This window comes from Cricetulus griseus, chromosome 2 (assembly GCF_003668045.3).
Source record: "Cricetulus griseus strain 17A/GY chromosome 2, alternate assembly CriGri-PICRH-1.0, whole genome shotgun sequence".
NCBI classification, from domain to species: Eukaryota; Metazoa; Chordata; class Mammalia; order Rodentia; family Cricetidae; genus Cricetulus; species Cricetulus griseus.
The window spans coordinates 32693579-32975765 of NC_048595.1; the positions used below are offsets into that span (position 1 = coordinate 32693579).

A 282187-nucleotide genomic window follows, 5' to 3' on the forward strand; every position below is an offset into this window, starting at 1 on the left:
CTGAATAGCAGTGCTGGAAGTCACTGCCTCTCCAGGATGTTACATTTTATATTGAGGTAGAATCCAAACAAGGTAAGTAAACTGCACAGACTGTTTTTGAAAAGGCTGACAGGGAAGAAGCAGGAGATGCAGAATGGCTCTGCAGTATTAGGGTGACTGGGCGGCCCTCCGCCACAAGAGTAGTCTAGTCAAAAGCTGAAGGAGGTCAGGAAGTACGCTGTTTGCTCTAAAGAAGCTCCTTGGGTGAGGGTGAGGGCTACACTTACCTGTGGGGATACGGACAGATATTTAGAATAGTTAGGAATGACATTGGTCTAGGAACGTGATAGTGGTGGGTTCTCTGTCTAGGGCCTGTGACCTCTCTAACCATGGGTAGATGGCTAAGTTTACAGTACCAGCCCCGAATTCCTTTCTTTTGAGTAGGCCTTAAGTCCAATTAGACAGCTGTTGGTTACCCCCAAGATAAAAGTTCCATTATACCCTTGGGGCCATCTTGCTGGGCTGGCCATTGTTGTGGTCTGAGCTTTACAGCTGGGTGGGAGGACTGTTGGCTGCTTTTCTCCCTTGGCAGCTTCTATAGCACCTTCTGATAGTATGAGAGCTAGTCTTTAGGGGAGAAAGAGGCTTGCAAGTCAGTTCCAACTCAGTTCCTTCAAATCCTGTGTCTGACGTGCATGGACTCCAGCAACCAGGTCTTACCTTCAAGTTCTGGGTGGCAATCAAGGGCAATGGTGACAGCCCATATTGTTGTAGGAGTCTCCTGGAGTCCCCTGACCAACAATTTGAAGGGAGGTTCCCCTGTCTGGCACTGGAGTTTCTGCTAATAGCCTATGGCTCTTTGGGAGATGGGGATATTATCACCCATGTGACATAACTCCATTTGAACCATATATGTGTATTTTTAGGTGAGCTTATAAAACAATGTTTCTCTGTGACTTTTCCGGACATCCGGACATTTAGCTCTCTGTCCTCCCTTTCCTCTGTATCATCCTCCCCTCTTCCTCCCCAGGAGGTGCACTGTTCAGCTGTGGAGAGTAGAACTGTCCAGAAGGAAGGAGCATTGAGGAGGCCAGTGTGGAAGAACAGAGGGGATGAGGGGTGGACATGAGAAGAGGCAGAGAGCTGGGGTAAAGGCGGCGGGGAGCAGCTGCACAGGGCCTTGTGGGCCAGTGATGGACATTGTTTCACTCCAGATGATGGTCTGGAGGAAGTGGCAGTGAAAGGATGAGGGGTCGATGCATGCAAGTTCCCAGTGAGATCCACTGGGAAGTTCTGAGCAGACAGGGAGCATAGCGAGGATCCACGGTGTTGAAGACTTTCTGGTAACGGGACATTAAGGGGGCGTCTATGGATAAGAGTCGTATATAAAGGAAGAAATTGTGGCTCGTTTATATGCTGGTGCCTGTGAGCCAATGGACAGGGAGCAACTGCATCTCTGCACCCACCATGTGATAACTATAGGTAGAAAAAGCGAGGATGGGCTCTGGGGACATCAATCTTGGGCCACTCCCGTGGCCATGTTGAGAACAGACTGGTAGCGGTGAGGACAGAAGCAGAATTACCTAGTGGGTATGGCTGCCATTTGGATGAGAGGTGACTGTTAGATTGGAATGACTTCTGGGAAGAAGGTGGAAAATGATGGGTTTTGGATGACCTTGGAAGGCAGAGTTGGGATTGGTCTACTGGACCAGATTTTATAGTGTGTGGAAAACCAGTCAAGCAAGACTGCCTGACCAGCTGGGGAAAAAAAAAGTGCTGTTTACTCCCACAGCAAAGTTGAATGAGGAGTGGACTTGGGATGGTATAAGTGTCTGAGATGTCCAAGGCTTTGGGGGGTAAGGGGCATGTCAATCGAGCCATTTTTGCTACAGACTGGAATTCAGAAGAAAGGCCTAACTTGGAGATTATCAAAATCAATGCATGTGTCTGCACCCACCCATCATTGGTTGAGGTAAACAAGAGAGGACTTCAAGGAGAGAGCTCTGCAACACTCCATAGGGGTGGGGGTAGTGAAGGGAAGAAACCCAGGAGAGGATGACTTCCTGGGTTGTTCAAAATGGAAGCTGTGCTCAGACCCCATCAAACATTGCTGTAAATCAGGACTTTGCAAGACCCACTCTCAGGTGCTTTCAGAGTGATGGACAGCGGTGAAGGTGGAAGATTTTCTTTTGTATGTGTGCATGCGTGGTGTGTGTGTGTGTGTGTGTGTGTGTGTGTGTGTGTGTGTGTGTGTGTTTCATTGGATCCCATGGAACTGGAGTTAAAGGTGAGCCACCCATCAGGAGTAGCCTTATCCACTGATCCATCTCTCTAGCCCCCAAGGGGCTTTTCTTGAAGAAATAATGGCAGTTGTGTTCTGTATCAGTGGCTCAATAGAGAAGAAGGCTGGGTGGTGCCTTATTGTGTGGAAGGGGTGGGAATCCACTGCATACATCCAGGGGTTACTCTAAACTAGGAATAAGAATGGGTAAGCCAACTAAAAGAGGGAAGGTAACCTGATGTCTCAGACCCAGAGTGGGCAGATATGACTGTGGGAGCTTTTGGAAAGGCTAGTTAATCTAATGATTGCCAGCCAGCATTAAAGATGATTTTGAGATTAGCAGGCTTGTGGTTTTTTGGTTTTGTTTTTGTTTTTTCTAGGTATGTTCTATTGCAAAAGAGCACCCAAGAAGTAGATAGGAACTCAGTCTGACCAGGTTAGTTATTTATACAAGCAAGCAATAGTTGCAGGGCATTTGCAAGAGCATAGCTATGAGTTAGATGAGGATAAGAAGAGAAGTGATGGTGGGAAGGATGGAGAGATCTCTGCATGACGGCGCCCACTGTGGTCAGAGTGTGGTTCCGGCTGGGGTGACAGGAGAAGTAATCCGGGAAGTTAGAAGGTGGTGTGTCTAACTGTGAGACTTGCAAAGTCTGGATGGAATGAACTACAAGGTGGCCATGGTGAGATGGCAGGCCACATTCTTGGAGGAAAGGAGCTCCAGAAACCAAAGTGCCCGGCCATTGGAAGGGTCCTTCACAGGGAAAGTGAGAGCCCCAGTATTATTATGTGGGGGTCAGGGAATGAGGTTTCAAGGATAGTTGGGAAGTGACCTGGGGTGATGTGTTGTGTAGTCTGAAGAAGGTTAGGGTGGTCGTTTGGCATGTGGGGGTCAGGGAAGGATGTTCTAGAAGTTAAAAATGAAAATCAGGTAACCCATCACCCCTGTGTCTAGGGCTAGTGATCTGAGGAGAGAGGGTGAAAAACAGCCTTGGCCTGGGAGGCAAAGGGGAAACAGAGTCACTGGGAAATGAAAGCAGTTCAGTTGGACTCTGAAGAAAAAAATGTCATAGTTTGCTTTCTTTTGTTGTGATAAAGACCAGTGACCAAAAGCAATTTGGGAAGGAAAGGGTTTATTTGGCTTGCATTTCCCAGGTCATGGTTCAGTCAGGGAGGGAAGCCAGGACAAGAAACTGGAGAAGAAACCACAGAAGAGTGCTACTACTGGCTTTCTCTCCATGGCTGATTCAGCTCATGGTTGCTTTTTTTTTTTTAAATACTTTTAAAGATTTGTTTTTATTGTTTTTAAGTGTGTGTGTGTGTGTGTGTGTGTGTGTGTGTGTGTGAGAGAGAGAGAGAGAGAGAGAGAGAGAGAGAGAGAGAGAGAGAGAGAGAGAGGTGGGGGGGCTCTGCAGAGGCCAGAGGAGTTGGCTCACTCTGGAGAGGGAGTTACAGGGGTTTGCCAGCAGCCTGATGTGGCTACTAGAAATGGAACTCAGATCCTCTGGAAGAACAAACAGTGTGTGCTTTTGACTGCTGAGTCATCTCTCTGGCTCCATCAGCTTGCTTTCCCTACAACTGAGGACCACCTGCCCAGGGGCAGCACTGCCCTGCAATGGACTGGGCTCTCCTACATCAATCACCAATTAAGACAATGCCTCACAGGTTTGCCCAGAGGTCAGTCTGTAGGAGACACTTTTCCAGCTGAGATTCCCTCTTCCCAGATGACTCTGGCTGTGTCAAGCTGATAAAATATTAACTGGTACAGAAAGGAAGGCTCACCAAAAAAGGTTGACAACAGAACTAGAGCCCATTGGTGTGTGATTCAAGAAGATGCAGCAAAGATGAGAAGGGCCAGATGGTGGCACGGTGAAGGCAGGGAGTGGAGCTCATGGCAGAGTTCTTGCCCAGCATATGGAGGGTGCACAGCTGGGGTGGGTGGGGCTGGGGAGCCATATGGAGTCTGGAGTCCCAGGAAATGATCTGCCTCAGAGACTGGGGCCTCGAGTAGCTGAATGAAGGACTTGATCAGATTTGTTTCCTGGTTTCTAGAAAGATCATGTTGGTGAGGTGGTGGTGGTAGTGATTTAAGAAGTGAGATGGGAAGGTTTGCCAAGTTCTGGGGCTCTTCCAATTTACAGAAGAGGGGACAGATCCAGAGAGACAGCAAAGAGTTCAGCTAGGACTCTGGTGCGGAGGTCAGGACCCTTCTGCCCCCATTGCAACTTCCTTTCTCTTGAAACATGGCACTTTTTATGCTCCATCCTTGCTGCTGGCTCTGTTCCGGGTGGGCAGCATACACCATTAGCTTCACGTCTTCCTTCTAAGTCCAGACACAATGGGAGTCCGCATGTCCTGTCTGAAACAGTCCTCCATTCTCCCCTGCCTCCTCTGCAACCACACACGCCCTCACAGAGCACCTAGGGCATTAATAACAACTATGTGTTAGCTTTCTTCTTACATCCCAAGGACATCATCTCACCGCCCTCATTCCCCTGTCTTTAGAATATTGCTCCATTCTTTAGCTGTCTGGAGCCCCCCCCCCCAGCCCCTTTAACCATTTGACTGCTGGGTTCCACTTCTGCCACCAATATCTGTATCTATCGGATGGCCTGCTATGTCCCCAGGAAGGAGCCTGTTCTGCTAACATACACAGGGCCAGGGAATGAAAACTATAGCCTAAGTTGCCAGCTCCCTCCCCCTCAGGTGGGTGTGTTTGTACTCAGTGCTGGGGGATTCCCTCCAGAGGATGCTAACTCATGGGTCACAGTCTTGGCTTCCCACATTCACTTCCCAGACTCCCCTTCTCTCAGCATTTCTTGAAATACTGCCTGTTTGACTATGTGAGCCTAAATTGTGCTCTTAGCGTGTCCTGGGCAAACCCGAATTGAAACTGTCCCAAAGATACTGCCAACTAAATTATCTGCTGAATGAATACAAAACAGCCAGACTCTAGCTTCCTCCATGAAGGGGCTGTAAGCTCCGGGAGGGCAGAGGCTGCCTGGCTCACCTCTGTGTCCTGCTTAATAGGAGTGTCTGCCTCAAAGCAACAGTTCAATAAAAGCTGCATTGAGAATTAAGTGACCTCAGAAAAGCCGTTAGTGGGGAAGGAAAAGCAGCTGCACAAGTCGCTGTGGGTTTTAGCGAGGTGGAGGTGAGATTTCTTTGAGTGTCCTCCCTTACAGAACCTCAAAGGGACATGCACAGTGGTGACTGGATCTACCCCAGAATCAAAATGACTTCCTCGTGAGAGGCGGTAGGGTAGAGAAATGGAGAAAGGCTGCAGTGACAGAGCCTGTTGTGCTCTGGTGACAGCATCAGACTGTGGCAGGGATGACCACGGAGATGACTGATTCTTTACTGGCACCTTCCAGAGCTTCAGTGCCAGCCACAGTTGCAGGATCCTGCTAAAAGACCACAGTCCTTTTAGTGCCCTAAGTGAGGGCCTCCATTGCTCACCTCACCCTTCAGTGTCCTGCTGTTTCTGCAGCTTGCTTTGTAGATGAAAGGTTTGTTTCCCGGGTGTCCTGGAATCCACATTAGGGTTGAAGTTTTCTTTTGTGAAGCCAGGGGTGTCTGTGTGTGTGCTCACAGTGGGTGACTTGCATGTGCAGGTTGGGAGAGCCGAAACCCCCAGTGCATCTACTCTGTGTAAACGCCAGGCCTTTGCAGTCAGATCTCCTCCATCCATATTATAGGATGCCTCTAAATGAGATAGTAAATGTGGATGTTCTTAGGAGAGCACTCAGTATGGAGCAGATGAATGCTCAGTAAAAATGCCAGCCAGTCAGATCTGATGGACTTTTAGGGCCAGGCTTCCCGTCCTCTGTGGGTGATGGAGAGTGGGTCTTTGAGTTGTAAAGCGGCTTGTTTATTGTACAGTAATGATATATCTCCATTTTCGAGTATAGTTACATGCTACTGTACACAAAATCCAAAAGTTTACTTTTGTTGAATTTAATTCATCCTAATACAGGTTATGGAAGCAGATTTGTTTCTTTGGAGAAATTATTCTACTTTTTTTTGTTTGTTTGTTTTTTGTATTTTTGAGACATGGTTTCTCTGTGTAGCTTTGGAGCCTATCCTGGCTCTCGCTCTGGAGACCAGGCTGGCCTCTGGTGAGTCCTGCCTGCCAGGCCTGCCTCTGCCTTCCTGAGTGCTGGTATTAAAGGCGTGTGCCACCAACGCCCGGCCGCATTATTCTACTTTTTTATTCTGGGTTATTATTGTTAAGTCTTGTTTGTTTGTTGTTATTTTAAGACAAGGGCTTACCATGTTGCCAAGGCTGGCCCCAAAGCTATGATCCTCCTGCTTCAGCCTCTGCAATGCTGGGATCATGACTACACTAGTTAGTTTTGTTTTGTTTGTTTTTTTATTAATTTGACACAAGCTAGAGTTATCTGGGAAGACAGAACCCAAATTAGTAAAGGCCTCTATCACATCGCCTGTAGGTAAGTCTGTGGGGTATTATCTTGATAAATAAATTATGTGGGAAGGGGCTAGCCTACTGCAGGTTGTTCCACCCCTGTGGAGGTATTCCTGGTTATCTTGGGGGTGTAAGAAAGCAAAGCCATGGGGAGTAAGCCAGTAAGCAGCACTCTTCCCTGGTCTCTTGCATCCCTTCAGTCTTGAGTTCTTATCCCGATTTCCCTTAGTGAGGGACTATTCCCTGGAAGTACAAGATGAAATAAACCCTTTCTTCCCCGAGTTGCTTTTGGTCATGATGTTTTATCACAGTGGCAAAAAAAAACCCCAAGCTAATACAACAGGTGTGGACCGGTACTCATAGCATTTCTACTTTAAGGCATTAAAATATTAACAAAAGGAAAACAGAATTCAAGAGGAAGTTGGGATATAGTTACCAGTGAATGTAGAAGATGGAGAAAATAGTGTTTCAGTTTCACAAAGTTGATGAATCCTAGCTGGGTCATTGCACCAACCAGTTTTACTTGTAATCTTCCCCCCTCTGTCTTGTTGACTTCTCTGAGGGCAGAGTGGAGTAGTCACTTCTTGGTTTTCTTTTCTCTTTCTTTCTTTCTTTCTTTCTTTCTTTCTTTCTTTCTTTCTTTCTTTCTGTGGTTTGATGCTAAACACAGTAAATCTCAAGGCCAGCCAGATGTGTGTATGGGAGGGGGGATGCAGGAGCTGAGAAGCTGCTTGCATCCTTCCCCGCCTCCCTGGCTTAAGGTGATACTCAGTCATGTCAAGTCCCTGGTTATCTGAGGGCAAGGGAAGCTTTCCTTCAGTTCACCACAGCCAAGCAGAGCCCATTCATCCAGTCCACACAGGTTCTCCATTCCCTTGTTTTGAGCCCTGGAGATCACAGTGAGGATTTTAAGGATCCAGGGAAAGGTGACATGTTCAATAAGCTGTATCCCTGCAATAGGATCAGCAGGTACCTACCTGGGAGTCGATGCTAATGGTGGAAATTCCAATGTGGTTAAAGGTCTCAGACTTTGCAAACAGCTTTGCCAAGGAGCCAGTCCGAAATGCAAATTGTTCTTGGCCACATGTGGCTGCTGCTCCTACTGAAGCCAGAGTAAGAAGTGCTTTCTCTACCCAAGGTCACATTGCTGCAGTGTGATGATGGCCAAGGTGAAGAGACTAAGCAAAGGCCTTTGGAATGGCCCAGAGCAAGAGTGTCAGAAATGCCAGAGGTCAAAGATGTATGCTTATCCCTTAGCATTTACTGGTGGTGGTTGTTCTAGACCCTTCCATACCTTACCAAATCCAATGATGCTGTAGGCCCCTGTGTAACTTTTGCATGCCACCTGCGCATATCCTTCTGTTCTTCTGTCCACCTCCAGATCACGTAGAACACTCAATGCAGTGTAAATATTATGTAAATAATTGTGGATTCTTTGTAGGTTTTTTTAAAGGTGGGTGGGATTTGAACCCTGGGCTGTTTGTATAATTGGTGAGTTATCTACCACTGAACTATACCCCCAACCCTGGAAATAGTTGCTATACATTATTCACATTGTTTAAGGAATAATGTCAAGAAAAAAAGTCTTTAACATTTTCAGTGTGGCTACAAATTAAGTTTTTCTAGTGCTTTCTATTTGCAGTTGGCTGGATCCATTGATATGAAGCCTGTGGCTACATGGAGCTGGTGTAATCCCAAACCCAGCATGTCCCTCTGCACAGGGCTAGGCAGCAGCATAGGCAGGCGTCAGACCTGTCTTCATGCCTGGCAGAGCTGTTTGGGTTCCACTTTAACCCACTGCATTCTTCGTTTATTAAAGGCTTCAGTGGGGATGAGCCAGGCCCAAAGATTTACCTTTGGAGAAGAGAGATGAAGTCCTGGTAAGACTTCCTAGGTGTCTGTACTGCTGCTTATAGAGGCTGAGCTCTCTCTGTGCACTGTGGTTGGTATTTCCAGAAATGGACTGAATCCTTTTCTTCCTGTGTGGAAGTCTGTCTGTCCGTGGGCTCGAGCTGGGATTTAAAGCTGGTTGTTCCCCTTGCTTCTGGCTTCTCTAGGTTGCTTTTCTGTTGCCAAGCTGTTTTCTCATTGAGTGAAAACAAAAAGTTGTCCTACCTTGCTTATTGGAATGTCTGTGTCATGACAATGTCAGTGCCTTGTGTGTGTAGCATTTTGTTGGTTTCAAAGCATTTTTGGCCTCTCTGTCTCACTGCATAATGATGTTGCTGGGCATTCTGTATTTGTTCACTTCCTTTTTCTTCCAGTTTTGCCTTGTCTCCACTTTCCAACTACTTGTTCCGAGGGCTGAGGGGAGAGGGAATTTTTCCGGTGCCCAAATGAAGCTAACCCAGCTGCTTTTTATAGACTAGCCCTGAGACAGTTCTATCTGCTGGGCTCGCCGCATCAGCAAGAGTGCTAAGAAAAATGTGACTTAAAAACTGTCCCTCTCCAGGCACACCTTAAAATGATCAGTGAAACCTCTCCTGGAATGGCCAACTTGTAAGTTATGTCCACACAGTCCTTTCTGTGAATGGCTTGCTTTTTGTTTGCTTAGTGTTTGTTGAGAGATTCTTCATCTTCCTCAATGTAGAACTTCGATATTGATATAGTCACTTTTGTCATTGCCATGTAGCCCAAGCAGTCTTTGAACTCTTTATCTTCCTGCCTCAGCATCCTGAGGGCTGAGGTTGTGGCAGTGTGCCGCCATGCCCAGTTTAGGAAATAGTACTGTCCCCTGGTGTGTGGCACTGCACTGGCTTAGGAGAACTGTGAACTCAAGTCCTCAGACAAGGTAGCAAGCACTGTACCACTGAGCAACACCCCACACCTCAGTCCCTGATGGAGAAAAATTGTGACTTCAATTGTATTTTTTGTTTTTTTGTATAACATATATATATAAAGGTGTGCCAAATTAAAGCCTGGAAGGTGGGTCCGTAGATTGTAATTTAAAGATTTTCTTTTTTTTTAAAGATTTTATTTATTTATTATGTATACAACATTCTGCTTCCATGTATATCTGCACACCAGAAGAGGGCACCAGATCTCATAACGGATGGTTGTGAGCCACCATGTGGTTGCTGGGAATTGAACTCAGGACCTCTGGAAGAGCAGTCAGTGCTCTTAACCTCTGAGCCATCTCTCTAGCCCAAAGATTTTCTTTAGAGCATTTAGGAAATTCCTTTGAGGTTGATTAGGATGAGACAGACCCAGGAAGTTCTGAAACTCAATTCTCACGGCCTCACACATTTCCATGTCCTGCCTCCCTCACTCCATCTCAGGTGCTGGGTGCCTGGAGACAGACAAACCCTGGGTGTCAAGGCCGAGAGACACCAAGCAGTTTGTATGGGTGCCTCTACTTGCATTCCCTGTGTACCACCTATGAGTGCCCACTCCATTCTAAAGGAATGGTAGAGTATCTGAACTTAGTGAAGCCTGAATCTGTCTTCCTGCCACTTCTGTTCAATCCAACAAATATCAAGTGCCTACCAAACACCAGGCACTGTTCCAGGGACTGGAGTCAGCACAAAACACACAGGCAAAAATCATTTCATGGCTAGCTCTACCCCTTGGTGCCACACGAGGCAAGCCAGAGAATTCTTTGCAAAAGTCCTTCAGTAACTTGTACGTGCTTAGGTTCTCGTGAGTCTTTACATGAAGTTGAGCCCTTGATTAGCCCAGAATAAGCAGACAGCCTCAGATCTTTTCACTTGTGTTTGTCACAGTATCTTTCAATAAATATCATTTAATGACTATTGAGCTCAATATTTGTTAAGTATTTAATTGATTTTTTTCATAGACATTTTTAACTTTCGTTTCATTATAAAGGTACTATACACCTGGAAAAACATTCTGGAAAATTCAGATAAAGAGGAAAAACAAAGAAGAGCTGGTCATAGGAGCTCATGTCTATAATCCTGTCCCTTGGGGCACTGAGGCAGGACTGTTGCTGTGAGGCAAACTCACATGGGCTACATAGTGAGTTCCAGGCTAGCCAGGGCTACATAGCAAGACCCAGTCTCAAGAAAAAGAAGGAAAAAGAAATTGCTTTCTCACTGTGAAAATGTATACTTCTTTTCTCTTTTTTTTCAACCCATATCTGTTTATATAGCTGAGAACATAATGGATTGGGTATTTTGAGTCTTCAGCCCTCAGGATGTTGAGGTAGGAGTATAAAGAGAACATAATGAATTAGTTATCTGGTGGGGGCAGTGTTGGGATTTTTTTTTCCCCTCCGTCAAATGAGTTTAGACTGAGCTAGGGGTGAAATCTAGGCCTTGCACATGTTAGCAAAGCATTTTACATAGCCCTTCTAGAGTTCTGTTTCTCCATCTAACATTGGCGTTTCGTATATGAAATAGAACTGTATGTTGATAAAGATTATTTAGCTGGGTGTGGTATAACATGGGCCTGGAGTCTTAGCCCCTGAGGCAGAAGGAGCTTGAGTTTGATCTAGTCTGGGTTACATCATAAGATCCTGATTTATTTATTAATTTTTTAAAAAAGATGGTATGGAAGTGGTTGCATAATGTTTCAGCCAGTAGAATTTCCTGAGGTTCAGGCACTGAAGAGTGTAGGGTTCCCAGAAATGGGCAGCGTTGATGCCTTTGCTTGAAGCCACGAGCCTCCCAAGCCACCGGCCCCAGAGCAGTCCGAGCCCCCAGGGAAGAAGGGTCTGACTACAGCTGTGCTGTGGACTTTTCTAACAAGCATCCTTCTTGGTACATTGCATTCTCTTTCTCTCTTCTCGTCCCTGTGTCATCAGCATGCTCTGCCCATTTGTTGGAGGATGGTGCTGTCTTTTGCCTTCTCACTGCACACACCAGCCCACACCAGGATGCCCGTGCGGCTGTTTTGAGGCTCTCTTCTCGCCAGATGAACTCTGGAAGCACTTCTTCCAGTTGATAAAGCACTGGCAAGCGTTGAGCTCACTCTAGCCCTTGCTTGCAGGCCTGCAGCTGAGCCAGAAACCCCTGACTACATTCCCCGATGTGGTGGTTGTACGACTGTCCACTCCCTCTGTCCAGTCAGATAGTGAAATCACCATCCTGAGGCACCTGGAGAAGCTGGGCTGCCGCTTGATCAACCGTCCTCAAAGCATCTTAAACTGTATCAACAAGTTTTGGACATTCCAAGAGCTGGCTGGACATGGGGTCCCCATGCCAGACACCTTCTCCTATGGTGAGTCTTCCCAAAACACATTTATAACTCTTTCCAAAACATTGCTGTCTCTTTTCTCTCCCAGAATCCTCCCTGTGTCTCTGGTTGCTATTTCCTATGAATCTGTTTACCTTTGGGGAGTTAACATACTGACTGTTGGCCAGTCCCTTTGTGTAAACTGCCTTGGCCGCTTTCTGTTTCTAGTCATTTGGTAAACATGCAGCAGCCACCATTAGAGGCTGGCTTAGTCACTCTTCTGTGACTGTGAAGAGACACCATGACCAAGGCAACTCTTAAAACAGAAAACATTTAACTGGGGCTTGTTTACAGTTTCTGAGATTTAGTTCATTATCATCGTGGTGAGGACCATGGTGGCAGGCAGGCAGGCATAGTGCCTTAGAGTTAGTTGAGAGCTACATTCTGATCCACAGGCAGAGAAAATGAATGGGTCTGGTATGGGCTTTTGAAATCTCAAAGCCCAACTCCCAGGGACACACTTCCTCCAACAAGGCCATACCTCATAATCCTTAAAATCCTATCAAAGAATTCCTCCCACTCCCTAGTGACTAAGCATTCAAATATATGAATTTATGGGGGACATTCTTATTCAAACTACTACAGAAGCTGGCATAGTACTGTCCCTTGGGCATTTCCATGGCATCAGAAACAAAGGGCCACAAATATACAGGCAATTTCCATGCAGTAAGGTCAGTGTTTAGGTGGGAGAATCACTGTCCTTAGGTGGCACATGAGCTCATCAAAGAGCTCCAACCACAGTAATGAGACATCAAGGACCACTTCCTTAAAGAGGTAGCATTAACTAAGCTAAAGATAGTCCGTGAAGAGCAGGGCCAGGAGCAGAGAGCAGAAAAAGAGCCAGAGGTAAAGGGAACATGATTAGCTGTATCGCCAGTAGTTGCAGAAGGTTAAGGATGCTCGAGGAAGAATTGAGGCCTAAGATTGGAAAGATACAAGGCTGCTGCATGCAGCGTGCTCAGGAGATAGTGGTATCCCAAGACTAACAGGAGGCTTCCCATCAAGAAGTGTCTAATCAGAGTCACCCTGCAGATTACTTTGGCCACCGCATGGAGAGTGAATGACACAAGACAAAATAGAGACGGGGTAGGCAGTAGTAAGATTCAGAGTGAGGAATGGAGACACGTGAGCAGATTCAGGAATTGTTAGGGCAACAGACACACTAAAGCGGAATGATTGATGGTTTATAGGGGGTGTGGGGAGGAGCCAAGGTAAGGGGTTCTGGTTTGAGTCACCAGATACCAACATAGTCATGGACTGAACTGGAAATAGGAGGAGGAAGCAAACTGGTTTTCAGGGTGAGTAGCTGGCAGGGGGGATGATTTCAGCGGAGAACTTGGTCTGTTTGAGACACTTATGGTCTGCACGAGAAGATTCTTGGGTGGCAGTGAGCAATGGGCTCTGAAAGGCTGGGCATGAGGATTTGGAAGCCCCTGTTATGCTGACTGAAGTAATAGGCATAGGTTACTTAGTGTGAGCAGGAAGGATGAAAGAACAGAGGGCTAAAGGGTCCACATAAGGGGTTCACCTGAAAGGGTGGGCGCCTGGCACACCATCCTGGAATTCTGCTCCTACAGACATTGTGAAGGAACTGACTGTAAGAATGTCATGAGGATTATAATAGCCGGTGTGACATTTCCATGTATACAGTGGCTTGATGCTGGTAGTAGCTTTCCTCTGTTGCTGCCTTGCATGTCACAGGTATGTAGTTAGTGTCTGCTGGTTTGGGTGGATTTGGATAGATTTCATCAGAACATTCTAAGGGGGCAAGTGCTGGGCCAGTCTCTGCCCCATTGCCAATACTTTATTCTCACTTTTTCTTGGCAGGTGGGCATGAAGACTTTTCTAAAATGATTGATGAAGCAGAGCCCCTGGGCTACCCAGTGGTGGTGAAGAGCACACGGGGACACCGGGGTCAGTGGTGCTGCTGGGAAGCCAGTCCATGTAACTGCAGTTCTGGGCACAGGAATGCTGTGCACACTCACAGTGTGTTCTGTTGCTCTGTCCTTTTGTCAGACTCCTGCCTCTCCCTGAATGCCCCTGAGCATATTCAGATTCTTAAGTCCACAGCCGGCATGGCTGCTCTTTCTTTGGAAACAGATTTGTTCTCCCTTGCCAAACACCCTCCCAGTCCCCACACTACGTCTTATATCAAGTCCATGCTCCTCATCATGGCACCAAGGCCTATGCAGACGGCCTCCTCCATTCCACGCTGTCCTCACTCGCCACAGAGACTGTGAATTCTGCCCCATAGCTATCTGCTGTCTCGGCTTCACTGGAGCACTGTCTTTGCCCATCTTTTAAGGCCAGCTCCTGACATCATTTCTTCTCTCAGCACACCCCTGTAATGTCAGCCTTCTGGGAAGCTAGGATCAGGGGACTGGGAGTTTCACTTTAGGGCAGCGTGGGTTGCACACAGAGTGGGACCCTGTCTGAAAAAACAAACAAACAAACAAACAAACAAACAAATGAGCATGGGTGCAGGGAGAGAGATGATGGTGAGGTTAGAATCAGAAGAAAGTAAGATTTAGTCTGAGTAAGAAGAAAGAGCCTCAGAGAAATAGGAGGGGCCAGTACATGGAAATTTCTGGAAATTTGGGGCAGGGAGGCAGGCTGGGGAGGTAGGATGGCAAAGACAGGCCTATAGCTTTTCCAGCTCTCGCTCTTGTCTTTCTTCTTGAAGGAAAAGCTGTTTTCCTGGCTAGAGACAAGCATCACCTCTCTGACATCTGCCACCTGGTCCGCCATGACGTGCCCTACCTGTTCCAGAAGTATGTGAAGGAGTCACATGGGAAGGACATCCGGGTGGTGGTGGTGGGTGGCCAGGTGATCGGCTCCATGCTGCGATGCTCCACAGATGGCCGCATGCAAAGCAACTGCTTCCTAGGTAAGATGGGGAAGGCTTGCCTGGGCGCAGGGGACCTCACTGGGCTATTTGGCCTGCTCAGTGATCACAACCTGATCCCTGCTCCTGTCAGACCTTCTGCTGATTGTGGGTCTCACAGAGAATGAGAGGAACCTTTCCTGTGGCCATATGCAGTTCCAGGGGAGGAACAGGAAGTCAAGGGCTGGGCCAGAAGACACTGTGTCAAGACACAGAAGTTTGACACCTTGTGTGTAGATGTTAGGACTCAACGTCAGGGATTGACAAGGGAGTGACACCAGCTTTTGGGAAAAAGTACAATTGAGTAAAGCATGGAAGACACAAGGAAGGAGGCGAGGAGACAATTTTGAAAACTGCAGCTGCTTAGACAGATTACCAAAGGCCTTATAGGTGTGTCCACCCTGTGACCCAAGAGCCCCAGAAGCTATAAATGCAGCCCAGTGCAAAGGCACAAACTACTTAAAACATTATTTGTTTTGTTTTGTTTTCTTGCAAGTGTGTGTCTGTGTGTGTCTGTGTGTGTGTGTGTGTGTGTGTGTGTGTGTGTGTGTGTGTGTGTGTGTGTCTGTGTGTGTGTGTGCCTTGATTGCAGTTCTCAAGTGTGAACTTTGTAGATGGCAAGGTTATGTTGCAGTGTGAAAGGTCTGCCATGCCCAGGCCCGGAATCAAGGCTGTACTTGCTCTCACATTTTAATTGAGGATTTCCTTTCCCTTTCATGCACACAGCTGCCAGAAAGCTGCAGTTTTTATTTTGGTTGAATGCAGACGCCCATCCCTTTGGTCCACTCAGAAAGTTTGTTCTCTATCGTGGGAAACAAAGACATTGCAAGAGGGACATAGGTCCCTGTCCCCATCACAGAAAACTATGGTCAGGCTTGGTGAATGAATTTGTGTGGGTAATTTGGAAAGAGAAAACAGAAAAAGGAAAGCCCTACAGTTATTTCCTGACTCAGTAGATGTGTGCTCTAAGGTCATTGACTAATAGGAGGCTCATTTGCTGAGTGGGTCCTGTCTGGCTAAAAGTCCCCAAGTAGCCACACTGCATCTGCAGTGGAGTCTGGATGGCAATATCAGTTCTTTCCCTGGGCTAGCACATGGCCCAGAAGCTGTGCAGGCACCCTGGCCACACAGGCAAATTCTAGGTTAAGTCTGACCCTGTGCTCAGCCCTTCAGTGATTGTCTTCATTTACACAATAACCATGTGCAGAGCCGCATGTGGAACCTTGTGTTTGTCGGCACACGTGGTATGTGGAGGCCCCAGGGTGATAGTATATTATTATTATTATCTTTCATTTTCTGGAACTGGGGGTGAACCCAGAGTCTGCACTTGCTGGCTGGTCAGGTGCCCTGACTCTGATGCTCAGCCCAGCATTATTATTATTTTTTTTTTTGAGGCAGGGTTTCTCTGTGGCTTTGGAGGCTATCCTGGAACTTGCTCTTGTAGACCAGGCTGGTCTCGAACTCACAGAGATCCGCCTGCCTCTGCCTCCCAAGTGCTGGGATTAAAGGCGTGCGCCACCAACGCCCGGCTTCAGCCCAGCATTATTAATGATTATAAAGTATGTTGTTCCTGCCTACTATAATGATAGATTAAACTTTTCCATTTCCCTAACAACCATTTATTGAATACACACTGTATCAGGCACTGTGATTTTCCAGTATTTATTTTTAGTTTTTTATGTACGGGTATATGCCATAGGTGTGTGGGAGCCCATAGGGACCAAAAGAGGACATTGGAGCCCCTGGAGTTACAGGTAGTTGTGAGCCACCTGAAATGGATCCTGGGAACCAAAGTCGAGTCCTCTGGAAGCTTAGTCAGTGCTCATAACCATTGAGCCATCTCTCCAGCCCCAAGTTGCTGAAATTTTAAGCAACACTTGTCTCACTAGCCCTTTGTCATCAGTCTCATCTCTCTCAAAGGGTCATTAGCAAGTGGCATTTGTCACCTTCACATTGCTGTGCTTTCTCCATAGGTGGTGTGGGCGTCAAGTGTCCACTGACAGAGCAAGGCAAGCAGCTGGCTATCCAGGTATCCAACATCCTGGGCATGGATTTCTGTGGTATTGACCTTCTCATCATGGATGATGGCTCCTTCGTGGTGTGTGAGGCAAACGCCAATGTCGGCTTCCTAGCCTTCGACCAGGCATGCAACTTAGATGTGGGGGCAATCATTGCAGACTATGCCATGTCCTTACTGCCCAACAGGCAGACGGGGAAGACGGCCATCCTCCCGGGACTGTCAAGTCCCAGGGAAAAGAATGAGCCAAGTGGTTGTGCTTCAGCTCAGGTGGTTGAGAATGTCTATGCCATCAACAATGGGTCTACCTCTAGTGAGAGTGAGCCTGAACTGGCAGAGGTCCGGGATTCCTCAGCAAAAACGATGGTGGGGATCCCACCTCCCCAAGTTGCCCGAACCTGGTTACAACATTAACAGGATTGCTTCAGAACTCCGGTGAATTCCTGCTTTTTTTTTTTCAGCATTTAAACCAAATCCTACTGCTTCCCTGAGTAGTATCCAGTGAATAAGAATAAGATCTGAACTAATGTGATTTCATTTGCACAGAAACTAGAAAAATCCCATCCGGGCACTCAGCATTCTTTCTAACAACAGTTTGAACAAATGGCCTAGCTTTGTGGTTTTTATGAAGACTCATATATAAAAACACCAAGAACAGCATCCCAAACAGTCAATTTAAGCCCAATGTCTACTGTGTGCACTTGGATGGAATGGTAGACTTTAAGGCTCTGACCCTGTGCCGCTCTCTCCCTGGCTGTTAGCAGCAGCAAATATGAGTTTGGCTCCTGGAAACACTGTTCTCAAATGCAGCCAGGAGATGGAGGCATGTGCGAGCAGGCAGGATGCTCACAGAATGCTACTAGGGGATGCTCCCAAGCCCCCCCCCGCCCCACCCCCTGCCTGCCATCCCAGTCACACCTCTAACACTCAGGAGCTCCCTCACTGGCCATCTCTCACTGCAGCGCGTTGTAGAAAGTGAGGTGGACCATTCTTTGACCTCACCACCTGGCATGTGTCCTGTTTTGTAACAGGGCATTTCTATAGATTGCTTTGTCACTCAGAATTCATACCCCTGCTTTCACCTAATGCCAGCTCAAGCAGCTTCACGCACCTTTGCTGCCTTTGGCCTCAACTGGAAATGCATCTGGATGAGCTATGGCCACATACTTTGTTTCCTGTGCATTAGAACCCAACACCATTTATTTTTCTTTTCAATGGACTCTGCTCACTTGTCATCTGGAAACCAGTGGGATTTTTAACCACAGAAAGTTACTGGATGGTGACTGTTCTTTTCCCCTTCTTCTGGGTGTTCTACTTCTACCCAGGATCCAGGAACCTGCCCTTACCCGTTTTTCCAAATTGTGGAGACTCCGGGTATTTGTGGAGGGGTGAGCGGGGCTGTTGTACAAATAATACCTAGTGCTCTCCATTTGAACTCTTCATGCAGTAGATGAGATCTTTCCCTTGGGAGAAATTGTAGAGATGGAGTTTTGTGTTTCTGCTTATGGGAAGTCTAACAGAAAACAAGCAACGACCAAATACACCTGAACAAATGCATCCTGGAGTTACCTCACTACAGCTACCTGGGAGGCCATCCTCTCGAGCTGTTTTATTGCAGGTGTCAAGAACATTGAGGATTCTTCGTTGGGATTACCTCAGAAGCCATCAAAGGAAAGAGACCTCATAACTTTATCAACAGGTCTTGTTTAGTTTCTTTTACCCTCCCCTAACTCCTGCTACTTGCCAAGGCAGTGCTAAGTTCTATCACCCATTGTATTTGCCAGAAAAAAAAATGTTCTTTGGCTATTAAAAATTATAGACCTAGCCATAAAGGACAAAGGAATGCCCACTCCAGGGAAGCATATAAGTTGACAGTTTCCAAAGACAGTTCTAGAAATACAAGTTGGGTCTACTACACTGCAATAAACATACACTTTCCTTAAGGCATCTACTTTGAAGGCAACACCACTCAAGAGTAAGTGCATGCACACAATTCCTGTACTTACTCTACTATTAGTGTAAAGTGTGTATAAAGTTAAAAAAAAAACTGTAACTTTTTTCACAACATATTTAAATAGAAATTGGCCTTTGAAACATTATAGTTAAACCAGATTTCACCAACCAACAGTTGTACAACTGAAAAGTGTTGGTGCCACATCATAGAGATGTCACACCTCACAGCTGTAGTTTCTGTGCAGTCTCACCCTGGGTCCACGCCACTGAACGAAAACCGGAGTAATGTATCTGTATAGTTGAAAAAGTATAACACTTTGCTCTTTTAGATTAAGACCAATATCTTCTCCTCACTACTCAGGGTGGCTTTAGAAGAAGGCGAGTTAATTCTCTTCCTGCTGGAAGTGGTCAGATGCCAGCCAAGTGTTGGCCTCTTGGAAGCTATACTCATGCATGTCCACTGTTTACTGTGAGTCTCTTCTCATTGATCTGAGTCCACTTAGGCCCAGGTGGAGCAGTTCTGAGTGTTCCCAAATTCCTTTGCCAAAGGAGGCCCATTTCGCAGCTGGCAGAGATATGTCATTGGTGTTATTGTCCAAAGCTAACCCTGCCAAGAGGCAGAGAGAGCTGACTCTCATCTGGATCCTAGCCCTGCTCTGGGATTTCCATCCCACAGCTGGCCATGGGCAATTACTTGAGTCTCAGCTTTGTGGCCCAGCCATACTTGCCACAGCGGCCTATACTTGCTGGAAAGACGATGGGAATGCAGAGAGAGCCAGAGCTTGGTTCTGGCTCTCCCAACAGAGCTGACCACTTGAGTTCTGGGTCTCCACTTTTCCTTTCTGCATTCCTCTTGGTGCATGTTGAGGTTGAAGTGAGTTAGTAAGCACAGCTGTGCATTTGTGGGAGGTGATGACAGACACCTCCTACATGTAGTTTTATGTTTCTCATCACTCCTCTTTGAGAGCGTTAAAAAAAGGAAGAGGCTATGAATTCTTGGCATTAGCAAGCTCAGCAGTAGTAGGGACCCAGAAGAAAAGAATGCAGCTTCTTAGAGGCCTTCCTTCTAGCCAGAGATACTTCACAACCTGAGAGGAGTAAGGCTCTGGGGGTAACAAAGAACCTTCCAGATGTATCCTGTATAACCTGAAACCCTTGACTCATGTATAACAACACCAAGTCTTCCTCTGTAATACAGATTCAGGTGTGTATGTATGTGGTCTTCTCACTGTCTGGTATGAACATCTTGAAACTGGTCAAAACTTGAATGTCAATAGCTCAGTCACTCAGAATATATATGATTCTGCACTTGGGAGAAATATCTCTAGGCGTCTTGTCTGATTGATTGTATATGGGATGGACGAAGGTGGGTTGCAGACTTTAGGCCTTTAGGAAGTGAGAAACAGCACAAGTGGATCATGGGCCATTGCTGTCACTGGCTGACTCAGCCCTCCCACCTAAGCACTCTCTGTCAAACAGGCCAGGGTGGGGAGGGGATGCAGGGGATAGGCTTGGGACAACTTTGTGGCAGAGAGGTAAAATCAGGATCACTTGGAACTCTATAGAGAAAAGGAGGGGAAATGGCTTAAGTCATGGTTAGGACACCCTGCAAATACAGGAAAGATGGAAGCAGCTAACTTGAGGGACAAAGTGAGTTCTAGGACCGACCAAGTCTCAAAATACAGTGTACGAAGCTTGAAGTGGGGAGTGATTTTATCAACAGGCACAGCTGGACACTGTCCCTGTACTCACAGGCATGATCTCTGCTTAATGGTGGTCTGGGCAGATGTTTTGAGAAAGACACTAGCAACAGCTATTTGTCACTGCTCTGGAAGTTCATGTTCTTAGATCCTGATAGAAATCCTGGTGGTGTGGCTGGAGAGATAGCTTGGCAGTTAAGAGTACTGGCTGCTCCTCCAGAGGACCTAAGTTCAGTTCCCAGCACCCACATATGGTACTTCACAATCATAAATCTAATTCCAGGGGATCCAACACCCCCTTCTGGCATTGGCAGGCACTAGGTATGCACATGGTGTGGGAAAAATACCCATACACATAACAAAAATAAAATTTAAAAAAGCATTGTTGAAAAAACAAAACCCTGACGTTGCTATTGGCTTAGGACTCAAAGTTCATATAGATAATTGCTTTAAGAAATGCCTTAGTTACTTTTATGTTGCTGTGATAAAACACCATGACCAAAGCAACTTACAGAAAGCAGTGTTTATTTGGGGCTTGTGGTTCCAAGCGGACCATCACACCAGCATGGTGGCAGAAACAGATGAGAAATCACATTCTGAACCGAAGGCAGAGAGATTGTACCCAAAATGAACCCTCAAGAAACACTCCCAGTGACACGCTTCCCCCAACAAAGCCACACTGCCCAAGCATACCCAAACACCTACCAACAGGGGACCAAGTGTTCTAATGCCTGAGACTGATGGAGGAACATCTCATTCAAAGCACCACAGAAAGTTTTTCGCTGAAGGGCCATCCTTGAAAACAAACTGTTCTAACCCTTTCCTCCAACAAGGCCAGTCACTGTTCCAAATCTATGAACCCTGGCACCTCCTCTCCTGTCCCACCAGCAAGCTCCCAAATAACCACACAGAGACTTTTAATTATAAATGCTCAGTTGATAGATTAGGCTTATTACTAACAAGCTCTTACAACTTAAATTAACCCATATTTCTTACCTACGTTCTACCACATAGCGGTACCCTTTTTCAGCACGGCATGTTCACCTTCTGAGTCTCCTTGAGACTCCGCCCTTCTTCATCACCTCACTCTCTTCCTGTCCACAAGGCCTACCTAACCTCTTCCTTCCTAGCTATTGGCCATTTAGCCCTTTATTAAACCAATGAGAGCAATGCATATTCACAGTGTACAAAAAGATTGTTCTCCGGGCGTTGGTAGCGCACGCCTTTAATGCCAGCACTCGGGAGGCAGAGGTAGGTGAATCTCTGTGAGTTTGAGGCCAGCCTGGTCTCCAGAGCGAGTGCTAGGATAGGCTCCAAAGCTACACAGAGAAACCCTGTCTCGAAAAACCAAAAAACAAAACAACAACAAAACAAAAGATTGTTTTACATAGGACTGCCACAAAACTAGCCTTCCAACCCATTTGGTAACCTCCATAAACTCTGAGACTCCAATGTAACATTAGAAAGGTCACCCCCAGAGAGCCAGGTTGGAGATGAGTGTTTTCCCCATCTTGTAACGCATATCTGAGTTCCAGAAACCAGGGACTGCGCCAGCCACCAGCAAGGCTGGACCTAGCATACTGCCAGAGGTGACTCTGTTCCTCCACACAGACAGCACTGTCTGCAGTCCCACCCTCTACCCTTTCCATTCTGAGGAGCTGGTCAAGTACTTCGATGTCAATGAGCCAGCTGCCTCAGCACCATGTGGGTGTGGGACTCGTGTTCTGGCAGCACCTCCTGGTCCCAAGCTCCTGCTACCTCATTTTAAGCAATAGTGTTGTCTTTGTCCCCTCACTGTATCCATTAGGGTGTAAAGTTTCATTCCCTCCTCCATTTCTACACACAGCAACATTTAATGGAGTGTGTGTGTGTGTGTGTGTGTGTGTGTGTGTGTGTGTGTGTGTGTGTGTGTTCGTGCGCGCCTCAGAGACTGCAGCAATGCAGGGATAGCAACACAGAGAACACTGTTCTCGCAAACCACAGGGGAATCTCCATTACTTTTCTTCCATGTGGTATTTGTCTCCATTCCCTGGAACAAGTCATATCCATTCGTGCTCCTGCAGGCAGCCATCCTGTCAACATTTCACCTTAAATGATGGTGGCTTTCAAAGAGAGTATCTTCAACATAGTTAGCCCCCCTTCTCTCAGGGGAAGCTGAGTGCAGTCTCTGAAGGTAACACACTTCATTCTCCCTGCACTGGTTAGGTTAACACCACAGCAACCACTTGCACTTCTAGCTCTTGGGTACACCTGTGGAAGATGACAGGGACTAAAGTGAATGGTGCCAATTTGAGTCAGATCGGGTTCAAACCAGATAACCTTGTGTGACGCTAGACACAGCCACCACATCTTACTAAATCTGTCAGCTGTAAATGTGACCAATAAACCCAATCTTGAATGTGAAACACTTTGCCGCAGGCCTGGCTTTCTTTGGAAACCTTGCTCTCGTTTCCCCCACTGTGAGCAATCAGAAGCAGTGCCTTCCCGGGATCGTGGCTGAGTGCCAAGGGATAAAAGCTGGCAGGCTGCAGCTTACAGCTGGGAGAAAGAGATGCAGGGGTTGGGGGGCAGGGCCGACGTCTTCTGGAGCAGACTGTGGTTCAGGCTCAATGTCTGGAAGGCTCCATCCATCCTTGAGATTGTGTGGTACAACAGTGCAAACCATGGGGGATGTATATGGCTTAGAAAAGGGAAGGCTGGCTGAGACACAAGGTGGCTGGAAGCTGCCGGGAAGCCTGACCTTGCATGATTTAGCACCTGGTTTTCTTGGCTCTTCTTAGATTTGCTGGCTTTGCATCCCATGGACGGAGGAGGTGCCAGGGAGTTGCATTAACCCTGTCAAACAGGGAGAGGGGAGTGAGTGTGGAAGTGGGGAGGGAGGCTGTGCAGAGAAAGCTGATGGTACAATAGGACCATCTGGACTTGGCAGGGATGATAGCCCTGAGGGCAGATGGGACCAACCAATAGAGCAAGCTACAATGCTGCTGTCTTGGGCTGGTCCTCAGTGGCACTCCCAGAATCCCCTACATAGACAGAGTGCTGATATCTTGTAATGGGAGAGTCAGGGACTTTGGGTGACTGGAGAACTGATAAGGTTTTTTTGTGAAGGCAAGATTAGGCAGGTGCCTAGTATGTGTAGTTTTACCTGGAGGTCCCCAGAGAGCAGTGATATGCCAAAACTGGCTAGTCCTGGCCCACAAGAATGGATTGCTTATTATTCAAGAGTCTTGGGAGATATTATTAAGCACGGTCACCAGTTTGATCAAATTGTGTAAGTCTATGATTTAAAAATGTTACAAACAGAGGCTATTTGTAATTCTGTTGGTAAAGTACCTATGTAACATACATGAAACCCTGAGTTCAATCCCCAGCACTGCATAAAACCAGACAGCCCACAGCAATCAGGAAGCGGAAGGAAGAGGATCAGATGTTCCAGGTTATCCTGGGCTATATGAAGATCCTGCCTCAAAAAAAAAAAAAAATCAAGCAAATACATACTCAAACTCAAAAACTTAATCCCAGTACTCATGGGCAGAGGCTGATGGCTCTGTGAGTTCATGGCCAGCCTGTTCTACATAGCAAGTGCCAGACCATGCAGAAAGACACAGCGAGGCCCTGTATCAAAATAAAGCAAATGGGGCAGCCCCCAAAACCTCACAGTTGTTTCACTGTTATTTGTATTCTTGCTGTTATTTGTATTCATTGCGATGGAAATATGACTCAAATGCAATTCGGTATTTCTCCCCTTTCTCACTAGTCAGTGCCATCACATTGGCAGTCTGGAATACAGAGTGGTGGAGACAGCTACATCACAGAGATGGGCAAACACCACAGATCAAGTTTGTCTCTTCCAAGGGCTGGCACACCAGAGCCACTGGGTGACAGAGGAAAGAAAATACATACAAGGCACAGGGATGTCTCAGTTCCAGGGTGGGTAGGGTGTGTGAAGGTTTTCCTGGAAGTCAGTGACCTGGTGAAGCCCGAGTGACTGACGTGAAGTCAGGTGGACTACTGGCCAACAGTGCTTTCTGCCGATTCTGTCTACCTTCTGTGTTTTTCACATTCAGGGGGAAAAATCTGTTTCCTTTGCCTGGGAAGTTTTGGAGTGATTCATGAGATGCAGTCTCTCCCCTGTGGAAAACACTTAGCTAAGTTCCCTTGAGGAGAGTCCACTGCGGGTTTCCCTTGCATAACTGGCAAACTGAAAAGTATTGTAAGGAAAGAACAGATGTTAACTGGGACACTGAAGAGCTCATTTGCAAACGGGTTTTGCAGCAATAACAAAGTTAACTCTCCCAATGGAGGAGAAATCAGTCTGAAATGACTTGCTCTTCTTTGCTTTGTTATTAAGATTATTACTGTGGACCAGAATGCTTTCTTCGCCTTTGTGCTCTGCGGCTTTTGGATGTCCTTTTAAGTAAGAGTCACATGCTGAGACTTCATTTTATTATTTTCATATCATAAAATGAGGGGGGATGCTTCAGAGAGTCTTCATCCTATTCACTCACACACCAGCTGCATTCTGAAAAACCGTAATTTTCCTTTCAAACGAAGAGTGTTGTCTGAATTGTAACAGCTCCCTGCTGTCAAGATGATGGGAAGGAGAAACCCTGTTGCAGGTGGTGTGAGCCTGTCGGGGCTGCTCGCCATGCTCTCCTGCACTGACAGTGAATTACAATTCAAACCACATGGGAGACTTAAAAGCTGTTTAAAATGGCAGTGTGGTGCAGCCAGGAGTCCTGGGGGATTGAGAGTCTCTAGGCTCACACAAAGAACTGTGACAGGTCAGTGGGATCACCATTGCTGCTCATGCCTAACATTTCAAGAGGCTTCTTGGGAGGAGCTGTGATAGAATGTTGAGGGTGACAGGTCTGAGGTCCCTGAAATAAGGCTGCTCCCAGCATCAGCAGGCAGATCAGGAGCTCAAGAAGAGGTGAGACTCAGGGCCAGCATCAGCCCACAGCAGCCAAAATCTTTTTAAGAAAAGATTTATTATTTTCATTTCTATATATGTACGTATTTGGGTGACTGAATGTCATGTGGGTACAGTGCCCACAGAATCCAGAAGAGGAATCCCCTGGAATTACAAGTGGTTGTGATGCCAATTAACTTTGGGTTGTGGTTTTTGGTACGACTGTGCTGAACTGAGCCGTGTGCATCTGTTACCTTCTTGATGCTATCTCTGTTTTAGTAATACCACTGGGGAGAAGGTGGAGGTAGCCCTTGCTACAGTCTCCACTCAGCCTGCCCAACCTCCCAAAGTCACTCTTCACCCCCTTGCTCCCTGACCATGGAGGCGTAGAGACAGTTGGACCAGCCAGGTTCCAGGCTTTGCTGAAGCTCTTCCATTGGTTTTCCCTGGTGTCTTTGTGTGTGTGGCAGGAATGGGGTGGTGGTAGTGGGGTGTTGTGGTTTGGTGGTAGTAAGAAGGTGAAGTCAGGCATACCTACCAAGCTCTGATTCAATGTCTTCTGCTCTTGGATCCAGTCGTCAACTGTCCAACTGTTCCCGAAGCTCTGTGCTTGCCAGAGACACTTGTTGAGACTGAACCCAATCCATTTCCCAGCAGCTCCTGCCTGTTTCCCCACAGAGATGTCCTGGCTTTCTAAATTCATTTACGTGATGGTTGTCTCTTTCAGGGACAGAGGCTGTGTCTGCTGTTCACAGTTCTCTTTCACCAAGGCTCCTCAATGAGGTTTCTAATCTGACATCTTAGTCCTGTGTTTGGGCAAGGGACTTCCTTTGAGGCTCATGCTGTGTGTGGATAACCAGCACAGACTAGAGAATAAAGTGACAAGGACCTGAGGATGTGACTTTTCAAGATCACAGGTCTCAGAAAAGGGCCTTCTGGAGAGGCTTTCTATATACCTATGTAGTGGTTCTCATGGCTGTCTGTCCCTGTAGGGCCTGAAATGAGCTATTTTCATTGACTGTCTCTGAGATGCTACCCTGCTCCACTTTCTCTTCCTCTATTCCTCACTGTTCCAAAGCCCCAGATACCAAGAGAGAATCTCTCCTAAAGGGAGAGTGCTGGAAAGATGACTCAGCCATTAAGAGCACCCACTGCTCTTGCAAGAAACCTGAGTTCAATTCCCAGCACCCACGAGGTGATTCGCAATCATTTGCAACTCCAGTCCCAGGGGATCCTATACCCTCTTCTGGTTTCTACAGGTACTGTACAGGGTGTATAGACATACATTCAAGCAAACACTCAAGCACATAAATTAGAAATTAAAATCTCAAAAAAAGTTTCTGTATGCCATTGTCACATGTGACAACATTAACAATAAGCCCTTAACACCATTAACACCCAGTTTGTATTCTGATTCCCCCAGGCATCCAGAACTGCACAGAGCTCCAGCAAAGGTCAGTGGATTTGTCATGGCAAAGGGTGTTAGGAAAGGGCAGCGATTGCTGCCTGGTCACCTTGTCTATGGCTCTGACAGAAATAGGTAGAATGGGGACCAGTGGGGAGACCTTTAGGCCAGTTACAATCACCTCTCCATGCTGGAAGACATTGAGATTGCCTCTGCTTTGATTCTTGATGTCCTGTAGTGTCTCCTCCCCCCCCCCCCCGCCGCCCCAGGTTCCTGCTCCTGGTACCACCTGTCTGTCTGTCTCACTGATACCCACAGCTTCTCCACTGGCTGCTGCTGTCCCTGCAGAAACTTCCAACTCAGAGAATAGACTTCTCCCACACCCCATGCTCTTCAACCAAGCTTAGATTAGTTTTGCTCAGTAACTCACAGCTCTTTAGTCTCCCAAGGACCTTACATCTTCAGTTACCAGCCTACCTTGGCTGAAATCCTCAAAGCAAGAGAACATTTGAGAAGTGCTACTCTGTCGATCCTAAAATCCTTGACCTGAGAAAAATATAGCAGCTGGGTGTTTCTTGCTATCAAAGACACAGTTAGGATAATCAGATTGGAAAAATGTGAATATGGTCTGTGTTGTATTGCATTGTATCGGATATATGCCAACTGCCTGATGAGACTAAGAAAATGCTCTTAGTTTGTTTTTTCTTATGTAAGATACATATTGGGGGCTAAGATGGCATCATATCTGCAACTTACTTCCAAGGTTCAGAAAACAACAGATATGTATAGAAAAAACGTTAAAGCCCCTGTAGTAGAGTGGACACACAGAGTTGGGAGGTGGGATCTGGGAGGAAGCAAGGCATGATGGGAGTTCTGAGAATATCTGTCAGCCTCCAGGGATCCACTGCCTCAACTCCATCACCTGTTCAGTTTCCTTGCTTGGGCTCTCTTCCTTGTCTACACATCATCCCTAAGTATTTGTCTGTTCCCATGGTATTCACGACCATGCATGTCACAATCTCAAATTTCTCTTTTGAACTCTGGGTGCTTCTCATAATGTCACATTGAATATCCAGTAATTCACTGTCTTGTAAGTATCTGCAAGCCACAGTGTGCCACCAGTGTCGAATTCTGTCCCTCTCCCTGGGGCTTTCACCTCAGTGCACAATGCCAGCCACTTGTTCAGACCAGAAAAAAAAATTTACTGGTCATTTTTTGCTTATCTTTCCCTACTTACCCCTTATATACAGCTTTGTTTCTTATAGTTGAAACTTAATTTTCAAACTACAAGGTTTTGGTTTTTTTGGTTTTTGTTGTTGTTTGTTTTTTCGAGACAGGGCTTCTCTGTGTAGCTTTGGAGGCTGTCCTGGCACTCGCTCTAGAGACCAGGCTGGCCTCGAACTCCCAGAGATCCGCCTGTCTCTGCCTCCCGTTGTTTTGTTTTTATCTTTCCCTTTTCCCAACCCTGTTTATTAAAATCTTTGGGGAAATCCATAATCTGACAAAAATTTGCCAGCAAGGAACAGTGTTCATTCTATATAATCATGGCTCAATTAATAACCTTGTTCTTATGATTTTAAAAAGCTGACTACTGCTTATTTATGTATTTATTAGCCACTTTTAAACTTTTTGAATTGCATTTATGTACCCAGTGTGTGTGTGTGTGTGTGTGTGTGTGTGTGTGTGTATAAATGTGCATGCATATGCCATGGTGCATATACTGAGGAACTGTGTGTGTGGGGGGGGTAGTGGTCAGGTTTGGAGGCAAGTGCACTTACACACTTATCCCACCAGCCCCATCTCATTAGCTATTGAAACTGTGTTCATGTTTCAATGCATATGAGCAAACATGAAATAAAATATAAATCTCCACCACATTGCCACTGATCTGATAGATATTAGGGGAGACATGTCACATGAAGTGATGGCATATGCTGTCACTCACTCAAATAATGCTTCTCCTTCATTTCTGAGACACTTTTTTATAACGATAAGTCTTTACTCCATCATTATGTAACAATAAATCTTTCTGCCGAGCAGCCCCAGTTCCAATAGCCGCGTTAGGACCACAAATAAAATACAGAGACTTATATTAGGTACAAATGCTGCTTGGCCAAAGACTAGGATTTCTCATCTGCTAGCTCAGTCTTAATTATCAACCATAATCATAAGACTTATCTTATGGAGGACACCGGCAGAAGGTGTCCTGTCTTCCTGGGCTCACATGGAGACTCCAGAGCAGAGAGCAGGAGGAAGAGGAAGAGAAAAGGGACGAATTCCTTCTTGCCCTTGCTTATATTCTAAATTTGATGCTACGTCACTTCCTGTCTGGATCACAAGACTTATCTTTACAACATTTCCCAGAATCCTCCTTGACTCCTAGTCCCACCTATCCTGCTTCCTCATTGGCCAAACAGTGCTTTATTCAACAACCAATAAGATAACATACACAGAATGACATTCCCCATTATCTCCTCTTTTCTGTCTAAATAAAAAGAAGGGTCACTTATGTTTTATAATAACTGAAGAAAACTATAACCATAACTATCTGTCTTCAACTCTATCCAGAGACATCTCACTACCTGGACAATCACCCAAAGTTCCTCTGTAACGTTGGGGCATCCATCTTCAGCCCATAGGCCACAGTGTGTCTGGCATTTCAGCAGGAATCCTTCAGGACTGTTCATCTTGTTTTGTAAGTTCAGCAGTCACTTTCTTGTGGTCTTGCATGTTCAGTTTATACAGAAACAGTCCAGGCAAGAGCAGTTTCTTGCCCAAATGGCTAATCTTGCCATGTTGAAGGCAAACTCCATAACTATTTTCTTCGATGCCCATCCTCCTTTCTGATGTAATTGGTGTGCCAGGAGCAGTTGTGTCTCACTGTCAAGAAAAACCCTAAACCATTTAAATGCCATGTATTCTGTAGGCCTTTGAAAGGTTTGGAAAATATCCATCTCAAATACATCTCTGTATATCTAGAAAACCTAACCAACCTAACTGTAGGTTGTGACTATTATAGGTGACTATATAATCTGTATTTAATTATGCATATCACAAAATTGACCTTAAATTTGTATCAATAAATGAAAATCCATACCAATATAAAGTATTCATCTCCATATCCTATTCCTTTTTTTTCCTTTAAAAAGAGATTGATTGTGATCATTACCATTTATAACCAACCCCATTTAAATGAAAACATTTATAAGCAATATTTGGAAATTTAGGTGTCGTTCATTCCAAACTGCTTCCTGCTGGATGGGGGCGATGTCCATACTATGGTGATCATGATAAAATACAGAAATCCTGGCCATAGTCATCTATGACTGTATCATCTCAGCTGTTTTGGATGCAGGATCCAGTTGGGCTATTGCTTCAGGGGGTCTTGCTTGATCAAACCATGTTAGTCTGGAAGGAATCCACAGCTTTTCATTTTCTGTGAAAACACAATCAGAAATTCTTTTCCCAAGTAGCCTGTCCTTAGACTTAAATTTTGAAGTCAAAGCATTTTTAAAATGTGTAAGTTGGGTTAATTTAGCAGCACTGATAATCAAATGTTTCTTAGCAGTTGTTGCTCCTTCCTTGGCAATCAAACAATTTAAAGACAACAATATAGCATATAGTATCCAGACTTGTATTTTCCATCTTTACAAGGCCTTTTTTATTATTCTATTTCTTTTACTTCCTTTTGTTTCTTTTTTCCTGAGACAGGGTTTCTCTGTGGAAATCTGCCTGCCTCTGCTTCTGGAGTGCCGGGATTAAAGGCATGTGCCACCACACCCAGGTACTCTATTTCCTCCTGTTTCTTTTTCTCTCACAAGCCTACATATATTTTTTAACACAGTGTAAACCTTTCGAGGTTTTTCTTCATCTGTATCTGTCTTTATTGTAAATCTTTACCTTTGTCTGGCCATGCAGTCTTTTAACTGTTAAACAACACCGCCAAAATTAAAGTGGCAGCTTTCTTAGGCACTGTCTTTCCAAGATGGTGGGGTTATGTTTGGTACCAGCATCGAGAGCTGTGCTTACCATCTTGGTCTATGCTGCAATCAAGCAGCAGGCGGCCAGCTTGGAGATGTGGTCACTGCCACTGCCAGCTGTATGGGGCATGAACCCGTGACCCTGAGACTAAGAGTCTCATGCTCTACCGACTGAGCTAGCCAGGCTTCTTAAAAAGACCCATGTGGTTTTTACATTTATGTTGAGTAAGGAAACCTCTCTCAAAGGAACCACTGGAGTCTCTGCTTGTCTCTAGCAAAACAGAAATCACCTGAGAAAATGCTGCTACCAAGAAGTTGTGCTTGTCTCTGTTCTTTTGCTTCCAAAATCCCTTTTATGAAGTTTACATGGAAGTTCGTACCGCCAGCTGCCCAGGTTCTGCCTCTGCTTGACTAGTTGAGGGAAGGAAGCATTCAGAGGTGAGAGCTCAGAATCCTAACCCTAGAACTCTCGAGGGCTGCAGGCCGTCTCAGGAATGCTGAGTCCAACCCCAAGAGCACAGGACAGCGTGAGTTTACGGAATCTGCTCCAAAGCCGTGCAGCAGCTCAACAGCGCAGGCTGTGGCAGCAGGTTCACGGCTTCCTCTAGGAACCTCGGAGAGTGGGGTGATCCCACTCCTGACACCATTTTGTAACAAGTCTTTACTCCATCCACCCGAGCCCCGCCACCACGTGGGTGCTCAGAATAACACACAGAGTCTTATATTAGTTTACAATGCTACTGGCCAATTGACTAGGATTTCTTATCTGCTAGCTCAGTCTTAATTATCAACCACAATCATAAGACTTATGGAGGACGCTGGTGGTAAGCGCCCTCTCTTGCCAGTAGATCACAAGATTTATCTTTACTACATTTCCCAGAATCCTCCTTGACTCCTAGTCCCACCTATCCTGCTTCCTCATTGCCTGAACAGTGCTTTATTCAACAACCAATAAGATAAACATACACAAAAGGACATTCCCCATCACTTCTTTGCCAAATGTTTGTTTCACGTGAGCTCTTGTGCCTGAAAGATGTTCCTCATAGTCACTGTGAACAGAGTCATGTCATCTGTACCTGGAGTTGCAGTAGACATGGTGAGCATATGGGTGGTGGAACCATTTGGGTAAAATTGTGGTCCTCTGAGGCCCTGTGGCACAGCACAGGTCTGTGATGCACAATTAAAGTGTTAGATCATAAGAACTCCTCAGAATGAACTTGCTAAACACAGATTCCCAGACATGATGTAATTTGTAACATCGCATGTATGCTAGCAACATAAAAAGAATTCCCTACCTCTATCCCCTTTCAGAGGTAATCCCTCAACTCTGACCTTGGAAACATTATTATTATTATTGTTATTGTTATTATTTTTCTGCTGAGGATTTTAATACAAAGGAACGACATGATGATCTATTAGGAAACTGAGCTACTAAGCAAAGCCCCAGTATCACCAGAGTGTCTACTCTTTTCAACCTGGTTATAGTCTTTGGGATCAAGTAAACTACATTTGACAAAGCTCTTTGGAATTGGGGTTATTTTCTGTATTGGCTTATTACATATGAAAATAAAATACATTTTCATTGAGGAGCCAAAAGATGATGGCAAAAGATTTTCAGATTATTAAAGGAAAGAAAACCTAAGAATTTGCCATCAGCAGACCTCATTATATAAAATACTAAATGATTCATCAGCAATGTGAGCCTAGATGGAAGTATGAAAAGTAAGAACATGAGGACTTTATAAAATAATAATAAGGATGTAGGTTTAAGATTTATTTGAAAAATGTCAGTATAGATACTTTGAGGAGGTAAATGTGGCCAAGATATTGTGAAGACTTTGTATGTTGCAGGAGAGATGATTCCTGGATAAGTTTAAGTTTTGTTTTGCTTTTTAACCTTCATTTTAGGGCCCAATGTGCTGGTACATGCCTGTAATCCCAGTACTCAGGAGGCAGACATAGAGTCACACAGCAACCAGGACTGTATAGTGAGACCTTGTCTCATAAAAACAGGAAAAAAATCATTTTGTTTTTATTTTATTTATTCTGTGTCTGTCTGCATGAGTGTACACCACATGCATGGCCTGCAGAATTCAGAAGAGGGTATTGGATCCCCTGTAGCTAGACTTAGAGGCAGTTGTGAGAAGTCCTATGTGGGTGCTGGGAACTGAACCCAGTCCCTCCAGAAGAACACATCTTTTCACACCAGAATTTAATTTTTTTTTGACACAGAATATCATGTAGACCATGTTGGCCTTAGACTTACTCTGTAGTTGAGGCTGACCTTGAACTTCTGATCCTCCTGGGTGCTGGAAATACAGGTATGTACCACCATGCCAGCTTATGTGGTGCTGAGGATCCATCCCAGGGTTTCTGCAGGCTAGGCAAGCATTCTACCAACTGTGTTCCATCTCTAGCCATGAGCTTAGATCTTTTTCTTACTTTATGCTGAATATTTTTATTCAGGACAAACAAACAAATAAAACCAAAACAACACAAAAACGTTTCACTTGCAATATCAGTCAGCTTTCATTTTGGCTCTCCTGTCCAGAAGTGTCTAATGCAAAAATCCATTTTTCCAAGCCTTTTTAAGAAGCTTACTATCTTCTTTGCTTATTTTGAGTTTGTGGTCATGGAAGCTCTGAGATTTCTTCACATTGTTCACACGGCTTCACATTTCCTTTGTCTTCTGGGATGCCATCTTTTTTCTTGGTTTCTCTTTCAGCACAAGATCTAATCTTTATCATTTCTTCTGCTGTTTTATTCTTTGCTTCTATATCACCTGCTTCATAACATCTAATAAAGCAGCTATTTAAGTCCAGTAAAGATATTTTCCCACCTAGAAACACTAGTTCCCCTTTGTTCTCTTAGCCCAATTGCATCTAAACGTCCAACAACAAATCGATCTGAATTTATACCAATTTATAATTTTCCTTAGCCAGATTTCAGGGCAATTCTGGAATCAGACAATTTGACAGCAGTAAACTGGTCTGAGGACAGGGGCCTCACCCACTTCTCCATGTGGAGCTCCTAGTGTAAAAAGGCCACTGTCTAGTGCATGGGTAGAGGCTCCTTTATCAATTTCAATGGCAGTGGTCCCTGAAATCTCCCCAAAGTTGGATATAGTTCACCAGAGTCCCACAATATCAAGCTGGGTTTTCTCATCTTGTTTTCTCTTCTTATCCTTGCTCTTTGCCTTTTTACTCTTTGCCTTAGTGCCTTAAGTACGAGCTTAGTGAACTTTACATAGGAGTATTCAGCCTCCAGCAGAGTTCCTGTAGGCTGGGAGGAGGAAGTGAAGGACGGAGAGGAGAGGAGCTGAACAGAGTTTAGATTTTGACAAGACTTAGAGATGAATGCTTAAGTTTCTGGGGATAATCACTACAAACACAGAAACACAACAATCTAAGAGAGAGAGGAATAAAATACAATGTAACTTTTTAGTGCAATGAGGAAAACAACAAACAAACCAAAACCAGATCATCAATCCAAAAGAAAGAGAAAAATAAAATTTATCAGACAAAATGGACCATAAAATAAGATCATAGATTTAAACCAGTAGATTCTTTGTGTGTGTGTGTGTGTGTGTGTGTGTGTGTGTGTGTGTGTGTGTGTGTTCAACTCAGAAAGTCATTACTAGAGACCTGAATTTTTATTTTATTTTTTATTTTTATTTTATTTATTTATTTATTTATTTTTGCATTAGGCATGTCTGGGTGTGAGGCCCCAGTCTTCTGTCCTCTGCATTACAGTGTCTTTTTTTTTTTTTTTTTTTTTGAGGAGGTGGTCTCCTCTAGACAGTACAAATGGCTTGTGCTTACCTCTGAGCAGCTCTGAGGACTGCTCAGTCCGTCCCCAGCCCCAGTGGCACACCAGCACTGTGCCCTATTTGGTGGACCGCTCTTCCTCGGTTGAGATGACTTTCAGTAACGCTTGAATAAACCTCTGCTCCTGCACACTAAGATGTTCTTTAGCTAGACTGAGGGCTCTCTTGGCATATTCCTTTGCCTGAAACAGAATTTCAGTGGTATATGGAAGTGGTCCAGGAAACAATAACATTAAGAGACTAAATTTGTGTTTAGCTCAGAAACTGGGGAGGAACTGGTCACCTTCTCTCACTAGTCACTGAGCTCCATGGAAAACAGAGTGAGAGCTGGGGAGGGTCTCCAGCCAGGGCAGAGAGGTCACTGGTGTCACGAGTAGATCCTAGAGACCCTGGGGCTCAGAGGCTTGGGCAGAGGCTCCAAAGGATCCCTATTTCAGGGCAGTCTCTGGTTCCTATTTTCTCTGTCGTTTCTTCTGAACAACACTGTTTTCTGAGTAGCTGCTATCTGCCAGGACCAACTATATACAGAAATCTGTGTCCTTGTGAAACTTACACAGAGCAGGAAGGACAATAAGCACAGTGAATAATAAAATGTGATACTGTTTTATTTTGGGGGGAGGGGCAGGCTTTTTCACAGCCCAGGCCAGTCTAAAACTTACTATGTAGCTGAGGATGAGCTTGAACTTCTGATCCTGCTGTCTCTTCCTCCTGAGTGCTGAGATTACATGTGTGCACCACCACATCCATATTTAACGCCAGAATCTTAAGCAGTAATGCACGCCAAAGAACCAAAGAAAGCAGGAAAGAGGTACTGGAAGTATTGGTGGTGGTAGGGATGTTCTGGTTAGGGTCTTTTTTTTTTTTTTTTTTTTTTCCTTTTGAGACAGGGTTTCTCTGAGTAGCCCATGATGTCCTGGAACTCACTCTGTAGACCAGGCTAGCCTCAAACTCACAGATCCACCTGCCCCTGCCTCCCAAGTGCTGGGACTAAAGGCATGAGCCACCACCGCCAGTTGTCCTGGTTAGTTTTTAGTGTAGACTTGACATAACCTAGAGTCACCTGGGAAGGGAGAAGCTCATTTGAAGAATTGCCATGATCAGATTGACTTGTGGCCATGTCTATGAGAGACTGTCTTGTTTGGCAATAGATGTGGGGGGCCAGCCCACTGTGGGCAGCACCATCCCTGAGCTGGTGGTCCTGGGTTGTATATGAGTGTGAAACAGTAAGCATCATCCCTCCACAGCTTCCGATTCAGTTCTTACCCTGACTTCCCTCAGTGAAGGGCTGTGACCTGGAAGTGGAGGTAGAAATAAACCCCGCTCCTCCCCCAGATTGCCTTTGGTCAACCAGCAAGAAGAATCAAATGAGGAAGGTGGGACTTGGCAGTCTTAGACAGGGAAGAAAGACATGAAGGAAATGAGTTGTTAAATCTAGACACACAGAAGGGTCCTTTTTGTCTAAGCACCTTCAGGACACTTAGCATCCTTAGTACACTTTGGAGTAACGACTTTCCCCTAAGATGGCCCCCAACCTGTACAAAAGAGGTTTTAGACAATGGCAATTTGAAAATTCTCTGGAAATATTTTCCTATTCTCTGACTATTTCTCCCAGAATTCCAGGACTAGCCCCCCTCTTCTGTGCTCCCACAGTGCCCTGAGCTTCACTGTCACACTCTCTATAACCACACTGAACTCCTCCATACCCCTTCAGAAGCACCAGGCCCCTGGTCCTCAACAAAATTTGTGGAGGAATGGGAGGGGGGAAGACAAGCTGTAGGGAGGCAGTGTGGCATTCCCCACGCTGCCCACATACACTTCTGTTCTATTTTTGATAACACTTTTACTGTCTGAGATGATACTACACATTCACATGTCTGTATGGTAGCTTCCCTTTCTCCAGAAGTCCCAGGTTCTACAAAGAAGTAACTTGTTTGCTAATGTTTGCTCCATTCTTGGCAGAAAGCCTTTTAAGTGGTAGAAGCCTGATAAATATTTGAATGGGTGAATCAATCAATAGTCTGAAATAGACCACTATTAGTCTATAAGACACTGGGAAAATAATCAAGCCTTTCTGTGCCTCAGTTTCCTTATCTATAAAGAAGGGGTGAGAATTAAACATGACAATCATATAATAGGCTTCAGCCAGTGTCTGGCATCCTTTTTTTTTTTTTTTTTTTTTTTTTTTTTTTTTTTTTTGGTTTTTTGAGATAGGAGTTTCTCTGTGGCTTTGGAGACTGTCCTGGAACTAGTTCTTGTAGACCAGGCTGGTCTCGAACTCACAGAGATCTGCCTGCCTCTACCTCCCAAGTGCTAGGATTAAAGGCGTGCACCACCAACGCCCCGGCTGTCTGGCATCCTTTTTAACAGGTGCCTAAATCCCACAGCAACAGGGATCAAGGACAGTGGCCACTTCAGTCTCCACCAGCATCTTCAGAACCTTCCTGGACACAGCAGGTTTCCTGGCACTACCCCTACCCCACCATCAGTCCCTCCCCACAGCCTTGGGAAATGCCCCCCCAGAGAAGAAAGCCAGAGTCTGTAACTGGCAATGCTACAGACTGAAAGCTTGCCCTGGGGTTGGCAAGCAATACATAGTTGATCTGAACTGATATTATGCTCTCTCCGTTTAGACAGCTTTTCTGGGGAAGCTTACCATTGAACACTCCAACATCAGATAGTAAAGCATGCTCAGGGTCTTCATAATGAAGACAGTCTTTTGGGGTGCTTTGCTGGAAGAAGATTCTCGAATGTTCAGGATTGAAGTTAGGATCTGAATGGCCTCTGCTTCCTGGGCTTCATCTGCATTGCAAGAGGAGGAACAGAACACAGACCTTGGAGGCTGGTGGCGGTTGCAGGAAGAGGGGGGCTCGTGGCTTAGAAGCTTAAGAGATGTAGTGGGTACGGAAGTTTGCTGTGTGAGCACAAGGACCTGAGTTCAGATACTTGGCAGTTCTGTGGAAAACCAGATATGGCTGTTTGGCTTGTACCCAGTGTTAGGCAGGAACAGAAACAGGAGGCTTGCTGGAGCTGGCTGCATGGGACATGTTGCATTTGTACACACACACACACACACACCTGCCCTTGCCCTAGACACTCACCCATGGCCTGCTGTGGCCTGCTGCAGCCTCCTCACAGGGGTTCCAGTGGAAACAGGACATAGCACAGTGAGACTGCCAGGAGTCAGGGAAATAGGACAGCTTGCTACAACTCTCTAGTTCAGCTAGCAGGTAGGTATCGAAGTGACCACAGTCCCCAAAGCTGCTAAGGTATCTATTTCAGAGGCTGAAATCTCCTGCGTTCCTAATACAGGGAATTTGTCAAGCCAGATTCCTCAGGACCCATTCAGCCACCACTCTGGTTGCAGCAGCCTAGTTCCTCCTGCAAAGGTCAAAGACAGCTGACCAACAACAGCCAGTCTGGTCCCCACTGAGCCTGTTTATTTCCCCCAGAGATTTTTTTCTTTGTTTTGTTTTACTGAAATATGGTTATTAGACTTGCTATGTAGCCCAGGCTGGCCTTGAACTTCTATCCCCCTGCCTCCACCTGTACGTGCTGGGATTATGGATGAGTTCTTCCCAGAGGTTTTTGTTCCTATGTTGGTCACCATTTATTGTCCAGTTATTATGGGCCTGCACTTACGAGCATATATTTAAGTGATAAGCTTAAAGAAAAAGGCAAAAAGGACATACCCATGATGCTAAGTATGGCTACCCATGCATGGTTATGTTTCTACTACAATATGAACCACTTTCCTGATGAGAAAACCAAATAAAGTTAATACATTTCTCAACATTATCTTAAAATCTTGCTTTCAAAGTCACCCTTTCAGTACCACCCACCCATCTTTACTCCTCATTCTGGGACTCCTGTCACAATTTGTGTTTGTGGGATGTTCTTTTGCTGCTGCAGATGGGCTGTGTATCACCTGCACTGGGGGTGACTTTGGAGTAGAAATTTAGATCTCCCATCTCTTTACCATGTCAAAGGGCATGGCCCCATTCAGTGCTACCCAGTATGCAGCCCTATGCAGCCCGAGGATGGAGATGGATCAAGTCTGGCCCTGCTACTAAGGACCTTGCTACCCTGTAAAGGAGGAAGACAGGTGTCAGCAGGAATCAACAAGGCAACATCTGCATGGACCATCCCTGGGCTTTTGTACAATGGAGGCACAACAAATAAGAAATAGATGCTAGGCAGAAATCACCAGGGTCTAATGTCCCCTTTTCTCTAAGTCTGCCCTTATCAGCCTCGTGAGGATTGTGTGCAATGGCAGGGGTCTTAAATTTTCCTGACATTGATACAAGCTCCTTGAGCCCATTGTCTCTATTTTTCTCCCCGCCTGCAAAATGGGGAAGATGGCACTAATGGGCTCTGTGGGAACACACAAAGGCAAGACCTGAGTGTTGGGGAGGAAAAGCCATTGTTCCATTTGCTAGGAGACCTACCACTTACCCAGGCCAGTGTCATTCACAAATTGTTTGCCCAGTAAGTCTGTTTGTTGGGAACGAGCCTGTAAGAGGACTTGGTAGTGATCATTCAAATATGTAAACCAGATCTCCGAGACCTGTTGGGAAAGCAGGATGATCAGACCAACAGGTGAGGGTCAGGCAAGGGCCAGCCAGTTGGGAACCTGCTGCTCAAGGCCTGCTTTCCTGAGCCTAGAAGCCCTCAGTCTCACTGTGCATGAGAGCAGAGGGAGCCCTCAGAGTCCAGACAGGCCTGAAGCAAGTGCCTAAGGCAAGGGCCGAGGCAGGTTCATCAGGGGCAGCCTGCCAGAGTCTCAAGTCAATGGCTACCATTATGAAGCTCTAACTTACTACTCCATTTACATGTGAATACACTCAGGCTTAGAAAAGTTAACAGCACACTTCCGAAAGAGCTGACAAATGGCATAGCCTGGCTCCATACCCAGGTCTGATTGACTCCAAAGTTCACTGGTGTTCACCTACACCAAAATGCCATTGGCTGTCCTGGAACTCTCTCTCTGTAGACCACGCTGGCCTCGAACTCAGATATCCAACAGCCTCAGATATCCAAAGGCACATGCCTTTAATCCTTTAATCCCAGCACACGGGAGGCAGAGGTAAACGGTTCTCTGTGAGTTCAAGGCCAGGCTGGTCTCCAGAGCGAGTGCCAGGACAGGCTCCAAAGCTACACAGAGAAACCCTGTCTCGAAAAAAAAAAAAAAAAAAAAAAAAAAAAAAAAAAAAAAAAGGCATGCGCCACCACCGCTTGGCCCAAACATCTTTTTCTAAGAAATGGTTCTAAAATGGAAGTCTGCAGTCACAGTGTGATAGCCCCTATCACAGTTGCTACCTAAGCGAGGGATTACTGAATGAGTAACTGGCATTTTCCTTTATTGGAAAGTTTTTACACAAAAAAAGAATTGGGAGGTAGGAGAGAAAGCTCCGTGGATAAAGTGCTTGCTATGCAAGCATGAGGGCCTGAGTTCAAATACCAGCACCCACTGAAAATAGGAAATGTACCTGATGGGGGTAGAGCATGCCTTGGTGTTACACACACACACACACACACACACACACACACACACACACACACACTCTCTCTCACACACGTGGGGGTCAGAGGACAACTTTTAGGAGTTGGTCCTCTCCTTCTACCATGTAGGTCCTGGATCAAACGAAGGGTCAGGATTGTTGGCCTCATCTTTACCCACTGAGACATTCTACTGGCCCACACAAAGAATTTTAAAACATTTTCTTGTTCTTTGATCCTTTGAGGGACACTGCATCAATAAGTGTCCCTTAAAAAGTTCTTCCTGGAGCTGGAGAGATGGCTCAGCGGTTAAGAGCACTGGCTGCTCTTCCAGAGGACCCTGGTTCAATTCCTGGCACCCACATGACAGCTCACAACTGTCTGTAACTCAGTTCCAGGGGTTCTGATACCCTCACATAGACATAGATGCAGACAAAACACCAGGGCACATGAAATAAAAATAATTTAAAACATTTCTTCCTTCAGCCAGACAGTGGTGGTACAGGCCTTTAATCCCAGTACTTGTGAGACAGAGGCAGGTGGATCTCTGTGAGTTCAAGGCCAGCCTGGTCTACAGAGTGAGTTCCAAAACAGCCAGAGATATGTAGAGAGACCCAGTCTCGAAAATAAATAAAATAAAAAGCAAATAAAACTAGAATAAAGTTTTTCCTTCTCTGTTGTATACCTCCATACAACTGCCTTGCTGGCTGTGTATCAAGGTGTGAAAGAGCCTGTCATAAGCTCTGGTTCTCTGTGACTCACTCTACAGTGAAGATGGAGGTTTCTATCCCGCCTGGAAGGTCATTCCCCATCAGTACAGATGCTAAGGAACAGCCCACTAGAGAAAGAAGGAAGTAAAGTACTCTGAGGACTAGGCTGTGTAAGCTGGCTGGCACAAGTCAGTCTGTCTCAGAGCATCCTGACTCCTCATGAGATGCCAGGCCTAAGTGTCAGTACTAAGTTCCCACATTCCCCAGCTCACCTTTGTGTACAATGTGTCTGCCAGCCCCATTTTGCTAAGAGCATAGAAGATGTTGGCCAGGTGGAAGTAGCCTCCTGAGGTCCTGATGTCATCTGTTCCAAATGCACAACTGGCAAAATAAATCTATTGCAGGAGAAAGAAAATGGGTGCTTGAGTTCCCCTGAAAACCAAGTGAATGATGAAGGGCCTGTGTCCAGAACACACAGTACAGCCCAATGTGAAAATGGACAAGGGACCTGAGAAGACATTTCTCCAAAAGATATATGGATGATTAATAAGCATGTACAAATGCTAAACACTGACAGTCATTCAAGAAATGAGAAACAAAATCACAGTGATCTCACCTCGCCTCATAGCCAGTATTATGGCTATCTTCAAAAAGAGAAAACAGCAAGCCTGGTGGGGAAACAAAGCCCCAGACATGGCTAAGAGGGATGAAAACTGGTGCAGCCTCTGGGCAGTGGCTAGGCAGATCTTCAAAAGGCTAAACATGGAGCGACTGTGTAGACTAGGAATTCCTCCTCTGGGTACCTTCCCAAGAGAAATGGGCATGTGTGATCACAGAGAAACTGTCTCACAAACATCTGTCACAGTCATCCATAACAGTCCCAGATCAGAAACAGCCATTGTCTGAAGAGTGGATAAGTACCTTGTAGCCCAGACACAGTGGACTGCTCATTGACAACACAAGAGACCAGCTGTTGATCATACAGCAACATGGATGGACTCTAAATGTTATGCAAGGGGAGAGGACTCAGATTCTCCCTCTATAGAGTCTGGAGACAGAAACTGACTGCCTGGGGCTGGCATTTGAATGGGAAATGACTGCAGATGGAGATGAGGGGTTTCTTTGGAGTGATAGAAATGTTCCAAAACTCAATTGTGCTGCTGGTTATGCAGCTCTGTAAATGCACTAAAACTTATTGAAGTGCACACATGAAAACAGATGACTTGTTGGGAGGTGGTGACACACGCCTTTAGTCCCAGCACTCGGGAGGTAGAGGCAGGCAGATCTCTGTGAGTTCCAGATCAGCCTGGTCTACAAGAGCTAGTTCCAAGACAGCCTCCAAAGCCACAGAGAAACCCTGTCTCGGGGGGGGGGGGGGAGGAAAAGAAAACGGATGATTCTGTAGTTTGTATCCATGAAGTGTGTGTGCAAGAAGAAGGAGGTGGGTCTGGGACCATCAAACATGTGCAATCCCAGCACTCAGGAGGCTGAAGCAGGATGATGGTGAGTTCAAGATCAACCTCAAGTATATAATAGGAATATAATAGGAGCTTGTCTCAAAAAATATGTCTAGAGACAGTTGTGGCATGCACCTTTAATACCAGCACTAGGGAGGCAGAAGCAGATGGACCTCTGTGAGTTTGAGGCCAGCTGGTATACATAGTAAGACCCTGTTCAAAAGAAAAACAACAAATATGTGGGGGGGGTATGATAGATAGATAGATAGATAGATAGATAGATAGATAGATAGATAGATAGATAGCTTCAGATTGAGGATTTAGCCCAGTGGTCCCTAGTGCTAAAGTAAGTGTGTGTGTGTGTGTGTGTGTGTGTGTGTGTGTGTGTGTGTGTGTGTGTGATATGCTCAAGAAACTTGGGTTTGATTTAATTCCTAATTGTGTGGTTCAGCACAAGACTGAATGTGCCTCTGCTTAATTACCTGAAGGATGTAAAAGGTAGAGAACTAACATAAATGAAGAAAAGTTGCCAGGCATGGTGGTGCACACCTTTAATCCCAGAATCCAGAAGGCAGACCTCTTTGAGATCAAGGCCAGCCTGTCTACATATCAAATTCCAGGACAGCCAGAGTGGGTAGTAAGACCCTTTTTCTTTCAAGGATTTGGGTATAAACAGATACCATCTTAAAGGAATGCCAGAAGTTAGTTTAATGGAAGACTTATTGGAGATGTGGAAGGGTTACAAATGCAAGAGGGCTAATGAAGCACCAGGAACAGCAATGGCAAGGGACTATTACCATCTCTGTACCCCAGAAAACAAGAGGAGATAGCAGAGGTAACAAAGAGTGGCCAGGATTAGAGCTATGGCCAATGGACAGGAGCTGTATCCAGAGAGGACTGCTGACTGCCTCTGCCAAAACTGGCTGCCCCCCCCCACTATCCCCTACTGTAACTCCCACCCTCCTCTCCTCTACTGTGCTTCCCACTCTTCAGTCCCTAGCAAAGTCAGACAGCAATGGCATACAGGATGACTATAGAGGTCAGCCTCCCAAGGCAGAGAGTTGCATAGAAGATGGCCTTAAGGTTCGGATAGTCTACGGCACGTGCAGAGGCAGGCAACCAAAGGAAGGCTGCCTGGAGGAGAGGTGAGTAGAGACACTACAGAAAGACCCATGAAGATTGCATGATGACCCAACCTAATCAGGAATTCAGATGTAGGCACTATGATAAATATTCTCCTATCCAAAAATTCTACAAGGAACTCCCTAGCTTGAGAAGAACATCACTCCTCCTATCTAGCATTTGTACAGTTTGTAAGTACTTTCTTATAGATCTAGCTCATTTAAATTTAATAGCCACTCTGAAGAAGCAATGTTAATTTTATTTTAACAAATAGCCACAAAGTCCAGTGTGTACAGTCTTCTATTATTAATCTTTGCAATGCACCAATGTGGTTAGGACCATTTCATGAGTTATGTCTTACATGTGAAAGAAAGGGTTGCATAATTTGTCACAGAACCAGCAGAGCTGGGAACAGAAGCACCACACTTTTCTTAGCCAGTGTCCCAGATTAGCTACACACAACTGAGACCTGGGAAAGGTCTGAACTGGGCTCATTAGAACTGAGTTCTTGCTGCTTCTCCCAAAACAGTCAGCATGAACAGTAAGTGTTAGGGAAATGCTCAGTTAAGGAAACACTGAATGGAATTGTCCCTGGAAGTATCCAAGGGCTTTAAGTGAGCTCACTCACATCATTAGCCAGATGGTAACGGGCTTCCTCGAAGTTCTCCTTGGCCATGTAGAGAAGGCCCAGGTTCCGATGCAGTAAAGAATGAGTAGCATTACTACAGTCCGTTGATTTGAGGACTGTCCACCGGGCTTGGGATAGGTATTCTTCAGCCTGCACTATCCGGCCCAGACCTGCCAAAAATCAGTTATAAAAGATGGTATAAGTTGGGCAGTGGTAGTGCATACCTTTAGTCCCAGAATTCGGGAGGCAAAGGCAGGCAGATCTCTGTGAGTTTGAGACCAGCCTGGTCTACAAGAGCTAGTTCCAGGACAGCCTCCGAAGCCACAGAGAAACCCTGTCTCGACCCCCACCCCAAACAAACAAACAAAAAAGATGGTGTAAGTCAGGCCGGGTAGCACATGCCTTTAATTCCAGCACTTGGGAGGCAGAGGCAGGAGGATCTCCATGAGTTCGAAGTCAGCCTGGTCTACATAGAGATATCCTATCTCAAAAAATCCCTAAATAAATAGGTTATAATTCAATTTTTAAATAAAGAATATACAATGAAATATGAGTTATCATACATTCATTTATTCATTGATAGAAATATTTATTGATGCTGCAAAGTTGCTCACAAATGTTCATAGCAATCTATTCATAACAAATGTTCATCAGTTGATAAGCATATCCTTACCCATGAGTGAACTGTGATCAGTCAGAAAAAGAATACAGACTGGATCCATGCTACAGAGTGATGGACTGAAAAGAGCATGCTAAGTGAAAGAAGCCAGGCACCAAAAGCTATGTATGGTCAGATTCCATTGACGTGAAATGTGCACAACAAGCACACACATAGGGAGCAAGGCATTAGTAGTAGCTGGGGGAGGAGATGGGAATCAGGGAGAGGGACAAGTGAGCATGTCTAATGAGGGTAACTACTAACAATTACATGGATTTTTAGAGGTGATACAATGTTCTGGAATTAAATAGTAGTGAGTTATGCAACCTTTTGAATATACAGCCTTATGAATATATTAGATTATAGCTGAAAAGGGTAAATTTGTAGATTGTGAATTCTCTCTTTTTATACACACACACACACACACACACACACACACACGAGAGAGAGAGAGAGAGAGAGAGAGAGAGAGAGAGAGAGAGAAGACCTTTACATTTTTATCTATTATTTACTTGGTGGTTTTTGGTTTGTTTTGTTTTAGACAGGGTCTCTGTAGCTGTGGTCTTGAACTCTATGTAGATCAGAATAAGCCTTAAACTCATAGAGATCCTCTTGCCTCTGTCTCCTGAATACTGGGAAACAAAGGTGTGCATCATCATCCCAGATTTATGCCAGGCTTTTAAAAAGATTTATTTTTAGGTCTGGGTGTGATGACCATGTCTTTAATCCCAGCACTTGGGAGGCAGACACAGGTGGATCTGTGTTTGAGGCCAATCTGGTCTACAAAGACAGTTCTAGGACAGAGAAACCCTGTCTCAAAAAGCCAAATTTTTTTTTTTATTTTGATTATTTGCATGGGGACAGTATGTGCACATACATACATGTTCCTGAGGAGGACAGAATAGGGTGTCAGATTCTTGGGAACTACAGGCAGCTATGAGACATCTGACAAGGCTGCTGGAAACTGGGGTCCTCTGCAAGAGCAGTATAACAATACATACATACATACATACATACATACATACATACATATTTCATTTTCCCCTGCTTTGTTCTACTCAAGGAGACAATGCTAAACAAGAAAGAGGTCCCAAGGCCACGTGCAATTGCATCTAAGCAAACATCAGTCCTGAAGGAAAAGGCATACTTGGGAGAGAACACCAGAGAGCTGGACAGGGTAAGGCAAGCAGTGGGGTTCCAGCTCATGGGTTCTTCGTCAGAGTTCACACTGTTACCTGTGAGTAGTCAGTTCAGGCATGCTGCCCTCTCACTGACTGTGCCTCACATGCTGGGGGTGGGGGGGGTGAAGGAAGTGAGACTCTCCTGAGACTTTACAACATATGCAATGTTTCTCTGCTAAGTTTCCACTGCAGGCAGCGGAGTCTCTAGGAAGAAAAGGAGCATATATGAAAGGAATGGGAAATATTTTTAACTATCAAAAGGGCTGGCAAGGTTGTACCTTGAGCATTTGACCCTGCATGGAAACCTTCCATTTCAACAGCACTTCCAATTTTCAAAGCACTTTCATGATTGTTTCTATGAACTTAATTCCCAGAGCCAGCCTGGGAGGTACTCAGACTCAACCAAGGCTTTCTTGGTGCCATGAGGTACCAGGGCAGTATTCTTTGAGGACCCTCTCTCTCCCGTATACTCTGCTGGGTATGAGAACCTCATGGAAGGATGGATCTGGTTCTTGTCTAGTGGAGAAGAGAGAAAGAAATCTCCTCAATAAATCTTTAACTAACAATGGACTGAGTGCTCAATAAAAAAGGAAGAAGTTTCTGAGTGGGTTAAGAAAGAGACCCAAAGGGCTGGAGAGATTGCTCAGAGGTTAAGAGCACTGTCTGCTCTTCCAGAGGACCTGAGTTCAATTCCCAGCAACCACATGGTGGCTCGCAGCCATCCGTAATGAGATCTGGTGCCCTCCTCTGTCATGTAGGGATACATGTAGACAGAACAATGTGCACATAATAAATAAATCTTTAAAAAAAGAGAGACCCAAAGCTGGGTGGTGGTGGCCCCGCCTTTAATCCCAGCACTTGGGAGGCAGAGGCAGGCAGATCTCTATGAGTTCAAGGTCAGCCTGGACTACAGAGTGAGTTCAAGGACAGACAGATCTCTACAGAGAAACATTGTCTAAGAAACAAACAAACAAACAACAATCTGGCTAGAAACAAGCCAAGCTAAGGCCAGACATTCATAATAAGTTTCCATGTGATTATTTGGGAGCTAGGTGGAGGGCCCCCAAAGAGCCAAAGTGTAAAAAAATAAAAAACAAACAAACTAACAAACAAAACCTACAGGAGAAACCTTGACCTGAGACCCTAGGGACAACAAGGAATTAAGTAGGTGGAGGAAACAGAGACTTTTAGAATAAAAGTGCCCCCTAGGACTTGAGAGAAAGTGTCTATAACTAGAAGAGAGAAAAGAACAGGAGAGAGCCAGTCGTTCAGGGCCTCAGACTGCTGTGGGACTTTGTCTTCTTGGACATGTAATGGGATCACATTGTTTGGTGGAGGTAAGACTGAAGAAAGGCCCAGGAAGACCTGGGGAAAGCAGCAGGTAAGCAGGTGGGAGATGGGGCCTTCAGCTTAAATGGTTTCTCAAAGCCCCACAGTCAGGGGTCAGAGTACACAGACTCTGGGCTGTATTTCCTGACCTGGTGCTCTTTCTACTGTCTAGAATGGGGTATCAGACCTGAGCAGGGTGAGGTGGGCATTCCTGTAGGTACAAGGCCTGGTACGGGGAGCCAGAGCCCAAATGACCAAGGGCATGCATTCCAGAGAGTCAGCTCCCAAGTGAGGAGGCAGAGCCCACACAGGCAGGGAAGGCATCTTTGTGTATGGGGATCTGGGACTGGAGAAAAAGGATTAGTTAGGTCCTGGGAGCCCATTATATATACAAACACATCAATGAATGTGGACAGCATCCTTGCTGTCAGAGAAAGGGGCTGAAAACTGAAATGGGAGACTGGACTGAAGATGTGTGCTGTGCACGGTTTGGGTGTGCTGGCATAGACCCATGTCACATATATGTGAGAAACATTAAATATTAGCCTTTTCTGTAAACACTACAAATCTTTATTCATGACAAGCAAATCAAATCTTCTTATCTCCCCCACCTGGTGAACCCTTTGTGTAAATGTCTAGATCCCCCTGACACAGTTAGACTTTCATTTACACAAAGGCCCTGCTGTATCCTTGGAACTTAAGTGACTTAAATGGTTCACCCCTTCCCACTCTCCTTCATTTTCTTTTAAAACTAGTCAATTACAGAAGACTGGAGTCAGACTCCAGCCAATGGGGAAAAGATACAATCACCACTTGTGCTAGAATAAAAACCAAGTGAACTTCCTGTCAATGTGTACTTGCTCACCAGACCTGGGTCTTGGGTACTCTCTTTACAAAAAGAATCACCTTGATGGCTACTTTTGCCTTGTTTATGTTCCTTCTGTGTAATGCTGAGATTGTTTCTAACATGGATGCTCAGGAATGTAATTCCCCTCAGAACACTGATCTCTGCAACAGCCTACAGGCAGATGAAGGCTCTCACTCTCAGGGTGATGGGTTCTTCTGTTTCTCAACTATGACTCTGACCCCAGGGAACAAGAGTAGAGTCTACATTCCAGCTGGGTTAACACAATTCTATCTTCTAGGAATTTGTAATGGAAATCAGATGCTAATCCACTTCTGCTTCTCAACTTGAGTCTAGAGAACATACAGATTTAACTAGAGCTGATATCTGAGGGTAACTGTCTCCAGCAGTGAGCAGAGGGTGTTAAACTTCAGTCTGCAAATAGGCCAACTGGAGCAGATACCTACAGAGGAACAGAGACAAGAAAGAAGGCTGGGGGCAGCTGAGTTGATAGAGTATTGGGCTGGCATGCATGAAGTCCTGGGTTCGATCTCCCACAATACATGGTAATGTAGTGTTGGCCTGAAATCTCAGTACTGGAGGGGTGGTGGGGACAGGAAGATCAGAAGTTCAAAGTCGTCCTTAGGCTATCAGGGAGTTTGACTCCAGTCGTCTGGTTACACGAAGGAAAGAGAAGAGGCCCAGGAGAAAATCTGAGAGCAAAGTCTATAGTAGTCGACGCTTTAGCCCCCTCAGATCACTCCAACAGTCTAATTGATTTCCTCTCTTTGCCCAGGCCAACTTCAGTGAAGTTTTTTAATACATCGTTTTTCTTTGTAGCTCTTGCTGGCCTGGAACTAGCTCTGAAGACCAGGCTGGCCTGGAACTCAGAGATCCACCTGCCTCTGCCTCCCGAGTGCTAGAATTAAAAGTATTCATCAACACCACCTGGCTGGTTTTCGTTGTTTTGTTTTGTTTTGTTTTGGGGGGGGGGGTTAAGACAGAGTCTCTCTTTGCAGTCCTAGCTGTCCTAGAACTTGCTATGTAGAAGAGGGTGGTCTCCTGCCTCACCTTCCCAGGGCTGAGATTAAAGGTGAATGCCTTCAGGGCGGTTGTGGCACACACCTTTAGTGCCAGAACTTGGGAGGCAGAGGCAGGTGGATCGATGTGAGTTTGAGACCAGCCTGGTCTACAAGAGCCAGTACCAGGACAGGCTCCAAAGCCACAGAGAAACCCTGTCTCGGGAAAAAAAAAAAAAAAGTGAATGCCACCAGGTCCAGCTTGAGTGGACTTTTGTCAGTTGTGGCCATTGCTTTCCTCTCCCTATGCCAAACTTCATACCAAATAGGACATCTGAAATCAGATTCTTCTATAAAGGGTGTCTTGCCCTGTCAAGAATCAATACAGCACTATTTGTAATACCCAGAAACTGGAAGCAGCCTAGATGCCCCTCAACTGAAGAATGGACAGAGAAATTGTGGCACATTTACACAATGGAGAACTACTCGGCAGAAAAAAACAATGGAATCTTGAAATTTGCAGGAAAATGGATGGAACTCGAAGAAACCATTCTGAGCGAGGTAACCAAATTACAAAAAGACAAACACGGTATGTACTCACTCATATGTGGATTTTAGACACAGAGTAAGGGATTCTAGCCTACAATCCACACTGCCAGAGAAACTAGTAAACAAGGAGGAACCTAAAAGAGACAAACTTTGTCCCCTGGAGAAGGGGAAATGGTCACCATCCCCTGAGCAAATTGAGAACATGGGAAGAGGGGGGAGGGAGCTATGAGAATGAGAAGGGAAGAAGAGGAAGGATGCAGAGGTCATGAGGGAGCAGAAAGTTTGAATCAGGTGTAGATTAGAAGAAAGGATATGTGATAGGGTTTTAGTTGGGGGGGTAGTAGGGGAGGAAGGGAGGGAGAAGGCAACTGGGATTGTCATGTAATTCAATCGTGTTTTAATTCAAATAAAAAAATTTATATATATATATATATATATATATATATATATATATATATATATATATATAATCAATACAGCACTTCAACAGGCTCCAGGTGTCTAAAGTTAGATCCACTCACCAAGGCTGGCCTCAGCCAGGAGCAGGTAAGCAGGCACAAGCTCTACTGAGTTCAGGCCGTACACATTCATGCGGAATCGAAGGGAGTGGAGAGCCGCAGGGACAGCCTCTTCATATCTTCCTTCAAAAAGATACTTCTGGGCAACAGTGTAGCAGAATTCAATCAAGTGCTTCTGTGGAAGGTGGGAATAGACACTGTGAAAGGCACGGGTGGTAACACCCACAAGTAAAGCGGACACCAGGCTGGAGGCACTTAGTGAGCCCGCCTGGACTAAGTGACATGAAATTCCCGGCTGGGGTAGATAAAAATGCAAACTTGGGGCCATACATCCATGGTCCACGAACAGGTATCTTTCATTTCAACTCAGAACTTGGCAGACAGGTGTGTTGGACATAGGCTCTAGATGAACTGTATTCCTGTAGTTCTTAGCATCTTTTACATTACTGTTTGTTCCCTGTGGCTTTGGAGGCTGTCCTGGAACTGGCTCTTGTAGACCGGGCTGGTCTCGAACTCACAGAGATCCGCCTGCCTCTGCCTCCCGAGTGCTGGGATTAAAGGCGCGCACCACCCAACGCCCGGCTAGACTTCTAATAAAACTTTAATTTAGCAATAGATGACACAGAACAATCTAAAACTGTCTGTCTATAGAAAGACTGTAAGTACCAGAGGATTGGGACCACTGCTTCAAATTAGTGCCTTCTAGACATGACAGGGACACTGAACCCAAGAACTCTCAACAATATGGTTGTTCACACAAAACCAGACCAGCCATGGATGGGGGACATTTAATAAGAGCTGTAGATAGTCAATGGCTGCTGAGAGAAAATCACTTTTCTTCAGGGATGAGCCACCTGAAGGCTTCCCAACCATAAGGGGTCAGTCTTAAACACATATACATACAGGCAACACTATAGGTTACACACATACACACACACACACACACACACACACACACACACACACCATTAATTACAGAAGAGGTCATGAATTTGAGAGGGCAGGAGAACACAGGAGTTGGAAGAGAACAGGAAGATGTAGAGATGGTGTAAAGTGTACCCATGTATGAAACTCTGAAGAAATTAAAAATTTAAATTCCAAAAAATAAAAATTTCTGTCTTTATATTTGAGTTAATTTCAAGAAGAGCATTTCTTATTTCCTTCTATTGAGGAATGCCCACTGTATTAAATTAAACTATAGTACTAGCCTGAAATGTGTTATTCAAAATGATGACTATTAAGCTATATATGGTGCCTAAAACACTGTAGATGCTCAAGAATGTAAGTCCTCTCAGAGTGCGGATCTCCCATAGCAGCCCACAGGCAGGTGTTTAAAATTAATCAGTCTGGTTGTTCAGAGATGTGTAGCTTTCAGGGGGCTAATTTTTGGGGGCTGGGGAGATGGCTCAGTGGGTAAAATGCCTGTTGTGCAAGCATGAGGATCTGAGTTCAGATCCCCAGCACATACATAAAAACATGGTAATATTCACCTATAACCACAGATTGGCAGAGGCATCTCAGGATCTCACTAGCCAGCCAACCTAGCCAAAAGGGCAAGCTCCAGGCTCAGTGAGAAACTTTGTCTCAGAAAACAAGGTGAGGAGCAGCAGAGAAAGACACTCCAAGTCAACCTCTGGCCGCCACATACACAAGTGTACCTGCATATACATGTGTGTACATGCATCCAAAGGGGGTTAATTTTCAAAATAATAATTGACATTCTTAGTTGGGTAGTGGTGGCCACGCCTTTAATCCCAGCACTCAGGAGGCAGAGACAGACAGATCTCTGTGGGTTCAAGGCCAGCCTTAAACTACAGAGCTAGTTCTAGGACAGTCAGTGCTACACAAAGAAACTCTGTCTCAAAGAACCAAAATAATAATACTAATAATTATATTCCTTTAATGTCATAATATCAATTATTTTTCTAATCACTTTTATACCCTGATATATTCCCAATATCATTTTATTTCCTATTATACCAGTGATTTTCAACCTTCCTAATGCTACAACCCTTTAATACAGTTCCTCATGTTATGACCCCCAACCATAAAATTATTTTCTTTGCTACTTCATAACTGTAATTTTTTTTAAAGATTTATTTATTTTTATGTGTACAGTGTTCTGCCTGCAGGCCAGAGGAGGGCACCAGATCCCATTAGAGATGGTTGTGAGCCACCATGTGGTTGCTGGGAATTGAACTCAGGACCTTTGGAAGAACAAGCAATGCTCTTAACCTCTGAGCCATTTCTCCAGCCCCCATAACTGTAATTTTGCTACTGTGACAAATACTAACATTTTTGGAGATAAGAAGTTTGCCAAAAGGTCAAGACTCAGAGGTTGTGAAACAACGTGTTATACGCAAAAGCTTTTATCACAGTACTTGGCAGACAGATTCTGTGGATTGAACCATGGTCACCAAGAGTCATGTGCTGAAGCTCTTAATCCTAATCCCTAGAGATATGATGGCATTTGGGTAGAATGCTATCCAAAGAGGTGGTTAAGTTAAAATGGATCCACTCACACAGACTCTAATCTAACCTATTGAGCATCTTTTTTTTTTAAAGATTTATTTATTTATTATGTGTACATAATAAATCTGTCTGCATGTATGTCTGCAGACCAGAAGAGGGCACTAGATCTTTTTTACAGATGGTTGTGAGCCACCATGTGGTCGCTGGGAATCCAACTCAGGACCTCTGGTAGAGCAGTCACTGCTCTTAACCTCTGAGCCATCTCTCCAGCCCTATTGAGCATCTTAATTACATTTTGTGAGTGAGGGCTTGTATCCATGTGTATGTTCACATTCAATGCATGTGTAGAGGCCAGAGGACAACTTCTGAGAGTCAGTTCTCTTCTTTGACCTTGTGGGTTCTGGGGATAGAACTCAGGTCGTCAGGCTCAGCAGCAAGTGCCCTATTACAGAACCATCTTACCAGCACTGCCTGGTGTCTTTATAAGAAGAAAAATTGGACAAGCAAAGAAACATCAGAGATGTGTGTACACGGATGACCAGATGAAGACGCAGCAAGAAGACAATCATCTATTAGCCAGGAACAGAGATCTTAGGAGATGCCAAATCTGGGGCTCGGGAGATGGCTCAGTCAGTAAAGTGATTCTTAAAAGCATGAGGACCTGAGATCAGTGCCCAAAAAAACCAAGTGAAAAAAGCTAGGCATGGTGTGCATACTTATACTCCCAGCACTGAGGATGCAGCCATAGGTAGAGTCCTGGGGCTCACTGGCCAGCTAGGCTAACCTACTTGGTGAAATCCAGCCTGGTGAGAGACCCTGTCTCAAAAGACCAAAACCAAAAACCAAGGTAAACAGCTCCTGAAGAAGGACCCCTAAGGTCTTCCCATAGATCCACATGAAACTCGAACACACATGTGCAGCCAAGGGTACAAGGGGGGGGGAGACTGAGGGGGGGCAGACAAGGGAGGACGGTGTGGGAGGTAAAGGGTGGGATGGGGGGACAAAACCCTACAAACCCTGACTCGGGCTTTCTACCTGCAGCAGTGTTGAGAAAATGAATGCTACTGTTTGCACTGAAAGACCCCAACTCAAACCCAGCCAGATACCCACCAGCATGTATTTGAAAATCACCCTGGCCACACATGCAGCTCTGGGAAAAAGAACACATGAAATGGTCGGTCATGATGACCAGTCTCTGGAAATTGTTATTATTACTAGTTTACAAGGAATGTTACTACCCTCCACAACTGTCTGGTTTCTAAAAATTGTTATGGGTTACTTTGCTGCAGAGAGTCATCACCACCCAAGTTTTGAAAATAAGTATAAGTCACTCCGTTCCTGGAAAAACCACTAGCTGTCCCATGGCCTTGCAAATGTAAAAACCAAAATAACATTCCAAACCCCTCGTGGGCAAAATTGTAAGTTCAGTTCCCCACCAATCAATGAATGACTCATGCATGTTATAGCCAATCAATATGTTGTCACACTCCTGCCTAGTGACCAAAAAGATATAAAAACTGCTTGCTTTGGAAACTCGGGGTCGATCTCTTCTCAGAGAAAGACCCCAACACATTGGAATAAAATCATTTTGCTTTTGCATCGAACTTTCATCCTGTAAGTGACTCTGTGGGGTGTGTATCCCAAAGTTGGATCCTACTTTGGGCCCAACAGCACCACCCTATCTGTGTATCTTGTTATGGCTACCCAAGCAAACCAATACAGTGGGTATTAGGTGAAAATGTGGGAACTGACCCAATGAATGGGACTGGGACTGGGAACATAAAGACCAAGGCCCTGCCCTCACTGTTACTGGCTTTAGGACTTACCTGTCGCTTCTGCAGCTGCTGCAGGCCATGCTGCCTTTCTTCCTCTGAGTTGTAGAAGGGCATGGTCGTACGCAGAGGAATTAGCAGGGGACATATCTTCTCATGGATGCTGCCCCAGTCAGCCTTCTGATGCACAGGCCCACTGACAATAAAAACACACTGTGTTATCTTGATCTTTGTCTGCTCCCAGCCTAGCTCTAAATTCCAGAAAGTCAGATCAACCAAACTAGGCAGGAGCCTGAGCCCTTCCTGAGACGGAAGTCTATCTTCTCTCATGTCTTTATTTGTATAAAAACTGAATTGGGGTCCCTAGCCCCTAGAAAAAGGCAGATTAAAACTACCTTGAGATTCCAGTCAAAATGTTATCAAGAAAACAATGTTCTGGGTGTGTCTTCCAGCATTCAGGAGACAGAAGATTTCTGTGAGTTTTGAGATGTGGTCTACATAGAGTTCCAGGCCAACCATTGTTACACAGTAAGACCCTGCCTTTAAAAAAGAAAAAGAAAGAAATAACACAAAACAAAAAGAATAAATGATAACAAATGCTGGACACATGTAGGAAAAGATGAATCTGGTGGGAACGACTGCTGATGGGAATGTAAACTCCTGTAGCCAGTATGAGGTCTCTCTCAAAAAAAAAAAAAAAATAGGAGACAGTTCACACTGAAGATCACATATGTATGCTGTGGCTCTTATGTTAAGAACAAACACAGCCAGGTGTGGTGGCCAATGCCTTTAATCCTTGGCAGAGGCAGGGGGCTTTAATCCTAGAAATCTGAAGGCAGAGACAAGCAGATCTCTATAAATTCAAGGCCAGCCTGGTCTCCATAGTGATTTCCAGGACAGCCAAGGGCTATAATATGAGACCCTGCCAGATAGATAGATAGATAGATAGATAGATAGATAGATAGATAGATAGATAGATAGAGTTGCCTGGAAGAAATTTTTTTAAAAAGGAAGAATCCCATAGGATGGGAGAAAATCCTGGCAAAGCATACAACTGACAAGTGTCTTGTATTCAGGATATATTCAGAACTCCTAGAAACAGTACAAAGATCTAGTTCTTTTTGGAAAGGATTTAAATAAACCTTCCTCCCAAGAAGATATAAAAATGGCTAATTAGCACAGGCAAAGATGTAAGTTAGTCATCAGGGAAACACAAAGCAAAAGCACAGTGAGAAACCCCATCAAGTCCATTAGAACAGCTACAAACATAGACATAAACAAGAGTCAGCAGAGCAGGATGTGGAAGTTAGATCCTCATACCACAGAGGCCGAGGCAGGAGGATTGCCATGAGTTGAAGGCCAATCTGAAGTACGTAGCTCCAGGGCTATCTGGGCTACAGAGTTAGACCTTGCCAAACAAATGACAAAAACACACATATAACAAACTCTGTAAACTAACTTTGTCACTATCCTTTCTAGAGCACTAAAGACATTGGCTTTGGGGTATAGCCGGAAAGTACCTTCTCACTTTCTCCTACCTGTTATGACCATAACTTTAACATGGTCATAACAGAGTTTATTTTCAAAGAGTCATATAGTTACATTCAAGACCTTCTCCCACATCGCAGCAACAAGAGGGCATTTCAAATGCCTGCTCCCATCCCCAGCAAGCCTGAAGACCATGCTAGTGGTACTATTGGTGACAGTGACTATAGAAAAACATGTTTATAAAGTCTTTCTCAGACATAGATAAATTTCTTTCCCTTTCCCAAGAAAAAGTTCTTTAGATCCATCAACTTCAGTGTTCAGATGTCTTCAAACAACCCTAGAACAATGTAAAGTTATGTTTGTTGTTCTTTTTGTTTTGTTTTTCCTGACAAGTGAGCTTGGCCACAAGCTTGAGATGATTGTGTCAACTAGAGGAACCCTGAATTCAGAACCATAGTGACTTCATCTTACTGTGCAAGTCATGTACTTCCTTGACTATGTTTTTCTCTAATATTTTATGCTGTTTTGAATAAGGTAACACTCTTAATTTCACTTCTAGATTATCCATTACTAGTGTATAGGAATGCAACTACTTTTGCATATCCTACATCTTGCTGTTTTCAGCAAGTTTTAGTTTTAATATAATTTTACTTTTAACATGTTTACTATAAATTTTGCTTAGTTTTAATATAATTTTGTAAACTCTTTATGGTTTCCATATTTCAAGCCTGTTAGTGAAAGATTTTAGTTCACAGAGAGAAAAGTTTCCCACAGGCCTCAGCCCATTACAAGCAAATTGGTCCCAACCCAGGGCACATTCTGTGGTCCAGACTGGGGCAATCGCCAAAACAACCCTCTTTGGGTCACACCTGGCTGGCCAACAGACAATCAGGGACTTTCTAGAGTACATTCTGTGTTTTTTCCTTTGTAGAAAGCCAGGTCACACCTGGTTGACCTCGTTAACATGAGATCATACTTTGTAATCAATCATTTTGTAATCAATCACTTTGTACCCTATGCAAGAATGCTGATTTGCAGTTTTTCCCTATAAAAAGAGCCTATAACCCTTGCTAGGTGTGCAGCTTTCCTGGTATTGGTGACACCCAAATGCGCATTCGTTCAATAAATTCTCTTGCTTTTGCAGCTCTTGGTCTGGTTTCTGAGTCTCGGGGGGGTCCTCGGGATCCTGAGGCCCTTAGGAGTCTGGGGTCTTTCATTAGGATCCTCCAGGACAAACCAGTATTTACTATAGGAATAGGTCCATGTGATACTGAGCATAAAGAGTCATGCAATGGGTGCCAGACAGATGGCTCAGCAGTTAAGAACACTTACAGCTCTTCCAGAGGGCATGGGTTTGAGTCCCAGCACCCACATCGGGTGGATCACAACCCCCTGTAACTCCAGCTGCAGATTCCTGTGCCCTCTGTAGACACCATCCCAGAACACACAGGAGAGCAAATTACCCGTGTTATATTGCTAGGTTCAGGCCATCAGTGGAATGGACCATACCCACTCACCTTGGTGAGGGTGATCTTGACCAAATGATACTCTTGAACACAAAAACGCCCAGAAACAAGATGTTACGAACTACTTGACATCCTTTACTTTAGTCAGACAGACATATACACCTAGCATTATGAGGTCAAATCATCTGTAAATGAGGTTATTTTACATGTTCCAAGCTTGGATGCCTTCTATTTCATCTTGCCTAACTGTGTTCTGACTAGAACCCCTTGTATAATATTGAACAGAGCAGTGAAAAGAGCATTGTTGTCTGGTTGTGTCATCCATGGGGGCGCTCTCAGTCTTCAGCAATAAGTATGATATGATGGTAGTTTTGTGTTATACTTGATTTTTATCATTTCCCTTTTTTTTTTCTAGTTTAAGTGTGTTTATCATGATGCTGGATTTTGCTTAATGATTTTCGGCATCTACTGAGACATCATATATTGTGCTTTATTCTGTTAGTATTGTGCTTTATATTGATTGATATTTGAATGTCCAACCTATTCTGAATTCCTAGAACAAATCCCAATTGTCCATGATATTAATCCTCCACATTCCCTGCTAGGTTTGGTTTGTGAGTTTTTGTTGGGAACTTTTTTTTTTTTTTTTTGCAGATGGTTTTTTTATTTGAATTAGAAACAAGATTGTTAGCCGGGCATTGGTGGCGCATGCCTTTAATCCCAGCACTCGGGAGGCAGAGGTTTGGGGTGCTCTATGGTCTGTTACAACAACTCGAGCCCCAGATGCAGCACAAAAGCAGCCATGGGAAATATACGGCTCCTTTCAAGCACTCTCTCGCCTGCTTTTCTCTTCAAATAACAGAAATACAATCAAGTACTTTCTTTATAAACTATGTTACTGCGATAGAAATGACACAAAACATTTTAAAGGTTTTGGGAGGGTGTTAAGAGAATTACTGCAAACAGATCAATAAAAACACTTAACTTGGATTCAGAAATGGCTATATTCCAGGGAGAGGCTGAGTAACTAAACTATGGAAAAGGTTATGTAGCCAACTTCCTGGCCTTTTGTGCCACTGACATAGCTTGCCTTTCTAAATAAACTGCATTTGGTTCACACATTTCTGGGTGTCCTGATTATTCTGCTCTCTCATCCAAACATTCACGACAGGTTCGAATGTAAGGAGGGGCTGGGATCACAATTAAGTGGTTTATGCTGCAGATGTATTTTATTCAAGTATTATCATGCTTTATTAGCCTGCATCTAGATGTCTTTGGGCAAGACATTCATTCTACCGTTCACTGAAGCTTCTTTTCTTTCTTTTCCCTTTCTCCCCCTCTCTCCTTCCCTTTTTTTTAGAGTTTACAGTGATGCTCAGCCTCTCAAGTGCTGACATTACAGGCATGAACCACCACACCCAGATTCCTATCACTTTTTTTTTTTTTTACTGTTTGTTTTGTTTTGTGATAGAGCTTCTCTAGCTACCCTGAACTCAGAAAAGAAAAAAATGTTCCATTCCAGGCCAGCCATGTTGAAATGGTGAACTAACCGCTGAAAGTTGTCTTGTCTTCTGATCTGCACACACACCAACACAAATAAATAAGTATACTGTTTCTTAATGTTCTATCACCAGGGAACATAGTCACAATTCATGGTATAGAACATAAATGTATTTAGAAGAAAGTAGAAAGAATTTCACCAAAATATCAGGTTTTTTTTTTTTTTTTTTTTACTTTTCTTTTTTTTTTTCTCTCTGAGTAACAGGATTATGGATTTTAGTCCATAGCCTAATTGCCAAGATTGAGGATGTACTGAGTAAGACTTGGAGGAAGAGCATCTGGAATGGTCTGAGAAAGGAAGAGCCATTGTAATAGCCTCTGAATTGGCTAGGCAGAATCTACCCTCCAATGTACCACACTGCTGCTGACTGTCATCTTCCTGAATGCAAACATCACACTCAAAACCACCCATATGGCTTTCCAAGGGATAAATTCCAAATCCCTTCATCTTGTGTCACTGCCTAGCCTAAACCCTAACCTTCTTGGTTCAAACTCCTCCTCTTATCACAGTCTTTTAAACTGTTTTTGACTCATGGGAAAAAACACATCTTATGAATTTATATTATTCATACAGTATAAATTGTGACTTATTCATGACCTGCTACATCCCAGTCTGCATGGAAATCACTGACTACCCCTTACGCAGCTGGCTTTCTTTCCCACCTAGTTTTCAGCCAACTGTTCTTTCACCCTTGTTCAAACCAGTTCCAGAGAGCTGGAAAGACCTACCCTTCTTCACACAAGCAAGCCTCTGCTGGCCTCTCAATACTCAACTTAAAAAAAAAAATCTCCTTAGATACTGCTCCAGTCACCATGTTTCTACCCTCAGACATCTCAGGCTTAGCACACCCCGAGTGACAGTGTGTATCATGTACAATGAATAATAATGGCTTTTAAGAAACAAGTCAGTTGGCTATGAGTTAGGTTGGGAATGTAAACATCCTAGATGGGGATGTGATTTAGCTGGTAGTGTCTGTCTAGTATGCTCCAGGAGCCTGGGGTTTTTTCTCCAGGACCACACATACCAGGCATGTTGACACACACACCTAACCCCAGCCCTTGAAGGGTGTGGGTAGGAGGATCCAAAGTTCAATCCTTAGCTTACATAGTGAGTTTGAGGCCAACTTGACTACATGAAACCTTGTCTTATAAGAAAAGGATGGGGAGGGGAGTATTAATGTGACTACATATAAACTGATCTCTTGAATTACTAGATCCCCTACACTCAAACTCTTAGCTATGCACTGGCCAATTAGTCTTTCCTGCATAAGAGTCCTCTGTACTGGGGGCTGGAGAGATGACTCAGAGGTTAAGAGCACTGGCTGCTCTTCCAGAGGTCCTGAGTTCAATTCCCAGAAACCACATGGTGGCTCACAACCATCCCCTATGAGATCTGGTGCCCTCTTCTGGCCTGCAGGCATATGTTCTATACATAATAAATAAAGTCTTAAAAAAAAAAAAAAGAGTCCTCTGTACCCTTTCTGGAGCAAGAACGCTGGCTCTCTAGCTCATTAACCTCAGACCTACTGTCAGAGAAGAAGTCTGCCCAGTTTCGCTCACATTTCCTTTGACTTGTGACATTTCTCCTTGAAATTATCATTTGAGCTTTGAGGGAATGGATCTACAGAACTGGTCCATTACGTTCAGCACCTAGAATGGCGAGCGACACAGTAACAGTAGGACTCCTGGGAAACATCAGGAGAAAAACCAGAAAACCAGTGGAGTAGGAGAGGAGGCAGACGAGGCCACAGCAGTCCTAGCGATACACAAAGCTGGAACCGTGGTTGGGAGACAGGGGAGGGAGCGAAGGCGCCAGACACCACGTTCTAGGGCCTACCAGTAATAAGTGACTGTGCAGTCCATGCACATCCGCTCGGCCGGGGCTTCGCACACCTCACAGCAGAGCCGACGCCCCTTGGGCACAGCCAGCGGGTAGATTACGTTCATGGTGCAGCCGAGCGAGTCTGCCTCTCGGACGGTTGCCTGGCTAGCCCACGGGAGACACAAACGTCACGTGACAGCCGCGGGCCAGCCGAATTGTCCGGATTTCAAGGGCAAGGGGGCGGAGCGGGGCGGGACTAACAGCGACAATTGAGCAGGGGAGAGCGCAAGTCCCAAAGGTTAAATGGCTAGAATGTGACTGCGGTGGAACCCAAGCTTGGGGGGGGGGGGGGGAGGATGTACGGTGGCCGGTAAAGGTTAAAAAAAAAAAAAAAACCCACTTAGCTTTCCAGATTAGGAAACACACAGGAAGCGTAATTTTTTTCTGGAATTTCGAGAAAAACGCTTTCTCTCCACGCATTTCGACGGGCTCTGACGGAACAGCCAGGCCTTTCCACGCCTTGGCGAGGCCAGGACCTAGAGAAGTACAGCAGGCAGGGAGCGCCCACAGCCACTATTTGCGGTTGCGCGTAGCCCAGGTATCCGGAAGGGGGCGTGGCGCCGGCGGCCGGCGGCCGGCGTGCCGGGAAGCAGAGGTTCGTGCGAGCAAGTTGACTCGCGCTTGCAGATGGCGGAAATGGACCTGGCTGCGGACTTGCCGCCGCCCGAGGGTGCTGCGCGCTGGGCCGACGTTATGGCTCGCTTTGCGGCCAGCCTGGGCGCGCAGGGCCGGCGGGTGGTGCTGGTCACGTCAGGAGGTACCAAGGTCCCCCTGGAAGCGCGAGCCGTGCGCTTTCTGGACAACTTCAGCAGCGGGCGGCGCGGGGCAAAGTCAGTCGAGGTCTTCCTGGCTGCGGGTTACGGGGTCCTGTTCTTGTACCGAGCACGCTCGGCCTTCCCCTATGCCCATCGCTTCCCGCCTCAGGCCTGGCTGTCGGCCCTGCGACCTTCTGGCCCAGCCCAGTCAGGGAAGCTGAGGCTGGAGGCCGAAGAGAATGCACTCCCGGGCTTTGCTGCAGCATTGCAGAGCTACCAAGAGGCAGCCGCTGCCGGCACCTTCTTGGCCATAGAATTCACCACTTTGGCGGACTACCTGCATCTGCTGCAGGCTGCGGCCCAGGCACTCAGCCCACTAGGTGAGTGCTGTAAGGAATCCAAAGTTTTCTTGGAGTTAGAGCCATTCTTCCAGCCTCTTTTCCCTACTGCTTGTTGTTTACCCCCGATCCAGGGAACCCGAGTTGAAACAGATCCCATGCCCTTCCCCGATTTCTTAGACTCTGGTTTTCTTTACAGGCTCTTCTGCGATGTTTTACTTGGCTGCGGCAGTGTCAGATTTCTATATTCCTGTCTCCGAAATGCCTGAACACAAGATCCACTCGTCTGGTGGCCCACTGCAGGTGATGGGCTCTCTTCCAGAGATCTGACCCCCTATAACCAGGCTTGGGCTACTTTTCCTCTTGATCTGGAGATGGCCTTTCTCTGCCTTCTGTATGAGCTAGGCACTGGGAATACACAGATGAATAAGACACTGCCCTCCCTCAAGGACCTCACAATCTAGCGAGGGCCTGGACAACAGCCATAATCACAAATCAGAATGATAAATGCTGTAGTGGAGGTATGTACAAAGTGCAGTCAGCTCTTGGGGTAGTGAGATGGGGAGTCAAGGTTTCCTGGAGATGACTCATCAGCAGATGGGCAGAGGGTATAATTAAGTGGGGAAGGTCATTCCAAGGAGAGTTACAAGTTGGAGTTTGCAATTGGGTAATGTTCTGTGAAGTGAAGTGCTTTGGTAAGACTGAAGAGGCAGCTTGCCTTTTCCTGGAGGTGGGGGAGGGACTTTGTATTCCTTCTTAAGACACTTGGGCTTTATCTTATGGAGGCCAGAGGCACTAAGGTGGATGGAAAAGATTAACAGTTTTTGTTTGGGCATAATGGCACATTCCTTTAATTGCAGTCCTCCAGCAACAGATGATCTCTGATTTTTTAAGGCCAGCCTGGTCTGCATTGTGAGATTCAGGCCATCCAGGGCTGCAAAGTGAGACCCTATCTCAAATTAAATTAAAGAGTATTCTGGGATTTTGAAAGAAGAGTTAGGAAGTAGAGTAGATAGATAGGGGTTATTGTAGTTTAAGGAAAAGGAATGGAAGGATAGTGTTGTGACTGAGAATTTAAGGTGACTTGGTGCCTTGGAACCTGAGGGGATTCATAGACATTTATTGGATATGTAGGGTTTATAGAGGAAACTGTTTGAAGGGCACCTTTGGGATAGTTTACTTACACATTTTGGAGTTCCTCCTGTGTGTCAAGTGCTAATGTGGTACCTAGAGATGAAGAAAAATACACTAGCAGTTGTTAGCGATGCTTGCACTCCGCAGGAGAATGGAATCCCTACTGCACACTGATATATGCCAAGAAGAGAGACAGAGTGAGTGGGAGCCTGTATGTGATTCCTGTCACACTTGCTAACAGACCTCATACTCTTTAAAACCCTTGGGAGCTCCAGTTTATCCCAAGTTTTATTTATCTTAAAAATTGCAGAATGACTCGTCAGTATTGCTCTTTGATTGTGTAAGGTCTCAGGAATCAGGGTGGGAACTTTAGTCACGTGTGTTCTCAGTGCTCTGTTGTGATTGTTATATTTATACTTTTAGTTAACAAATGAAAAAGAACTTGTAAATAGAAACCATTAGCTGCTCCACCAGTTTATGACATTTTAGAATGAGAGGTTTAAAACTGAGGATTATTGGACTTCTGCCAAAGTGACATTTCCATGAGCAGATTACATTTATCTTCCAGATTTGCCTTAAAAAAAATGAGGAGATGAATATGATCAAAATACAATGTATAAAATTCTCAAAGACTTAATATTTAAGATTAAGTTAATATTAAGCTAAAGGGAACGCTGGGCACAGTGACACCTCACACCTTTAATCACAGCACTCTGCAGGCAGATCTGAATTTGCAGCCAAGCCTGGTCCATATACCAAGTTCTTGTTTTGTTTTTGAGACAGGGTTTCTCTGAAGCTTTGGAGCCTGACCTGGAACTCTGTAGACCAAGCTGGCCTCGAACTCACAAAAATCTGACTGACTCTGCCTCCTGAGTGCTGGGATTAAAGGCATATGCCGACACTGCCCCAAGAAATCCCATTTTAAATTTAGGCAAAACTCGGTCCCTGACTCCTTAGATTCCTGGTAGGGACTAACCAATAAATATTTAGCTATTAAACTTTGTTTTCTCTTTCCAATACAGATAACAATGAAGATGGTGCCAAAAATGCTTTCTCCTCTGGTTAAAGATTGGGCTCCCAAAGCATTTATAGTTTCCTTTAAGCTGGAAACTGACCCCTCCATCATAATTAATCGTGCTCGGAATGCCTTGGAAGTTTATCAGCATCAAGTGGTGGTGGCCAATATCCTCGAGTCAATACAGTCCTTTGTGATCATTGTAACCAAAGACTCAGAAACCAAGTTACTGCTGTCAGAGGATGAAATAGCAAAAGGCATGGTGATAGAAGAGAAGATAGTAGAAGACCTTCGGTCACGACACACAGCTTTTATATGTGACAAAAACTGAGGGAAATACTCATCTAGCATCAAAAGCCGGGGTTCTTAACACTGACAAGAAGTAAAATGAATCCTTTGCTAAGGATAAAGACAATGAGGAAACTGTGTGCAGGCAAATAACTTGGTATTTTATTTCTGACTGAACCACTTGACACTCTCATCTTAATTTGGAAATTGGACAAGAACTGTTTTTCACTTTTTACAAAGCTGACTGGGATTTCATGTTCTTCACAACAGAGGGTACTGAACCTGAATGTCGCCTGCTGTACAAGAAAAGGATCGTGGGCACATGAATGCTCATGCTCTAAAGATCGAATATTTATCAAGTGCCTACCATGTGCCAGCTTCTGTGAGCTGTGAGGGTTTAAAGTTAAATAAACACATCTCATTCGGGAACTGGATGTACAAAAATTTAAGTGCAATAAAGTATGTGCCCATAAACTGACACATGGAAAGGGGGGTGGTTTTCGTTTGTTATTTTTTTTAATATTTAGTTATTTTTGTTTTGTGTGTTTGAGCATTTCTGCCTGCATATTTGTCTGCACTGTGGGTATGTAATACCTTTGGAGACTAGAAGAGGGAGTGACATTCTCTGAACTCCAGTTCCAGAGGGTGTGAGCCTCCATGTGGGAATCAAACCTGGGTCTCTTAAAAAAATTTACTGAGACAGGAATAATCTCCCTAAAGATAGACTAAAGATCACAATCTATCACATTTACTTTTTGCCTCTTGTCCTAGATTTATTCCATACTTAAGTACACTTTTCAAATATTTTAGATCTATTCTTCAGGTTAAATAACCAGCTTGGGGCCTGGTAGGAGCTAAATGAATTCTGCCCTGAGAGAGACCTGTTAGAGTGTGTTGCTTAGCCAGCTGGGCCTAGGCGCATGACTTAATCTCAGGTTACTCATCTGCAGTGTAAGGTGAAAGCAAAGCTGGAGGTTGAGCATTATCCTGAGTCAGGATGAGATCTTTGACCATGAGTCCCTGAGAAGTTCTCACTTCTGTTTTGGAGTAAGAATATATGCCTAGTGCAGAAAAACACAGTAAATGGCCCATAAGATAGTTCTGAAAGCAGTTGGGGAAGAGGGAAAATGCCGTTGCTAACTGTATAGAAATAGGTAGTGTTCTACATAAATATTTGATTAGGGATGGTAGTGAAAATATTAGTGCAGGCCTTGGGTATATCCATAGCACTGCAAAAAACCTGACATAAAGTACAACTCATGGAGTTGGGAAGGATAGTCCTACTGAGGAGACAGTTCAGAGGGTTTTAGTTATGATCTAAACAGTGGTGGCAAGATGAGTAGGAGCAATTAAATTTGGAAGTGTGTGGTGATATTTATGATTTATTAAAGCCACCTGGCTACTGTAATTAAAGGTGTGTGTCTGGCTTCTGTGGCTAGTGGCTGACTTTGCTGTCTGAATCCTCAGGCAAGCTTTAATAAATCATAAATAATGTGTCACCACAGAAGTGTGATCTGGAGATAACACAGGATAACACTGCTGCAGCTAGGAGTGAAAGTCTCTTGAAACACACATTTGAGATGAACTTTAGGTCTAGTTGGCAAAACCTCCAAAGCAGGTTTCAACACTGGTACAGTGTTGTAAAAGATTGACTTTCCTCTCTACATCTGTGGCCTTGGGGTGCTGACTCATCTTTGTATGTTGGAATATATGCTGCTAGTACTAGGTGGTCTTCAAGGTATTATTTATGAGGGAGCCACTTTGGATTATTTTATTAAGCTCTGAAATAACCACTAGCCTATTGTATGGACTCATTGCTATTTCTTCCAGAAGATGTTGACAACTACAGTAAGACCTTGTAAGTGGTGTTTTGGATGGCAGTAAATGCCTCCAAAAAAAAAAAAAAAAAGCAAAATTCAGCTTTGACAATCACTTGGAATGTGGCAAAGAACATCTGAAGATTTAAGTTGAGCCTTGATAAAAAATATCACTAAAAATGTTTACTTTGGGGACTGGAAGATGGCTCTCTGGTTACTAGCATTTGATGCTCTAGAACCCAAGATTAGTTCCCAGCAAGCATAAGAGGTCTCACAAAGACAGTGACTCCAATTCCAGATCTGGTGTCCTCTCTTGACCTCCTTGGACTCTGGCATGCATGTGGTACACATAAACTCATCAAGGCAAAGATACATGTACATAATCTAATCTTTAAAAAATATCGCGGGGCGTTGGTGGTGCACGCCTTTGATCCCAGCACTCGGGAGGCAGAGGCAGGAGGATCTATGTGAGATCGAGGCCAGCCTGGTCTCCAGAGCGAGTGCCAGGATAGGCTCCAAAGCTACACAGAGAAACCCTGTCTTGAAAAACCAAAAATAAAAAATATCTATTTTGCATTACATAAGTAAGAAGTTAAACAAGTGCTTAGGTTTTCTTAAGGATTCTGGTTTCTGGTCAAGCCCAGTTTCAGCATTTTCACAACTGGCTGAGTTCAAAAGTGTCGAAATTTACCTCAGGGCACTAGTGGTTAAGACGAATCTGGCCCAAATTCAGAACTGCTGGCATGCATAGTATCCTGCCTTAATAGTTTGTTTTGGGTTTTTTTTTTTTTTTTTGGGAGGGGGTGTTGTTTGTTTTAGGTAAGGTTTCACTCTACAGTCCAGGTTACACTGGAATTTACTACATGACACAAGCTGGCTCCAAACTCAATTTCCTCTTATGCTGGAATTACGAACCCTCACGCCCAGTTTTTTAAGTCCCCTATAGAAAAACAAATATAAGAAGAATAGGTTGAGCTTGGTGGGAAACAATTCGAGAACTAGAACCCTATGTCACTTAATATAGACACGGCACACCGTTGCTATGGTCACTGTTGCCTCCAGAGCCAATGGCGTAGCTCGTAGATCCTGGAGGCCAATGGTGTGCGCTGTAACAACAGTCACCACAGGAAGGACGGCCTCTAGTACCCAGGGCGTGCGCGGTCTCCAAGACTCCGGCCGGATGCTCGCTTGCGCGTCTCCTGCTGGGTGCGGTTGCCATGACAACACTGGTCGGTTGTAGCTGAACGATCCGGACTCTCTGCTCTCTTAGGACAATTCCCGGTGGCGGCCCTAAGCCTACCTCAGGTCGAGGACGGACCTGCTCTTCCCGGTGCACATTCCAGATCTTTCCGGATCCCCGTGAGCTCCTTCGCACAGACTGGAGGGCTTCGGTTTGCCCGGCCGGGTCGCGGTTCGCCCAGGAGAGGCGTGCTTCTCTCTAGTTAGCATCCGGAGGTGACTGTCCCCAAAAGTCACAAAGGCCCCGGAGCCACCGCTCTGCCCTGCGCCTGGGACAAGGGAAAGGATTGTGGGGCCAGCTTCGTCTCGCGCAGCCTTGCATCTGGATGAAGCTCCGCAGGCCTTTGTTAACGCCAGCATCCGAGGTCATCAAGTCAGTTACCTTCTGCCTTTAAGCCTTCAACTCCATTCACTTCTCTCATCATCCAAGCACTGGTTCCCTTATCCTGTTCATCCCACCACCATCTCCACCCTTCCCTGTCCACGCTGTGCTTTGTTGAATGTCCCTGAGTCTCCACCACTCTGTCACCTATAGGCCACCTACTTCCGTTTCCCTACCGCAGGGCTTTGCATGGCTGCACATTTCTCGTTCTCCAGCCCTACAGTCACTGTGAAGATTGTCCGATTTTCTGCACTGTTGCAAGCTCTCTGTCTTGGGTGAACTTGAAATGGGAAAAGTAAACGCTGCAAAGGCATGCATTAGGCTGTTGCAAACCTGCTGGGTTTTGAAAATAGAAAAAAATTAAATGTCGGTTTTGGACTTACTGTCAACTATACACACATATACCATATACGAAAGTTGTTCCTTGTTAAGTACTATATTAGACATAAATGTAGGTAACGTGTTTATAATTGCAAAAAATGTCATTCAAAAATTACTGCATAACAGGATTTGACTTTTAGGCCAATGGACATCCAGCACCCAGGGAAGGTGGTATTTGCTAGAGTGGAGATCCTTGAAATTGTCTGTGTGTCTCTTCTCTTTGTCTAAGTTTCTACATTAGAAAATAATTCTGGTGAAGAGAACCAAACAAGAGCAACTTAAGATAGATATTTTTGTCAAAGAAGCAGGCCCAGTGCTGCCCCTCCCCCCCAAAGACTAATACAGTTTTAGTACAAAAGGGGAATAATTTAGGTCTAGTGAGAGATTTTCTTTTAGCCTGGGAAGTATGATTTAATTCATATTTTTCCTCTCGTGGTATGAATTGCCGTTTGGCTCTTACTATTGCCTTTTCAGTACTCAGGTTTAAATATAAACCTAGGTTTGAGGATCAATACATTTACCTTTTAAACAGATGCTTTGGGAGTTATAACAATATTTTGCTCTCTCAGGACATTAAAGCAGTATTTTGGATGTCTTATGCTGAGGGTGAGGTCCAATCTACAAATTCGGAAAAGTTCAGTTGTCTGTACTAAATTAGAAAGGAAAAACATTCTGCGGCTTTTCTAATTTTTCACATCAAAAGAAACTAAGTAGAATTCCAGGCCAGGAAATGGTGGCACACACTTCTAATCCCAGCACTGGTGAGGAAAAGGCAGGCAGGTCTCTGTGAGTTCAAGGCCAGCCTGGTCTCCAGAGTGAGTGCCAGGATAGGCTCCAAAGTTACTCAGAGAAACTCTGTCTTGAAATGCCTCCCCCCCCCCAAAAAAAAACCCTAAGTAGAATTCCTTGGGGAAATACACAGAGGCAATTAGGTTCTCTTTTACAAGGCGCTTCCTCCGCCAGTATGTATTGAATAGACATTGTGACAGAGTTAAAGTACAGTTTTTTTCCTATTCCCCTCGAACAATTCTAAAGCAGGGGTGGGGTGAGGAGATTTTAAGAGGCATTTGCCAGGCATGGAGTCACAGCTTGGTGTGTGCTCCTGGCCTCTACTCAGCAATGGCCAGGGCTGCTGTGGTAGTCCTGCTGCAGATTGTCTCTGATAACAAAGAATGACCCCGAGTGAATGGTGCCCGGACCAAGAAACCATCCTAACTTAATCAGCAGTGGCTTTTTATACTCTGCCTCAGTCCTAGCTCACATGGGTGCTTTTTACATATTGATGGTGAAAGACCCCCAAAGAGGTACTTTCGTAGAAGGAGACCCGCACCCAGGAATCAGCGAGACCACAGACTTGGATGCAAAACCACAAGAGGTTTTATTAGAGACGCGGGTACCCGGGGCGACTTAGCTTCTGTGAGGCCAAGCGCCTCGAGCCAAGGGAAAGGGGTCCTTATATAGGGAAAAAGGCGCAAGCTAGGAGCAGGGATTCTATTGGATAATTCTAATGAGGCATTGTACAGAGCTATTCCCATTGGTCAATGTATATGAGGCGCTATACAGGGTTATTCAAATGAGGCAAAGTACAGAGTTATTCAAATGAGGTGAAACACAGAGTCTTTCAAATGAGGCGAAATACAGAATCATTTCTATTGGATGGTTCAAATGAGACACAGAGCCATTCCAGATCAGCATATTCTCAAGGTCTGGTGTCTGGTACAACAGACTCAATTCCCTCTCCCTCCCGTCCAGATGGCTGACCTTGGGGGCGGAGACCTTGGGACAGTGTTTCTCATCGGGCGGGGGCTCAGGGGCAGGGCTCCAGGCCGGGCTCACTTGGTGTTTGTTCTCCTGCCGGCCCACCTGGTGCTCGTTCTCGGGCCGGGCGTGCAGCGGGAGGCGGGGGAAGGCCGCCGGGGGTGGGGATCGGGGAAGCCGCGGACAGGAGGAAGAGGAGATAAACTTGAGAAAGAAAGGGCTAAGGGGCAGGGGTCTTTCATTGGTGTACATTTTTCTTCATCTTTCTCTTAATTTGTGTGTTAAGCTTTTCTCACATTGCTACATTGTTTTAAACTTTTTAGAAAGTATATTCTATTTAGGAATTGAAACAACCTCTGAATCATAATCTTGGGTTTAAGATTATGTATTTTCTATTACATTTCTATAGAAGGAAGGACAGTTAGGGTGAAAAGTCACATGACTGGCTATTCCAGTTTGGTGGCCATGTTGTTTGTTTGTTCCTTAGTAGTCAAAGACCATATGATCCAGTCCTTTACTCAAAGCCAGAAAGTGAGGCTCTGGTCCCTCCGTTGTAGTCAGGGCACCTGCTAGGAGAGAATGAAGGAACAAGCAGAAATGACTGCACCTAGGCCCTTGGCCCTCTTTCCATTTAAAATTCATGTTACTGTCTGTTTATTGACACCTCCTTCAGCTTACCAGCTTACCACCTTACCATATGGGAGGTTTTAGAGGACTAAAAACATCTCAGGATACACTTGCTTAAAATGTTTAATGATCATTTCTTCATTATCTACTTTGAAGAGAAGACTATACTCATATACTTTGTTAAATGGGGGCAGATTTAGGTACAGTGTAAATATCAGAGAATTTATAATTCAAAGGACATGTTTTATCACCTCAAGATCTGCTGTGTTAGAATTTTAAGATTTCTCAACCACCAAATCTGAGTTCACTTGGGGGGAAATACTGTTCTGGGATGTCCTAAAACCATCCCAGGGAGAGGGACCTGGACCTGCAGAGTCAAGGCACTAACTGTAAGCAGCATGGTGGGAGCAGTGGGCAGATGGCATGAAAGCCTAGCGCAGAAGAGGCTCAGAAGAAGTGAGACAGGCAGGAACCAGGCTGTAGAAAATCTCGGGTGCAAAGCAAAGGGGTTGGAACTCTTCCTGAAAGCCATGAAAACATTAAGCAGCAAGTGATCTGCATTCAGAATGAGCCTCCCGGGGGCTTGCAGAGCAGATTGGATGGGCACCAGCATGGCAGCAGCAACTCGAGTTACAAATGCTGCTGTGCTCTTCTGAGCATGTCATGAGTGCCTACACTAAGCCAGCAAGCATGGAGAAGATGAATCAGAAGTGAGAAAAGGGCTGGCAGCTGCAGATTTGGTGACTGTGATGATATGATGGATGGGGAGGAATTGAGGATGACACCCAGGCTGTATCATTGGTGATGATAACTATGGAATACAGAAGGTAGAGGGGAAATGGGTTATTCAGGCCGAGTTGTTCTGTTGACAATTGGATGTGCACTGGTCTGAGTCCACCCACTGTATATTGCCCTTCTATCCTGTGTCCCTGTTTTCCTCCTTCTGTCCTCTCTTGAACGTTAGGTCTAAGAGAGCACATCTGTGCTAATGCTTCCAACCCACTCCACTTACAGCTCACTGAATGAGAACTATACACGGAACCAATGGTCTCAAAGTTTGAACGGAGAGAAACGAAGCATTGGCCTATTCTGAAATGATGTGTGGGCTTAGAGCTAGAAGAGCTGTTTCAGCTTTGCTGATGGGCAGCAGCAAAGTATGTCCTGCTGAGAAGGAGGATTCATGGAGCAACCCAGACAAAAGCGCATCAGGAAGCCAGGCATGGTGGCGCACACCTTTAATCTCAGCAATAGAGGCAGAGGCAGGCAGAGCTCTGTGAATTCAAGGGCAGCCTAGGCTACACAGGGAGTTCCATGCTGGTCAGGGCCACATGGTGAGACCCTGTCAAAGAAAAAAATTAAGAGTCCCTGAGCACTTAGAAGGTAAAAGTGGAAGGATTACAACTCAGGGTCAGCTGAGCTTGAGTTCCTGATCTTCTGTTTCTGCCATCTCAGGTGTGCACTACCACACTTGCTGTCTTTATAGTTTCTCCTTTCAATACAGTTCTTGAGGTAATAAGGAACAAACAGGCTGTGAGTGACAGGAAGCTCAAGACAATAATTGCTTGAGTGGGTGGGGACTACAGCTCTGCAACAGAGTGCTTGTCTCACATGTACGAATCATCAGGGGGAAGACAACTGATGTGAAAGGGAAAGGGGCTGTTAGATGGGTGTCATGGCTTGCATCTACAATCACAGCACTACTGTGGTGTGTTGGGAAGTGGAGACAGGAGAATGGTCCAGGAGCCCACAGGTCAACTAACCCAGAGTATGAACATCAGTGAAAACAAGAGAAGCCCTGCTTCAGCACAGCGTCAGGAGAGAACTGACTCCCTGAAGTTGTCCTCCATCACCTTACACGTGGAATGCATGTGCCTGTCCCTACACATATACACAGACAAGAATACTTAAAAAGAAAAGAGAAAATTGCTCATACTTTGTAGGCTGCGTCTTGGAACTGTAAGAGATCCAGGTTTCTTCTTTTGGGTTATTTTTGTCAGCCATAGCATGTGGTTTCCATTTGATGGGTCAGAATGGCTACTGGGGTTGCAGCTATCATATTTGAATTCCAGTCAGTAGAAATAGGAAGGAAGAGGAATTCTGGCCCTTAAAGAGCACTTCCTATAAGCAGTGCAGAATGCCATTTGTGTCCTTGTCTCAGGTGGGGTTTCTATTGCTGTGAAGAGACACCATGACCACAGCAACTCTTATAAAGGAAAACATTTAACTGGGGCTGGCTTACAGGTTAGCGGTTTAGGCTATTATCATCATGGTGGGAAGCATGGTGGCATGCAGGTAGACATGGTGCTGGAGAGGTAGCTGAGTTCTACTTCTAAATCAGCAGGCAGCAGGAATAGAGTGACACTAGGCCAGGCTTGAATATCTGGGACCTCAAAGCCCAACCCCAATGACATACTTCCTTCAAGGCCACACCTACTTCAACAAGGCCACAATTCCAATAATGCCACTCCCTATGAGTCTATGGGGGCTATTTTCATTCAAACCACCACACTCTTATTGGTCAGAACTTGGTCACATGAGTATGTACAGCAATAAGGAAGGCAGCTTTTTTTTATCGTTAAGCATTAAACCTTATTTCTGAGGAAGAAGGGAAAGTAAAAATTAAAATTAAAGAACATCTGAATTCTCAGCCATATACATGTTTATTCCAACTTGAATGTTGTTCTTTCTTGCTGCTTTTTTTTAAAAGACAGGGTCTTGCTAGGTAGCTCAGGTTAGCCTTGTACTTGCAGTCCTCCTGCCTCTGCCTCCTGAGCACTGGGATCACAGAAGTAACCTACCATGCCTTTTCTAGATGGATCTGGAACATTAAAGACAGCATGTTATTTAATCCAGTTACTCAGTGAAATAGACACCATTATTATATAAATGGGGAAGTAAGAAGTTAAAGATGTCTAACAGCTACACAGTGATGCAGCCATCTATTGAACCAAGATGTGCCAAGCTGCTGCCACAGCAGAGGAGAGCAGAGAGTCAAAGTGGTTTCATGGGAATGACAGCATTTAAGTATCCATAGAAAAAGAGGAGTCTGGAAAGAACACCGAATAAAAGAGGCTAGACAAGAATGCAAGCAGAACAACAGGACGTCACAATGCAGAATGAAATCTTTTGAAAGACCCCCAGAGGCTCAGACCCCCAAGATCTCGGCCTAATCACTAGGCGGAGGCGAAAGCTTGATGCAAACAGCAAGAGGCTTTATTGCAGTTGTTTAATGAGCTAACCCCATGTTAGCTCTGGCCTTTCATCCATCTACCATGGCAGATGGCTAGGAAAAGACCCTGAGAAACCATGGGACAGAGATCTTACAGGGCAGTGTAAGGGGAGTGTCTAGGGGTACGCACAAGCTCAGGATTGGTAGGCCTCCAGGCTTGGAGGACTTGCCCTGTGTTGATTGGTCAACTGGTTGTTATGGCCCATAGGCCCTACCAGAGTGGCTGCTATGCTCTGAACGTCATTGCTGTGCACTTGTCCGTAAAGCATGCCCAGAGCCGTAAAGCATAGCACCACCAGCTAACTTCTGATTGGTTCCTTGCCACGAGGCAGGCATCTGACCACCTAGTGACCAGGGCAAGGTCAGGCAAGCACGTGCTAGACTGTTATGGCTCCCAAAACCGGGAGCTGGTCCCTTCACTTTCATGGAAGAGTGAACGGATTTTAGGGGTGCACCATGTAGTGCAGATCAGTTGAAGAAAGAAGGCACTACAAGATGAATTGTTTTTGTTTTTGTTTTTGTTTTTCAAGACAGGGTTTCTCTGTGGCTTTGGAGGCTGTCCTGGAACTAGCTCTTGTAGACCAGGCTGGTCTCGAACTCACAGAGATCCACCTGCCTCTGCCTCATGAGTGCTGGGACTTTCCCTTCCTCCTTTTCATCTTTCCCTCCCTTTCTACCACCTTCTTTCCTTTCTTTCTCTTCCAAGATTTTATTTTTATGTGTGGGTGTGTGCGCGTGCCTACCACATGTGTGTCTCAGCAGAAGCCAGAATAGGGCATGAGATCTCCTGAAGGAGTTACAGGTGGTTGTGAGTAACCCTGTGTGGGTGCTGAGTACAAAACTCTATGGATGAGAAGCCCCTTTTCTTTCTGTTTTAAAACAAGGTCTCACTATGTAGTACAGCCTGGCCTCAAATTCATGGTTCCCCTGCCTCTGCTTTTCAAGTGCTGGGATTGAGTGTATGCCACCATGTCCCACTGTAACACGAAAAATAATGACCCAGAGGCCGATATTGGGTTTAAAACTTCAAGCTGAATATCAGAAACGCAAAGCAGCTGGCCACCAGCTTCTTACCTCTACCTCAGGCTGAATGGGCTGATCCTGTCTCCACGAGCTCTCACCAAGCCTCAGACTGTAAACTCTCCTCAGCATGGCTGGAGAATGAATGCCTCATACCGACTACTGAAGACCCTGCTTCTATCTTTTATACCCCTCTAGTGCTGGGATTAAAAGCCTGTGATCTGGTACTCTATTAGACTGATTCAATCTTGTGTATCCCTGCATAGCCTGGAGCTCAGAGAGATCTGTCTACCTGTTAATCCTGAGTCCTAGGATTAAAGGTGTATACCACCACCTAGTTTCTGGCTGCTGTGATTAAAAGTATGTGCCTTGGCTTCTATGGCTTGCGGCTGACTTTGCTTTCTGAATCCTCAGGCAAGTTTTTATTTTTTCTTCTAGACAGGGTTTCTCTATATAGCCCTGGCTGTCCTGGAACTCACACTGTAGACCAGGCTGTTCTCAAATCCACCTGCTTCTGCCTCTCCAGTACTGTCCAGTACTGGGATTAAAGGTGTGTACCACCATACCCATTTTTTTTTTTTTTTTTGGTTTTTCGAGACAGGGTTTCTCTGTGTAGCTTTGGAGCCTGGCTCTCACTCTGGAGACCAGGCTGGCCTTGAACTCGCAGAGATCCACCTGCTTCTGCCTCCTGAGTGCTGGGATTAAAGGCGTGTGCCACCAACACCCGGTGCAAGCTTTAATAAATCATAAATAATGTCACCACAGTCCCACCCTTATGTTATTGTTTCTGAACATTTTCAAACACCCTGGGAAGATGGGAAGGAGAGGGCTGTTTCAGTGTTATTTTTATTAATCATTAAATTCTAATTAAGAACTTTCTTGGTGTTTTACAAAACAACAGTTATTTGCCTACAGTTCTTTTTAACAATTTTTCTGTTATTTGTTCCCAGCAGAAGCCTAAATAAGGGAACCCAAAGAAATGTGTCAAGAAGGCTTATCTAGAATAGCTCTGAACAGCTGCAGTAAACAGACCGAGTGCTCACTGGAAGAGAGGAGGATGCTAGGGGCAGCCCCGGGACTTGTGGACTCCATGCTGGAGTCCCGAAGACACCCAGGCAGTAGCCTGCAGAAAGAATTCCCCCAGGTATTCTCAAATTAACTAGATAACTGACCTAAAAGCAGGCCCATTGAATCAGCATCCATTCATCTAATCAGCCATTCACTAAAATGTCAGAAAGCCATTGGAATGGCTTTTGTTGTGGAATATTATTTTAAGATGTGTTACATTCGTTTATGCTGTGTAACATTTGTATAATGATGCAAAGATTTGTTGCATTCTTTATGTTTCATTTGTTTAACTCTGTGAAGCTGTGTTACTTTGCCCATCTAAAACCTGATTGGTCTAATAAAGAATTAAATGGCTAATAGCTTGGCAGGTATAAGACCCCCGGAAAGCCCAGGCCTCCAGGATCTCAGCCCAGGACCTCGGTCACCCCAATCACCAGGCAGATTCGAAAGCTTGATGCAAACTGCATGAGGCTTTTTTGTTGTTTAATGAGCCAACCCCATGTTAGCTCGGGTCTTTCATCCACCCACCATGGTGGATGGCTAGAAAAGACAGCTCAAACCCGCTGCATAGAGATCTTGTAGGGCAGCGTAAGGGGAGTGTCTAGGGGTATGCACAGGCTCAGGATTGGTGTGGCTCCAGGCTTGGAGGGCTTAACCTGTGTTGATTGGTCAACTGGTTGTTATGGCCCATAGGCCCTTCTAGGGTGGTTGCTATGCTCTGCACATCATTGCTGTGCACTTGTCCGTAAAGCACACCCAGAGTCATGAAGCTTAACACCACTAGCTGACTTCTGATTGGTTCCTTGCCACGAGTCAGGCATCTGACCTCCTAGTGACCAAGGCAAGGTCATGGCAAGCACGTGTTACTGTCATGGCTGCTGAAATGGGGAGCTGGTCCCTTCATTCCCCCATTTTTTTTGTTTTTGGAAATTCCAATCATGGAATTGCTGTCTCTCTAGTGTCCCCATCAGGGAGTGAGAGATATTGGCATCCCCATGTAAGGGAGTTCATTCTGACTTATCATTTTAACCAGGGAAAATGGGCGGCGTATTCTTTCCCATTCTACTTCCTACTGACTTTGGGACAAAGTTAGGGACCCCAGAAGGTTGAAATGCTAGTCAAAAACAAAAAAAGGAATTTAGGCAATGGGGAATCCATCAGGGACTGTTGGCAGACTCTGTTGCAGAGACAGGGGGTGCCCATATCAGCTGGACTGCTTCATATCCACAGCAAGTCCAGGGCTCGCAGTCTATTTAGAACAGCCTGCAGTCAGCAACTGATATACTCAGATGTGTCTGCCAGAAGCAGAAACCTGTTTAAGACATGTGTAAACTAGGAACAGAAGTTAAAACTTATATACTGAAGCCCACAGTGCAGAAAAAGCAGATATCTGGACATCTGTTCAAACAGCAGGAACATATTTATAACTTTGAGTCCTAGCAATAACTACAGATTTGGGCTAGAAGCATGTACACTTTTCTTCTGTCCAGAGAGCCAGGTGTGGATTGGACAGAGGTGACTTTGGCCTGATGAAAAGCCCTTTAAGTTTACACTTAGATGACAACAAAAATAAACTTAAAAACCTTGAATTTGTGACTGAACAGTAGGTAGTCATTACTTTATCAGCTAACATGCTGACTATAGCCTATAGTCTGATGCTGTCAAGCTGGCAACCATTAATATTTCAGAGATCTGAGAAGGGTATATTTTATCCGAATCTACTAAAAAGTGACAGAAGCCAGTTAGAAGCCAGTCCATATACAGTTAGCCACACCCAAGTCTCTCCATTATCGATGGAGGCAGATGTCTCAAAGAACAGCAATCTTCGCCAGGCCTATAAGGTGAGAGGTTTTTTTTCTCTCTGTGGAAGAGGGACATGGAAAAGACTGACCTTGTTTTGTCTAGACAAAGGGGGTGTAATCAATTTTCCAGTGTCCAGCAGCTTTGTCCACAGTCTCAGTCAGGTCCTGGCAGGCGGCAGGTATCACATCTGAGCATCTCGCTCACCGGTCCAGGTGCAAGAACTGGGGTGCCTCATAATCTTCTTTGGAGACTTTGAGTCACTGTCAGGATCTGGCAGTCTGTCTGATATTATAAACTTTAAAGATAACAATTTAAATGCCATATTCTGCAGGTCTCTGAAGCATTAGAGGTCTGTTTGTCTGCTTTAGTTACTTGCCTTAAGCACACATTAAACATACAGGTGGCTAGGTAAGGTCTTATTTCTGTAATTAATTTTCAGCCTGACTGTAACTGGTTTTTAACTTAGTAAAATATTTGAAACTTAGCACAGCTGAATTTAAAACTGCATATAGTCCTTAAACAGTAGCTTCATGTACACATTTTAGCTGCTTGCTGAAACTTAACTTCTTTCTGAGACAGAATTTTTCTGTGGCTTTGGAGCCTGTCGTGGAATCCTCTCTGCCAACCAGGCTGGCCTGGAACTCACAAAGATCCACCCACCTCTGCCTCCCGAGTGCTGGGATTAAAGGCATGTGCCACCAACGCCCTAAACTTAACTTCTGAAAACATAAACTGTAACATCCTATAATAGATTATCAGATTTTATAGAACAAGAACTTTACGTTGTCAGGCTTTGCTTAAAAATGATTCTAAATTGAAACTCTTTAAGTACAAATATTAATAAAAATATTTAAAAAACATAAACATTTAAAAAACTGTTTTTAAAAAGAAATTTAAATTCCCTTAATGTCTTTCTGTAATATATAGAAGCATTAACAATTTAAATCTTAACTGAAAATTTGTTTCTAAGATGGTACCTCTAATTTCCATGTGATCATCTTTAGTCAAGATGGTGGTTTAAGTATCTATTTTTAACTTCAGCAAAATGGCTACCAGTCAGCCATGTGACCAGTTTGCCATGAAACTGGCTACAAAATGGCGGTGCCCTGCACCTTTTGTTTTAGCTATGCTTGTAACAGAACTTAGGTTATGCCAGGAAACAGAACATTTTAAAACAAGCTTACATAAATTACTTGAGAAATAAACAGGACTTTTAAAACAGAATTAACCTAATGTGATCAAAATTTTTAATTTATATTAACCAATTTTTAAAATTTACTATTTGTAGACATAAGAAACCATAACAAACAGTTTACATTTTTTTCTCTGACTTTTAACAACCTTTCCTCTGACCTTCTACGACTTCCTTTAATCCTTTATAACTTTCTATATACCTTTAGTTTATTCCTCTGATTTTCTTAGACATTCTTAGACAAATTTCTCTTTCCCTTTCTCTCTTTATTACTTTAGTCTCCTACATTCTCTCTCATTTCTCAGTCAACATAAAAATTCTTATCAAAGCCCTTTTTGAGCAGCAGCCTCAGGGGACTCTGCCGCAGCACACTCTAACCCGTGGTGCAAGGGCAGAACTCCTGTCCCATGCCATGTGCTCAGGGCAGCAAGAAAAGACCCCTAACCCATGCAGGCCATGTGCATGGGCAGTAGGGACAGAAAGAGATGCTTAACAAGACTAGGGTCCTATTCAGAATTTCAGATGGCTAGCCCCATGGAGATTAACTTGGTCCGAAACCAAGTCTCCCCTACAGATTTTGGAACGCTGCTGCCCGAACCTCTGCCCTAAACAATTCTTGTAGGCCTACTCATAGATGTTGCTAGTGACCCTAATATAGGACCTTTGCATTTACAAAATTAACAGAAACAGCAGACCTGAAAATGCAAAACTGACACACCACCGAAAAGCAGGCGTGTGGGCTGCAACACATTAGATAACACAGATAGCAAACCTGCTGCTCAACTGCCCAGTCACCCAGCCCATTCCAACCCTCCAGGCTTTACAGAAACCATACAGAAACAAAGACTGGAAAAGAAAGTTACCTAGTGTGGCACCACATGACTCAATGAAAGGGTGTGTCGTGGTGGATCCTGAATTGAAAACCAGTGATGAAAACACAGAGACAATAGACAGAAAAGAATAGACGCCAACCCTATCCATCTCTGCCACTTATAAGGCAATGGCACTGGAAAGATGGGCGGCAGAACCAGGCGGCTACAATTGCCGCTAACTAAGGAAGGTCCAAGTGTCCTTGGCCTCTGTTCGTACCTCCTGGGTGTCCTCAGGGCAGCAGTCTGTGATCCTCCAGGCACATCTGCCGATCACAGTTGAGGTGGAATCTGGGGATGGGGGTGGTTAGTACGGAGACAGACACAAACAGCAAAAACAGGACAGACACAACAGACAGGACAAACCAAATGGCAGACCAAATTACAGACAGACATGGCACCAAACCAAAATTACAAACAACCCTTGGACGTTCGTCCAGGGTGGAACCAAGGGTCCCAGGAACATGTCTGCTTCTGGGGCACATCTGCTTTCCTTATGGTCCAAATCAAATGACCCTCGGACTTTTGTCCCAGGCAGGACTCAGGGTCTCAGAACACGTCTGTCTCCCCCTGAGGTCCAAATTACCAAATACAAGTCCTGCGCAGGCACAGATCAAATTCAAGTCATGGCACCAAACCAACAAAACAAACATGAACATAACAATGAACATATAAGTTGCGAGCTCAAATCATCTTACCTCCAAGATAGAATCCACTCAGATGAGGGGTGGTCGCAAATCCTGGACAAGCCCCCAAATGTAAGACCCCCGGAAAGCTCAGGCCTCTGGGGTCTCAGCCCAGGACCGTGGTCACCCCAATCACCAGGCAGAGTCGAAAGCTTGATGCAAACAGGACTATAACACAGAGAAACCCTGTCTCAAGAAAAAAAAAAATCACTGAGGACTGGGGATATAGCTCAGAGGACAAGAGCTTCTATAAAATATGCAAGAAGTCCTGTGTTTAATCCCCCATTCATTGAAAAGATCCTGTTGGGTCAGGCATTGTGACCTTTAATCCCAAGCACTCTGGAAGAAGAGGCCTGGGGATCTCTGTGAGTTGCAAACCAGCCTGGGATGAATAGTAAGACCTATCTCAAAACAAAACAAAAGAAACAAACAAAAGACTACACTTACTTTTGTGGGGGAGGAAAGGGGGGCAGGGAGTCACACAGAACTATAGCTCTTTGTTTAAGAGCATCCATGAAGAGGACGGAGGTTCAGTTCCCAACACCCATGTAAGGCAGCTCATAACCTCCTGTAATTTCAACTCCAGTAGAATGCTCTGGCCTCTTCCAAGCACTTGCATGCCTGTGCACATACATGATTACAATTTTAAAAGTAACTCTTTTTAAAAAAGACTGTACATACTTTGGAATTAATGAAACCAATAAAAACATTCTGCAGACTATTTAGTGCATCATTCATGTTCTTGATGTCAACTCTTGTAAAATGATACTGTAAGACCCCCGGAAGCTCAGGCCTCCAGGATCGCGGCCACCCCAATCACCATGTGGAGGCAGAAACTTTATGCAAACTGCATGAGGCTTTATTATAGTTGTTTACCAAGCTAACCCCATGTTAGCTCGGGTCTTTCATCCACCCACCACGGCAGATGTCTAGAAAAGACTGCTCGAAGCAGTCTGCATAGAGATCTTATAGGGCAGAGTAGGGGGAGTGTCTAGGGGTACACACAGGCTCAGGATTGGTGTGCCTCCAGGCTTGGAGGGCTTGCCCTGTGTTGATTGGTCAACTGGTTATGGCCCATAGGCCCTCCCAGGGTGGTTGCTATGCTCTGCATGTCATTGCTGTGCACTTGTCCGTAAAGCACACCCAGAGCCATAAAGCATAGCGCCACCAGTTAACTTCTGATTTGTTCCTTGCCACAAGGCAGGCATCTGACCTCCTAGTGACTAAGGCAAGGTCACACAAGCACGTCTTCGGCTGTTATGGCTGCTGAAATGGGGAGCTGGTCCCTTCAATACGTGTGTTTGTTTTTGTGGTCATATAAACATAGTCCCTTAGTGTGTTGGTTTGGAGCATGTGAAATTGTTTTTATACAAGTAAAAAACCCTCAGGTATCAATGATTTTGATTGGTTTAACCTAATCCAAGAAATTCACATGAGTATTAGTGCTGTTCGCCACTTTTCTCTACTGTTCTTGTAGCCAGACAGGAGCCACGTGTCTTAAGAGTACATTTGCTGATAGCTTATCACTAAACTTATCATTTCAGCATCAGAATGAAGACCTGACTAAAGATAACCAGCCTCAGAATTGCCTCTTCAGGGAAGTGGAATGCATGGCACAGAGACTGGAGGAGGCCTTGGAGGAGATCCAGAGGAGAGCTAAGGAGCCACAAGAGAAGGAGAAAGAACAGAGAAAGTTAGGTGAGCCATGGCTTCAGATGGTCATTCTGGCTGTGGATTTACTGGAATGATCTTTGGGGATATGCCAAGGGGAAGAGGACTGAAAAATGAACATGTAAAAGACTTATTGCTACTGTGTCCCCAATTCGTCAGAAAACACAGGCTTGGCAGGCCCGCCCCAAAGGCACAAGCCAGACTGTGTGCCACTCACCACTAGGAGTCCCAGCACCCAGAAGACCTATTTGTTCCTTCACCCTAACTCTAGATCCTTCTTCCTCACCAAAAATAACCACCAAGAACGCTATTTTGAATGCTGTTTTTGAGTTTTGACCATGTACAGTACCATTCATTTAAACTTTTGTTTTATTTATTTCTATTTTATGTGTATGGATGGTTTGCCTGCATGTATGTCTGTGTACTGTACATGCCTGGTGCCAGCAGAGGATATCAGATTTCCTGGAATCTGAGTTACATACACACAGTAATGAGCTGCCATGTGTGTGCTTGGAATTGAATTTGGGTTCTCCAGAAGAGCAGCTAGAGCCATCTCTCCAATCCCCCACTTAAAAAAGACAAAAAAACAAAACCACAAAACTTTAAAATGGGTATGGTGGCCAGGCGTTGGTGGCACACACCTTTAATCCCAGCACTTGGGAGGCAGAGGCAGGTGGATCTCTGTGAGTTCAAGGCCAGCCTGGTCTCCAGAGTGAGTGCTAGGATAGGCTCCAAAGCTACACAGAGAAACCCTGTCTCGAAAAACCAAAAAAAAAAAAAAAAATGGGTATGGTGGTACACATCTTTAATCCCAGTTCTGGACAGTACTGGAGAGGCAGAAGCAGGTGGATTTGAGAACAGCCTGGTCTACAGTGTGAGTTCCAGGACAGCCAGGGCTATATAGGGAGACCTTGTCTCAAAAATAAAAAACTTTAAAATTACATTTTTATTTTGGGTATGCTTGCAAATGTGGGTGACATGCTAAGACACACATGTGGAAGTCAAAGAACAACTTGGAGGAATTGGTTCTTTCCTTTTACCATGTGGGTCACCACCACCATTGAACTCAAGTTGTCAGGCTTGGGGCAGGTACCTCTATCCCCTGAGCCATCTTGCCTACAATATCCATTCTTTCTGTTTGTTTTCTTACTTAGTCTCACATTTGTAAGATCCACTCATATTATTTCTGTTCACTATTACTGCCTATATAATATCCCATTGATGCTACACTGATCTGTTCTACTGTTGATGGGCATTTGTGCTGTTTCTTTAGGGGGGCTAGCATGAATTCTGATGCTATTAACATTCTTAAACTTACCTGTGGGTATTTACACATTTCTAATCTGGATAAGAATGCGTGTCTGTGTCAGAGACACAGGGCATGTTTTCCTTTGGTCTTCAAAAATACAGTCATGTGCCATTTAACCATAAGGATTTGGTCTAGAAAATAGGTCATTAAGTAATTTCCTTGTTACATGAACTTCAGAGTGTGCTAGCCACTGTATGGGAGGTTGATGGTGACTCAAATTTATTTTGTGGCCTGTAACATGAGTTCTAATAGGTCTTAATAAAACCTAGAGTCAAATATAGGGGAAAATGCTGAGAGATTAGCGAGACAAAGGAACAAAACCACAGCCACTGTACCTACTCAACTTCCCAGCTGAAAAGAGACTGAACTCCTGTCTCCTCCCGCCTTATCACTTCCTCTCTCTGCCCAGTCATATCACTTCCTATCTGTCTGTACAGACCTCCAGACCTCTATGGTTAACTAGTGGCTAGCTCTGCCCTTTGATCTTCAGGCAAGCTTTCTTTGTTAGAGTATAACAAGATATCACCACAGTGGCCCATGGGCATAGTTAAGATCTCCTCAGTAGTATAAGAGGTCTAGTTGCACCACTCACACTGCTTGCTAATGAGTCTTAGTAATGCTGCCTATCCTGGTGGCATTAACCAGCTTCACTGTGAGAATCTCTAAGCTCTTGTGTCTGCTGTGGTGGCTGCTCACATTGTGTGCAGTTTGGCAGAGTCCATGCTCAAGTCTCCCATAGATATTTCTGTTTCATTGCAACTTTGGTTTCTTGGCTTTCAAGAAGCCTCTATTCTAAACTCATGCCTTTTTATTGACTATAAATATTTAGATTTGCTTTTGGTTTTGCCAAATAGAACTTTATTTATCAAATCCAGTTTAGGCGAGCACTTATCTATTTCTGTCTCTAGAGTTGCCTTTCCTGGACATTTCTTATAAATAGAATCATGCATGAGTTTGTATCTCTTTTCTTTCACTTAACACGATTTTGAGATTCATCCACGAAACAGGTATATCTGCTTCATTCCATTTTACTGCAAGATAAGCTAACCCTTGCTGTTTTTCAGGGTTTTGTTTTGTTTTCTGTAATGACAGTCATAACGGGCATAGAGTTTTGCTTAATTATGATTTTTATGATTTTGATTTCTATTCTCTATGACTAGCGATATTAAGTATATTTTATGTGTTTATCAACTATGTACATAATGAAAACTGTCTATTCAATACTCTTTGTAACTAGCTTTTATTGATATTTTTCAATTTTATTTTATTATTTTCTGTGTATGGATATTTTGCCTGCACATGTTTCTGTATATCATATGTCCATGGAGGCCAGAAGAGGGCATCAAATCCTCTAGAACTGGCATTAACAAACAGTTGTGAGCCACCATGTGAGTGCTAAGTATCAAACCCAAGTCCTCTGGAAGAGCAGCCAGTTTCTCTTAACCGATGAGCCATCTCTCCAGCCCCTATTTATTTTGGGGGACCAGGTCTCACCATGTAACTCTGGCTGGCCTGGAATTTGCTGTGTACTAGGCTGTCCTTGAATTAGGGATCTGCCTGCCTCTGCCTCTTGAGTCCTGGGATCAAAGGTGTATGCCACCACCACACTCAGCCAGCCACTACTGCTTTTTAACAGTAGGATTTCTTTTTCGGGGATAGGGGAGATTGAGACAGGGTTTCTCTGTGTAGCCTGGGCTGTCCTGGAACTCAGTCTGTAGTTCAGGCTGACCTTGAACTCAGAAATCTACCTATCTCTGCCTCCCGAAGTGCTGGGATTATAGGCATGAGATTTCCATGTTTTAACCGTGGGATTTCTACTGTAAACATTCTGGGTATTACTCTCTTATGAGACAGATGATTTTCAAATACTGCCTCCTCTGAATTGTAGGCAGTCTTTTCTGGCAAATGTGGCCAGCCTGCCAAAACCTACTATTCCACAAACCTCCCTCATCTTGTGAAACCATGCTTGTTCATCCAACCCTCAAATGCCACGCATTCCTGAGATTAATGGTCACACCCTACACCTGCACCATTATGAACGAGCCTGTCACATCAGATAGTGAGGCTGTAGAGTGAAACACCCCCACCGCCCTACCTCAGGATGAACTCTAAGGGCCTCCTGCCCAAGTGTGCCTGCTCACCCCTGTGGATCATTGTTCATCGTTTTGGAAAAGTAGAGGTTGCCTTATGGAGTTCCTTTTGCATTGTTCACATGTCTGTCTCTTTGTGTGACATCATGAATATTCTCCAGCACTTTTCACAGATCTTCCCTCTATTGACAGTGTCCTTTGATGGGCAAAAGGTTTTCATTTTATGCAACTCAACATACCTTTTTATTCCTTTGTTGCTATAATCTTGGTAAAAGACTAAATAAAGTATTGTCATGCCTCCCCCCCAATCCCACCCATATGCCCATGCTCTCACTGGGTATGGTGGTGTGGTGGTGCACGCCTTTAATCCCAGAATTCAGGAGGTAGAGGAAGGCAGATCTCTGTGAGATTGATGCCAGCCTGGTCTACAAGAGTAAGATCCAGGATATCCACAGCTATAGAATAGAGATCCCCTGTCAAAACAAACAAACAAAAACCAAAATACAGCAACAAGAAAACCCCAACCATACCTAGAGTAATAACTAAAGAAGTGGACTTAGAAAGCACAACTGTGAATCTGGTAGAAAGGTCTTAAACATGTAACAAAGCCCAGCATGGTGGTAAGCCAGCATTTTCGAGGCTGAGGAAGGAGGTTATAAACTCAAGGCCAGTGTTAACAGAGTAAATTCTATTCTGGGCTGTATAGCAAAGCCTTCTCTCAAAAGAGAAAATTTACAACCCAGGTAGAATTGTGACTCATTTAAGGCTAATGAAAAGCCAGAGTTGTCAAACTGTGCACCAACACGGCAGGAGGCGCTGTCTGACCAACCAAGCTTCAGGAACTGGTTGTCTCCATTAATGTTTAAATTGGGCAAACAATATATTTGGCTGTGTCATTCTAAAAGCAGATTTTTAAAAATAACTTATTTATTTTTATTTTATGTGCATTGGTGTTTTGTCTGCATGTGTATCTGTGTGTGTGAGGATGTCAAATCTTGGGAGTCACAGACAGTTGTTAGTTGCCATGTGGTTGCTGGGAATTGAACCTGGGTCCTCTGGAAGAGCAGTCAGTACTCTTAACCACTGAGCCATCTCTCCAGCCCAGAGATTTTATTTTTGAAACAGGGTCTCACTATGTAGCTTCGGCTAGCCTCAGGCTCACTGTGTAAGCCAGGCTAGCTTCAAACTCAGAATCCTCCTGCCTCTGCCTCCTGGTGCTGGGATTACAGGTGGGTGTCATCACTGCATCCACAGCCCAGTTTTGAAAGCCAACTGTTTTCTGAGTATCTAGAGCATCTCAGAACTTTTAACATTTGGAAGCCCTGGTTCACTTAAAGTTGGGGGAGCAAAGAGGCTTTTCCGTCTGTCTACAGCATACATCCTACACTTGCCCCGACCCCTTGTTCTACAGACCCAAGCAGCTCTGGATCCCTGCAGTTTCCAGAAGGCCCAGTGTCTCTCCTGCCTCCTCTTTGTTCTTCCTGCCTTCTCTCCATTACTCATGCTGCTCTCTTCTCCAATATTCTTTCCACCTTCAGTTCCTCTGCTTGCCCTCCTTACATAAAGAAGTACCTTAGAAAACTTGTTTTAGCCATGCAGAAACTACCTCCCATCTCTGACACAGAGAAAACAGCCCTGGGTTTGCATCCCCGTCATGCTATTTATTTCCCTTGGCACTGAGCAGGTTGCTCCAGTTTTCTGACTTGTTTATGTTGCCTACAAATTGGGATGTGGGCACCTACATTGTAGATTTGTCATAATTTTATACCTGGTGATAGGAGCAGTTGCTCCTGGAGGCAGCAGCAGAAGTAGTATTGCTATAATTAGAATATAGTTTCTTACAAACCTGGTGGGCTATAGCGGTATTTGCCCTGAAGATCTGAGTGTTGCCAGCATAATAATGAAACACACACTATTGAGTGATGCACTCATGATGTGATTAGGAGTGTTCTCTTATAAACCTCAGTGTTTGCCAATTAGTGTTAGCAGATCCTTCATTCTAATGGTTTAGAAAACCTGCCAACCAATCACAGTGAGGAACCCACAAGAAGCTAAGGGATAAAACCTGAACTAGAAGATCAAACCTCCATCAACTCCAGTGCCTCCTACTGTTCTCATGTAATCCTTTGTACCCCTGATGGTTAATTCTGTCAACCTGACAGACCTAGAATCACCTAGAAGACAACCCTCTGAGCTTTCCTGGATCTAGTCTCTAGATTGGGTCCACAGAGGTGGGAAGAGACATCCTAAATGTGAACAGCACCCAGATCCTGAACCAAAGAAAAGGGAGAAAGTGAGCCGAGCCATGGCATGCATCTCTCTGCTTCCTGGCTTTGGGTACCATGTGACTTTGTGCTCCCTCCTTCTGCCATGATAGTCTGTACCGTAGAACTGAGCCCAAATCAACCCTTCCTCCTTAAGATGCATTTGTCAGGCATTTTATCCTAGTGATGAGGACAGTGACCAACATAGTACCAAAAACTATTCCTGAGATTTTGTTATTTTCATTTCTTTTAGGAGGGGCAGTTTTTTCGAGGCAGGGTTTTTCTGTGTAGCTTTGGAGCCTATCCTGGAACTCGCTCTGGAGACCAGGCTGGCCTCGAACTCACAGAGATCCGCCTGCCTCTGCCTCCCGAGTGCTGGGATTAAAGGCTTGCACCACCAACGCCCGGCTGATTTTGTTATTTTTCATTTCTAGTAGATATTGACAAAATTCTCAATACAGTCCATTCACCACACAGTCACATTTTGGTCAACTAGAAATCTTCTATGTACAACAGTGGTTCCATAAGATTATATCACCTAATAACACTATAGCCATCCATCATAAACCCTATGATGTTTCTACATTGATAAAATCACCACGTTCCTCAGAACATACTCCCCTATCCTTAACTGAGGCACAACTGTTATGCATGCTTTAAACACCCAGCTGCCCTTGTAACTTCAGTGATCCAAGCACCTCAGAACTTAATCTTAAAAGAGAATAAGATTAGGCCTGGGTATGGTGGCACACACCTTTAATCCCAGCACTCGGAAGACAGAGGCAGGTGGGTCTCTGAGTTTGAGGCCAGCCTGGTGGTCTACAAGGTGAATTCCAGGAAGGTTAGGGCTATTACATAGCAAAACCCTGTCTCATGAATAAATAAAAGGAGAGAGAATGGTTTGGAAATGTTTGAGATCAGAGGTCTGTGGAGTAAATGTGGGATTTAGTAGGAAAACTAGAAGGGAACCCAGGAAAGCTTCCAGATAGGGTACATTTCTGTTGAAATTTAATGGATGCTGTTCAAAGAGAAGAAAAAGATATGAACTTGATTGTTATATGAGTCATTTACTTCTTTTTCTTTTGTTGTTGTTTTGAGACAAAGTCTTTCTATGTAGGCTAGACTTGAACTAATAGAAATCTGCCTGATGTTGGGATTAAATGGATTTACCACAATGGCTAGCTGATTTGCTTTTAAGGTACGGCTTAGTTAGAGTTTCTGTTGCTGTGAAGAGACACCATGGCCAAGGCAACTCTTATAAGGGAAAACGTTTTTACGGCTGGCTTACAGTTCAGAGGTTTAGTCCATGCAGGCAGACAGGGTGCTGGAGATGGAGCTGAGAGTCCTACGCCTTGATCTGCAGGCAGCAGCAGGAGACTGCCACACTAAGCAGTCTCAAAGCCTGCCTCCACAGTGACATGCTTCCTGCAACAAGGCCGCACCTACTTCAACAAGGCCACAACTCCTTAGAGTGACACTCCCTATGGGTCAAGCACTCAAACACATGAGTCTTTGGGGCCATTCCTAGTCAAACCACCACAGGGGGTATTTATGTTTATGTGTATGAATGCTTGCCTGATGTATGTCTGTGCATCCTGAATATGCAATGCCTGAAGAGGCCAGAAGAGGGTGTCAGATCCCCAGGGACTGAACTTACAGACAGTTGCCATGTGGGTTGTGGGAATTGAACCTGAGTCTTCTGAAGGAGTAGCCAGTGTTCTTAACTGCTGGGCCATCTCTCCAGCCCCTCATTTACTTTTTGTACATATGTTTTCTTTTTGTTTTATTTTAGACGATGCACTTGAGAATGCTCGACTGGAAATTGAAAAGTTGAAAAATAATCTGATAAAACTAAAAGAAAGTGGTGAGTCATTAGCATATATAGTAATAACAGGTCATACAATAACATAGTAAGTGTAGTTTAAAATATTATTTAGGAGCTGAAAAGGTGGGTGCTCCATGGTTAACACGTAAGGCTCTTGTAGAGGACGTGAGTTTGGTTTCAGCACCCACACTGGGCAACTTACAACCACCTGTAACTCCAGCTCCAGGGGATATGACGCCCTCTTCTGGCTTCTGTGGACACTTCACACATGTGCACATACATACAGGCACTCACACAGAAATAAAATAATAAAATAAATCTTTAAAATGTGTTTAATAATGAAAACCACAAGTACCATTCCTGTAGCCGTTGCTACTCTTGCTGTTGCAGCTGTCATCATTTGCTACTTACAGAGCATCAATTGCTCTTCCAGGAGCTTTTTGTGATCATCTTTAAGACTCCTTACAAAGCCGGGTGGTGGTGGTGCATGCCTTCAGTCTCAGCATTCGGGAGGCAGAGACAGGCGGATCTCTCTGAGTTCGAGACCAGTCTGGTCTACAAGAGCTAGTTCCAGGACAGCCTCCAAAGCCACAGAGAAACTCTGTCTCGAAAAACAAAAACAACAACAACAACAACAACAACAACAACAAAAAGACTCCTAACAAGCCAGGTAGTGAATATGATTATTCCCATCTCATAGATAAAGGATGCTGAGTCATGGCAAGGTTAACTGAGTTGTCCATTAACTACAAAACATATCATAACTGGTGTGTAAAACCATATATGTTTGATTCCAAAACCTGTCACCAGGGCAAATAACTCAGGCTGGACTGGGAGCACTGAAGCCAACGGTCTTTGCAGTGTATGCAGCAATACCTCACTCGTATTTGTTCACTGGAAAGCCAATAGGCTTGGCATGGTATTGACACTGCCTTGGCTGTGTCTACAAGCTATTGCAAAATTTGGCTATTTCAATGGCCACAACAGAAATGATTTATAGAATGTTTTTATCCATTTTAAATAATTCCAAAATTAGTTATTTTTTTCCTTCCAAAATACAGGAGTATGACTGTGAACTCAAAAGTGCTTACGGCAACTCATAGATTACATAACTCTTAAAACCAGTAAGGCTGCAGAGGACTTAAAAGTACTACAGCCAAAAGAAACATTAGAATGCACATACTTTTCATATACCCATGAAATGTTTGTCAAGCGAGACCAGTTAAGGGTGGTGGCACACACCCTTGATTCCAGCACTCAGGAGGCAGAGTCAGATGGGTCTTTGTGAGTTCAAGGCCAGCCTGGTCTACATTACAAGCTCCAGGAGAGCCAGGGCTACATAATTCGACCCTGGCTCAAAAAAAAAAAAAAAAAAAAAAAAGTTAAGGACCAAGGAAATAGCTCAGGAGGTAAAGTGCTTGCCACAAAAATCCTGGAACCCAAGTAACAATTAAAAAGCAAGATACAACCGGGGTGTTAGTGGCGCACACCTCTAATCCCAGCACTAGGGAGGCAGAGGCAGAGGCAGGCAGATCTCTGTGAGTTTGAGGCCAGCCTGGTCTACAGAGTGAGTCCCAGGATAGGCTCCAAAACAATACAGAGAAACCCTGTCTCGAAAAACAAAACAAAAAAGCAAGATGCAGTGGTACACTTCTGTAATCTTGTGGAAAGCTTGTGGAACAGTGCACGGTATAGTAGCAGAGACAAGAAAAGAGAGCCTGCCTCAGAACGAGGTGGAAGGAGAGGATTAACTAAGAAAAAGCTGCCCCTCCCCTACACTTGTGCTGTGGCACATCTGTACTAAAATATACAGGCACATGCTTGTACATACATCACACACAAAAAAAATAATAAGTAGACAGACAGACAGGCGATAGATACATGGATAGACATTCAGAAGGCAGAGGCAGGAGAATTGATGCAAGTTTGAAGCCAGCCTAGTCTATGCTATGACTTCCAAGCCAGCCAGGACTGCCTAGTAAGAGCATGTCAGAGGAAGAGGAGGGGAGAAGGAGGTAAGAGGAAGAGTAGGTGGAGAAAGAGGAGGGGATCCTAAAAGCATTAAATTGAATTGGTAGATAGAAATCTTCTATGAAGAGAGTTCCAGAGTCAGACAGCTTCACAGGTGAATCTAACACATCTGTTAGGAATAAATAATACTGGTTTTGTATAAACTTCCAAAAGGTCAAAGAAGGGAGAACAATTCCCAGACTTTAAGTGATCAGTATCACTGTCCACCAAAACCAGATACTATCAAACATCCCAGATGAACATAGAAATACTTGCAAAGGACAGAGAATGGGAAACAGCTTGTCGAGTGGTCAAATTGAATGCACTCACCAAAAATGGACTGCTTAAATAGTGATTGTTTAATGAATGCCTCAAAGCTGCTCATAAGACTGCTAGGTAGTGGAATGAGAAATGTCTAAGGTACGTAAGAGACAGAGCTAAAGAAAATTTTCTGTCATTTAATTTTCAAAAGTTATACCCAGCTTGGACTGGAGACATGGCTCAATGTTAAGAGCACTGGCTGCTCTTCTAGAGGACCTGGGTTCAGTTCCCAGCAACCACATACACAATTGTCTGTAACTCCAATTCCAGAGTATCTGACACTCTCACACAGACATACATGCAGGCAAAACACCAATGCACATAAAATAAAAATAAATAAAATAGTGAGTGACATAAAAAAAGAAGAATGCATCAGGGCTAAAAATAAGTAAATAAATAATTTGCACCCTGCTGAAATTTCAGCTCTGGGGACTTTGAGATGACTCAATGGGTTAAGTCAATGACCTGAGTCCAGTTCCCAGGACCCATACGGTTGAAGGAGAGATCTGATGCCAGCAAGTTGTCCTCTGATATGCATTTGCATGCCACACTCACACACACAAAAAAAATAAAGAAATGTTTCACGTTCCCAGAACCCTGTATTGCTGGAAACTCCGCAATCTAAAAGTTCATTAGGCTTGTGAGAGAAATGCGAAGCCCTTCTGTCCTGTTACAATAGGTTGGTAGAAGATTATGATTTGGTGGCTTTCCTGTGTAGACAATCACATATGCAAAATGAATGCCTCTCGAAGCAAAACTGTGACCCAAGCAGTAACCACCTTTTCTCTTGTTTAGATGCAGCTGACTTACTGAGAGCAAGAGAACACAACCAGAGGCTGGACCAGGAGATTCTGGCTTTAAGAAACCGGGTTCGATCACTTGACTCCGAGAAAAAGGTGCTTGGAGAAATGGTCAGTGTGCTTTAGGTCCTGGAGTTTAGTGTGGGTCCAATAGCAAGCAGTGGTGTGAGCCGCATGGCTGTGCATCATCTAAGTGGGTCCTTTAGGAGAACTGGTTCTGACAGGTGTTGTACTTCAGGGTACAGAGGTGATATGTTCTGATCTAGTATACTCTAACCTGTCAGTGATTATGCTTCATTTTAAGCCCCTGCCTGAACAGCAGCATCATTGCTGTTGCATAAATGTCAGGCTGCTTATTTTTGTTGTTGTTTCTACGTGTATGGATGTTTTGCCTGCACATATGTCTATGCATTGTATTCATGCAGTGCTGAGGAGGACCAGAAGAAGACATCAGATCCACAGCAGAAAGATCGTTATAAACTGCAATGTGGGTGCGATACTGTAATACAGAAACAAAACTAACTGAACACCAACAGCATCCTCAGATGGCCCGAGTTTGAATCCTAGCTCTATCACTTATGTGTGACTCTGAACAAATGGCTTCCTGCTCCTTAGTTTCCTTCTCTGTAACAGAGCATTAGCAGTCCGGGCTACATCCTAATGGTCCAGTCAATGGCAGTGTTTATTTGCACTTGATAATTGTTTGTTCAGTGAATGAATGAGTGGCTGCAAAACAAATCAATAAGAAGAAAGGAGATTGTAAATACCTGACAGGTTCATATTTTGTTCCAAATAATTAAAGTATTATATTTGTGAATCACTGAGGTTTTTTTTTTTTAAGACATTTTATTGGTTTGGATTTTTTTTGTTTTTTGTTTTGTTTTGTTTTTTTGAGACAGGGTTTCCCTATGACTAGTCCTTTGGAAGAGAAGTCAGTGCTCTTAACCTCCGAGCCATTTCTCCAGCCCCTGGAGTTCATTTCCTACACAGTACCAACTCTCATGGAAATTTATAGAGCTTATATAGAGGGAATTACTCCTAACCTATGGAGGGCATAGCATGCCCAACGATGTGTACAGAAACCACTCCACAAAGAGTCGGCAGTGTTTCATCTTCTATAATGCCTCAGCCATCTGTGATTGAGAGAGGTGACAGTGGCGAGAGCCACCTATCAGTGTGTGCCCAGGAGGCATGGTTAAATTCAGAGCATTAGTGAGCCCCTCCTTCCATACAGAACATTGACAATGCTGTGTTCTGAGCCGTTAAACTGTTTCTCAAGTCCTTGGCAGCTGGCCCTTGTGAAGGAGGCAACCTGCAACAAGTCACTGGCCTTCTTCATCTGATGACTGACAGGTGAGGTCAGCTCCCTTTAGACACCAGAGAGCTCATGTTTACATCCATTTCCAGCTTCAAACTTTGGTCATTGGCCTCATGAAATATGTGAAGTATGTAATTGCTCAGATGCATAGCTGTATTCAGTGTGCCACTAGTTATGGTAAATTTTACACACATACTTCTAAAATACATTCAAATGCTTTCAAATATATTATTTTTCAAATATACAATAAGTTGTCAGTGTTACATATTAAGTATAAATTATAAGTTATTTTTTCAGTTTTCAAATGTTATTTGAAAACACTATCTTAACCATTAAAATCTATCTTTAAAATATCCAGTTATGATAGAATATACCTTTAATCCTGGCTTTAGAAATCAAAGGCAATCGGGCCGGACGTTGGTGGCACACGCCTTTAATCCCAGCACTCGGGAGGCAGAGGCAGGTGGATTTCTGTGAGTTCGAGGCCAGCCTGGTCTCCAGAGCGAGTGCCAGGATAGGCTCCAAAGCTACACAGAGAAACCCTGTCTCGAAAAACCAAAAAAAAAAAAAAAAAGAAAGAAAGAAAGAAAGAAAGAAAAATCAAAGGCAATTGGATCTCTGTGAGTTCAAAGCCAGCTTGGTTCACATAGTGAGATCAGACAGCCAAAAAGATACATAGTGAGACTCTAGTTCAAAAAAAAAAAAAAGTTAAAATACATAACCTTCTTTTTGTTTATAGTTTTTAAAAAAATTTAAATGATCTTTTGAGGTTATAATGTATCATTTCCTCCTTTTTCTCCCTCCAAAGCCTCCCATGTATACCCCCCCACACAATGTTTTCTTTCAAATTCTTGGTCTCTCTTTTTTTTTTAAAGATTTATTTATTTATTGTATATACAGTGTTCTGCCTCCATGTGTGTCTGTAGGCCAGAAGAGGGCCCTAGATCTCAATATAGATGGTTGTGAGCCACCATGTGGTTGCTGGGAATTGAACTCAGGACCTTTGGAAGAGCAATCAGTGCTCTTAACCTCTGAGCCATCTCTCCAGTCCTCATGGTCTCCTTTTAAATTGTCATCACACACACACACACACACACACACACACACACACACACACACACACACACACACACGTAGGGGGGGATCCCTAAAAATATAAATACAATCTACTCAGTCTGTGTAATGTACTGGCTACTGGCATGTGTGTGTGTTTTGGGGGCTGACCACTTGATATTGGATAACCAATTGGTAGCTCTTCCTTGGAAGACTGTTTCTCTGCTCTTAGCATTCCTTAGTTGCCTGTAGTTCTTTGTCTAGGGTTGAGGCCTCCTGATCTTCCCCCATCCATATTAGTGTATCTATTAGTGGTCTTGTACGATATGACATTCTAATAGTAAGAAAATACAAGGGAAATGCAGGGTGTCTTAGTTCTTAGAGTTTAGGAGTCTTCCCTGCTTTATATTAAAGATCAGATACCATGTGAGTAGAGCTAAGGGATTCCTGCCTTGAGAGTTGAATGCATCGAACTGTCTTATGGAAACATGCAAAAATGTTCACTAGGGCAGATGTTGAGTGATGACAAGGGAGAAGATGATTTGGGAGAAAAATATATCCTTCCTTCCTCTCCTCAGGCAGTGCTGTAAGTTGACACCATTCTCGACATTTTGCCCAACTACTGTCAGGAGGAATCTAACTTACCCCAAGTCTTCACATCCATTTTTAAGTAGTATCCCTTCTCCTTTCTAACTCATCAGTTTGAGTTTGCTAGTTTTGTTTTCTGGATCTTGAACACAAGGACTGTAAACAGTAGCTTGATTAATGCAGCAGGATGCTTCAGAGCTTTTTTTCTAATGCTTGTTTCCTTTGGCTCACTGCCAAACAGCAAAAGCCCAAACCAATTAAGTCAGCCTGTAATTAAAATGAACTACAAAAAAAGAACTGTTGGCTTAACCCAAGCAAGAAGTTAAAATTTGTTGGAAGACACCTCATGGGGTTTGTCTCAGAGAAAAATACCTAAGAAATGTAGCCTGGGCCTGGATAGGCGGCTCAGCGATGTTTACTCCTCTTGCAGAGAATCCAGGTTCAATTCCCAGCCCTCATGTAGAAGCTCACAATCTATAATTTGGGTTCCAGGAGATCTGACACCCTCTTCTGGCTGCCAAGGGCATTGCATTTATGTGGTGCATATACATACATAAAGGCAAGCACTCATATGCACAAGACAAGAATAAGCATGTCTTTTAAAAGAAAAGAAATGTAGCCTATTTGGGGGCCTGGTGAGATGGACCAGTGAGTAAAGGTGCTTTCGGCACAAACTTGGAGACCTGAGATCAGTCTCTGGAACCACAAAAGGTAAAAGGAGAAAATAGATTCCACAAAAATTACTCTCTGACCTCCACAAGGGCACCATTGCACAAGTGTACCCACACATGCATGCATGCGCGCGCGCACACACACACAGCACACACACACACACACACACACTACTACTACTACTAATAATAATAATAATAATAATAAAATTTAAATTAATTTAAATAAATGTAGCTTATTCAAAGGATATTTTAGTAACGCTTGTGTATTTTAACTGGTGATTTATTTGGATTGAGATTTCCATCTGAGAGCCCAAGTTATCAGTAACATAGGAAGACTGAAGAGACACCAGTATGAAAGACCAAGAGGCAATTAAAGTACATGATTTTAATGAGGTAAGAAATGAAAATAAAATATGATACTCTTGAGACAGGTTTCATACAGCTAGGCTGGCTACTAACTCACTGTACAACTAAAGCTACCCTTGAACTCCTAATCCTCCTGCTTCCATCCCCCCCACACCATGCTTGGAAAGATAATTCTTCAGTTATATTTCTTAATACATGTGAGGCAAACCACATAAGAATGCTCAAAACACTGCACACAGAAAGCACGGCTCTGGGGATGGTCCGTCTCCAGCCCGTTGTGATGAGAAGTCTACAGAAGGCCTCCTCCATGGAGAAGTCAGTGAGGCTTGTGGGAACAAAGGGGATGATTAAGCTCATTGCTTCACCTAGATGGGTGTGAGTTCAGAACAATATGACCCAGTGTCTCTTGAGAAGTGTCCATGTATGTCCAGACACTGCTGTCCTTGGTTCTCATCAGGGGAAACTGAGGCTAAGAGTGATGAAATAACTAAGGATTACACCATGGGTGCTAAACACAAGCAGTGAGGCTCTGCCCGACCAGGTGTGTTTGCCCTTGACAGCTTGTTCTTTCCATGGAACGTGTCAAGGGGATTCTTGCTCTGTGCTCACTAAGGCACATTTTGGTTTTAGGCAGATTCCCAAGTAGGTTTTAGACACAACATAAAGTGCACATGGATGTGGCTGTATAGAATGGATATTAAAAGTAAGTGCTTGTGAGATGTGGACTTGACAGCCAGCAATAGCTGTATGACCTTAGGAAATGACATACATCTGAGACTTAGCTCCTATGCGGGATGTGGGGGTGGGGGGTGTGATGACAGTTGCATTCCTATCCCATGGTGATCCTTCAGAAACAATGGGAGATAATTGAGGTAGAGCCTTCACTATAGTGTCTGATGCATGACAGACCATCGGTAACTGGCAGCCATTATAATTATTACCCCAGTTGTCATTAGCATTTCATTTGGGAAGATTCCATCAATATCTTACATTTGGAGTAAGCCTAGAGAAATGGCTTAGGGCAGTGGTTCTCAACGTTGTGGTGGCCTCCAACCACAAAATTATTTTCATTGCAACTTTATAACTGTACTTTTACTACTGCCATGACTTTTAATGTAAATATCTGATATGTAGGATGATCTTAGGTCACCCCTGTGGCAAGGTTATTCATGACATCCTTTGGAGGTTGACCCACAGGTTGAGAACCATTGGCTTAGAGGGTAAAGGTGCTTGCTGCTAAGCCTGACAACCTGAGTTCGATTCCTGGGACCCACATGGTGGAAGGAGAAAACTAATTCTCAAAAATTGTCCTCTAACAAACATGGTGTGTGTTCTCCCTCCAACTAAGTAAGTAATAATTTAAATATATTTAGCGCATGGTTAACATTTATAAAATGTCTTCAAAACCACATGTTACCCCTGCCATGGTAGCTATGCTATAGGCAGGACAAGGCTCACTACGTATAGCAGTTATATCAATGGGCTTAGAGAGAAAAATGTGTCCTATGAACTATATCATTTCTATATCCCACACATGACTTTTTCATTAAGCTAAGCAGGAGGTTATTGTTATTAAATATTACAGGTAACAGTTTGATTGTATAACAGATCATAAAGTGAATTGTGCAAAATGCCTTTTACAGATACTGAAAATAAGCCAAGAAAACATTAAAGTATCTGAGAGTGACTTGTCAGAAGAGAGAGAGAAGCGACAGCAACTGGCGTCTGCTTTTATTGCTATTCAGAAGTCCTTGAGAGTGGATACTGAGGTATCACATTGAGGGTGGCAGATTCTTGTCTTCTAATTTAGAGATTTCATGTGACCATTTATTTCTATTTTAAAACAAATTATGGCCTTGGGGAGATAGCTCAGTAGTTAAGAGCACTTGCTTTGCAAACGTGAAGACCTGAATTCGAATCCCCAACACCATGTAAAAAGTTAGGCATGACTGTGTGTGTCTGAAACCTCGGCACTGGGGGACAGAGATCGCTGGCCAGCCAACCGAGCAGAAACAACAAGCTTCCCATTCAGTGGGAGACCCTGCCTCAAAGGAACGGGCAGAGAGTCATGGAGGAAGGCATCCAACTTCCTGCTTCACACACCCATGCTATGCTCTCATGCCTGTGCCGTGCAGTACAATAAAGAAAACAGTGCCATTGGCTGTGTGGCTTAAACAATGGAAATCTACTTCCTTACAGTCCTAGAGGCTGGGAAGTCCTGGCCACCTTCTGTGTCCTCTTGACAAAGTGTGACCCATGTGTCTCTTCTCTTCTTACAAGGGCTCTTACCAGTTAGACTAGGGCCCCACCCTTCTCTTCTCATTTAGGCTGGATTTAGGAGCACCGCCCCCCAACTTGCTACCTTTTTACAGCCCCACCCACACCTTCCATTCCCTCTGGACTTAAAAGCTTTCAGAGGACATCAAGTAGCCCCTCTCCTAAAGTAAATGCCATGTGGCCTCTTGGCTACTGGGTACCGCAAACTATCATTCCCTCATCATTCCCCTATCAAACACTGCCCATCTGATCTGTGTGAAAGTGTGAGGATGGTGTATAACTGCACATGAACTGAGTAGAAACAGATAATCTGAGGATTAGAGGAAATGCTGGCTCATGAGTCATTGAGCACACATTGTGGTACAGCAACAGCATCTGTAGTTAAGGGCAGAGTCTGAAGTCAGACAGGCATGTAAGCGGCTTCACAGTTTTCTGGCTACATGAAACCAAGTTCTGGCACTCTGCCCAGCCCTAGTTTCAGAAGTAGCCTTGCCAGAGTGCAGATTAAAGCTACACCACACTGTAGCACAATGTTCTATGAAAGGCACTGTGAGATAAAGTTTTACATTTATTATTATTAGCCGGGCGTTGGTGGTGCACACCTTTAATCCCAGCACTAGGGAGGCAGAGGCAGGTGGATCTCTGTGAGTTTGAGGCCAGCCTGGTCTACAGAGTGAGTTCCAGGACAGCCTCCAAAGCTACAGAGAAACCCTGTCTTGAAAAAAGCCAAAAAAGTTATCATTGTTGTTGTGTACGTATATATGGCTAGGGAGATAATACATTGTCACAGAACAAGTGTTGAGACCAGAGGACAACTCTGTGGAACCCGTTTTCTCCTTTTACCTCTGCATGGATTCCAAGGATCAAATTAGGTCACCAGGCTTGCATGGCAAGCTCGTTCACCCACTGAGCTGTCCTACCAGCCCTGCATTTTTAAGTCAAATAAATATTTAATGCAGTGGCCAATAAAGATTTTTATCCAAGCTTTGTTTAAAATAGTAATGACTGTAGACACCCAATCTTCCAACCTATAAAAGGTAAACACTGAAACACTGTGTTTGATAACATGTAGCATTGAACAATTTGTTAGGACCATTTCAAAATTCCTTTTTAGAAATTTTATTCCATTGCAGGGAAATATACTTGATTTATCCTACAAAATATCTTCCTTTCTTTTTTAACATTTATTTTTGTTTTGTTTTTTATTTTAAAAAATATTTATTATTTAAAACAATTTTAGATTTAAATATATTTTCTCATAAAAAAAATCTTCATTTCTTAAACAGGAATTCCAAAAATCAAAATCAGAACTCTTGAGCCTTTATAAGGAAATTCAAAGTCTTCCAAGGGCTGAGGGCAGAGACCAGTTTTTAATAGCATATAACCTGCTACAAAGAGAGAATTCTGAATTAGAAGCCAAGGTGAGATTGAATTATTGATTATTTGAGTGTTCAATAGTTAACATGTCTTGTGGGTGGATAGAATAAAAGGAACCTTTAGGTAGCAGACTTAGAAATAAAAGTTTCTTCTGCTAGTATATAATGAAATGACATACAGTATGGGTTATAAGTCAGGGCAAACATTTAGACTTCAACCTCCTGTGAATGTCTGACCTTAAAACAGCTTCCTATCAACTGAATTTCTAGGGTGTGGATTTTACGGTGTGGGATGTAGGGAGGAAAGGTCCAGAATCTAGGGAGATGTGTGGGACACTATTAGCAAGGCAAGTCATCAGCATGCTGAGTGGTCAGTCCCACTCCTTAACAAAAGTCGAGAAGGAGGTGGAGGAGATGAAGAGTAGGAGAGATAACTGGAGAAGATGAAGAGGAGATATTGATGGAGAAAGATGACGAGGAGGAAGGTGGTAGTTTGGAGGAGATGAAAAGGAGGAGGATGAGGAGTAGATGCTGATGGAGGAAGAGATGAAGAGGAGGGGGAGATAATTGGAGCAGGAGATGATGAAGAGGAGGAGAACAACAACTCAAAACGTGTCTAGTCTAAGACACAATATAAAATCACTTAATTGTAGAGAGAGTTTTCGGTTCCAGTCCCACAGCTGTTCAGTCACAATAAACACACAGAAGTTTATTTTAATTACAAGTTGTTTGGCTCATGGCTCAGGCTTCTATTTGGCTAGCTCTGTCTTAATTATTAACCTATTTCTATTAAACTATGTGTTGCCACGTGGCTGTGACTTACAGGTAATGCTCCAGTATGTTAACCCTTCAGCAGCTACATGGCCTCTCTCTCTCTCTCTCTCTCTCTCTCTCTCTCTCTCTCTCTCTCTCTCTCTCTCTCATCTGCTCCCTGCCTTTCCTCTTCCCCTGCATTCTCCTAGTCTGGTAGCCCTTTCCTGCCTGGCTACTGGACAGCCAGCATTTATTCATCAACCAAGAAGAGAAACATATAGTCACAGCATACAGAGGACATACCCCCGTCACTTAATGCTTTTTAAGTCCTTGAATCTGCCCACAGGAGTTATCTGTCTGTCTGTCTGTGAGGTTTTTGAAAAAGTCTTAGTTTGGCAGCTTTTTTTTTTTTTTTTTTTTTTTTTTTTTTTGGTTTTCGAACAGGGTTTCTCTGTGTAGCTTTGGAGCCTGTCCTGGCACTCGCTCTGGAGACCAGGCTGGCCTCGAACTCACAGAGATCCGCCTGCCTCTGCCTCCCAAGTGCTGGGATTAAAGGCGTGCACCACCAACGCCCAGCTTTAGTTTGGCAGCTTTAACAGAGTATCATAGACTGGGCAGTTTAAATGACATTTATTACCCACAGCTCTGCAGTTTAGTTTGGGAAGTTCAAAGTCAGGGCAACAATAGAGTCCCCATTCCGGTGAAGCCTGCTTTCCGGTTTGCAGATCTTCCCCTGGTTCTTTCCTCCTCCTCCTCCTCCTCCTCCTCCTCCTCCTCCTCCTCCTCGGTATATGTGTGCACATGAATGTTCGTGTGAGTGTGGACATGCTCATGCCACAGCATATGTGGGGGTCAACCTCAGCTGGCCTTCCAGTTGGTTTGAGTTAGGGTTTTTTATTTTTTCTTACTGCCTATGCTAAGCTAGCTGGTCTGCAAGCTTTGAGTCTCTTGGCTCTGCCCTCATCATGTTGTAGGAGTGCTGGGATTTTGCACACACCTCCACCCTCCACCTACCCCCTACCCCAGCCCCCTATTGCATCTGGCTTTACGTGGGTTCTGGGGATTCAAACTTAGGTCCTATGCTTTCACTCCAAATGATTTACCTCCTGAACCATCTCCCCACCCCACATGGTTCTCAAAGGGGTATCAATGTCATCATGAGAGCCTTGCCCTTGTGGCCCAGCTGCTTTCTAAGGTCTCCTTCTGAGACCACCATATGGAGGGTGAGGGTTTCATTTTATTAATTTTTTTATTTATTTGTGTATCCTGAGTACTCTGTCTGCATGTATGCCTGCATGTCAGAAGAGGGCATCAGATCCCATCATAGATAGTTGTGAGTCACCATGTGGTTTCTGGAAATTGAACTCAGGACCTCTGGAAGAACAGCCAGTGCTCTTAATTGCTGAGCCATCTCTCCAGTTCCAGGTTTCATTTTCAGTTTAGGGATTTTTGAAAGAATTACAGCCTATTATTTGGAAGAAAGTCCCTCAGTTTGGGTTTGTCTGGTGATTCCCCACAGTACAATGCAAATTGCTTGTTATAGACAAGAATCTTAAGGAAATGACGTCTCCATCCCGACACATTTTATAGGGAGACTCAAGCTATGTTGTCATTGTGTTAATCTTGATTTGGATGAGGTGCTCTTTGTTGTATCTTCCCACTGTAAAGTTTATTGCATTTCCCTTTGCAATGATAACCATCTCCTGGATGGCTTCTTTGGGACACCACATTCCTGCCCATCAAACTATTGTTCATGAAAAGCTTTTTGTTCTGAGCCTTTGCATCCTGACCAACCCTGAAGCTTCTCTTGAGAATACTCATTGCTCTAGACTTAAAGGAACCCGGCTCAGGGTAATGTGGGCTGTGCCTTATAGATTTGCCAAAGCTTCTTATTTCACAGACTTTTGTCTGGGTCACATCTAGACTCGTGTCACTGAAATTTGTAGTGGAAACAGGTGTTATCTTACAGGCCAGCTCATTCAATTTATACAAATTGCCTGGGGGCCCTGAGTGACTGAACTCCTGCCAAACTGTATGTGGCGTTTCTCAGCCAGTCTCAGAGTGGCACACACAGCTTACTCAGTTCTTTGCTATTGAAATGTGGCTGGTGATTAGACTGAACTATTATCACTAAGATCAAATGGAAACTTGTCATTTCCCATACTGTCCATCTCCCAGAAGGGCCAATAGGATTAACTTTCTTCATGATAAATAGCAACATTTGAGGGCTGGTGGTTAAGAGCACCTATTGCTCCTGCAGAGGACCCCAGTTTGGTTCTCAGCACCCACATCAAGCGGCTCATGACTGCCTGTAATTCCAGCTCCAGGGTATCTGATTTCCTTTTCTGGATTACCCAGGCAACTGCATGTACACGCACATATACACACATAATTTTAAAGAGATAATTTTTTTTTTAAAAAAAAGGAAAGCTTCCAGCTGCTTAAGAGACATCCCAACTTTGTTGTGTGTGGGTCCAGAAGACCCAGAAAATGCTTGGTGTTTGTGTTACTTTTGTTTTCAATTTGTTAGAGTATTCAACCCAAATTCTGCAGTCTGCTATCATTTAAAAACTAGAATTTATTCTTATTATGTAATATCAGCATTTTCAGAATAACTGTAAAAACTAAGTAACATTTTGGAATTTATTTTCCTGCTTGCAAAAATAATGCACACTCATTAAGAAAACCTCTTCCAAGACCCTCCCCTGCTGCCTGTCTCCCTGTTTCTTCAGCTCTTCATGTTGTGGCCTCCTCCCTCCTCTTCAAAGCGTCTTGAGTCAGTTGTATGTCTGTCTTTGACCACATATATACTCCCTAAGCTTCAAATAAGCCACCCATAGCCTCCCATCTTCCAAGGTTCAAGGCCCACCTTCACTGGAAAGTAATTGCCCTTGGGAGAGGTATGTGGACGGTAGTCTATACTGCACTCTGTAGTTACTCTTGAGAGGAAGGAAAAGTCATAGGACATCAACAGAATTGCTTAAAGTACATTGAAATCAAGCCTTGTATTCAATTCCAGTTACTGTAGGAGCTTTGCATTGTCAGACTTTGCATTCAGGACTGTGCTGTGAACCATCTTTGTTTCCCAACCAGCCTCTCTACTCCTGGAAGGAAGTCTGTTTGGATTTTGTGTGAACATACACTGAGTAACCATTGAGGACAGGAAACCTGCAAAATCCTCCAAATGCAAACAAACAAAAATGAATATTTTACCAGATCCCACAACACAGTACCCGCTTGCTCCAGATTCCCCTAGGAAACTTACACAGATTCTCATTTCCCGTCAAACACTGAGCCTGGGCCACGGGAGAGTCTTTTATAAACTGTCAGATAGCCTGACATTTAGGAACCACTACAGCCCCTAAGGAACCTTTATAGGTTCAAGCATTTTCAAATAAATAGGGTAAGACTGGAAGAAATGCTGGTAGCCTTCTAATATTTTCTCAAGGCAATATGTTACTACTTTTATGAATCAACGAAGCACAATTAAAATCTGGGGACAAAAGTATATGATTGTTTTTGTACATTTGGTTTTTCAAGACAGGGTTTCTCTGTGTAGCCCTTGGCTGTCCTAGAACTCAGTTTGCAGGCCATGTTAACCTTGAACTCACAGAGATCCGCCTGCCTCTGCCTCCCAAGTGCTGGGAATAAAGGTGTGTGCCACCACAGCCTGGCTCAAAAGTGTATAGTAAGCATGTTAAGAGATCATTGGAGTTTTGTTGACGTTTGTTTCATTGTTTCTGTTTAAAGATACAACCCAATTGTAAACAGCAATCTGAAATGCCAACATCAAAGACCAAAATACCTGTTTATTTATTTGTTTGTTTAGTTGGTTAAATCATGGTATTACATACCCTTATGTCTATTGTAAACATGGATTAAGTTATATGACACCTGAGAAATATTAAACTAAATTGTAGTAAGATTTGCAGTGGGGCACCAGTTTAGATAGCTTAAGGCAGTAATGAAGCATTTGGCAGAGTTAGTATACTTTTTTCATACTCACCCATAAGAGTCTGCAAATTAGAACATTTGCTTTTTCACTTAACTTTACAGGTCTTGAAGTTTTCACAAGAATTGGAACAGTTAAAACATTGTTCTGTAGGGGACAGAACTGCTAGTTTAATGGCAAGTGAAAACCTCTGTGAAGAGCTGGTGTCTAAAGTGCCACTTTTGGAAGCAGAGCTTCTGAGCCCAAGTGAAGAAAGACAGGCACTCTGGTAAACTGAGAAGGGTCCTGAACACAGTAATTGCAGGGGGTTTATTTGGCCTGGTTATCCTAAGGATTTCACCTTCATTTTCAAGAGATGTAATCAGGAAGAAATTAGTTCAAGCATTTCCTAGAGTTTGTCCTTTTTTTTTTTTGTAACAATCGTACGCTGAGTATAATGGAAGAGAACAGACCGACAGAGCAGCGGGCTCACAGGGCACACCAATTTGTGATTTAGCATTAACATTACACTTTGAAACTTTTCCTCTTGCTTTTGAAAGTTAGCATGTGCTTTCTGTTGAAACATAGGAAGCATGTAAAAAGTAAAAGTGATTATAATAACCCACAACTCTCCTCAGGGAGCAACACACTCACAGATCAATCTCTTTTACACAGTTAAACTGTTTTTACACAATCAAGGCTGTACTCTCTCTGTATATAGTTTCTGTTTTGCTGATCTTATTTGACATTTACCTGAAAATTGAGTTTTAAGAATGTTTCTCTTTTATTTATTTGTTTAATCTTGCTCCTCAACTCTGTGTTTATACATATTAACCAAAATTATCCTTCACAGAAGTTTTGGAGACTTTGGGCAAATGATCTGCTCTAATCTGGTACAAAAACTAGTAGGAACAAATTACTATGTTCAGACAAAAGGTCACTGAGAAGGAAACAGTAGATGCCCATGCTTCTTAGACACCAACCTAAAGGACACCCTTTTCCATGAACTGGGGAAATTGGGTCCTGGTGTCACCAAATTTATTTCTGCTTTGCCAATTTGAAAGATCCTGAATTTCATGTTCTCTTAAAAATTTCTTTAAACTTTAGAGTTAGCTCTGAGTTCAAGATTCCCAACCAGGAAACGGAGAGGTGGGGAGGGAAGGGCATCTTGGAGAGACGGGGTTGGCAGGTGTGGGGTGGGGAGGGCATCTTGGAGAGTGGGGGCAGGCTGTGATAGTGAGCCCAAAAGCAAGTACCTAAGAAGTTGGCTCACCATGTTTAGGTTTGGTAGAGGGATCGAGAAAGCCTAATTCTCGAGCCTGGGGACAGTGTGACAGGTTTCTAGGGAAGTTATCCTAGCATCTCATTAGATGAAGATGGAACGTGACAGGCAGGTTGATTAATCCACTGTGAGCCACAGTTGAAGGAACAGTAGCCTGGAGCAAGAGGCTGCTGGGATGTAGCAATCACCCTGAAGACTTCACCGAAAGAATTGACAGTATCAGTCAGAGGTGCTCAACCCCACCTGGCTGGGGTGGGTCACCAGTGGGGAGACTTGCCACACAATCATTCCTCGATGGCAGGAACTCTACCAGGAGACGGACTCTGGACTTCTATCTAGAGAGCTCCTCACTGTTAGTATCTAGGCATCTCTACTGGCCTACCTTTGGAGTTCTGATAGTATACACCCTCAGCTGCTGCCACTAAGAGCACCTCCTCTGCCTATTCACTGTGTTCCCTTTTAAAACCCCATTCCCCTTTCTCTTTCTTCCTTTCTCTTTGTCTGTCTCTCTCTCTCTCTCTCTCTCTCTCTCACTCTGTTTCTTCTCTCCCACTGCTCCTGTCTTCAGAGGCCAGTCCCTCTCCCCTTTCCTTCCCCCCTTTCCCATTCCCTTTCCCCTAATTAAAACAAACAAAACAAAACAAAAAAACCCTCCACTTGAACTCTGTCGCATGGCATCTTTCTCTCTTGTGCCACTTTTTTTTTTTTTTTTTAAATTACAATGCTCACCACCCTTGTTTCCGTGGCTTGGCCCAAACTACTTCCCATTGTTGGGACTATGAGAACTCTGGGTATCAACCACATGCTTCTGTCTCTGCCTGTCTCTAATGGCTCCTGCTTTATTGCCTGCACCCCTTGGCAGGCTCCACTTCAGTCAGACCTGGAACACAACCACATTTAGCATTAAGCATTTGTCCCCTGTGTGCAGGTGCTCCAAGCAGAGGGAGGGCACAAACTCAGGCAGGTTTAACGTTGTGGTCTGATGGGAGGAGGCAGTTTAAAAAGGCACTGCCAGCTTCATAGTCTACCAAGGGCCCAACGAGGGTGCAGGGACACAGGGACAGAGAGAAACGGGGAGGAGGGGCAGCAGAACTTGATGTCAAAGGGGCATAGGTTTGTGTGAGGTAGTTTAGAACTCTAGGGAAGGGGAACAGTAAGAATATGATGCAGGCAGACTCCCAAACATATAGTTGCATGGAATGCTTATGTCAGGGAAGTGTTTGCTTGCTGGATTTGCAATTTTGGGGTTAATCATGGGGCTTCACATGTGCTAAAGAAGCACCCAACACTGAACTATGTCCACAACCCTAGTTAAGGACTTAGACAATAAAAACTCCTATAGAGTTTAGCAGCCTGGGCAAAACAGTAGGTTAGTGCTATAGGAAAATCACTCTGCCTGCAATGTGTAAACATTTTTAAAAAAATCAATAGGACTTTGTGATTAGTGACTCTAATCGAGCTGAAGAAGATAAGCTTAGCATGGGGAAAGTCTTAAAAAATAATGTAAGAGGTGGCCAGGGAGATGGCCCAGGCAGTGAAGGGCTTGCCAGGCAAGCATGAGGACCTAAGTTCAGATCTCCAGCACCCATGTGAAAGCCAGGCACAGTAATGTTCACATGTCCCTCTACTGGTTTGGCACATGGAGATGGAAGGGTCCTTGGAACACACAGGCCAGGCCATTTAGCTAAATTGGTGAACTCTGGGTTCAGTGAGAGACCCCCCCCATCTCAAAATATAGAGGGAGGGCCAGAAAGATGGCTCAGGGAGTAAGGGTGCTTGCCACCAAGCCCGAGTTTGATCGCTAGAACCTATATGACAGGATAGAACTGGCTCCCACAGGTTGTCCTCTGACTTCCACAGGTGCACAGGGGCATGCATGCATGAACACGAACACACACACACACACACACACACACACACACACACACACACACACTCACACACTTTAAATGTAATACAATTTTAAATAAAATAACTTGAATTCTAGCCGGATTGTTTTGTTTGCTGATTTGGGGAACATGTCTATTAGTATGACAAAATACTTGAGGCTGAATTTTTTATGAAGTTTATTTGGCTCGTGGTTCTGGAGGTTCAGAAACATGGCCCCCCATCTCTGGTGAGGGCTTCCAACAGATGGCGTTACAGCAGAAGGAACATGTTGCAAGAAGGCATTACATGGAGTCTGGAAGCCAGGGAGCAAGGAGGGAACAATCATGTTCTTTTTTTCTGTTTTTTTTTTTTTTTTTTTTTTTTTTTTTGTCTGTGTGTATGCATGTGTGGGCATGTTTGCATGTGTGGAGGTGTGTGTGCATGTTTGTGTGCCTGCATATCAAGGCCGGAGGTTGATGTCAGGAGTAATCCTTGACTGCTTTTCCCTCTCATTAGCTGAAGGGTATCTCAATCAAACTAGTCCTGCTGGCTGGCTTGCTCAGGAGATCCCCTTGGGGGAAGCAATAAAACCATGTCTGGCCAGGAACAGTGTTTCCCATTATCTATTGTTTTAAATAACATTATTGTGAGCAGCATTGAACACTCAGCTTTTTTCTTATGAATTATTTTATTGCTATTACCATATATTCACGGAGACACGGGTTATAGCTCAATAGTATAGCACCTGCCTAACGTGCATGAAACCCTAGCTCCAATTCACAGTGCCACAGAACAATGTTATGTTCACGGGTTACAGTTTTTCAGAATCTAAACATTTTAAGATGGCTTAGGGCTTTCTTTTTGAATCAACTATTTTTATATACAGGGGTGTTTTGCCTGCATGTATGTCTGTGCATCACATGCCTGCCTGGTACCTATGGAGGCTGGAAGAAGAAATCAGATTCCCTGGAACTGGAGTTACAGATGGTTTTCAGCTGTCACCTAGGCATTGAATCCAGGTCCTCTGGAAGAGCAACCAGTGCTCTTAACTGCTGAGCCTCAGATTCTCTCCAGCCTCAGATTCTGAATATTTTTATGGCTCTTGATTTGTGTTGCCAACTGCCTTCTTGAATGTAACAACTGTGATTGGTGAAGCATGCAGTGCTGGGCTCCAGGGTGCCCCAAAAGAACTTCAGATTGAGGGAATAGAAAGAAAAGAGGGACTGGGGTATAGTGGCAGAATGTTTACCTAGCATGCAGAAAGCCCTGGAGTCAGTTCCAGCACTGCCAAAAGAGAAAGACAGCGGAAGCAAGATGCAGCAAGACCGCCCGCCCAGCATGTCTGTGAGCACTCCATCTTCTATTCATTCCCCGGTGGCCGAAGCTGCTGCATCCCTCCTTCTGTTTGTGGCTTACATTCTCAAGGGTGCCCCCTCTTTCTCTGGCTTTCCAGTCCCTTCTGCTTGCTCTTTGCAAGCCCTTGGCTCCTGTCTAAGATGAACCCTTCATCCGAGATCCCCCTCTTGTGTTCAGTGCTGAGGTCTCTCCCTCTGCTCCCATGTGTCTGGATCCTCAAGCATCTGCCTGTTCCTTATGTGCACCCTTCCACCCTGGTCCACCGACTATTCATGAGTTTGCCCTGGTTAGAAATCTAGGCGTCACCTTGTTCTTCCTCACCTGCCACAGCTGACAGATGGTGAATGTCGTGAACACTGACTTGGAAGTCTCCAAGACCCAATCCTGGTTCCCACTCCTGACTTTAGTATGTGGATGGAGACAACAGCCTCTCATCAAGTTTCCCTGGCATGTTTTTTTTATTTCTATTTAAAAACAAAAATAAAAACAAACCCATTTACTTAACTGGGGAATGGGAGGTGCAAGCATGCCTCAGTACTCTTGTGAAGGTCAGAGGACAACTTAAAAGGGCTTGATTCTTTCCTACTACCATGTGAGTCCCAAAGATTAAACTCAGGTCATCAGGCTTGGCAGCAGGCACCTTTATCCACTGAGCCATCTTGCTAGCCCCTGCAGATCTTATTCATTAAAGCATCCTGGGATACTTTGTTTTCCTGTGTTCTTATCTGTACTAAAATCTCCAACCAACGTGTGTGTGTGTGTGTGTGTGTGTGTGTGTGTAAATACACATACACTTTTATCCCTGTCTTTCTTTAGCTCATATCAATGGTTAACCAAGCTATTACTACTTAGCCTAATTACTGTCTAGATTTCCTTAGTTCTCAATTATAAACCTCTTAGAACTCACTTTAGCCCCATTGCCTGTTGAAGTACCTGCTTTTAAGTGACATTTGGAACTCTTTATGACCTGAATCTGTCCAGTGCAATAAGAATAGTCCAGAGAGGATAAAAAATAATTTAAACTGGTTGTTGGGCTGTAAATGAAAATATATGTCATCTCCTTGCCTGTGAGTGAAAAGATAATAGTCATTGCGATAAAACTTCCAGCCATACAATTCAAGTTTGACAAAAAAAAAAAAAAAAATTCTCTAGTGTGTAGGATTTTCTTCAGCCACAAGAATATTTATGTGATAGATCTTTTATTGTTGCGTTTGTACCAAGTTTTGAATTAGGAGACAGTAAGCAGGAGGAGACGCCAGAGGAGGCAATGAAGGCCGCCACTTTTCCAAGAGAGAGGCAGGAGGAGCCACAGCAGAATGGAGACCATGAACAGCTGTTGGCCATGGATCCCAGAGAAGCTGGGAGGCTTGGAGAAGAGCTGAGTCTCCACTCTCAGCAATGTGGGGATAGCTCAGATGACAGTAGCGCCCAGGTAGGTGCTGCAGACACAAGCTGTGGGTCTGATCCCTGGGACTAGCCCTGGAAACAGGCATCATTTTTACCATCTTAGTTCTTCATGTCTCTTATACAACGTTACAGCCTCAGCTTGAATGGTTATTAATAAACTTACAACCCAAGTCTGAACCTGTTGATTCACTTTATTGGGGGAGGGGCAACACAACTTTGTTGAGTTGGTTCTCTCCTCCTGCCTCCCTGTGGGTTTTAAACACGGAAGCGCCCTCTGAGCAGTAAGATGGAGGTGGGCTCAGAAGGAACACATCTGCCTTTCGGGGGTGAGGGGGTAGGGGTATGTGCCACCCTTCCTATTCCAGGTGGCTTAGTGAGCCAAGTGTGTTCGTTTTAGTAGAGAAAATGACCTCAGGAAATTGTTTTAAATATGATCTACCTATAAGAGAATTAAAGGGAGCGGCCCCAGCCCCACTTGGGTTCTTAATCTTACAGGACTCCATTGTACAGAATAAAATTTCTCTGTAGATACCTTCCCAGAAATTACTTGAGATCCTCAGAAGACTGTTGTATTTGCAAGTAAACCACCTTCAAAGGGCTGATAAAATGCCAGGTGCTATTCCTGCTAGCCCAGAATTTAAGAGGTAGAGGCAGGAGGATCAAGAGCTCTAGGTCACCCTCTGTTACTTAGTGACTTTGAGGCTAGCCTGGGCTGTAAGAGAAAAAAAGGTTGATAATATGTACTTGAGAAGTAAACAAAGGGAATGCTTTATACAACAGAAGGCTGGAGAGCTGCCTCAGCAGTTAAGAGTGAGTTCTGCTCTTGCAGAGAACCTGAACTCAGAACCCACAGTGGGTGACTCCCAACCATCTTTAACTCCAGTTGGAAGGGGATTTAACACCTTTGGCCTCTGAGGGCACCTGCAGTCACATGCACAGAAACAGCCAAACCTTTCATTGTTATTATTTATTTGCTTACTTTGAAACAGTATCTCACTATGTAACCCTGGCTGGCCTGAAACTCTATAGAGCCAGGCTGGATCACTGAGATCTGCAGGCCTCTCATGGGCATGGGACATCATGACCTGCCCAAAATTAGTTGAGAGGTTTTTTTGTTTGTTTGTTTGGTTGGTTGGTTGGTTTTAAGAGAGGGGGTTTTTGTTTTGTTTTGTTTTTGTCTTTTCTTTTTATAACCTAGGCTGTCCTTGAACTAACTCAGATCATGCTGTCCTTGAACTCACAGAGATCTGCCTGCCTGTGCCTCCCAAATGCTGGGATTAAAGGTGTGGAGGTGCACACTGAGGGCTGGAAATGTAAGCATGCCCAGGATCGAGTCCAGCATGGGGAGAGAGTAGGAGAAGGAGGAGAGTAAAATGTACATTTGGAAATAGAATTTAAAACTTGGAAAAGCTATAGTAATTAAAGAAAATATAGCCAGGTTTGGTGGCTCATGACTATAGACTCACCAGAGACTGAAGAGGGAAGACCACTCAGGAGTTCAAAGGCAGCCTGTGCTGCAGCAGAATGAGACCTTGTCATCTCTCTCTCTCTCTCTCTCTCTCTCTCTCTCTCTCTCTCTCTCTCTCTCACACACACACACACACACACACACACACACACACACACGAAAGCAGATTCAGATCTTGTTTGCCTCAGAAGTCCAAAGAAGAGCATGACATCAAATGCCCAACAGTAAGACCCATTTGGACCCCAGCTCTCCCTTTCTAAGACACTGGGCTAGAGTAGCAGGTTTGAGAAGATGCTGAATGGGACACAAAGATTACAAAATCTTTGTTGTTGTTGTTTGGGGTTTTGTTGTTGTTGGTTTGGTTTGTCTGGGGGGTCAGGGTGCTGCTTTGCAGTCAGGCTGGCCTGAAATTTCACTATGTAGCCCAGGCTAACCTCAAACTCTAAAATCTTCCTGGCTCGATCCTGAGTGATGGGATCACAGGAATGTGCCACCAGCTCAGCTAAGATTATAAAACTTTTGCCCACATGTAACTTAATGTCTGAAAAGTAATTCCTGGATAATTTGTTAGTTTAATGTATCTTTCCCTTTGTTTGAAGCACTTATTAGTCAACACCTACTAACAAAGAACAAAACTGGGAGGGACTTGTGGAAGGAGGGTGGGGAAAGAATGGGAAGTCAGAGAATGAGAATATATTGATCAAAAACATATATATGCATGAAATTCTCAAACAACAGAAACAGGGCCACTCACAATAATGACAAACAGAAAGTTTGAAACTACAAAATATGCAAAAAAAATTCTAAGGAAATTTTGAGTGTATCCACTTTGGGGAAGGGCAGATAATTCTACAGACCACACAGCCTCTTGGGACTTCAGCAAATTCTAGTGTAGTTGAGTAAGTTTTCCCCCCTAACGACCATGAGTTACTGAAAAAAGTTGAAGTTCTTATGTCTTTGACCAAGGCGAATTGTCTGGAATGCAATGAATAAGGTCGATGAAGCTAATGCCGCATTAGAGTCCAGCTAATGGTCTGTGGTCCAACAGGACCCACTTTTCCCTCCTGGTCATGTTCTAAACTCTTCTCAAAGCTCAAAGGTGAATGTCTAGCCTGGGGGATGCAGCGCTGAGTGTTGAAGTCTAGTTGAAAAGTTCTGTATTGGGATGAGTGAGTGGAGAACCCACTTACACTGCCCAAGCAGACCACAGGGACCTCTATAAATGGGCATCATCTGCCTGCATACTTTGGTCATCATAGAGTTCTGTATGCCATGTATGTGTCTATGTGTTAGCTAAGCTCAGTGCTTGAAGGTGATCTAGAGAGCTATGTCACCTCTATAAGTAAGATCAAGACCTAAATCCCACCTTACTGCAGCTTCAAAACAGATGCCAGCCCACATTGGTGGCACTGAATCAGTGGGATGTGCTGATATCCCTGTCGTCTGCTGGACATGGCTGCAAACTCACTTTTGGCCTGACATCTCCCTCCTTGTCTTACAAAGCTGTTCTCTCATGACTCTCCCAGTGGAATGTGTGACATACCTATGGGGCTTACCCATAGCACTTGGGTTAGTTGCATTGGGGGACATAACATTTGGTTATTCTGGGTCAAAGACATGAAAAGTTTGGGGGGAAAGATACTAGGTTCTATTTCTTTTAATTAAAAGGAAAATGTGTGTGGGTGTTTGCCTGCGTGTGGTATGTCTGTGCACCCAGGGACTGAAGTTACACATGGTTGGAAATCAAACCAGGTCCTCTGGAAGAGTAGCACCTGCTCTTAACCAGTGAGCCATGTGTCCAGCCTCTCTTGTTATTTTTTTAAATGCAATTATTGAAATAGTTTGAGTGACATAGGCTCAGATGTTTGAATACTTGGTCCCCAGTTGGTGGAAAGGTCTAGGAAAAATTAGACATTGTTGGAGGTGATGTGTCACTAGGGGCTAATCTTTTGGGGAAAAAAAAAATGACTAGCACCTTTCCATTCCCAATGTGCTCGCTATCTCTTGCTTGTGGTTGGAGATGTGTACTCTCAGCTGCTCCTGCAACCATAGCCTCTGCTAGCCCCATGGAACCAAATGCCTAATTAAATGCTTTCTTAAATAAGTTGCCTTTGTCACAGTGTTTTACCACAGCAACAGTAAAATAACTAAGACCCCACACAATGTAAACATTTGAATTGGTGCTTCAGTTGTTTTGACTGGCCTGGGCAACCCCTCAACTGGGATTCCTTTGGCTGGCTCTAGGTTGGGTCAAGTTGACAATTAAAGCTTACTAGGACACTCCCACTTTACATTACTCCCTGTTTCCTTTATTGCCCCCACCCTAGACAAACAACCGCTAATCTACTTTCTGTCACCATCAAGTTGTCTACTCTGGGTCTTTCTGTATATTTAGCATCATAATAGATGGCCTTTTGTGACTGACATGTTTCAAGCTATGGGTTTTCAAAGCTTATTCAAGATGGTAGTATGTATCTTCATACTTTTTCAGGCTGGTTACATCTTTTATGGTTATGCCGTATTTTACATGAGTTGTTGACTGTTTGATTGTTATGAATAGGAACGCTATGAACACTTATGCACAGTCATCTCATTTCATTTGGAGTTTGGGTTTTGTTTGTTGCTGTTTTTGAGTTGGGAGTCTCTATAAAGCCCAGGCTGGCTGGCATCCAACTCCAGAGCCTCCTACCTCAGTCTCCCCAGTGCCAGGATTCCATGCATGTACCACCATCCCAAGACCTCATATATTTCTAATTCCATTATGTCAACATCAAGGACAAAATTAGTGGGTCATACAAGTAACATACATGGTCTCAGATTCTCCTCTCTTTGCCAAAACTGTATTTGTCTCATTTTAGTGTCTATAAAGTAGTATTTCATTGTGGCTTTTTTTTTAATTTTCCTAATGAGTAATGACATGATGTACTTTTTAAAATTTATTTATCATGTATACAACATTCTGCTTCCATGTATATCTGCACACCAGAAGAGGGCACCAGATCTCATAAGGGATGGTTGTAAGCTACCATATGGTTGCTGAGAATTGAACTCAGGACCTCTGGAAGAGCAGTCGGTGCTCTTAACCTCTGAGCCATCTCTCCAGCCCCCGACATGATGTATTTTTAAATATTTTCATCAGCCTCTTGCACACTGTCATTAGAGAAATGTCTAGTCAGATCCTTTCCCTAGCTTTAACTGGATTACATTTGTTTTGTCTCATTGAGTTGTAAAAGTTCATCGTATATTCTGTATATATCTTATTAGATATTTGATACCCAAATATTATAACCCCTCATTTTCAATATCCATTACCTATTGAGACATACATGTTTTTATTATATAAACACCCATCTATGAATTATTAAAATTCTCATGCCTATGTGTGTTTGCATGCACATTTGTTTGCTTGTGAGTACACCCACGTACAAACACATATGTACACATGTATGCATGGAGGCCCAAAGTTGATATTGGGAACCATCTATGATCAGTCTTCCACCTTATCTTTGAGGCAGGGTCTCTCAGTCAAACCCAGAGGTGACTGATAGGGCTCCTCTAACTAGTCAGCTTGTTGAAAGGATCACCTGCCTCTGCCTTCAAGACAAGAATTACAGGCAGGCTGCCACTTGGACCCACCCACCCAGCATTTTTGTGGGTTTGGGGGACCTGACCTATGGTTATCTTGATTGTATAGCACTTTAACCACTTTAACCATCTCCCCAGACAGTGCCCCATTTATAATTGTTTGTTTGTCTCATACAGGGTTTCCCAGTGTGGCTCTGCCTGTCCTGGAACTCACTCTGTAGACCAGGCTGGCCTCAAACTCAGAGATCTTCCTGCCTCTGTCTCCTAAGTGCTGGGATTAAAGGTGAGTGCACCACTGCACCCAACCCCATTTGCAACTTTTTAATGTTTGTCTCATGGTTATATCTAAATAATCATAAGAAGGCTTTGTTCTCATGTTTCTTCTGATTCTATTTTTATAGTTTTAGCTTTATAATAAAATCTTGGATCCATTATCAGATACTGTTTGTGTTACAAAGGTCTACCTTCATTTTGTTGTACCAGTAAGATTTATGGAAAGGAAACCATTTATCTGTTGTAAAAGCAAGAAATAAAAAGATAGGTGTGGAACTCATGAGGGAAAATTATTTGTATTTGAACTTTCTATTTCCCAAATCAGGAAATTTCTTTTTTTTTCCCCAATGTGTGTGTGTGTGTGTGTGTGTGTGTGTGTGTGTGTGTGTGTGTGTGGTCTTCACCCCTGATGCCAGACTGTAGTATCTAAGTACTGTTCTGTTAGCTTAATACTCTTAAACGTACAATTTTAACAACAGACAAGCCAGATGCTGAACTTCTCAGAATGCTTATAAATAGAAAAAGACTCATGGGAACCTCTCTCATAAGCAAGCCTGTGAGTTATATCGGCCAGAAGTATTTTGTGATGTCAGCTGTGGATGCTGTCTAGTTAAAACTAGTCCAGGGGAGGTTACTTTCCTACTACTCTTGAACCAAGTTGGAAGCAGTATTATCTTAATTGTGTGGACTTAAAACTGTTTCTAGAGAACATTTGGGTATTTGGCTGTGCTCTAGGTACCACACTAGACCACCCATGTGCATTAAATAATATGATGGGTTAGGAATATAATCAGGAGCATCTTACAGGTGGAGGAATGGAGGCTTTAGAATAAGATAGGAGGTATTTGCCCACATTGAAGAAGTAGTGAAACCCTGGTCTACTTCCTCTAGACTCTAGAATTTAGAGTGTGATTCTCTGGTTGCTTCACCAATTGCTTCCCTTTGCTAACAACCCACAAAAAAGTATACAGTTCTCACTCCATTGTCCCAAGGAAGAATAGTGATCTGCCTCCCCAAAGCCCTCCTATAGTATTGTAAATTATCTTGGTGAATTTATCCCAAGTCAGACCCCACACTTGATGTTTAAGCTGACCTACAATAAAATCTGTGTTTTAGGGATTAACTGAATTTGATCAGATTGTCAAGGCTCTTGGATAAAACCAGAATACCAAGTAATTAATTTTTGTGAAGTAATTTGAAATATCACATGAATACACCTAAACAATGAAGTCTCTTCCTATAGAGAGCTAAGAAAGAATAAAATTCTGAGGCCAAGTGGTGGTGGCGCACACCATTAATCCCAGCCCTTGGGAGGCAGAGGCAAGCAGATTTCTGTGAGTTTGAGGCCAGCCTTGTCTACAGAGCAAGTTCTAAGACAGCCAGGGCTACACAGAGAAACCTTGTCTTGAGGGGAAAAATGAATAAAATTCTAAAGGATGCTTAGCTGAGGACAATGATGACTCACTCTCTGGTCCACACCAGCCACATCCCCGGATGGGAGGATTTAAAGCCTGTATCCTCACTCTGTTTACATAGCAGGAATGATCTTCCCATGAAACCAGTATTTGAACTTTGGTTTGTATTTAATTTTTCATTTTATTAATTTTTTAATTTTAATTAAATGTGGAGCTGGAGAGATGGCTCAGCAGTTAGGGGTGTTAGCTGCTCTTCCAGAGGACCCAGATTTTATTCCCAGGACCCACATGGCAGCTCACAACTGTAACTCCAGTTCCAGGGGATCTGATACATTTCTGGCCTCCACAGGGATCAGGCATACAAGCGGTGCACCGGCATACATGCAGGCAAATGCCCATAGACGTAAAATAAAATACAATTTTAAATTAAACTTTAAAAAAAAAACTACAAAATAGTGTGAATTCCTGATTGTTTTAATTCTTAAGGGATTTTTGTAGTTCTGAGACTCAAAAATGGGTCTTTTACTTTAAGATTCCTCTACTCTGTTTGCCGTTCATTGACATGAGACATTAGAAAGGTTAACTGTCCATGCGCAGCTGCTTTTGTTGCCATAGTCCTCTGGCCTTTTCACTCCAGTGTAGAGGCTTTTGAATTACGCTGTAGAAGCATGGTCTGTTGTAGGTGAGAGAACCAACACCCACAGGCTTTGCTCCTGGGCACCCAGATCCCTACAGTTGCGCTGATAGCCAGACCCCACACATCACCAGTGCCCTCTCGAGTGAGTGTCTCTCTTAAATGTTTGCCTCAGTACCTAACATCTGGGGAGAAAGTGATCTGCCAGCGTCAAGGGGAAGTACAGCAACTGCAACAGAACCTGCACCGCCTCCAGATCCTGTGCAACTCAGCTGAGAAGGAGCTGCGTTACGAGCGGGGAAGGAGCTCGGACTTCAAACAGCACAACAGTTTGCTTCAGGAGGAGAACATCAAGGTGAGTCTCCTGGCACAGCCTTTCCCACAAGGCCTCTGGCAGCTGGGCACAGCCAAATCACGGTTCCCGGTATTTCCAGCCCGTGGGTGGATGGACAAGGTCAGCTGTTACTTTTCTTTTTTTGAGACAGGGTTTCTCTGTGTAGCTTTGGAGCCTGTCCTGGAACTCGTTCTGTAGACCAGGCTGGCCCCGAACTCACAGAGATCCTCCTGCCTCTGCTTTCCGAGCATTGGGATTAACAGAGTGCGCCACCAATGCCCAGCAAGCTATTTCTTAATTCCCTTCTTTCAACTTCTCCGCTGCCAACAGCCTGTGCATGCATGCTATGGGTCACCAAACAGGAAAGGGTTATAGGGACATGGTCTATTGAGATCTTTATCTCAAACTTTTTAACGTTTGATTTAATTTCAGTTACTCGTCTCCCTGCATTAGCTGGATATAGGCAGGTGTATTTCTTCCCCGTAGATGTATCCATGGGGGTGGATTCGTCACAGATCCACAGATGTTTTTGGAAACACATGAATGTTCAGAAAAAGATACCATATAAATAATGTATCTCTCCAGTAACAATTCCGTTCTATATACATTACAGACTTGGTTTCTAATAAGTATTAGAAACCCTCTATAAGGTTCTAAACTTGAATATGCAGGGCTGGGAATGTAGCTCAGTGATAGAGAGGGCTTACCTAGCATGTTCCAAGGGCCTGGATTTAATCCCCAGTACTGCCAAACTGGGAGTGGCAGAAATCTGAAAAGTTAAATTGAACCCTCTTAGAGAAGATTGATTTTGAGACAGTATCCTGTAGACACCAACCCACTAACAGTATCGCCCCATGTCAGTACCTAATGAGAACACAAGGAGAACTGAGACATTACACTGGTTTGGTGTGGAGAGAAAGTGAGTGTTCACTGGGAAAGGGGAGGTTTGTTAATGCTCAATCTAGAATTTCCTCCTGGTGTTATCAGAGAGACAAGGCTAATGATCATTTGTTTCCTATTGACCTTTCATCAGTTACAGGGAAGCATTTGACTCTTAGGTTGTAATTTCTTCATACTTTTCTTCCCCATTTGGCTTGACTTTTTACGTATTCATTAACGTCTTTGGAGATGAAGATTCTCTAGTCTTTAGGAATTAGTAAAGCTCATTATTTCAGAAATGCCCAACTCATGGATGAAGCACTCTTTCCTGCATAGTATAAACAGTTCAGGTGGATGGCTTGCCTTTCTACTTTTTAAAGGACACAGACATGCATGCCCAAGTGGGCATGCATTATATTATCTATAAGTGTGACTCTCTGGACTCTGAGAAGTGAGATTGTTCAATTATGGGGCCAGTGGGTTATTCACATGCTTATCTGGCCTGTTTCTGTCTGCACCGTGTAAGAATCAGTATCACTGGAGCTGGAGAGATAGCTCAGTGGTTAAGAGCACTGCCTGCTCTGTCAGAGGTCCGGAGTTCAATTCCCAGCAACCTCATGGTGATTCACAAGCCACCTGTAATGAGATCTGGTGCCCTCTTCTGTCATGCAGGCATACGTAACACTATAAACATAACAAATAAATGTTAAAAAAAAAAAAAAAAGAATCAGCATCACTTACATCCTCAACAGTTCTTGGAACTGTCACACCTCAAAACTTATCTGCTAATCTAGTATATATATGTATAGTGATAACTCCTTGAAGTCTATTATCAGAATTCATAATAATACAATCATGTATGTGATGTATGTGTGTGAGTATGGTGTACTTGTGCCATGGCCCACACACACAGAGGTCAGAGGACAACTTCTGGGAGTCAGTTCTCTCTTTTCACGATGTAACATCCACTGGGTTTAATTCGGGTCATCGAGCTTTGTGCTCAGCACCTTTACTGGCTGTGAGCCATCTTACCAGCCTCCATGTTTGTGTGTGTGTGTGTGTGTGTGTGTGTGTGTGTGTGTGTGTGTGTGTGTCAGGAGCGCACATGTATGCCGTGGTCTCCATCCCAGTGCCTCGGAAATGCTAGGCACACTTTCTATTATTTAATTGCATCCCTGGACCTATTTTTATGATTTGTATTTATGTCCCATCTCTAGATCAAGATCGAACTCAAGCAGGCCCAGGAGAAGTTGCTAGACAATGCCAGGATGCACTCCTCACTCACGGCAGAGTGGAAGCACTGTCAGCAGAGAGTCAAGGAGCTGGAGCTGGAAGGACTCAGGCAGGCCCAGAGCATTAAATCCCAGCAGAGTCTTCAGGAAAAGCTGGCTCAGGAGAAATCCAAAGTGGCCGATGCACAGGAAAAGGTAATTATCTTCCTGCTCAAGAAGTGATGCACGCAGTGACATAGTAATCCAGGTACACATCTAGAGCCCTGCTCCCCCGGACCTTAAGAGACAGTTGTGTGCAAACCTGGGCACAGGCTAATCTTTTTCTTTAACCTCTCCCCCTCCCCTGCCGTGTTTCCCTCTTTTTCGTAATTTTATTCCATCTGCCCCTACCATTCTAATAAATCTTGTATATTTTTGGAAAAAATGTATGAAGTTAAAAATGTAAATTTCCGGCACCAGGGAGATGGCTCAGTCAGTCAAGTGCTTACCACACAAGCATGAGGACTTGGATTTGGATCCCCCAGAACCCACAGTGCATGCCTGTAATCCCAGCTTTGAAGAAACTGAAACATGTGGGATCCCTAGACCTGGCTGGCCAACCGGCCTAGCTGAAACAGTGAGCGCCAGGCCAGCAAGAGATCTTGCCTCAAAAAATAAGATGGAGAGAGACAGAGGAGGACACCCTTTATCAACTCTTAGTTGGTCTCCACACACCTATACACACATATGTGAGCACATACATAGACACACACATACACATAAACATATCTATTTATAGAGACATGTAAATTTAATTTAAACTCTAACATGAACTCAAAACTGATTGAAGACATAGGATATTTATACTTTTTTAATATTAAAGAATGTGGCCAGACAGTGGTGGCACATGCCTTTAGTTCCAGCACTCGGGAGGCAGAGGCAGGCGGATCTCTGTGAGACCAGCCTGGTTTATAAGAGCTAGTTCCAGGACAGCCTCCAAAGCCACAGAGAAACCCCGTCTTGCAAAACAAAAGTGAGAGAGAGAGAGAGAGAGAGAGAGAGAGAGAGAGAGAGAGAGAGAGAGAGAATGTATTTTTGCTCATTTGAATTGGCTATTTATATTTTTATTTTGTAATCTCTAAAAAATAGACTTATTTATTTTATTGTATATGTATGTATGTATGAGTGTTTTGCCCATATGCATGTATGTCTGTGCACCACACGCAGATGTGGTGCCTGAGAAGGTCAGAAGAAGGCTTGGATCCCTGGAACTAGAGTTACAGATGCCTTAGGGGGTGCTGGGAACTGAACCCAGGTTGTTTTCAAGAGCAGCAAGTGCTCTTAACCACTGAGCCATCTCTCATCTTATAACTTTAAGATTTTTTGCTATGAAATTAGCTAATTTCAAATATTGCCCCAGCAGCGTGGATTGCTTAACAACAGGTATCACTAGAATAGTGATAGTTAAGCAGTGGTGGTGTAAGCCTTTAATCCCAGCACACAGGAGGCAGAGACAGGCAGATCTCTGAGTTCTAAATTCAAGGCCAGCCTGGTCTACAGAATGAGTTTCAGGAAAGCCAAGGCTACCCACAGAGAAATCCTGTCTCAAAAAAACAAAACAAAACAAAACAAACAAAAACAAAACACAAAACACAAAACACAAAAATAACCAATAGTATGTAACAGGTATGTGTGATTATGTGTATGTGTATATCTTCTTCTATTGCTGTCTTACTGCCCTAAACTACTAAACAGTGTAGGTGTCAGGAGATAAGGGTGCATTCCTCCTCAGAGGGACATCACTCAAAACAACATAAAAGTAAAGACAAGCACTGCACACGGCCACAGGGTACAGTGGATGAGTTACACACTAACCTATAACTGCAGCGGTGAACAATGGATGTGACCAGGACATCAGGAGCTCATTGCTGCCTGTCACTTGCAGAAACCAGTGAACAAGAGAGAGAAACTGAATCTTAAAATTGCACTTTATGCCAGGTGTGGTGGTGCATGCCTTCAAACAGGTGGATCTCTGAATTTGAGGCAACCTGGTCTACACAGCCAGTTCTGAGCCAGCCAAGGCTACACAGGAAAAACAAGAAACAAAAAACAAAAACCTATGCTTTATTTGAAGATCTAGCAGTCTCAGAAGATGGTGGATTAACAACTGAAAAACTATCTTCTATCTCAACCTTACATAGGGAGGAGAGGCAAAAGAGGGGTAAGCAGGCAGGTACTTGGGAGTGCAGACCCTCTGCACAGGGGCTCAGCCACACTTCTGGTACTTGTGTATCTATGCCCCTTATTATCACCTTCATTCTTCCCTTGCTCTCTGCATGTTTTTGCTTGGGTACCTGAAATGCTGAGTCAAGTTAGTCTCTGCTAGTATCAACCTTGTCCTCTCCAGGGCACCCAGACTTGGGGGATGGTTAACTGAGGGCACATAAACCGTTAACAACAACATATGTGTGCTAAGCTACCAACAGCATGCTTGTACAGATTTCCTTTTTACAGTGTGAAACATGAGAATATCTTTATAAGACAGAATGGGAAAGAGCCCCTAACAGCCCCTCCTGTCTCCTATCACAGGTACTTGCTATAATAGAATTTGTTGTTGAAAAGGGGTCATACACTCCATAATATTTTACTTTTTCCATCCAAGATTTTGGACCTGCAGCAGAAGTTAGAGCATGCTCAACAAGTCTGCCTTTCGGATGCTTGTATTTTGCATAAGAAGCAACTGGAGAATGAGATCAAGGAAGCAAAGAGCAGTGAGGCTAGGCTTCAGCAGCAGTGTCAAGAGGAGCAGCAGAGAGGGTAAGGACCACCAGGGGTGGGACTCTTAGGGCGGAGGACTTACCTGGGGCACTGATAAATTGCCTTAACTGGATTAACCTGTGAAATCTGACACATTGCTCGCCTCACTCTCTGATATCATCTACACAAATTCATACTTCATTGAAGTCATGATTTCTATTCATTGGCTAATATCTTTCCACATATTTCTGGATCATTATAGGAATTTTTGGCATTAACAGACTGCTCAAAAGTAAGAACTATCAGGTTTTTTTTCTCCTGAAAATAAATGTTATGATTTTGACTTAAAAAATTCTTTTGGATGCCCTGGACCTCAATGACAGGTTCTTCTCATTTGTTTGATGTTCAGAATGAGCCATACATGTTTTAAGAAAATATATTATCCACTAAAAACACACAGGGTTGTTCACACATACTGTGTAACTCAGAATCTTACTTCCAGCTATAGTTAGAAGTTCTGTGCTAGGACCTAGGGCAAAATACTACTGAGTAAATATTTGTTGGATGAATGAATGTTTGAGTATGTGAACGGCTAGATATTTGTATGCATGAAAACTGAATACTCCCAATGAGATGCCATGGGAAAACACTTGCCTCACCTTCCATGTCTCACAAAATGGTGGGCTAACCTGTGCTGTTAGATCCTAGCTAGTAGCAAGTACTACTCACAAGAAACCAGTAGGATACCCCAAAGACAAGCATACCCTGAGCTGACCCAAGTCTGATGGACGATAGCGCTTGCGGGTAAAGGGGTAGATAACAGTACCAATGGTGCATTCAAGAAGTGCCAGCAAGCTTGCCACGAGTCCACATAGCTGAACTAAGAAAACCCCCATTTAAAAAGTGATATGGAGGACCTAGGGTGAAGTAGACAGATGGCTTAGTGGCTAAGAGCACTTGCTGCTCTTGCAGAGGGCTGGGATTTGGTTCCCAGCACTTCACCAACATAACCATCTTCCCAGGCTGGTCTCAGACTTGTGGGATCAACAGATGTTCCTGCCTCAGTTTCCCAGGTTTCTGGGACTAGTCATCAGCAGAATTCAGTTTCTATAAGGGATACAGCAGTGCGGTCATGTTCTTCCTTTTATATGAGTTTATATTGTTTACATCTTCCAAGAATTCAGACCATTCATCATCAGACTTAACCAGATCTGTGGGCACAGAGTTGTTTATGATGTTATAATGACATAATAATATCCTTTATTGTCCTTTCAGTATCAGAGGGATCAATAGAGATGGTCCCTGTTTTATTTCTAGAATTAATTTCTGTATTCTGTGCATCTTGGTTCTCATGCCTGGAAAAAGATTTGTTGATTGTATTGGTCTTTTCAAAGAACTACCTTTTGACTTTATTTCATTTTCTCTATCTTTTTCCTGATTCCATTTATCTATCTACCCCACCCAACTGCCCCACATCTCTTGACAGGGTCTCATGTAGCCCAGGCTGGCCTCAGATTCACTATATATCTGAGGCTAGCCTTAAACTCCTGATGCTTATGTTGCCACCTTCCAAGTTCTGGGATTACCTGTGTGCCACCACACCCCACTTGGTTTGAGACAACAGTCTCACTTTGTAGTCCAGGCTATCTTAGAACTCACTATAAACCTAAGCTTGTCTGAGACTCACAACCATTCTTCTGCCTCAGCTTCCAAAATTCTGGAATTACAGGCATGCACCACCATACCTGGCTGCTGAGGTTCTCATTTTATTCTTCTTTTCTTCTGCTTGTCCTGGGGTTAGAATGCCAGTCATTCTCTGGCTTCTTGTGGAAACTTTGAGTATTGGTTTTAGATTTTCCTTCCTTTATAACATACATATTTACTGATGCCAGTTTCTTTGCTTCTGGTGCATTCCACAAAGTCTATACATTCTATTTTCATTTAGTTCAAAATGCTCTTGATTCATCATGAGACATCCTTGGCTCTGTAACACTTAGGAGTCTGTTGACTCCAGACATCTGGGATTTCCTGCTGATGGGGTACAGTTTCATAAATACTATCATTTTAATTTGTTGTATAGTATTCTCTTACATAGTGACAGTGAATCTTGGTTGTCAACATGACTGGCTTTAGAGATGCCCAGAACATTGGCAAAGCATACATCTGGGTGTCTGTGAGGGTTACTGGATGAGATCAGCCTGTGGGTCAGCATACTCAGTGGAAGAGACCCACTCTGAATGAGCAGCAACTTCCAAAAGTCTGGGGCCCAGATGGGAAGGTGAGAGGAGGAGAAGGGCGGGGCCCTCACTGAACAATTCGGTTTCTGCTATTGTCACTAAAGACATCAGACCCTGGGCTCCTCATCCTTCAAATGTGGATATGTACCAGGAGCTCTCCAGGGAGCTTTCAGACCATTGTCATGGAACTGTGGCTGCTGTGCTGCTGACTGCACTGACTGTGTACTGAGGCTTCCTTCCGGCTTCTTAGATGGAGCAGCTCTGAAGCAGTGGGCTATTGCGAGCCTATCCAGCCTCTGGCCCTGTGAGTTCATGTCATACACCCCCTACTGTAAACATTTAATTGGTTCCCATTCTCTAGAAACCTCTGATTATACATAGAAATACATACTTATGTTGAATGGTTGATTAGTTGTCTATAACAGAATTTGCCATGTTGCCCAGGTTTTGCCATGAACTCCTGAGCTCAAGTGAACCTCCTGACTCAGCCTCCTGTGTAGATGGACTACAGATGTGTACCACTTTACTGAGCTTAATTCGGTTTAGTTTTTTTTTTTCTGCTATAAATAACACTATAGTGAGTGCTAAGGATGTAACTCACTGGCAGGGTACCTACCGATCATGCACAAAGTCCTGAATTCAACCCTAGTACTGCCAAAAATTGTTTATTATTTTAAATGGAGTTTGAGGGGCTGGGAAGTGGTTCAGTTGGTTGTTATGCAAGCCTGACTACTTGAGTTCTATCTCCTGAACCCACTTAAACATGGAAGGAGAAAACCAATTCCATGAAATCATCCTCTGGCTCACACATACACACACACACACACTGGTTTGCATGTACACATATTCACAATAATAAAAAAGAAACTTTAAGGGAATTTGAGGGCCAGTGAGACACCCTAGCATGTAAAGATCCTCACCACCAAGCCTGACAATCTGAGTTCAATGCCAGAAACTCACATGGTGGAAGGACAGAACCAATGCCTGCACATGGCCTTCTGACACACACGTGTATGCTGTGGCACATACACACACAAATAGATGTAATTTAAGCTCTCTGAAAGAGGAGTTTGAATGCTGCTATAATGAGTATCCCTGCCCTGAGACACTCTAACCGGAGTGATATGTGACAAGCATCATGCTAAAGAGGTTCAGAAGGCCGTAAAAGCCCCTGGCAGGAACATCTGTGGGACTGAGGGCTTGAGAAAGCCTTCCTCTGTAACAGCCATTTAAAGCGAGAGTGAAACTGAGAGGCGAAGATTAGGGATGAGGAAAGAGGAAGGCGAAAGGTTGTGTGGGTTTGGGAGAGTATTTGCTGGTGAGAAAATGAGCCCAGAAAGTTCACGCAGAGGTGAAGGACAGGCCACATTGAAGTTGGGACTCTCCAAAACAATACAGAGAAACCCTGTCTCAAAAAAAAAGAAAGAAGGAAGGAAGGAAGGAAGGAAGGAAGGAAGGAAGGAAGGAAGGAAGGAGAGAGAGAGAGAGAGAGAGAGAGAGAGAGAGAGAGAGAGAGAGAGAAAGAAAGAAAGAAAGAAAGAGAGAGAAAGAAAGAAAGTTGGGACTCTACTGTAAGAGCAAAAGTGGGCCACTGAAGGATGTTATGAGAGGGATTGTGGAGTTTAGAATGTAGCTCAGCGGTGGAACAGTTGCCTAGCAGTCACGAGACCCTGGGTTCAACTGCCGACACCAGCATTCAGTTGTGAGTTAGGAAGAAAACTGTGTCCTGCGTAAATGATGGATTGATGAAGAGACTCAGTCTATAGAGAAAACAGAGGATCTTGTCTTACCTTGTCAATCTCAAGCCTGCTAGTCTTTCATTGCTGAAATGATGTATTTTGGGAAGTGTCCATTCTGTTTGGTAGTTCCTAGCAAATCCTTGAGATGCTCTTTTGATTCAGACTTTCCGTTTTTCAACTTCCATGTCAACTCCCAGACTGTGCTGTAGATATCCAAGGTTTTCTCTGATCTAGCAGCTCAAAATCCCTTCAGCTCTAGGACTTAGCGCTTATCCACGCCCTTGAGCTAAAACTAGAAATAGAACTGTCACTGGATCTCACTCTGCTTTCCCTCAGCTTCCCAGCCCTCAAGAAATATCTGCAGAAGAATTCAGACGAGACCTACAAAGCATGACATTGAAGATAGGCAGCTTATTATAGAACAGGGGAGACATGGTCAAAAGGACATTTGTGTCAGTCTGCATTTGAGGCAGCATTTGTCCTTTTCTGAAGTCTCTAGAACAAGTAGTCTTCCCATCCAGACTGACAGGCCTGTCTAGATTGACCTTCCAGAAAGAAGGCAATGAATGGCATGTCCTTGTTCTTTACCAGAATGCCTCCGGCTATATAGTAATCTTATAAGGTTTAGGGCTCTTGAGACCAGTTTCAATACTTATTATTAAGGATGTTCAAGGTAATTCAGGATGTTGTGTCTCCTCATAGAGCCAGAGCTAGAACTCAGGTCCATTTCCGTGGCCTGTACTTAACATCCTACTGTTCCCATTCTTGGGTTTATAAACTATTGATTATGAAGGAAGGATCCAACCCCAGTATCTTCTCAAGTTGCTAATATCTAACTAGCTACCTAACAGAACCATAAATTAAAAAAGAGATGATAACAGCAGGGATTGCCTACATAAACATGTAGTGATTTGGATAGAGCAAAAATAACAGTGAAGAAGGCACAGGGTTAGATGTGACTGGTAGAATTAAGCTCCAACAACCCTTAGAGTGAGTGCCTGCACTTATATCCAAGGAAAATAAGAGCGAGAGGTGCAGAGCCAAGAACCCATGTCTAAAATAAACTAACTTCCAATAACCTGCCAGTTCCCTAGAATGCTTAGAGAAAGCAAAGCTGTCTGTCCAGTGTTATGATTTAATGTCATGGCATGCAGGTGAGAATTTTACCAGTCAGTGCTATTTCATTATTGCCATCATCAGATTCTTTGAGATGAATCTCCTGAATGCGGAGACTCGTGGTTTGAAATCCTCAGAAAGTCTTTCCACGAGTACCAGCAGTCCACAGTCAGCTAGCTGTAGCAGGGTGCCAGCAGTGTGTGCACCAGCTCCAGCAGTCCACAGTCAGCTAGCTGTAGCAGGGTACCAGCAGTGTGTGGAGTCAAAAGATTTCGGGGTCAACCTGTAAAGGACGAGGGAAAAAGGAACATGGATTCAGGAGTAGAACCCACCTCGGCCTTGTCCTGGCTATTCTTAGTGCCACATCTTTCTCATCTCCACCATAAGGAAAATGACTTCTTCTTCATGGGCTTGTTTTGATGGCACGAGGAAGAATTAAGAAAAAAACCTCTGTCATGTAGGAGGTTCCCTGCACCGGTCCCCTCATCTTGAAGACTCATAACTAACTGTACCTCACTCTACTGGACCCACAAGCTCCCTCTTGCTGGCACAAAAGTCACAGGTCTAGGAATCATGTGCAGAGCGTGGCGTGGCGGTGATCTGCTGTGCATTGATTGCCCTCAGGTTACTCCTGGACCAGGAAATAAATGAGCTCCAGAGGCAAGTGAGAACCCTGCAGGATAAGGAGAACCAACAGGAAGCAACCAACTCCCAGCAACAAGAGGCTCTGCACAAACAACTGGAAAACGAGAGAAGGAAGTGTGAAGAGGTAAGAAAGTGGCAGATATGTTCCCCTGTTTCCCTAATTTGCACAGACTGGAATCTGTGTCCGTCATTGCTATTGCTATTTAGGTAATTATCATTGAGTGTACTTTATCAACTGAATTTAGCTAGTAAAAAAAAAATCTACCATATAAACATATGTCCAAGTGGAGGGGAGGGAAATATGACTTCCCTGTAGCCTTCTGGGCTGTTTGGCTAGGCTATAAATTTAATTGGCAGGAGCTGGCAAGATGGCTCAATGATTAAGAGCACTGGCTGCTCTTCCAGAGGACCCGGGTTTGATCCTAAGCACCTACATGGCAGCTCACAACTGTCTGTAACTCTAGTTCTAAGGGAGCCTACAACCTCTTCAGAACTCCTCAGACACCAGACACACATGTGGTGCAGAGACATACATGCAGGCAAAAGATCTATATACATAAAATAAAGATGAAAAAAGATATTTTAAAAGACTAATCAACATAGGGCAAATTAGTAGGAGTGAGGCCACTTTAATTACATGTATATGCATGGGTGTCCCACAAAACATGAGACTTAAAACAGGTCAGATGTCCAAAGCTTGTACAGCATCCTGAGCTATCTAAAAAGGGCCTGGGAACCTCTGGAACACAGTGGAGACAAACTTTGGGAGGGCATGTGGAAGAACTGTAGAGTGAGGAAGGGGCTATCTCAGAGACAGACAGAAGTCCAATAGGCAGTGGTGGAGCACACCTTTAATCCCAGCACTCAGGAGGCACAGGCAAGTGATCTCTGTGAGTCTGAGGCCAGCCTGGTCTACAGAGTGAGTTCCAGGACAGCCAGAACTACACAGAGAAATGCCGTCTTGAAAAACCAAAAGAAGGAAGGAAGGAAGGAAGGAAGGAAGGAAGGAAGGAAGGAAGGAAGGAAAGAAGGAGAAAAAGAAAAAGAAAGAAAATTCCCTACTTTTAGATCTTATGGAGGCATTTTCTCAATTAAGTTTCCCTCTTTTTGGATGACTCTAGCTTGTGTCAGGTTGACACTAGCCAGCACATAGGGGCATATCCTGTTCTATGATCATGTTTTGGGGTGGTGTGCCCTGGGCCCCAACACAAACAAGATGGTATTCAATACATGAAGAAAAATGCTTGCAAAACTGCTGGATAGGAAGTCAAAAGGACCTGCTGTGGGGTTCCACTCCACTTTGGGGGGGGTGGAGCCCTCTTCTGGCCTGTGCTGGTATGCACACAGAGATAGACATACACATACAGAAAAGCAGAGTACCTCAGGAAACATTGGTTAATTGATTGCCTGCTTATTACAAAAGGTCACAAGTCAGAAGCATCCAGAAGGAGAAGATAGCCAGGAATTTGGGAGGGGACACAGAGTGTGTGTGTCCACCCTGTGCCTCCATGTGTTCACCAACCCACAAGCTCTAATTCCTAACCATGTGGAATTTCGTGGAAGTTTCTGACTCAGGGTTCTCTACGAAAGGAATTTGGAAGACACCCTACTCCATCATAACCACAAATAATAAGCCAAGCAAGCTGAAAAGTTTTAACAGTACTTCTTGATCCATCAGAGAAGTGGGGTTACAGGACCCATCTTAGTTAGGGCTTCTATCGCTGTGAAGAGATGCCATGACCATGGCAACTCTTATAAAAAAAAAATTTAATTGTGATGGTTCACTTACAGTTCAGAGGTTCCGTTCATTATCATCATGGCAGAACACAGCAGTGTGCATTCAGACATGGTGCTAGAGAGGTAACTGCTACATGCTGATATACAGGCAACAGGAAGTAGACTATCTCACTGGGCATGGCTTGAGCATAAATGAAACCCCAAAGCCCGCCTCCACAGTGACACATTTCCTACAACAAGACCACACTTCCAACAAGGCCACACTTCCTAATAGTGCCATTTCCTTTGGGGGCCATTTTCTTTCAAACGACCACAGGGCCACTGCCCCCTGAAATTGGAGAGACTGATAAAATGCCATGGAGAAGCCCCGATGAGAATCGTGTGGGAAAGCCTGCACCAAAACTGATGAACTATTGGAGGCTCAAAGTGAAAAGAAAATTCTGAGAGATGAGTATTCCAGGGAACTATACATCTTTGAGGCCCCCACACTTACACACACACACACACACACACACACACACACACACAGAGAGAGAGAGAGAGAGAGAGAGAGAGAGAGAGAGAGAGAGGGAATCTCTCCCTGGTCTCCTGCCAGGAAGGGTACTGGGGAGGGGGACATTCAGAGTTTCTTAATAAGGGAAACTGTTTAACTAGAACCTAACATGATGCAATTCTGTCAGAACCTTACTGACCCAGGGCAAGACAAACATGCAATTTCAGCCAACTCTGCCCCCATTTCACAGGAAGAAATGAAGGTGGAGGAAGAAGCATGTGTAAGGTTCATGGTTCAAAGGTGTAGATTCTGGAAGATTCTGACCAAATCACAGGAGCAGAGAATGTGGCCCAGCCCCCATGCCTTACCAGCAGACATGAATATCTGTCTCTAACAACTTCCTTCATCGTGTCTGCCTATAAAGAAAAATTCTGAAGACACAACTTGAAGATACAAGAATCAAGAGCCAAATATGATGGGAATGTTGAAATTATCAGAAATGTAAAGCACCTGTGACTAATATGCTGAGAACTCTAATAAAGCAGACACATGACATTTAAGAGGAGACAGGCAGTAGAAACAGAGACAGATGGAAAGTCTAAGAAGGAGAAAGAAATGCAAGACATAGAAACCACAGTGGCAGAAGTGGTGGCAGCCTGTGATGGGGCTCTTAGCACACTGCGCACAGCCGAGGGAAGAATCCTGGGGAAATCACAACAGAAACCTGGAAACCAGTGAGCAAAGGGAACCTTAAGGGGAAAGAACAGACTATCCAAAAACCACACGATCAATACAGGAAGGGTACCACAAGAGGAAAGTGCTGGAAAATCAAAGAAAAAGAAGAAACACTTGAAATAATGATTGAGAATGTCTGGAAGTTAATGGCAGATGCTGAACCACAGATCCAGAAAGTTCAGAGAACACCAATCACGATGAGTGACAGAAAAACTACACATAGGTTCTGCTGCCTCTGCCTCCCGAGTGCTGGGATTAAAGGCGTGCGCCACCAACACCCGGCATATTATGCTATTTTATACACATGTAGTATGCTTCTATGTAAGGAAAACGGATGTCAGCAGTGATACAAAAGATGGAGAGAGAAACTGCAACTGTCTGCTATTGCAGTGTCCTTGCACTGCCTGTGAAGTGGCAGAGCATTGTGTGAGAGCAAACTTGAGGTCTACACATGGCATCACATGTGTTTAATCCCAGCTCTTGGGAGGCAGAAGCAGGCCAGCCAGGTTAAACAGTAGGCCTAAACAGTGAGCCCCAGGCCAATGGCAGGCCCTGTATGACAAAAACAAGATAGATGATGCCTCAGAAATAACACCTGATTGTCATCAGACCTACACACACACACACACACACACACACACACACACACACACACACACACCCTGTCCCCACATAAATACCATCAAAAAAAGAAGGAAGGAAGGAAGGAAGGAAAGAAGGAAGGAAGGAAGGAAGGAAGGAAGGAAGGAAGGAAGGAAGGAAGGAAGGAGAGATGAGGGGTGGAAGAAGAGAGAGCTATCTAGAACTTGGGCTGGCTATAGGTATAATACATTCTATGGCAATTGTTAGGGACTAATTATAAAAACTAGAAAGAAAGCTGATAAGTTCAAAACAAAAAGGGAAATGACAGTGTATAAAATGTTCGGTTAAAACCACAAAAGGTAGGGGAGAGCACTCTGGAGGCAGAGAACTCTTTAACTTTAAGGCCAGCCTGGTGTACACAGAAAGTTCCAAGCCAGTCAGGGCTATGTAGTGGGAACAGCCTAGATGCTGAGATAAGAGGGCTGTGAGTTCAGGTCATCCTGGGATGCAAAGCAAATAAACTATTTCAAATATTCTGCTATCAAAAAACATTCAAATTGTTTATCAATCATGGTGACCAAAGAGGCATAATCAGATGGTTTGCGGTAAGTCAATTCATTTGGCTGTCCTTGTTGCCTATGAGCAATAACAACACCCACCCACATCTAGGATTTAAGTGCTGCTCTGTAGTACTGTGAACCCCACCAAAATCAGGTGGTTATGAAAGACCCTCGGACCGAGGAGTCTCCACAAATCGGAGGATCCCCCCAAAAACACTCAATGTCCAGTCCAGCTGATGCAAAAACAAGAGGTAAGTTTATTGTGGGACGTTTGCGCAAACGGGCCTCCCAGTCCGACAGACAAAGGAATTGTTCCTTGTTCCTCTAAAGCAGGCTTCTTTTATAGGAGAAAAATCATAGGCTTTTAGGGGTTTGGGTACGTGACCAGAGTCACAGATCCTTTGGAGATCTCTTATCTTTGGGGCTGGATGGTCTCCTGACTCAGTGGGATTGTCTGTTCTTATCTTCATGACCCTAGGGCAGGGTGGCCCTCTAGGAATTCTTGGTATTTAGTTAGGTTGTCTTGTGGCCTTGTAAGGGAGTTATTTCTGCCAGCTAAGAAATTCCAGGGGCTCAGGTCATTGTGACCTTGGTTAGGTTTCTAAGTCAGGTCTCCCTGTTCTTAGGGTGAGAGGTTTGTTTTTCTTCTAGGTTATTTCTTTGTTAATTCTAAAGTCCTTCAGTTAGAGACAACTCCCACCTTGCTTTGGAATCGATAATGGTGGATGAAGTGACCCATGGTGAACTATTCTAAAATTCCTACCTATATCACTTTTTGGTTTCCTTCGTCTTTCTTGTGTCTAAGTATAGCATCTTAATGCCATTTAATATAGGAGTTCAGATCCCAGCACCCAAATCAGGGAGCTCACAACCCACATGTAACTCCAGCTCCAGTGGATTCAGTGCCGTCATCTGGCCTCTGTGGGTACCTGTAACCTGCATGTATGAATACACACACATATGCAACATGCACATACACAACACACATATATACACACACAACATACATATACACACACAACATGTACATACACACACAACATACATATATATTTATATATGTATATGTATATCACATACACACACACAACATACACTCGTTCGTTTTAAATAAATCATTAAAAATTTAAATTCTGACCGGTTGGTGGTGGCGCATGCCTTTAAACCCAGCACTCGGGAGGCAGAGGCAGGTGAATCTCTGTGAGTTCAAGGCCAGCCTGGTCTACAGAGTTCCAGCAAAGGCTCTAAAGCTACACAGAGAAGCTCTGTCTAAAAAAAAATAATAAATTCTGCCTCTGATAAGCACATCTATTATCAATAGTGTTGGCCTGTTCAATACAGTAGTTCATCCCCCCTAGTTTAGTCTCCTAGAAATCCATTTCTTCACAAAGTCCTCAAGATCTTGGAGTTTTAAAATGCCAAATCCTGCCCATATTTCTGCTGTGCTTTGTAAGTCGAGGCCTACATTCAGCCTCCTCTCCTCCGATGTGTGCTAGGATCTAACTCTGTGCTATGATTGGAGAGACCATAAGAAAGGACATGGTGATGATCTACAGATGGCTTTAAAGGACAATAGCACCTATTTCTCTGGGTAGCCATGGCCTCCATCTTGAATTCACTGTGTAGCTGAGATAATCTTGAACTTCTGATCTTCCTGCTTCCACTTCAGAGTGCTTGGGTGACAGGTGTGTGACATCATGCCTGGGGATCAAACCCAGGGCTCCATGCATACTAGGCAAGCCCTCTGCCAACAGACCTGCATCTCCAGCAACAGGCACCTTCTTCCAAGGCACCTGCCTAAAATGCAACCCGTACAGATCCCCAAAGCAAAGATTTTAAACCCTGCAGACCACAAAGTGGGGGGCTGCTTACACTGGCACAGGGAGCTTGCACCCGAGGTCCTGTGAGATGTTGTTCTTCCCAGCTGTTGTCTGTGCATCCCTGAGCCCTGTGTTTTATAAGACAGCAAAGCTGTGAAATGAATTTGTGCTGTAAATCTGCCATCCTCTTGATGAAGTCTGGTTTGTTGTTACATTGGCCTTGTAGCTTCGAGAGAGGTTACTTAAAGATAATCATAAAACCTCTGTGGCCTTCTGACTCTACTTTGTTCTGGCAATTAGACCCCTGAGTTGGAAATATTATTGGGAGTTCATTGACTTGATCAGAGGTGTCTAGCTCACCCTACAGACCTTGGAGTTGTCAGTTACATCACAGCTCTGTTAGTTGAGTGAATCTGTTTTCATCTCTGAGGCAGAAGACTTGAGAAGGCACCTTATGGGAGAAAAGGCTGATTTCTTCTTGTGGTGTCAGAGGTCTCTGTCCCTGGCCTGAGGCAAAGCATCATGGTGGGAAATTCCTGGTGAAGCAATTCCAATGGCAGTCAAGAAGCAGAGAACCAAGAGGGGGAAAGGGGCTGAACCTTTCCAGGCCATGCCTGGGGGGTTACTTCCTCTAGCTAGGTTCTACCTCAATGAACCCAGCCACCACACCCTTGACATGAGCCTCTAGGGGGGTGTTTCATACCATCTCCCAAAACTCTTCAATATTTTTGCCAGGTGCTTAGTGTTAGTGACAATGAGATCAGGCTACAGGTTAAGAATCCCTAATCAAGGAGGGCAGTGTCTAAGCCTTTAATCCCAATACTAGGGAGGCAAAGGCAGGCACATCTCTGTGCGTTGGAGGCCAGTCTGGTCTACAAAGCAAGTTCCAGGACAGCTAGGGTTACACAGAGAAACCCTGTCTCGAAAACAACAAACAAACAAACAAACAAACAAAATCCCTAACCCAAAACTCTGAAATCTAAAATGCTCCAAATCTGAAACTTTTGGAGCCAGACATAGTGGCACGCGCCTATAGTCCCAGCTATTTGGTAGGCTGACGAAGAAGCATCGCTTTTAGCCCAGGAGTTCTAGGCCGAATATTCTAGACACTGCAAGAACCTGTCTCAAAGCAGATGCACAAATGCTGGAGATGTTCTGAATGCTGACAGGCCACTGCGTGTGGCCAGCTCCACACCTGCCCTCGCGTGGTGGGTCACAGAAATACGGCAGGCTACGTGAATAAGGCGAATATGAGACACAGATAAGTTTTGTGGCTGGCCTTGGGTCCCATTCCCAAGATTCTGGGTAAGGGGCACTTGGCCTGAACCTTCCAATCTAACCAGCTCGGATCCCCACTCTCTGAGTTTCTAGGCACTACAGCCACTTCTAGATACAAATACCTTTGGGTCAAGGTCAAGAGACTTTCTTTAATTTATGCTCTCATGTTATAAAAAAGCAAATGCCCTCCTTTTCTCCTCTCACATCACACCAATGAACAAAAAAGAGACTTCAGACCCAGTGGCAGGCTACACCTCTGGAATTATCTGTCTTCCACCCCACCTGTTTTTGTTTTTTTGTTTTTTTTTTTGTTTTTTTTTTTTGAGACAGGGTCTCATGTAGCACCAGGTGGCCTCAAACTCTTATGTAGCTGAAAATGCCCTTGACCAATTGCTACGATTAGAAATAAATGCCACCACATGTAGCCTTTTTTATTGTTTTTTGTTTGTTTTGTTTTGTTTTTGTTTTTCAAGTCAGGGTTTTTCTGTATTGTTTTGGAGCCTGTCCTGGAATTTGCTTGGTAGACCAGGCTGGCCTCGAACTCACAGAGATCTGCCTGCCTCTGCCTCCCGAGTGCTGGGATTAAAGGCGTGCACTACCGATGCCCAGCACACCACAAGTAGTTTCATGCACAGCTGGACATCCAACTTAAGACTTAGTGCACACTAGGCAAGTACTCTACTGAGCCACATCCTAGTCTGGCCATCAGAATTTCTGACCAACTAGAAATGGACTAGAGTCAATCACTTTGCTAGGGCACTCACACAACACTGGGTTCACTACATTCCTGTTTCCTTATTTGTTACGAAAGGTATTTTAAAGGATAGAAATAAGCAACCAGACAAGGAGACACATAGGGTGAGGTCAGGAGGGGTCCTGAGCCAGGAGCTCCTGGCTCCCTGCAGTAGGAGTGAGCCAGCTCCCAGCACATGGGAGAATACTTGGTTGTCTTCTTGCAAGCCCCTGTGTTCAGCTCTCCCTAGGCTCATCAAATTCTGCCCTCGGGAGTTTATGTGAGGACTTCACCACACAGGCACAGGCTACTCCCTTTCCACTGCCACCCTCCCCTCCATGTTTTTCAGTCTGTCAAGAGCAACCAGGAACTGTCGGAGAAGCTGTTGAGGTTACAGCAAGAAAAGGACGCTCTGTGGCAAGAACATGGGAGGTTTTTGGAGCAACTTGGTGAGCATGTGAGGTAAACAAAGCAGGTTCCCTGTGGACAAACAGGATACAGAGGGCTGTTCTGCAGAAACAAACAAACAAAACAAAACAAAACAAAACCACACAGAGCACTGATGGGGCCATCAACATGATTTCCCAGATTAACATTATTTTCCAGTCCAATCTCCACAGTTCCAAGGAAGATGTGGGGCCCATTTCCTTCTGTTTACTGAGTTCTCTGTATCTTGTGAGCCTACATGTGTTTATGTACACTGTGTGTGTGCCGGAGCCCTTGGAGGCCAGGCAAAGGTGTCAGAACCCCTACAAGAGGAGCTACTGATGCTTGTGAGCTGCAATCTGGGTGCTGGGAACTGAACTGGTGTCCTCTGGTAGAGCAACAACATGCCTAACCACTGAGTTACTTCTCCAGTCCCTCTCTTACTTCCTTTCCTCGGGCTGTGTGCACTGGACACCTGACAACCAGGGATCTCAAAGGTTATCGATCACTGCCATGTCACTGTCTCCATAGCAGAGCCTTCCTGGACCTCCCTGAAGCCAAGCACAAGCCAGCCTGCTACAGAACTCCCTGTACTGGTGGTTATGAAACCACACTATTTTACTCAGTGTATTTTGTGCCTTGACCAACAGTTGGCACCAACTGGTGCAAAGAGCAAAAATGCAAGCAGGAAAGCTTTTCTAGCTGTAGACCTGCTGGAATCAGTCAGTCATCCCACCACAGCCCTGATTCTGTTTGGAACAACTCAGCGGCCCAATGATTGAATAGTACTATGCATCATTAATGCGCTGGCAAGCATTCAAAAAGCATCCTGCCTCTACTACTGCAATGATGCGAGAGCTGTTGTTTCTCCACATCCTCCTTTGTGGGAGTACCATGGGGGAAGGGGAAAGGACCTTGATGAAAAGTTCCTCCAACATTCTTGCTTTTGATGCATATAGAATTCATTTCCAGAAAACTAATATACAATTCAATGCATTTTTACAAGTGTGTGTGTGTGCATGTGTGTGTGTAGCTCCTGCCTCAGTCAAGATGCAGAACATGTCCCCCACTGCTGAATTGTCTCCTGCCTGTGTGCAGTCTGCCGCTCTCTCTCCTCTGTCTTTCTCAGGCAGCCACTGCTGTGATGTCTGCATTTTACAGATTTCTAAAGAGACTCACTTTACACGGTATTCTCTTCATGACTGACTTCTGTCACTCAGCATCTTTCATTAGTTACAATATGCACTTACAGCCAGGGCTTTCCATTGTATTGTGTGTGTGTGTGTGTGTGTGTGTGTGTGTGTGTGTGTGTGTGTTACAGCTGAGAGTGAATAATTTTCCATGTTATTTATGCATGACCTTTAGAAAAATGGATCCAGCCCTGGTTGCATGTGCTTAGGCACCTACATACATGAATTTAATCAAAACCTATGGTTAAAAAAAAAAGTGTTTTCCCAAAGCATCACCAAGTGGTTCTAACATGTATCCAGGGTTGACAAGCACAGATCTGTGAAGCACAGTGGAAGGAAATGCCAAACATCAGGCTTGTTTGGGTTTCTGTCTCCCTCATCCCAGTCCTGATCTTTTTTTTATTTATTTAAATTCTTTAATTACTACTCATATTTACAAATCCATCCCCCCATTCCCTCGCCCTCCTATCCTCCCATGTTCCCCACCAACCCCCCAAGCCATCCCCCAACTCCTCCCCAGGGATAGTGAGGCCCTCCACCAGGGACCTTCAAAGTCTGTCGTATCATTTGGGGAAGGGCCTAGGCCCTCCTTGCTGTATCTGACTTGCAATCGTGTCCCTACATAGGGAATGGGCTCCCAAAGTCCATTTGTGCTCTAGGGTTAAACACTGGCTCCACTGTTAGAGGTCCCACTTTGTTCAGGGGTTCTTGTCCCCCTCCCCTTCTTCAAGGGACTATGAAATCTTCTCTTGGGGGTCCTTGTTTCCTAGCTCTCTGGTGGTGTGGATTGTAGACTGGTAATAGCCAGAATATGGAAGCAACCTAAATGCCCCTCAACTGAAGAATGGATAGAGAAAATATGGTACATTTACACAATGGAGTACTACTCAGCAGGAAAAAAAAAAAAAAAAAACAATGGAATCTTGAAATTCGCAGGCAAATATATGGAACCAGAAGAAACCATCCTGAGTGAGGTAACCCAATCACAAAAAGATAAACATGGTATGTACTCACTCATTTTTGATTTTTAGACAAAGAGCAAAGGATTACCAGTCTACAATCCAGTACTGATCTTGTGTTTAATGCCTTCCAAACTGCTTTTTCATGGGAATGAGTCCCTCACCTTCTTGAAGTCCTAGTAACAGGCAAGCTGGTTTTACTTAGACACGAGCTGAGAAAGTTTTCCCCTAAGTGTGTGCTGCCTCGTGAGGCTGGTAGTTAACAAAGTCAGAAGGACCGAAGAACTGTACATTCTTTGGGAAAGCTGACCTAGAACCTGAGACCAGCAATGTCTAAGTCAGACAGCAGTAGTCACGGAAGCTCCTGGGTTCTTCCTGGCTATAGGGCATCATGTGTGCACAAGCCCACACACAGATAAACATATACACACATATACATAATAGCCAGGGCATCATGTGTGCACAAGCCCACACACAGATAAACACACACATATAACATAATTTTACAAACTAGAAGGAAAACAATATAACAATACTAAATAAATTGGTAATCAGTTATTTTTCCAATTTATAATTTATCCTTTCCTTTCCAAATAAAATATTTTTAGTTAATCTACCTTGGCAAGACAGCCACTCTTTGGTAAAGAAGCTAAAGACTGGGGGGGGGGTTGTTTTGTTTTTGCTTGTTTGTTTCTTTCGAGACAGGGTTTCTCTGTATTGCTTTGGAGTCTGTCCTGGCACTCGCTCTGTAGACCAGGTTGGCCTTGAACTCACAGAGATCCACCTGCCTCTGCCTCCTGGGTGCTGGGTGCTGGGATTAAAGGCGTATGTCACCAACTCATCTGAAGAGGGCATCTGGATCCCCTGAGACTGGAGTTATAGATGAGCCATTACATGGGTGCTGGGAATCGAACCTGGGTCCTCTGCAAGAGCAACAAGTGCCCTTAACTGCTCAGCCAATGTTTCAGCCCAAGATTGGGTTTTAATAGCAAGAATAAGTAGAAGTAGAAGAATTTGTGTTGTGTGTCTAATGATGTCAAAACATCACTGGGTATCATGTCCCAGATCTGTAACACTAGCTACTGATGGGTAGACACAGGAGGATCAGAAATTCAAGGTCAGCTTGAGATAATATAGCCAAGTTCAAGGCTACCCTAGACTACATGAGGCACAGTGTTTTAAACAAGAAAACTGTCATGATTTTGCTGGGTGTGGTGGCACACACTTATAATCTCAGCAGGCAAAGTGGAGGCAGAAGGATCAGGAGTTCAAAGCCAGACTGGGCCACATTGTGAGACACTCTCTCAGAATCAAAAAATCTGTTAGAGCCACTGTGAACACGTGAAAGAGCTGGGGGGAGGGGAGGAGGGTTGTATGCAGTGTGACATGCTCCATCTCTGATGAGTCTCGGAATGCTGACACCCAAAGAATAGTCTCCACCACGCATTCCCAGTGCAAAAGGAAATGAGATTGTTTATGGGAGGGAATCATCTTAGGAACTGAAAAGTATTACAGAAGCGTGTGTCTCACACTATGTAGTAGGTGCTGTTGCAGGGGCCATGGATTGAATGGGTCTTCGGCAAGTTTATGAATGTAGCTAGCTATCTGTACTGAGTGCTGTTAGAGTACTGTATGAGAAATTGAATATTAACGGCTTCAGAGACCAGGGACAGCTCAGTCAGTAACAGTACATGAGGACCTGAGTTTAGGTCCCCAGAAACCATGTAACAAGCCTATAACCTTGGTGCTGAGGGAGGGGGAAGACAGGCAGATCCCTGGAGCTCACTGGTCAGTCAGCCTAAACAAATGGGTGAGCTCCAGATTCCGTGAGAGGCCCTGTCTAAATATAAGGTGGAGGGCAAAACCCAAACATTGACCTTTGGCCTCTGTACTTAACCACACATTTATGCATAACTTCATGTACACACGAACACACACATACAAAGCAGAAAATATAAAACTGGGCATGGTGCCACATGCCCGTAACCCTAGCACTGGGATCATGAATTTGAGGCCAATCTAACACACATAGTGAGTTCCATGCCAGTCTAAGATGTATAGTGAGACTCTGCCTCAAAGAACCGAAAAAGGGCATGCAGTATGTGGACATGTTTCTCCCTCATCTGACAGTGCAGACTTAGCAGCCCAGGATTTGCATGGAGGTTCACTGCCTCAGAAGTCTAGGCTTCTACTATTTTGCTGTTGCTCTAGCATCTTGAGGGGTTTTGTTCGTTCGTTCATTTATTTGCTAGTTTGTTTGTTTGTTTGGTCTTTGGTTTTTCAAGACAGAGTTTCTCTGTGCAGCCCTGGCTGTCTTGGAACCAGACCAGGCTAGGCTCGTGGAACCTATCCACATCATTGAAGACAGTTCACGGCAATGTCCTCATTTCAGTCAGAAAGCAGGAAGAGAAGGCAGTGCATGCAGGGTTCCTGCAAGTCACACTGTTTTCCTCTCTGTATTTGGTCAGCTTAAATGTACATGGATTTACGTAGCCACAAAGAAAGCTAGACAAATCAAGCTATAAGGAAAACCAATTTAGGGGTTTTGTTTTTTGTTTTTTTTTTTTTTTTTTTTTTTCAAGACAACCCTTGCTCAGGCCAAACCCATAGATTCTGTAAAAAGAAAACTAGAGAGGCTGGAGAGATGGCTCAGAGGTTAAAAGCATTGGCAGCTCTTCCAGATGTCCTCAGTTCAATTCCCAGAAACCACATGGTGGCTCACAACCATCTGTAATGAGATCTGGTGCCCTCTTCTGGCATCAGGCATACATGCAGGCAGAACACTGTATACATAATAAGTAAATAAATCTTACAAAAGACTCCAAAGCTACACAGAGAAACCCTGTCTCTGAAAAAAAAAAAAAAGAAAAGAAAGAAAAAGAGAGAGGGAGGGAGGGAGGAAGGAAGGAAGGAAGGAAGGAAGGAAGGAAGGAAGGAAGGAAGAAGGAAGAAAACAAACTAGGGGCCAGCCAGAAGGCTCAGCTGGTAAAGGCACTTGCCACGAAGTCTCATGACCTGAGTTTAATCCCTAGAACCCACATGGTAGAAGGAGAGAACCAACTCCTACAAGTTGTCCTCTGACTTCCACATACACATTGTAGAAAAGTAATACTAAAAATAGTTTTTAAAAATGTAAAGAGTAGCCAGGCAGTGGTGACACATGTCTTTAATCTCAGCACTCAGGAAACATAGGCAGGTGGATCTCTGTGAGTTTGAGACCATCCTGGTCTACAAGTTCCAGGACAGCCTCCAAAGCCACAGAGAAACCCTGTCTCAAATACATATATATATATATATATATATATATATATATATTATATATGTGTGTGTGTGTGTGTGTGTGTGTGTGTGTGTGTGTATGTATATATATACATATACATATACATATACATATACATATATATATATATATATATCTGAGTGTGGTGGCTCATGTCTTTAGGTTCAGCACGTGAGAAGAAGGCAGAATCAGGTGGATCTCTGTGAGTTCAAGGCCAGCCTGGTTTATATCAAGAGTTCCAGATCAGCCAGGGATATATAGTGACACCCTATCTCAAAACAAAACAAATAAAACAGTATAGCCAGAAACTAGAAAACTGTAAGTAATAATTCTCATCAATGGAGTAGGATTCAGAATTCCTATGTCAGGGATCCAAAGTCCAAGAGGTTCCTGAGTTAAACTAGTGCACAAAAGCTGTCATCAGCTCAAACCAGGGTGATCCAGAGGCTTTTGAGTTCATAGGGCTGGTTGAAAAGAGGGGTTATTTTGGCTTCATCCCCACATGGAGTGAAGATGTGAAACAAGAAAGCATCCACATTAAAGGTCCATAGGTCATATCCCAAGGAGGTCCTACTTGTATTCTGGCATGCTTATCCTGACTTTTGCTTTTATAGAAACTACAAAGACAAACACCACAGCCACAAAGTCAAGCTTCAAAAGGTCAAGGACCATCTGACTCATGAGTTAGAAGTACGAAATAAGAGGATTAAAGAACTTGAAGATGAAACCAAGAAACTGGAACAAAAAATTGAAATGGTGAGAAAAAAAAAAAAAAAAAAAAAACACAGAGTGCAGTGACCCCACTGGCGGTTAGTGGTTTAAGAATGCCTGCTTATCTTCTCATTACCCACAGCCCCAGCTTTCATTTTTGCTACCACCTTCCATCTTTCAGTGTGAGGAATCCTTTTTATTTTTAATACGTGCGTGAGCGTGTGTGTGTGTGTGTGTGTGTGTGTGTGTGTGTGTGTGTGTGTGTGAGTGTGTGTCTGTCTATGCATCTTTGCTTGTATGCAGATGCATTCAGATGTCAGGCATCCCCAACTCTTTACCACCCAGTGCTGGGATTATAAACCCTTAGCCATTCCCAGTATTTCTAGGTGGGCTCTGGGGCTCATACTCAGGGCCTCATGCTTACAGGGCACATTGCCAACTGAGCTAGCCTCACCAGCCTGAATGTGAGAAATCCCTCAAGGACCTGCAAGAGTTTGAGGGTTGCTAACTCAAATAGCATATTGAAGGTATTCCTCCTCACTAGTGATTTGTGATTAATTGCCTCACCTTCAAATGGAAAGATCAGTCTTTTTTCTGATAAACCTTTTTTTAATTTATTTGCTTATTTTTATTACATATACAGTGTTCTGTTTGCGTATTTGCTTGCACACCAGAAGAGGGCACCAGATGTTATGAAAGATGGTTGTGAGTCCCCATATGGTTGCTGGGAATTGAACTCAGGACCTCTGGAAGAACAGTCCAGTGCTCTTGACCTGTGAGTCATCTCTCCAGCCCCCAGAAAGATCAGTCTTAAGGCTAGACTGATGGCTCAGGAGTTAAGAGCATTTGCTGCTTTTACAGAGGACCCAGGTTTGGTTCCCACAACACCCATGGTGGCTCATAACCAACCTTAACTCCAGTTCTCGGGATCTGACACCCTCTCCTGACTTCATCAGGCACCAGTCATGCATGTGGTTCACACACATGCAGGCAAAGCACACACATATATAAAATGAAAATAAATCTTTTTAAAAGAGTCTTTCGTGTGTGTGTGTGTGTGTGTGTGTGTGTGTATATTTGTACATGAACTTGGTTAGACAGTGTCCCCCAAATTCATAGAGTACCAAATGCAACCTACCAATTTGGAAATCCTGCTTTTGCAGGTATAATCAATTAAAATGAGTTCACCCTAGATGAGAGTGAATTGAAAGTGCAAGTGCCTGTGCCTTTGTAAGAGGAGTGGCAGAGCAGGGACAAGGACACATCCCATGGGAAGGAGCACCCCAGGAGCACATAGGCAGAGAGAAGGCTCTGTCTATAAAGCCAGAGAACATGGAGGATGCCCAGCAACCATGCAACAGGAGGAGGCTTGGAACAATCTTCCTGTGTGGGCTTGGGGTGCAGCTCAGCATAGAGCACTTCCCTAATGGACACAAGGGCCTGGGTTCAACCTCCAATACTGACAGGGAGACCTTCTGGGTCACCAAAACTAACCTGGCAACATCTTGATTCCAGACTTCTAGCCCCCTAGAACTGTGATAAAATAAATTTCTGTTGTGTAAAGCCACTAGATGTGTGGTAATTTGATTTATCTAAGGAATGGCGAGGAGGCTAAGTTCTTATCTTTCTCCATCTGCCTAAAAATGAATATAGCTATGGGCCAGCCAGATGTCTCAGTGGGTGAAGACACTTGCTGCCAAGCCTGACAACCTGAGTTCAATCCCCAGGACCCACATGTTGGAAGGAGAAAACTGATTCCTGCTGCTTATACTGAGACCTCCACATACATGGAGTGCTGCACACCCATACACAAATAAATGTTTAAAATAAATCAACAAATTAAAAGAGAACACAGCAAGTCGAGCATGATGGCACATGTCTGTAATCCCAGCACGCTCAGTGCTGAGGAGGAATATCACCCTAGGATATATAACAATTCTCTGTTCAAAGCAACAACAACAAAATACCTACAAAGCAGATGAAAATGTATCCAGGGGCAAGATTTTATCAAAACATAGGAGTCAGTTGTACTTGCTGATGGTTTAATATCTGTAGGAATTAAAATGCAGGGAAGACATTGTTTCTTCCCAGAAATTGAGTGTCACGGTGTTTCTTTTCCTTTTTTTTTTAATTTGTTTGTTTTGTTTTTCAAGACAGGGTTTCTCTGTGTAGCCTTAGCTATCCTGGAACTCACTCTGTCACCAGGCTGACCTCAAACTCACAGAATTCTGCCGTCTCTGCCTCCCAAATACTGGGATTAAAGGTATGCACCACCACTGTCCAGCCTGCCTTGGTATTCCTGATTGTGAATTCATGCATTCCCTAAGTAAATACACCAACAGGAGAGCATCTGGTGTAACTAAGGATGATGCCAGCAAACAGGCGCCAGCAGAATTGGGGATGAGAAAGAGAGAAAGCCAGAGTTCCTGTGCAGACCTGGGAACAGACTGAAGCTCATTCGTGTATATGTTGTTCTCCCTCTCCTAGGAGAAGGCGTTCCAGGGCCAGATCATGACCCAAAATGACATCCTCCTCCTGGAAAAGAGGAAGCTTCTAGAACAAGTCACAAATCAAGAAGAACTGATCTGCAGGAATAAGTCCACAATCTCTTCGATCCAGAGCAAGTAGGTGCAGTGGCACACAAGTGATTCTGGAGACTGGGGTAGGGGTGGGGGGGTGGAGAGGGGGTGAGGTCCTGGCCAGTCCTGTGAGTCTGTTCTGCTGTCCTCTGCTTCCAATAGTTGATGCAAGTGGCAGCCACTGTGGCATTAAAGAGGGTGACATGGGGGGAGGGGTTGCATAGGAGTGATAAAGCATATGCTTAGCACGCATGAGGCCCTGTGTTTGATCCCTGCACAGACAATTTCTAGCTATGCCTCTGATTTATGCCATGTTTAGGGCGTTTTTACTGGATAAAGAAAACCAGCAGTTGCAGGAAAATTGCCTCCGGCTCAAGCAGCATATCAGTCTCTTAGAACGTGTTGTGAGGAGCATCCAGATTCACAGAGTGGAAGTAAGATTTGTACTGGGTCCTAACTCTAAGGTTTGGCTCACTGGTTCACCCTGCCCTCTCTTGGTTCATGATCTTAGAACCACAGCCTGCTCCTGGCTGCACAGTGAGCTGTGGCAGAGAGGCTTCTCTGGGGCACATGGGGCAGCAAACCTGTGACTGTTCTTGGTGAACCCTGCTCATCATTGGGTCAACTTTGATAACACTTTTATATTGTGTGATCCCAAAACCATCTGTGTATGCCTCTCAGCATCTTTCCTTTCTTTTCTTTTCTTTTTTTTTTGGGGGGGGGGATGGTTTCGAGACAGGGTTTCTCTGTGGCTTTGGAGGCTGTCCTGGAACTAGCTCTTGTAGACCAAACTGGTCTCAAACTCACAGAGATCTGCCTACCTCTGCCTCTTGAGTGCTGGGATTAAAGGCATGTGGCACCAATGCCTGGCTCTCAGCGTCTTTCTTAACATACATTGTCATTACTTTTTTTCTTCTCTAGATCAATAACTCAGAAGCAAGGTCCTAGAGAGCAAGAACCATATCTGATGACAGGCATAGCTCATACATGACAATATCTGAGGATAGGCATAGCTCATACATGGCCATATCTAGGGACAGGCATAGCTCATACATGACCATACCTGAGGACAGGCATACCTCATACATGACTGTATCTGTGGACAGATAGAGCACATACTTGACCATATCTGCAGACAGATGCTCTGGAATCCTTTGACAAGGAATGAATGCTAAATTTTGTCCTAGATATGCCTCCTTCTGAACATTCCCTGTTTGCAGTGTACTATTCTAGCCCTGCTTGGAAAGAAAGAATAACAAATCTTAGGCATGGAAAGGTCAAGTGAAGCTAGTTTAGTCTGTTAACGAGTCAAGACTAAGGAGAACAACTGAGTCAAAGGAAAATATGTCCAAATTCAAACAGACAAATAACTAAAGAGAATTGTGGAGAGTAATATAGGCTCAGTCGAGGTCCAGAGTCAGGCCAGTGAAAACTGAGATGCTGGATCCAGGGTACAGGCTGATTCCAACCTTCCCTGGTGTACATCACCTGTAAGGCTTCCCTTTGGAAGGTTCTTCTCCTTCTGAATCAGGAGGGTTAGGAGTTCAAAACTAGCTTCTACTACTTAAAGATTTCAAGGCTGGCCTGGAATACATAAGACTCTGTCTCAACAACAATGACAAAAACAAACAAAACAACAACAACATAAATACATACATACATTCAACAACAAAAACCAACAGGGCTGGACTGGTAGGGTGGCCTTAGTCTGAAGACCTGAGCATTCCCTGGTACTCACATGTCAGAGAAGAGAACCAAGTCCTCTGGCCCCCATATACACACAAATTAATTAATTAATATAATTTAAAAAAACAAGCTGGGCTTAGTCGGATGTTGGTAGTGCACGCCTTTAATCCCAGCACTCGGGAGGCAGAGGTAGGTGGATCTCTGTGAGTTCGAGGCCAGCCTGGTCTTGGTCTCCAGAGCAAGTGCCAGGATAGGCTCCAAAGCTACACAGAGAAACCCTGTCTTGAAAAAAAAAAAAAAAACAAGCTGGGCTGACAATGTGTGGATGTACACACACACACACACACACACACACACACACACACACACACAATAAATAAATAGATAAATAAATAAATAATGTAAAAACAGGGCTGGGCTGAGTATGCAGCTCAGTTGGTAGAGTGACTGCCTAGCATGCACAAAGCCCTGTCTTAAAACAAAACAAACAAGAAGCCAGACATGGTGACACATGTCTTTAATCCCAGAACTCTGGAGGCAGAGGCAGGCTGATCTGTGTAAGCTTGAAGCTGGCCTAGTCTACACAGCCTGGGAAATTCTAGGGCAGCAAGGTCTACACAGTGAAACCCTATCAAAACAAAACAAAGCAAAAAAACAATAAAAAAAAACACTAGGGCTGGGTGCTAGCTCAGTTGATAAAGTGTTTGCTGTGTGAATATGGGGACCTAAGTTGGATCCCAAGCACCTTGGCATGTAAAAGCTAGATGTGGCATCATTCCTACACTGTGCCTGTGATCCTCAAGCTGGGAAGCAGAGATATGAAGCTCCCCAGGGCTTGCTGGCCAGGGCTACATAGTGATACCCTGTTTCAAAATAACTAAATAAAAATATACTTACTACAAAAAATATATATACTTACTGGAGATTATGCAGAAACTCACACCTTTGAGATCCACAATCTTATCTTCAAAAACAGATAATAAATGTCATATGGTCAGAACTGTGTTACACCATGCTCAATAGCCTGAATGTAAGAGAAGCACCCACTTGAACATCTTGATATTACTGAAGCAAACAACTCCAAAGTTGCTCTTAAACATATGAACCTAAGAAAACCCCAATTCACCAGGTAGTGGTGGCAAACGCCTTTAGTCCCAGCACTCGGGAAGCAGAGGCAGGCAGATCTCTGTGAGTTCAAGACCAGCCTGATCTACAAGAACTAGTTCCAGGACAGCCTCCAAAGCCACAGAGAAACCCTGTCTTGAATAAAAAAGAAAGAAAGAATGGAAGAAACACCAATTCAATTCCGGTATTTTATCCAGAAGAGAAATAAAACTCCGAGAGGCCTCCCTTGCAGCTATGCTCACATCTTCCAACCTGATGCTCTGTGACGGCTCTCACACACTGCCAACAGTCCAAGTGTAGGGCTTGGAAATCAGACATATCACTGATACCCCTCCCTTATATTCAATGCCTCAGGGGCTAAGAGGACGAGAGCCCAACATGTGTTAAGTGCCATGTGCCTGTTGCCAAGCGAGGTGTGCTGGGTGTATGCGAAGCGTGTTTATATTATTTAATTTCACATCAACACTGAAAAATTAGACATTAACTATCTTAAAATTAGAGATATGGGAACCCAAATTCAGGTAAAGGGGCCTGTCCCAGTGTAACTCAGAAATAGGATCAAGCCTAGATCTCCTCAACTCAACAAAATTTCTATTTGATTAGCACTTTCTCAAAATGTTTTTTTTTTCTTTCACATATAAAGTTGTGAGACACTATTCCTGGGGAGAAATATACAAATGTCTGCTCACCCTATTGTGAGTATTCACCAGAGAAGACTACTCGGAATGGGTTTTAAGCCAATAGAAAGCCTTTATTAACCAGGAATTAGTGGTGCACATCATTAATCCCAGGACTTGGGAGGCAGTGGCTAGTGAATCTCCGAGTTTGCGACCAGCCTAGTCTACAGAATGAGTTCCAGGACCACCATGGCTACACAGAGAAACACTGTCTTGAAAACCAAAGCAAGCCAGGCGTTAGTGGCGTACACCTTTAATCCCAGCACTCGGGAGGCAGAGGCAGGTGGATCTCTGTGAGTTTGAGGCCAGTCTGGTCTACAGAGCGAATTCCAGGGCAGGCTCCAAAGTAATAAAGAGAAACCCTATCTTGAAAACAAAAAACAAAAAGAAAAAAATAGAAAAGAAAACTAAAGCAAACAAACAAAATTATTGGCCAGCCAGTGATACACTGAGTGTTCAGGATCCCACTGTAGCACTGAGCCTTTCTCAGGTCAGTGTTTAAGCACAAAAAAATATGTACTGGTTGACATACTTCCGTTAACAAGAACACTTAGCCAGAAGTGAAACTACAGAAGTTAAAAGGCAAGGTTAGTATATTTAGTTAGAGACTTTCCTAGAATTATGGAGTTTGATGGATTAGGTCTTTGTTTTTGTTTTGGCAGGTGGTGCTGTCTATGTACTGAGTTTTATGATCTGAATGGAAAATCATGGAGTCAGTTGTGCTAAGGTCTGGTGCTCTGCCATAACCCCTCAGGGAATAAACAACAGACCAAAGTATGAATATCACCAAAGTCTGTCTTGGTGAACCAATGAGTTTGTTAGGGTCACTTACAGGAGTGTATGAGTGAGGGGTCTCTTACAGGAGCAGAAATGACCAAAAGACAGCTGCATCATCAAAGCCCACCCCAGCATGGGTGACAGCTCATGCAAGCTGGAAACCTAGAGCACACTGCACAACCTGCAGGCAGCTTAACAGGTTGGAAAGTCCCTTCCAGGCAGCTCAGCTGGTCTGATTGTGTCTTTTAGCAGTTCTTATAGTGTATCAGCTTAGAGATTAAGGAGCTTAGTGAATCTGGCCCATTTCAGGGATTTCCTGAAGCTTTTGAGTTGTTTAAGTCCTAAATTTAAAGCATCTGCCTATGGGATGGCACATTTCTCCTCCCTTTAGAACATTCTGAATCTTAAGAACCATCCTTCGGAGGTGTAATGTTTTAATTCTTGCTGAAAAAAAAAAACAATATATAAGCTTATCATTCCCCTCAGGGTTACTGGGAATTTCTTGTATGAATTACTTGGTCTGTATCAAAAATTAAACTGTTATCTAGTTCAGGGAAACTAGTAAACCCCTGTAAAATCTGATCTGTGTTCATCTCTGGTTTTGTCATCATTATTATTGTCATTATTGGCCCTGTTGGTTTGCAGGAGAGCTGAGACAGAGTCCCCTACTCCATAGCCCTGGTGGACTGGAACACACTCTATAGCCCAGGTTAACCTCAAACTCACATTGATCCTCCTGCCTCAGTCTCTTGGATGCTGAGATTACAGACACGAGCCACCATGGCCAGCTTTTATCTTTTTTCTGGGAAGGAACATTTTATTTGTAAAGTCATAAAGCTCACAAGAAGATAATAAAGTCCATGTCCGACTGACACAACTAACATGGGACTCAGGTGAAGGCTGAAAGCTTTCCTAAGATCAAGAACAAGATGAGACATTTCCGTTCTAACCTCGTCTGTTCAGTGCTGGAAGTCCTTGATGGGGCAACTTGGCAAAGATGCTTCCAAACAGGAAAGGAAGAAGTGAAAGTGTCCCTGTTGGCTGGTGATATGATCTCACATACAGAAAATCATAACTGCTCCATACTCCCTCTGTATTAGAACAAGAAAAGAATACAGTCAAGTTGCAGGATCATATAAAAATCAAGTATTTCAGTACACTAATGATGACTTATATGAAAAAGAAATCAAGAAACAAGCCAGAGCCAGGTGGTGGTGGCACATGTCTTTAATCCCAGCACTTGGGTGGCAGAGGCAAGCGGAACTCTGTGAGTTCAAGGCCAGCCTAGTCTATAGAGTGAGTTCCAGGACAGCCAAGGCTACACAGAGAAACCCTGTCTCTAAAAACAGAAAGAACGAAAGAAAGAAAGAAAGAAAGAAAGAAAGAAAGAAAGAAAGAAAGAAAAAAAGAAATAAGGAAGGAAGGAAAAAAGGAAGGAAGGAAGGAAGAAGCCAGCAAGATGGCTCAGCAGGTAAAGAGGTTTGCTGCCAAGTGTGACAACTGAGTTTCCATCCCTAGAATGCACATGGTGGAGGGAGAGATCCAGCTCCCACAAGATGCTTTGTGACCTCTACACACAGAGACAAACAAATAAATGTAATGGGAAAAGAAAGAAATCAGGAGATTAGTGGTAGAATGTTTGTCTGAGTACTCAGGGCCCGAGTTCAATCTCTACCACTGCCTCAGTTGTTCTAGATAGATAGATAGATAGATAGATAGATAGATAGATAGATAGATAGATAGAGGTTGAGAGAGACAAGATGGGGGAGCAGGGAGAGGAGAAAGAAGAGGGGGGTTGTGAGAAGGCATTGGTAGGGGGAGGGCAAGCAACCTTTCATTCTATACCTATTTATACTTATATTGTTTGTACTATGAGGTGTTGTTTCCTGGCAGTAAATCAGTTTTATGAATCATTGTCTATACACCATAAGTTCTAGGATCATATTGCCAGTGGTTTATCATTATAAAGATTGAATAGGGCTGGAGCAATTGTTTAGTGGTTATGAGTAATTGTTGTTCTTGCAAAATACCTGAGTTTACTTCGCAGCAGCCACATCAGGTGGCTCACAGCCACCTGTAACCCCAGCTCCGGGGAATCTAACACATATACACACATACATACATACAACAAAATAATAGCTAGGCATTGGTGGCATACACCTTTAATCCCAGTACTCGGGAGGCAGAGGCAGGCAGATCTCTGTGAGTTCGAGGCCAGCCTGGTCTCCAGAGCGAGTGCCAGGATAGGCTCCAAAGCTACACAGAGAAACCCTGTCTCGAAAAACCAAAAATAAAATTAAATAAATAAATAAATTTTTTAAAGCTATAATATTTTTTCTTTTAGGAAACAGTAATCAGTGACAATGCTACCTTTGAAATACTCAGAAAGATACTACCTTTACAGAGTTCCAGGTGAGTCATTTACATCAAGACCATCATTATCTGCACACCTACGATGGCTCCTTCTGGTTCTGAGTGGCTGGCTTGAGAAAACATAGCTTTGGGTTTTGTTTTTTCCCTTTCCTGCATTTAGTTTTTAAATCTGCCCCAGTCTGTTCTCACACCTCCTTTCAGTCCTACAGAGTGAAAATTTCAGCAGGGGATAATCCACGAGCATGGACTTCTGGTAGCCTTTATTTTCTTGTTTTCTTTTATACTGACAGCTGTAAAGTGCTGACATCCTATCAATGCCATATCCAGTAGCCCTAAATTTCTGCCAGGAAGTTCTATGTATGTTTATGTCTTCACTTGTGGCCTTTCTCAGTTTCTCAGGAACAGGTTTGGTATTGCCAATTGAAAATCTCCAGGAGATGGAGCTATATAAGCCAGAAGGAACAACAGCAATCCCCAAGTCCCCTGAACGTTTTTCATGTTCACAGAATTCAGAAAGTGGATATATAAACGTGACTTCTCTAGACACATACAACACACAGGGGGACCAAAAGCCAGGACTATGACGTCACTGGTGTCTAAAACAATACTAATTGAACCTAACTCAGAGGGTGGATGTAAAGGTGCACACTGACCTGGAGAAGTCTCTCACAACACCCTGGACAAACAACAAGGAGACTTCAAAACTGCTGATTAAACAGTCATTAAAAAACTTCTAAAAATGGAGTTATTGTTTGTTTGATATACCCATTAGTAACCACTGTTTTCTTTTTATTTTGCGTGTATGGATGTTTTGTCTGCATGTGTCTATATACTCTGCATGGAGAGCCAGAAGAAGGTGTTGGTTCCCCTGAGACTGGAGTTGCATACCGCTGTGAGCTGTTGTGTGAGTGCTGGGAATTGGACCCCAGTCCTCTGCAAGAACAAGTGTTCCTAAGCACTGTAACATCTCTCCAACCCTAAGAAGACAATTTTTTAAAAAAAAAAATAACTTTAATTATACCACACCAGACAAGGTTAATGTCTAGTAAGCACAAAAGAATGTTCTCTGCATTGGTCATGGTGGGGAAGGGATTAGCAGATAGTGAATAAATTCACTGTTTAGACCATGCAAAAGTGAAGTTAATTACTACTTGGTAAGGTGTGGTGGAGTGAACAGTAAGAGGAGTTTGTAACTTAACCATTCTTATCCAAACACATTTCATTTTGGAGTTAATCTCTTATTGTCCTTATGCAAATATGTTTTTGTTTGGGACTTCTGAGACAACATCTCATTCGTCCCAGCCAAGCCTCAAATTTGATGGGCCAGAAGACGACCCTGAACTCCTGATTTTCCTATCTTCCCCCAAAGCTTGCTCCACCACACCCTGCTAATGCATGTATTTTTATTTTAAAATTTTATTAAACCTTTGAGAACTTCAGTGTGTTTTGAGTATAATCATCCCCTTCCCCAACTCCCCCTAGAGCCACCCCCATACCTTACGTACCCAACTTGGGGTTTGTCTTTTTAAAGCTCACCGAGGCCAATCTGTGCTGCTCATATGTTCTTGGCTGTGTGGCCTTCCAGTGAAGCATGGACAACTTAGCCATTGCTACACTATTAAAGAGAGCTAATTCCCTGTCTCCCAGCAGCTATCAATTGCCAATAGCTCCTTGAAATAAGTATTTTTTAATTAGCAATTATATTATACATTCATATACATTCACTGTAATAGTTTCCTGTGAGGACTCCATACTGAAAACCTTCCTCAATCTCTGTAGTTTTTAGGATTAATATTTGTGAGGTGTGTGTGTGTGTGTGTGTGTGTGTGTGTGTGTGTGTGTGTGTGCAAGCGCTGATGCCAGAAGAGGACATCAAGTATCTTCCTCTATCATTTACCATCTATTACTTTGAGGCAGAGGCTCTCCCCTGAACCTGGGGGTTCACATTTTCTCAGCTAGCCCGTGAACATCCTGTCTCCACCCTCCTTGAAGCTGAGATTACAGCTTTTTTAATAATAAGTAGAGGTGGGAATGAAAGGGTCAGGCATTATGCTGGCCTGCCCATTACCTGGTGGAATCCACTCAGGCAATACCCTGGTCAGCCCAAGGTTCCATGGGAAAGAAGTCTGCACGCAGGTGCAGAGGACCCCTTTAAAAGATAGGCCCCTGCACCTTTACGCTCTGTCTGTCTCTCTCTCCCCGTTTCTCTGTTTCCCCGCTCTCTCTCTCTATGGCGACCGGCCATGGCGGTCAGCCATTACCCTGTTCCTCTTCTTAGTCTCCCCATTCTACCGGGCCTTATAATAAACTTATAGTCAATATGTCTGTCTCAATATTTCTCTTTTCTTCTTTTTAAACAAAAGAATAACATGCAGGATACCCAGTTTGTCGCATGGGTGCTGGGATGCCCTGATCCTCCTGAACCATCTGTTCAACGCCAGTTCCAAAAGGATATGGCAAACCATGTAGGTAATCCCAGCATTTGGGACGCTGAGGTAGGAATATCGTTGAGCTCAAAGCCAGCCCTTGATAAGCAGCAAGACTGTCTCAAAAACATTTAAGGTGAAAAAAAAATATTTTAGAAGAGACAAAACTCGAATCAAGGCCTTAAAGGACGTAGCAATCTAACGTCTCCACAACCGAGCCAGAAAGGGTAAAGAGTGGTAGGCAGGAGATGAGGCTAGGTAGTGTGAGGTCTCTACTTTCAGGTCTTCGCTACCAGCGGTGGCAAATAAATGGCATTCGGGCCTTCGTATACACAGCTGGATTTACGTTAAATATGCAAATCCCCCACACACGATTTACAAGCACAAAGGTTGTTTCTTAAACTGCAACTCTGTGGGAAATGAGTTGGAAGCTTGCGACAGAAATGAAATCACATTTCCAGGATCCCGAATGAGCCAGCCTACGTAACATTTTACAACACGGAGGGTGATTCTGAGGGTTCTCCCCTCGTGGGTGCCGCCTCGGGGGCAGGGGACACCCAGTGTGACGGCTCAGCAAATGCTGTCTGCCGGTCACTCATTTGTACTGCACTAGTACAGTCACGCGAGTAGGGAGCCCGCCGCCTTCGGCGAAGATGCCTGCACTCCCTCGCTTCTGCGCCTTCTCCCCTCATCCCCGCCTTCCCTCAGAACCGACCCGCTCTACAACACCAGTGTCCGCCTTCCCGGCGGTCCGCGCCGCGCTTCCGGGGGCGGGGCCCAACCCCGGTCGGTTTCCACGGCCCCTGTGCTTTGGCTGAATTCAGCAAGGCCGGTCCCCGGAAACTGGACTTCTACTTCCGGGTCAGAGCCATGGCGGTGGCAAATTCAAGTCCAGTCAATCCGGTGGTCTTCTTTGATGTCAGCATCGGCGGCCAGGTGAGGTGCGGGAGGCCCGGCGGACCTGCGCGGCTGGGCAGGACACGGGTGAGGGAGGCAGCCGAGACTGGCTGGGCCAGGGCGGCCGAGGTGGGCGCTTCCGAGCTGCGTGGGCTGCGGTCGTGGACTGAGCCTTCTTGCGTCTCCCGTCACTTGCAGGAGGTTGGTCGCATGAAGATCGAGCTGTTTGCAGACGTGGTGCCTAAGACGGCAGAGAACTTCAGGTGAGGAGATGCTCCACTGAATCAGCGTGGCTGAGCCCGAAGCCGGCCTCGGGGCGCTCTTTGCAATGTCTGCCTCTGTCCATCCGTCCACTGCCTTGTGCTCTGTGCTCTGTGTATTATTGCACTGGCCGAATAGCTACCGGGTTTGACCGTTCCTGTGTCAATTTGTGATATTAGTTTACATGGCTGCATGCCCTGACATCCGGCCGACCAGTTAGTGGACTTGCTGGCCCCACTGTTTGTACCCTCATCTCCCGATATTAGAGATGCTCCGGGCAGCGATGGCATGGTAACTGTTCATTGTTTCTTTCCTTTTAGGCAATTCTGCACTGGAGAGTTCAGGTCAGTCTCAGATGTGTTTGACCTCTATTCCTCCTACTCCTGAAGGGTGTCCTGGAGGTTTGGTGAGGGTATTGGGGAACCATGGGCAAGTCTTGAGTGGTGGAAGATGATATTCAGAGGGTGTCTTCTTTATCGATGCGTTCTTTAGCTTGCTTCTATCCAAATCTTTCTGAGAGTCCTTTTAGCCTCCAGTGTGTCCCAAACGGAAAGGACCCATGGTTATTTGTCATCACTCCAAGTCTTTCTTTTTGGTTACAGAAAAGATGGTGTTCCAATAGGATACAAAGGAAGCACCTTCCATAGGTAAGGCTTTTGGCAAACTGTTAATGCAGTCATCACTTGGTATCTGTGCAGGCAATCCTGAACACCTGAGTACACCTATGGTAGATTAGGTTTGTTGTTTAAAGTGTCATGTCCAGGGCTGAGGATGTAGCTTGGTGGTAGAGAATTTTCCCAGCATACCTGAGACCCTGGGTTCAATACTCAGCACCACAGGCACCGTAAGTCATCCTAGATGTAGAAATGATGGCAAGGAAAACACTATCAGTTGGGTGCAGGTGCAGTTCCATAGGCTTCTATACCCAGCTTTTATGTGGGTTCTAGGGATCTGAACTCAGGTCCTCATGCCTCATTAACAAGGACTTTACCCACTGAACCATCCCCCTGGTTCCAGGTAGAGGCTTTGGTAATAATTACTATTATCAGGCAGTCATCTGCAGGAACCTGACCTTCTTGAATGCCTTGCTTTCTGTGTTTACCAATTTTTGTTAGGGTTTGACAGAAGTTGTTCCACTTTAATCCTGAAATTTTTGTGTCATCCATATCAGGGGCTTTAGAATTATGGTCTTTAATCCTTCCCAGCATCCTTGTGAGGTAGTATGTGTAATCTGCCTTCTTTAAGGAAGGAAACTGGGGCTAAGAAAGGACTATGCCTGGGTATATAACAGCTTACATTACCCTGTGTGTGTGTGGCAGTCCATTTCACATATATTTGCTGTTGTTCTTTCTTTCCCCCCAGATTTTCATTAAGCCCTTGACTTTTTTTTTTTTTTTTTTTTTTTTTTTTTTTTGTAAATATGTTATTTCTTCCTGACAGGTTTCAGCCCTTTTCTGTTGTTCAGGTGCTCACTCATATACCTTAGATCAACACAAAGATGCCCCTGGAGCTTAAAACAAGTTATGGTTCGTAATCCCTCATCTTGCTCAACTCCAGGGGTGAAGACTCAGTCTCTAAGCCACGGTGATAAACATTGTACTTCAGAAAAAATTACTAAGCTGCTATGTTGGTGACCAAACCACTGAATCCTTCCCTCGGGAATTTTTTGTTTGTTTTGTTTTTACTCTGTTTCAGGGTCATAAAGGATTTCATGATTCAGGGTGGAGATTTTGTTAATGTAAGTACTGCTGTTTTTTCTTTGCTATTCTTCCTATAGGGCTCCAGTCTTGAGATTTAAGAATAATAGCTAAGTTAAATGGAGAGAGCATGGACTAGGGGATGCACTGTAGAATTGCTGGTACTGCTGACTGTGCCCTTAGAACATATACCAATACTAAACTTGAATCATTAACTCCCATTGTCCAAACCTGAGCTTTTTTGTTACCAAAAATTGGACTTTGCTAGTCTACCTATAGACAGATGATCTAAGACCACATTCTTTGACCACAGAAAACTTTGAAATTAGCTGCAGCCCCCCTCCCCCACAGGAAGTGAGCCAACTGCTTGTATGCCCTATTTTTCCTTCCACTTCTGGTGTCCCTCTCTAAAATTGTAGTTTTTTGTTTGTTTTTGTGGTCTGTCTTTTTTCCTTTTGAAAGCTGAGGGGTTTTTTTGTTTTATTTTGGTTTTTGTTTTGTTTTGTTTTTTGTTTCTCAAGACAAGGTTTTTCTGTGGTTTTGGAGGCTTGCCTGGAACTAACTCTCATAAGACTAGGTTGGTCTCGAACTCAAAAAGATCCGCCTGCCTCTGCTTCCCGAGTGCTGTGATTAAAGGCGTGCGCCACCACCACCTGGCTGATAACCACAAGCCAGTTAGTGGCAAGGGGTCAGGAGAGGCAGGCAATTCAAAGGGTGTTTGCTCTGCTTGCTGAGGTAGCCCAAGGATCTGTCCTTCACTGCTGACCATGACATTTTGTGACTATGCTATTTGTTTCCCCATCCCAGCTTTGGAGTGTGCCCAATAAATTTTCTTTCTTAAACCTGCTTTTCCCTTAGCCACCCAACTCTGTACACGCTATTTCTTTACTGTTAATGTTGTTTAGGCGGGTATGTTGCCAACTCCTTATGTCTGAGAGACGATCTTTTCCCTTTAGATATAAATTTAGTTAGGTTCTTGTGAGTTTTTAAAGACCTTTAGGCTGAATCCTGCTGTCACTTGTGCTATGTTTCAACTGTGTAGTTCTATAAAGCTAGGGAATCTGGGAGACTGGAGAGGTAGCTCAGTGGTTAGGAAGAACACCTGCTGTTCTTCCAAAGGACTTGAGTTCCTGGCTCATAATTGTCTACAACTCCATTTCCAGAGTATCTGACACTTCTGGGCTCTGTGGGCACCAAAACTTATGTTACCATAAGTTTTACCATACATACAACAAACACAAAATTAAAAATAATACAAATAAATCCATTTTTAAAACTGGGAAATTTGGGATCAAAAGATTAAGAGCACTGGTGGCTCTTCCAGATGATCCAGATTTGATTCCCAGCACCCACATGGCAGCTCATAGCCATCTGTAACTCCAGCTCCACAAGTTTGAAAATGAATAAGAAGGGGTATATAGGAGCTTTGGAGGGAGGAAAGGAAAGGGGAAATGATGTGATTATGATCTCAAATTAAAAGAATTTTTTTTTTTTTTTGGTAGCACAGTTCCAGTATGAGGTCATTTGGGGGTAATTTTATTCATAAAGTTCTTACACAAACTATTACCCCTGGATTAGTAAGTGCCACATACAAGAAAGTGGTCTTAATTCTGCATGGGGCAGTATTTCCTATAAGTGCTACATGATGAGCACACAGACATAACTCATTCTTTAAAAAAAACTAACGCAAAGTAGAATATTCAACCCCCATCTCCTGTAATAAAAAGTAGTGCTGCGATCTATTGCCCAGATTTGGTTTTTGTCCTGATCATTTACAAAGGGTTTCCCAATGACTTGCATCATTGGGGCTGTGAATAAGAGTTCTTTCTTTGCTTTGAAGAGTGGCCTGTCTACTCCTTCCTCTGCTTCTTGTCTTCATGTTCATGTTCCTTAGGGCGACTGCTATCAAAGGGTCTTTTAGAACCACCAAGATTATCATCCCTAAGGAGAAATCTTTTTTAAAATAATGATAAAACTTAAAAAGAAAAAAAGAAAAGCTTGGCTTTAAGTGCAACAGTGTTTCTTCCCCCATGCAGTGTGTGTGTTCATGAGTAAGCATGCAGGTGTGCATGTGTGTGGGTGGGTGGGTGTACACAAGTGGGCATGCAGGTGTGCAAGCCTATGATGTGTGCCTCTGGGTATGGAGCCAGAGGTAGACACTGGGTGTTTTCTATCAGTCACTTACTGCCTTGAAACAAGGTTTCAGTAGATGGGTTACTGATTGGTTCAGCTAGGGGAGCTGGCCAGCTAGCTCTCAGTGTCTGCCTGTCTCCACCTATTAATGCTGGAGTAGAGGCCTGTACAGCCATGCCTGGACTGACTGGCTGACTCTAACTTCCTTCCTTCCTTCCTTCCTTCCTTCCTTCCTTCCTTCCTTCCTTCCTTCCTTCCTTCCTAATATGTGTGCTAAGGATTTGAACTCAGGTCTTCATGCTTGGATATAGCAAGCATTTTTACCCACTGAGCCATTCTCCCCAGCCCTATCAGTATTCCTCTGGTTTTCAGGGTGCCCAATACTCCAGGCCACTAACATATCTCTTTTCTACTCAGGGAGATGGTACTGGAGTTGCTAGCATTTACCGAGGCCCATTTGCAGATGAAAATTTCAAACTTAGACACTCAGCTCCAGGCCTGCTTTCCATGGTAAGTGACTCAGTTAAGATTTGGGGTTAGATGAATAGCAGGTTTCTGGTGCCTTGTTGAGACCCAGCTCTGTGTCTTGGATTAAAAGCAAGTGTTTCTCTTGCTTCAGTCAGGCTTCACTAGCACCTACCCCTTCTTCCTTCCTTGGTCTGATTTTATGTGTGGTGGCTCACTCTTGTGATTCTAAAGCTCAAGAGACTGATCTCTATAGGTTTGATGCCAGCCTGGGCTACAGAAATGAGACCCTATTTGGGGGGTGGGGGGAAGAACAAAACAAAATGAGACTGCTTCTGAGAAGGTAATTTCAAGGGAAGAGATGTGGCTGCAAAGTTTCAGATTCTCAGCTGGACTAGGGTGGGGTTCAGTTGGAAGAATGGCCAGTAGTTTGCAGAAGGCCCTAGGTTGTTCTCCAGCATAAAGTAAGCATGTGCACATTTATAATCCCAGTATTTGGGAGACTGAGGTAGGAGGGTCGGACTTCAAGCCCAGCCTCAGGTATATAATGAGTTCCAGAACAGTCTAGGTTACATGAGACATTGTCTCAAATCCCTTCTGCCTTCCCCCAAAAAGTAAAATTCATCAGTGAATGATTGGGACAGTGCAGGGCCTGGAAAGATGGTTCAGTGGGTAAGATCACTTCTGTTCTTGCAGGGGACCCAAGTTTGGTTCCCAGTACCCACATCACAGCTAATGACTGCCTACAACTATAGCTCCTGGGGATCCTGCATGAATATAGTGTGTATAAAGTTATAACAGGAACAATAAACAAGTAAATAAATTGTAATACATTGCAAAACCACTGCAGACAGCTGATTGCGTAGGCAGTGTGTCTTTTCTTAGCTGGTAACTAATTTGTAAGTATAATCTAGTTGTAGCTAATTTGCAGCTAATACACTAAGTCAAGTCCTGTAAGGAGGGAAAGGGGGCTATAGTAAGACAGCTCAGCCAGTAAAGACAAGGGATAAAAACACCTGCTGCACATGCCCAAGTTCAATACTAGCCCCACGAGAAGGTGGAAGCAGAGAACTCTACAAAGCTATTTTCTGACCTCACACACACACACACAAAATCACATACAATTTTTTAAAAATTTAGAAGAAAAAAACAGAAGGGAAACCAGCTAGAGAAGAGTGAGGGAGCCGGCTGAGAGGATCTAGGAAGAAAATTAATAAGAACAGGATATAATAAATGTACATATGAAAATTCCACAATTAAAGCCATTACTCTGTGTGTTAACCTAAAAACTTAGTTAAATCTTGTGTTTGCTTGTTTGAAATGAACAGTCATTCCCATTACAAAACCTCACACTGGGGGCTCAGTGGGTAAAGGGGCTTACCACCAAGTCTGATGACCTGAATTCAGACCCCAAGACCCATGTGATTGGAAGAGAGGCATGACTCCTACAATACCTCACACTATGAAGAGTGAAGAATTTAGATCCTCAAATGTGAGGACTCTGTCCTGTTTATCCATGTGTCCTTGTCTAGCCCCGTGTTCATAATAGGTGCTCAATTAGGTACATTTAGAGTTTTGGACTTTGTGGGAAATCTTACCCTCACCTAATATGGCCAGAGAAACTTACTTCAGGTATGTTTGGTTCCTATCAGGCAAACAGTGGTCCCAGTACAAACGGCTGCCAGTTCTTTATCACATGTTCTAAGTGTGATTGGCTGGATGGGAAGCATGTAGTGTTTGGTAAGTCTTACTCCCATCCCACTGTCCCAGTCATCTATCTTGGGCCTGCCACATTCTCTTCACTCACTAAACGTGTTCAGCTTCTGTAGCTACTCTAGGCTAGGGAAGATGGATGTGGTGGTTGGCTAGAACTCAGAAAAGACAAGGGTATTCCAGTAAATACACATGAAATAAATAATAAAGAAATGCCCTGCTGGCATTGATGGTGCATACCTTTAATCCCAGCACTCGGGAGGCAGAGGCAGGCAGATCTCTGTGAGTTCGAGGCCAGCCTGGTCTCCAGAGTGAGTGCCAGGATAGGCTCCAAAGCTACACAGAGAAACCCTGTCTCGAAAAACAAAAAACAAAAAAGAAATGCCCCAGAGGCAGCATGGAAGAGTGTGCCTGCCTTTGGGGTAACTCAGAGCCAAGCATGCATCCTAGTTTCCTGTGTATATTCCTTGTGACTTTGGGCAAGTCAGCTTACCTCGCTAAACCTCAGTTTCCTTACACTGTAAGGTGCTAACCGAGAATGGTTACTGGGAGCTGGAAATCACTGTGCCATCACCATGAAGGAAGCCTTGATTTAATGTTCTTCCTGCAGGAAAAATCATTGATGGACTTCTGGTGATGAGGAAAATCGAGGTTGGTCCTGCTTGGGTGTCCTCGTGGTAGCCTTTTTGGTCAGGTACCTTCTGCCTATTAATGAGGAACTAGAGAAGGGTAAATGGGCTTCAGTTTGCTAGATAGATTTGTCATTATCCTCAGTTACAGGCTCCCTTGGGGAAGAGAGGCGAGGTCAAGCTTTCTTGGCCGAATTCAGTAACCCGCCCAGTATATACTTGGGTTTGGCCTCTGATCCTGATGCCCACTTGGTAAATTCCACTTCTTGGCATTGCATTCAGGATCCTTGGTGACCTGTACTCTGCCTACCCCTCCATGACCCCTTCTGCCACTGCCTTCTCTGTCCAGTGGCATCAAGCTCCTGGCTTTTCTCTAAGGAGATTGGCCATACAGGTGCGTGCCTCCTGCTCTTCCTCACCCTAAGCCTTGGCTACAATCCTTCTCTCTACCTGAAGAGTTCCTTCTTTGGGATCTTACCTACCCTTCCTGGCCCAGTTAAGATGCCCCCTCTTCTGTGACTCTATAAATGGGTCCCTTCCTAGTCAGTGCTCTTCTGACTTGCTACATTGTTACTTTGTGGGGCTATAGCCTCTGTGTTACTTTTCTCTTTGATCTGTTACACTTTACTGTCTGTCAGGACACACCCCACATCAGTCTGATCTTGGTCCCTTCCTTAGGGAATGGAAGCAAGGGGATGAGCAGATGCCCAAGTGTATCTCATGTTTTTGTGCTTTGTTTTCTAGAATGTTCCCACAGGCCCTAACAATAAACCCAAATTGCCGGTGGTAATCTCACAGTGTGGGGAAATGTAATCTAGACCAAGACTGAACCAGGTAAGTTAGTTATCTCTTCTCCCTGGTTAGAATCATGGCTTGAGTTACACTCTGGCCCTGGACACATGGGGAAGGGCCCAGGATCAGCATAGGAAGACTTGGTGGACTTTGCTGAGCTCCCGTTGAGGGCCCTACCCTGCCTGGGGAGTAGAAGAATCATGGCTTGAGGGAAACTTTCCACTCACAGATGTGGATTGAGTTGTAAATAGATGTTTTTATCCCACTAGCAGCTCCCAAATAAATACACAAAGGCTTATATTAATTACAAATGCTTAGCTGATAGCTCAGGCTTATTACTAGCTAACTCTTACATTTAAATTAACCCATATTCCTTATTTATGCTCTGCCACATTGGTACCTTTTCTCAGTAAGGTTTGCCCATCTTGCTTTCTCTGCCTCTGCCTGGCAACTCCTCTGTCTCCGCCCTTCTTCCTCCCAGAATTCTCTCTGTAACAGGCTGTCTTGCCCAATCTCTTCCTGCCCACTATCATCCAATCAGCTTTTTATTAACGATGAGAGCAATGCACATTTACAGTGTACAAAGATTGTTCCACAGCATTGAGTCCATTTCCTTTGCATGTGAGCTTGGAGCAGGCACTCCAGAGCATGTTTCCTCAGCTGTCAGGAGAGGATGTCAACCTGAGGGTCATTGTGAGGAGCAAAAGGTGGGACACTGGAAATACTCCCTTTTCTACTGCTTCACAGAGTGTCACGCTGAAAAGGACCTGATTCCCAGGTGACTGCACTGGGACTAGCCTGGTGTCCAGTCCTGGAGTATGGGCCTCACATGCAGCTTTCCCAGGCTTCCTTCAGCTTGCTATTTGCCACTGGCTGCTCTGGCACTGGGGCCTTCTGAAAAAGAACTGAGAGGTACTCCGAGGAGACAATTCATGCTCTGGGGCGAAAGCTAGTAATCTGAGTGACTTGTGTGTTACAGCACACTAGGTTAAAATGCATCAGTCCACCTCTGTGAGGGAGAGGTCATGGTGTTTCATTTGCCTTTTAAGTTTTTTTTCAAACCTACAGAAAATTTGGAAAAATATTGATTATTAATCACCCAGAACCTCACAGCTAGGGTCACCAGTGTTGGACATTTGTTTGTGGCTATGCCACCCCACCCTCCATTTTCATGCCACATCCTCATCTTCACTGTCTTCTTTGTCTTTCTTTCCTTCTCATTCTAATTGTAGACCTCTTGATACTTCACCCTTAAGCATTTCAGCAGGGAGCCCCTAAAATTAAGACTAATTAATAAGACTAAATAAACAGTGACTGGGCGTTGGTGGCGCACGCCTTTATTCCCAGCACTCAGGAGACAGATGCAGGTGGATCTCTGTGAGTTCGAGGCCAGCCTGGTCTACCGAGTGAGTGCCAGGATAGGCTCCAAAGCTACACAGAGAAACCCTGTCTCGAAAAACCAATATAGTAATAATATTCCCCAACATTGACCACTGAGCCATCGCTCCTGGCCCCTGGTGGTTTACTTTTAATTGTACAAGTAGCACAATACAGTTTCCATGTGAAAACTTTTTTAAAATTTTTTTATTTGAATTAGAAAGATTATTTTACATGTCAATCCCAGTTCCCTCTCCCTCCCCTCCATGTGAAAACTCTTAACACCAAAGTGATAAAATAGAATCTTCTCTCCCCTCCCCCAAAGTTACTTCCTGTTAGTTTGAAGCGTGTTCACCTTTTCTCTGTCAATCTGTTTTTGGGAAGATTGTTTTCTCCTAAATGACATCATGCTATGGTGTTGATCTTGCTTTTTTTTTTTTTTTAAGATTTTTTTTTTAAAGATAGATTTATTTATTTATTTATTTATTTATTATGTGTACAGTGTTTGGCACCAAATGTCATTACAGATGGTTGTGAGCCACCATGTGGTTGCTGGGAATTGAACTCAGGACCTCTGGAAGAACAGGCAGTGCTCTTAACCTCTGAGCCATCTCTCCAGCCCCATGATCTTGCTTTTTTTCCCCTCCCTTTTTATTGTTTTATTATTTTTTTATTGTTGTATATGTGTGTAGGGATGTGCATGTGAGTTCATGTAGTACCCAAGGAGGCCAGAGGACTCGGATCTCCTTAGATTCTATTAGTGTTATAGGCAATTGTCAGCTGCTCAGTATGAGTACTGGGTCCTCTCTGTTAAGGGTGGTAAGTACCCTTAACCGCTTGAGCCATCTCTTCTGCCCGTTGGGGTTTGTTTGTTTTTATCTCTTCATATTTGGCATCACATCTTGAAACTTTGCCTTTTTACTTCACATAAAGCTAACTTATATTTCATAAATAAATAAATAAATAAATAAATAAACTGGGCTAGTGAGATGACTCCTTGGGTAAAAGTATTTGCCATGCAGGCCTGAATTTGTTTCCCATGTCCCACCATGGAAAAAAGCCAACTTCTACAAATTGTTCTCTGATTTCCACATGGGTACCATGCATGTATATCCACATGAATATTGATAAAAAAAAATTTTGTTCTTGAGACATGGTTTCTCTGTGTAACCCTGGCTGTCCTGGAACTCACTTTGTAGACATGCTGGCCTCCAACTAAGATCCACCTGCCTCAGCCTTCCAAGCACTGGAAATAAAGGTGTGTGCCATCACCACCTGGCTAAAACTATCCCAGCCTAGTCTACAGAGTTCCAAAACAGTGAAGGCAACACAGAGAAACCTTGTCTTGAAAACAAGAGAAAGATTTGAATCTTTAAAAAAAAAATACGGATTATATAAGTCATTTCTGCTGTGTTTACTTCCTTTACATTGTAATTGGTAACTGTATTCGCCAGAATGTTTTAGAAAACATTAGCAAACTCAAGTTTGATGATGATTAAACAGGTCTGTCTTGTTTGTTCATTTACTTGGGTACAGGGTCTTATATTGTAGATCAGGCTGGTCTGGATCAGAGATCTGCCTGCCTCTGCCTCCCAAGTGCTGGACTTAAAGGAGTGCACTTGTTTGTTTTTGCTTTTTTGGCCAAGGCTGGCCTAAAATTGGCCAAAGATGATATTGAATTCCTAATGCTCCTGCCTTTGTCCCCCAAATGCTAGGATTACAGATGTGGGTCACCATGCCCACCAGTTTGTTTCTTTCAATTAAAGTCTCTGCTGAGACAGACCTCAACATAATCCTCCTGCCTCCTAGGTGTGTGGTTACAAGGACACCTATACCAAATTTACTTGCCTCAGCCATGATAAAATATTATCACACCTAGCTAGATGTAGTGGCACACACCTTTAATCCCAGCACTCAGGAGACGAGCAGGAAGATCTCTACAAAGGGAGTTACAGGACAGAGAAATGCTGTCTTAAAAAACAAACAAAAAAATTTAGCTGGGTGTGGTAGGACACACCTGTAATTCTGTAATCCCAGCCAGAGAGAGGGGGGGGGGGCAAGAGTGTGACAAGTTTGAGGTCTGCCTAGATTTAAGAATGTTTTTAAGGCTAGCCTGGCAATTTAGTGACCCTGTATAAAAGAGGGGACAGGTGAACCTGCTCAGTGGCAGGTAAAGGTGCTGGCTGACAAGCATGTAGACCTGTTTAATCCCCAGGACCAACTGGTAGAGAGAGAGAACTGACTCCTGCAAATTTCCCTCTGGCATGTCCTTTGACACTTGCACACCCATATGCATATCCACGAATAAATTAATTAAATTTTTTTGATAGAATCTCAGCATTTAGAGGCTGAGGCAAGATTGCCACAAGTTCACAGCAGCAGCAGCTTGCCCACCTGAAAAAAAGGAAGGCTTGCCAGGAGTTGGTGGCGCACGCCTTTAATGCCAGCACTCGGGAGGCAGAGGCAGGTGGATCTCTGGGAGTTTGAGGCCGACCTGGTCTACAGAGTGAGTGCCAGGATAGGCTCCAAAGCTACACAGAGAAACCCTGTCTCGAAAAACAAAAACAACAACAAAAAGGCTGTAGTGTTGCTCAGGAACGCAAAGCATACACAGAGTCTGTCTCTACTATAGCAAAGGAGAAGAAAAATATGTGAAGTTGTGATTTGATGACATTGAGATTATTGGTCCCTTAATGGCTTTCCTGCTTTGTCTTATCCAACTAACCTTCACTACTCCAATCGTAATATCCTCTGTAGTATAGAGTCTATACCCTTTGAAATTTCTATACTTTTTCTACATACTTAGGAAATTGTATCTATTTATTGTAATAGTGGAGGTCAAAGGACAACTTTTTAAGTCTGTTCTCTCCTACCATGTGAATCCCTGGGATCAAACTCATGCTCGGCAAAAAAAAAGATCTTAACTCTCTGGGCCATCTCATTGGCTTGGAGTCTTGTTTAATTTTGAGACAGGGTCTCACTATCACCTTGACTGGCTTGTTTTGCTCTATAGACCAGGCTGTCCTCGAACTCACAGAGATCTGCCTTTGCCTTCCTGGTGCTGGATTAAAGGCGTGTACCACCTCCACCCAGTTTAGGAATTCTTTTTTGTTTGTTTTTCAAGACAGTAGTTGTTTTGGGGTTTTTGTTTTGGTTTTTGTTTTTTTGTTTTTGTTTTTTGTTTTGTTTTGTTTTGAGACAGGGTTTCTGTGTGGCTTTGGAGGCTGTCCTGGAACTAGCTCTTATAGACCAGGCTGGCCTTGAACTCCCGAGTGCTGGGATTAAAGGCGTGCACCACCACCACCACCACCACCACCACCACCACCACCTCCTCCTCCTCCAGCTCAGGAATTCTTTGTTAGTGGCACAGGGATGTGTAGTTTAGTGATAAGGTCTTTGCCCAGCACACACAGGACCCTAGATTCAGTGACCAACACCACAAGAAGCAAAACAAAAACCAACCTTATTTACATTGGAATCTCCTTTCTAAACAGTTCTTTATAGAACTAGAAAGCCTTGTTGGGGACTCCAAGAATCATTAGCCTGCCTCCCCACTATTAGCAAAAGACATTTAGCTCTTTCTCTATCAAAGTCCCTCTTGTAGCCCAAGTGGAACAAATTCCTCCGTGGTCATTCACATTCCAGAGGCCCTCCAGACTGGGACTGTCCAGTGGACAGCCTGTGTGCAGTGATGGAAATGCCTGTGTCTGTACCCTAGACAGAAGCTAGAGCTGATTGCCATCCGCCTGTGGTGACTAAGCACATGTGGGACTCGGCTGGTGTGGCTGAGGCTGAGGGGATGTTTTTTTTCTTTGGTTTGGTTGGTTTTTTGTTTGTTTTTCAAGACCGTTTCTCTGTGTAACAGTCCTGGCTATCCTGGAACTCACTTTGTAGACCAGCTGGCCTCACAAAGCTCCACCTGCCTCTGCCTTCCTAGTGCTGGTATTAAAAGCATGTGCCACCACCACCTAGCTACTTTACTTAATTAAATCTGAAGAGTCACATTTAGCTGTAATGGCTGCCACATCATATAGTAAGCTCTAGACTTGGGCTCCAATTCAGTCCTCTAACCCTGACTTGCTCAGGCTTGTGCTGAAGGTAATACTTAGGGACATGGCTGTGACATCAGTTATCCTGGGTAGTTCAGCCACTGCAGAGACTGAAGATCACTTGAGCAGGGAATTTAAGGTTAACCTGAGCAAAGCATAGCAGCGTAGCATACCCACATTTTGTTTTGAAGACAAAGTGCGTGCTGAGTAAACCTGAGAGCCTGTGTGCAGAAGCTAGAGAGATGATGGTGCAGTGGTTAAGAGCATTCCTTGCTCTTGCAGAGGGTTCATTTCCTGCAACCACACAGAGCTTACAACTATCCATAACTCCAATTCTAGGAGATCTGACACCTTCTGACCTCCTTGGGCACCAGGCACATATGTGATGCACATACATACATGCAGGCAAGCACTCATACACATAAGGGTTTGTTTTTGTTTTTTAGCCCTTATCCTCTGTTTTAAGTTGTCAGGGAACGTAGAGACCCGTCTGCTGTAAAAAGGGTTGGCAGATGGCTGTCCACTTTGGATTTCTTCATGGTGAGACTTGGGACAGATTTTCCTTAATCTGTCCCGAGAAATGATGAAGCAGCCTGCCATTTTCTTTTTCAAGTGAAAATTTACAGGCTTCTCTAACCTCCCAGAAAGGTTTGTTTTTGTTTTAATATTTTATATGTGTGTTTTGCCTGAATGTGTATCTTGTACACTATGTACATGCCTGGTGCCCAAGGAGGTTGGAAGAGGACATCAGAAGCGCTGAAACTGGAGTTGTGGTTGTGAGCTACCATGTGGTGCTGGGATTTGAACCAGGTGTTCTGGAAGAACAGGCAGTGAGTGTTCTTAACCACTGAGCCATCTCTGTGTCGCCGTCCCCCAAGTGTTTTTCTTATTCCACAAGTTTGTTTTGGGTGGAATGATGGTTAAGAGCCATACAGAAGACTCTAAGACCTATTGGGCAATTGTGTGGTTGGATTGGGGCAGTGCAGGAGGATGGGACTTGTTTGTAACAAGAGTCTCAGCCTTCTGAACATCCAAATTATAGGCATGAGACCCCACACCGAGCATTGCTTTGCATACTATAATGTACTTCAGATCTCCAGAAGGATTTCCTAGAGAGCTAGCTTTGAATTTTCACAGGTAATAGTGAGTGGCAGAGCTCAGCATGGGGATGACAGGGTTGTCCTTTCAAGGAGAATCCCAGCCCAGGAGGAGATGACATCCTGGTGCTCCAGCAAGAATCACTGTGTTCACCGGGCGTTGGTGACACATGTCTTTAGTCCTAGCACTCAAGGCAGAGGCAGGCCATGTCTGTGAGTTCGAGACCAGCCTGGTCTACAAGAGTTCCAGGACAGATCGAAAGCCACAGAGAAACCCTGTCATGGATAAAGAAAAAAGAAAAATTATTGTGTTCAGAGTCTCACTTGATCATGCAGTGGAACTTGCATGATATTGCCTGGCACTGACAATCAAATAAGGATGCCAGAAGAGAGACGAGTACCCTAAATACCAACCAGGTGTGCCATGGGATGTATTGCCTGCCTATTGAGGGTGTGACAGTGTTCCCTGCTCTGAGAGTGGGAAGCTCTGCCATAATGGAGGTAGAGTGTCTGGCTCTCCTCCAGTCCAAAGGCAAGACTCCTACATTGTCTTAATATTCACGGTGTGGCTCTTCCACACAGTAGCATTCCTCCTAATGAAAAAGAAAAGAGGATCTGTGTGTACTGGCAAGATCTAAAATAAATAAAGTGACTATTGGAGATCATTATGCTGTACAAACATGGCACTCTGTTGAATGGTTTAGAATTTTTGGAGCTAAATAGCACATTGCTAGTAGTAGATACTTCCACTAAGTAGAAACAGCAAAGACTTTCTTTTCAGTTTATGTTGTCCTATTTATGCTTGAATTCTACACTGAACTTAAATATACTGTATGTATATGCCCCATTCTTTCCATTCTCTCCCTGAAGTATATCTATGGCTAGCATCAGTTTAGAAATCTGCCTCTGGCCTTCCAGCTCTTCTGGGTTGAGCTCAGTCAGTGGTTCCCGCCAGATACTGTCACACACTTAGTACAGTGTGTTGCAGTGTTTATATTAGGTTGTCTTTGTCTTGACTGAGAACACCCTGAAGTAAGGGCCATATTGAGAACATATTGCCTGGTGTCATAGACATTTGCCTCAGGTATACTCACTAAGCTGTTAATAATGTACTTATGCTTTTTTTTTTTTTTTTTTGGTTTTGTTTTTTTTGAGACAGGGTTTCTCTGTGTAGCTTTGGAGCCTATCCTGGCACTCACTCTGGAGACCAGGCAGGCCTTGAACTCAGAGGTCCGCCTGCCTCTGCCTCCCTGGTGCTGGGATTAAAGGCGTGCACCACCACATCCAGCTACTTATGCATTCTTACACACTTTGAGGATTTACATTGTGATTCCAGAACTCACATAAGGCAGTTGCTAAGAGAGAGACAGCAGTATACATTCAGCACAGTTAACCTGGAAGGCCATGGACAGCAAGCCATCAAAGCCTGATGAGACAGGCCTGAGCTAAGCAGAAAGCCCCAACACTGGTAACTCTGGCTTTAGTCAAGTCATTAAGCCTCTTGGAACTCATTTGTCCCTTTGCATGGAAATAGTATATACAGGCCAGTGAGCTAGTGCAGCAGGTAACAGCACTTGCTGCCAAGCCTAACACCTGAGTTGAATCCCTGGGACCTACATGGTTGAGAGAGCCAACTCATGCAAGTTGTCCTCCTATCTCCATGGCATGCTTGCCCACACATACATTAAATATAAGTTAGAAGTTAATATATACTACAGCATAGGAAAAGGTGAGTAATATGTGTCATGCCTGGTCACACATCACTACATTTTCACGTGGTCCTGGCATCCAAAGGTCTAGTCTCTGGGAAAGATTAGGATCTGGGAGTATTTGTTTCCTGGAGTGTCCCCTTCCTGTTTCTTTGAGCCGTTTACCCCTATCTTCTCACCGACCTGTCTCTACCATTTAGGTCTTCTGCTGTTCTAGGTGACATTCTCCCTTGAGTCTGACAAGCTGGACTAACCTGTGTTTGGGTCCCTGCCTGTGATCCAGGACCTGGAAGTATCACAGATCAGAACAAAGATCTTGTTTAAATTTTGAACTGTAAATAAAGGATTTTTTTTTTTAATTCATGGGTTCTGTTGTTGCTGTTTGTGTTATGATAAAGCTCCAGGGGGACTTTATTTGGGGGACCTTGATGGACTCCATGGCAGGCAAGGGTAACCAAAGTAGAGGGACAAACAATACCAGGCAAGACAGGGCTTAGTGAGAAGTTTTATTAGAAGGGGGAGGAAAGAGAAAAGAGGTAAAGAAACAGAGTCCTGTCTGCCCCAGGGGAACTGCAGGGAAAGAGCTGGAAAAGAGAGCCTAAGTGGGGGATGGGTGGTCTGTCTTTTAAAGGGGTCCTTTGCACCTGCATGTAGGCTAGTACTCATGGAACCCTGGGCTGACCAGGGTAGTGCCTGAGTGCATTCTGGCAGGTGATGGGCAGGCCAGCATAATGCCTGAGTCTTTACAGTTTGTGTTGCTCATTTTTAAAGTAAAACAACTCCAGTGTTTATTCTAATAGAAAGTTTAATTAGGTTTAAGTGAAAAGCCTCCAGAGTCGGATATTTTAATCCCAGAACTCAGGAGGCATAGGCAGTTTCTGTGAGTTTAAAGCTGGCCTGGTAGAGTTAGTTCTAGGTCAGCCGAGGCTGCATCCCTGTCTCAGAGAACAGAGCAGACACGCAGTAACCCTCTGCAGGATCACACTTCATAAGGAGAATAGGTGGGTGGAAGGAGAGCTTTGGAGACAGGGTAAGGAAACCCAAAGTATCAGAAAAGGCAAAAGCAGACTTAGGTCTTGGCCTTCATCCAAAAAAAGAAGAAAAAGTAAAAGGGAAAGTTGGACCTGAGTCAGGGCTAGGTCAGGTGGGCAAACCCAACCTCATGGGAGTTGGTGTGTGTGGTTCTAATTGGCAGCAATGACTGTCTGCCTCCTTGCCTCATGCTTCAGGTAGGACTGGCTCTCCTCAGAGGCCATCATACAGAAGAGCCAAGTGCTGTGTATATAGAAGCCTCCAACTTGAAACAGTTGTAGGGTCCTCTAGGGTTCTGCGGATAGGCAAAAGGAGCAAAGTGCAAGGCAAGCATTTCAGCAGTAGGTAGTACAGTATATCCCAGCAGATTCGATTCCAGAAGCTCTGGAGCCACTGGTGAAGGGGAGGAGAGCATCTGGTAATGTGTCTTGATCTTGATCAAGTAGGAATCATGGGGTGGAGGAATCTACCAGGTCACTTTTGAGCCTTAGAGGTCTTAAGAAGTTAACATTCGCCAGGCGTTGGTGGCGCACACCTTTAATCCCAGCACTCAGGAGGCAGAGGCAGGAGGATCTCTGTGAGTTTGAGGTCAGCCTGGTCTACAGCACGAGTTCCAGGACAGGCTCCAAAACAATACAGAGAAACCCTGTCTCGGAAAAAAAAAATAAAAAATAAAAAAGTTAACATTCTCTAAAACCCAGTTTCCTCATCTGTAGAACAAGGGTGTCCTCTTGTTCTGGGCTGAAAGAGTCCGTGAGGAGAAGGCATTGTTGTACATACCTAACCGCAGCACTTTTGGGAGTGTGAGGCTGGAGGCATACAGTAAATTCAAGGACAACCCTGTTACATCTTGAGACCTAGGGAAGTAGGGAATAGATGATTTTTGTAACACACACCTGTAATCCTAGCCCTTGGAAGGTTAAGGCAGGAGAATCAGGAACTCAAGGCATATACACAGGACATACAAATAATATACCATGAGTTGGGTGTTGGTGGTGGCACATGCTTGTAATCCCAGTACTTGGGAGGCAGAGGCAGGTGGATCTCTGTGAGTTCAAGGCCAACCTGGTCTACATAGTGAATTTCAGGACAGGTTCCAAACCCTGTCTCAGATAGATAGATAGATAGATATGATATGATATGATATGATAGATAGATAACATATGTTAGAAAGGGAATAATCCAACATGGAAAGATTCCATTCCCTAAGAAATATAATATCAGAATGAAAAAGTTACTCTGAACCAGGCATGGTGGTACATGCCTTTTTTTTTTTTTAATAGTTTGTTTTTATTTTAATTGGTGTTTTGCCTGCATGTATGTCTGTGTGAGAGGAGTGTCAGATCTTGGAGTTAAAGACAGTTGTTAGCTGCCATGTGGTGCTGGGAATTGAACCCGGGTCCTCTGGAAGAGCCAGTGTTCTTTGTTTTTTTTTTTTTTTTGGTTTTTTTTTTTTTTTTTTTTTGGTTTTTCAAGACAGGGTTTCTCTGTGTAGCTTTGGAGCCTATCCTGGCCTCGAACTCCCAGAGATCAGCCTGCCTCTGCCTCTCGAATGCTGGGATTAAAGGCGTGCACCACCAACGCCCGCTAAGAGTCAGTGTTCTTAACCCCTGGGCCATCTCTCCAGCTAGCTACATACCTTTAATCCCAGCACTCAGAGGCAGGCAGATCTCTGAATTCAAGGCCAACCTGGTTTACATACTTCGGTGACAGCCAATGCTATGTAGCAAGACCCTGTCTCAAACATACACACACACACACACACACATTCCTCTGATATAAGTTTCATGAGGCATTTAATGTGTTCATTTGTATATTTGGGAGGAAAGGGTCTGCCATGTAGCTGTGTGTAGCTTGGAACTCACTTGTGTAGATCAGACTGAGGACTTCCTACCTCTCCCTCCTACTTTCTGGGATTACAGCCATTAATTACATCTATCAATGCCTATCCATTTCTGTTTCCCTATCTCATGGTAAGGGATTCCTCAACTATACAGGCAGATGAAACAGTCAAATTCTATAAGAACCTGCCTTGAGCCGGGCGTTGGTGGTGCACGCCTTTAATCCCAGCACTTGGGAGGCAGAGGCAGGAGGATCTCTGTGAGTTCAAGGCCAGGATAGGCTCCAAAGCTACACAGAGAAACCCTGTCTTGAAAAAAAAAAAAAAAAAAAAAAAAAAGAACCTGCCTTAAAGTGCCATTTTTGTGTACCAGAGACAAGGTAGTGAAATACAAAGAGCCCTAGCTATGTAAACTGACTTCAGCTGGCATAAAAAGCTTATGCTAAGCAGAGGTCTGTTAAGTGACTGGACAGGGTGGAGTTATCAAGAGATGGGAAAGGAGGAACAGCTGTGCCCCCCTAATCCAGTGTTTTTGTCACGGGAGTACAGCCGAGTTCACTGACACCGGGCACTGCTGCCGTGACAGTCTTTGCTGTTGTGCCAGTCTGCTGAAGCTGTAAGATGAGTAAGACGTGGTGGCCCATGCTTATGACAGGAGACAGGCAGTTTCTACGCCAGTGGTAAAGACAGAAATGTGGTCTGCTGTCTGTAGTTTTGGTGGGTATTTTCTTTCTTTAACTCCTGTGTCCCTAACACCTGGAAAAACTGAGCATCTATGTCTAGTAGGTATCAATATGTTACATAAACCAGATATTCAAGTAGAGTGGAGAGATGAGGTGAGAAGAAAAGGTTATTTAAAAAGTTAAACAATGAAAACCACATTAACAGGGTGCAGCTTTTCAGGGGCTGGAGAGATGTCTCATCTAATGAAAAAACCTTCCTGAACAAGGATGATGGTGTGAGTTCAGATCTCCAAAAGCCATCTAAGAGCCAGATATGTTTATAATCCCAGTAGCTGAGTTCGAGGCCAGCCTGGTCTGCAGAGAGAGTTCCGGGACAGGCTCCAAAGCTACAGAGAAACTCTGTCTCAAAAATCCAAATCATCATCATCATCATCCCATTAGCTGAATAGCAAGATAGGAAGTTGAAACAGGAGAATTCCAGGGGAGCTTGCCTGCCAGCTGCACTGAAGTATGTGGCACAACAGCAAAGTTTCTCTTGAGAGAAGCTGTCCCAAAGCATCAGGAAGTCAAGGATAGGCATCCGAGCCCTGAGACACACACACATATAAACACATGCACAGCATATACACAAAATGTTAAAAATTTGAAGGCACCAGACACTTGGGAAACAGGCAAGTGGATCTCTAGGGAGGTCAGCCTGGTCTACATAGTTCTAGGCCAGCCAGCACTTGGGAGGCAGAGGCAGGCAGATCTCTGTGAGTTCCAGGCCAGCCTGATCTATGGAGGGAGTGCCAGGAGAGGCTCCAAAGCTACACAGAGAAACCCTGTCTCAAAACCAACCAAACAAACAAATAAACTTTTAAAGGCTTGAAAGAACTGATGAGTGATGTAAATGTTGATGTATTGATTGGGATTAGGGAGAGGGCCAGGATGGGTCAAGGTGTGTTCCTAAACCAGAACCTGTGAGGGGTTGCAGAAAAGGTGAAAGCTATTTTGCAAAGGAGATTCCTGGGATGTGTCTCCTTGCATGGCTTAAAAGCAGGAACTAGTAGGGTGTGTAAGGCGGTTCTTGGACAGACTGGCTGGTGCAAACTTCCAAGGTGATGGTGGTGGGAAAGGAATGGAGAGCTCCTACTTTGGGACAGGAAATGAGTGTCAATCCTGAGGTGCATCTTTGTTTTTTTCTGAAATGATTTTTCTGTGTATCCCTGGCTGTCCAGGAACTCACTCTGTAGATCAGGCTGGCCTTGAACTCAGTGATCTGCCTGCCTCTGTTTCCTGTGTGCTGGAATTAAAGATGTGTGCCTCAGTGTATTTTTTTTTTTTTTTTTGGTTTTTCGAGACAGGGTTTCTCTATGTAGCTTTGGAGCCTATCCTGGCACTCTGGAGACCAGGCTGGCCTGGAACTCAGAGATCCGCCTGCCTCTGCCTTCCGAGTGCTAGGATTAAAGGCGTGCCCCACTTACCTCAGTGTATCTTAACATACCATCTTTGGGTGGGGCACTGGTAGGGGGGTGGGGGAAGAGGAGGAGGAGAGGGAGAAGGGATTGACTTGTGAAGCAAGCTTGTTCCTAATTTGAGCTAATAAAAAAAATTAAAAAAAGAGAAAAAAATACCATCTTCATGTTACACCAAAGCGTGAGGATTGATGGATGAATACCCAAATGAGGAAGTAGGGACACCCCTAAGCAATAGACACATGTGACAGAATTGGCATTTCAGCTTGAGACACCATCTTTCCAAAGCAGTTAACACTCATTTTTCCCCGTATTTCTCATGGTGTGCATATGCAGTTCTTACATGTGTGTGGGTACTCTTGCATGTGTGCGCACACATATGGAGGCTCAAGGCTGATGTTCAGAATTATTTTCCTTTGCTATTCCATCTTATTCGTGGAGGCAGAGTCTCTCAATCAAACCCAGATCTGTCTGAATCAGCTAGTATGGCTAGGTAGCTTGTCTCTGCCTTCCTAGGCTGAAATTCTAGGAGGGTTGCTATACCCACTCCACATTTATTCTGGGGATCCCATGGAGCCATCTCCCCAGCCCCTGCTCATTTATTCTTCAGGGTTCTGTCCATGCAGGCCTGGAACTCACTATGTAGTTCAAGATGGCCTCTAAATCACTGAGATCCTCCTGCCTCAGCCTCTCAACTTCTGGAGTACAGGTGCCACCATCTTCTGTTGCCATTGCTGTCATTTTCTAAGTATCCTCATAAGTTTGGGGGAATCTCAAGCCTGCAGGGCATGCTGAAGAACGGTGGCTCAACAGCAGCCCTCCTTCACACCCTGCTGCCCCAAGCCTTTTCACACTCCCATAACTGCCCAGATGGCCCTGTTGCTGCCAGCACTTCATTGATTCATTTTTCACAGTGTCATTAAACATATGATTAATTTCGACCCTTGGCGCCACAGAGACAAAAGGAGCATATATAAAAACATTGCACAGCTTGACATGGTAGCAAACATTTTTAATCACAGCATTTGAGAGACCGAGGCAGCAAGATCTCTGTCAGTCCCAGGCATGGTGAGACCTTGTCTCAAATCAAAGGAAAACAAAACAAAATAAAAACAAACAAACACATGTTAAGCACTAGATAGACCCTTAAGGAAAGGTCAGGCACAAAGGCACATGCTGGTACAGCTGCCACTCAGGTCATGAATTCCTGGCAGCCTGAGCTTCCAAGTGAGACCCTGTCTCAAAAGGGCATAAGAGGGAAATGTTCAGAAAAGAATTTACAGAATGGTGGGGAGTGTTTATAACATGTACTAACAGCTAAAAAGGAGTCACTGTTAGGTTGGACAAGGGATGAGTAGTGGGAAGGTACATTTAGAGAAGTCATACCACATTAAGGAATTGGGATGTAATGGTAGTCACTAAAGAGTTCAAGTGTTTGAAAGAACATTGGCTGTTTGGGGGAATCTTAAGGAGGACTGGGTGGGGTGGTGGGGGCAATTGCTTGTCTTTAATTCTTTAATGACCTTAATCTGGCAGGTGAGTTTCTGAGAGTTTGAGGCTAACCTGGGCTATACAATAAGAACAGGTTACAAAAAACAAAAAACCTGTAATGTTTTAAGTAGTAAACAATGTAAAGAAGATCTTGTGACAAAGGCCACATCACATTTCTAGGTCAGCTCTGTGAGTAAACTGTTTCAGGCCCAGTGAGATTGCTGATAAACTTGCTAGATGCTGACAGTAAAGTGAGTTCCATGCCTGGACCTACATGGTAAAAAGAGAGAATTAACTACACAAGTTGTCCTCTTACCTCCATTGTGCCCCCCCCAATAAAAATAGTAAGAATATTTTTCTACTATTCAAAAATTCAAAACACATGTACCCTCTGCTTTTGGAGCTAAAGATCTGTTACAACCAAACAGCCCACAAAACTTTACTTGTCCTTTTTGCTGGGCTGAAGATGGTTTATCAGTTAAGAGCACTTGCTGCTCTTACAGAGGACCTGGGTTCAATTCCCAGCACCCACATGGCAGGTCACAACTGTCTATAACTCTAGTTCCAGGAGATCTGAAACCCTCATACAGGCATACAAACAAACAAAATACCCCAATGCACATAAAACAAGAGTAGGAATTTTATTTATTTATTTATTTATTTATTTATTTATTTATTTATTGCTGTCTCTGCTTTAAGCAAAAAGTAATGGCAGAGAAGCCTAACTTGCTTCAGGATCAGATTTTCCAGAACTGACAAAGGGAGGCCTTTAGCCGGCAAGGGATAAGGGTTACTACACTAACTTTCTTCTTGTAATTGCTATTACATGTATTTATTTACTGGGGGGTGGGGGGGTGGGAGATGAATGCCACAGTGCTCATATAGGAACTAGGATCTTCAGGTTTGGTCTCAAGTGCCTTTACACAGAGCCACCTTGGGTCCCTTTAATTGCTTTCCCTGCTTCCATCCTTCCTCTTTCTGCAGCCCATTCCCCAAGCAGCAGCCTTTTCTTTTTAAGATGAGACTCCCTACTTAAAACTCTAAAAATTACCCTCCCCACTTGTGACCTCAGGATGAATCAATCTCACATTAAATACACCTAGTTGACCCTGCCCACCTCTACAACCCATATTTCTTTTTACTCCTACTGAATCCCTTTATTTGCATTTTCCTTGAGGCCCTCTAGGCCTTTGCACAAACCTATCTTTGCCTGAAAAGTCACCACCCAACACTTCCTTCCTTCCCCAAAGGCTGTGGTCACCCAACTATGAAGTGTTAGGCGTGTAAGTTTGTGCCTCCATCAGAAGGCAGAAACTTACTGGCAAACTATTTAAATGCCTCGTCAATAGTAGATGCCTAATAAAGAATGAATGAAGGTATAGGCGGGGGGATTCAGTAGCACCAGACAACCTGTATTTTACAGGATATAAAAACATGGATTGCAATCCTTGTCAACATTGTTGCTTGGTGTGGGGGGAAGGGGGAGTCTAACTTATCCACTAAATTAAATCCAATTTGTGGCCAGTATGAAACACATTCCTCGTGCGCCCGGTAAAGGAGCACCCCCGCCCTGAAAACACTGATTTCGTGGCAGCCGGAGCGCCTGCGTGGTCCCTCCAAGGTGACTGGACCGCCAAAAGCCTGAGCCATTAAGGAGGCCGCGGCGCTCACCCGGTCCAGGGAGAGAGCCCCTTCTAGAAGCACGGGTAGGCCCAGCCACCGCGGCCCACGTGCGCGACGAGCGCAACCCCGTGCGGACACGTTCCCTCTACGCGTCCTCCCGGTACTCTATGGTGCTCACGGCCGAGCAGCTCATTCTAGTTCCGGTCTCTATGGCGGCGAAGGCAGGAGCGGCTGTGGGTCGGCCGAATTAGTCGCCAAAGGGCCCAATGAGCGCGCAAGAGACGCGGAGCGCGAGCCAATAGGCGCTAGGGACCCGGTCAGGTGGTAGGATTGACGATGATCCTGGCCAATAAAAGAGGATGAGGGCGGGCCTATCGCGGGGCTTATCCCGCCCGTCCCGCCATTCTCGCTAGTTCGATCGGTAGCGGGAGCGGAGAGCGGACCCCAGAGAGCCCTGAGAGCCCCACCGCCGCCGCCGGCCTAGTCACCATCACACCCCGGGAGGAGCCGCAGCCGTCGCCGCCGGCCCCAGTCACCACCACCGCAACCATGAGCAGCGAGGCCGAGACCCAGCAGCCGCCCGCCGCCCCCGCCGCCGCCCTCAGCGCCGCCGACACCAAGCCCGGCTCCACGGGCAGCGGCGCGGGTAGTGGCGGCCCGGGCGGCCTCACATCGGCGGCGCCCGCCGGCGGGGACAAGAAGGTCATCGGTGAGCCCCAGAGGGGACCGGGGGTGGGCCGCGGGCCGGACCGTTAGGCGAGCGGCCCCGAGCCACCGACTGCGCGGCCGCCCCTCCCCCCCGAGGCCCGCCGCGCGCGCACGCCGGGCTCCCGCCGCCGCTCCGGCCGCGGCCGCCCCTCCCCCGCGCCCACCAGCCTCGGGTCCTCGTGCGCGGGATCCCCGCCCCGCCGCCTACGCAACCGGAGCGGCGCGGGCTGCTTTTCCCGGCCCTCACGTGCTCGCCTCCCGGGCGCACACCCACCTCGGACCCGCGCTGCCCAGCGCACCCACGTGTGCGGTGAGGGCGGCGGCCCGGGCCTGCGGCCGGATCCTGGACCGACTTCCAGGGCCAGCTGCTGATTGGACCTTGTTGTGCTTTGTTTTCCAGCAACGAAGGTTTTGGGAACAGTAAAATGGTTCAATGTAAGGAACGGATACGGTTTCATCAACAGGTGAGATGCCGGGGTAGAAAAGCTCGGGCCCGCCTCCCTGCATGGGTAATCTCAAGGGCCGGTTCCACCGCGGGCCTGACAGGGAGAGGGGTTGGAAACCTGGTGTTTGTTCTTGGGTGACGGGATTAGTGGGGTCTGTAGGCTTGCTTTGTTTTGCCGTTGAATACCAATCTTGAGCTAGCTAGCCTCAAAGCTTTGGCACAAAGCAGGTCTATGCAAGCGCGGCGCATGAACCATGCCTTAACAGTTACCTTGCATCAAACTGAGGCAACTCCAGGCTAAGCACGTTTTTAACCTTGACATCCTTCCTGCTTCGTTGAAATTGCTATGTAAGAATGTGACCCACTAATTAACATACAGGTGATTTTTTTTTCACCTTGTTAACCTCTTGGGGAACATGATTTGACATGTCAAGTGCCTGAGATGTTATCTGCACTGTAAGGTTATGTTGCCTTTGTTTAGTCGACTCAAATATGCATTCCTTGTAGAACCTCGAGCACATTTTCTATAGAACTCCTATAGCCAAAGACGATTCATATTTATCCAAAACGACAAATAATACATCCGAAGAAAATGGTTCTTCCTCAATTTTTATTTCTTCTACTTCCTTGTCCGGGAATCATGGCTGATCAAATCAATTTTTGTGAAAGCTTGGCTGTAGCTTACTGGAGTGGCCTTAAGTCCTTAATCTAGTTGCAAACTACATCTTCATAGATCCAGAGAATGGTTTAGAATGGTTTGTAGCCGGTGGTGGTGGTGGTGAGTGCAGTGGCTGCACTCTGGGCTCCCTTGTGAGCCCGGCATCTTTTTCAAGATGGCTGCCAAGGCTAGTGCAGTTGCATGGGTGTAGAGCACCGCGAGTGCCAGCAGCAATCCTGGCCGTACAGCTGTGAGACTTGGCGCCATTTCAGCATTTTCTCTCTTACATGCTTGCTTAGAAGGCGTTAAATAAGTAGATGGTGGGAAAGACGCTTAAGAGTGACTGAGTGCTTGTGAAGTGGACACTATCAAATTGGCAGCTAGTCTTTTAAAATAACGGAGTGATGAAAAACCGTTCATTGAACCACGCCGTGTTGTGGAAACACTCAAACAGAAGCGATTACAATCACTTAATGGTCTGTTCTCTATAGTAGCAATTACAGGGAAACATTTTGTTTTTCCAGACTAGGATTTTCTACTGTGGTAGGCTGTTCGCTTTCCTGAGGAATGCTACATTTTCCATGTTACCCCCCCCCATGGGTTACTAGTGAGCAAAGAGGGAAATATAATATTTTGCTGCTTGTATAGGGTTAGTTACCTGGTGGCTTTAAACTGGTCATTGTCGGTGCTTTGGTTGAGATTTCTATCCTAACAGTCCCAGAGGATGCTGAGACTAGTCTGTATACCCTACCTTCCAAAGGACAGTTTTAGAACCCTTAGCCCAGTGCTGTTAACTAGTCCTCTTTGGCCACATTTCTAGTTGGGTTAGCTGTGGGGTTTTTTGGTATGCATTTAATAAATTTTAGCGTTTGGCTAGGCTTATCACTTTCCTTTAAGCAGTTTTTTTCCAAGATTTGTATACTGTTCTATGTTGTGCAATTGTGTAGATTACAATAGACTGTCCTTAGTAGCTTAGTTGATCATTTTTCTGGGCAACTTAAATGTAATTAGCTTATGATGATCCTTTGTTAGAATATCTTAACCCCAATTACTGATTTAATTGTTTAAAATGTGCTTGTTTCTAAGCAGACCATTATATTGACGCATTGGTTTTTAAATGAGATAATAACTGTTGAGGTTTGGTTTCAGTGAACTAGAGGTTTGTCCTACTTAAACAGTATAGAATGTAAAATGGGAGATAGGTATTTGGAATGCACTGTGAATTCTGAGTTGTATATTCTAGGATTGTTTGTTTTTTGAGACAGGGTTTCTCTGTTGCTTTGGAGCCTGTCCTGGAACCAGCTGGCCTCAAACTCAGAGATCCACCTGCCTCTGCCTCTGCCTCCCCAGTGCTGGGATTAAAGGCGTGCGCCACTAACACCAGGCCCTGTATTCTAGGACCTTCAGCTGTTTTATAATTCAAATATAAGAGTTCATCTCACCTTTAAAGATAGGTTCATTGAAGTCTAAATTATTACCTGTGATGCATTCTTAAAACTTGGTCAAATTGTTTGTTCCAAGACATTTTCAAATGCAGATTATTTATTTTTTCAGAGATCCGCCTGTCTCTGCCTCCCAAGTGCTGGGATTAAAGGCCACCAACGCCCAGCAAAATGCAGATTATTTTATTGTAAAATTTTCAAATTAAAAAGCTTGGGATGTAAAGACAGTGATAACATGCATGTAATCCCAGAAGGCAGTACATCAGGAGTCATGCTCTGCTGCTACTTGAGTATAAGGCCATCCTGGATTACACCTGAAGAACCTTGCACCACCTCCTTTTGAAAAAGGTTTTTTTTTTTTTTTTTTTTTTTAAATTAAAGGCGTGGAGGTGCACACCTTTAATCCCAGGCAGAGGCAGGCGATATCTGTGAGTTCGGGGCCAGCCTGGTCTCCAGAGCAAGTGCCAGGATAGGCTCCAAAGCTACACAGAGAAACCCTCGAAAAAAAAAAAAAACCCAAAAAATCCTGACACTCAGGCAGAACCAGAGCTTTTAAAGTAGCAGAATTTAGTCTGTTAGAAACATCATAGTCTAGGAATTGGGCCTATATATACCATGTTGCCCAGCTGGGTCATACAACTTTTTTTTTTGAATCCTTCCCCAAGTTAATATTATTATTAATTGTAGAGAGTGGTCCATAGCCCTGGAACTCTTGGTGACAGAGTTTAGGGGTTGGGCTGTGGCTCAAGTGATAGAACTTAAAAATTCAGAGCACCAGACAGGAATGGAAGTTCTGCTCATGATCTCAACTTTTACATCACTTTTTTTCCTTTCGACCACCATCTATTAAAGCCTGTACGTGTTCGTATATGAGGTAATGCCTATGCTGCAACACTTGTATGCAGGTCAGAAGACAGCTGCATCTGACTTCTACAGGGGTTCAGGGTTGTCAAGCTTTCACTGCAAGCACTTTTCAGCTGAGCAATCTCCTTGGCCCAGACTGTTTTATATTCTTACATTGCTCATTGCCATTTATGCCTGCCCTATGTACGTACACAGGCCTTTTTAACCTGTGGTCTAGAAAACTTAGTTTTACGTCTGTACTATAAAACTTAATGCTGGGGGAGTGGGATGGTGGTGCACACCTATAATCCCATTACTCAGGGAGGCAGAGGCAGGCAGATATCTGAGTTCCAGGACAGGCTTCAATAAAAGTTACACAGAGAAACCATGTCTTAAAAAAAAACAAACCAAAACTGTCAATGTTAGTCTTCCTTCGGGGGTCCTTTCTTTTGGGGTTTTTAATTGAGCCTTTGATACTTAAGCACTGTTTCAGAAACATGGGTTTTGTGATTTGTCCCATAAACAGGAAGTAATAGAAGCAAGATTTGAACTTAGTTTTGTGCTCTGGAGTATTTGTTCAACAACTGCTTTTATACTATCTGTGAAAATGGATCCTGGCCATTTTCAGTTAGAACTTGTCCACATTCTTAGACATTGAAGACTTCATACATGATCTACAGTGGAGTTTTTATTTGCTGGCTAGTCCTCTGGTATTATGGATTGCCTTTTACTATATTTCATAAATTCCAGTTTAGTGTACAAGTCAGCTTTACAAATTGAAGAACTTGATTCATGTCATACTGAGATTGATGCAGTTGAGTGTTGTCCCAAGCAGACCTGGTGGTATCATCCTTTATTGGTTGGTTTTTGAGATGTGGTTTCTTTGTGTATCCTTGTTTGTCTTGGAACTAACTCATGCTGTTGACAAGGCTGGCCTGGAACTCAGATCTGCCTTGCTTCTGCCTCCCAAGTGCTGGAATTAAAAGGCGTGCCCCACTCTGCCTACCTGTCCTGGTTAGTTTTTTCATTTTCTTTTTTGTATACTTGACACAACCCAGAGTTACCTGGGAAGGGAGAAGCTGCTCCTTTGAATTGCCTTGATCGGGGAAGTGCCTGTCTGCCTCTAGGAACCTTTTTTTCCAAACAGGGTTTCTCTCTTGCTTTGGAGGTTGGCCTGGAACTCAGAGAGATCAGCCTGTCTCTGCCTCCTGAGTGCTGGAATTAAAAACGTGTGCCACCAACCCCCAGCTTGCCTCTAGGATTAAAGGCCCCCACCACACGTCTGGTTTTACTTTTTTGTAAAGGCTGCTTTTTTACTACTTAGCTGGGATGTCGCTCTGGCAGGATGGGCAAGTGTGTCTTGGTCTTCATACCGTAAGGAAGCTCTGTAGTCACTGCCAAGACCAAAAGTGGCACAATACAAGAAATCCTTGGCCACAGCCATGAAGGCTAACCCTTTTAGGTGCTTCAAGTACAAAGGGAATTCTGGAGAAGCTAGGGATTGGGGTCCAGCTCATCAACAGGGCTGGTGATGGTTTGAGTTTCACTGAGGGAAAAATGAAGTTTTGGTTGCTCAGTGGTGGCATTGCTATAGAGTCCACTTTCAGGTTAAGTAACTTTCCATGTCTCCATGTAAAGGCAAGAAGAAAAGACCAAGAACATAAATATTGATGGTAGTAATGTGTTTTCAAAAAAGTTAGTTAGCTGAGTATATAATTATATATTTCAATACTGCAAAGTCTGCAGTACTTTAACACAGTGTTCTTGGTAAAAATGAAAATATGGTAGGTTGGAAAGATTTTGGCCAAAATCTCTTGGGCTTTTATTTTTTATTTTTATTTTTTAAAGATTTATTATGTATACAATATTCTGCCTCCATATATGCTTGCACGCCAGAAGAGGGCACCAGATCTCATTACAGATGGTTGTGAGCCACCATGTGGTTGCTGGGAATTGAACTCAGGACCCCTGGAAGAGAACAGTCAATGCTCCTAACCTCTGAGCCATCTCTCCAGCCCCTCTTAGGCTTTTAAAGTCACCCTGGTTTCTGTCTCAGAAGTGTCTTAATGTGTATCCACTAGAATAAGTATTGCACAAGAAAGTCTGAGGATTCCTTGACAGTGTTTAAGAAAGGGACATGCAAGAAGTTGACAATACTGTGACTCTTGGCTTGCACACAAGACTTGAAGAGTGAGCAACTGCTTACCTGTTACCGTATTAATTACTGATGATGGGAGTCTCTTCGATCGGTGACTGACTTAAGAGCTCAGAACAGAATCCTTATCTTGTAGTGGTTCTTTCCCTTTTTCTGCCAAGTAAAGTCATTTGCTCTTAATTCCCCAGAAGGAGCAGCATGTATCTTACCCTTAAGCTTCCTTATCCTGAGACTGTAGTTGTGGAGTTAGGTGGCCTTCAGGCCTGTCTAGATCCTTGGAAGCATCTGTGGTCACACCTGGAAAAGATATGTCTGCCTAGAGAGTTAGTAAGGAATTAAGTGGGATTTGTGATTTTAGGGCAAGCCTTAAGGCTTGGTGCAAACTATGGTAGTGGTTCTATTAGTATGTTGATCATTTTGTTAATGAACTTATCTTAGGTCTTATTTATGTCTCTTTGGGTTGGGGGTTTTTTGTTTTAACTTTGGGAACCTTGTTGGTCTGGGTAGATTAAGTAGAAATGAAATAGTAATTGTAGAGAGCTAGCTAGGGTTTGAATGATAGGCATAGCCAGTGAATGTTTTAGGGGCTTAATAAATATTTAGCATATTGCTGTAGTGTGTGAAACATGGTAATGAAAGGAGGAAGCTGTGTTTGTTTTCCTTCTGACCTACATCAGGAAAGCATATAGGGATTCTTGTGTTTTAATCTTCCTCTAAAGGTAAAATGTGAGCTGAAAAGATGGCTCAGTGTTTACAAGCACTTGATCCTCTTTCGTAGGACTCCAGTGTCAGTGAGATCAGACACCCATTTGTAGCCCCCACCCCACCTGAACACCTAGCATATAGATATTTTTATTATTATTTTAAGGTACACTGTAAGGATTTTTTTTTTCTTTTAATTCCTATGTGTGGATACCGGAGCCCCCAAGAAGTTGGTAGTCAACACTATGAATAAACAGCCACAGGTTGTATTTCAGTTCCTTTGTGAAGATGGTAGGGGTTAATGACGCTACCTATGTCAGAATTGTGGGGATAAATGGTATGTTCCAAACACCTAGTGTAATCTTCAGTGATCCAGGCTGCTATCTATATGTGTACCACAGATACCATAAGAGGACATTGAGTCTTCTGAAACTGGAGTGGCAGGTAGTTGTAGGAGTTGGGATCCAAACCTGACTTTGAGAAGAGCAAGTTCGCTTAATCACTGGGCCAACTCTGTAGCTCCTACAGTATTGATCTTCTTGCAGGTAGAGAAGAAAACAAAAAGTAAGGGGATAGCTTTGCTTTCCAAGGCTACAGGACTTTGGGGGGGGGGGCTGTTTTTGAGACAGGGATTCTCCATGTAACAGCCTTAGCTGTCCTGGAACTCCTGTAAACCAGGGTAGTTTAGAACTTAAAGTTCCACTTGCCTCTACCTCTCAAGTGCTGGGTTTAAAGGTGTGCGCCACCACTGCCCAGCAGCTACAGGACATTTAATAAAAGTTTTCAAACACATAGGAATCAAGTTCCTTCCTGACATCTACATACACTTTGATATATTCCTCAATCTAGTCTAGTTACAAGACAGCTGCTGAGACAGGCCTTTCTATGTGTATCTACGAAGTATTTCTTAGGGAATAGTATTGCCTTATTGCTAGCATTATCCAATTTTAAAAGCTAGATAAATAACATTTTATAACCCAGAAGTAAGTTCATGGATAACTGTTGATCATTAACAAAAAAAAAATACCCTTTGGAAATTTTCTTTTCATTGAATTTAAAATACTGAATTTTGAGACAGGGTCTCTTTATAGCCCTGGCTGTCCTGAAACCCAGAAATCTGTCTTCCTCTCTGCCTCTCCAGTATTGGGATTAAAGGTTTGCAACATCATGCCCAGCTCATTCATTTTACTGCATTTATTTTGGGGGGAATTGGGAACATTTGGAGGTCAGAGGACAAGTTGCAGGAATTATCTAATTATCTGTAAATGGGTTCTAGATCAAACCCACATGGTCTAACTCATATTTTCAGTAAGCACCTTTACATGCTGAACCATCTTATTGGCACCATCAGTTTAAGTAAAGGATATTAAAACAATAAATGGCTAGGTTGGATGAGGTAGTACAGCAATTGAGAAAAACCTTTTTGCTTTTTACCAGTGTGCCAGTGGTGTCTTTTGGTCATTAAATGCTAATATTAGAACTAATACTGAACCATTTCTCTGGCTTCCTAGTAGTGAAGAGGGTCACTAACAAGGAAATCTGTTCCTCCAGTGGTTCTTTGGGGTCCTGATGTTGGTCACCCCTGCCCACATTCAAAATACAAATGATTCCCCACTTAATCCTCACTTCCAGTTTCCATTTACTCTTGGTTTCCTCCATTTTGGTCCCAAGAAAGATAGCCTAAATATCTTCATTGGATGGTTGTTTAGTCTAAGACTTTGTCAGTTCCTGTCTCAACTTTGACCTAACTTGCTGGGCTTTGCTTATTCAGATGTTTCACTGCATTTTCTGCAATAATCACACCACATTCTTCTAATGAAAGACTTTGTTTTCTTGGTAATGATCCCAACCAGGGCTGTGGAAACTGAGGCAGAATTGTCACAGTGCAAGCTGTCAAAAGAAAGCTTGGCTAAGGATTGTGATGTCTGTGATGGGGGGGGGAACAGTGTTAGGCACATAAATAAGGTGTACATAGTTTACATGAAATTTCATTCTGTTTTCTAGAGGACTTTATGTGGTCATTTTTATTGCCTTAGGGAATTTGGAGATTAGAATTGTGAGGAAGTGAGAATGACTACTCCAGCTAGTACTACTGGTCTATAGGGAAAGGGGTGTGGGCAGGTTATTGTTAATGTTTAATAAGGTAGAGTTTCTTGTCATTGCTGTCCTTTTGAATTATGGCTCATTTGGTTACACCTTCTTAGACTTGTTTGCTTTCCTTACAAGAAGTGAGTGGGCTTATCACTGTTTCCCAAAGTTTAGTCTTTAAAGTAGTTGGTGTAGCTTGTGTTTTTACTGTATACACACACACACACACACACAGAGATAGTGAAGGTATAGCTGGTAGTCAATCACCCACGCTCAAAGTTAAAAGATAGAAATGATTTTCTGCTTAAACAGCTAGGAAATCTCTGGGAAAATTGAGGCTGTCCACTCACCAGGCAGTTCTTTGGGGTTTTCAGGTTGCTCTATGTAACCTGACTGGCCTGGAATTTGCTTTCTAGGCCAGGTTATTCTTAATCAGTTGTAGGCAATGAAACATAATTGTTTTTTCACTTGGTTTTTTTCTTGGTTTTGTGTTGTAGGAATGACACCAAGGAAGACGTATTTGTACACCAGGTGAGTGCTTTTATTGATTCTCTTTACTTCTGGCTCAAGGCTTAAGAGAAGAAAAGAAAGGATGGGTGTGTTCTCAACTGTTTTGGCTCTAAAGGTTAAGTTCAAGAGTGAGTTTATTTAGTTCCTGAACCTGAAGATTTAGTGTAGAGTGAAACATTGCACTGAAGAGTCCACTTAATTTAAAAGTGTTAGATTTGGAGTTTCATTAATAAATTTAAAATGTTGAATCTGTTCAACTGATGGCACACAGTTTTCATGCCTAGTTTCAGACAAATAACCACCATGAATTTAACCTTGAATAATGTGCTATAAATACACGGAAACATTGGCAAGGTATTGCCAGATGCTGTTAGAGTCAGGTTCGCTTTGGTAAGGACAAATCTTTATGGGACAAAGCTACAAAACCATTACATGAAGAAAATAGGGAGCCAGCACTGACTAGACTTTCTGTTTTCACCTTTAGAGTTGACTGGAAAAATAAATCCTCACTAGTAATTTAACTCATGTGAAAGGCACTGCAAGAGTTGTGATTGGTCCGTAAATTACTTTAATTGGCTGCCAGTGTTTGGAGGAGATAGAAGTACATACTGACTAGGGAAATGACTGGACATTAAGTTAAGAATTATTGGTAACTGCTGGGTGGTGGTGCACACCTTTAGTCCCAGCACTAGAGAGGCAGAGCAGGAAGATATCTGAGTTTGAGGACAGCCAGGGCTACACAGAGAAACTCTTGTCTGGGGGGTGGGGAGGGATTATTGGTAAGGTAAGATGCTGCCAATTGAGTGGTATACTGCCAGCATCTTCACACAGTGAAGTGGATTAGGGAATACTTCACTTCCTGTGTGCTTCCACGTGATCAACTTGTTGAAATATCCACTTGTGTTGAAAGTTATTTTAAGAATTTTCAACCTTTTTTTCCCCCCTTTATTTCTTTTTTTTTTTAATTGGGGGGAGACCAAAAGACCTAGCAAAGATTAAATTAAAATGCTTGTTTGGGTAAGGTGACTCTTACCTGTACTTACTACAAGTTGGAAATAAAATGAAGATTTAACAGACAAGAAACAGCAAGGGTTATTAGTCTTGCTGCCACTGATAGCCATGAGAGATTGGAAGGGGCTAAAGATGGTGACTAACATGTTTGGGGATTTTAATGCATACTTCTACTATCCCTATGACTGCAAATAATTGAGTTGGCTACATATGAAAGGTATGAAACTATACGACAGTTCAGATGACAGATGAGATCATTTATTTGACTCAACTCACCCAGTCTTATCCCATAAGGTGTCACCAATATGCTTTCCTATTTATTTTGCAAGTGGTATCAACATAGAGTTGTTCTTGGGACTTTGGCTACGAGGTTGTGGTGGTGTATCAAGTAGACTGCAGTTCTGGGCACCGGATCTTAATTGGCCTCAGATTTGTTGGTTGTCCGGCCTCCTCTGGAATAGAAATGCATGAGTGATCCTGTAACGGATACTGCTGTGATGTGGAATGAACTTGGGATTTGGAGTCCTAAGACCTGGATTTAGAAAAGTTCCCTGCCACTTAATAGCTGTGTGACCTTTGGCACTTCATAATTTTTAAGCCCTATATAATGTAAGACTTAACTGTTTTCTGGGGAGGTGGTAACCAACAGGTCTCTTACAGAGAGAGATATATACGAGTGGCATAGATACATGTGAAATGCATTTCCCTGGAAGTAGTCATTATAGACAGGCTGGAAGGGATTTTGCTTGACATTTGTAATTGAGTTTGATATGGTAAAGGGACAAGAGTTGGTATGGTCAAAGTTGAAGCATGTAAAACTAAACTTGCCTGTCATCTAAACTGGCCGTGTGTCGGGCTAGCTTCTATTAAGTGCAGTCTTTGGGGGATAGATGGAGGCCTTATTTTGTTCCAAGCTTTATATGTGATGCTTTTGCAAAAAGTATATTAAAACACATTGTTGTCTGTCTTGGGTACTAAATTACTTAGTTTTGTAAATAGTGGTAAAATGCTGGGGCCTTGTAAGATTGGAGTCTCTTGGTAGAGGTTGGGGGTAAGGTAACATTGGTCCCTGCTTTCCTAAATTATTGACAGTTTGGTCTTACATAAAGCAAATTTTAAGTATATATCCAAGCTAAAAATGATATTGACGCTGGTACATTTTAAATGAAAAAAGCACATTCTTCTCCCCTGTTAATCTATTTTTGGAATGATGTTACTAGACTGCCATAAAGAAGAATAACCCCAGGAAGTACCTTCGCAGTGTAGGAGATGGAGAGACTGTGGAGTTTGATGTTGTTGAAGGAGAAAAGGTGAGGATGCTTTTTGTGTAAAGGTTTGACTTCGGTATGGAAATAATTTGGAGATTTCATCCATTAGGATGGTGGCTCTAATTGGATGGATGATGTGTTCTGGTGACCACATGAACACAGGTGCATCAAGCCTAACGTGCTGCTGCAGTTAGAGAACAGTCCCTTCAGAAGAGTGAGGAGCTGATGACGCAGTCATTCCTATGCACCCTTTCCCATGCAGACAGCCTCCCTCGTTTTTTTGTTTGCTCTTGGGTTTTTTGTTTTGTTTTTTTTTCCCCCTCCCCAGCTTGAGTGAAATTTATTGAATATTTGGATTTCTTTTGTTATTGTCAATAAATAATGGCTTTTGTAGGGTGCGGAGGCAGCAAATGTTACAGGCCCTGGTGGAGTTCCAGTTCAAGGCAGTAAATACGCAGCAGACCGTAACCATTATAGACGCTATCCACGTCGTAGGGGTCCTCCACGCAATTACCAGCAAAATTACCAGAATAGTGAGAGTGGGGAAAAGAACGAGGGATCGGAAAGCGCTCCTGAAGGGCAAGCCCAACAACGCCGGCCCTATCGTAGGCGAAGGTTCCCACCTTACTACATGCGGAGACCCTATGGGCGTCGACCACAGTATTCCAACCCTCCTGTGCAAGGAGAAGTGATGGAGGTAAGTGCCAGTATGTATGCAACAGCATTTTTGCTGTCTCAGGGCTAGTGCTGAGTGAGCACCAACCATACATACTCCTTATAACAGCCTTTGAGAAAGACTATTTTAACTTAATCGTGGAAATTTTCCCCTAAATTAACCTGTTACCACAGAATGCACTTTTGATTATGAAGAAACCACCAAGCTTGTTAATGTATGGTGTGATCATAATTATTAGATATCTTGTACTCAGGAATTGGAATTTGGCCAGGAAAGTGTTTTCTGGTTTGAACTTCAGATTGGGATTTTGTTCTTGTTGTGGACCCAATAGACTTTAATTTCTAATGTCTTCTGATGTCTTTTCAGGGTGCTGACAACCAGGGTGCAGGAGAGCAAGGTAGACCAGTGAGACAGAATATGTATCGGGGTTACAGACCGCGATTCCGCAGGTATGGTCCATCGTAACCTGTTTCTGTTGCATTCTTCAGCCAGATGTTAGGCCTCTCCAGCATCGTGAGTTAATACTTCATTCTCTTTCACTGATGCATAAGAAGTGCTCCTGAAGTGAGTAGTCTTTGAGAATGTGTTCTTTCTTTTTGGTTTCTCTGTTTTGGAGCCTGTCCTGGGCTCTGTAGACCAGGCTGGCCTGGAACTCAGAGATCTGCCTGCATTTGCCTCCTGAGTGCTGGGATTAAAGGCCTGCGCCACCAGTGCCTGGCTGAGAAATGTGTTCTTTCCAGCTTTGTCACTGCTTTTATAGTCACAGCTTATATAGTTGAAATCTACTGTATATGGTTCTGTCCCCGAACAGGTAAGAGTATTTCAAATGACAGTATCTAAACATGGCTTACTTAGGAAGGGAGAAAGGTGAGGGTAATAAATAGAAAGTCCTGTGTAGTGGTGTTTGAGGTAATAGGAGCTATTGGAATAATAGGAAAGGCTTCATGTGCAAAGCTGGATCTGCTGGACTTAGAGGAAGGTTTAGGAGTTAGAGAACCCAATGAGGTTATATAACTATGCAGCAACAGCTAGTGCTCCACATCCATGGAGTGTTTATATTATCAGCCAGTTTCTCACCCTGTCCCAAATTTGGGATTGAACCCAAAGACCACTTATCTGACAGATAGGACTCACCGGTGAGTGTATTGTGTATGTCATCCTTGGGTGTCTTTCTCAATCATTTACCTTAGTTTTTTTGAGTCTTTACTGGATCTGGAGCTCATTAATTGAGCTAGACTGGGTTTCTGTCCTTGGTGCTAGTACTCAAACGAACATCACCACCCAGCTTTTTGGGTTTTTGGTTTTTCAAGCTTCTCTGTGTCCCTGCCTCTGTAGCCACACTGGCATTGAACTCTGCCTCCGGCATCTGCCACCAGTGCCCAGCACTTTACCACTTGATCACTCTCCCGGCTCCTCTCCCTGGCATTGTTCTTTTCTTTTCTTCTTTTTTTTTTTTTTTAAGACAGAATTTAACTAAGTTGCTTGGGCTGCTAGCCTCAAACTACTCATCTTTCTGCCTCTACCTCTTGAGTGGCTAGGATGGAAGACATGTTACACAGCACCCAATAGTACCAAAACATGGTCAGTGTCTAAGCTTATGTGCCCTGTGGTGGTTGGATTTTTATTTTTGAGACAGGACCTCATGTAATTCTAACTGGCCAATACTCAGTGAAATTGAGTTGCCTCTGCTTCCTCGGGCCTGGGATTAAAAAGAGTGAAACACCACACCTGCTGTCCTTGTCCTGTTGGTTTTGAGGCAGGGTTTTTCTATGTAGCCCTGGGTGTTCTGGAACTCTGTCTAGCCCTGACTGTCCTCAAACTCAGATCCAGATCTGCCTGCCTCTGTCTTCTGAGTGCTAGCTAGGATTAAAAGGGTTTGCCCTGTCCTGTGTTTTTAATTCAGATGAATTAGGAACCTTTTCTTGGTTAACTTTTAGATTGATTTTATTTGAAACATTACCTGCGTGTAACACATGTATGATGGTGTCCAGAAAGCATCTGATGTTCTGGAATTGATGTTACGAACATGAATTGTGGGTGCTTGGGGACCACTGGGGCATCTGGACTACTCCCTGGTGAATATGATTTGATTGTGTTGTCCTTGTGCTGAATTCTTTCTGTTTTTAATGTTGATGACTTAATGTTTTTAATGATTTGGAAATTCTTCAGTGCTACACCCATTGCCATAGCCTAAGTATAAAACGTAAAGCATGCTCTCCTATCAGTATATATTAGTCTATAGTTGTCAACAACAGAATCTTGGGTGTGCGAGTGTAGCTTAAATCTCTTGCTAGTTTCACTAGTATCTTGAGCAAATATATTTTGGTGGTGGTTTAAGTTAGAGATACTGCCAGGTGGTGGTGTTTCTGGCTTTTAATCCCAGGCATAGAAGGCAGGCAAATCTGAGTTTGAGGCTGTGAGGGACACCTTGATCCATAGAGTGAGTTCCAGTATAGCCAAAACTACAGAGAAACACTCTGATTGCTTCCTTACATAGGCTTTTGTTCCTTGATTTGTTACAGCTAATGTTCTGTATGTGTGTGAATGTTTTGCCTGAATGTATTATATCTGGTGCCTGTGGAAGTCAGAAGAGGTTGTGGGTTCCCCTGAAACTGGATGGTTCTGAGGAGTTAGGGGTGGTTGCTAGTCACCATGTTGGTGCTAAGAATCAAACACTGGTCCTCTGAACAAGTATTTTTAACTGCAGAGCTATCTCTCTCTACAGCCCCTTGAATTAATTTTATAGTAATTTTTTTAAGTTTGCACAAAGGGTATGATTTTCCAACCATGCCACAAATCTTAAGACACATGGATAGAAAGTATGGATCCTTTTGATGGAATGGAGTTAAGAAGAAAATGTGTGGTCAAGAATTTTAGTGTATGATAAATAGAAATGATAGATTAGAACATACAATAGAACAATAGTTACTAGCAAGAAAATAAGTTGAGTAAAAAAAGTATTGAATTGAGTGCACCAGCACTCAATTCCAAGCATTTAAGCAGCAAGCTCAGCTTTACTGGCCTTGGTTTATATGAATGAAATGAAGAAATACACCTTTTATACAGAATCTTTTACACTTGGCTTTTGGAAGTAATTTACATTTGCTAAGCTGTCAGAACAACCAATAAAAGAAAATGGTAGGTATAACCAAGTACCAAGTATTATCACTCTTGAAGTTATATAATGTTCATTTCAGGGGCCCTCCTCGCCAAAGACAGCCTAGAGAGGACGGCAATGAAGAAGACAAGGAAAATCAAGGAGATGAGACCCAGGGTCAGCAACCACCTCAACGTCGGTATCGCCGCAACTTCAATTACCGACGCAGACGCCCAGAGAACCCTAAACCACAAGATGGCAAAGAGACAAAAGCAGCCGATCCACCAGCTGAGAATTCGTCCGCTCCCGAGGCTGAGCAGGGCGGGGCTGAGTAAATGCCGGCTTACCATCTCTACCATCATCCGGGTAAGTAGTCATCCTCTGCGGTTCACTGCACTGTGCACTGGTGCAAAAGAAACTAAAAACAGTAATAGAGTAAAACAAGCACTTTATTACTGTTCACTCTAATCCAAGTTAGACAAAATGTCTCCCTTTAGATCAGTCTTCATGTTGTATGTTTTGACTATGAACTTATGTCTGTCGGTCAACTCTGTGATCTTAGCAGAAAACTAAGTCTTGCTCCTGGTTCTCTGGAGATATATTCCAGCACTAGAAGCAGAGGCAGGCAGATCTCTGAATTTGAAGCCAGCCTTAAATCCTCCAAGCCTAGCTTCCATTTGGCTTTACTTGCCGATAAAAGACTAAATTCAGCCTGTCAGTGGTGGCACACACCGTTCATCACAGCACTTGGGAGGCAGAGACAGGGGGATCTGAGTTCCAAGACGGCCAAGGCTACGCGGGGGGGGGGGGGGGGGGGCAAGCAAGAAAAGAGAAGAAAGTATCTCTGGCTCTGGGCTTGTCATTTTCTTCCCCTTTGTATGTGCTGAGTAGCAAAAGATCATCCATATGCAGTAATGTCCACTCCTGTTATGAATCATTCTTAGGCTAAAGCAAAATGAGGTAGTTAAAATGTGACTGATTGGTCCACTATGTGAAGAATATGGTAAATAATGAGTCTTTCTCTTTGCAGTTTGGTCATCCAACAAGAAGAAATGAATATGAAATTCCAGCAATAAGAAATGAACAAAGATTGGAGCTGAAGACCTTAAGTGCTTGCTTTTTGCCCGTTGACCAGATACACTAGAACTATCTGCATTATCTATGCAGCATGGGGTTTTTATTATTTTTACCTAAAGATGTCTCTTTTTGGTAATGACAAACGTGTTTTTTAAAAAAAAAAAAGGTCTGGTTTTTCTCAATACACCTTTAATGGTTTTTAAATTGTTTCATATCTGGTCAAGTTGAGATTTTTAAGAACTTCATTTTTAATTTGTAATAAAAGTTTACAACTTGATTTTTTCAAAAAAAAATTAACAAACTGCAAGCATCTGTTAATAAAGGTCTTAAATAATAGTGTCTGTCTAGTTTTGTCATAATTTGGTAATTTCCTCCCATTTTCACGATTTTTAGAGTGAAGCGGTTTACAAATGGGTGTCCTCCCCCCAAAGGGACACTTTCTTAAGATCAGAGTCTTTATCTGGGTGCTTAATCAGCTAGTTGTCCATTTTTATGTATAAGTGAGTTAGTCTGTCCAGAATGCTCTATGTAAGACATCAGCTGTGGAGTCTGGAGATGGAAAGGTTTCTTTTGCTGCAAAGTAAAAGGGTAGAGGAGTTTTGCAGTGCTGTTGAAAGTCCAAGTGATGTTTCCCTCTATAAAAGCTCCATAGAATATAAGATACTGCATTAGAGAATTTGGGATGGGGAATAGTGGGTGCTCTTTGTCAACCAAGTCTAACAAACTTGGGACCATTTCTTTTTGGTTTTTAAAGACAGGGTTTCTCTGTAGCTCTGTAGACTAGGCTGGCTTGGAACTCAGAGATCAGCCTGCCTCTGCCTCCCACATGCTGGGATTAAAGGTGTGTGCTACCACCGCCCAGCTGAGATCATTTCTTTGTAGAAGAAACTAATCAGAATCGATCGGTCATACCTATCCTTACTAAATATGGTAAGGGTGTGTTAGTGTTCTGAAAATAGTATTGTCAAGAGTGCAGCGAAAAAATGACTGTTGTGAATGTATCAGTAATGGAGACTATTTAGTTAAAACCTAATGTGAATGTGTAGATGCCTGTATAAACCAGTTTTCTAGAGAAGCCATGAGATTGCTATATAAGCATTAAAGAATTTATCAGGTCATTTTTTATATTAAAATAGCAACAATAACTGAATGACAATAGAATCTGGTAGTTGCTCAATCCTTGAAGATAGGTGCTTTAGCAACCTTACCTCCTGCCGAGAACCTGGAAAGTGAGCTATATGTCGTCATTCCAAAGTGGAAGCTTGCAAGTACTGCTTCTAGAAGCTGGAAAGAAATCAACAAGCAGCAGAGCAAATCAACTCAGCAGCAATAGGGAAAACCAAGGAAAGCAATCTGCCCTTTTTATCTGGTCTGCTAACGAAAGGTCCTACCTAGTATTTGGTTTTCCCATGTCAATATAATGAGGACATTCTTTGGATTGTGACTCCCTACACTCAGTGAATTCTGGTTTGTCACAAATTGTGAGGAAGTGCTAAAAATTAGCAAATATGATCGAGGTTGGAAAGGAAAATGGCCCAGGGGTTAGAATTGTAAAAATGCCTCTGGATTCGGGGGTGGTTGTCAACCCATCTTTGGATGAGTGGTGCCTGGTGTCAGGGAGGGACCAGCTTGGACTTGAGGTTGGTTCATGGGTGTCTGACAGATGTGGCAAGTTAATGGTTCTGTTAGAAACTTGAGGCTAAGGACATAAATGATCTGAATGAAGTTAAGTGAGTAAAAATGTGTGGCTGGGCATGCTCACACATGCCTTTAATCAGGTCCACAACACTGACACCCAAAGGACTAGTCATCTGGTAAGTTCTCTACTGCATGTTTCCCACTTTAGCAGGGTTTGGTGGTGCATTCAGGAGACTGGCAGGAGGATCTACATAGCCCCAGACCAGCCAGGACACCTCTATCTGAAAGCAAAAAGCTAGTCTCTAACTTTGCAGAGGCCAGTGTCTTACAGGAGACTCATGTTCACTGTTTTGTTCCAGTTTCCTTTTCCTGAAATGTCCCCACCACAAAGCTTTCATACATTTCCTCTTGGCTGTAACAGTTACTGAAGATAGCCAAATGACTTTCTCCCTCAGTTTTTTAAAGCCTGTGGTTTAGAAGTTTATTCCTTACTGATGTGCTTAAAAGTGGCATCCTCCCTCTGTGTATAAGCTCTCCTAGTTGTCTGGATTCCTGCCTTGCTACTTTATTTTCCTGTCTTTCCCAAGTAGAAGATAAGCCATGTGAGGGCAGGAAGGTTTATGCTTTGTCTGCTGAGTTCAAAACAAATTATCAAATGTGTTGAAAATGATAGCCTTGAGTTAGTTTGGCAGTGGATGGGTTAATGGCTGTAGCTGCAAGGGAGGGAAGATGAGTAATGTAACTGGTATAGACCTGGGGGCCTAAGCAGCCGATGTGAAGATTGGCAAGTCAGTTTTAGTCTTGTGATATGGCTTGCAGTTACAAGAAAGGTTACCTTCCTGCTCTGTCAACAAGGCAGGGAGGAGCCACTCCCATTATGAGGGCCCCACCCTTATGACCTCATCTAAGCAGAATGGCTTCCTGCTGTGACTTGGCTCTGGAATATATCCCAAAGGCCCCTATGTTATCAGCTTGCTTGCCAATAGAACTGGGGATATTTTGGTGGGAGGTCTCATTTTACTAAGGGACATGCCCTCAAGAGTTGTGAGCTTGAGGCTTCAGCCATGAAGGAAGCACCTTTGTTCTATATGCTTCTGATATGACTGGCTGGCTGACCACAGACCCGGAAGTAAGGGGAAGAGGGCCAAAAGTCATGAACAGAAACTTGAAATAGCTATGTTCATCTAAGGATAGATAGGGTTAGGGAGAGTGCTGGGCATTGAACCTCAGGGTCTTGTGCTTGTATACTGCTAAGTAAGCACTCTACCAATCCGGGTTTCAGGATTTTATTTTACTGAAAAGCTCACAAGCAACCCAAAGGTTCCACCAAAGAACCTCATGTGTGGGGGTTAGGGCTTCAACATGAATGGGTGCAAGGTACCCTGACACAATTGTACCCATTGCATTGTATGGTGTGCACATTAACAATAGCCAAGTAAGTCTCCTAAAAGTGAAAGTATGGATCAGTTATACTAGAATGAAAGGGTTTCTAACTTAGGAGCCTGTCTGTCCCAGAACCTGCTCTGTAGACCAGGCTGGCCTCTTACCTCCCCAGTGCTGGGATTAAGGGTGTGTGCCGCCGCTGCTACCTGGCAGAAAGGTGGTTTTTAACATTTTACTGTGAAAACTAACTGTAAAAGAAAATGGGGGTGGGGGGCTGGAGAAATGGCTCAGAGGTTAAGAGCACCGACTGCTCTTCCAGAGGTCCTGAGTTCAATTCCCAGCAACCACATGGTGGCTCACAACCATCCAAAAATGAGATCTGGTGCCCTCTTCTGGTGTGCAGATATACATGGAAGCAGAATGTTGTATACATAATAAATAAAAAAAAAATCTTAAAAGAAAATTCAGGGAGTGGGCTTTAAGGAACGTAGAAAAATAGCAAGACTTAAGTGCCCCTTACCAGCAAGTACTTCAGGTGGAAAAAGTGGGTTTAAAGTCTCCAGTCAAAAGACAGATTTTAATGGATAACAACAGTGAGCTAGTTATATGACTCCCATTAGGTTTTGAGACATAAATGAGCGTGTAAGGATCAAAAAGAAAATCCACACAAATATTTAATTGGAAGTGACCAAGAGTGGTGGGGTCAGAAGTTGACATCCTTCACCTTATGTTTGGGGTGGGTGGATCTGTTTGCTTTCTTGGAGGCAGGGTATCTCATTGAACATGGAGCTGCTGATTCAGCTGTGCTGGCTGGCCAGCAGTCTGCCCCTTGGAGTTTTGTGTGGTGCTAAAGACCCAGGTAATCTTGCTTACGCAGCAGGCAATTTTATCAACTGAGCCATCTCCCCAGCCTGACATGCCATATTGACCAAGCAAAAGTATACTTCAAGAAAGTTAACAGTGGGACTGAGGAGGTGGCTTAATGGGTAAAAAGCTGAGCAAGAGCAAGCCTGATAACTAAAGTTTGATTCTCAGAACCGGATCAAAGCCAAGTGTGGTAGCATGTGTCTATGATTCCATGCTGGGAGATGTGGGGTGGAGACAAGAGAATTGCTCCCCTGGACTAAGTACATAGTGCAGCCCCAGAAATCACGGACCCTTCCTCAAAACAAAGTAGTAAAAAAGAATTTACTGGGAAGTTGTCCTCTGACCACACACACACTGTGTCACACATGTCTGCATGCAAGCATGCATACACACACAAAAATAATTTATAAGGCACAATGCCATATTTTAATAAGCTCAAAGATAGCCAGGAGAAATAGCTTTTTTTTTAAAGCTTTTATGTGGATGGCTGTTTTACCTGCATCACTTGTGCACCTAGTGCCTGCAGAGGCCAGAAGAGGATGTTTGGAACCCTGGAACTCTGGAGATGCAGATGGTTATGAGTGTGGCCATGTAGGTGATAGGAATCAAACCCAAGTCTTCTGGAAGAACACCGGTGCTCTTCATTTTTATTATGTGTATGTGTGTGATATATGCAGGTGCCATGGAGGCCAGAGGTGTCAGGTATCCCTGGAGCTGCAGTTGCAAGTGGTTATGAGATCTCTCTAGCCCCCAAGATAGTTCTTATACACAGTGTCTTTTCTGGTCATAACACAGGGAAATCAGAAAGCAGCAAAAGAAGGAAAATTGGGCCCAGCAATGGTGGTGCATGCCTTTTATCCCAGCACTCAGAAATAGGGGTATCTCTGAGTTCAAGGCCAGCTTCGTCTACAGAGTGAGTTCCAGGACAGCCTGAGAGTTACCTATCTCAAGCTGAAGATGGAACCCAGAGCCTTGCTTTACCACGGAGCTGCTTCCCAGTCTCAACTGCCTCAAAAGAAGAGCACTCATAAAATAATAGATGCATGAACCAAGAAAAAGAGACTCAAATTACCAAACACAGAAAAGAAAGTAGGAGCCAGGTATGGTAGCACATGTCCAGTGGGAAGCAGAGGCTAGCCTGGTGAACAGAGTGAGTTCCAGGCCATCTAGAGCTACACAGTGGGGCCCTGTCTTGAAAAATACATAAGCCTACAGTGAAGAGTCAAATGGTAGTCGATTAATATCATACAAAGGCATTAAAAAACAAATTGATTTACCTATCTGATAAAATGGACCAGACTGTGAAAGACTTAAAAATTAGCAAAGAAGTATAGCCCAGAAACTGACCAAGGCTACTACTATGACTTAGTGCCTGGAATTTACCAGCCACCAGCATTTACTCCCTTACAAGGCCATAAGATAACTGGGTACCAAGAATTCCCAGATGGCCACCCTCCCCGAGGGGCTCATGAAGGAAACAGATTGCCCCACTGGCCAATGTGTCAATCATTAACAATTAAGGGTCCCTGTGAAACAAAGAGATAGCTACCATTAGTTAGCACATCCTGAGGTCTGCAGGTTTTACAACTGGTGGGGTCAGGAGGCTATCTGATTCCCAGGCCTCCCCTCAAGACAAAGGGCTTCCTAGGAATCCATGGCTCTGGTCAAGGCCCCTCCCTAAACTTATGGGTTTTGCCTTTTAAAAACACCTGTAGTTGGGGGACAGGGCTGCTCTCTAGCCTGCATGCTGAGAGAGCCCGTTTGTACAAACGTCTACCTTTCATTAAAGCCTCTTGCTGTTTGCATCAAGTTTTCTCCTCCTCCCTGGTGGTTGGGGTGGCCGCAATCCTGGGAAAAGATTCTGGAGGCCTGAGCTTCATGGGGTCTTACAACTGAAGTTAGAAAAGTAAGGTCACTGCATGTTAATAGAGGTAGTAAATAATCATGAAGTTGTACAGTGGTAGATAAACACTAAAGTTCAGGTAAGTTCTGATGTAGTAGGTAATTTCATTCTCTGTTCTCATCTCTAGATGGGTTGCCTGATCTAAAAATCAGCAGACACCAGAGCCAAAACACAACCTAGACTTAACCTACACAGAATATTCTATCCAACAGATAGGAAATGCATATGCTTCTCAGCCAGTATTTTCTAAAATACATCCTAGGCCACAAATAAGGAAATTTCTTCCATCCTATCAGGTCTAATCGCATGACCTAGAAGTCAGTGGGGAGAAACACAGCAGACCCTGACAAATACATAGATACTGAGCAGTTCAAACTTAATGACCAGTGAGCCATTAAAGAAATGAAAAAGGGCCAGGTGGTGGTGGCACACACCTTTGGTCCCAGCACTCAGGAGGCAGAGGCAGGCTGGTCTCTGTGAATTCAAGACCAGCCTGGTCTACAAGAGCTATTTCCAGAATAGCCTCCAAAGCCACAAACCTGTCTCAAAAACCCCTCCCCCAAAAAAAAAAAAAGAAATGAAAAAGGGGCTGAAGAGATGGCTCAGAGGTTAAGAGCACTGGCTGTTCTTCAGAGGTCCTGAGTTCAATTCCCAGCAACCATGTGGTGGCTCACAACTATCTGTAATGAGATCTGCTTCTCTCTGCTGGTGTGCAGGCAGAACACTGTATACATAGTAAATAAACATTTTAAAATTTTTATATAAAAGAAAAAGAAATAAAAAAGTCTTTAGATCAGATCAAATGAAAACACAGCTCACCAGTACCATGGGGATATGTGGCTAGTCAGTTCTAAGTACAGTTACGAGTAATGACATTGCCCGGCATTGGTGGCACATGCTTTTAATCCCAGCACTCAGGATGTAGAGGCAGGTGTATCTCTGTGAATTTGAGGCCAGCCTGGTCTCCAGAGTGAGTGCCAGGATAGGCTCCAAAGCTACACAGAGAAACCCTGTCTCAAAAAACCAAAAAAAAAAAAAAAAGAAAGAAAAAAAAGTCAGAAAGCGGTGGACAGTCGTGGGATACACCTTTAATCCCAGCACTTGGGAGTCAGCGGCAGGAGGATCTCTGAGTTTGAGGCCAGCCTAGTCTACAGAGTGAGTTCCAGGTCAGCCAGAAACCCTGTCTCAGAAAAGGTCAGAAAGTGGGGTTGGGAAAATGACCCAGTAATATTTATTATGCAAGCATGAGGACCTGAGTTTGGATTGCCCACACCTGCGTGCAAAGATTCACATCAGGGGTAACAGAGAGAGGAAGGTCTCTGATGCTCACAGGCCATCTAGCCAAACTGGTAAGCTCCAGTTTGAGAGAGACCCTGTCTCTAAAACTAAGGTGAAAAGCAACAGATACTCTGTCAACCTTTGGCCACACACACATACACACACAATTGCACACATAATATGTATTTATACCCAAATGTAAGTATCTGTAATGATAAATCTTTCCGCCAAGCCTCCTGAGCTCCTCTGCCAGGTGGGCACCCCAAGTAACACACAGAGACTTATATTAATTACAATGCTGCTGGCCAATGACTAAGATTTCTCAAATGCTAGCTCTGTCTTAAGTATCAACCATAATCATTAGTCTATATATTTTATAAGACTTATCTTATCGAGGATGCCAGCCTTAGTGTACTGTCTTCCCGGGGATTACATCACAACTCCACAGAGAAGAGAAGAGAGGAGGAGGAAGAGGAAGAGAGCTATTTCCTGCTTCTCCTTGCTTATATTCTGAGTCAGCCTGCTAAGTCACTTCCTGCCTGGATCACAAGGCTTCTTTTTATTACACTTCCTAGAATCCTCCTTGACTCCTAGTCCCGCCCAACTTGCTTCCCTATTGGCCAACAGTACTTTATTTATCAACCAATAAGACAAACATACATACAAGTACCTACCCCATCACAGATCTTGGGGGATGGGTTGGGGGGGGGCGTTGGTAGGGGACATGGGAGGATGGGAGGGAGAGGGAATGGGGGTTGATATGTAAAATGATTGTTTCTAAATAAAAAAAAGCAGGTCTCAAATAAAAAACTTATTGTGGCATCTCAAAAATCTTTAAAAACTTGAACAATCCAATCCAAAAGCAGAAGATGGCAAAAAGTAATAAGGCAGAAATAATAGAATAATAAACTAAAATAATGGAGTTGTAAACTAAAAGAACAATGAGCAGGATAAAGACTTGATTCTTTGAAAATTAAGATTGACAAAAGAGAGAGAAGACCCATGATGGGGGATGTCCTTCTGTTTATATGTTTCTCTTATTGGTTGATGAATAAAATACTGATTGGCCAGTAGCCAGGCAGGAAGCATAGGTGGGGTGGGGAAACATGATTGATAACTGATGCCAGGACAGAAATAACATCTATAACATATAAAGATCTGTGAAACTTAAATGCTGAAAAAGAAACCAGCCAGATAGTGCCTTGTGCTACCACCACCCCACACAAGGGTCTTTACCACTGAGCATCTCACCAGTTCCTGTCTTAGGAATTTGAAGAGACTTTATTTCTTTTTAAAAAATTAATTTATTTTCTGTGTCCATGTTTGTAGTTGGAAGTTTTTCTCTGTCTCACTCAGTCCCACTGGACTGGTTTCTCTCCCACCTACCAGGTCCATCCCTTATAAAATAACACTCTGAGGCTTAATATCAATTACAATTGTTTGGTCAGTGGCTCAGGCTTATTACTGGCTAGCTCTCTCTTATAAATTAAACCATTTCTATTAATCTATGTATTGCCAGGAGGCTGAGGCTTACTGGTAATGCTCCAGCATGTTACTCTTTTGGCAGCTACATGGTGTCCCCTGACTTCCTGCCTTCTTTCTCTCTGTAACTGTTTGGATTTCCTGCCTAGCTATATTTTGCCTAGCCAATTTTCTTTTTTTCTTTTTTTAAAATTTAATTTAATTTTATTATTTGTTTGTTTTTTTTGTTTTTTGTTTTTTTGAGACAGGGTTTCTCTGTGGCTTTGGAGGCTGTTTTATTTTATTTGAGATTTTGCCTATATAAGGATGTTGGATCCTGGAGTTATAGACAGTTGACAGCTGCCATGTGGGTGCTGGGAATTGAACCCGGGTCCTCTGGAAGAGCAGTCAGTGCTCTTAACCACTGAGCCATCTCTCCAGCCCCCTCTTTTCTTTTTCTTTCTTTTTTTTTTTTCTTTTTTTTTTCTTTTTCAAGACAGGGTTTTTCTGTGTGGCTTTGTAGAATAGGCTGGCCTTGAACTCACAGAGATCTGCCTGCCTCTACCTGGCCAGTTTTCAAAACAGCTTTATTCATCAACCAATAAAAACAACACATATTTGAAGCATACAGAAGGACATCCCATATCACATGTGTTTTGATTGCATGTATGTATGTGCATCGTGTGTGTGCCTGGTTCCTGTCAGAAATTGGAAGAAGGTATCAGGTCCCTGCAGTTATAGATGAATGTGAGCCACCATGTGGGTGCTAGGACTCAACCTGGATTCTCAGCAAGAGCAACAAGTGCTCTAAACTGCTGAACCATCTCTCCAGCCATTTTTTTCTTCCTCCTCCTCCTCCTGCTTTTGTGGTGGGCTGTTATTTTGAGCCAGGGTCTCATGGATCCCAGGTGGCCTCAAATCAACTGTGTAGCAGAGGAGGCTAGAAGCTGGTCTTGAACTTCTGATCTTTCTGCCTCCACTTCCAACGTTCTGGTATCATAAGCATGTGCTCCCCCACACCCAACAACGTTCATTTGTTTGTGTCAAGGTCTCATTCTGTAGCCTAGGCAGTCCTGGAACTTGCTATTTGTCCCAAATCTCAGTGCATGTGTGCGTGCGTGCATGCGTGCGTGCGTGCGTGTGTGTGTGTGAGAGAGAGAGACAGAGACAGAGAGAGAGAGAGAGAGAGAGAGAGAGAGAGAGATTGAGAGAGAGAGAGAGAGATCTTTCTGAATGCAAATACTTATCAGTTTCTAGAAGAGCATGGTGAAATAGGGAATTGACCCTGATACTCAGGGTTGCTCTCACCCTAGACATGCTGTTCATGTCTCAGAGGCCACTGAGACCCCTGAATATTGACCTGGAGGAGGGGGAAATTCAGACAGCCTCACCAAATGGGGCAAGCCTTGTAAACTACCCTATGCTTTGAGTTAGGGACCTCCATGAACAGTCCATGCCAGTCATTTAAATTGACATTCACAAAGTGTCATTCAAGGGCCTGAGGGTCTAAAGAGCTGATCTTGAAATAAAGTTGTTCCTGGGTTGCTGGTGCCTTCTGGCATCTATCTAAAGCAAGTTACTGAAGGAGAACACCATTGTGCTAGGTTTACATTGTCACTATGAATGTGTTTTCAAATGCCAAATACAGCACCAGTTTAAGATACATACAAAGGTCACCATATAACCTAAGAGATAGGCCCAGTAGGAAAAGCATTAGAAAAGGAGCCATGGAATCCAGATACCAAATGTCAGAAGATAAAGCCACTGTGCAACACATTCCTAGTAGGAAGAGAGAGCTAGAAAGTTGGCAGGTATATGAGCTGCACTGCACTGTGTGGCCATCCTGAGGCACACATTGAGTCTTAACCCTCAGTAACTCAGCGTGTGACAAGGACCTGCAGAGAAATGAACCAGCTGGCTATCTGTGATCAGAAAAATACAATGTCCAAGGAAAAATCAATAGGTAGGTTTAAAGGCTGACTAAACACAGTTGAAGATAAAGTTAACTCCCTGAAAGACTGCAGAAGGCCACAGTCTGAGCTACCATTTCACCTGAGGTAGGAAGGTTGCTTCACAGAAGTATCATCTGGGCTGAAACAAAGAGACCCTAATGACCAGAAAACTCTTAGAACTGATAAACAGTTCATCAAAGTAGCAGGATACAAAATCAACCTACAATAAGCAGTAGCTTTCCTGTATACAAATAAACATAAGCATTCGGAAAAAGAAGCCAGGAAAACAGTTCCGCTCACCATAGCTTAAAGAAAACAACTGAAGAGGAAACCTCACCAAAGAACTGGAAGACTTGTCCAATAAAAACTTTAAAACACAAGAGACAAAATGAAGACACTAGATTTCCCTGTGTTCATGGACTGGAAACATTAAAAGTAAGAAAATGGCTATCCTATCAAGAACAATCAGCATATTCATTACAATCCCCATCAAAATCCCAAAGCCATTCTTCATAGAAATAGAAAAAAAAAATACTAAGAATTCTTGTGGAGAAGGGGGGATGCAGCTCACTTGACAGAGTGCTTATCTAGCATGCACAGAGCCTGGGTCCCTAGTCCCTAGCACTGCATGAAACAGGCACAGTAGCAATGCCTGAAATCACAGCACTCAGGAGGTGCAGCCAGAATAATCACAAGTTTTTGGACCCTGTCTCAAAATTTTGTTGAGCTAAAGGAATGACTCAGTGGTTAAGTGTACTGGTTGCTTCTTCCAGAGGACCCAAGTTCCTAGCATCCACTTCACCTGGTTCACAACCATCTGTAACTCCAGTTCCAGGGGTTCTAGCACCCCACCCTCTTCCAGACTGTGTGGATACCTGCACTCACATGGCATGCATCCATACAAACACATACACATAAATAAAAATAAAAACCTTTTTTAAAAATTTGCTGGGCACTGGGGCAAAGGAGGTGAATCTGTGAGTTTGAGGCCAACCTGGTTTACCATGTAGGTTCCAGGCTAGGCAGGGCCACATAGTGGGACCCTATCTCAGAATGACAAATTTTCCCAACAAAATCAAACAGGATTCACTATCATAACAAGCAAAGGATGCAGGGAATTCCCATCTTAAGAAGGAAGAACCTTGGGGCTGGAGAGATGGCTCAGAGGTTAAGAGCACTGACTGTTCTTCCAGAGGTCCTGAGTTCAATTCCCAGCAACCACATGGTGGCTCACAACCATCCAAAAATGAGATCTGGTGCCCTCTTCTGGTCTGCAGGGACACAGGCAGACAGAACACTGTATACACAATAAATAAATAATTAGAAAAAGAGACCTGGTGTGCAGATACACATGGAAACAGAATGTTGTATACATAAATAAATAAATACATCTTAAAAAAATAAAAGAAGGAAGAACCCTGCTAGGCAGTGGTGGTGCACTCAGGAGGCAGAGGCAGGTGGATCTCTGTGAGTTCAAGGTCAGCCTGGTCTACAGAGCAAGCTCCAGGACAGCCAGGACTACCCAGAGAAACCCTGTCTCAAAAAGCAAAGCAAAACAAAACAAAAAAACCCCACACCTTTCGTGAGCATGCTTCAGAATTTTTTTTCTTTTATTTTTTTTAATTGTTTTTTCAAGACAGGGTTTCTCTGAATTGCTTTGGAGGTTGTCCTAGAACTCAATCTATAGACTAGAGTGGCCTCGAACTCACAGAGATCCGTCTGCCTCTGCCTCTGGATTGCTGGGATTAAAGGTGTGTGCCACCAACACCTGTTTGAATTTCTTAACTTCAACATGCTATCACCAACATGGAGGTCTTGTGAAAATGCCATGGGGAGGCCTGGGTGGGGCCTGAGATGGTGAGTGGCCAACAGTCCAGGTGACACAATGGAGTCTGAGGAGCTGTGAGACTCTGGTATCAAGTGGCTTTATTCCTTGTTCAGGGTGAGGATGATGACCGATGCAACCAGCAAACACTGGAGGTCTTTTCAAACTTTTTATTTCTTATTTGGTTTCATTAGCAAACGTACAAAGAGAGGGGTAGAGTGGACCCCGTCAGGGATGGCACTTCTCAATGCCACAGCTTTCCTTACCCATGAACTTGTTCTAAGAGACATTAAAGCAAATCCAGCCATTGTTTCACCTCTATCAGATAAGAATCAAAAAAAAAAAAAAAAGCCTACACTCAGTGTTGTTGTCACACAAAGGGACAGTATTGTGTAGCACAAAAGTAATGTCTTGAAATTGTCTCGTAGCCATCTGTCATATTCTTGTTTTTCAAGCTTCTCAGCCTATAACTTCCTGATCTGTTCTCCCAGGATCTGGGACTTCAGGAACTGAACGCATAGGTATGGTCCTTAAATGTATAACTTCTGGGACTCTGTTTACTAACACACAATAGCAACAGCTTTAGAACCACCCCTTTTGTATCTGAGCTCATCCTCCCCAGTCTCTGCCGGATCCCTCAGCCTTGAGATCAGAACAGTAAACAGCAGACTGGACACAAAGCCTCTGGCCTTAGTGTAGACATTTGAATGGGGTCGCTTCAGGAGATGCCTGAGAGATCTCATTCCCTAAACTTTTAGCTTTACACTCCTTCAGTTTCTCCTACACACTGCCTACCCACCCCCAGTACCTCATGGTTTTAATCGGTGTATAAATTGGTTGCATAGTTCATTAAGTTGTGTGACCCTCTGCCCTTCCAGTCCCCAGTCTGGTAGAACGGGCTTCCTTTAATGCAGGAACAGATAATGCCACTCCACTGCCAGGGCCTGCATGGAGCTCTCTTCTCTCACAGCCTGCCCCTGACAAACCCCCCATGTAGCCGGTACAGTCTGCCTCCACATTCCCCCACCAAGATTGGAGCCTCTTAGCCCTTAGACTCTTAAGAGGGGACACAAAGCTCCCTGACAATGTCACAACCAAATGCCAAGGCCTGCTGAATACCAGACCTGGGGAGGGGACATCTGTGTCTCACTCGGTTCTTAGGTTTCAAACTCTGTTAGTCGGGATGCATGTGACAGGATTCAAAGTCAAAATCATTAAGCACAAAGGAACAGTGATGGGAAGGATGTGGGCGTCTCCTCCAGGGGTCTGGACTCCGGAAAGGCAGGAGGTGGATGAGATTTCCTTTCTAGTCTTGCCTCTCCCCCACCATCTTCTGGTAGGTTCCTTCCGCCCTCTACAGATCACTCAGATGGTCTGAGTGTAGATCTCAAGGAGGTACCCTTACTATGAACTACACACTGCAAAGGAACTGCATGGATTCTGATGCCGGGGTCCACCACATCAAGTCTTTGTGTCTGGGTGGAGGCTGGGCATCCACTTCTAAGTGACTCCAATGTGGCTTCAGGCACCCAGAGAGGACTCTCCTGAGGACCTCACAGCTCAAGGGGCCTCACTCCGGAAACCTGTTTAGGATAAGAGGCATCCATGGGGGCTGACAGTTGCCGTCAATCAGAAGATTAATTGATCGGCAATTTAGCAGGTTTGTCATTATCTGACCATAGCAGCTCTCTGGCACCTGCTTCCCTCCCCCGACTCCACCGTCGGCTACAGTGTTTTGGTCTTTGCCTCTCAAGATTGCACAGTCAGTCTTGAACTAGAATCTGAGCAAGGCTCTGGGGAGACGTGGTCACAGACTAGAAGTGGAAAAAGCCGGTGCTAGCTGACTAGCTGGGAAGGCATGTGGGAAGCAAGAGAAAGACGCCTCTTCCCAGGAAGGGACAGACCTGGAGTTCAGGGAGAGGCTTGAGTGACAGAAGCCTGAGAGTGAAGGCAGGGTCCAGCACACTCTGAATGGGGCACTGAGGGTGAAGGAGAATGCTAGCCCTTTGCTGATCTTTTGTTTCCCTCAGTTCCTCCGAGGACTTTACTTCTTCTAGAAGGTCATACCTGGACTTCAGGACCCAAAGCCCTGTCCCCTGGCTGCACTTCAGGGCAAAAAAGCTCTGTAGGATTAGGGTGAGAGCTAGGCTGAGGGCTCTGGAGTTGGCACAGGACAGTCCTGATGTGATGTCCCTCTCCATGCCCTTCTTCACTGAGGGAACTCCTACAGTGTTCTCTCACTTGGCTGTGACCTAGTCCCTAGTTGGGTCTTACAGAGACTGTCCTTTTCCTCAAGAGGGCTCTCAAGGAGGACCTGGAACATTCTACTAATGGGATGGTCTCCATGCCAGGGGTACCCTCACACTGAGATCCTGCACTCTTACTAGGCCAGGCTTTAGGTGGCCGCTAGGAGTGGCTGTGTTTTCCCCTCATGCAAGTCTTGGTACCAAACTCCAAGGCAGGGCAGGCAGAGATACAGAGTAGGACCCCTAAGTGCTTCCTGCTTGCTCTGCCTGTGTCCTGGAACACACCTCAATAGTCCTGGGAGTTGGCTCTGACCTCTCTAGTCCAGGCCCCACCCTAGGCGCGTGGCAACAGATATAATAACGTCACACTTGGGGCTGAATGTTCACTTTTCTTTCCAAAAAATACCAAAAACAGTCTAGATGTGGTAGTGGGGAGGGCCTGGCTGGGAACCCGGACTTTACACACCCAGGGGGCCCTTGATGGAGGCGGGCATTTTAACAACAGGTCTGCAAGTCAAAAGAGAAAAGGCTGGTTAGTGGGGTGAGCAGAGGTGAAGGAGACAGGGCCTGTGGAGTCAGCCCTGCCTGGGGCACAGTACTGGAGATGACAGTGAGACAGTCTGATCTCATGACCTATATGGGCACCCAAACAATGTTGGGCAATTAACTGCTAGAGCCTGAGGCCTGCCCTCATTGACAGGAGAATCACACTTGCAGGTCTCTCTGAAGCTCCGTGTCCTTGTGTGTGATGTAGGGGACAGTCCTTAGCCTTGAGATTTCCTCTATATGGCTGCTGTGAGTAGCTGCTGGATGGAGTATGAAGGGCTCTCTGACCCAAAGTGCTATGCGCTGAGATCCTTCTGTTGCTGTGAGATCCTCAGGGCCCAGCATACAGTAGGCAGGTGGCCCCTTCACTGAGTAAGTGGGCTGGTGAAGGAGCTGGTGGCTAAGCTAGTGTCTAAGGCCCTGTGTACTCATTCTGGTGTAGCCAGAACAGACCTGGGTCGTACTGGGTGACACGCGTCGTCTGGGTCTTGTTCCTGATCTCTGAGTGTCTTGAGTCTGGGACTCAGAGTCTGTGTTGAGGACCAGATGCTTGGAGCTCCAGACTGAGTTCAAGGGATCTTTACCCTACCTACCCTTGCCCAGGGTATCATGTCAGCTGGCTGGAGTTCTGGGCAAGAGAGTTGCTGGACAGATGGGCTGGGCAGGACAGGGCAGGGCAGGGCAGGGCAGGGCAGGGCAGGGCAGGTAGACTCAGACTCAGACGTACTCTCGGGCAGCAGTTGAGGGTCCAGAGCGGTAGGGTTGTGGAATGCTGTTGGCTCTCTCAGGCTCTGGGCATGTGCAGCAAAGAAGGGAGCCCCCCAGCATGGCCAGGCCAGCAGAGGCCCAGCCGACGAACAGAGCTGGGCCAAATTCATACCTGTAAGAGGTAGGGAGAACTACATCAGGCTGCAAACCCCAGCCCTGCCTGGCCCCAGTCCACTTGGGGGACCTACCAGCACCTGGTAGAAGGAAGATAACACACAAGGAATTTACAGGCTTCCTCCTTCTTTCCAAATGACCTAGGGTGAATGCTCACCCTGCCTCCCTTCCGCTAGCACATCCACACCACACAGCTCAAGTCTGGGTGGGCAGCTTGGGCTCATTTCCTCATCTGGCTGGTGGAGGCATGAATACAGAGATCTGACTGGATGCAATGGAACAGTCTGCTGTCTTCTTTCCCAGTCATGGTCTGGTCTACAGACCAGTGTCCAGCCAGGGCGGAGGCTCTTCACTGCCCTCTGGAGATTGTTCCTCTTCTGCCTGGCCCTCTGGGTTCTCCTCATCCAGCTCTGCCATCCAGCCTGGCTCTTCCAGGGCTTCCCCACCTAGAACACCTTCCCAGCTCCTTCTCTAAACTTCAGGACCCTGTTCATATGGAACCTCCTGACTGGGGGACTTGCCTTGTTGTTCCCCTTCACCTCTCATCACCCCCACCCCCCACCAGAAGGGTCCTTTGATCTGCCCCTGTAGGGCAGACAGAGGCATAACTGTTCTCAGGACCCGAACCAGGCAGCCCAGGAATCCTGAAGTCCTAGTCCCAGCTTGGCACCTTGGGTTAGACCTTGCATAGCAGGTCTTTGTGCTGTAGCTGCTCACCCAGAGCATAACTCTCTGAATTCTCCTTCTCTGTCTTCTCCATGGAGCCTTCCCACAGAGAGAACCCAAGCATCCCTTCATCCCCCTCCACCCCAGAGTCCAAAGGATAACTGGACCGGGAACTATTCGTTCTTTGCTCCTGGCTGGGCTGAGAGGAAGGGAAGAACCAGGTACAGTCAGGCCCTTCCTAACCTGTCCCCCCCCCTCCCAAGCCTTTAACTCTACAAATCTGACCAAATTAGTTCCCAAGTATATGGCCTGCTTCTTGATAGCACCAAAGCCCTCTGCTGGAGGCAAAGGCAACAGCTGCTCCACTGTGCTGGCCTCCTCACTGCTCATTCTCACACAGCAGAGGGCAGCTGCAGCCTCACCCAGGGTGAGGAGCAAATTCTCTTCTTAGCTGCTGGGTTTTACCTTAGCTACCCATTTTCTCCAGTCTCATATTTCCAGGAACCCCCAACCCCCATTCTACTGCCTCCTCCAGGAAGCCATCTTGACTTCAGCCACCAGCAGAAGTAAAACAGCCCAGCTGTACTGAGCCCTGGACAAAATCTCTTTCCTTATCACCTCTTGGATTTTCAGAACCACAGAAGAGCTGGTTTTGGTTTGAAAAGGCTAAGTCACAAGTGACCTATGTCACCTGGCAAGAACATAGAGCTAGACTTCAGACCCAGAGCTAGGGCACTGGGCTCCTCAGGGGCCCGGCTGCACCAGGATGTCCCTCCCAAGGGCCTAGTCACACCCTATGTGGCTCTCCTTTCTCAGAAACTAGCTGAGGCCCACTCCCTATTTCCTCTTCCAAGTGACAACTGTGGCCAGGGGAGGACAGATAAGAAGGAGGCCCAGCTCTGGCACTCACCTGGCATTGACAGGTGTGCTGGGGTTGAAGAATTCCTGGGTCACCAGAGTAGCATACCATGAGACAGCAGTCAAAGTACAGAGACCTAAGGACCAAGTAGGGGTGCTCAGCTCTGCCCAGCCCACGGGTGGGCTAGCTGCATGGGCAGGAGGGGAGAGGAGGGAGGGCACTCACCCGCCAAGAGGAAGAGGGCACCCCCGGAGATGGCCACACGGCCCTTGGCAATGGGGTTACTGTCTCCAACCCGAGTACACTTCATGCCCACGACACTGAGCACCATAGCCACAAAGCCCAGGAGCACTGCCACCACCATCAGGGCTCTGGCTGACTGGATATGACCTGGAACAGTGAGAAAGTGCTGAGCAGGAGTGGGGAACTCGGAGGGGGTGGCAAAATGGAGGAGTTGGACCTGGGTGGGGGAGGAATCCAGTGTGGAGGGGCTTGAGTAGAAGCCCAAAGAGGTCTGACTGCTTGCCTGATTACTTTTGAGAAGGGACAGTGAGTGTATGAGAACAGGGTGTGGGGGTGATTTCCCACTGGCTCCTCTGAATGGTGCCGAGTGATGGGATAGTTTGAATTTGCTCTTCTGCTGCTTTGTTTCAGACCTGGTGTGCCAGCAAGCAGCAGGAGAAAGGGCTGGGTGCCACTCAGGATTGCCAGAGAAAGAGCAGAGAGTGTGTCAGGCCTGCCTAAGCCCAGCTTAGTACCCTGCAGCAGCCCTGTCAGTCATCCATGGAGCCGTATGCCTGCTGCTCTCTGAGTGTGCTGGTCAGTTCTAGGCTGCAGACAGCTCAGGAGACTTAAGTCCCTGAAGGAGGCCAATGATCTGCCTGGATCAGTGTGCAGTGGGGCTGACTGGTGGCGGTTCTGCTCAGGTGCCTGCAGAGCCCTGTTGGAGTGCAGGTGGGAGGGTCCCGCCAAGGTCAGAGCTGTAATGGTGTCTGTGAACCAGTTTGATGGTGAGTATATGAACGTGTGAATGGGTGTGTTCTAGTGCTTGTGTGTGTATGTGTGTGTTCTAGTGTTTGTGTCTGTGCGAGGTGTATACACCTTTGTGTGTGTTCATGGGTCTGTCAGTATAGAATATGGAGAGAAGAGAACAGATGGTGTTAACAGGCTTAAGGAGCCAGACCCTCATCTCGGTCCACCCTCCCGTGTCCTATGTATAAGTGTCTTGGTTACACAGAACATCAGAGTGCAAAGGGTTGGGTGAGCAGTAAGGTTATGGTGTCAGGACAGGGAGCCCAGGCTGCCAGCCTCTTGTGCTCATGCCTCCCCCAGAGCCCAGAGACCTAGCTGGCCTGGACTCTCCAGTATACACAGGATGGCAGTTAGGGAATCACACAGGGGCTGGAGGGTGCCGCCTGGCCAGTGCTGAGGGCAGGCTGTGAGAAAGCTTGTGCTAGACCTCCCCAGCTCCCTCCCAGGCTCCCGCCTGAAGCCTACCGTCCAAGGCCAGAAGCGAATCATAGAGCTTGCATTGGACCTGCCCGGTGCTCTGAGAGGCGCAAGACATCCACAGCCCTTCGTAGAGGCCCACGGCAGTGATGATGGCATCGCCGGCATAGGAGGACTGCTTCCACTGCGGCAGGGCAGTGCTGGCGATGATGCCTATCCAGCCACCCAGGGCTAGGAAGTAACCCAGGAGCTGGAGGCCTGAGTTGGCCATGGCCTAGGGAAGAGTCTGAGGGTTCCAGGGCTCAGAGATGGGCCAGGATCTTGCGGAGCGCTGTGATCATGGTGAGAGGAACAGCTGGACCGGGGAGCTAAGTGGCACAGGAGGAGGGTAGGAGAGAGGATGCCTGGCTGGCCAGCCACAGAGTCAGACCAGCAAAGGCAGAGGCTGCTGGATTCCAGAATGCAGGGGGCGGCCCAGGGGCTGGAAAGGGCCAAAACCCGCCCACAGCCGGTCCCCAGCAGAGCGCTTGCCGGGCTTCTTGGGGATGGAGGGCGGGGACCTAGTGCCCAAGGTAGGGTACCCTAGCCCTCCCCGCCTCAAGAGCAAGGAAGGGAGGGGCTCAGAGGAGCGACTCTTTCCTCTCAAGGCCTTTCCAACCAGGGAAACCCCTTCAGGAGTGTGATTTCAGAGAGACTTCTTCTAATCCCTACTGCAAGCTCCAGCTCAGTGGATAGCTGCCGTGCTTTCACTCCTGATATGAACCTGGAGTTTGTTGCCCACTTGCTTGAGGATAGAAAAGGAGAAAATGAGAGAGATTCTAGTTACAGCAGGAAAAACTAGAGTTAGGTGTGTGTGTGTGTGTGTGTGTGTGTGTGTGTGTGTGTGTGTGTGTGTGCTAGGTATGGAAACCAGGCCTTGCACATGTAAGGCAGGCACTCTACTACTGAGCTATACCCCTTAGAGTTAGTTTTTGGTAGGGGCTCTAAGGCAGAGACTAGGCGAGAGCTGAGCTGTTGGGGAGAAGAGTCCTGGGTACCTGGAAGCCATGTGTTTGGTCTCAAATCAGTGGACATGTGCTGTAGGGTCTGTTTGGGATCTGAGGAGTCAAAAGAGGGACCCCCACAGTTACTGGGCCAGCAGTGGCTACAGTCCAGCCTCAAATGTGGTGGAGAGCTGGGGAGACCTGCCCCAGCATCTGGGCCTGGAGGAAGAACTGCTCAGTCAGTTAATCCCTTTGCTGGCTGGCTCAGCAGCTCCTGCTGGGACCTGAGACAGCAGGCAGGGCCCTAGCTCCAGAACAGCCTGGCAGGGGCAGTGGCCTCTGCACATTCCTGGGGTTCAGGCTGCCCCGTCCTGGACCCTGTCTGCTCCTTCTCAGTCAGCCCTCAGGAACAGGGAATGTTTAACTCCCCTGGGTCTCATTAGCAATCCTCTCACGTTCATTTCAGCCCCACAGGCTTGGCATGGGTGCAGGAGAAATGTCACACCCCTGCTCCCACTCCAGCCAGCCTCCCAGCCGCCTCCCTGCATCCCCTGCATCCCACTGCCTTTCCAGAGCTTCAACATGGCTAGCTTCCTCCCCCACAGCCTCAGCCCCCACCGCAGGGACAAACCCGCAGCCTGCTGCCTTGCATTCTTCACGTGGGTGCCTGGCACTGTCAGACAATGGCAAGCCTGTGTGCCCGATCAGGGCGTGGGCCCTGGTATGGCCTGCAGCTCTAAGCTAGGAGGACCTGGGGGAAGCTGGGCAAGGGATGAGTGCTGTTTGGTAGACAGTGTCATACACTGGGTCCCTCTGACTTCCTGTGTACACAGGACCTGCTTCTTGGGGTAGCCTGCCAATCCCCAAATACCAATGAGATCCAGAATGGTAACAGAGAAGATGGTTCCGACTTCTAATTTTTCTGCCATGCATAACAAAACAATAGAATCAAAAGAAGGAGGTTGGGGGGTGGTTACCAGAGCACCTCCCCCCCCCCCCCCCCGGAGTGGGGCAGGAGATAACAAGTAAAAGATCCTGGAGAGCAGTGAGACCCTGGGAACTGGAATGTGTGTGATGCTGGGTTCTGTGGCCTCTCCCCATGTCTTTACCTTTCTGAGTTTTGGAGGGAGGCATCCAGTGTAGATAGGGAGGGGGCATAAGATGCTCTCTACAAATGAAGACAACTGTGTAGCCTCAGTGTCTTTGTCCCTAAAGGAACACTGTTTTGCCAAGCTGGGATGATGCTTAGGGGAGGCAGAGGGTCTGCACTGGTAGCTACTATACATAGGCTATGGAAAAGACCAGACAAGACCCTGCCTCCCAAAGCTGGGCCTTGGCCTCTTGCAAAGACTTCTCATGAGGAAGAACCAGGGCTCATTCTGACCTTGGGAGCATTGGTCAGATACCTGAGTTTTGGAGCCTCAGGGGTACACATAGCACTAGCTGTGACCTCGTCTTCAGACATGTAAGAGCTGTGGTAGACGGGAGATTGTCACTGTCCCCAGAGCTAAGGTGTCCCAGATGTGAAGCCTGAGGGGTAGCAGGATGCCTGTCTGTCTGTCTCTATTCTGGGAATCCCCTAAACCCTGCCTTAAGGACCCAGAACCCCCATGATTCTTTTTTGTTGTTGTTTTGTTCTGGCTGTTTTGGAACTTGCTCTGTAAACCAGGCTGGCTTTGAACTTAGAGATCTACCCACCTCTACCTCCTAAGTGCTGGGGTTAAAGGTACGCGCTACCATGCCCAGCATAAGCCTCTAGAATTCTTGAATCTTCCCCTGAAGCTCTTCCAGAAGTTTATCCCCTTGTCATTGGAGGGTTTGGGTCTGTTCTACCTAAATATCCCCTGCTTCCCCAACAGCCTTCCTGTGCCAGTGTTCCAAAGCCATCTGGAATTCAAGTACTGCTCCTGAAGAGAAGTTCCCTAGCCATGTATAGCTTCTCCACCCCAGGGAACCCACCATTCTTGGTGGCCCTGCAGCTCAGTGACTCTCAGGCATGCAGAAAGGACTGGAAGGCTCAGGGTTCCCAGCCCAGCCTCTCATCAGAGCTGACAGGAACTGCCAGGATGGACATAAGTCACAGTTAAAATAAAGTGCTTTTACTTCTGGAGGGTACTAGCTTTTCCTTGGCTTCTGAAAAGTCTTGACATAGGCAAGTCCTCAGCTTGTCTTTTTCCTTAATTGAAAAATAGGGGTAGCTGGGCGGTGGTGGAGCATGCCTTTGATCCCAGCACTTGGGAGGCAGAGCCAGGCAGGATCTCTGTGAGTTCAAGGCCAGCCTGGTCTACAAAGCTACACAGAGAAACCCTGTCTCAAAAACTCAAAAAGAAAAAGAAAAAAAAAAAAGTAGGGGTAATACCATTTGCCTGTCTAGTTCATGAGGTTTTTAGGGTCATAATTTTGCCATAACAGTGGCTGACCAAAGCTGTCCCTAAGATGTTGGTCCTAGGATAGGTTTTCCCTGGTGCTGCCTCATCCTGGCATGGCAGACTGCTTAAGGCTGGGAACCGGCTGCCACCTCTTTCACTGCTGTGCCCAGCTGAGGGCGGCCTTGGTAGGTATGTGTTGATCATTGATGGGTTGCTTTTTCCTCTCTTGTAATGAAACACCAGGGGTTGGTCCACTGTCCTCTCCCATGGCTGGTTAGGAGGGTCTGATGCAGTTGGTTGTAATCTATTATTTTCCTTGTAGCTGCCATGGGAAATTGGAGGCTCAGAAGTGGTATCAGCCTTACCACCCCCAACTGGGTTAAGTTCCCTAACAGCCACAGGCTCTGGACAAAAATGACTCACCTTGGGCCACACAGCAAGAAAGGAGGACGGCCAACCATGTGCCACCCTTGGCTGCTCTGTCTGCTCAGGCATAGTTGAATCCCACAGTCCTCTGCATGTTCCCACCCTCTGCAGTTGGTAGACTGTTTCCTCCTTCCCAAGGTCCATAATGCAGCTTGAGACTGCTCTAGGAGTCTCAGGTAGTTCCCTGTCTAACTAGGGCAAGGATACCTTGCAGTGCATGGGTAGCCTAATGGTGTCTTCACTCCTCAGGAACAGCACTGGGTACAGATCTCTGGTAACCCCTACCCCAGCTCTGTAGCTTCCCTAGGCACCATAGACTGATGAGTGTCACACTTGTATCTTCCCTGGGTTTGCTGAGTTGTTCCCTATGCCTGCGACACTCCCACAGGCTGTTTCCATTCTTTTTTGTTTGTTTTTGTTTTTTCTGTGTAGCTTTAGAGCCTATCCTGGCACTCACTCTGGAGACCAGGCTAGCCTCGAACTCACAGAGACTCTCCTGCCTCTTCCCCCTGAGTGCTGGGAATTAAAGGCGTGTGCCACCACCGCCCAGCGTGTTTTTTGTTTTTTTGAGACAGGGTTTCTCTGTGGCTTTGGAGGCTGTCCTGGAACTGTAGACCAGGCTGGTCTTGGAACTCACAGAGATCAGCCTGCCTTTGCCTCCCAAGTGCTGGGACTAAAGGCGTGTGCCATCACCGCCCGGCTTGCTGACTTGCTCTTCTACATGCTTCCCTGAGCATGCATCTCAGCTCATTGCTTCTGGATGAGCCTCCCTAGCCTAGTTCTATACATTTACCTTCGTTCTGTTGCCACTGGAAACATCTAAGCTTTTGTGAGTTCAAAAAAGGCAGTCTGCTCTCGGTATATAGGTAGCATGCGTTGATACTGTAAAAGCCAGGCAGGCAGTGGTAGCACACACCTTTAATCCTAGCACTTGGGAAGCAGAGGCCTTAAACTCACGATGTAGTCAAGTCTGGCCCTGAACTCTGATCTTTCTGTCTCTATCTCTGTGGTTCCGGGCAAGCACCATCACACCAGCATTTCAGTTCTCATCTTGCTCAGCTTTTGGACACCATTTGTCACCACTACCTTGATCTGCACATCTGTACTCAGAACAGGGGAAGGCCTTGCCAGTCCCATGGGTTTGAGGCATTGGGGTCTTTGACACAGCCACACTCATGCCAATGATGCGCATTCACTCAGGACCTCATTGGCTCCCCCTACTCTCTTCCTTCTTGGAATGTCCTTGTGGGGGGCCAAGACACATCGCTCTTGCTGTTGTCCTCACTGTTTCTAGATGGGCTATCTTTGACTTCCTTGTGTGCCTCTCCCAGCTTCACACAGCAGTTATATACCCCTCAGACTCACCCTTAGCACACCAACCCAGTTCCTGCTGGCCAGGTCTCTTTCCTCCAACAGCACACCTTCCCTTCCCACCTCAACTAGGGGCCTAACTTCCAAATCCTTCTGCTCAGACCTCATGACACCCCTCAGCACCTCCTATTGGCACTGCTGTGGAACTGAGGCTAGTCTGCATTACTTCTACTGCTTGGCCTCATCTCCCTCTGATCACTCAACAGCCTTTGTTTGGCTGTCTCCATTCCTGTCCCAACAGCTTATTCTCCATGTATTGCCCAAGGAAACTTTTAATATGTTTGTCACATCTCAATGCCCAAGCTCAAAACCCTACTGGGGCTTTTAGCATCTGACATCTACCCTTCTCTTCCTGGTCCTCTGCCCCCACATTAGCTTTAGATTTGTGGCTTTGGAGGCTGTCCCGGAACTAGCTCTTCTAGACCAGGCTGGTCTCTAACTCACAGAGATCCGCCTGCCTCTGCCTCCTTAGTGCTGGGAACAAAGGCATGTGCCATCACTGCCTGGCCTAGACTTGTTTTTATTTGTATATGTGTACACCATGTTTGTGCTGGTGCAGGGAGAGGGCATCAGATTCCCTAGAGCTGGAGTTCCAGGTGGTTAAAAGCCACCCGATATGGGTACCGGAAAGCAAAGAGTAGCAAAGGCTCTTACCTGCCGAGTCATATGTCCTGCCCCTCATCAACCTCCTTGCTGTTTTGTCTGCCTTGGGGCCCTAACATGACTTTCTACATCAAAGGCTTAGGATATACAAACCACACTCATGATAGTTATGCATTTATTATGTATCCCCTATAAAACATAGCTCTGTGAGGATCAGGCTTGCTTCTCTCCCTCTCGTATTCCCAGCACCAGGCTGCTACTCACTAAATAAATATTGTCTAATGACAGCTCAGATGCAGGTTCCCACACTGTCCTACGGCACCTCAGGCATGGTGAAGGTGGTGGGCTTGGCGCCAGCTATGTGGCCAGAGGAGTTGACTCTCCAGTTTGTGTTTTTGGTCTCCCAGGGCATCATCCTGCACATGAGGCTCTCAAGAACAGGCTCTGAGGCCAGAGGAGCAGGAAGCATGTGGCTGCCCGAGGGCAACGTGCCAGAGCACTGCTCACTGCTGTTCTCTGCCAGGAGAGGATCAGCATCAGTCTGGATGTTTCGGCCACAGCTTTAAAGTTTACGAAGTGCTCACACTGGGTGCTGTGTCTGAGCCACATGGCTCCTGCAAAAGGTGGACAGTGAGGACCAAGACGCCCCTTCTGTGGTAATAGCCTGGGGTACTCGGGTTCAGCATCTGGCCTGAGGCTGCACAGGAAGTGACCCAGCTGGGTCCTGGGCCAGGCCTTCCTGTATGGCACGGGCCACTACACACTGCCCAGATTAACTGCTACCAAACATGGCCTCTAGGGTAGAATGGAAACATGTCCTCTCTTGGAACAAACCACTAAATGAAAAACCACGAGTCATTTATTCTTTGGTTGTCTATACAGACACTTAAATATCATGCTGCTGTCAGGCAGCTGCCTATACAGGCCGCAGGGTGGTTCTGGGCCTGCATCCTGAGCCTTTAGCCAAGCCCAGAGAAGAGTGGTGTCCTGCCGTGTCCACTCTAAGAACAGTAGCACCATGGGGAAGGCTGTGGGTAGGATCCTTTGGCAGGTTAGCGGACAAAAGTACCCCTCACTCTGCAGCCTTGAGAGGCTGGGAAGGCCTGGCTGCAGGGCAGAGTTCCCTGGGTCCAATGAAACCCATGTGTGACCTCACTGCTGTCATAGCTCATCTTTGTGCTGAGACTCCCTGTCTGACAGAGACTCTTCTCCAGGTTTTGGTGAGCCCTGTTGGTCATGCAGGGGCTGCTTCTGGGAGAAGTCCACCTCTTCTGGGCTGAACAGCATCTTCACCAGGTCATCCGCCTGCACCCTGTCCTGCAATGGCAAACCATCTTCTCAGCAAGCCCCCAACAAGGGGGCTTAGCTGCTGCGTCCAGAAAAAGCAATGGCAATGCTGCCATAGCGCCTCTGGGACCACCTCTTTCCCAGCAGGCCTAAGCTCTACTAGCTGGAGCAAGGCCCAAAGAGTGAACCAAGGATTCCACATCACCTCTACCCTGGTCCTCCACTTACCTGGGAAAAGGAAGGTCCAGGGAGGGGGAGGCAGCAGTGCCTGCAGTTAGTGCACTGGGGCGGGGAGCTCTAGTCTAGAGCTCTTTTATGACTGAACCACTAGCAGTAGGACTCAGAGAAAGGACCCAGAGCCTTTTGGAAACAGACAAGGGCCCTCCCAAGAGCTCTTACTCGCTCACTGTGTCGAGGATCCAGCGTGAACCACAGGGCGATGGCACAGCGCTGCCCCCTGGTGACAGCCTTCACTCCGTGTGGGTTCTCAGTACCGGAAGAGAATCCCACAGCCCTTCCACACTGGGGCTGCACCTCTGCCTATGGCGAGGAAAAAGGTGAAATGGGAAAAGGTCTTTGGAGAATAATGGGTAATTAGGACCAGGGCCCAGAGGGCAGTCAGAGGAGAGCTGCCATATCCCAAAGCCCCTGGCCTGGGGACAGGGTATGGGGCTGGTATGGGAAGCCAGGATGTCCTCTGGGGACATCAGGTCTAGAGAACAGGGTTTCTGTCCCCAGGAATGAGGGCAGTGGTGCACTCACTGTCACAGTCTTGGCGTCTAGTTCAGTGAAGTAAAAGTTTCCTCCATCAAAGTCCCCATTGAGGTAAAGGATGGCACTGGAAAGGCAGGGAACCCAGACATGGCTTATCCCCACTCCCCGGAACCCTCCTCTGTGTGCTTTCAATCAGCAGCTGGAGGCCAGAAGCTCTTCTGCAGCCACAGGACATAAGGACATCTCACAAGGTCCCCTGCCCCACCCTGGAGACTCCAACATACACGAGCTAGTGTGCTTGTATGCCAAACCCACACATGGCCTCCTAGTCACACCCTTCCTGTCTGTCTTCCTACACGGGGACTAGAGTGAGGGACTGGCCTCTACAGACAGCTTGCCCCTGCCTGTGTGTGCACATGTGCACCAAGGGTGGGGAGGCCGAACGCAGGACATGGAGGAACTTTCAAGGGCAAGCACAGAGCTCTGGCACCACCAGTGTTGCATTTACCTATAGTCCCGGAAAGTGTAGGCAGGAGGCTCCTTGATGCACACGAGGGTCTCGGCATTCAGGATGCAGTTATCCACATGGACTGGGTGGCTACTGTCCTTCCTCTCAGCCTGTGACTCTGAGGCCAAGATAATCCATGTTAGAGTAGGATATACAGGAGGCACAGGGAGAGGCTCTCTTGTTGACACATGGGACAGGGGATGGAGGGGTGTACCTAGATGTATATGAGTCTCTGGAACTGTCATGTACTGGGCTATGAGCAGTCTTTGGCTAAGCCACAGCTTATTGATCAGGACAAGCTTTTGGGGTGAATAGGGCACAGCCCACAGGACTGTAGGGTGCTAAAATCCTGGGCTGAGTGCCATCACCCTGGGAGAGCTAGAGATTTTCTGAAATAGGAGGTCTACAGCAGTAAACAGAGGAAGCTGCTGGGTGCAGGGACCACTGACTCCACCTTCTAGCAGGCCTGCAGGAGGGGCAGGGCAGATGAACAGAAGCAGCATAGTGCAGCTGGAGAAGTGGGGCTCTGGGATGGGGATGGGTGGAAAACCACACAGGGAGAGGACATGGAAAAAACCAGGCGGGATAACTGTAAAATGCCAGTGGATCACACCTTCCTCCAGTGTAAACCTTGGCACACTTCGTGTGGGGATGGCAGATGCTGCTTCATCAGATGCAGCCAGTCACCAGTGCCTGCCTATCTTCCTCCACTCCCCCCCCCCCAGGGCACCTCCTCTCTGCCTCCTTGCCACTTCCAGATTTCTAGCCTTCATCCTCACCTGCCATGGTCATTGCTCACTAGCTTCCTGCCTCTAGTCTGGTCTACCTGCTCCCAGTCTCTCTCTCAACATACGGCAGCAAAGTTCATCTTTTCAAAATGATGCTTCTGCCGAGTCCTTCAGTGTCTGTTGACTCCTCCCTGTGCCAGCGCGCCTCCACCTTGAGGCTCTGTGGCACACAGTCAAGTGCCTGACACATTCCTTTGGTGTGTCCAGATTTTCTTAGAGCTTTTAACACCCCAAGGGAGAGAGAAGCCTTCCAGTGCCTGCTACCTTCCAAGGAGATGTCAGTGTACCTTCTGAACGCCACAGCAGGACAGAGCTGGCTGTGGGCCACATGTGATTGCTGCAGCCTGGCTCTGCCTCACCCCTGCTCAGGAGAGCGTAGGGGATATGAGGGAGAAGGAACAAGGTATTGTACCTCTCTGACTTCAGATGCCCTAGTCCCAGACAAGTCTGGTGTATCTAACAGTGACTAAGAGAGGGCTTGCAGCACAGTACAGGACCCAATGAAAGGAGATGACACAAACTCCACAGTGTGCTTCTCTGTGAGTTGGCAACATTCTCAGCTCAGGGTTTCTATTTGGTAGAACTGGTCTCTACTCTGGCTTGCAGAGTTTCCTGCTACCCCGTGGACTCCACAAATACATTCATCCTGCAAACTTTCCAGCACCTTCCCTGGAAGGTTTCCTGACCCGTGGCTAGTTGACTGGCTCTCCCTCCATGCTACTGCCAGATTGAGCATGCTGGGCTGCAGCCAACATACTTGCGCCAGTTTCCCAGCCAGCAAGAAGGGACCGAGCCCTAGTGTTTTCCATGACCTCGGTGTCTAGTTGCAGTGCCAGGGCAGAGCCTACTCCTGAGAAGCTGCAGGGGTGATGAGGCCCACCTTCTATTGCAGTGCGGCACACCAGGTGGGAATAGGAGAAGTAGAGCGGTGTGTCCAGGCGGAAGTAGGACTCCATGACACGCCGAACCTTCTCTGTCACATTGTAGTACATGTGGGCACTCTGCAGAGGGACTTTCCCTTCCTGCCCAAGCTGCAAAGAACACTGGTGGTCAGCTGCCCTGACTTTCCTCCACAGACTGTCAGGACACTGGGGTACATGTAAGGCTGTATACTGAGAGCATCTCCCATCCCACTGCTGAAGGAGCAATCTCTTCTTCTTCATATTTCATGTGCCCTGTTCAGGAACACGCCCTCGGGGATCAGCCCCAATTCACAGCCAACCCACACGTCTGGGGACCTATCCCATCTCACTTGCCTCATTTTTATTGCACCTCATCTAACAGCCAAGATTTACAAGGATATCTCCTTGGCATAGCTTATCCTTGTTCCCTGGCAGCTGGAATGTCAGTAGTGAGACACTTCCCTTTATCTATCTCCTCCCAAAATGGAGTAACTGGAGTGTCCTCCTCCTCTTTCCTGGCTGTCAGAACCCCCCACTCCCACCCCATGCTCTAGAGAGCTAAGATGGAGTTTACCTTGAGAGCTTTGAGGACAGTGACACCATAGAACTTTTCATTTGGGGTATGTGGAGAGGTCTGACCTCGGTAGCCATCTCCTGAAGTTGCTGCTGCCTAATGGGCCCAAAAGACAAGGCAAAGTTAGTCAGGGCAGTGGAGCATCTGATGAGAGGTGACAACTAAGGACAACAGGGACCACTAGGAGGGAGGCACTTGGAAGCAGGATGACCCTTACATTGGTCAGTCTTTGCAGCTCCTGGCACTCCTCATCAGAGATCACACCATCTATCACCACCCGCTGGGAGCCGTTCAAGACTTTGGAGTTCATAGTGAGACTGATGCCTTCATACAGCAAGGGGCCACCTGCAAATCAAGGTCAAGACTGATAAGCCCTGCAGTGGCTCTGCCCAAGGCCTCCTTGGACAGAACAGGCATTCCAGAGAAATTCCTACTCAGTCACTTCCAGAGGACAGAATCAGGAAGTCCAAATCCTAGGCCTCATCCTGCCATCAAACAGCTTCTGGCTCTTGGGCCTCCACCGGACAACCACACTACAGACCCCACTCAACCCCATCTACATGCTGAGACCTTGTGAGAGATGCAAGAGAGAACCTAACACCTGAAGACGACACCATTCCCCAATTGGACAACAACCAGTGCTACGCATATCACAGTGCCCTTACAGATTCAAAGGAGCAGTAAGGCCTCCCTGTGGTGTCTTTAAGGGCAGAGATGGTGAGAAGTACATCAGGAGTAAGGACAAGCATGAACAACAATCTGTGGGCTAATGGCAGGCTCAGGGGACCAGAAACAGTCCATCCATCTGATGGAGGATGCACAAATGGAGGATACACATGTACAAAGGATGTGTATGGAGGATGCTTAAGTACCGAGGATGCATGGTCCTGGTGTTTGGAAGACAGGCTTGCATCTGTGTGAGGGAAAGGATAAGAACAGACAGGAGGACTGGGCCTACATGGGCCGAGGGCAATGGAAAAGGAAAAGGAAAAGGCAGGAGAGGAGGAGAGCAGAGAGCAGCTATCATCGTGGGTGGGAGCTTGGCAAATGAAGCAGAGAAGACGGGAAGGTTTTGCCTTTTGATAACAATGTGAGTGGTCAGAAGAGAGTTCCGAGAGGGAGGAAGGAGGTTTATGCCATCCATACTTACTGTGACTATGCTAGTCTAACCGTGATACTGGAATCTTACTTCTTAGCGAAAGGCTAAGGTCAGGGCTGTCTGGATGGCAGTTCCTTGGTGTGTTGGACGTGGAGGAAGTCCTAGCACCTGATGTACAAGCAGAAGCTGGTATATGATGGGCTGAGCAAAGCCCTAGTGGGTATGGCCACCGGGTGAATGTGGTACGACCTGTCTGGCTGCCCACCACACCGCAGGCACGCCACCATCTGCTCACGCACCTTCCCGTGTCAGTCTGCTCACATCCAATGACTCTTTGGTCTTCTCCTCCACGAGGGTTTCAATCTCCTTCATAAGGTTGCCGATCTCCTGGGAGATGCGGACTGCGGTTTCTCGTTCTGACCTGTGAGCATGGCAGTGTTGAAGGTTGCTGGGGCTGGCCCTGGTTCCCACCCCAACTTCCCAGACTGGACCTGTCCACCCCTGGCCAGGAGTTCCCATCTGCCTGGGCATAGGAAGCCTCAAGTGCTTCATCAGGCTGATCCAACCATGGCATTTCTACAAGGCCCTCACTTCTGTTTCTCTTGCAGTCTCTTGGGAATCACCTCTTCCGGAGTCCATGAGTCCTAAGGTTGGGTCAGAATAACAAGTAGGGTGACATGGGGCTTCCAAGAGTCCACTGCCTCATTGCCTGTGATGAGGTGGGCTCTTGGATCCTGTTGCTTTTAGTGGCCCAGGGTTCCATTTCATTTTCCCCTTTGTCTCCCATCCTCAGGGTCCACACATCCCACGCCTGGCTCAGCCCTGGACAGTCATTCCTCAGAGTTGTCTGGTGTAGACGCCCTCACCTCTCAGTGCTTCCCTCTTTCCCTTCCTTCTAGCTCCTGCTTTGGCTCACCGGATCCACAAAAGGAATTCCAAAAATGTCGTAAGCGAAGAAGAGCAGTTCTTTTTCCAGCAGGCTTCGCTGTCGGTAATCTTGGGCATTCTGAGGAAATAAAAACTTTCTCAGAACTTAACCCAACCATTTAGCCCTAGGGTGGCCCTCCCTGGTATTTTATATTTCCCCTACATGACTGAGGTATTTTCTCCCAGTTACAGGTGATATGTTGTCCAGTCTGGGCCAAAGGTCTCATTTGTGCTCAAGAAGACACTAAGGGCAGCATAACTCAGCTTCACTGGAGGGAAGATGGTCCTAGGGGCTCTCAAACAGATCTGATGATCCTCAGAATGGAACATATGCCTCACAACACCGAGAGTCCATTTTGCTTTTGCAGTTCTGGGACTGAACCCAGGGCTTCATGCATGCTAGCAAACGCTCTACCAGCAGAGTTGTATCTGCAGCCCTCTTTTTACTTTTCTTATTATAGTTTATTTATTTACTTTGTGTGTCCTGGAGTGTATGACTTCCACTGTGCATGTGTGGAGGTCAGAGGGCAACTCTGTGGAGCCTGTTGTCTCTATCCACCTTTATGTGGGTTCTGTAGATGGAACTCAGGTCACAAGCTTATGTGGCAAACACTTTTATTAGAATTTTTACTCTATTTATTTAGTTATTGTATGTATATGTGCATGTGTGTATGTATCTCTCTCTCTATGAATACACACACATGTGCTGCAGCATATATGTGGAGGCTGAAGGATTACTTGCCAGTTCTTTCCTTGCACAGAGATCAAACTCACTCAGATCATCAGGCACAGCTAGCTGCAAGTGCCTTTACCCACTGAGCCATCTTGCCTGACATTTTTGTTTTGAGACCAGGTCTCACTATGTAGCTTGTGATCCTCTGCCTTTGCTTCCTGAGTGGGAGCCCACGGGATAAGACTGTTATCTTCCTTCTAAAGGTGTAGGAGCATAGGACTAAAAGTGATACTACATTCAAACCCAGCGTTTTGGGTCTTCAGGCCCATATACTTTCTACTTGGCCACCTGCCACCCCTCAGAATCACCAGACCCTATCCCTCCCTGAAGGTGGGCAGCTGCAGAATAGCTAAGCTTGGTATTCTGACATCCCATGTGTGCTCATGGGGAGGGCTTACCCAGGGCAGGGAAACTGAGTCCCTTCTGGGGTCACATCTTTCCCCAGGTCCCCTCCTAGGATTCAAGCAGCAGAAGGAAGAGAAATGGACAGTAATAAAGGTGAGGCAGTTCACATTAAAGGAGTCCACTCTGTCAGCTACAGGAATCACACAAGAGGAAGGGGAATCATAAGGAGTTTAAATCACTGACTTCCTCCTCCTGCCAGACACCAAGCCACATATCTCATTTAGCTCCCACCAATAATTCAATGAGGATAAAGGAAACAGACCCCACTGCTGTTATTGTTAGCCTACAATGACTTACTAGTGTCAGCTGTGTGTCAGGAAGCATGTCAGTACAGGGACAAAGCAGACAGCAGATTCTAGTCGCCACTAACTAGTAACACCCACTGTACAAGCTAATTTCATCTGCAAATTCTCATTGCTATAGCAGGCAGAAGAATGCCTTCTCAAAGGATAGCCAAGCTGATTACAAAAGAGGAAAGCCTGGGCTGGGGCTCAAACCAGTGCTAGCGACTCCCTTCCCGGGAGGAGAGTTCTAGGTAAATGTTCCCATGTGGAGTAGTTTTCCTTCCGAGTCTCACTAATAGGATCTCAAGGAAGGAAAAAAGTATTAACCAAGCAAGACAAAGACCAAGCCTTCTTAAAGCTAGATGGCCACCCTCTAGTGGCCAAGAAGGATAACTACAAGAAAGCAAGCATCACCTGGGTGGGGCTAACAATAGGATTATTTTCTCTGGAGATTCTATTCCAGAGCTATGTGGAAGGAACCATGTTTTCCCCCTCAGACAGAAGTCTATGCTACCGAGGCTTTCTTCTTATTTAGAGATGTGAACAATGCTGACTGGTAAGAATAAACAGACAGGGAGAAATGCACTTGGGAGGGAAACAGAACCAGAAACCCATTATGAAAGGAGCAGCACTGACTTTGGGCCAATGGCATCCAGCATCTGGGTTGGGTGTCAAGCGGGGCAGAGAAATCTGTGTGCCAATGTGAAGAACACATATCCAAAGCCAGAGGATGCTGCGAGGCCCTGGCATGTTCTGTAAACTCCCCACACCCTGAGTCCAGAACCTGCCCCACCCGGCACCAGCAGCACTCTTCTGCCTTCTGATTGGATCAGGCAGAAGCTGCCCTCACTGAAGCTAGTCTCTCACCTCCCGGGGCCTGATGGAGCTGGCTTCTTCTTCTCCAAGAATGGCTGTATAGTAGGCCAGATTCTGGCTCATCACCTCATCATTGGGGAAGAAGAGGAGGTAGGTCTTGGCGCATTCAATAGCCTGCGTATAGTTTCCAACTGTAAAGGAAGAAAAGAAAATGTCTTTGAGGAAAGGGTGTAATCATGGGTACCAATATCCCCGTAGCATCTGGTGGCAGAGAAGCCTTGAGGCCATGATGACAGGGCAAAGTAGTACTTGCTACACAACATGACTTTTTGGAAGAGGAAGACTTTAACAGGTTATAAACAGATCATTTCCACTCAACTATACATGAACACACAACATGTACTTGTGGATATGCTATAATGGCTGGTGCCCAGTAGGTACCCAGTAAACAACTGCTGATTTATTATTTTTTTCTGGATATATTTTTTAAAGATTTATTTATTTACTATGTATACAGTGTTCTGCCTGCACACCAGAAGAGAGGACTAGATCTCATTAAGGACGGTTGTGAGCCACCATGTGGTTGCTAGGAACTGAACTCAGGACCTCTGGAAGAGAAACTAGTGCTCTTAACTTCTAAGACATCTCTACAGCCCATTTCCTGGATATTTTGGTCCTTTTACCCTGGGAGGAGGGCTGGGCATGTCCTGTGAGCTGGTTTCAACAGTAGTGCATCCTGACTTTTGCTATTCATTTTAATTCAAATGAAAAATTAGATTACAAATGTACAAAGAGGAACAAAAGAAAGGCCCTGCAATCCTCTGTTCTTAGCTTTTGGGCCATTGAAACTGGTTCCCTGGACCATTGGCTTATGACAAAATACCCAGGAATCACTGGGCATGTTGCCCTCCATAAACACAGAAGTCGGACATGGTGAAGAAGTAGAGTGACTGCGAACCCCGTCTGTCTGGCTAACCTTCTCAGCTGAGGCATCAGACAGAAGAAAGAAAGCAGGCCTTACTGTTATAGTAGGCAAATTGTAGATAATTATAATGTGAAGGGAGGAAGTCTTCAAAAGGCTTTTCTCGACTTGGGTGGGAAGCCAGCTGGGTGACACAGCTCTGCTTACAGCTGAGGACCTGGACGTAATGGTCTGAAAGGAATCAAAGATAAGGAATAAAAATGTCATTTTTTAGGATTCAAATTCTGGCTAAGATGGACAAACTGAAGTGGGAAACAACCTCTCTGTGTGCACATGGCATGTGTGTTGTATATGTGAATGCACACGTGTGGAGGCCAGAGGTGACGCCGTGTGTCTTCCTCCATCACGCCTCACTGTATTCTTGTTGTTATTTTTTGAGACAGGATCTCTCAGCCTGCAGTTCATCCATATGATGAAGCTGTCTGGCCATCAAGCCCCAGCACAGGGATTATGGGTGTGCGTTGTGTTTGGCTTTTATGTGGGTGCTTAGGGATCTGAACTCGGGTCCTTTTGCTTGCACATCAAGTGCCTTACCCACTGAGCCATTTCTCCAGCCCCTGAAAGGTAATTTTTAGTCAGAGTTCCAGACTTAAGAGGATGGCCGGCAGGGGTGGTGCAAGCCTTTAATCCCAGCACTTGGGAAGCAGACGCAGGTGGATCTTTGTGAGTTCGAGGCCAGCATGATCTACAAAGTGAATTCCAGGACAGCCAGAGCTACACAGAGAAACCCTGTCTTGAAAAACAAAACAAACAACAACAACAACAAAAAAGAAATTGAGGATGAGGCTGCAGACAGTGTGTGTGTGATCAATTTGACCTTACAGTCCTGGAAGGCTTGATGAAGCCAAGCTCTGAATGGACGCACCTGTGATGGCCTGGAAGAGGTCAGCACTGTAGTCTAGGTAGTTGTAGCCATCATAGTCATAGGGCCCTTCGCAGAGGGCACGGCATTCCTCATCAGCCACAAAGTACTCTTGCAAGGCTGCCTCTAGGTGGGGCACAGCTTCCTGTGGCTTCTCCTCCGAGTAGAGTCGAACTCCTAGCCGAAACTCATGCTACTGGAGAGAGGGTGTACTCAAAACAGGCTCCAAAGGAACCCCTCACTTGTCCTAAGCCACTGTCACAGAGGTTCTAATCCCTACTTGTAAAATATGGGTATAAAAGGGGAACCTGGGTGCTGCTAGATAATAAAGGCTGTTAGTAAACAGGCTTTCAGTACCCTTTGAATTTACACATGCAACTGAATGCAGGGGAAAGGCAGAGTTTGCTGTAATTCTTATACATTCCTGTAGGGCTTACAGTTTTCAGATATGGGGCTAGAGAGAGATGGCTCAGTCAGTAACTTCCAGAGGACTTGAGTTTAGTTCCCAGCACTCTCATAGGGTGGCTCACAAATGCCTGTGACTCCAGCTCCAGGGGATATGATATCCTCTTCTGGCCTTCTCAGGCACCCACAAATTCTCTCTCTCTCTCTCTTTCTTTCTCTCTCTCTCTCTCTCTCTCTCTCTCTCTCTCTCTCTCACACACACACACACACACACACACACACACACACACACACATTAAAAATAAATCATAACCCATCCCTAGCCTCCTTGAAGCAATGTCTCACACAGAGCAGTCGGGCATCAAATTCACTAACTACCTGAGGTTTAACCTTGAATCCTGATTTGATTTTCTCTATCTCCCCAGTACTAGGATTATAGGTATATGCCATCATGTCCAGCAAACACAAGTTTACTTTTAAAAGTCATTCTGAGGCTGGGGAACGATAGAGTGCTTGCATGTATTGTGTATGTGTAATGCCATTCTGATAGTGTTTCTTATATTTGTATGTATATATGAAATATATATACATATATATAACAATATATATATTGTTATTTCCAGGCTCTCTAGTGTTCTGATGTATCAATTATTAAAATGATAGAGAACATAAGTTGTTTATGAAAATGCTATTCAAATGTTAGGTCAAAAAGGTGCTGAAAGCCGGGCAGTGGTGGCGCATGCCTTTAGTCTCAGCATTCGGGAGGCTGAGGTAGGTGGATCTTTGTGAGTTCGAGTCTAACTTGGTCTACAGATCGAGTTCCAGGACAGACTCCAAAGCTACAGAGAGACTCTATGTTGAAAAAACAAAAAAAGGGCTGAAAACACACATAGACCACGACTCTAAATTAGGTGAAAGAGTTAAGACTTGGGGCCAGCCTGGACTACAAAGCAGCTCTCTCTCTCTCTCTCTCTTCCTCTCTCTTCCTCTCTCTCTCTCTCTCTCTCTCTCTCTCTCTCTCTCTCTCTCTCTCTCACACACACACACACACACACACACACAGAGGGTAGGGGGTATCTTTTCACCATATGGGGCTTGGCTTCGAGATCCTTGAAGTCTGCCTCCTTTACCCCAGACATGGTTTGGTAATAGTCGAGGTTCTGCCGCATCTCCATGTGTTCAGGATTGCCCACAAAGAAGGTGTGCGCTGCTGCCACAGCTTTCTCTAGCTTGTTTATCTGTGGGTGAAGTAAAAGAATGAGTTCCCATTCAAACTCTGTGAGACCTTGATTGTTTGCTTGGTTGCTTTCTCTGTGTGTCTGTGTGTCTACTGACAGGGGTATTGCTATATAGGTCAGTTTCAAACTCTCAGTCCTCCTGACTCAGATCCCAAGTACTGGAATGATAGGTGAAACTGTGTTTCCAAACAAACAAACAAAGTGAAATGTAGTGATTGGAGAATCTAAAGGTGCAATGACTTGGGGATAGGACAGAAAGGGCAGTTAACAATTACACCGTGATAAGATCCAAGGGATCAGAGGACTGTGCCTAGCTTTCTCTCCCCAGTCTTTCAGGACTGTTCCTGCCTTCCTTTGTTATCCATCTCACCTATGAGCCCTTTTACCTCTAGGCACTGGCACCTGGCTTCTTGTGGTTGACTAAGGCACAGGCCTCTCTCTCCCCTGTTTTCACTGCCACCACTTTCTCCTTTCACCTATTTTATCCATCTGGCTTCCAAAATAAGCCTTCTGAAAGCTAAGTCTGATGATGGTTGCCCGAAGTTTGCACAAGTTTCTTCTGAATCTAGCCTCCCTAAACTTTGTAGTCATTTCTGCTGCTCTCCACATACATCCCTACACAGGACTCCTTGCAATGAACTACCCCATGGCCCAAAATATATTATGCTCTAGCTCTACTTTCTCCTTGCTGGGGAAAAACCTTTCTTCAAACCTTTCACCTCTTCTGTCAGGCCTAATTCAACTGGAGAAAAGCTAGAGTCATCCCCCCGCCCGTTGTGCTCCCACAACCCCAAACATCTACATAAGCATTTTAGTTAGCTCTTAGTACAGTGACACACCGTAAAACAAAAAGTCAATCGATTATTTTAATCACTTGCCCAAGAACTGGAATGTAGTAGGTGTTCAATAATTGCCAATGTCAATGAATTTTAAATAGTGCTGTTAAGTGACATGACCTGAGTGAGAACCCAATCATTTGGGGCTTGTAAGTCCAGCTCTCATCCCAATAACCAGACGGAATAGAGGGAATAAGCAGAAATCTAAGGTCCCCAAGAGCCTTTAAGTCTCTTTTAGGTAGAATTGAAGGTCTGCCAAACGATTGTAGATACACAGTCTGCGTGCGAGCCTCCCCCACCCCCGCTCCCAAGAGATTAATAGCATCTATTCAAAGGATTCTGTTTCAAGGCAAATCAGTTTTAAAAAAAACGCAAAGTGCTTTTGAGTCCTGGAAATACATGCTGCCAGTCACCTGGTGCTCCAAGCCTGTTAGTTGACTTTGCCTTAAAGCGCTGTGGCATCCCTAAAGACAATCATTTTCTTTAAAAACAAAAAACAAACGACAACAACAAAACCAAAAACTGACATACTAGCCAGTGGGTCCTCCACAGGAGGAGCGAGGCAGCCCCTGCTGGCGACGTGGCAATCCCACGTCCTGAAAGCGCTACTCTTGGATTCGGGAGCAGGAAAAGCATGATTGGAGAACCAACCGGAAGGAAGATGCTGCAGAAGTGCCTGCCTAGCTTCTCACTTGGATACTTGCAATGAAGTAGGGCTAGGAGACCCAAACCGATGCCTCGGTTCCCTCTAGGAAGCCTTTCCAGAAGGAAAGGTCAGATTCTTCTCGGCTTGGCCTGTCACTACTGGCTGGACCTTTAGGGTTAGCATCTGCCCATAAGAACCGGATGAAGCGCCCCGAGTCCGCCAAGAGTTCCCTAGCCAAGAGGCCCCTTTCCTCCCTGCAGACTGGTCCCTGCTCTGCTCCCCGAGTTCCTCAGGTCGCCTCGGGCCGCCGGGCTCCGGGCCAGTCGCACCTTGAAGTAGGCGACTTGCAGGTAGTTGTAGGGACTCCTCTTGTTGAACTCCAGGTCCAGCTCTTCGCTCAGCAAGTGGGCAGCGGGCGGCCCGAGGCAGCGGCGCAGGCAGGCGGCACGGCGCAGCAGGGCCCCAAAGAAGCGCAGGTCGTTCAGGGCGGCAGCGCCCAGGTCCTGGCTTAGGTTGGGGGCCGGGCCGAGATCGAGGTCAGGAGCCCACGGGAGCTCGGCCGCGCAGCGTGTGCGGCAGCGCAGGCGGAGGGCTCGCAGGGCGGCCCGCGAGCGCAGCGCCCGCTCCATGCTCAGGACCACCCCGGGCCAGTCCCCGCGCGCGTAGGCGGCGGTCCCCTCTGCGTAAAGCAGGTCAGGGGCTGCCACGTCCCATCCCGGCTCAGACTCCTCTGCGGCCCGCGAGGAGGCAGCTGCGGCGACCGCCAGCAGCGCGGCCAGCAGCCTCCTGGCGCTCACCGCCATGGCCTTGCTCCTTCACTTAACGGGACAGCTCGCCTTGGGCACAATCCAGAGTCCCGCCCCACAGAAGCCACGGCCAGAGACGAGCCACGCCTCAGTCCAGGAGTCCGTGGCCAGGAAGCTTGCCTCGCCTCTTGCTTTCAGCCAATCCGAACACCGGCTCTTCGTGGGGCTCCGCCTCCAAGCTCAGGCACGCCGTTCAATGGCCCGCGAATGAGAAAGCTCCGCCCACAAGCTGTTGTGCGCCTGCGCTCGGACTGAGCTCCTCCCCCCACACCATCCGCCGCTGGCCGTGGGGCTGAAGGGCTGTCATGGAGGACCCGGCGACTCCCGGCCCGTTGGAAAAAGGCACGGCAAGTCCGGGGGTGCAGCAGGCGGCGGGTCCTGGAGGTAGGTGGGACTGGGTTGACCTGGGGATACGGTTGCAGCCGGGTGGCTGGTCTCTGCTGCCTCGCGGGAGGTTGAGGGCTACAACTTACGCCCGTGTTCCCGGGTGTGTGTCGCAGGAGCCCTGGTGGAGCTCACCCCGACCCCCGGAGGCCTGGCTCTGGTGAGCCCCTACCACACCAACAGGGTCGGGGACCCTTTAGACCTCGTGGCGCTCGCCGAGCAGGTGCAAAAGGTGAGGAATAGCTGTCTCCGTATTTTACCCTGCGTCTTTGAGCTCTGACCTTACATTTCATCTGCACTTTAGGTCAGCCAGTGAGCTCGGAAGTACGGGTTACCATTTCATTTCACACACGAAGAGGATCACTCTCCCCAGTTCTTTGTTGCAGTTGTTTTTGATACAGGGTTATCATGGAACCCACTGTTAGACTAGTCTGGTCTCCAACTCAGTTCCACCTGCCTCTGCCTCCGGAGTCCTGGGATTATAGGCGGGCGCCACCAAGCTCTGCTTCTATCCCAGATTATCCCAAATTCTTCAATAGTCAATTATTTTGTGCTGCTTCCCGTAAAATCTTTATCTGTTACCTAAGAGCTTGTGGGACTTGAATATATGCTTTCTCCTTCCTTTAAACAATTGGTGCCGGGGGTGTAGCTTAGTGGTTACACTTGCCTAGGTTGAATTTGATCCTCAGTACCACCTGCAAAAAGGCATAGGGTAAAATCCCCACTTTAGATTAAAACAAGAACAACAAAAACCGGAGACAGTTTCATCTTGTTGGATAGCCCAGACTGGCTTCCTATTCAGTGTCCCAAATGCTGGGTTGTTACAGGGGTGTGGCTGCTACACCTACTGAATTCCAATGAATACAGTATTTCTATGTCCAGAGCTTAGTTATGGGTTACTGTAACAGGTAGAATAAAGAAGATATGCAAGATAAGGGAAAAGGCATAAGTTTGGACACATTAGCTTTGGACAGATTGCTTCTCTCTGGTGGTCCAGTCTGTAAAATGAGAGGTTTGAGGTGGGAGAGCTCCTAGTCTAAGAGAAAACCTAGGTTCCTTTTCATCTCTTAGCAAGATGTTCAACTGTAGAATCCTTTTCAGTATCAGAGCCTGGCTGCTTTAAAAACTTCTAGTGTCCCCCTCCCTCTTGATTAAACTAGCTTATTGGCAATGATTGTTGTTCAAAAGATTGTTTTGATCAAGGAAATGATTAATGCGCTCAAATCTCTTACATAAAACTATGTCTGCTGTTTTATTTAAGAGGAATTCAAACGTTTAGGAAGGCCCTTTTAATTAAAACCTTACCCCCCTTTTTAAAAATAGAGATGGGAACAAAGCTGGGCATTGGTGATGCACACCTTTAGTCCCAGCACTTGGGAGGCAGAGGCAGGCAGATCTCTGTGAGTTCAAGACTAGCCTGGTCTACAAGAGCTAGTTCCAGGACAGCCTCCAAAACCACAGAGAAACCCTGTCTCGAAAAACCCAAAAAACAAACAAACAAACAAAAAATGAGATGGGAACAAAAAAGAACTTCTGTGGATTAGAAGAATTCTAATCATGTGTCTGTTTAGTCAGACCACAAAAGCCAGAGACAAAATTTTGGGCAAACACTTTTGAGTTTATCTGAGTGACTATCATGGATTCAGCCAAAGAAACAAGGAACACAGCTTTTGTCTTCTATACCATAATCTAGTGAAATATAAAGGCTATATTATTCTCTTGCCTCTAATTCTCCAGTATAATCCATCTTTGAGAGGCTGAAGAAAAAACACACTTTAAAAGCAAATTGAGAGCTGGAGCAATGGCTTAATGGTTAAGAGCACTGATTGCTCTTGGAGAGGACCCAGGTTCAGTTACCAGCACCCACATTGCAACTCACAGCCATTTGTAACTCCAGTCCCAGGGGAATCAAATGCTCTCTTCTGGCCACTGTGGGCATTGTTTGGACGTGATACACCTACACACATGCATGCAAACACCTTTACCCATATAAAACTAAGTGAATCAGAATATTCACTGTCTATGTACTGAAATACACTTGCTAAGAGGACTGACTCCTGACTCCCTTAATGTCTGTTCAGAAAGCTTTGGGAGATTTGGTATTGAGGCGTGGATTTTGGAATTAGATCCATCTGTGTTCAGATCCTTCATTTTTTAAAATATTCATTTATATATTCCCTCATATATATTACACACACACACACACACACACACACACTCACACACACACACACACACACACACACACACACACACACACACACACGACCTGTCTTATCTTCAAGCACACCAGAAGAGGGGATCAGATTCCATTACAGATGGTTGTGAACCACCATGTGGTTGCTGGGAATTGAACTCAGGACCTCTGGAAGAGCAGCCATGCTCTTAACCACTGAGCCATCTCTCTAACCCTTCAACTGTCATTTATTAATTATAAAACCTTAGTTGTTTCCTGTTTGAGTCTTAATGACTAAGTAAGGTTATCGTATCTGGAGAGTTAGATGTTGTTATTAATGCAGAAGTTCTTGGAATGGTTGGGTCCAGGATCAGTGCTTAGTAATTTTAAATACTCTTTGGGACCAGAGAAAGGGTTTTGATATAAGGTTACTCCCATTCTGAACCTGCCTTACATATGGAAACAGCCTGTCTCTTCATTAGCTATATGGATTTTCTTGCCCTAAGAACAAAATGCATTTTCTCCCCCAAGGGCTATAGGATCCTCCTCGATCTCTTGCTACTCTTCCCCCTTTTAAATCGATTGTGTGTGTTGAAGTTTTAGGTAGGTATGATGTAGGTGATCAAACAGAGGTGATGTTCAGAGTCCATCGCAAGTATCTTTTAATTTTATTTTCTTGTTGTTTGTTTTGAGACAGAGTCTCAGTGTGTAGCCCTGGATTTAGATCAGGCTGGCTTCTAACACACAGAGATCCACTTGCCTCTGCCTCCTGAGTGCTGGGATTAAAGGCGTGCACCACCACCACCACCACCACCACCACCACCACCACCTGGCACAAAATTCATTCTTTGCTTTAAAATGTTCTAACATTGAAAACAAATGGGTTGGATGTGATGGCACACACCAATAATCTTCATACTTGGGAAGAGGAGGCAGGAAGATTCTTCATACTTGGGAAGAGGAGGCAGGAAGATTGCAAGCGTGAGGCTAGCCTGGGTTCATTAGTGAGTTCCATAACAGCCAGGGTTCTACAATGGGAAAACAAAACCAAACGAGGGTTTTGGGAGAAATGGGAAGGTTTAGTCATGCAGAGAGCAAAAGGAATGATGCATTAGATGGAGGGCATGCTCATGGTTTTTGGCAGGAGATGAGGGTTAGAGAGTGAACGACAGTGGAGATAGATGGAGTGTTTAATTCTGGGTGTAGAGTCATTATAGTGTGGGCTTCTTTTGAGTTGGACCTTGGGGTGGGTGGAAATTTACATGGTGATGGAATAGTAAGAACAACTTTCTGTAGAAGCAGATCCTGGTATAACTCCTCTAATTGCGTCTCAGTGAGACAACAGGTGCCACTTGCCTTTTCACCCTACAGTTTGGTTTTCTCTCCTCTGTAGGCTGATGAATTCATCCGAGCAAATGCTACTAACAAGCTGACAGTCATTGCCGAGCAAATCCAGCATTTGCAAGAGCAAGCTAGGAAGGTGAGAAAGATGCGTGTTCAAGGCCAGTGCAGGTTAGGCAGGCTTTACTTTTCATTTGCTTGGGAGGATTGGCTGAACTTACAGTCATGGTGCTTTCTCAGTTTTTAATACATTAGGAACATGTAGCCATTTTGATTAAATGCAAGAAATATGCCCAAGAGGTTTTGTTAGTTTATTTGGTGTTGCTATGATGAAATATCTGTGGCAGGTTAATCCTATAATGATGTTTACTTTGTGCATAGGTTTAGAGGTTCAAGGGCATGGTGCTGCTGTAGCTCAGCTCTGGGGAGAACTCTGGTCACTTCTAGTCATAGCAGGGCATGTGTGGAGAGCAGAACATCTTCAAACAGGGCTAGAGATTCAGGTTCAGTCTCAGGCTTTTACAGCACCAAATCCTGGCTTATGTTTTCACATAGCTCTTCCCAGAACTCCCTTCTGAAGGCAGTGTCTAGGACAGTTGGCCTCCTACGAGGCCCTCCCTCTTATGTCACTGCACTGGTGGCCAAGCTTCTAGAATCCTTTAGGAGACAAATGACATCTGAACCATAACAGAAGTTAAGTAGAAGTGGGATTTGCTTCTTAGTCCAAGAAAGGTCAGGGAGGAAATGTTTCTTTTATAAAATTTAAGAGTTCCCCAAGAAGCCACACTCAACATTAAAAAATCTTATCGCTCTAACAGCTTTTCCCAGCATAACAGCTTGTGTAATCTCCTTATCTTCTGAACTGTTTGGACCCCAGTAGTGAGTCATTGCTGCTGGGGAATCAGACTGCAAGTTTGGAAATTTGTGTGCTTTGGTTAGTGTGATGTGGGTGAGGCCTGGCACCTCTGACTCATCTCTTGTCACACCTGTGTGGCTGGCAGGTACTGGAAGATGCTCGAAGAGATGCTGACTTGCACCATGTGGCTTGCAATATGGTGAAAAAACCTGGCAACATTTACTATCTTTACCAGAGGGAAAGTGGCCAGCAGTACTTTTCCATTATTTCTCCAGAGGTAAGAACATTCATTATTTTTTTATTTTTTTTTATTTGAAACAAGATTGTTTGACATGACAGTGCCAGTTCCTCCTCCCTCCCCTCCACCCCTATCACCCCCCCAAACTAAAACCCTACCTATCACATATCCTTTCTGCTCCCCCTGGATGGTGACTCCTTCCATGGGGGGGCATTGGAGTCTATCTTTGGGATAGGGCCTAGGCCCACCCCTGTGTGTCTTGGCTCAGGGGGTATTCCTCTATGTGGAATGGGCTCCCAGAGTCCATACCTATGAATAAGTACTGAGCTACTAAAGGAGGTCCTGTAGATTTCCGAGGTTTCCTCACTGAAACCAATGTTCTTGGGGTCTGGATCAGTCTCATGCTGGTATCCCAGCTAACAGTCTGGAGACCAAGAGTTCCCCGATGTTCAGGTCAGCTGTTTCTGTGGGTTTCACCAGCCTGGTCTGGACCCCTTTGCTTTTCACTCATCCTTCTCTACAACTCGATTCCAGAAGAACATTCATTCTTTTTTTTTTTTTTTTTTAAGATTTTTATTTATTTATTATGTATACAACATTCTGCTTCCATGTATATCTGCACACCAGAAGAGGGCACCAGATCTCATAACAGATGGTTGTGAGCCACCATGTGGTTGCTGGGAATTGAACTCAGGACCTCTGGAAGAGCAGTCATTGTTCTTAACCGCTGAGCCATCTCTCCAGCCCCCTCTTCTTTGGTTTTTCAAGACAGGGTTTCTCTTTATAGCCCTGGCTGTCTTCAGACTCACTTTGTAGACCAGGCTGGCCTCAAATTCACAGAGCTCACCTGCCTCTGCCTCCCAGGTGCTGGGAATTTTAAAGGCATGCTCTACCACTGCTTGGTGATATTCATTGTTTCTGATGTGTAATGTTTTGTTTTGTTTTATTTGTTTTTTTTTTTTGGTTTTTCGAGACAGGGTTTCTCTGTGTAGCTTTGGAGCCTATCCTGATACTCGCTCTGAAGACCAAGCTGGCCTTGAACTCACAGAGATCCGCCTGCCTCTGCCTCCCGAGTGCTGGGGTTAAAGGCGTGTGCCACCAACGCCCGGCTCTGATGTGTAATGGAACTTCCAATGATGGTTTGATTGATAAGTCTGAGGTGCAAAGCACAAAAAGAAGTCTATGCCCTAGTAGAGAAAGAGTGCTGTTCACTTCTCATCCTCATGAGGACTTGCTCCTTTGCCCTCTAGGAATGGGGAGCAGGCTGCCCCCATGACTTCCTTGGTGCCTACAAGCTGCAACATGACTTGTCATGGACTCCATATGAAGACATTGAGAAGCAAGATGCTAAAATTGGCATGATGGACAAGCTGCTGAACCAGCCCATGGCCTTGCCCCCATGCACCGAACCTGCCTTCCAGGGACTGACTCACTGAGTATGGCTCTGACTAGAAGTCCTCATGACAAAGGCCTGACCACTACCTCCTTGTCCACATTCTCTTCCTTGATGGGGTAGGGGTGGGGGGTTCACGAGGACTGTGCGTTATTGGGTGAACTTCTTGGAAGGAGACCATGGTGGGTGTAGATGCTGTGTTTGCTGTCAGTTGGGATGGCGAGGAATCACAGAACTCCTGTGGGATCTTCCTGGGCCCACTGATGGCAGGTCACTCCATTTCAGAGGATTGGCTAGTACTTCCTTCACCTCCAGTTGTTCCTCTCTAAGTCAAAACACCGGAGAAGGAAGAACCTTCTTCCCACAGCAAGTTGGTGGGTCATTTTCCAAAGGGAACCGTTTTCCTATCTTTTGTGTCAGGTTGGTATTGAAGCTGTCTTCATAGGTGCCATGACAATTTGAGGTTGATTTCAGGAATCCCAGTGTTGCTTACACAAGATTAAAAGAAACAACAAAAACTTGGCATGGCTGGGTGAGAGTGATGAATTCTAGAGTTTCAGTCCTGATAGTCACCTGATAGTCAGTTGCCCTTCTGCCTGTCCTGTCTAGTGAGAGTGACTGGAGACTGTGGCAGCAGCCGAAGAAGGGCAGGTTTGGGCGGTTGTCCTAATCCTCACAGAAGTTTAGAACTGGCAGAGGCATGGGAGGCTGCTGCTACTGTGTGAGTCCACTCTGAAGCCTCCCTAGGACAGCCTGAGCTCAGCACACAGCAGGACAGACCCACGCAATGCCTTTGTAAGATAGTGTGTGCAAAGGCATTTTTATTGCTTACTGAATAAGTCACGAACTGAAGAGGGACGGGATGGAGCTCAATGTTAGCCTGTTTACACAGCAGGAGTCAGAGTGTTTACATGGCATGCATGAGGCTCTGGTTCCATCTCCAGTACTGCAGACAGGCAGTACTGAACACGGCCTTTCCTGGCCAAAACTCCTGTGACTTTGAGTGAGATTTTTTTGGATTCTACCTCATTTCCTATTTGTTAAGCTGAGTTAGCTAAATTTGGAGCATATTCAGAGTGACGACTACTTCTATGCCATGTAATCTTTTGTAATGTGTTCTAAAGAACATGAGGAATGTGTGCTTGAGCCCAGAAGCCCAACTTTGGGTATACACTGTGTCCTGGTGTTCATGGCTTCCCTTATGAACAGTGTACCTTGTGAGCTAGAAACAGTCCATGCCGACGTAGCATGACAAGAAATCAAGATCTAATGAGAAACATGACTGATACTTAGTCATTCAGTCTGCACAGAAAGGTCTTGCAGAAAGCCCCTTGCTGGGAAGCTGCCGAGCTGGAAGACAAACTTTACTGGAGTGTTAGCTGATCTTGACTTTGGAACGCTGCTTCAGGAGGTTCTGACCTGTGTGGTAATGACGGATTTTGAATAGTGCACAGTTAGGAAGTAAACAAATTGCCACAGGGGAGTGGTTTAAAGGGACACTCATCTATCATGGTTTCACTGGGCCTTTAACCTCAGGATTTCTTTGATACTGCAAGGCTACCATTCGTTTTTGGCTAGGACTTGGTTCTCAGGGCCTTCCTATCTGCTTCCAAGCTCACTTAATTTTGGCAGAATTTTGGTTCATTGGAGATTGCTGGGCTACCTGCAGATGATTAGGTAGAGGTCACCCTCAGCTTTTTACCACAGAAGTCCCTGCAATCACAGGAACACTGCATAAGAAAGGATGGGAGCTCATGCGCAGAATGGAAGTTCCAACCTCTGTATGGAAATGATACATCTTTGTTGTATTCTGTTTAGAGTCCAGTCTCTAGGTCAGTCCACAGCTGAGGGAAAGCATTACACAAGAGCACGGAGTCCAGAAGGCAGAGACCAGTGTTGGGACAGAAAAAGTAACCAATTTTGGGTAAAAGGCAGTCTCAAAGGTGATTGTGATTAGATGGTATTGATCCCACAGATCTGGACTTGACATTCAGCATTGGCAAAATAACCTTCTGGCAACATTCCAGTCTCGTCTGTCTTTCTCAGCCCCTTTGGCACTCAGTTATCACGCTGAACCACTGCAAATATAGATTTTTCACACTTTTGACATTTCTAGCAGTGAGCTGTGCCTGGAGAGCAATGGTTTCCAAAGAAGATGTACTTCCCGCTCTGGCCACCAGGTAGTGCCAGTGCTCTTCCCTGGTTAATCCGATTGCCTGGCTGAGGGATGGTTCTGGATACACAAGTCAGAATGGGGGATTAGGACCCAATGAGCATATGCAGCAGCTGCTGTTCATCAGCACTCTTCCCTCCTAAGCAGTAAGTGCCTTCTCATTTCCAGGCTCTAGAGGATAATCTCAGCACAGGGTCCTGTTTCAAAAAAAGCACAGTCTGCTAGAGGAATAAGCAGGTTAACGATTACAGTAAGGTTTAAGAACTTAGTGGAGGTATGCATAGGACATTGTAGAATATGGGAAGACATTGAAAGGAAGACTCCCTGTGTATAGGAAGCTTGTCTTTGGGGGGTTAAGGAGGGTTCTTTTTTTTTTTTTTTTTTTTTTTTTTTGGGTTTTTCGAGACAGGGTCTCTCTGTGGCTTTGGAGGATGTCCTGGAACAAGTTCTTGTAGACGGCTGGTCTCGAACTCACAGAGATCCGCCTGCCTCTGCCTCCCAAGGGCTGGGATTAAAGGCGTGCGCCACCAACGCCCAGCTAAGGAGGGTTCTTTCTGGGTAGAATTTGTTGGATATACTCTTAACCTCATCAAGCAAAGTAATCCTGATCTTTACAAGGGGTGTAGTAAGACTGTTCTGGCTAGAAAATTCTAACGATTAAAGAGGCCAATGAAAGAAGAAATGTGTTGATAGCAGTGGAAGTCCAGAAGCTGAAGTGGACATTGGCCGGGGTGATGGCAAAGGAACTAAGGTCTGGACTACTGGACTTCAAGAAGCAAAGGCTGGATAGAGGGAAGGTGTGAAGAGCTTCCGTTCCTCATCTAGCAGGAGACAATGAGGGTCTGGGCTGAGCTATCAGCATTGGAGTGTGGGGTGCCAGATTGCGTCATTTGTGCAGTGGAATTCTTCTGTGTTAGCATATCTGGAATTTGAGTGCTCCTAAAAGTCAGTGGCCTATCACTTTTTCCTCTTGGGGGCCAGTGGATATGTGCAGGTGCCCAAAGAGGCCAGAGACGTCAGACTCTCCTCTGCAAAAGCAGCACACACTTGTCACTTGGTGAGCCATCAAAACCAACTTGGTTTTGACTTTTCCCCTTTAGAGCCACATGACAGTGGTGTGGCTTACAGTGAGAACCATCTGATTTGATGATGCATTAGCATTTTGAAGTATGATAGACTGCCACCTTGTTAGCTAATAAAATGTGAGGGTATGAGTGAGAGGTGCGAATCTTAGGCAATTCTTGAATTTTTGGCTTACATGTGTTGATCCACTCAAAAAACACGGAGGAGAAAGACATTGTTGTGGGGCATTTACCAGAGAAGACTGCTCAGACACAGGCTTACAACAATAGAAAGTCTTTATTAGCCTGCTGGTGGTGACACTGGGTGTTCAGGATCCCAGTTACCCTAGTCTTTCTCAGGGTGAACTTTAAGCACAAAAACCATATCCTGGGTTGACATACTTCAGTTAACAAGCAATTTAGCCAGAAGCAGAACTACAGAAGCCAACAAGCAAGGTTTGTACATTTAGAGACTTTCCCATAACTATGGGCTTTGATGGATTAGGTCTTTGTTTTAGTTTTGGTGGTGTCTGTGTGCTAAGTTTTACGGCCTAAATGGGACTTCCCCCATGGAGTCAGTGGTGCTGAGGTCTGGGACCCTATTACAGACATTCCAATATCTTCTGACATAATTAGTGGTCTATATTTGCTTCAAGAGTCTACCTTACTGACTCTACCCGGCACTGGGTGTAACCACTGACTGAGCTCCCTCTCCATCCTAGGGTTCTGGAAGGAGGCCTTATTTGTGTACTTAGCTTCTCAAATTATTAGTTGGTCCCCAAACATGGATGGTATTAGTTGTAGATGAAGAGATTATGCTAAGGAATTTTAATTCAATCATATGTTCCCTTTCTCTGATTTAATCTTTCTGTAACCCAACACCCATGAGTTCTGAGCAGGAGCATTTCCAGTTCAGGGTGTGGCTCATGGTTATCCAGATAGCAGTGGTAAGGTGAGGTTTAAACAAAGCTGTGTTTGCTTTGAGTCCAGCTGTGAGTCCACAGTCATATCCACCTATGTCATGTTAACCAGTCATGTTTACCCCAGTCATGTTTTAGCAGGTAGTTCTAGAGCTCTACAGAGGTGACATACAAAATGAATGTGGCCAATGTGGGGTTCATGCATGTCTCTAGTACACACACACCTGTACTCTCAGCACCTGAAATCCTGAGGAGGGGGTGTGGATGCCAGCTTCAGACTAGCGTGCTTAACAGCAATGGAGACTCTGTTTTGAAAAAGTAAAAAAGTGGAGGGAGGAGGCTGGGGAGATGGGCAGTAAAATGCTTGCTACATAAATAGGACCTGAATTTGACCCTCAGCTTCCACATTAAAAATTATGGGCATGGGGGCTGGAGAGATGGCTTGGCAGTTAAGAGCATTGGCTGCTCTTCCAGAGGACCTGCGTGAAATTCCCAGTGCCCACATGCCAGTTCACACCTGTCTAACCCCTGTTTCAGGGGATCTAACACCATCACACAGACATACATGCTGGCAAAACACCAATGAACAAAATTTTAAAAATCTGGGTGTGGCCAGGCATTGGTGGCGCATGCCTTTAATCCCAGCACTCAGGAGGCAGAGGCAGGCGGATCTCTGTGAGTTTGAGGCCAGCCTGGTCTCCAGAGCGAGTGCCAGGATAGGCTCCAAAGCTATACAGAGAAACCCTGTCTCAAAAAACAAAAAACAACAAAAAAAATCTGGGCATGATCATACACATTTGTAATCTCAGTGCTGGCAAGATGGAGTTCATTGGGCAGCCTAGCCTAGTTGGTGAGCCCCAGGTTCCAATTTCCCCCCTCCCCCAAACCCAAAGTGGACAGCCTTTCTGGGAATCAAACAAAAGCAAGATAAGAATGAGCTGCTAGCTGTGCGGTGGTGGCGCACGCCTTTAATCCCAGCACTCAGGAGGCAGAGGCAGGGGATCTCTGTGAGTTCGAGGCCAGCCTGGTCAACTGAACTCATGTCTCTGGCACTAAAATCCACATGCAAACTTGTGTGCAGAAGGTAAGTTTGTTTCCTAGGGAGCCGGTGCTTGGAGTGCCTGGAGAAACTGGACTTGGGTTGTTGTACGAAGATTTGATTCAGTGGGCTCACTCACTACTTAGAGGTGTTTGTCCTCATCTTGATTTGGGATATTGTCTTAGCCTGATCTCTCCTGCTTTACTTTCTCTGAATCCAAACCTCCTCTGGGGCCTGCTTCTTGGCACTTCCTCCCTCCGGCATGCTCTAACAGGGCCTTAGCGCCCTTAAGCTGCCAACTCATGCCTACTCCTAGCTCTGATCTTACTCAGTTCATGCACATTTGTCTGCTTCTCTGCTTGACTCAATCATTACAACCTTAATGTGTCTGTAAGAGCTCTGGATTAACCCACAGACCTTTCTACACCCTTTCCATTCCCATGGTCACCTATCTCACATTGTTACGTAGTTAAAAAAAAAAAAAAAGCTAAGCTATCCTTTATTCCATTTGCTGTCCCCATGCCAATCACCCTTGCTTTCAAAATACAGCCCCATATCTGATCCCCTCTCATCACTGCGCCCTTTTCTCTTGGTCCAAACCACCTGTATCTTTAGCCTAAGTGAGGCAGTACTTACCTGGTGGGCCTCCTTGCTTCTGTCCTCACCCTTGAGTGTCTCCACAGAGACTGCCAGCAGCATCCTCTAACACTAGCAGTCATCCCAACATCAGTTTCAAAACATCCCAAGGCTTTGTGTGCCCCTCCACAGGGACAGTAGAGGGCAGTGGTGTTGACTGCACTTGTAACACACTCTTGGACTCCAGCCTGTTAGTTTTCAGACACCTAGGTCTGACTTTAGAGTCAGATTCTTTTCAGGTCTCAGCTCTTCAAGTTCTTATTTTAATGTTAGGTGCTGGGGATTAAGACTAGGGCCTTTGACCACACTGAGCAAGTGCTTACAATAAGGCTGTATCCCCAGCCCAGATCTGCTGATGACTAATGGTGGAGCTGACAATAAATGAACTGTTTTCCATGATTTCCTTGAGTAGAAGAAGACAGTGGCAGAGCCAGTCTAAGACCCAGGGAGATACTGTGTACACCCTTCAGCTCAGGGTCTGCCAGATGGCCTTTGGGCTCAGCCAGATCCTCTCTCCCTTGCTGATTGTGCTGTCACATGACATCTTAGCCCCACCCTTTCTGTTGCATATTCTCTGGGCCCTGGATGCTCTTGCTGCTACAATTTAGCCTTAGCGTGGTGTGGATGTGGGACAGCAAAGGGTGGACCCTACCTTAGAATATTATCCAGCATCGTTTCTTTCCAAATTGGTGGGTGTCTCACCAACTTGGGGAGTCAGAGGCAAGAGGATCACATGAGAACAAGGCTAGCTAGCCTCAGCTACAGTTTCAGGTTAGCCTGTCTTAAAACAAAAATAAAAATAAAGGGTTTACTGCTCGGTGTGGTGGCACATACCTTTAATCCCAACACTTGGGGTCCAGAGACAGATGGATCCCTAGTAAGAGGCCAGCCTGGTCTACAGAGTGAGTTTCAGGACAGCCAGGGCTACACAGAGAAACCCTGTCTCAGAAAAGTTTTTTCTTTTTGCGGCACACTGTCTAACTGCTGAATCCAGAACCTCTCTGGAAAGCCTTTATCCTTGATCGGGGCCAAGTATGCTTTCCTCATACTCCAGGATTCTCCTCACACTGGCTGCCTCCCGATCCCGACATAGCTTTAGTCTTACTATACCTCCTTTCTTTACAGTGACTGCCAGAACCACCTTTCTGAAAGAACCTGACCTAAAAACATTGTCTTCATCTTTGGGTTCCAGTTCCTCAGGCCCTCATCCCCCCTTAGAAATATTACATGTCTACACCACCTTGTAGGTACAAAGAACCAGTCCTATAAAACGCCATACCGTCTTGGAGCTAACACTCAAGGGGCCTTCACGATGAGGACCCCAGACTGCTTTTTACAGTCTTCTACTCACTCCCAGCCCACCTCCAACCCCAGGCACTCAACATCAGCCCTCTGTGAGTGATGGTTGTATCCAGGTTCAAGGGGATGGAGAAAGCAGGCCCCTCCCCCGAGAGTCTGCCATGCCCCTCCCCTTGCCGCACACCGCAAGATCTGTAAATTGAGGCCCTGGTACCTCTGTCCAAAAGCTGCTCAGCCCCTCCCCTGCCCTCAGGATTGTGAGCTAAGAGCCAGGCTAAGAGGCTGGGCCCGCATCCGTGCACCTTCGCTTGGGCTGGACCCCCCCCCCCCACTTCAACAACAGCAGGAAAGAGTGCGGGGCGGGGGCCCCAGCCCCATCTAGGAATGTCTGATCCCCAGGTGAGCATTACACACTGACATGGAGCAGGTGGGGCAAGAGAGGGGCAGGGACATCAGGCCAGCCAGCTCCTCGTCATGTCATCGACAGAATTGGGTTTAACGGGGTTACCCGGACAACCCGCGGGGAGGCTGGCGAGAGAGCAGTGTTGTGTCCTGTTCTCAAGAGGCCAGGTCTGCAGGAGGTGGCCTCTGGCCTCCAGGGAAGGGGTGGCAGTGTGCGCGATGAAGAAGGACAAGAGACACCACTGCTGGAAAGAACACCTTCATACTCACCTGCCACACAGGCTGCCTGGTGAGGGAACCCTCATCACTACTCATTCCTCTTTCTAGAAACACATAGTCATGTGAGCTCTGTGATTCCGGCTGCGGCTGCGGGTTGTTCTTACACTCACTATCAGTTTCTGTTCTTGAATTTCTTCCCAATCCCTCTTCCATTTCGCTCCCTCCTGGCAGCTGCCTGCAGGAGGGAGCCAGCCACAAAAACAGAGGTGGAGGTCCTGACCATAACACTTAGCAGTTTAAAGGCTCGTGTGGTCAGAAAAAGATTACAGGTACACAATAAAGACAGATTCAGACGAAAAAAAAAAAAAAAACCTCTCTAAATGAGTCACAGTGTGTTAAAATATATAAACTTGGGACGATCACAGTCACCTCTGGGAGGGCCCCAGCTCAGACCCCACCAACTAGATCTCCAGTTACTGGGCTTTTGGGAGCCAAGACCTCATTGTATTTTAAATTTTCTTTGCCTACCACACTCCTCACCCCCCTCTTTAGAGACACTGGTAAATATCACCATGTTGGTGAAATACTCCCTTGCCCCAGACTTGGTCTTTGCTTCCTAGTATACCCAGGGCAACTGAAACATGTCCTAGTTACACATAACATATCTCTTCAAGCTCCTGAACATTCCATTGAGGCTATCTTCCAAGGGTGGGCGGGCGGTACATGGGTCTTGTTCTGTTTATCAAACACACAAAGCATGCACAGGGAGAGATCTGAAACAATGAAATGAATAAATGATAAGGACTGGGTTGAAGAGGCCGTGGGGTCCTCATCAAAAATGGTTTCTCAGAGTCCTCAGTGAAGAGGGCTAGATTCTGGGTACATTAGAGACAGTGCAGCAAGAGGAACTAAGTGGTGTGTTATATTAACTAACTGAGCACTTTTATTGTCAGGCCTCATGTTTGGCACAGGGGACCTCAGTCTGCACTCAAGTTGTGTCCCCTCTAGAAAAAAAAGAAGACAAGGTAGGCGAAGCCTGTAAAGAATCCCAGGTGTTACACGGTGAGCACAAGAAATCTTCAAGATGAGCACTTACAAGCTCTGGCTTCTTAAAGAGGCTCCTTAAAGAGGACCAAGACCCAAGGAAGGACCCTAGAGAGGGGTTTCAGTAGGGCTGGAGATGGGGAGCTGGAGAGTTGAGCAGGGCTGGTGCGGGGCTGGGCTCCACAGAGGGATTCAAGAAGCAAGCATTTGACTGATCTGCTTGGGGCACAAGCCTCCTGTAGTTCTACCCCTCCCCTGAAAGCCTCCCTGAGGCAGGCCACTCCTCTGTGCTCACATGGTCCTGTCTCTTCTTCCATGCTGGGTTGCATCCTCAGCTTGACTGTTCCTTGAGAGATCAGTTCACAGTCATCTCTGTGTCAGCATCACCAAGCATCAGATTTGCTCCCAAACAAGTATCCTGCTGTAGGAGTGAGTAGTTCGCGCCCTATTTCTGTGGAATCAATTCCCATCCTTTCGCTCCTGGGGCTGTGTGCAATGTTTACTTAAAATTTACAAGTAAGAGGAGACTCAGCTCAAGTTCTGGCTCCACCGTTTCCTGAGCAAATCCTTTCCCATTTGGAAGCTTTGCTTTCCCATCTGGAAGATAAGGGGCTACTATGAATAGAGGGGCCACATGTATGCTTGTGTCTTGTTTCTCTAGACCAATGGTTCTCAATCAACCTTCCCAGTGCTGCAACACTTTAATACAGTTCCTCACATTGTGGTAACCCCCAACCATAAAATTATTTTGTTGCTACTTCGTAACTGTAATTTCGTTACTGTTATAAATTATAAAATAAATATATGAGATCCTGTGAAAGGGTTGTTCAGCTCCTAAAGGGGTCACAATCGACAGATTGAGAACCACTGCTTTAGACCAGTAGACTGACCATATGTTCTCTGAAGGCAGTGACCCAGGGGTTCTCTTAGCTTAGACTAAACATAGAGCCTGAGAAACTTTCTGTCCTGTTTGCTGGTAGATGGCAGAGTGGAGAGGAAGGAACACTCAAGGGAGAACTGAATCTCATCCTGTAACTTCAGAGTGACCCCTCATAAGGCTTTCCCCTCTCTGCTGTGTTTGCCTTACTTGGGATGTATAAGCAGGGATGACAACCCTTGCCTGATTGAGCGCACAGGGCCGATGGGAATCCCAGGTGTTCAAGTGCTTTGTGAGCAGGGTAGACAGTGTAGCAGCCTAAAATAAAATCTATGAAGCAGTACGAATGAGGCAATGTCTATTGGGAGATTGGACATCTGCTCATCTGAGGCAGAGACTCAGGGATGCTGTTCTTCAAGGAGATGGTTGGTGGCCTAGCAGGTGAACAGGTGTCTAGATCAGGAACTGAGATATCTAGTCCTGCTGGGGTTGGCCTTAAAACAGGAGAGATGGCTGGATAGGTCCACGGAGTGGGATGGTACAGCCAAAATCATCTCCCCTTCACTCCCAGCCTTCCTGGGTTTATGTCATTTCCTATTTTAGGTGTTAATCCTGATGGGTTTGGTCACACAGCTGTTGATTCCTTTGGTGCCTGAGGCTGCCTATGGGAACAACAAGCCCTTCAGTGATGCTTAGGATATTCCAGTTCCAGACCCAAGTTCAGTCCCTCCCAGCCTTGGACATCTTGGTGGCAGGTTTTTGCTTTGTTTTGTTTTTAAAAGAGCATAGTTTGTCTCAATTCCTTTTGAATTTGTTTCTTTTTGAGACAGGGGCTCGCAATAGTCTGTCTATCCTAGACAGTCACGACATAGACCAGGCTGGTCTCAAACTCAGAGAGCCACTGCCCCTGCCTCCCAGATGCTAAGATTAAAGATGTGTGCCACCATGTCTGGCTTTGTCTCAATTCTTGCTCAGACCTTAAGGGCCTGGAACTGTCCAGTGGGGCTGTCTGGAGGCCAAGCCTGAGCCTTGAAATGAGTGAAGGATTAAAGAGAAAGTGGATGTGAGAACAGGATTTACTCATTACCAGTCAAGGGTAGGGCTCCTTTGTGTGGCTGATGTGTTTATGCCATCAGTGGGGCTTGTTTGTCTCAGGACACAAACAGCTGATGTGTAAGGAGCACATTTGTCTGGACATAGTGTAAAGACAGAGCCAAGACTGTTGGTGAAGATAGATAGGCCAGCTGATTCCCTGCTATGAGAGATGCCAGGGGTGGTCAAAGGCCTGGACATGACCTGTTCTGGCAGACAGAGGCTATCTGGTAAGCCTAGCCTAGTGAACCCCTTAGTCAAAGTCCCTAAACCACCTCCTGCTGGGGTCAGAAACAGATTAAGGATCAAGCAGATTAAGGATCAAGCATAGGGGTTGCTTCTCCTCACTTACTGTGTGACATTGAGCAGATGTCTCCAATGTGCTGAACTTGTTCCCTCATTCATAAAATAGGGGAAGAAAGAGTATACCCTTTAAGCTGGCCCAGATCAGAGGAAAGAACACAGCGCAAGTTGCTGGGGAGCCACTGAATGCTGTCCACATCCATTCTGTGAAGTTGATTTCCTTCTCTGTTGGAGATGGGACCAGTGTTGTGTTGTGCCCTGAGGTCTCTAAGGGAGTGAGCATAGCCTCTCTTAAGTCAGCCATTAATCTTTGACAAGGCTCTATCTCTCAGAAGGAGGGGGCCTTTGAGGTGTCAAAAGGCTCCCGGGTGGGTGTCTGTGCCGTGGGACTAGGGAAAGGGGGGGGGATGGGATGGCCATGCGAGTTCATCTGCCCTGCTGCTAAGCTTTTCCAAACCTTGTCTTTAACTCTGGTGTCTCCTCGATAACTTGTGTTCTCAATTGGTGAGATAGAGTGTGGAGAGGGTGCGGTTCTGGGAGGAGGTCCCTGAGAGCCTCTCTAGAGATCCCTTGACCTTGGGAACTCTGTGTACCTCTCTTCTGGGCCACAGGTCAGCACATCTTGAACCACGAGAATTCCATTTCTCAGATGACAACTGAACTTTCCTGGAAGGATGTTATTAATGCCTTGTCCCTGGCCAACATGGTCCTGGGGCTCTTCTCCATCTTCTGCAGCTTCAGCAGGTAGGTATGGGTACAACCTGCTCTGAGCCTAAAGCTGGAGCCTATGGCATGAGGAAGGGAAGAAACATTCTAGAGATCTAGCCACTGTGGCTGAAAGATTAGCCTGGGGACAAGGACAGTATAGTAGTTTCAAAGTCAGGATTGTGGATTCCGTGTTGCTACCAGGCTGGTCATATCTCTGAGCCTCAGTTTCTTTTTGTAGCATGAAGAGTTTGTATTATAATCTTTCTTGTTCCTTCAGCTGTAGCAATTCAGAATGACTGAAGGAGAAAAAGGGAGATGCATAGTAGTATTCACAGACACCCCCTTTTCTCTCTCCTCTCTCCCACCTTCTCCCCACAGATCCCAAGATGGTCTTGAACTCACTGTGTGGCTTAGGCTGGCCTTGAACTTCTGATCCTTCTGCTGATCTCCCAAGTGCTGGGGCTGTAGGTGTGAGCTACTTCACTTGGCTTCATTCATATTTTCTGGTTCTTGAATCAGAACATATGATTTGAACATATGATATTAGCACCATTCTGGAATTTCTGTTACATTTAAGGTGCCACCACCAAGAAAGCAGGAGCAATTTATGCCCCTGTAAACTGAATTCTATTTCCTGGCCTTTGGCAGACCAGCTCTTTAAATAAAACTCATTCAGATGCACTCCTGATGTGCCTGATTCTCCAGGGCCAGCATGGGATTTCTTTATCTGTCTTTCATCCGTAAATTTGAGGGTTTGGAGTCTAATAAAGTGGGAGAATGCACATCTGTGGCAGGAAAAAAACTCAAATAGTTTATAAACGAATCCTCTGAGAGGGTAATTTTATGTTACAGTTGTAGGTTCTGTTATTTTCACTTAGCCTCTTTGAACCCTCAGTTGTGATCTAAACAAATGTTGAAGCTGTTTGGGGATGGCTGAGGTCAGAGGTCAGGCTCTCCTCTTTGCTTCTGCTGGGTCACCTAAGCATTGTAATCCAGTGCAGAATCAGCAGTGGACCTCTGTGGGCAGGTTTTCTTTGTACGGTGGCTGCTTATATGGGAGCGTATGATGGATGAGGTGCAATGAAGAGTGTGAGGGCTAGAGGAACTCTGGAAATGACTTAGAGTCGAATCAGCATCAAATGCAAGAGAATGTGGGAGACACTGATGGATCCTTGCCACAACCAAACCCAAGAGAACTGTGACAGACACTGACGTATCCATACCATAGTTGGAGATGCCAACACCTATTGCAAATCTGCAGAAAGTCAGCAAGCACATTAATCTTGGCTGCACCATCTGGTGTCTGGGTGTAATCAACACCTGTGGACGCTTGGTCCAACAACAGCAGAATGCACAGTATTCTCAAGCTCTCTTGGAGGATTTATTCTGCATTCTAGGCATATAAAAGACTAGCTGTCATAAAGAAGATAATCTCAGGTCAAATGGAATTAAACTAAAGCTCAGAAACAGAAAGAATGCACAAACTCTGACCTGGCACATCTAACAGGAGAGCACTTGCCTAGTACAAGCTTCAGTACTGAAAAAGAAGGAGGAGAAGGAAGAGGAGGAGGGGGAATAAAAAGGGGAGGAAGAAGAGGTGGAGGAGGAGGAAGAGGAGGAGGAGGAAGAAGAGGAGGAGAAGGAGGAGGAGGAGGAGGAGGAGAACCAGATGGTTAATGTTGTAGGAAAGTCAGAATTTAGCCAGGTATGATGGCATATGCTTGTAATCCCAGAACTTGGAAGGTGGAGGCAGGAGGATCAAGAGCCTAAGACCAGGGTTGGGGGGAGGTGGCTCAGTCAATGATGTGCTTGCAGCACAAGTATGAGGGCCTGAGTTCAATTCTTAGCAGCCATGTAAGAAGGCTGGGTATGGCAGTGTGTACTCAGGATCCCGGTGCTGGAGAGGCTCACTCACCATCCAGCGTTGCCAAACCAGTGAGCCCCAGGTCCCAGTGAGAAACCCTGTTTCAAAAAATAGGGTCAGTGGCTCCTGAAGAACAGATGTCTTAGTCACTTTCCTATTGCTGTGATAAAACATCATGACAAAGGCAACTTATAAAAGAAAGTGTTTAGTTGGGTTCTCAGTTTCATAGGATGAGAGTTCATGATGGCAGAGCACAAGCGCACAGCAGAAAGAGCCGAGAGCTCACACTCCTCTTCAACAAGGCCACACCAAATCCTTCCCAAACAGTTCCACCAACTGGGGATCAAGTATTTGAACACATGAGCTATGGGGGACACTCTCACTCAAACCACCACAGAATGAAAGAAAGGAAAGGAGAGAGGAGGGGAAAAGAGAAGAAAGGAGAGGAAATCATGTAGTATAAATCCTTCATTTCACAAGTGGAGAAAGAGACCTAGAGAGACAAACAGTAATTTATCTGGAGTCACAGTGGGGTAATGGTAGAGGCTGCACTGGGAACTAGGAAGGACCCTGTGTCATCACATACACTGGGGCTTAAGAGTTGGAAGGTCTCAGCGGCAGTGGTGGTGCACACCTTTAATTCCAGCATCCAGGAGGCAGAGGCAAGCAGACCCTGAGTTTGAGGCCAGCCTGGTATAGTGAGTTCCAGGACAGCCAGGGCTACACAGAGAAACCCTGTCTTGAAACACCCGCCCCCAAAACAGAAGAGTTGTGGGAGATCTTGGTGATTACTGGGGGTCGAGGGTGTCAGAGAACCTCTTTAAACTATGGGTTGGGGGCTGAAAAGATGGCTCAGTGGTTAAGAGCACTGGCTGCTCTTCTAGAGGTCCTGGGTTTATCACACCCCAGGTCACTGTAACTCCAGTCCCACGAGATCCTGCATCCCCTTCTGGTCTTCCTGGGCAATGTATGAATGTGATGCACAGCTGTATATGCAGGCAAAATACCTCAGACACATAAAATAATTTAAAAATTATAAAAAGTCTATGTATCGGGCATTTTGGAGGGTGTGTGTAAAACACTGAAAGCGGTATGTACCAGAAGGGTGTGGGTGAGGGAAAGCACTTGGCTGTGCTTATGTGAAGAGTGCGTGTTGAGTGTGGACTTGTCCAGTGGGAACTACAAGAAGCTGCCTGATGGCTGCCCTCTAGGAAATCGCACTGTGCTTCCTGGATGCTTCTCATCAGCTTCCTGTTAGACATGGCAGTAGGGACGATGACCAGGCACCTCAACATCTGCCACAAAATGGGTGAGTCCAGACCTTAGATCCCTCTAATCCCTACCCTGGGCAGCGTCCTTCTCAGGCTCCCACCCATCCTGTGAAGCCAGGCAGACCTTCCTCAGTCACCCAATTGTTCACATGCCTTTGTTAATAGTGGAAGTAGTCCTGCCCCAGGACTGAGCCGTCTGCAGCCTGGATCCATCTCCTGGGCTGGCTCTCTTCCCCATCTGGTTTTGTTTTGTTTGTTTTCGAGACAGAGTTTCTCTGTGTAACAGTCCTGGCTGTCCTGGAACTCACTTTGTAGACCAGGCTGGCCTCGAACTCACTGAGATCCATCTGCCTCTGCCTCCCGAGTGCTGGGATTAAAGGTGTGCCACCACTGCGTGGCTCTCTTTCCCATCTTTGCCCTGCCCTTGCCCAGTTGTTTAGTCCTTATCCTCCTTACCCCTCTGCTTTAATTCCATTTACTCTTCTTTTGAATTTGCTAAAGATTTTGGTCTTGTGTTTAGACTCCATAGTACATTATTATGGTTATTGTGAGTTTTATGATGTAAGACTTCACTTTGAGTTACTCAAACTGTTTCTTTGCTGTTTATCCTTTCTTGCCTTCCAAGTGTTCACTGGGGTCACCTTCATTCTAAGTGAGGAATATTCTCTGTAGATTTATTAGTTAAGTGAAGACAATGGCAAGGGTCAGTGAGGGGATGAGAAACATTCCCAGGCAAAGCAGCTGGTTCAAAATACCTCAAAATGTTTCCACGTTAAGATTTTGCCTGAAAAAGGTTCCAAGGCTTGTGAGCGTGTGCACCTAGCCTTCCATGTTGAGTGCCAAGCACCAGAAGAGCTGGGGGTGGGGGGGGGGATAACCCAGGCTTGGATCTACAGGCCACCTTTAGGGAGCAGCTGCTGTTTTCTGAGACCCCAACACCTCAACTGTTACTGCACCAGCCACCTGAGAGAGGCTAGGGTGTAGAATGCATGCCTGTGAGTTAACCTTAACCTCTGAAATAGGACTTGAACTGAATGACTTCGCTGTCTTCACCACCTTTGGCCTGGCCTCAGCTCTGCTCCTTGGTGTGGATGGGCCTCTGAATGGGTTCCTGGCCGTCATCTATGTGTTAACCACTTCTTTCCGCCTGTGTTTTTATTCAACAGGTGAGTGGAACCCAGTCCGTTTTAGGACTGTGACAGGGATCAAGGGGCAGGAGAAACTTGCTAGGAGTCAGAAGCCAGGGGTCGTTCATGGGCTCCTCTTCCTCCTCATGAGCCTGGTGCCTGCTAGAGGTGAAGGGCTGGTCTGGGAGAAATGAGTCCTTGCTTCTTCAGCAGCTGTGTCTCTTTGCTGTATGATATTTGTATGGGGCACTGCTTCACACACTCTGGAAATGGAGTTCCCCAGTTCCCCAAACAGGAGATGCTGTGATAAAGTGAGGCCAGCTGCCTTCCTAAGACCACACAGGAAGGGTGTGTAAAGCCAGCACTGAGCTTAGACTGGCCTTCCAAGGACCCATCAAGGTGTGGGCACACCTGGTCTACACTGATTGCCTGCTGTCCCCAGAAACCAACACAAACCTAAGCCTTCACAGCATCTGCTTGTAATGACCGAATGACCTACACCCTCCTCCCACACCTGGACCAAGGGAATTTGGCAGCTCAGGGAGAGGAGACCCGAACTGACAGATGCCCTTGGCACCAGGAAGCAGGTGATCCCATGATCTTTCCCTAGGAGGAGGTCCCTCTGTATACAAGGGTCTACCCTGCCCCTACGCTTCCTGTGTTTTGGCCTCCACCTGCCTTCTGACCAAGGGAAACACATTTATTCTCTGCTGCATGGCTTCACTCATGATTCTGTTCATGATCGACCAAAGTTGCTATCCACACGATGAAGTCCTGGAGTCGGAGAACTGGAAAAAAGTGGTTTATATGGGAGGTGAGTTCAAATAATTGTCACCAGATGTTTATGGTCACACTGAGCCTCACAGCAGCATTGCCCATGCACTTTGCTCTCGAGTATTCTCACCATCGAATTTGTTGTTATCCAACAAAGTGCATATTTACTATTTTTTTAATGTCAGAAAATACCAAATGTACTCACCTCCTTAGAGGACTGTTTTCTTCATGCTCCAGTGCATAGGTTTAGGCTGTGCTCGATAAATATCTACCTAATGTTAATGAGTTCAGTAGAATTTTGGGAATGCGTGTGTGGCTATGTGTACAGGGAGTCAGTCTGGTAAACTAGACATAGTTCCTGCCTCAGGTAAGGAGAAAGTTACTGAAAACCAAAAAAACTAGCAAATAAAAATGGCAAAAAAAATAATTGGAAACAAACAAAACTGGGTACAATGGCTTGTAATTCCAGTTCTTGGGAGGCCGAGGCTGGAGGATCATTGCAAGTTCAAGATATAGTGAGTTCCGGGCCAGCCTGAGCTATGGAGTGAAATTCTGTCTAAAAAAAGAGTAACTACAAACAGTTTTGATGCTCTGGGAAAGCATGGGGTGGGTGCTCTCAGAGGTGACTCATTTAGACTGAGATGACTTGAGAGGAGGAAATGTCCCTCAAGGATGATGTTTAAGGAGAGCCGAGAGATGAGCTCACAGATGTTTTGGGATGCCTGGGAGACCGAGAAGATGCTGGAAGCATTAGTGGGACAGTGTGGCTGGAACTTGTGTGGAAAGCCAGTGACAAAACCTTAGGCCAGTGAAGTGGGCAGACTGGGCCCTGAGTTAGGGCTTCCTTCAAGGAGTATCAGTTTTTCTTTACAATGTGTGCTATCGAACAAGATAAGCATCCCTGGGGGTGCTTGAGTTTCTCCCATTATTCCTTTGCTGTGAATCTACTCTGGGTCATAGGATATGTTTCCTTCAGGGTCATACCTTATGCAGTATTAGTACAGAATCCTTGACCCAGTTCTGGGTGCTGGCTCTCCTATGCCCTACAGGCCAGAGGCAGGATGGTGAGGAGAGTCTGGGTCTGTAACTAAACGTGCCACAGTTGAAGCTCTGACTTCTGCACATAGTTGTATAAACTTGGGCTAATACCACATCATTTTGAATTCAGTCTTCTTCATCTATAAATAAAGCTCCAAGTTCCTAGCTTACAGCTCACTGAGATTGAATGAGATAATGATGTAGTTCTCTGGTAGGGTCCTGAACTATATATGGCAATTGCTGGCTCCATCTTTTCTACCTCCCCTCTCCTAGCTCATAGCAAAGCAAGCATTTCCCTCAGAGGTTGTTGTTCCTGGAGTTGATCCCCTTTGCTCAAAATAAACCACACACTTAGCATGGGGCTCCTGGGTTGCTTTGCTGTATGAGTTAAGGAGGAAATGGTACCTTGTAGATTCTGACACCAGTTAATGCCAGTATTGTGCACATTCAGAGTGGATGTTGTGGACATTATGCTTTCCTACAGAGCTCCAGGCTTCAAGAAGCTGGCCCATGGCTAGTTTTGGAGAGATAATGCCATCAATTTTTTTAAAGGACAATTCTGGCTTTAAACATTGCCTCCTCACCTCAGCAGATCAATGACTGCTCTCCAATTGCAGTATTACAAAACCCTTGAACATATCCTTAGCTGATTCTTTTCCCCATAAGCACCCTTTTGTTACCTGTCATCTGTCATGATCTAACAGGGTCTCACAGAATACACGATGGTCAAGTTAGGTTGTAGCCCAGTTGGTCAAGTAGTTGCTTAGCTTTCATGGATCCCCAGGCTTTGCTCCCTGGTACTGCATACACTGACCATGGCGGTGCACACCTGTAATCTGAGCACTCCAGAAGTGGAAGCAGAATGGTCAGAAGTTCAAAGTCATCCTCAGCTACGACGCAAGTTTGAGGTCAGCCTGGGCTACAGGAGAGCCTGTCATGAGACTGTGGTTGCCCCATGGTCTTGTTAACTGAGGAAGAATGTCTAGTTTAGTCAGGCTTCTGTGTAGGTCACTTCCCCTGTGTCTCCTATGAGGAAAACAGATGTAATTCTAAGTCATGGGAACATTATGAAGTGTAAGTGAAGCAATTTAGCCAGTACTGAGTAGGTGTGCCACCAATTTTGAAGTCCTTGTTCTTAATGTGTTTAACCTGAAATTCAGATTGTTTTGGGACTACCTGAGACTGGATCCAGGTTCAGGGATTTGTTAGAAGGGCCTCAGTACTCAGCATGTTCTCCTCATAGCTAAGACTGTTTAGAACACAAGGATGTGGCCCAGAGAGGTAACACACGCCTTTAATCCCAGCACTCAGGAGGCAGAGGCAGTTGGATCTCTTAAGTTCTATGCTAGCCTGGTCTCCAGAGCAAGTTCCAGGACAGCCAGGGATATAACAGACCAACCAACCAACCAACCAAACAGAAGCAACAACAACAAAAAGAACGTGGCTCAAAGTCAGCAGAGGGAAAACATGCATGGGAAGTGACCCCAGAAATGAGATGCTGGCTCCCCAGAGTCCTCTCCAGGTCACCAGGGTCACACTCAATTGTCAAGCCCTGAACTGTGGTCATTCACATGAAGCACTATCTTCCAGGAAGGTCATCAGAGATTCAGATAGGTACCCTCTGCCTCGCAGGTACTGAGTTCCAGACTCCAGAAGGAAAGTGGCTGTTCAGCACAGACCACGTACTTGCACAGTCTGGGCAAAGCAAGCCACTCTGATTATTCAGAGGCATCATCGGAGAGCTGAGGCCACTCCGTAAGCAGTCTCAGGCATGTAATAGTGCATGTAAACTCCAAACTATTAGGAAGATCTCCCTGCTAGAAAAGGCTCTGGTCAACTTGAGTTCAGTATTGGCCAGGACTTGGCTTCTGGTCTGAGGTCAGTAGAGTGGACCCTGAGATTGAATTGGCTTCCAATCAAGAGCTTACATATACTTACTAAACAGGACTTAAACATGGGGCCTCTGCTCTCTTGCTGCTGTTTCCTCAGCTCTGTGAGTGACCTGTGAGAGACAGAGGGTGGGGTAGGAGCCACTTCATGAAACTGAGTGTCTGTTTCTGTCCTTACAGGTATTATCATGCTGTTTCTCTCCCCGTTCTCACTCACCGCCTTTTACTGCCTGATTTGGTCACTCTCCTACATCTTCTTTCCAGACGCCCTGTGGGGCAGGGGAGCTTGTATTAAGCTCTAGCGAGGGGGAAACCACAGCTTCACCACTCCTGCTGGCTCTGTGGGCTCTGCACTTAGCATGCTAGACCAAGACCTGCCCCATCCTCACTAAAGCTTTCCTGGTGCCTGTGTTGTCAAATGCTATCTCTTGTCTTGAATCACAGCGACCCCACAGTGGGCCCAGAAGCCTTTGCTTCTTTCTCCTTAATCAGGGTTTGTTGCTGGATTCTAAGAGCTCCCTCCGGGGAAGGGGTGAGAAGGCATGGAGTCAACAGCACAGACTCCTGGAGTCAGGTAAAAGGCAAACAGCAGACTCATTTATTCAGCAACGGGAAGAGCCTTATATATCCTCCTTCCAGCACCCAGGCTGTGTCTAGACCCAGTGACATTGCATGGTCACTCCTCATTGGTTAGGCATGATCAGGACCTCTGACAGCACCTGTTGCTAGGCCCTCAGGTAAACTCCAGGTTGTCTCATCTGTCTGCCTCCTAGGCCTTATCTTCCCACAATGATTCAGACTCCCTTTTGGGTAATACTTGAACGAAGTTTTGTTTGCTTTTTTGTATTTTGAGATAGGGTTTCTCTGTGTTGCCCAGGCTGTCCTGGGAACTCATTCTGTAGACCTTTAACTCAGATCCACCTGCCTCTGCCTCTCAGGTGCTGGGATTAAAAGTATGCATCACCACCATCTGGCTTGGGTGATACTTGAATCATTCATGTAGGATAGACTTTTGTTTTCCAAGTTAAGTTTGGGCTTGGGTTGAGTTTCAGCTCAGGATTGGGAGTTCTAGGCCAGCCTTGGCTACAGGATACTTTATCTCAAAAAATTGATTGGCAGTCCAAATGACTCACCTGGTGTATTAGTCATGGTTCTCTAGAGGAACAGAATGGATAGAATGAATATCTATCTATCTATCTATCTATCTATCTATCTATCAATCTATCTATGGAATTTATTAGAGTGGCTGATAGGCTATGGTCTAGCTAGTCCAACAATGGCTATGTACCAACAGAAAGTCTAAGAATCCAATAGTTGTTCAGTCTATAAGGCTGGATGTCTCAGCTGGTCTTCAGTATATGACATAATCCTGAAGAAGTAGACTCTAATGCCAATGAAGGAATGCACCTGTTAGTGAGGGCAAGAAGGCAAAGAGAGCAAGCTTCCTTCTTCCATGTCCTTTACTTACATAAGCTGCCACCAAGAAGGTGGGGTCCAAATTAAAGATGGATCTTCCCATTTCAAAAAATCCTCACTAAAAGTAGGTCTTCTAACTTTAAACAAGTTAATTAAGAAAGTTCCCTTGGGCCAGGTGTGGTAGTACATGCTTTTAATCCCAGCATTTGGGAGGCAGAGGCAGGTGGATCTCTGTGAGTTCAAGGTCTGCCTGGTCTACATAGTGAGTTCCAGGACAGCCAGGACTACATAGAGAGAAACTGTCTCAAAAAAAGAGAGAGAGAAAAAAAAAGAAAAATCCCTCACCGGTGTATCTGCTTGGGTTTAGTTAATTCCAGATGTTTCTGAGAACCAAGAATAGCCATCACACCTGGCTTCCAGGGGTCTCATTCTGTGTATCTTTTCTAAGTTTTCAAACACTAGACTCTACTGAGATGTCACTTTGTCTTGTAAAACTACAAACCAGACAGAAATACTGCATGCTATTATATTCCAAAGTTGCACCTTCTGGAGGATAACCAGGGAATCCCAGCTTCACTCCAGACTTCTGAAGGACAGCTGGCTAATTCCGCCTCTTTCCACATGGTGGCGCCTGAACTCCTCTACAACATGTCTGCCTTTGAAGTTTTAAGATATATATGCCTCAAATCTAAAATTAGATTAAAAAGTAAAAACCAACTTGCAAATTAAAGAAAAATGCCAATGTCATTACAACTCCAAGGAAGCTGGCAGCATCTTCTCTCCCAGACCTCTTTTCCCCAGTGTTTGTTTCTTCTTTTATGTGGTCACTGTTAGATGGATCTGCTGTGTTCTGCTAGACTGTAATTGCCTTTCATTTATGCCTATTATTTGCACTACCTGCCACAGTGCCTAGGACTCAAAAAATGTTCAATTGGAAGATGAATCAATTTCCTTGTGGACTCTCGGAAGTTATAGAGGTTACTATAGGAAGAAGACATCCGCTTGACTCAGACATAGCCAGGGGTGAGCACTCATGTCAGTGTGAGTCTACACTTAACCAAACCTTGAGAACTGTTGTCATATGAGTTCTTAGGGACCAACAGCCAGCATGGCGCTTCCATATAGTAGGTGTTAGGAAACAATGCTTTGCGCTACTCTCAACCAATTAAATTTTGTTCAAGATCTGATATTTGAGATTAGTCAACGGTGTCTTCACACTACTTCTTGAGCTTTGACCAAATGATTTCTGGTTGTTTTTATGTTCAAAAGAAAAGAACAACAACAGCAACCACCCCTCCCACCCCCCTCCCCACCGGCAAATGTGATTCTTGAATTGTGTCCATTTTAAGTGTCAGAAGCAGAGTTAAAACAGGATTGAGTTCCCCCAGACTTCGACAATGAACTATTCAGCAATTGTAACAGTAACAACTTATTCCTTTTCCCCACTTGGGTTACTGACACCAGGGCAGCTGAGGCTCCTTGCAGAGTCCAGCTGCCTCTCAGCAGGCTGGGGCTCTGATGCCAGCTCACCTCAGCACCTTTATTCCCTAGAGAGCAGTTTTTCTGCGACTCTTCCTGGGCTTCCACACAAGCACAAGGGCAAAGGATGACATGAAAGCTCTTCCAGCACACCAGTGATGTCAGGGAGTCTGGGCGAGGTTCTGGTCTAAACCCAGCATGGTGGAGATTCCTTTTCCAAAGCACTGCTCCATGTCTGCATGGAATCCTATGGCAGAATCCTATTAGTTTTGCAGGTCTGGTCCTGAGAAAAACGTTTAATCTCTATAAACTCATTCTCTCTCTCTCTCGGTTTTTGAGACAGGGTTTCTCTGTATTGCTTTGGAGGTTGTCCTAGAACTCACTCTGTAGACCAGGCTGGCCTCAAACTCACAGAGATCCACCTGCCTCTGCCTCCTGAGTGCTGGGATTAAAGACATGCTCCACCAACGCCCGATCCATTTTCTTATTTCTAACATGAAGATTTACTTTCCCCTGGGAGGACAAACACACAAGGTAGGGCAGTTGCAACTGGGTTTTCCTGAAGTGTGATCTGAGTGTGCCTGTCATTTCAGGGGTGGAGGGGAATGTTTGGGGCTGGGGAGGCTGGAAAAACAGCTCAGCAGTTAAGAGCGCTGCCTGCTCTTGCAGAGGGTTTGTTCCCAGCATCAACATGCTAGTGCACAATTATCTGTGACTCCAGTTTCAGGAATCCCATGCCCTCTTCTGGCCTCTGTGGGCACATACAGACAGGCAAACAAACACTCAGAATACATTGTTTAAAATGTGGGCTTTCATATGAAAACTGGAATTTTTGAAAACTCAGGTATTTTTGAATAGAATATGTGTTTAACTATGTACAGATGTGTTGAATTTGTTTATGCTGAATTTGTTTGACTATGTAGGGATGTATTGCTGTTTTACCTTGCCTGCCCAGGGCACCTGATTGGTCTAGTGGAGGGTTAGATGGTGGCTGGGCAGAGAAAAAGGGGGAGCCAGCCAGTCAGGCACAGAGGAAGCAGGAAAGCAGGGTGGACAGTGTGTAGATGAGATAAAGGAGCCTCAGGGCAGCACATGGGTTAATAGAAATGGGTTAATTTGAGGGAAAAAAAGGGCTAGTTGGAAACAAGCCCATGTGGGTTGAGCATTCGTGGTTGATGATAAGTCTCTATGTCATGATTTGGGGGCTGCCAGTCTAAGAAAGCCAGCTACACTCAGGTCTCCAACTGTGAGCTTAATTCCTTCCTAATGCTCAAGGGTTTTCCAATGAGATCAGCAGGCTATAAACCAATATGTAATTTTCTCTGTTTTTTTTTCCTTCAGGGTGAAATGCTCAAAATTTTATTGTCATAAACACCATTTACATTTTCTGGGATGTCATGGTTCATAAATGAGATTTTTTTAAACCCATTTTTTCCTACATTCTTGAATTCATCACTTAATTCAGTGGTTCTCAACCTTTGTTATGCTGTGACCTTTTAATACAGTTCCTAATGTTGTGGTGACCCCCAACCATAAAATTACCTTCATTGCTACTCCATAACTGTAATTTTGCCACTGTTATGAATCATAACATAAATATCCTGGTTTTTGAACCCCAAAGGGGCCGTGACCCACAGATTGAGAACCACTGATTTAACTGGCTCAATATTGTGAAGGACAGATAAAAGGAATAAATTTAGCCACTCCTTCAAATTAAAAATATTCTTTTTTTTTGTTTGTTTTTCAAGACAGGGTTTCTCTGTGTAGCTTTGGAGCCTATCCTGGCACTCGTTCTGTAGACCAGGCTGGCCTTGAACTCAGAGGTCTGCCTGCCTCTGCCTCCCAAGTGCTGGGATTAAAGGCGTGCGTCACCAATGCCCAGCAAAAATATTCTTTTTTAAAAAAAAGATTTTTAGTTTTATCCAGGCATGGTGGCTCATCCCCTGAATCCCTGCACTTGCACAGCATTACAGTAACCCTGCTGCACACATGACGGTGTGAGTTACATTCCTGAAGCACATGTCTGAGACAATTTTATGCCTCTACCCCTAACAGAGGAAGCTGGGTGATGGGTGTTTCGTTCCTAAGGGATCAGTCTGAACATTTTCCTCATAAACTTGACTCTAGGACTGGTGAAGTACCTGCCAGATGAAAACCTAAAAGTACCTAGGCTGCAGAACTGCTGTTAGCTGCAGCCACAGGATGGTGGGGATCCTGGCTTCCCTCCTCTTAATCCTGGCTAGTAGCTCAAATGGGAGTAAAGGGTCACATATACTTATGTGTGTGACGGGGTGCCTGTGATCAGCAGGGCACAGAACAACAATGGAAGTAAGCATGGTTTGTTTTTGTTTTTGAGACAGAGTTTCTCTGTGTAGGCCTGGCTGTCCCGGAACTCAACTTGTAGACCAGGCTGGCTTTGAATTCACAGGTAGGCCTGTCTCTACCTCCTGAGTGCTGGAATTAAAGGCATCGCTACCATGCCTGGCTTCGTGTTCTTTTTTTCTCTACTACCTGCTCATGTAGGAGGGAATATGCTTCCTGCTTTTTTTTTTTTTTTTTTTTTTTTTTTTTTTTTAGGGGGAAGGAGGAAAGGAAGGAAGGAGAGAGGCAGAGAGGGAGGGAGGAAAGAAAAGAAGGAAAGGAAGAAAGGAAGGGGAAAGAAGGGGGAAGGGTCTACAGTCATTCCTGTGTCACACAGAAACTAATAACAGTGGGGAGCGGCTCCCAGTGCAGAGAGAACCTCGCTGCCACCACAGTGTTTAATTTCTCACCCACTAAAGAGTAAGAGTGCCTTTAAGTTTACTAGGGACTTCATCTGAGTTAACTCACAGCTGTGCTGTTTTGTGAGGACAGGTGTACTCCAGATATAGTACTTTCCACCTTACGGAATTCAAGTGAAGCAGAAATAGTAATATCCTTCCTAAGACATGAAGACTGAGGTACCAAGATCACTCAACAAATCCTGACAAGGGCAGTTCTCCTAACTACTGATTGTCGCAGTGCTCTGGCTTCCATCCTCCATCCTACTCCAGCTTCCCAGTCATTCCCAGAGCTCTGCCTCTCTCCAGTCTGTTTCCTGCATTCTATTCTGTAATCACACCCACCCCCGACACCCCCAGGATACTTCCAGAAGCTCAGTTTCAACCACAGTAGAAACTCTAACTCACGAGCCTTAGACACCTTTCAAAGTCCCTTATCCTCCTCCAGTTCTCATTTACACTGAGTCAGCGTCTCACCATGTAGCCCAGGCTGGCCTCAAACTCCTGATCCTCCTGCCTCAGCCTTCCAACTGCTGGGATTACAGGTGTGTGCCACCATGTCTGGCTCTCATTTACTTTTTCACACAGTTAGAGCCAGCCCATCCTTATAATCCATGCCCTGGGAATGGGCACCTCCCTGCTTCCACTCTAGCTGCTGAGCAAAGCCCTGGTTCACTTAATTACTGTGCCTTCCTCCAGCAGGGCTGAGAACACTCCATGGTCAGTGCTGCTTGGTGTGTGTCTGCTCATCCCCAGTGAAGCCTTACCACTGCAGCTGTCATCCCATGTCCCCGCATGTCTGTCTTCACTCTCGGCGGAACTAGACTGCTGTTTCACACGCTCTCTCTGCAAACCTCCGTCACCTTTCCTTTTCACCCTCGTCACCCTACTTCCTGCTCTCCAAAAAACTTCCACATTTGGTAAACAGCTTACCAAATCCACTGATTCCTGCGTTCTCTACCCTTCAGGAAAATAATGAGCTGTCCTCATTGCCATGGCAAAGCACCTCCTTTGTCCCCAGGGACACTGGATCTTATTCCGAGCATGCACACATGTTGAGACAGGGTCTATGTAGCTTTTGCTAGCCTGGGACTTGTTATGTAGAACAGGTTGACTTCAAACTCACAGGTATCTGCTTGTTTCTGCCTCCTGTATACCATGCCAGTTTTTTTTTTTTTTTTTTAAGAGCTATTTTATTTTTAACTATGTGTGTATATGTATGTCTTTGTGTGGGAGTGAAGTGCCCATAGAGTCCAGAAAAAGATGTTGATTGTCCCGGGGCTTGAGTTACAGGTGGTTGTGAAGTGTTGAATATGGATGGGTGCTGGGAACTGAACCTGCATCCTCTGAAAGAGCAGTCAGTGCTCTTAACTTCTGAGCCATCCCTCCAGCCCTCACCTACCCCATTCTTTATTCTACTTTCTGTGAGAAGGCATTCCCACCCTAAAGTAAGAACAAATGAACATTTTGTATTTTATTATTTTTAGGGAGGACACACAGTTTCACTAGAAACAATGATTTTTCTCACACAGTAGAAAAAAGGCCTTTTTAAAAAATCTGCTGTTCCAGATGAAAAGTCTACCCAGCAAGCACTGGGCCAGTTCTGAGAGGAGGAACCAGTGTGGTGAAGTTACCTACAGGAAGTTCAGTGCAGAGTTCTCTACAAGTCTTGTTTAATTCTGTGAGACTCCAGGGCCTCTGACTCAGATGCCAGCTGCCTCACTCTCCAGGTGGCTGCATTTGCTTACAGAACTCATCAAACTGCTGCTGCTCCAGCTCCGTCATGACTCTGTTGAGAGCGTAGATCTGGATGGAGAAGAGATACATTAGCAATGGAAGCCGCTGTGGAGGCTGCAGCAAATACTGGAATTTCATCAGGAGGGGCCTGTGAGGCAGTGACAGGATGGGAGAGCAGCTTCCGCTGGTGGAATGAAGCGAGCAGCAGTGAGGCAAGGGGCTTGGTCTTTAGAGGATGGTGCCCGACAAGTCTAAGGGAACAGCACAGGACCACTCCCAGAAATTCAAGTGTATATGGGGGAACTGGGGACTTGGACAGACAAGAGTGTCAGACTTAAATGCCAGGCCAAGGAGTCTGGACCTTCACCTGCAGGCTCCAGAGAGTAGCAGACATGAGTATGCAGAGACAACCCAACTCCATCTGGGCTTTGGACAGGATGACTGGAGGCCAACTGGGGTGGTGGTGAAGTAGGGATTATCAACTACTTAGGAGGCATTTGTAGAAGTCCAGAGAGGAGGCAGCTGTGGGAACATGGCCTAGTGAAGGCCACGTACGAGAGAAAATTTTGAAAACATGCCAAGCTTGATGATGGACATTGTCCTCTGACCCCTGCACATGTTCCATGACACATAAATGTAGCAAGGAAAAATGTTCAGGGGAGAGAGCCCGTCACAGAATATAGTGTCCACTGCCAATCTAAGAAATAGAACTTGGGGCCAGAGAGATGGCTCAAGGTTAAGAGCAGTTGTGCTCTGGCAAAGGATCTGGGTGGTTCCCAGAACCCACATGGCAGCTCACAACTGTCTTTAACTTCAGTTCTAGGGGATCCTATGCCCTCATGGAGCCTCCATGGGCACCGCTCACTTACATGGTTCACAGACATACTTGCAGGCAAAACACTCATAAAAAATAAAGGTATCTGAGAGGTACTTGGGAGGCAGAGGAAGGTGGACCTTTCTGAGTTTGAGGTCAGTCTGGTCCACATAGTGAGTTCCAGGCCTATATAATAGAGACCATGCCCCAACAAAACAAAATCTGAGAGGCCAAAGGGAAAGAACTTGGGGTGGTTCAGCAGCTAAGGGCACTGCTACTCTTACCATGGAACTGGGGTTCAGTTCCCAGCACCCATGCTCCAGGGACAGACAGACAGACAGACAGACAGACAGACAGACACACACACACACACACACACACACACACACACACCCCTTAAAAAAAAAAAAGGCTGGGTGTGGTAATTCATGTCTTTAGTCACATCACTCTGGACTCTGGAGGCATAGGCAGACAGATCTCTGTGAGTTCAAGGCCAGCTTGGTCTACATAAAGAGTTTCAGCCTCTGTAGAGATACTTTTATTTTATTTTATTCTTTGGTTTTTTGAGACAGGGTTTCTCTGTATTGCTTTGGAGCCTGTCCTGGATCTCACTCTGTAGACCAGGCTGCCTTGGAACTCACAGAGATCCATCTGCCTCTGCCTCCTGAGTGCTGGGATTAAGTTGTGTGCCACCAACGCCTGTCAGTGAGATACTATCTTAAACTAAAACACTTGAAGCCAAAGAGAGGCACATAACTAAAAATTCAGAAATATGTAAAATGAAGAGACTTACTGTTATGGAAACATCATTTTAAGAGTCCATACTACAGAGGAGTAGTGAGTTCATATAGAACTACAAAGCAATGATTAGCATAAACTTAAAACATGACCAGATATGCTGGACCTTCCAAGTTACTGGTCTTTTTCCCTTTTACTCTTTTCCTTTTCTTTCCTTTCCTTCCCTTCCCTTTCCCTTCCTTCCTTCCTTTCTTTCTTTTTCTTTTTTTCTTTGAGACAAGGCCTCATTCTGTTACTCAGGCTGGTCTTGAACTCATGTTGTTGATCCACCTCCATCTCCCAAATGCTGTGACTATAGTTATGTGCTACTGGGCTTGCTTCAAGTTCAGTTTCTTAAGCTGAGTGATAGATACGAGTAATGTGGGAAATTACCAATATGGAATCAGGTAAAATACAAGGGAATTTAATAGGGAAAAGCCTTACTTACAGAGTGACCCAGCCAGCCTGCAGGGCAGCAGTAAGTACAGCAAGCCAAAGATGAAAGCGAAAACAGGGCTGCCACGTAAGCGCCCCTCACTCTTAAACTTTCCCTACATCACGCACCGTGGTCAAGCACACCTGTAGCCAGCCCCTAAGCAGGCGTGGCTACAGCATCCCCTACATAGCAGGGTGTTTTTTCTTCTTTAAACAATACATAGTTACACATATACTTTATATTTAAAAAGCAGAAAAGTCTCTGCTTTGTAGGCTTGACACCTGCCAGCCTTTGTGATTTGTGTTTTACTTTCTGTTCTGGGACTGGCAGGGATATTCAGGAGACCTCCCAGTCAAAGATGCAGAATGGCAGGAGAAAGGGGGAAATAAGCAGGGCACAAAGAGATTTAAAATGTTCAGGTGTCTGAGCCAAGAGAGAGACGCATGGTCTAAAGGGAGGGGTCATAGCAATGTGATGTGCTACTTCCCTGCCAAATGAGCCTCCATTCCCTTGCATGCGTCCTTCCTAGGATACGGCATCTTTATCCCTTCCTGCCGAGGAGGTGCTGGCACATTCCTATCAATGACTCCATTCCATTCCAGGGAACACAGACTAAATAGCAAGACAGCTGTTGGGGAAGCAAATAGTGGACTGGGGGCTGGGGGTATAGCTTAGTGGTAGAGCACAAGGCACATACAGACCCTGGGTTTAAGCCCCAACATGATAGAAACAAAACCAAGAGACAACCAAGTAGGAAGCACTGCTCTGACCACGGGCCTGCCCTTATTGACTCTGGTCACACCACTTCTTATTCCAGGAGGACTCACAAAGGGTTAACTGGGAAATAGTAACACCTGCCTCAGCATTTGCTCACACATGTGCAGGCCTCGCTCAGGCTGACATAGCAGGAGCTAACAGGTGCCAGCTGCTGCTGGTATGCACCTCCAACCTGACACTTCAGCAAGAGAATATGGACACAACCAGCTGGTCCCGCTATGTCCACGTGGTAAGAGCGCATTGGCTGCTTAGAAGCAATGGTGACTCCAGATCGTGATCACTGCTGGGTATCAAACACCTTCTGTGTGCCAGGCACTGGGTTAAGGGCTTTCCATATGCAATTTCTATTCCTTATAATACTGTGATGTAGATACATCACCCTCATTTTCCCCAGACATCAAGAAAGTGATGTTCAGAAGTATTTTTTCCAAGATCATATGGGAAGAACGAATGGAAGCCAGAAAAGCAGATGCCAATAAGGTTAGGAACAGTGCCCTTCACATCGATCTTTCAGTGTGCACGGTGCACACTGTTTGAGGGGCTGTTTCTTGCAGTTCCCCTTGAACTGTCTGCTAAAGCACAAAGCTTAAGATCATTTTGGATCTGGGTGAAGAAGGGGCACATTTATTTATCGAATGGCAGAGCAGGGCTTTCAGATGACCTGCCTTAGTACATGGGGAGGCTCTGGGGTGCAAAGCAGCTTCAGACCTGCTCCTGAGTTTATTGTGATTATTGGAATGCACACTCTATGAAGGCAGGGACTGTTCTGTTTTGTCCAGTCACATGTCTCTAGTCCATACACTACTGCAGAAGCCAGATATTTGCTTACTAAATGGAACCAATAAACAACGTTTGACAACATCAACTGTCAGAGCGAAAGGAACAGTAAGTGCCTCACACTATCAACAGGGGTGCAGGCTTGAGGAATCCCTCTGAAAGCTATTTGGCAATGTCTAGGAAAATTGAAATGGCACTTGGTAATTTTTCTAGTCAAATATATGACAAATTCTAGCACAGGTGCCAAGGAAATACCTAGAAGTTTTTCAGCACAAATGTTTGTAAAAAGCAAAACTGTAAGTAATTACAATATCCATTACAGGAGGAGTGGGTAAATACACTAAATACGGTGGCTCAGGACTGGAGAGAGGGCTCAGTGGTTAAGAGCACTTGCTTCTCTTTCCAAAGGACCCTGGTTCTATTCTCAGCACCTACGTCAGGTGGCTCATAACCACCTGTAACTCTAGCTCTAGGGCATCTGATGCCCTCTTATGGCCTCCATGGGCACCTGAACTCATGTTCACATACCCATCACCGACATAATTAAAAATAAATCTTTTTTAAAAAGGCTTATAGACACTATAAAGAACAAAGAGGCCGGGTGTTGGTGGCACATGCCTTTAATCCCATCACTCGGGAGGTAGAGGCAGGTGGATGAGTTTGAGACCAGCCTGGTCTACAAGAGCTAGTTTCAGGACAGCCTCTGAAGCCACAGAGAAACCCTGTCTTGAAAAACCAAACCAAAACAAAACAAAACAAAAAAAGCAGATTCTTAAAAGAGTTAATGTGAATATTTCTAAAATGCAATGCAAACAAAATGCAAATGCAGAGATAATGTATTCATCTATTTGAATGAAAATGCATCTTAAAAAGGAGGGAGGGACCTGAGTAGTGGTGGCACAGGCCTTTAATCCCAGCACTCAGGAACCAGAAGCAGGGAGATCTCTGTGAGTTCAAGGCCACCCTGGTCTATAAAGTGAGTACCAGGACAGCCACAGCTACACACAGAAACCTCTAAAAAAAAAAAAAAGGCTTACCCATCGGGAGGGAGAAAAAGTATAAGACAAATAGTCAAAGGGGACATCAAATTTAGGTGACTTTATTTATCTTAAAATTCTAGGAAAATTCAATACCAGTGACCACTACCCATCTGAGAGAAGAATAAATACCAAGTGTTTTCTGTACTTTAAACTTTCTCAAAAACACATGCCACAAAGAGGCAGAAAAGACCAGCAAGCTTATTCCTGATACTACATATTAAAATACCCATGTCTGGATGGGGCTCATTAGCAGTGTAAATATTTTAAAGCTTTTTATTCTTAAAGTGATTAAGTGTTGGGAGAACAAAGAAACACTGGTGGGCTCAAACCTTACGTGGTTATAAGCAGACACTTAAAAACTGGTGGTGGTGGTGTGTGTCCGTGCATGCCACAGAAAGTGTGGAGGTGAGAGGGCAGTTGTGAGTAGCACCTCTCCTCTTTTTCCTATATATGGGTTCCGAGGAACCCACTCGGGTAGTCAGACTTCTGCAGCAGGCACTTTTACCATCTCACCCACTAACTAGCTACTTTTTGCACCAAATGCACATGTGTAACTGGTTCACTGGACACACAAGCACTTCATGAATCCTCATTCATTCATTCATTCATTCATTCATTCATTCGTATTCGCCTCCCCGCTCTGATCCCTCCCTCATCCACGGCTGCTTTTTCTCTTTTCATGTGTTCCTCAGATCCCTAGCACAAAAGCTCAGTGCCAGGAGCCATCTAGAGACCTGGTACAGGTTGGGATTCTGACACTAACTTGACCTGTGACTCCTGGTTTCCGCTTCACCATTCTGGACCTTGATGGCCTCTCTGCCCCTGAAGACAAGCAGAAACCCCTAGTAAAGTTTTCTCTCCTGTGTTTTCTTCCATCACCTTCTCCCGCTGACTCAAGCACACAGAGTCCCCTCCTTAGTCTCACCTCTGCTCTTTGTCTTTGCTTCAGCTCCTGCTGGGCAGATTTCTGCTTAGTCTTCTCCACTCTGAAGGCAGGTTCTTTAACTTTGGATTTTTCTTTCCGGGCAGGTGGATCCATGGCTTGGCTTGTGAATGCTTCTTGGTCAGCTCTGACCTGATGGCACAAAAAGAGAACCGCTTGCTAGTCTTTCTCCCAACTCCCTAGCTGGCAATGAGGCAGTCCCTGGAGTCCCACTGCCAGCACCTCGCTGTGCGTTCCTAGTCGAGTCTCCTCCTCACTTCTGAGTCTCAGTTTTCTGCACAATGGGCCAGCAGTCATTTCCTGGGCCTTTCCCTACCAACACCGGGTGAGCAGCGGATGAGAAGGCAGCTCCAACCCGGGGGCGTGCGCCACGGCCGAGTTTTTGAGGCCGAGGGGCAAAGCCACTCGGTCCACGGCAGCGCCCTCAGCCAGCCCCGCCCTCCCGGCCCCTCCGCAGCAAGATGGCGGCTCGGGGGTCCGCGCCCTTCCCTACCCGGCCTCGTTCTCCCGGCCTCCGCCACGTCGCAGACCAGCCCCCACGCGGGGATCACCCTCGCCTTCCCCTTCCGCGGGACCGGAGCAGCCAGCCCCGCTGCCCTTGAACTGGGCGGGCCGCGCCGGGGAGGGCGGGGCCGCGGCCTAAGGTAGCCCTCCCGCAGAAGCCACTGCGCGCGCGCAGAGAGCTCGCCTGGGCGTGGCCGGACCGGGAGGGGAGGAGTCGGAGGCGTGTAGGGCGGGGCCAGTGGCTGGAGGGCAGGATCTGAAACGGGAGGGGCGGGGCCTGTGGCTGGGACATTCTTACAAGTAACCAAAGCTTTTCTCGGGCGGCGGCGTCTGGTTTCTGGGACAACTGCGAGGCTTTGAAAGGCGAAATCTGATTCCTGGAATTGGAATTGGTTAGCACTGGAATTCTGAGCATCAGGTTCTAAATCCAAAAAGTCAGGATTGATGATTGCTTCCTTCCTGATTTACGGGTCTATAAGGAGGATCAAATGGGATCCTGTTTGCCACGGTGCTTTGAAAACTTTGAGAGAGAGAACAACAAAACCAAACCAAACCATTTAAATACGGGCCCCTAACCAGGCCTGGTGTTGTACACCTTTAATCCCAGCACTGGGGAGGCATAGGCACGAGGTTCTCTATAAGTTGGGGAGAGAGAGAGACAGAGAGAGATACAGGGTGGGGGACAGAATTATCAAAGGGGTGTAAAATAAAATTTCTAGCTATCATTTTCATTTGTTATATTAGCAAGAATTGACTGAAGAGAAGGAAGCGAAGGAGGAGCCAGAGTAATAACAATAGCTGCTTCTCTTTGGGTCTTCCTATACTCCAGGCACTTTTTTTAAATTTATCATGTATACAGTCTTTTGCCCGCATGCCAGCAGAAGGTACCAGATCTCATTCAAGGTGGTGGTGAGCCACCATGTGGTTACTGGGAATTGAACTCAGGACTTCTGGAAGAGCAGTCAGTGCTCTTAAGCCGCTGAGCCATCATCTCTCCAGCCCTCCAGGCACTATTCTTAGAACATTACATTTTAAGTCCCTATTCCTCAAAATAAGGATACATTATATAGACATGTGTACCAGTAAGCTGTCATGCACATTCTATACAGGAGCAGGCATTGAAAAGTGATTTGTCCAAGGTCACCCATCTAGGAAGTGCTAAAACCAGTATTTTAGGCAGGATTCAGAGGACAATGACCTCTGGAAACACATTCAGACCTGCTTTGTTCCTCTGTCAAAGTGGTAAGAATTTCTGTACATGACGGTACACACTTAATCCCAGCACTCCAAAGGCAGAGGCAAATTGATCTCTGTATTTAAGCCTGATCTACCTGGCAAATCCCACACCTCCCAGGCCTACATATTAAGCATCCAATGGGAAGCCTACATGGACACCTAGATACTTTCAGTCCAAGAGTGAGTTATATTCTCTTGGGAGGCCAATTCTGCATTAGATTCCAAAACTTTAAAAATGGGCATAATCACATGAGTGGGAGCTCACACACACACACACACACACACACACCACACACACATTACTGCAAGCTTCCATTTGTTTATACAAGGTATCAAAATTAGTCAGACTCTTAAGAAACATGAAGTGGCTGTCAGGGTCTGGGGCCGGGGAGTGATTGCCAGGGGCGTGGTGTGTGTATGTGTATGTGTGAGAGGCTGTCAGGGGTTTGTGTTGGGAGAGTGACATCCAGGACTGGGAGTGTTGAGTGGAAAGGAGAGCTCTTGTTTTATGATATAGAGTTCATTTTGCAAGACAAAATTCAGAAGATTTGATGAACAGCAATGTTAATACTTTTGTATCTAGACTTTAAACAACTGAAATACTGTGTCTCTACTTAGCTACTGGAAAAGCGGAGGCAGGAGGATTACAAGCTGAACCACAGCCTGGGCTACATATGGAATGAGTTCAAGATCAGCCTAGGGCAACTTACTGAGACTCTGTCTCACAAAAGTAAGAAGAGGGTTGGGGATATAGCACAGTGGTGGAACACATGCTACAGTGTGTGTGAGACGGTAAATTCAATCCCTAACACCAGAGGGTTTTTTACTCCAATTTATAGAATTGGCTCCAACCATTTTAAGCAATTTGACTTTTAAGAAGTTGTCATAAGTAAATGATCACAAATAGCACTATTTTAAGAGGAAAACACTACATCAGCCAACATTCAAATTTTTTTTTCCTGCGACAAGGTTTTTCTGTGTAGCCCTGGTATCCTAGAACTCACTCTATAGACCAGACTGGCCTGCTCTGCCTCCCAACTGCCAAGTGTTTCTGAGAAATTTTAAAGTACAGAAAACACCACTTAACTATGAGAAGATGTTGATTTTTAATATACCTTTAATCCCATGTAGAGGCACATGACTTTAATTCCAGTACTTAGGAGACAGAGGCAGGGGATATCTGTAAGTTCAAGGCCAGCCTGGTCAACAAATTGAGTTCCAGGACAGGCTCCAAAGCTACACAGAGAAACCCTGTCTTGAAAAAAACAACTAACCAACCAACCAACAAACAAACAAAACTAAATAAAGGAGAAAAGACAAGAAATGCCCTTTTAAAAGTCTAGTGGTTAGGGGGCTGGGGAGGTGTTCAATAAAACCATATTTGTTTAGCTGGAAGTCCAGAACTCCATCCATTTACCCCTTAAAGAGAAGCATGGTGGGGCCTGATTTTATGAACAGCTTTAATCCCATCACTCAAGAGGCAGATGCAGGAGGATTACAAATTTGAGGACAGTCTGGACTATGGAGTGAGATGCTGTCTGAAGACAAACAATTAAAACTTGGGGAAAGGGACATAGACAAGGGCTGGGTTATGACTGCCAATATATGATTCAACATATAGATAAGCTGTAGTGTTCTAGGGTGAGTACATTTATAATAATCTATTATATATTCAAGATAACTAGGAGACAGAGGAGTTGGAAGTTTCCTCATACAAATGAGTGATGAATGTGTAAGGAATGTGTGTGTGTGTATGTGTATGTATGTGTTCTGGAGATGAAGCCCAGAGTCTTGACAGATGGATAAATTCCAGTGTCTTCATTACTACACCACCACTCTACACCCAAAGCAGAGTGTGAGAGAAGCCCTTCAATGCAAGAATTTTCAGGAGGATATCCAGAAGAAGAAAAGGGTCTCTTTCTTTCTTTCTTTCTTTCTCTTTCTTCTTTCTTTCTCTCTTTCTCTCTCTCTCTCTCTCTTTCTTTCTTTCTTTCTTTCTTTCTTTCTTTCTTTCTTTCTTTCTTTCTTGTGTTTTCTATTTATTTATTTATTGAGACAGGGTTTCTCTGTAGCTTTGGAAGCTGTCCTGGAATTAGTTCTTGTAGACCAGGCTGGCCTCAAACTCACAGAGATCCGCCTGCCTCTGCCTCCCGAGTGCTGGGACTAAAGGCGCGCGCCACCACCGCCCGGCCGTGTTTTCTTTTTTAAAAAAAATATTTTTATTTTATGTTCTTTGACCACATATGTCTGTGTGAGGGTGTCAGATCCCCTGGAACAGGAGTTATTGACAGTTGTAAGCTGCCATGTAGTTGCTGGGAATTGAACCCAGGTCATCTGGAAGTGCATCCAGTACTCTTAACTGCTGAGCCGTCTCTCCAGCCCAGAAAAAGGTTTCTTGCATCTAGGGTCCCAGTGGGACATCTTAGAGGAGTATGTAGTAAAGATGGCTCAGAGCTGCTCCTGAGATTCCTTAGAACACTACCCATGGTGAACTCTGGGGATGCCCATGGTCTAAATGGGCTTCGGAGCCTTTGTGTAGAATCTGACAGTAAGCAAAGAGCTGCTGGAGCCCTACAGCTTCCTGACAAGTCTCAGCTACACTGAAATTAGGTGACAGTTCAGCCCTCATCAGGGGCTCCGATGCAGGCCACCAACAAAATCTGCTAGACTCAAAACCAGGGTTGACTGAGCAAAAGAAACCCCAGGGGATCTTATAAAAGTCCAAGTGCGTAGTTTTTATTGCTGCGCATACAGCCATACTCTTTAACCCACAGCTTTATCTCCAGTTACACCTTGATGTATGCTTTCAGACCAGCAAACTTGCTTCCTGCCCCTCCTGTGTTACACCCTTCCCAGCTTGCTAACCTTCATACTGCCCATGACTGTATTCGCAGCAATAAAAACTACGCACTTGGACTTTTATAAGATCCCCTGGGGTTTCTTTTGCTCAGTCAACCCTGGTTTTGAGTCTAGCAGATTTTGTTGGTGGCCTGCATCGGAGCCCCTGATGAGGGCTGAACTGTCACCTAATTTCAGTGTAGCTGAGACTTGTCAGGAAGCTGTAGGGCTCCAGCAGCTCTTTGCTTACTGTCAGATTCTACACAAAGGCTCCGAAGCCCATTTAGACCATGGGCATCCCCAGAGTTCACCATGGGTAGTGTTCTAAGGAATCTCAGGAGCAGCTCTGAGCCATCTTTACTACATACTCCTCTAAGATGTCCCACTGGGACCCTAGATGCAAGAAACCTTTTTCTGGGCTGGAGAGACGGCTCAGCAGTTAAGAGTACTGGATGCACTTCCAGATGACCTGGGTTCAATTCCCAGCAACTACATGGCAGCTTACAACTGTCAATAACTCCTGTTCCAGGGGATCTGACACCCTCACACAGACATATGTGGTCAAAGAACATAAAATAAAAATATTTTTTTTAAAAAAGAAAACACGGCCGGGCGGTGGTGGCGCGCGCCTTTAGTCCCAGCACTCGGGAGGCAGAGGCAGGCGGATCTCTGTGAGTTTGAGGCCAGCCTGGTCTACAAGAACTAATTCCAGGACAGCTTCCAAAGCTACAGAGAAACCCTGTCTCAATAAATAAATAAATAGAAAACACAAGAAAGAAAGAAAGAAAGAAAGAAAGAAAGAAAGAAAGAAAGAAAGAAAGAGAGAGAGAGAGAGAGAAAGAGAGAAAGAAAGAAGAAAGAGAAAGAAAGAAAGAAAGAAAGAGACCCTTTTCTTCTTCTGGATATCCTCCTGAAAATTCTTGCATTGAAGGGCTTCTCTCACACTCTGCTTTGGGTGTAGAGTGGTGGTGTAGTAATGAAGACACTGGAATTTATCCATCTGTCAAGACTCTGGGCTTCATCTCCAGAACACATACATACACATACACACACACACATTCCTTACACATTCATCACTCATTTGTATGAGGAAACTTCCAACTCCTCTGTCTCCTAGTTATCTTGAATATATAATAGATTATTATAAATGTACTCACCCTAGAACACTACAGCTTATCTATATGTTGAATCATATATTGGCAGTCATAACCCAGCCCTTGTCTATGTCCCTTTCCCCAAGTTTTAATTGTTTGTCTTCAGACAGCATCTCACTCCATAGTCCAGACTGTCCTCAAATTTGTAATCCTCCTGCATCTGCCTCTTGAGTGATGGGATTAAAGCTGTTCATAAAATCAGGCCCCACCATGCTTCTCTTTAAGGGGTAAATGGATGGAGTTCTGGACTTCCAGCTAAACAAATATGGTTTTATTGAACACCTCCCCAGCCCCCTAACCACTAGACTTTTAAAAGGGCATTTCTTGTCTTTTCTCCTTTATTTAGTTTTGTTTGTTTGTTGGTTGGTTGGTTAGTTGTTTTTTTCAAGACAGGGTTTCTCTGTGTAGCTTTGGAGCCTGTCCTGGAACTCAATTTGTTGACCAGGCTGGCCTTGAACTTACAGATATCCCCTGCCTCTGTCTCCTAAGTACTGGAATTAAAGTCATGTGCCTCTACATGGGATTAAAGGTATATTAAAAATCAACATCTTCTCATAGTTAAGTGGTGTTTTCTGTACTTTAAAATTTCTCAGAAACACTTGGCAGTTGGGAGGCAGAGCAGGCCAGTCTGGTCTATAGAGTGAGTTCTAGGATACCAGGGCTACACAGAAAAACCTTGTCGCAGGAAAAAAAAATTTGAATGTTGGCTGATGTAGTGTTTTCCTCTTAAAATAGTGCTATTTGTGATCATTTACTTATGACAACTTCTTAAAAGTCAAATTGCTTAAAATGGTTGGAGCCAATTCTATAAATTGGAGTAAAAAACCCTCTGGTGTTAGGGATTGAATTTACCGTCTCACACACACTGTAGCATGTGTTCCACCACTGTGCTATATCCCCAACCCTCTTCTTACTTTTGTGAGACAGAGTCTCAGTAAGTTGCC

General features: G+C 45.1%; 12 protein-coding genes, 1 long non-coding RNA gene and 1 pseudogene across 29 annotated transcripts in view; 8 read left to right on the forward strand and 6 right to left on the reverse strand.

Annotated features, from left to right (window-relative positions):
- Rimkla (ribosomal modification protein rimK like family member A) overlaps positions 1-17194 on the forward strand; it is a 21554-nt gene extending 4360 nt beyond the window's left edge. Inside the window, exons 2-5 of the mRNA XM_027399117.2 lie at positions 11634-11864; positions 13707-13793; positions 14563-14766; positions 16737-17194. Of these exons, the coding sequence (XP_027254918.1) occupies positions 11634-11864; positions 13707-13793; positions 14563-14766; positions 16737-17194 (980 nt within the window). The remainder of the gene's footprint in view (positions 1-11633; positions 11865-13706; positions 13794-14562; positions 14767-16736) is intronic.
- A 16042-nt stretch (positions 17195-33236) lies between these two features.
- Positions 33237-34276, reverse strand: LOC100759708 (annotated as a pseudogene).
- On the reverse strand, positions 33775-61172 carry Zmynd12 (zinc finger MYND-type containing 12). 3 transcript variants are annotated; one of them, XR_004768170.1, is made up of 9 exons: positions 60663-60910; positions 54366-54507; positions 50071-50242; positions 43970-44139; positions 41035-41157; positions 39009-39120; positions 37210-37355; positions 34552-34738; positions 33775-34012 (listed from the first exon to the last, which is right to left on the reverse strand). XR_004768170.1 is itself a non-coding variant. In XM_027399113.2 (8 exons), exons 1-8 carry the CDS (start codon positions 61125-61127, stop codon positions 34616-34618), a joined length of 1068 nt encoding a protein of 355 aa, XP_027254914.1. In that variant the 5' UTR covers positions 61128-61172; the 3' UTR covers positions 34487-34615. The 3 variants fall into 3 exon arrangements, 2 of the variants coding, with proteins under 2 accessions (XP_027254914.1, XP_027254913.1); XM_027399113.2 differs by lacking the exons at positions 33775-34012; positions 60663-60910 and adding an exon at positions 61048-61172 and having other exon boundaries at positions 34487-34738; XM_027399112.2 differs by lacking the exon at positions 33775-34012 and having other exon boundaries at positions 34487-34738; positions 60663-60909.
- Ppcs (phosphopantothenoylcysteine synthetase) lies at positions 61108-64717 on the forward strand. 3 transcript variants are annotated; one of them, XM_035439660.1, is made up of 3 exons: positions 61108-61245; positions 62000-62103; positions 63957-64715. In XM_035439660.1, the coding sequence occupies exons 2-3, from the start codon at positions 62011-62013 to the stop codon at positions 64278-64280; spliced, it is 417 nt and encodes a 138-aa protein (XP_035295551.1). In that variant the 5' UTR covers positions 61108-61245; positions 62000-62010; the 3' UTR covers positions 64281-64715. The 3 variants fall into 3 exon arrangements, with proteins under 3 accessions (XP_035295551.1, XP_027254915.1, XP_027254916.1); XM_027399114.2 differs by lacking the exon at positions 61108-61245 and adding an exon at positions 61278-61842 and having other exon boundaries at positions 63957-64717; XM_027399115.2 differs by lacking the exons at positions 61108-61245; positions 62000-62103 and adding an exon at positions 62110-62321 and having other exon boundaries at positions 63957-64717.
- Positions 64718-75604: 10887 nt separating this feature from the next.
- On the forward strand, positions 75605-153551 carry Ccdc30 (coiled-coil domain containing 30). 2 transcript variants are annotated; one of them, XM_035439661.1, is made up of 14 exons: positions 75605-75834; positions 81853-82006; positions 89435-89506; positions 92594-92709; positions 118399-118578; positions 120654-120863; positions 123310-123464; positions 129121-129265; positions 137429-137541; positions 143549-143690; positions 146133-146269; positions 146544-146658; positions 152834-152901; positions 153254-153551. In XM_035439661.1, the coding sequence occupies exons 1-14, from the start codon at positions 75670-75672 to the stop codon at positions 153444-153446; spliced, it is 1965 nt and encodes a 654-aa protein (XP_035295552.1). In that variant the 5' UTR covers positions 75605-75669; the 3' UTR covers positions 153447-153551. The 2 variants fall into 2 exon arrangements, with proteins under 2 accessions (XP_035295552.1, XP_035295553.1); XM_035439662.1 differs by having other exon boundaries at positions 92594-92694.
- Positions 96583-111029, forward strand: LOC118237877 (coiled-coil domain-containing protein 30-like). The gene is made up of 5 exons (XM_035439663.1): positions 96583-96624; positions 98241-98366; positions 100161-100295; positions 105060-105223; positions 110663-111029. The coding sequence occupies exons 1-5, from the start codon at positions 96583-96585 to the stop codon at positions 110916-110918; spliced, it is 723 nt and encodes a 240-aa protein (XP_035295554.1). The 3' UTR covers positions 110919-111029.
- LOC103160683 lies at positions 127239-156141 on the reverse strand. The gene is made up of 4 exons (XR_004768172.1): positions 156004-156141; positions 151440-151580; positions 128548-128779; positions 127239-127672 (listed from the first exon to the last, which is right to left on the reverse strand). It is a non-coding gene; the product is annotated as an uncharacterized LOC103160683 (long non-coding RNA).
- Positions 156090-172470, forward strand: Ppih (peptidylprolyl isomerase H). Of its 6 annotated transcripts, none has more exons than XR_003481987.2 (11): positions 156090-156224; positions 156384-156448; positions 156767-156790; positions 157049-157093; positions 158142-158184; positions 160694-160786; positions 162394-162481; positions 163065-163148; positions 163366-163477; positions 163828-163917; positions 172308-172470. XR_003481987.2 is itself a non-coding variant. In XM_027399108.2 (10 exons), exons 1-9 carry the CDS (start codon positions 156159-156161, stop codon positions 163894-163896), a joined length of 534 nt encoding a protein of 177 aa, XP_027254909.1. In that variant the 5' UTR covers positions 156090-156158; the 3' UTR covers positions 163897-163917; positions 172308-172470. The 6 variants fall into 6 exon arrangements, 3 of the variants coding, with proteins under 3 accessions (XP_027254909.1, XP_027254911.1, XP_027254912.1); XR_004768171.1 differs by having other exon boundaries at positions 172325-172470; XR_003481988.2 differs by having other exon boundaries at positions 163065-163105.
- Positions 172471-180632: 8162 nt separating this feature from the next.
- Ybx1 (Y-box binding protein 1) lies at positions 180633-197249 on the forward strand. 2 transcript variants are annotated; one of them, XM_027399095.2, is made up of 8 exons: positions 180634-180942; positions 181342-181405; positions 189772-189805; positions 192016-192105; positions 192458-192760; positions 193106-193188; positions 195937-196202; positions 196867-197247. In XM_027399095.2, exons 1-7 carry the CDS (start codon positions 180783-180785, stop codon positions 196169-196171), a joined length of 969 nt encoding a protein of 322 aa, XP_027254896.1. In that variant the 5' UTR covers positions 180634-180782; the 3' UTR covers positions 196172-196202; positions 196867-197247. The 2 variants fall into 2 exon arrangements, with proteins under 2 accessions (XP_027254897.1, XP_027254896.1); XM_027399096.2 differs by lacking the exon at positions 192016-192105 and having other exon boundaries at positions 180633-180942; positions 196867-197249.
- A 12132-nt stretch (positions 197250-209381) lies between these two features.
- Positions 209382-216365, reverse strand: Cldn19 (claudin 19). The gene is made up of 5 exons (XM_027399094.2): positions 215917-216365; positions 214645-214809; positions 214471-214555; positions 212740-212892; positions 209382-211973 (listed from the first exon to the last, which is right to left on the reverse strand). Exons 1-5 carry the CDS (start codon positions 216137-216139, stop codon positions 211925-211927), a joined length of 675 nt encoding a protein of 224 aa, XP_027254895.1. The 5' UTR covers positions 216140-216365; the 3' UTR covers positions 209382-211924.
- A 5416-nt stretch (positions 216366-221781) lies between these two features.
- Positions 221782-236483, reverse strand: P3h1 (prolyl 3-hydroxylase 1). 3 transcript variants are annotated; one of them, XM_027399090.2, is made up of 16 exons: positions 235956-236483; positions 233992-234144; positions 232505-232694; positions 231679-231810; positions 230709-230848; positions 228409-228498; positions 228084-228136; positions 227792-227913; positions 227583-227660; positions 226611-226738; positions 226394-226489; positions 225798-225948; positions 224130-224247; positions 223670-223745; positions 223307-223447; positions 221782-222954 (listed from the first exon to the last, which is right to left on the reverse strand). In XM_027399090.2, exons 1-16 carry the CDS (start codon positions 236427-236429, stop codon positions 222910-222912), a joined length of 2187 nt encoding a protein of 728 aa, XP_027254891.1. In that variant the 5' UTR covers positions 236430-236483; the 3' UTR covers positions 221782-222909. The 3 variants fall into 3 exon arrangements, with proteins under 3 accessions (XP_027254891.1, XP_027254889.1, XP_027254890.1); XM_027399088.2 differs by having other exon boundaries at positions 221782-222937; positions 235956-236481; XM_027399089.2 differs by lacking the exon at positions 227583-227660 and having other exon boundaries at positions 221782-222937; positions 235956-236479.
- Positions 236484-236560: 77 nt separating this feature from the next.
- Positions 236561-243343, forward strand: LOC100754108 (uncharacterized protein C1orf50 homolog). Of its 3 annotated transcripts, none has more exons than XM_027399091.2 (5): positions 236657-236816; positions 236933-237048; positions 240386-240472; positions 241335-241466; positions 242678-243343. In XM_027399091.2, exons 1-5 carry the CDS (start codon positions 236738-236740, stop codon positions 242861-242863), a joined length of 600 nt encoding a protein of 199 aa, XP_027254892.1. In that variant the 5' UTR covers positions 236657-236737; the 3' UTR covers positions 242864-243343. The 3 variants fall into 3 exon arrangements, with proteins under 3 accessions (XP_027254894.1, XP_027254892.1, XP_027254893.1); XM_027399092.2 differs by having other exon boundaries at positions 236707-236774; XM_027399093.2 differs by lacking the exon at positions 240386-240472 and having other exon boundaries at positions 236561-236816.
- A 7994-nt stretch (positions 243344-251337) lies between these two features.
- On the forward strand, positions 251338-262913 carry Tmem269 (transmembrane protein 269). The gene is made up of 6 exons (XM_027399011.2): positions 251338-251594; positions 254497-254629; positions 257669-257766; positions 258751-258894; positions 259466-259669; positions 262737-262913. Exons 1-6 carry the CDS (start codon positions 251528-251530, stop codon positions 262856-262858), a joined length of 768 nt encoding a protein of 255 aa, XP_027254812.1. The 5' UTR covers positions 251338-251527; the 3' UTR covers positions 262859-262913.
- Positions 262914-269659: 6746 nt separating this feature from the next.
- Positions 269660-276164, reverse strand: Svbp (small vasohibin binding protein). 2 transcript variants are annotated; one of them, XM_027399086.2, is made up of 4 exons: positions 276005-276164; positions 275734-275823; positions 275494-275643; positions 269660-270016 (listed from the first exon to the last, which is right to left on the reverse strand). In XM_027399086.2, exons 2-4 carry the CDS (start codon positions 275806-275808, stop codon positions 269930-269932), a joined length of 312 nt encoding a protein of 103 aa, XP_027254887.1. In that variant the 5' UTR covers positions 275809-275823; positions 276005-276164; the 3' UTR covers positions 269660-269929. The 2 variants fall into 2 exon arrangements, with proteins under 2 accessions (XP_027254887.1, XP_027254888.1); XM_027399087.2 differs by lacking the exon at positions 275734-275823 and having other exon boundaries at positions 276005-276163.
- Positions 276165-282187: the final 6023 nt, after the last annotated feature.

Excerpts from the sequence above, each read along its gene's own strand:
- Zmynd12 (XM_027399112.2), bottom strand. The coding sequence starts at position 60,772 with ATGAACGTAATCTACCCGCTGGCTGTGCCCAAGGGGCGTCGGCTCTGC. Across the intron at positions 54,508-60,662 it reads TGCACAGTCACTTATTACTG|TGGGCCTGTGCATCAGAAGG; the intron begins GTAGGCCCTAGA and ends TTTTATTGTCAG. Across the intron at positions 50,243-54,365 it reads AGCAGCTGCAGAAGCGACAG|AAGCACTTGATTGAATTCTG; the intron begins GTAAGTCCTAAA and ends CACCTTCCACAG.
- Ppcs (XM_027399114.2), top strand. The coding sequence starts at position 61,335 with ATGGCGGAAATGGACCTGGCTGCGGACTTGCCGCCGCCCGAGGGTGCT. Across the intron at positions 61,843-61,999 it reads CCAGGCACTCAGCCCACTAG|GCTCTTCTGCGATGTTTTAC; the intron begins GTGAGTGCTGTA and ends TTTTCTTTACAG. Across the intron at positions 62,104-63,956 it reads CGTCTGGTGGCCCACTGCAG|ATAACAATGAAGATGGTGCC; the intron begins GTGATGGGCTCT and ends TTTCCAATACAG.
- Ccdc30 (XM_035439661.1), top strand. The coding sequence starts at position 75,670 with ATGTGTCAAGAAGGCTTATCTAGAATAGCTCTGAACAGCTGCAGTAAA. Across the intron at positions 129,266-137,428 it reads AGAGAAGGAAGTGTGAAGAG|TCTGTCAAGAGCAACCAGGA; the intron begins GTAAGAAAGTGG and ends CATGTTTTTCAG. Across the intron at positions 143,691-146,132 it reads TGGAACAAAAAATTGAAATG|GAGAAGGCGTTCCAGGGCCA; the intron begins GTGAGAAAAAAA and ends TCCCTCTCCTAG.
- LOC118237877 (XM_035439663.1), top strand. The coding sequence starts at position 96,583 with ATGAAAGACCAAGAGGCAATTAAAGTACATGATTTTAATGAG. Across the intron at positions 96,625-98,240 it reads AAGTACATGATTTTAATGAG|ATACTGAAAATAAGCCAAGA; the intron begins GTAAGAAATGAA and ends TGCCTTTTACAG. Across the intron at positions 98,367-100,160 it reads CCTTGAGAGTGGATACTGAG|GAATTCCAAAAATCAAAATC; the intron begins GTATCACATTGA and ends TTTCTTAAACAG.
- Ppih (XM_027399111.2), top strand. The coding sequence starts at position 156,159 with ATGGCGGTGGCAAATTCAAGTCCAGTCAATCCGGTGGTCTTCTTTGAT. Across the intron at positions 158,185-160,693 it reads AGGGTGGAGATTTTGTTAAT|GGAGATGGTACTGGAGTTGC; the intron begins GTAAGTACTGCT and ends TTTTCTACTCAG. Across the intron at positions 160,787-162,393 it reads CTCCAGGCCTGCTTTCCATG|GCAAACAGTGGTCCCAGTAC; the intron begins GTAAGTGACTCA and ends GGTTCCTATCAG.
- Ybx1 (XM_027399095.2), top strand. The coding sequence starts at position 180,783 with ATGAGCAGCGAGGCCGAGACCCAGCAGCCGCCCGCCGCCCCCGCCGCC. Across the intron at positions 180,943-181,341 it reads CGGGGACAAGAAGGTCATCG|CAACGAAGGTTTTGGGAACA; the intron begins GTGAGCCCCAGA and ends TTTGTTTTCCAG. Across the intron at positions 192,106-192,457 it reads ATGTTGTTGAAGGAGAAAAG|GGTGCGGAGGCAGCAAATGT; the intron begins GTGAGGATGCTT and ends TGGCTTTTGTAG.
- Cldn19 (XM_027399094.2), bottom strand. The coding sequence starts at position 216,139 with ATGGCCAACTCAGGCCTCCAGCTCCTGGGTTACTTCCTAGCCCTGGGT. Across the intron at positions 212,893-214,470 it reads AGCACACCTGTCAATGCCAG|GTATGAATTTGGCCCAGCTC; the intron begins GTGAGTGCCAGA and ends TACCTCTTACAG. Across the intron at positions 211,974-212,739 it reads CCCTCAACTGCTGCCCGAGA|ACCTGTTGTTAAAATGCCCG; the intron begins GTACGTCTGAGT and ends TTTGACTTGCAG.
- P3h1 (XM_027399088.2), bottom strand. The coding sequence starts at position 236,429 with ATGGCGGTGAGCGCCAGGAGGCTGCTGGCCGCGCTGCTGGCGGTCGCC. Across the intron at positions 228,499-230,708 it reads GCTCCATCAGGCCCCGGGAG|AATGCCCAAGATTACCGACA; the intron begins GTGAGAGACTAG and ends TTATTTCCTCAG. Across the intron at positions 225,949-226,393 it reads CTGTCCTCAAAGCTCTCAAG|CTTGGGCAGGAAGGGAAAGT; the intron begins GTAAACTCCATC and ends TGTTCTTTGCAG.
- LOC100754108 (XM_027399091.2), top strand. The coding sequence starts at position 236,738 with ATGGAGGACCCGGCGACTCCCGGCCCGTTGGAAAAAGGCACGGCAAGT. Across the intron at positions 237,049-240,385 it reads TCGCCGAGCAGGTGCAAAAG|GCTGATGAATTCATCCGAGC; the intron begins GTGAGGAATAGC and ends TCTCCTCTGTAG. Across the intron at positions 240,473-241,334 it reads TGCAAGAGCAAGCTAGGAAG|GTACTGGAAGATGCTCGAAG; the intron begins GTGAGAAAGATG and ends TGTGGCTGGCAG.
- Tmem269 (XM_027399011.2), top strand. The coding sequence starts at position 251,528 with ATGTTTGGCACAGGGGACCTCAGTCTGCACTCAAGTTGTGTCCCCTCT. Across the intron at positions 251,595-254,496 it reads TAGAAAAAAAAGAAGACAAG|GTCAGCACATCTTGAACCAC; the intron begins GTAGGCGAAGCC and ends TCTGGGCCACAG. Across the intron at positions 257,767-258,750 it reads CAACATCTGCCACAAAATGG|GACTTGAACTGAATGACTTC; the intron begins GTGAGTCCAGAC and ends CCTCTGAAATAG.
- Svbp (XM_027399086.2), bottom strand. The coding sequence starts at position 275,808 with ATGACTGCTGGCCCATTGTGCAGAAAACTGAGACTCAGAAGTGAGGAG. Across the intron at positions 275,644-275,733 it reads GACTAGGAACGCACAGCGAG|GTCAGAGCTGACCAAGAAGC; the intron begins GTGCTGGCAGTG and ends TTGTGCCATCAG. Across the intron at positions 270,017-275,493 it reads AGCAAAGACAAAGAGCAGAG|ATCTACGCTCTCAACAGAGT; the intron begins GTGAGACTAAGG and ends TTCTCCATCCAG.